We start from the raw sequence: 288,358 nt of genomic DNA, 5'->3' as shown, positions 1-288,358 counted from the left end.
CTCGATTCACTCTGGCTGGATCTATATTATTTTGCTTTAAAAGATGTAAATATCATCTGGGGAGGATACATGGACCCTCAAGCCCATCCCACTACACTAATCACAGCACCTCTGACTCTAAATGGTCCCGTGCTTCCTACCCATTGCAGAGGCTATTTAATCCCCAGTATTGTGTGGCCATCCTTCCTGAGCAATGACTTTACCAATGAAGGACAAGGTTTCTGGGTCTAAGCTAAGCTAGCATACAATGTGTGAGTGACAAATTAGTTCCATGCAGCTGCCTGACACTAACCTGGCATCAGTAATGGAACCTATTCTAAAGGGCAGGCTGAAGATGCAACTGCACAGCAATAATTTAAAAGGATTCAGACAGCACAGAATGAGTTGGGGTCAATCCTGCTGAACAAACCTTGTTGAATCTGACAAAGCATGACAGATAAATTAGATCATGGTACACCAATGTATAAACTGGCTTGGATAAAGATTTCCAGCAAACCTGAAGGAACAGCACTTCATATTCCACTTGGGTAGCTTACAACCCAACGATACGAAGATTGAATTCTCCAATTTTAGGCGATCACAAACCATTCCTCCCCTCCCCCCTCCCCTCCCCCTCACCCCCCTTCCCCCTTTCCTCCCCTCCTTCTCGCCTGTTCCCCACCTGGACCCACCTATTTTTCGCCTCCTCTTCCCCTTCCATCTACATTCTAATTTCACAATTTGCAATTCTTCTATCCATTTATCTCATACCTTCTGTCTTTTCACTCTGTCCTTTGTCCAACCACCTGCGTATCTAAAATACTCCTAAAATTTTAGTCCATTTTAAAGGATGATGTTTTACGATACTTGGAAGCACGTGATAAAATAGACCAAAGTCAACATGGTTTTGTTAAGGGGAGATCCTGACCAATCTGTTGGAGTTTTTTGAGACAATAATAAGCAGGATAGACAAAGGAGAGTCAATGCGTGTTGTTTACTTAGATTTTTAGAAGGCCTTAGATAAGAGGCTGCTAAACACGATGGGAGCCTGTATGGGACGTACATTGTGGCTGATCAGTCTGTTCCGGTGCAGTACCGTGTTGTATGTCCCGATGTTATTAATGCGTGGAAAGTTTGGTTGCAGTTAATAGTAAGATTAAACGAGAACTTACCAGTTTGAAGTTTGATCTGTATTTTATGAGGAGTTACGATGAGGGATTACGTGAAGAACCCCGCCAGGACGCATGCGTGTCATTCTTCAAAGCAGCGGTGTGAAATCACAGATAACTGTAATGACTAAACATAGTAAGATTAGAGAAGAGATACCAGTTAAGTATATGATCAGGGTGGAAGCGGAGGGCACGTAATCCCTCATCGTAACTCCTCATAAAATACAGATCAAACTTCAAACTGGTAAGTTCTCGTTTAATCTTACTATTTTATTTCGGAGTCACGTGAGTGACTACGTGAAGATTTTAAAGCTCTGTGATTTCATGCCGTGGAAACGAGTCCATGCATCACGTCTGCCTTGACTGTGGGAGGAATTGTGTTAACATAATTTGGACATGAATTCGACATTGAAATCATAAAATTTGTTAACACAAATTTATAACCCCTTTTCATGGGTTTAAATTAATTTACAGAACTTAAAATTGTTTCTGCAAACGTTCCAGGTTTCATTACTGGTTTATTATAAAATAATTGGAATGTTTTCCCCTCCAGACCATCCTGCTGCCTTGAGGATTTGGTCCATTGGTACATCCAACTGTATTGCTGCCGATGTAGCTGCAGCCCTGGTGGAAAGAGATTTTAAAATATTAGTATCCACCCCAGCCTGTGTTAGCACCTGTTTCAGCCATCTTGAGATGGTCTGGACCGTCACTCTTGGTGTGGTTGCTAGTGGCTGACCAAAATGTGCCTTTTCATTGCCTCTTAGGATATTCGTTTTCTCCATGTATAACGACAGATGTCTTACTATACACAGACGGTCATCTGTTGGGTATGAACTAATTGTATATTGAGGCCTGCTGATCCCTTTCTGTTCTGCTTACTAATTCATAAATATGAAACATAATATTTTCTGTTGAGGAAGTCATGTTGTCCAGTCTAGTTTTTGCAGTGACTGTATCCTCTGTGCCGTGACCAATACCATTAGCATGACTGTTTTAATGTCAGTCTGTGTAGGGACAGAACAGTTGCTGGAGACCAATTCCTGAGCATCTTCAGGATTATTCTTACATCCCATATTTGGGAGTATCTGGTTCTTGGGGATAGTATTAAAAATTCCCCTCATAAGTTTTGTACCAGTGGGTGAGTCCCAACTGTGTAATGCTCTGTCCCCTGCCATAGGTAAGTCGATAGGGCACTTCTGGCGCAGTTGATGGCACTGTAACTGAGCCCCTCATCATAGTGGAGGCCTGCCAGATATTCTAGAACAGACGGGATGTTCATGTCTCTGATACCATGTTTGATACCACTGGGAACCATGGTTGTGTAGACCAATTGGGTACTACCAATACCAGATGCAGAGTCTTGTTGTATTTCCTTAATACCCGACTGATGAGGCAGGAAAAGGAGGGAATACGTAAATAAACAATTCCCCCCCCCCCCCCCCCCCCAATGCAGCGAAAATGCATCTGTCGCCACTGCCCCAGGGTCTGGGTCCCATGAAACATAATTTGATAACTGGTGGTTAAGTCTGGATGCGAATAAATCGATATCTGGTGTTCCATATTTGCTGTGATATCAGCAAATACTATTTTATTCAACATCCATTTGGTGTTTTCATTAAATTTGCCCGACCTGGTGTCTGCCACTGAATTTAGTCTTCCTGGTAGGTAAGTGGCTGATCCAAATATCTCTCTGGATACACCATTGCCAAATTGTATAGCCAGATTGTCACATGATGTCGATTTGTTTCCACCCTGTGGTCAATGTATGCTACCACGGTGGTATTGGTATTGGTGGCTCCCCACCCAAGTGCACTGGCATCAGTTTGTAGTACCATGGAAGGGTTACTGACAATGATTGGATTGGAACAAAGCCAGATGTTATCTATCCACCATTTTAGTTCCATTTTAGCTTGATTGGTAGTTTCACAGATCGGTCAAAGTGACCTGCATAATTTAGAGTGCTTGTATTTTGCTCTCTGTAAGTTTTGATAATGTAGAGGTCCAAATTGTGTGGCTGGAAAGGCAGCCATCATTATGCCAATTACTTTTGCTACCAATCTGATGGATGGTTTGCTGATGTCAGTGAGGTTATTGCAAGCCTCTATTAAATCTCTAGCCTTTCCCTTAGGCAGAGTCACCGACATGTGAACTGAGTCAATGGTGAAACCCCAGATAGTCCATAGTAGTGGAAGGCGTTAGTTTAGATTTAACTGGATGAAAAATGAATCCCAGTTTTCCAAATCACTTTTTTTGTGGCTGTGACAGTTTGTTTGGCCAATTCCAAAGTTTTGCCCACAATGAGTATGTCATCTAAATATGCCATGACCATGCGTGTACGTTTCCGTAGAAACGCTAGGGCTGGTTTCAAATTTTTTGTGAAACAGCCTGGGGCTGATGAGAACCCATTTGGCAGTGCTTTATACTGTCAGAGTTGTCCCATCCAGTTGAATTTTAAGTAACATCTGTGGTCACCTCGTATAGGCACTGAATAGTAAGCATCTTTTAAATCGATGCTGGCCATTGAAGTAACCTTTGGAAATTAATTGTTAAGCAGTAACAAAGGTATCTATTTTGTCAGATCTATGATGATGCGATAACCATCATCTTTTTTGTTTTTGATAAATATATTGGACACGAATTCTAATGGTTCGTGTTGAGTTTTCTCAATTACACCTTTTATGTAAAGCCGCTTCAGTTCAGCTTGCGCTTTTGATTTTCCTTTATCAGAAGGCACGAACATTCGGTTCAGTATATGTTGAACTGGAGGGCTGTATTTGTGTATAAACTCTATTGTATATCCCTGGATACTGCTTTAGATGTAAGTATCGGTTGTTATCATGCTCCATGCATTCAGAAAAGAGTGTAATCTCCACCCAATCTCCCTGCTCCCTGTATATTGTAGGGAACCAGACCCACCTACCTCCATAGTTACCAGTGGCAGGTTTACTTTTTGTAGGTTCTTCGCTGCTGTTGTCGCGCTGTGTCTGGATTTTCGGTTTGGTTGGCGTTGGAGGTCCCCGCAGGTTCTCTTGTTCCTGCACTCCCTGCACACTTGTCTTTCCTTCTGCAGACCCCTCTTCCAGGTCTGCCCAGAACTGACCCGCAGTGCTCCCCTCTGATGAGGTAGAAGCACTGTGCAGCCCTTCAAGAGGTACTGCTGTGGGTTTATCATAGGGCCCACAGTGACCCGACTCCATCTCCCAGAGTCTGTCACGTTGGAGCAAAGCTCCATACACCGCTCCATCCGGCTCCAGCACTCTCGAGCGCTGGCCGCCCGCGGTTGTTCAAAGTCGGACTCCTCTGAGTCCACGACCTTGTTTGTTTTGTGTCTAGCCTTTCCGCCCGGCCGCGTGGATCTGGCCGGTGCGGAGGCGACATCGGGCACAGCTGATCCCACTATCGGTGATCCGAGTGCCGCTGGCTGCTGCTGGCTGCCCGCTGCTCCGCGGTCCTCCTTCTCCAGCTTTGTCCTTACTGCCCTTCCGTGGAGTGGATATGGCCGGTGTGGAGGCGACATAGGGCTCAGCTGATCCCATCTAGCCCACCAGCTTTGTCGCAGCCCGTTGGTTTCTCCACCTGCAATCAGCATGGTAAAAACACAAAAAGACCGCAGCTCTTACCTGCAGGTCCAGGTTAAAATTGTCGCTACAGGTGAACGTCGTTCCACCCCGTCTGCTGCCGTTATTGACTTCCCGCCGTCAATACCTTGAGCACGTTTTGGATTTTGAGATCAGTATTGCAGATACCTGTCCCCATATGTCTCCAGATACACTGGTTAACACTAGGCACTTGCAATGTCTTGCAGTTACCTGGGGGTAAATGCCGTGCAATGGCGTCAGACATAGCCTGTGTCTGTAGTTTGTTACTAGACAAATAGTCCACACTGGCTGCAATTTTGAGCTCCAGGTCTTCCCCGGTTAGGTCTGGCTGGAAGAATTGGTTCACCATATCCAGCATGCCTTCTTTCACCCCAGGGCTACTGGGGGTATGTGGTTCTGTGACCCGTTCAGAGTCTACCCAGAACAGATCCTCCGTGTTCTCCTCTGACGAGGAGGAGACACTATGCAGCCCCGCAAGGGGTACCGCTGTGGGGCTTATTGGGTGCCCACTGTGGCTAGCCTCCCTCTCCGGAGTCTGCCACTTTGGAGGATCTCCTGGAGCAACTGCTCTAACCGGCCCCCGTGCTCACGGGCACTGGCCGCTCGCGGCTGCTCCTCGTCATGCAGCCGGTCAAACCGGCTCCAGTGCTCTCGGGCACTAGCCGCTCCCGGCTGCTCGTACTGCCCCGTCCGCTCGAACCGGCCCCGGTGCTCACGGGCACTGGCCGCTCACGGCTCCTCAAAGTCCGACTCATCTGAGTCCGGCATTCGTGGGGTCTTTCTCTTCGCTTTCCCGCCCGGCCGAGAAGTGGATTTCGCCGTAGCGGGAGCGAAGTCGGGCACAGCTGACTCCAATTGAGAAGATTCCCGTGCCGTCGGCTGCTGCTGTTTCTGCTAGCTGTCCGCAACTCCGCGGTTCTCCCCCGCCAGCTCTCCCGCAGCCTTCATGGATCCGGTCCATGTCTCCACCTAAAAGGTAAGTGGAAGGAACGCAGAGTCTTCTTACCTGCTGTTCCCGACTTTCAAATTCTGGAACGCAGAGTCTCCTTACCTGCTGTTCCTGGCTTTCAAATTTTGCCGCTAGGGGAACGTCGTTCCCCCTGCTGTGACTTGTTGCAATGCGTGTAGCGATATGACACGCATGCGTCCTGGCGGGGTTCTTCACGTAGTCACTCACGTGACTCCGAAATAAAATTTAGTTATTCATTGCGCAAAAATATTTACTATGTAATGCGGTAGTAATTATCAAGGTATTGTGATCAGGATGAAAACAGAAGGATAAGATGACTTGCTGGAATATGTTACTTAAAGAGTTCAGAAGAATTTTAGCAGAGCTCTGAGAACAACATTTTCTGCCTTGGTATCTGTGTAAAGCCAGGCCTTGTCTCCTCTAGGGAATCAACAAAGGCACACTGTGCAAACTGGGAAGCAGATAAGAGAAAGGGAGAGAAGGAATGGGTGACGTTTTTGGTCAAGACCAATCTTCAGTCTGAAATATCTGGTCTGAAGAAGGATCTCGACCCGAAACGTCATCCATTCCTTCTCTCCAGAGATGCTGCCTGTCCCATTGAGTTACTCCAGCTTGCTTCAGTTTAAACCAGGATCTGCAGTTCCTTGCTAAACAAGAGAAAGGAAAATCCTAACAACAGATTAGACACTTTGAACAGTTAATTTGGGACCATCAGAGTGAATTTAGTTGTCTGATGAAAAGGTACCAAAACCGTCTGAGTAAATCCAGTTCAGCAGACCAGTTTTTGGGATGGTTACTGTCATATGAAGACAGATGGGATGACTAAGTTTGACTTCATCAGAGATTTGAAGAATAAGGGGAGGGTGAACCTTTGAAATTCTTTACTACCCAGGCCAAGTAGCTGAATATATTTTTTTTAAATAATTAATTTCTGGACACAAACGACTTCAAAGGGCATGGAGAGAGAGTGGGGTTAGGGCATTGAGATAAATGATCGTCTGCAATTATTCCGAATTTTGCAGTAAATTTGAGGGCTGAATGGTCTGCTCATGCTCCTGTCTTCTATTTTTTTCTGGGATGAGAAAAGGAAGAGTTATTTAGAATACCAGTTATTTTGTGTGTGTTTTATTAAAGGGTCTGGATAATTTGTAGAATGATTGATCTGGAGTCAATCTCACGAAAATCGAGGCAGAAAATCAGATTCTTCACCCTAGCCTTCCTTTAGCACTGATTAGCTTATGATAGAAAGGACCTGTGGTGCCCACAGCTGATGCTGAGACACATCACTCTTTGCAAAGGGATCCTCACATCTGTCATGGGTCATGTATCTGTTTTGTGCTATTGTCCTGTGGTAATTAAGATAACGGGTCCTGTCTTTGTGATCCAATAAAACCATTGAGCAGCCCGTAATCTTTGTTAAATCTGTCATCTTTGCAGTTGTCGCCTGCCTCATTGTCTGAACAGCTGTGAATGGAATTGAACGCTGTGCAATCAGCAGTAAAAATCTTTGCTTATGAAGGAAGGAAGATGATTAGTGAAACACGATAAAACACCTTTTGTGTGAAACTGCATCATATGCCCAATATAGGCAATGACTGAACCTGTATGACGAGAGTTAGCAAGGCATACTGTAGGAGAATCCTCACTTTAGTTTAGTTTAGAGCTGTAGCACAGAAACTGGCCCTTCGGTCGACCGAGTCAATGCCGACCAGCGATCCCCGCACATTAACACTATCCTACACACACTAGGGACAATTTACACATTCACCAAGCCAATTAACCTACATACCTGTACCTGTACGTCTTTGGAGTGTGGGAGGAAACCGAAGATCTCGGAGAAAACCCACGCGGCCATGGGGAGAATGCACAAACTCCAGACAGACAGCACCCGTAGTCAGGATTGAACCCAAGTCTTCTGCGCTGCAAGCGCTGTAAGGCAGCAACTCTACCGCTGCACCACCATGCCGTTCACTGATTTCACTTCCCTGAGTCCCACGATTGGTCTCGTTCAGACACAATCCATTACTTTTCCATCAAGCAAGGATGACCGACCATAAAATCAAAGTCTCATGAGCTTCTTGAATGTTACAAATGAGCCATTGTTAAAAGGCAATAAAAGAAGAGAAAACTGGAAATACTCAGCTAATTAGGCAGCATCAAAAACAATTAGATTTTTCCGATTAAAAACCCATCGTCTGATCATTTCAAGGAGTCATCTGAAATTTCTGTACAAACCTAAAATCTGGTTCATCCTGCGTGGCAGAAATGTTGACAGTGGCTGGCCCAGGAACAAAGATCACCTCAAAAATGGAAATTATACACTCGGAGCTCCATGAAGTAGGAAGTAGCTGCTCCATATTCCTGGTCATTACATGCGCTCTACCAGAGCGGCATTTAACTGTATTTCACTGCACCGATCCTTGCTTTACTCCTGAATCTGGAGGTGTGCGTTTTCACACATCTATACCTTTTTGTCTGATGGGAGAGGGGAGAAGAGGGAGTGGCCAGGGTGTGACTCGTTCTTGATTATACTGCCTTGGCAAAGCCAACAGCATAAACAAAGATGCGTTGTACCCTGGCCACTCCCCTCTCGCATCAGGCAAAAGGTACAGAAATGTGAAAACGCACACCTCCAGATTCAGCTACAGTTTCTTTCAAGCTGTTATCAGGCAACTGAATCATCCTATCACAACCAGAGAGCAGTCCTGAACTACTATCTACCTCTTTGGTGACTCAGACTATACTGGATTGGACTTTGCTGGCTTTACCTTGCACTAAATGTCATTCCCTTATCATGTATCTATACATTGTAAATGGCTCGATTGTGATCATGTATTGTCTTTCTGCTGACTGGATAGCACGCAACAAAATCTTTTCACTGTACCTCGGTACACGTTACAATAAGCTAAACTGAAACTGAATTGATTCTCTGGGTCTTCATCTGGTGAGATTTTCATTCATCTCTTGTTTGGGCTCCTCATATATTGCTCACCTGACCCAGTCATATTCTGCCCTCGAGCTGCCAACTCAATTGACATGGGCCGTCAATCATTCATCATCGTCACCCTCTCTTTGCCTTACTCCTCTCTGGGGTTTCTGCAATGATAAACCCAAAATCTATTGACTGGCAATAACACTTGCATTGCCCTTCAGTGAAACATGACCAGCACAATTACAGTGTTGTCAGTATAATAAAGGAGCGATGATGAGACGACATAACACAATAGCATACCACAGAGATTCATCACTTGCTTGGGTGTTCCATGAGTGTGGGCCTCAACGATCCCAATGACCACAGACTGAAGAACCTTTCCTCACACCCAGTTAAGGGCTTGTCCCACTTGGACAACCTAATCCACGAGTTTAGAAGACCCTAGACGAGTTGAAAAAAAGTAAAGGTTGTGTTGACTCGTGGAAATAAAAGGCCTCCTAGGACCCCCTACGCCTATGTCTACGACCTCCTATGACTATGTCTACGACCTCCTACCACCCCCCTCGACCTCAGTCTTCCACACCTAAGACCAACTACGACTAGCTACGAGTGGAAAATGATCAAATGATCAAATGATAAAATGATGTCATGTTTGCATTTTTTTTCTCGGGCCAGTTACCGACCTATGACTACCTACGATTACCATCACGGCGTACTACGACCTACCTACGACCTATCTACGAGTAAAAAGTATCAATTTTTTCCATGCCGACCTTTTTTTTACACGTGGACATTTTTTATCAGGCTGGAGAAAACGCCGCGACCCACTTGAGGCCACGAGTACGCGGAGACCACTCACAAGCATGAGGAAGAGTTACGAAGACCTCCTACGACCTGCAACCTCGTGGCGACCATGCTGCGAGTATGAGTCAAGGGAAAACTCGGCAGAGGTCGCCAATTAGATCGTGAAAGTGGGACAGGGGCTTTAGGCTTTGGGTATAGTCAGTCTGCTGGACTGCCCCCTAATGTAGGTAACCTCTATTTGAAAGGCAAAGAGAAGCTGTTAATGTTCCAAGAATAACAATGACATTGTTGTCTCAATTGGACAATGTTTGCGTGAATAAGATTCTGTCTCTGTTTATATATATATATGTAGGATGTGCGTGTGTGAGTGCATGTGAGTGGGGCGGGCTGGATGGATCTGAGTATGTTAGTTAATGGCACCATATTTGAAAAGGCAGTGTAATAGATGAAGCTTTCACCTTGGCGTGTCATTTTAGGTCATATACTTCATTTGGAGTCCTTTCAAGATTGTAGTTAATAGATATCTACTAATTAATAGGGTTGAGAATCATTCATTATCTAATTGAAAGATGGAACAGCCACAGAGCCAAATAGCCTGCTCCTGTGCCAAAGATTCAATTTCCTGTAAACCTACAATAGAGTGTTACAGTGAATACGCAGTGTATTGTTCCAATGGGCTCCCAAAGCAATGTTAAAATCAGCTTACACTTCAATGATCCTAATATCTTCAATTTCCACATGAGAGAAAGCTCTTAATGCAGTGTTCTGGCGTGTCCAAGTTCATCGTTACAGTGCTCAGTGTTTAACTTCTTTCCTCATAATCCATTGTTAATGCTGACCAGTTGATTAGAACATTGTGCTGGGGAACCTGCTAGAATCTTGGAACTGTCTGCAAATTGGCACTGAAAGCTCACAGTGCAATGAACTAATATGATCTCATATTAAACGCAGTGTCCAATGTGCATGCAATAATGCGCGAATGCTGTGCATGCTTACTGAGTACTACTGTATATCATAATCAAAATGTAACCTAATACAGTTTCCAGAGCAATATTCTAGTAAGCTATCAGTTGTGGTGTGCTCCAAGTGCCATTGTCTAGAGAACACCTGGTGTATAGTGCTGGAGTAACTCAGCGGGACAGGCAGCATCTCTGGAAAGAAGGAATGGGTGATATTTTGGGTCGAGACCGTTCTTCAGACTGAATTCTCCAGCATTTTGTGTCTATCTTCGGTTTAAATCAGCATCTGCAGTTTCTTCCTACAACCTAGTGTATAGTGTGCTAGTAACACAATTTAACGGCAATTAGAAATATCACCGTGAGTCCCTGGTGCTATGTTACGATGAGCATCTGGTGTAATGTTCCAGACAGCAGCACCTAATGCATGTTTTGGTGTGCTCAAAGCTCATGGTTCTAGAGTATCTCTGAGTAAGTCAAATGCAATGTTACATTAAGCTCCACCACAATGAAGCACATCAGTGCTGCATTGCGCACCTTGTGCCATGTTATGATGAACTTCCAGTATGATACTCTACCAATCTCCCATTACATGTTTCTGGTGAATTTTGAGTTTCCACGCTGTATAACTCTATGATTCTATGATTCCATGTAATGTTCTAATGAGTGCTAAATACAAAATTACAGTGAGTTCCAGTGAAATGTCACAGTGAGTTCACAGTGAAATATTCTAGTAAGCTCCTCAGATAATATTTCTTGAACTTCCTGTGCATTTCACAAGTGATCTCGCTGTGGGATATCACAATGATGCTCAGTGCTCCAGTGAACTCGCAGTAGAACTTGGGTACACTATAGAATGATGTTACATTAGACTGATGCACAGTCTAATCTGAACCCCTTGCACCTGCCAGGCAACCACAGACAGATTCAGGTCCTAGACGGCTCTCATCTTTCATTACTTTGATCACAAGACCCCTCATCTTCAGAATGCCACATAAATAGTGGGTTAACGAAAATAGAAAATCAAACGCGGCTCTTGAAAAGCAATAAGATGTGGAATAATAAATGGAAGGGTGAGCTAAAGTAGTTATTCCAGCTGATCGTTGCTACTTTATTAAATCTTCAACCATTTGATTGAATTATTGCCAGATAAATTCTGTCAGCTTTCCATGATTTTTTTTATTTGATTGTTTTTAACTCAAAAACATGTCATGCTGCAACATAACCTTGACTTTCATATGGCACTGAGCAACACAAAGATTTGCACCATAAATTATTAAGTGTGGAAGTATTGAATCTTTCTAAAAGTTGCTAATATTTAAAAAAATACAGAATAATATTCAACCATTTTGCTTCCTTTAAGTTGATACTATTATGATATTCTGATCCTGATACTTTATCATGTGTCCAGAGGAAAAAAATCCTTATACTGGTAAACATTTTTGTTCGATATGAATATTTATAATGAACATGGCTAATAGTCCTGTTCTTGAAGAGTGGCTCTTTCTCATGGAAGAGAAAAAAAACTAATTACCAAGGTCAGGTCCCCTTTGATTTTCTGACATGGAATGAGCATTTAAACCATAAAGTTCTTGCCTTTGGGCTTTAGCTCAGGGTTACTTAAATTCATCAACTGCTTTGAGTTTATGCTGCAGGGCAATGCAATTCCTGGCAATGGCACAATTTAGCCTGCAGTCAAATCCGTTGGCATTTGATATGGATACAATTAAAATATAATTGGGAGGGTTTTGGAAGGATGTATAATTGCAAAAACGAGAAAGAGTTTTCTCTTGAGATATCACCTACTACATCAGAAGGGCAATGGAGACCACCTGGCAGCCACTGAGGTACTTTTGGAAGTGTGGTCCTTGCTGTTAGTCTGGAGAATGGTTCAGCCAGTTTTCTGACTGGGAAGTCCTAAAAACAATGGACTAGGAAATCATTTTTAGTGAGGCACAACGCCCAGAAAGGAAGAGAATGACTGCCTTAAAGAACCTTGGTTTAGTATTTCATCCAACATGCTGCACTTGCTCTGAATTCCCCTGAAAAAGGACAGCCACAAGTACAATGTAATTTATTATAATCTTACCTTTTGTCTCAATGATAAACTTATACCTACTCAAAGAAACCTGCAAAGACATCTCCCCACCTGCACTATCAACCTTGCTTCTGTGGCAGGCTTTATCTCCGCCTGAAGTAAGCAGGCCATCCTGTCAACTAGAAAGAGATTTCAGAGACTATATTACCTGTGCGTAAGTCTATCAGCCTGCTGCACATTGTAGGGATTCTGACATAATTTTTCAGTGATGTAGGAGTACCACCTATGGTAAATGAAATTCAAGACTTTCAACATCATCATGAGCATAAGTCCTCTTGGCTCTCCGTTTCCAAAAGACAAGAATTTGAAATTCTCCTTCAAGAAACAAAGGAACAGGAGAAGGCCATTCAGCCCTTCAAGACTCAATTTATGTTTAATCTGTCACTTGACACAAGCACTGTTTTCATCACCAAGCACTATTCTTCATCTGCCAGTTCTAGATTACACCATCTATGTAAGATGTAAAGGATTCGGAGGAATTTATGGCACAGATGCAGTACTATCAGCCCACAACATCCATGTCAACTATCAAGTATCCATTTACTCCCATTTGCCAGCACATAATACATAGCCTTCCATATCATGGTGAGGTACATCATAAATATTGTGAGTCTCTGATTCCAACCACCCTCTGGGTGATAAAAAAAATCTACCTCAGATACCTTCTAAACTTCTTACCTCGTACCTTAAATCTGTGCCCAATAGGTTTAGATGCTTCTGCTATGGGGAAAGATTTTTCACTCTGCATCCTATCTATGCCCCTCATAATCTTTAGAGTTTTGAGATACAGCGTGGAATAGCACCGGGCGGCACTGAGATGGCAGCCTCGCCAACAGCCTGTGTGTTATTTCAAGTTTTTCTGGTATTTTTATTGTGTCTAAAATGTATGTTTTAATGCTTCTCGGTATGTCTTATGTGGGGGGATGCGGGGGGGGGGGGGGGGGGGGGGGGGGGGGAATAGGAGGAAACCGTTTTCAGTCATTTACCTCGACGGAGATGTGATCTTTCTCTTTGCGGCCCAACAACTGGATTGGTGTGACCTTTCCTGGAGACTGGCCCGGAGCTTCAAGCCGCAAACGCGGCGCAGACATACCATCGCGGAGAGGACGATCCTTTGCTGAGGATCACTGTGGAAGTGCTCTGACAGCAGGGCCTGTGGACTTTGACATTGTGAAACCACGGTCTCCAGTAAGAAGCGGCCGACATGGGAGCTCCATGAGTGTTACGATCTGTTCCGGCGCCGTAGTTTCCATCATCCCGACCAGAGGGCCTGGACTGCGGACCTTCGGCAACGGCTCCGTTCAAAGGCCCCGACCACCACGGGTGAAAAAAGGAGGAAGATGACTGAACTTTATTGCCTTCCATCACAGTGAGGAATGTTGATTCCACTGTGGTGGATGTTTATGTTAAATTTATTGTGTATTGTGTTCTTTTTACTTGTATGGCTGTATGGTAACTCAAATATCACTGTACCTTAATTGGTACATGTGACAATAAATGTGAACTTGAACTTGAAACAGGCCCTTCGGCCCACCGAGTCAGCACCGAACAGCGATCACCCATATACTAGCACCATCCTACATACTAGGGACAATATAGGGCGAACAAAGCTGCACATCTTTGGAACGTGGAAGGAAACCGAAGCACCTGGAGATAACCCACGTAATCACAGGGAGAACATACACACTCCACACAGACAGCACCCAAGGTTAGGAATTTGTCTCCCCTCCTTTAACTTTGCCAAACTTTAGCTTTAGGCTCCCATTAGTCAGGGCTGCCATTGCAGCAGCAGCACAGAGATCCCCTGTCACCTCATCAGTGATGTTGTGACACCCAGTTGGGCTGTTTGCTGGAGGAAGTCTAGAATCAGGAATAGCTATTTCCCCACAGCCATCAGGCTATTAAACCTGGCTCGGACAAAACTCTGATTATTAATAACCCATTAGCTGTTATTTGCACTTTATCAGTTTATTTATTCATGTGTCAATATAATTATATTATGGTATATGGACACACTGATCTGTTTTGTAGTAAATGCCTACTATGTTCTGTGTGCTGAAGCAAAGCAAGAATTTCATTGTCCTATCAGGGACACATGACAATAAACTCACTTGAACTTGAATCCACTTCACAATCCAATTGTACAGCTGAGCTTTCTCCTCTCAGCCACTGCCATTCACTCATTGCCTGTGTAAGGATATTAACTTCAGTAGGGCTACCACTGGAATGCCTCACTTCAGATGATTAGATATTCTGAGATTCTGTGTGGAAAATGAGAAATAGAAGGCCATTCATTCCCTCATGCTTGTTTTACATCATCAGGATCATGTTTGATATTTAAGCTTAGAGTCACTTTCCTAAAGTAACCTTTATACCTTGAATATCCAAAGATCTGGCAAACTCCGTTGGGAATATACTCCACAACTGAGCCTCGACTGTAGCTAAGTGGTGCCTTTGGCCCTGGAGTGCACGTCACAGCTTGCACCTACAACATCCAAAGTCTCTACTTTTAAGCTGACAGGAAATATGTGGGATGCAGGAATGTGGGGATGAAGAGTAAGATTGTGCCAAGCACTTGCCATGGTTACTTCATGCCGTGCACCCACAGCAGGGGAGACACGACCGACAGAATAACATCATCTGCCAAAATTCCTGCCAGTTCCATTCGGTTGCCCCTCTGAGGAAGCCGGTCTGCTCAGATTTGCCAGATCCAGCACGAGGACATATCCACAAGCTCTAAAATATCCACAAGGTCTTTAAAGACAGACCTCCAATGACACATAGCCATCAGCGGGAAAGGTTGGCGTCATCTCCGTGTTAAGCAGGTGCTTCTTTATTTTTCAGTAGTAAACCTAGTTCTAGGTTCTCTCCTTTGCAGCCACTTGGCAGGTCCCCTCGGAATCTTGTGCTTCAATCAAGTTCACTCTGATTCTTTCTAATCCCTTATATCAACCTAGCATATCCAACCTTTTCTCACAAGTCCATCCATCACTAACAGGTGCTAGTGCAGTGAATATTTCATTAATATCCTTCCTGAAGACAGGGCACCAATATTACACACAATTCTAGACATCATCCCACCAATAATGTACCAAACTAAAGCATAACAGTTCTTTTGTAAGCAATTCCCCTTGCAATAATCAATAATACCCTATTATTTTTCCTAATTAATTAACAAATCTGCACACTGGCCTTGTGTAAATGATGCACAAGGACATCCAGATTCCTCTCATCTCAGAGCAATGTAGTCTTGCACCATTAAGGTAATATACTTTTTTCTTGTTTTTTTCCTGTCAAAATGGATCATTTCACAATTTGCTACATTAACATATCTCTAACCCTTTGTAACGTTCTTACATTCTCTTCACGACTAATTCTCTGACCTTCGATCAAGCAATAGCCAACTTCAGGTGTTACAGGAGATGTGCTTAAAAGAAAGCTGAGGGGTCAAAAACCAGAGGGCATAGATTTAAAGTAACATGTAGAAGTATTAGAAGGGAGGTTTGGAAAAAATAGTTTGACTTGGCGTGGTGAGGATCTGGAACTCACTGCCTGATAAGATGGAAGAGACAGAAACCCTCACCATATAGAAGTGGAACTGGGATATGTATCTGAATACTCCTGAGCTGTAAAGGCAATTAACCTGGCGCTGGAAGGTGGGATTAGGTTCGGAAGTTTTTTTTCTAAGAGCATGGAAAATGAATATTTTCCTTCTTTGTCATAAATGTTTGATGATTCTATGATTCAAAGCTGAGTGAGTGTCAGCGCATGGCTAAATCCAACAACCACTGCGTATCCCTGCAGAAAGCCACCAAGGATTAACTCATCTCTGGCTGTTGTAACTAATCCTTCCGAGAAATAATTTCCTTGAAAAAGTCACATAAGAGGAAAGTTTTCTGCAAAAATAAATGTTTCTGCCTGTGTGTAGCTAGGTAGAACATCTGGCAAAAAACCCATTTAGTTCCCAACCAGCTTTCCAAAGCATAACCTTCAATTTTTTTACAGTGTGAGCTCAAGACCTGCATCTTAAGCAAGTGCGGTTTTAAGCAAGTTCTAAATCCCGTCAGAAGAATAATATTTTTTCAATTAAAAATCAATATGAAGCATGTTTAATATGCCAGTCAGTACTTCATCTAGCAACAAGAAAAAATAATGCTGATAGGGCGTAGGTAAAGATCTCAGCTCTAGTGCAATCCATAAGTAACTTAACAGTATTCCACCCTAGAGACTGCCTCAGTGAGTTAAAGTTTTTATAAATACAGTAATACTGTATTTCAGCAGGCGACACCAAGAAGCAACTGCAACAAATCATCCATCAAGTAGCTGCACTCTATGATAATCAGACATTGCTTCAAAACCCTTCGAGAGCTGGCTGCGGGAGTCTGGCCCTGCATAATATGGAACCTTAGCAGGTTGGAGCATTTTGTTAGACTCCTGAGTTTTTTCCTTGTGCTTTCTATTGGCTGCAGCAGTGGTTGGGAAGGGTTTATAAATGCCAAACATGACAAGAATAAAGCCACAAGAAATCCTGCAAATTCTGAAAAAAATTCAGCGGCTCAGGCAATGCCTGCAGAGGGGCAAACAGTGATAATGCTTTACAACAGGGAGCTGGGCGGGGAGGGGAAGCAAGCAATTTGTTGAACGTTGGTGGATGTGTCATTTTGTCTGGTACAGATATACAACACCTGTGAATTATTTGTGAAGATATGGGGGGAGAGCGGGGCGGGGGGAGTAGGATGCAGGGTGCCACAGTGACATTGCAGAAAGTGATGCTACCTCACTGTCCCATGAACAGGGTTCGATCCCACTCTCTGGTGCTGTCTCTGTGCAATTTGTATGTTCTGCATGTGGGTTCTGTTTCGTCTCACATCCAAAAAACGTGTTGGTTAGTCGGTTAATTGACTGTTGTAAACTATGCTGAGATTAAGGAGCAGGAGAATTGGGGTAGATGATGTTCGCGTGAGAAAGTGTGGGTTACAGGGAAATCATTTGGTGATTGCGATTGATTAACTTCTTTAAGAGCCACCATAGATGGGCCGAATGGCCTTTAATGACATTAACAAAAACATAAGAATAGAACACAATGCACAAGACAGTGGAAGTTGGAACATTTGCAGATTTCAGAATACTGATATATTTTGATTGGAAATGTTCAAAGGAAATTCATTTGGTTTGAGCTTCATATCAAAGTTAATCTGATTGAAAATCGGAAGCAAATAATATCCGGCTCAGTCCATTCTCTTGGACAGAACTACCTCACTCTTGTAAAGAACTTGATCTCAGCTCCAGTCTTCAATGCAAATTTATTGAGTGCAGCTGGCATCAAGAGGCTTGTGTCCTTTTTTTTTAAGATTCCTTCTTGGGATGCAGGTTTCTCGGACTGAGCCACCATTTTATTGTCCATCCCTAATTGCCCTTGGGAAGGAGGTGATAGTTGCCTTGTTGACTCACTGCAGTCCTTGAGGTGTAGCTATATTCACAATACTATAATTCTCAGATTTTGACCCGGCAAAAAATAAGTAACAGTGATTTATTTCCAAATCAGGATAGTATGTGATTTAGAGGGCAACCTCCAAGCCATGCTGTTCCCATGCTTTCTTTCCCTACTAGCGGGTAGAGTTCATGGGTTTAGAAAGTGCTGTGTAAAGGGCTTGTCGCACTTTGCGCATCACGCAGATGGCGTGCAAAGATTTTGTACATCCCAAAATCCTGGGGCCCCGCGCGCGATCGCGCATCACTGCCTATGTCACCACGCACCATGCACGCGTAATGCGCACCATGCGCGCATCACGTGCCTGTCACGATGCGCACGCCGTGCGTCGTGACACGTAAATCATGTCGCGTAAATAACACGTAAATGACGCCCACGTGGGACAGGCCCTTAAGAAGTGTTGGTAAGCTGTTCCAACGCATTCAGCAAACGAAACCCATTGAGCCTTGCTAGAATGAAGAGCCACAAATTTTGCTGGAACACTGCAGGAGATCGATGCACCAGGAAGGAAGATTTTGGATCGCAGTACCAAAATGTGCAATTTTAGATGTGACATATATTAAGTGCAACATGCTTGTAGAGAACAAAAGCTTTTGGACCTGATGTTGTACACCACATGCGTTTCTAGGCCCACACAGGTGAAAGCTTCATTAAGAAAAACCTAGGGTGAGATTGCCATTTAATTGCACTGCACTTCACTTACCTTAACTGTTTTTATTGTAAAAAGATGAACCACGGTCAAATGTGCGAGAGTAATTGCCAAATGTCATTTACAATGTGAAGTTGATCTTTGTTATCAGATCAGAAGTGGAAGATGTGAAGGGGAAAAGGCACACCACTTAATGCAAATTTCTCGTTATTTAAACCACTTCATATTCATCGAATTAGAGAGAACAATCAGTCCTGTCAAAAAGCCTTTTGTGTGCAGCATTAGTTTCATATAATAAGATGTAAATGAACAGGATTTAAATTGCAGGATCATTCAACGTACATTTATTGTAAGTGCACCAGTACACTTCTCAAACCATGCCAGAAAATACGGCAACACATCTGTCAAACATTGCTCGTGAATGCACCAATGAACCCAACTAAGGCAGGAAATGTTTCAACCACTCAGAGCCAGAAAATGAACCAACCTTCCAAACAAGGGCAGAAACATTAGTGGCCCCAATCTGAATGATTTCCAGGTGGCTATTTTGGAGGGGGTTCTCTCGGGACAATGCGTTGACAGACTCTGATGCAGAAACAGGGGGGGCAATTGGAAGCATTGGTTAGGAGGGGAAAACACAGTTGGCCGGGATGCTGCATTTGTGAACAGATTGGCACAATCTGGGATAACAGCCAGGAAAATAGTTAATTAGTGTCAAACTGGCTTGGAAATGCTGGAGTAACTCTGCGGGACAGGCAGCATCTCTGGAGAGAAGGAATGGATGACGTTTTGGGTCGAGGCCCTTCTTCAGACTGAATGTATGTGATGGCTTCAGTTCAACCAGCATATAAAGTTAGAGAATATTACACCTCGGCCAAGGCTGGAGACTGAGAAGGCAGCACAAAGCCACTAAAGTAGTCAAAAGATGCATCGGACAGGTGGGGTCAGGTATTGTTTCATAACATGTGGAAACTAACAATGGATGTTATCAAAAGGACCAAAATGTTGAAAACTCCGAGATGCAGAGGGGTCTTGATTCCCTAGTGCATAATTCTCAAATAATTAGGAAACAGTGCCATTGTTGAACAACAGGGAAGGATTAATTGAAAATGATTCAATTTTCAGGATCTGCAAATTGATGGCCAGGTCAACATTTTTTGTCCCATCGCATTCTTGCCTGTTGTAGTGTAGATAGTGGAAAGGCCTTAAGGTGACAAGTGATGAGTCACTCATCCATTGTAGGATATCCAGCCTCTGATCTGCTCTTGCAGCCTTGGCATTTATGTGGCTGGTCCAGTTGGGCTTCGGTTCGCTAATAAACCACAAGATGTAGATGGTTGCACTCTCTCCAGTTGGACATGGTTATTGCCCGGCACTTTAGTGTCACTGCTCTCGTCCTAACCTACCTTTGTGAAGAGCCACATGAAATGTTCATTATGAGCCATGCCCACATCCTCTGCCTTGATATACAGATTACCTATTTGATTTATAACAAACGCTACACTCAGTTATCATTTTGCTCCTTATTTACTTATAAAATTTCTTAGTATTTTTGTTAATTTTTCCTTGGTGATATCATACTTTTTCATCGTTTTCCTAATTTTCCTTTTAATGTTACTTCTACCCTTTCCACTTTTCATGCCCTTCCAAACCTTCTGCTGCATTGAACTCCTGCTGCTTGACCTAGAGCTGCCCTTACCTTCCTCGCTCCTCATCTCCTCACTCCCGTGCTGTACATCCGGTGGGGCTACATTTTCTTTTGTGAGCACCCTGAATTTCCCTCTTTAATAGCTCTCACCGCATAGAAACTGATTTATCGTCAGGTTGTTGTTGCCAGTAGCCTTCTGATTAATCATTTGTCATTTTAGTAAATTGATCTTACCTCAGTTTAAATCGTTTCCCTTATTTTATATTTGTCCTTTTCCAGATCAGTACAAAAGCTAACTAAATTATGATGAACGACATCAATGATCTCCCACTGATTCCTTCCACCCACCTAATCTCATTGTCTCGAACCCAATTCAGAATCTTATTCCCCCCCCCCTCCACCCCCCTCCCTCATAGGATTTGCTACTTGCTGGCTAACAGCTTATTCCCAAATCCTGTTTGGATATACCATGCTTCCTGTAACTTTCGTACTGACTGCGTCCCAGTTAATAATCAGGTAACTGAGTTCCCCCATTATTTCTGCTCCTGTTGTGTTGGACATTAGAAATTGGCCTAAAATTTGCTCTTCTATCTACCTCTACCCGTTTTCAGGTCTACAGTGCTGAGACACAGTAAAAAAACATTATTTTGTTTGCTATCCAGGAATATCAGACCACTCGTGTATACAGTCATGCCGTAACCGAGTACAAATATGGTGCAAAAAGAGAAAGGAAGCAACAGACAGAACATATTTTACATTGGGATTGTTACAGAGTGAGTGGAGAGCGTTGCATTCGGAGGGGGTGAGGTTGGAGTGTGTAAAGGAAATGGGATTGTTATATTGTGGGAAGCAGCAGCTTTATTTGATAATTATTCTAACATATCATTTCTTCTCACAGATGTGGTTATTTCTATAATCAGTACTGCCTGTCTGTACCTTTAATCCACACTCTATCACTACTGAAAATTCTGTAACCATAAACATAATGCCAGTTATATCCCTCATTGACCCATGTTTTCTTACTGACCATAGTACAATATCACGTCTATCGGTGCTTTCAGCTCATATGCCTTACTACACATCTTGTATTTATATATTTTCATTTAGTACACACACGCTCTCTTTTTTTGTCTATTTCTAACCTTCATTTACTCTCTTCTACTTCTGCATTTCTACCTTCTGAATCCTTGCTGAGCTTTCCATTTCCCTGCCAAGCTAGGTTAAACCTTCCTAAGCCTTCAGATGCATGAACAGCTGGTGAGCTATAATTGAAGTAGTCTGTGTCGTAAACTAATTAGAGGTAAGATCAACCAGATTTGCTTTTCCTCCTGTTGAGAAAGTGAATAATTTTATCTGTCCTGAATCTATGCTCGGTTTCTCATCCCCTCCCAAACTAGCTTAAAGCCATCCCAACAATATCAGCAAACCTAACCGTAATGGTATTTGTTCCAGTCCTGTGGATTTGCGATGCATCTGGACTGTATAGGCCTCGCCTTCTTCATGTCAGGAACCAATATCACAGGAATCTAATAAGGGTCTGTCCCTCTTGGCGATTTTTTCGGCGACTGTCGGCGTCATATCAGTGTCGCCAAAAGATTTTGAGCATTTCAAAATCCAAAAAAAATGTTGCGACCCTTGAAAAAACACCGCGCGTCATACGTCATCACGCCGTGTCATGCCGCGCCATCGCCGCATCAAGCCACAAATTTTTCGGTGACCTGATACGTCAATCAATGATGCCAGCAGTCACCAAGTGCGACAGGCCCTTAAACCATCTTCGCTCTCTCCAGCCAGTCATGCATTTGAACTATCCGCTTCATTCTACACTTAATGATGCAAGGGCAATTACTATCTATCTGCTACGGCTGCTTAATCTTTTTCCTGTTATCTTTTTCTACCTATATTGCAGGTAAAAATATTAACCTCCCACTTCCTGAGACTGAAAGCTTCCACACTAAACATATTCGTAATATACAATTAATTACATGGTACAATTCTTAAAGTGGTTCAGAAAATATTGCAAATATATTTCATACATTAAAACTCTGACAACTGAATATGGTCCCATGGTCCCCCTCAACTCACCAGGGCCCCAGTTCCCAAGCACATTTTAAATTCACCAGGGTCTCACTTTCTAGGGACTACTTAAAAAGGTGCTCCTGTTCATAGGACTAACATCCAATACTTGGAAAATCTGCTGGTCAACCAAAGCCCCAAGCATGCTGAGTTTTGGGGGCTTTTCTGTATACTACAGTAATGATGAAAGTCCAGTGATATATTTCCAAGCCAGGATGTACCTGCTGCCCTTGTCCATTGTGGTGGTGGAGCTGTCAAGTTTGGGAGGTATTCGTAGAGTAGCCTGAGGGAAGGTCTGTGGTGCTTTTTGTGGATGGATCTTGCTGCAGTCAATGTGTGTTGATAGTGGAGGGAGTGAATAGAAACATAAAATAGGTGCAGGAGTAGGCCATTCAGTCCTACGAGCCAGTACCACCATTCAATATGATCATGGCTGATCTTCTAAGATCAGCATCTGTTCCTGCTTTTTCCCCATATCCCTTGATTCCTTTAGCCCTAAGAGCTAAATCTAACTCTCTCTTGAAAACATCCAGTGAATTGCCCTCCACTGCCTTCTGTGGCAGAGAATTCCACAGATTCACAACTCTCTGGGTGAAGAATGTTTAGGATGGTTAGAACAATCAAAGAGGGCTGCTTTGTTCTGTATGATATTGGGCACCGTGATTGCTGATGGAAAAGTATATTTCCAGGCAAGTGGTTCTTCACCTCATTTGAAGTCTCTAGGGATTTACATGAGGTGACCTTCATGTGGACTTAAGCATTTCAGAAAATAGCTTTCTGGGCACATCCAAGCACTTCTGCAGCATGCTTGGATGTCATTCACAGGCCCAAGTCAACTGTGGATATGTTTACCAAAGTGTAAAACTGTGAGTGTTTCATTTGAATGCATAGGAATGGAAAAGGCTGCAAAGAGAGGTGGACTCAGTCTGATCCATCACGGTGACAGCCCATACCACCTACATAATCATAATCATCATAATCCCTACCTACCAGACTGATTCCTGGGATGTCAGGACTGTCTTATGAAGAAAGACTGGATAGACTTGGTTTATACTCTCTAGAATTTAGGAGATTGAGAGGGGATCTTATAGAAACTTACAAAATTCTTAAGGGGTTGGACAGGCTAGATGCAGGAAGATTGCTCCCGATGTTGGGGAAGTCCAGGACAAGGGGTCACAGCTTAAGGATAAGGGGGAAATCCTTTAAAACCGAGATGAGAAGAACTTTTTTCACACAGAGAGTGGTGAATCTCTGGAACTCCCTGCCACAGAGGGTAGTCGAGGCCAGTTCATTGGCTATATTTAAGAGGGAGTTAGATGTGGCCCTTGTGGCTAAGGGGATCAGAGGGTATGGAGAGAAGGCAGGTACGGGATACTGAGTTGGATGATCAGCCATGATCATATTGAATGGCGGTGCAGGCTCGAAGGGCCGAATGGCCTACTCCTGCACCTAATTTCTATGTTTCTATGTTTCTATAATCATAACCTTACATTATTTGCCAAATATGTTTGGCAACATATGAGGAATTTGATTTTGCCATACAGTCATACCAATAAAATGCAACAAAACACACAAAATACATTTTAACATAAACATCCATCACAGTGACTCCTCCACATTCCTCACTGTGATGGAAGGCAAAAAAAATGCTCAATCTCTTCCCTTCTTTGTTCACCTGCAGTCGGGGGCCTTGAGCCTTGTTGTCGGGACGATCTTGGCTCCCGCAGCTGGCAGTCGGGCCCTCCGCGTCGGGGCAATCAAGCTCCCGCATCGGGGAATTTCAGCTCCCGTGCGCTGGGTGATCGCACCCCGGGTCAGGCCTAGACGAACCTCTTGCGACTTTGGAGCTTCCCGACATCGGTCCCTACCCAAGACTGCGGTGTTGAAATCCCCAGGCAAGGGATCGCAGGCTCCGATGGAAAGGCCACGGCCTCGCGGTGTGGCTCAAAGTCAGTCTCGAGCAAGGCTGCCAGCTGCATGACGTTAGGCCGCAGAGCGACCAGAGATACGATCAGGAAAACAATCGCATCTCCGGCAAGGTAAGAGATTGAAAAATAGTTTCCCCCGACCCCACCCCCCACATAAAACAAACCAGAGAACATTACCAATCGAACATCAAGAAGATGGAATCTATTATCAAGGATCCTCCATCAATCTCACTACTACCACCGGGCAGCGGGTACAGAAGCCTGAAGTCGCACACTATCAGATTCAGGAAGAGTTACTTTCCTATAATGATCAGGTACTTGAACCAACCTGTGCAACTCAAATCTGACCTTGGCAATGGAACACCACAGGCCATCTCTTACACCACTGTGGACTTGTTTCGTTTTTACACAAATGTTTTATTTATTACACAGTCTTCTTTTGTTTAGAATTTTATGTGTAATTTATGTAAAATTTATGCACGATTTTTGTTTTTGTTTTTGTTTATTTGACTGCATCTTTGTACAGCTGCAGCAAGCATCCGTATCTCACTGCACCCACGCATGTCACATTGATCTTGAACTTGATGTGGGAAACTGCTTGGTTGCACACAGAACTGTTGTACAACATGCACAAAATAGTTAGAGCTCTGCTGAGCGAATCATATTGCACCCACCTCAGCAAAACGATAAAATACAGCAATACTGGCAGCAGACTCACAAACAAATCTGCAGCGAGTTGATGATCTCCTGACGTGGTCAGTGTGCAGGTCTTCAGCTGTTCAGCCTGATTTTCTGTCTGCGTGCATGAACCCAACCAATGGTGCAGTGGAGACATTGAAAGGACTTCACATAAGGACTGACATCCATTCTCTGTACTCTTTGTACCTTTGTACGACAGATGGCACAATGGGCTAAGTGTTCGGCTGGCAACCGGAAGGTAGCCGGTTCGAATCCCGCTTGGAGTGCATACTGTCGTTGTGTCCTTGGGCAAGACACTTCACCCACCTTTGCCTGTGTGTGAATGTGTGTGAGTGATTGGTGGTGGTCGGAGGGGCCGTAGGCGCAGAATGGCAGCCACGCTTCCGTCAGTCTGCCCCAGGGCAGCTGTGGCTACAGAAGTAGCTTACCACCACCGAGTGTGACTGAGGAGTGAATGAATAATGCGATGTAAAGCGCCTTGAGTATTAGAAAGGCGCTATATAAATCCCATCCATTATTATTATTATTACCTTGGTCCACACTATTTAATATTGCAAGTATCACACAGCAACCAATAATATTGTAATTTGAATATTGGTTCCAACTGTCAAAGGGGATGTGGTCCATAAAAAAAATCTTGCGATATATTGAACTTAAAGTTACGATTGGACATGTTAAAGGTAAGTTGAAAACATTTCAACCTGCAAACAAATAACAGGAGTTAGGTGGATTGCTATTATGAAATCGCGGTTGATAAAAAAAATCATATCAAGCAGTAAAGTAGAAAGGTTGGCTTATGATGTTGGTCCACAGATCAGCCAAATCAGAAGGGTCACAGTGGCCCATTACTGCTGCAATGCTCCAAAGTTAAACAAAACTCTGACTGGCGTTCACTATGGAGAGAGATCATTCCGTGAGAACATAAGACAAACTCTATGTTGGATTTACTGAATTGTTTACCATTGTTATTCTTTTTTAAAGTAAAACTTCCAAAGTTTATCCAGAATAGCATCAATAAAGATTATATCTGGAGCAGGGAGGGTGCATGGCAGATCTGTGTGCAATCAAGCAAAGCTTCCTACCTCAGGTGAAACACTGACAGTTTTACCCTTTGATAAAAATATCAACAGTCAGCTTGGGCTTGGAATGACATCCATAATGGATGCCATGTCGTAAAGGATTCTGTCTCCAATTTGTTCTGATAAAAGATGTGAAGGACCATAATATGGGAGAAAACAAATGTTTTTTTTCACCAGCAAGCAACTGTGCCTTAAGGGCCTGTCCCATTTGGGTGTTATTTGCGCGTCATTTACGCAACATAATTTGCCGTCACGACGCGCGCATGGTGCGCGTTACACGTGCATGGTGCATGGTGACGTAGGCAGTGATGCCCCAGGATTTTGGGATGTACAAATTCTTCGAGCGCCATCTGCGTGGCGCGCAAATGAGACCCAAGTGGGACAGGCCCTTTAAGGAGAGCCGTATGTAAGAAAGGATAGCAGGGCAGAACTATTAACACCAAAACTCTACGTCCTGTCAAAATTATTCTGTAATGATACTTTCTATTATATATTGGTACTTTCACCACCGTGCCTACTAATTTCTATTATTGCAACCGATCTACTTTTGATTTTGTGGAGAGATGTCTCTTCTGATTACTGAAGTGGTATTACACCAACAGCAGCCCTTAGCGGGAGGGGAGGAGAGGGGGAGACAAATCATCAATGCTGTAAATGTTCTGAAAATGCACAGTGCTCATATAAAAAGATTAAAGAAATGCTCTGGGGAAATCTTACATAAAAACACTTCCATGCAATTCCTGTTTATCACATCAGAAAAGCGAGGAAGAATTTATCACACCTTTCAGATCCTCTGGATGTTTCAAAGCATTTATAGCCAATGAAACCCTCTAGCAATGAAGTCACAGTTGGAAAACCTGTAAACTAATTTCCCATTATAAGCTCCCGTGATCCATGCAATCTGGTTCCAGTTAGTTGAGGGTATATTTTGTAAAGAACAACAAGTGAACCTCAGATAGACACAAAATGCTGGAGTAACTCAGCGGGTCAGACAGCACCTCTGGAGAAAAGGAGTAGGTGACGTTTCGGATCGGGACCCATCTTCAGTCTGAAGAAGGGTCTCGACACGAAACGTCACCGAAACATCTCCACAGATGCTGGTTGACCGGCTGAGTTACTCCAGCTTTTTGTGTCTATCTTCAGTTTAAACTAGCATCTGCAGTTCCTTCCTACACAACAGGTAAACCTCCTTTACTGTGAAAAAGAGAGTCATGACTGATGTCAGGAAACCATTGTTGCCCCCAATGACTAATATGCTTTATAGCTACAATGATTAACATGCTTAAAGTGACCTGGAATAACCATTTTATATTTCAATAGAAATAGTTTTCTCCACATATTCTTCGGGATTGTCTATTTTGCAAAGAGTATTTTCTGCCTGTCCGATTTGATCTTGCGCAGTTAATCTGCTCGCCAGTGCCAGGTTCGTGTCTTTATAGGAGAACTTGGCTCCAGATGTCATCACAGCCTTTGTCCACATGTGGAGCCAAGAACTGAATTCCAGAATTACCCTTTACATCAAACAGTGTTTGATTGGGAACGGCATCAAGAAACCCTGGTAAACTGAAGTCAATGACCACCAAGAAGGACCACCATCCAATTCACACATTGCAGAAAGGAAGAGCATGTTCTCCATAATTGCTGCCTCCCGCTGAATTACTCCAGGACTTTGTATCTTTGACAGTAAAGAACAAAATGCTGGTGGAACTCAGCAGGTCAAGTAGCATCTGTGAGAGCCATTGTCAACATTCAGTGTCACGAACCTGCACCAGATCTGTTAAGATAGCTGATGGAAAGAGGAGAGAGGGAGGAGTGAGACAGGGACTGGTTGGTTATGTGGTTGAGGAGAGGTGAGAATTGATGGGCAGATGACACCAGAAGGAAGGAGTTGAGAGAGGTAGGGGGTTCATATATGAAAGCAGATAAGGGAAAATAAGAAAGATGTTGGCTTCCTATTGGAGGGCAACTGTCAGAAAACAGTGGTGTGAGTGATTTCACCTCAAGCTATTGGTTTCACTTAAGTTGCACTCGTATAAATTTAGCAAAAGCACCCCTTTTCAAATCATTACCATAACCTTACCGTTGCACCACTGTGCCATTACTGTTGAGTTGCTGCCTTACAGTGCCAGAGACCGGGTTCGATCCTGACTACGGGTGCTTGTCTGTACGGAGTTAGTAACTCCGTGGGTTTTTTTCTGGGGTGTCCGGTTTCTTCCCACACTCCAAAGACGTACAGGTTTGTAGGTTAATTGGCTTGGTATAATTGTCAATTGGCGCTTGTGTGTGTGTAGGATCATGTAAGTGTGCAGGGATTACTGGTCAGTGCAGGCTCAGTGGCCGAAGGGCCTGTTTCCACGCTGTATCTCTAAACTAATTAGGAATGTTTTGAAAACATATCTCAAGTCAGGACAAACATAAGCTATGAAATTCTGAGCAGGGTTGTGTCATAACTGACAATCTCAGTTGATTCTAGCATGATATTGAAATAATATTCACCATGTCAACACTTATTCTATTATTTGTTACATGCCAAGTCTCAACTCTGTGATGAGAATCAAATTTTCAACATGTTCACGAGGTTATTTCCCGGGATGGCAGGACTGTCACATGTTGAAAGAATGGAGTGACTGGGCTTGTACACACTGGAATTTAGATGGATGAGAGGGGATCTTATTGAAACATATAAGATTATTAAGGGATTGGACACGCTGGAGGCAGGAAACATATTCCCGATGTTGGGGGAGTCCAGAACCAGGTGCCACAGTTTAAGAATAAAGGGTAGCCCATTCAGAACGTAGATGAGGGAAACTTTTTCACCGTGAGAGTTGTGAATCTGTGGAATTCTCTGCCTCAGAAGGCAGTGGAGGACAATTCTCTGGATGCTTTCAAGAGAGAGTTAAGGCCCTGTCCCACTTACGTGTCCTTGGCACGCAAATTACGCAACCTCGTCGTCGCGTTGAGGTGCACGGGCATTGTGTGGCTGCGCGAGGCCGGTCCCACTGAGAAGCGCGGAGGGGTATGGAGTTGTGTGTGATATCGCGCGGCGCTTCGAAATTTTGTAGTGAATGAAATCTTTGCGCGCCACCGGCCTGTCGAGTAACTGACGGCCAAAGTCAAACAGGCCCAAGACCCTGGCGCGACGCAACGTCTCACCTCCAACAGCAGCAGAAGCAGGCCAATGATTATCGAACTCAGCATGGGGCTCACGGCCGGGGTACTGATTGTGGATGATCAGCCATGATCACAGTGAATGGCGGTGCAGGCTCGAAGGGCCGAATGGCCTACTCCCGCATCTATTGTCTATTGTCTATAACATATCTGAATGATTACACTGCCAGAAAACTATTTAAAAAATGAATACAAGAGATGTATTGTTCCGCACTACATGTTGGAAATATACTAGACATTATTAAAACATGCCAGCATAAAGCTGGTTCTGTAGACATTCTCAGTATCAGAAGGAATCACAGAAGCATAGAGATCAGGCAACACCATCATGCTCTATCTTGAAACCCAACTCTCTCTTGTTGGCGAACCCTCTTGATTACTCCTCTCCACCCCCTCATAAATGTTGATGGATATATTGCATTATACCTGACAGTGAGATCCCACATGATATCCTGCAACCTAGAGAGGGCTTCCTGTTTCAGTCTTTGGTTTGGAGATTGGAAGCTCACAAGGCAACTAGCAAAGAAATTGTGCACTCTATCCTGATAGTAATTGGAGTGATGAAAGAGAGTGGTTGTTGCCTGTTGCATTAAATGTTCCAAGTTGTCCCAGTGTTGTTTTCCTTCTCTCTCACTTGTTCTCCATCTATTCTATTGCACCTTCCCTCAAAAATCAGCTGTGACCATCGATCTTTAACCACCCTCTTTCCGATGACACTTGCACTGCACCTGTGGCAATGGTCTATTTCGCTCCTCGTCCCATCACAAACATTCCCTTTGTTTTATCCACCCCTCTCCCCTCTCTGCAACTTAAAACACGGATAATTTCCCATTTTTCCAAGTTCTGTTGAAAGGTCACCTCTCTACAGGTGCCGTGCATTTCCAACTATTTCTCATTTTAGTTCACATTTTCAGTCTTTTTTCTGCTACACAGTATATTTCAGTCCCAGCTTGCGAAGAGCACTCATTACAACTCTGCTGTGACATTTCCATTTCATGCACAAACATTTCTCATGTCTCCCTAAGCAAGACTGTCACTTTGAGTCCAATTAGTATTGAGTTATGGGTAGCTTTATGCCGTGCATTTGTGCAGTATACAGTTTGGAAATTTAATTAAATTCCTGATCCCAGATATAAAGAAGACAATAATCCATTACTTTCTAGGATCCCACTATAAACAATTAAATTGTAGCTTCCCATGGGAGTTGATTACACAATGCCTTAAAAAAATAACTTAGTTTGAAAGTGAGCATACCTTGTTACCTACCCAAGGGGACAGAATTCTATAACCGCAGATGCGTTACACAGCGAAATAACCCTATTATTTCTGCTGGCTGACAACCAACTACATTCTGCTCTCTCTCCCCTTCTAAAGTTCAGGAATATTTTATTGTCTTACAAATTCACAAGAACATCAGAAATAGCAGGAGTCAGCCGGGTGTGGTCCTTCAAATCCGCACTGTCCATCCCAGCCTCCTTAGAATTTCCACATCTCAAGTTCCTTATCCCAAACAAAATGAAATAATTCTAATGTGTTTCTATAGGTCACACAAATCACTTATTCACCAATAGCTAGGCTGACACTGTTGATGTTTAGATTCTACCGGAAGGCCATCTCCAGAGCTTCTCCAGCCTTGATTGAGGCACCAATTGAATGCTTTAATACAAGTGATATCGAGGAGGTCATAAGATCAGAAGTGATAGGAGTAGAATTAGGCCATTTGGCCCATCAAGTCTACTTCGCCATTCAATCATGGCTGATCTATCTCTGCCTCCTTATCCCATTCTCCTGCCTTCTCCCCATTACCGCTGACACCTGTACCAATCAAAAATCCATCTATCTCTATCAAAGAATTGCACAGATTCACCACCTTCTGACAAAATAAATTTTTCCTCATCTCCTCCCTAAAAGAACGTCCTTCCATTCTGAGGCTATGACTTCTGGTCTTAGACTCTCCCACTGTTGGAAGTATCCTCTCCACATTCACTCTATCCAAGCCTTTCACTATTCTGTATGTTTCAATGAGGTCCCCCCACCATCTACACACATGACACCAGTGGTGATGAAGTGTTTTGAAAAACTGGTCCGGGGTCATATCACATCACTCCTGCCCCGAAGCTTTGACCCCCACCAGTTTGCGTACAGAGCGAATAGATCCACAGAGGACGCTGTAGCCACAGCCCTCCATGCTGCACTGTCCCACCTGGAGCAGCCGGGGAGCTACGTGCGGATGCTCTTTGTGGACTACAGCTCTGCCTTTAATACCATCCTTCCCCACAAACTGGTGGACAAACTGGGGGACTTGGGACTTCCACACTCCACCTGCATGTGGATAAATAGCTTCCTGTCAGCTCGCAGCCAGAGAGTCAGAGTGGGCCATCACACATCCACGGCCCTCAGCCTCAGTACCGGCTCTCCACAGGGCTGCGTGCTGAGCCCCCTGCTCTACACCATCTACACACATGACTGCACCCCCGCCCACCACAGCAACACCATTGTCAAATTTGCGGATGACACTACGGTGGTGGGACTCATCTCCGGGGGGGACGAGTACGCCTACCGGGATGAGGCGGAGCAGCTGACAGTGTGGTGTGGAGAAAATAACCTGCTCCTCAACACCTTAAAGACAAAGGAAATAATAATAGACTTCAGAAAGAATAAAACGGACATGGTACCATTAACTATCAGAGGGGACTGTGTGGAGAGGGTGGCGGATTTCCGCTTCCTGGGAATCCATATTGAGGAGGACCTGACGTGGAGCGTGAACACCTCTGCGCTGCTGAAAAAGGTCCAGCAGAGACTGCACTTCCTGAGGGTGCTCAGGAAGAATAACATCACTCAGAGACTGCTGCTGTCCTTTTATCGGTGCTCCATTGAGAGCATCCTAACATACTGTGTATGCGTATGGTACACCAGCTGCACAGCGGCTCAGAGGAAAGCGCTCCAGAGGGCCATTGACAACGCCCAGAGGATTGTCGGCTGCCCTCTCCTTACCTTGGAGGACTTACACAGTTCCCGCTGCATCAAAAAATCCCAGAGTATTATAAAGGACATTTCCCACCCCGGACACTCCCTGTTTGAACTGTTACCGTCAGGCAGACGGTACAGATCTACAAGGACAAGGACAAACAGACTTAAAAACAGTTTTTACCCCACTGCTATAAAGGCACTAAATGTAGCCGCTAAGGAACGCAGGGGCGATACATACTAAGAGACTGTGAAATCGACAGAAGGATGTAGGGCTGGGTGTTTATGCGTGCTATTTTCATGATATTTATTTTAGTTGTTTATCTTTTTTTAAATATTTTACCTTGTATGTATCGTTAGCTTTTAGAAATGTTTGAATGGTGCACTGACTGGCTGACATTTTACAATTTCGTTGTACATGGTTCATGTTACAATGACAATAAAGAAACTATTCTATTCTATTCTATTCATCTAAACTCCAGCGAGTACAGGCCCAGTGCCGACAAATGCTTATCTTCGGTTAACCCACTCATTCCTGGGATTCATTCATTAGATGAGTACAGCCTGCACAACTTTCAGCACCATTTAGGTTGGAGCAGGCTGATTAATGAATGACCATCAACATGGACGGTGTCGGCAATGTTCACCATCAACGCAATGGCCGACAGTACCACAGCCATGTGACCTCAACCAGAAAGAAGAATGTGATGTGTAAGATCATAGGAAAATATTCATGTCTAGGTTCCCCTCTATATCACAAGCCATGGTCAACTAGGATTACTCCTTCATCTCCCTTGCATGATTGGGTGAACACCATCAGAGCCAGGAGCCCAACCTTTCTAGAGCACCTTAGGAAAGGCAATTAATATAGCTCCCAGTATCCTATGATCAAAAGAAATGGGTGTATTGAAAGGAAGAGTAAACATCTCAAAGTGTGACTTAAATTTGTATTTTGAAAATATAGTAATTGACCCTTCACCATGTTTGAATCAATGAGTAGTGCCATCTGGGTGTTGTCAGCTATCTAGAGCACAAAAAGAATGCAGAACAAAAATAGATTTTGTGTAAAGATAGTCATTTGGAAACAAAAAACCCAATTTTGTGCATTTGGAGTATTGGTTAAGAAACTGACATGTAATTTTCTGAGATTTCAAGGAAGAGACAAAGCCAATGGAATGAATGATTTCAAGAGTAATTAGTACACAATGGGACTCAATTTTTAGGAACATTTGTTGAGATTACGTGAAGGGAATGTATTGATTGTCACTCACCGCTGTCGATCCACCAATATGCCAGTGTAATATGATTTTTTTTTCTGCTGCAAACTTTTCACACCAGTCTTTCTACTATTTTGGGATTATCTCGGAGGGAAAAAGCTCTTTCTCATAAAATTCCCCCAGCATATGCCATACCTGCTCTTCCAAAGTGAGCTCTGGTGCCTAGTCAGTTTGAGACCTCTAGAATTCACGTAATGCCTTGGCCTATTAAATATGCCAGCTTCTCAACAATCAGCAAAACCACCCAGTGTCATGGCTCTTAATAACTCAATTTGCTATTGATTCTCTCCTATCCTAGCCCATTTTGCAACTTTGGCACCACAAAATCATATTTGTACATATATTGCAGTTCAAATGTCAAAACTCATTCTGGGTACAATATAGAGATTAGTGATTTGACCATGTATTTGCTTAAAGGCACGAGTTTTAAAGAGGATTTCAAGGAAATTGGGAGAATTAAGAGGAACATAAACTAAAGACAGGGCTAAGTCAACAGAATGCATTGCCATCGATAGTGAGGTAAAGGAGGAACATTATAGATCCTATATAGACCATTATTATATAGAATAGTATATTGTACATAGAACATTAGTTTGGGTTAAGAGGGAATGATAGAGCAGCCATGATTGAATGGCAAAGTAGACTTGATGGGCCGAATGGTCTAATTCTGCTCCTATCACTTATGAACTTATGAAGCCAGAATCTGTGGAGCAAATAAAAGAAGCAAAAGAGGAATTGGGATAATTGGGAAGGAGGCTGCAGATAAGGAAGTGTGGACTATAGAAACCAGGGAAGAGAGTTTCAAAAATAAAATACTGGAATAATTGTCAGACTGATTTTGAATGTTACGTTTAAAAGGAACAGGGGTGTGAGGTGAGAAGGTGGCTGGAGAGTAATCAAGTCTGAAGCTGTCAGATGTGAATCAAAGTTTCAGCAGCAAATGGGCTGATATGGAATCCAATCTGGGCCTGAGGTCATGGAAGAGGAAGTCAACAGAACTTGGAGAAGAAGGACAACAGACAGATGACATGCTACTAGGCTTGGGCAATCTCAACAGAATGGAGGAGCCAATGATCAAAATTAGCGATGGTGTTTCTGACAGAAGCTAAAGCTGCAGATACACACTGCTCAATTATCCACAGAAAAAGGAAACAACAAGGTTTCACATGACAGGCTGCTCTGTGAGACAAGATCATATGGGCTCCAGGGAGAGCAAGCTAACTGGATCCAGAATTAGGTTGATGGCAGGTAGCAGAGGATGGTGATGAAGGGTGTTTTCTGGACTGGAAACCTATGACGAGTGGTGTGCCACAGGGGTCAGTGATAGACCCTTTGCTGTTTATCATCTACTGTACATCAATTATTTGGATAAAAATGTACAATGTATGGTTAGTAACTGTTATGGAGTTTAATGCAGATGTCTGAGGTGTTGCATTTTGGGAAGTCAAACAAGGGCAGGACCTTCACAGTGAATGATGGGGCCTTGGGGAGAGTTGTAGAGCAGAGGGATCTAGGACAGCAAATACATTGTTCCCTGGAAGTGGCATCTCAGGTAGATAGGGTAGTGAAGAAGGTTTTTGGCACGCTGACCTTCTTCATTCAGTGGAAGATGAGTTGGGCTGAAGGTCCTGTTTGCCTGCTACATGACTAAATGAAACAGGTCAGCACAGTGTGGGGGGTTGGGGGAGTAGGGAAAGTGTGTTGGGATTGGGCATTGGTGGAGATGGGATAGTGCGTCCAGGATTGGGGGAGTGAGGATAGTGTGTTAGGGACTGGGGGAGATTTGGCCGCAAATTGACACTCACTGGTTTGGCACTAAACGCAATCGAATAATCAGAAAACAATTGAAGTTTGTACTCGAGGCTTCAAGATATAATCCACCATCAACTAAAGGCTCAATGGGCCACAACAACCGGATGCGTTCCCTTTAACAAATGTAACATTTGCAGCGATCCAGTTCTCCATCTCCCACCACTTATATCTGAGAAGGATTGAAGCTTGTGTGGCCTCTGCAATTTTTTGCCCTACCTCCCAAAGGAGTGTAAAACCCATACCATCAGCACTGGCTGACCTTCCGGCTCAGACCACATATTGTCCAATAGCCCTGTTACCATTGACTTTACTGCTATATTGACAGCATCCTATTCCCCAACTACACCAAATTGCAAAATACTCATTTAGTTCTTCAACCGTAACCTGAAAGGTTATATGCCAGATTGGAAAAAAGATTACATTGCCGTCTCAACTGGGCTATTCTAAGTTGGAAAGCTAGTATGTCAGAAAAGGTTCACGTGATTCATTGGCAAAGACACTGCGATGTGAGATAGTAATCCGCGATGGCAATGGTGAGATTAGTTTATTAATCTACAATACTGATCTGGTAATATTTCTGCTTATATACAGGCACCTCACGTTGTACATGTGCTTGATTTATACATCTTTGATACCAAAGCTTGATTCATGCACTGGTCATTTTGGAATAACATGCTCAAATTTACTGCTGACAATGTAGTCGCATATGTGTTTAATTTACACATTTTTGAATTTTTGAATCAGGCATGTAACTCCCATGTAAAGTGTGTGTGTGTGTGTATGTGTATATGTGTGTGTGTGTGTGTGTGTGTGTGTGTGTGTGTGTGTGTGTGTGTGTGTGTGTGTGTGTGTGTGTGTGTGTGTGTATATATATATATATATATATATATATATATAGATATGATATGCATTTTCATTTCACTTCCATTGCCATTGCAGTTTCAAGCACAGGGTAGGCCAAGCCAAACAACTCATTGCATTTTCATTTCACTTCCATTCCCATTGCAGTTTCAAGCACAGGGCAGGCCAAGCCAAACAGCTCATTGCATTTTCATTTCACTTCCATTGCCATTGCCGTTTCAAGCACAGGGCAGGCCAAGCCAAACAGCTGATTGCATTTTCATTTCACTTTCATTGCCATTGCAGTTTCAAGCACAGGGCAAGCCAAACCAAACAGCTGATTGCATTTTCACCACTTCCATTTGCATTGCAGTTTCAAGCACAGGGCAGGCCAAACAACTAATTTAATTTGTATTAAGGGCTAACAAATCATTTATTGCAAGTACATTGCAGACTCACAGTTCAGTTGATTTACAGCCTAGAATGAGAGTCGTGGCATCACCTTCGTGATCTTGCAGACTGAGTCATGTTCAGGCATCCGGGGTTTTATAGTCCTCCCCCCCATCCCCCTACTCCCCCTCCCCTAAGGGGCATTACCTTCATCGCGGTGATTGACAGGCGAGTGGATCTCAAGGTTTTTTAAACACTCATAACTTTTTAATTTTCATTGATGGGAAAAATCCTTGGGGCCTGCTCAGCGGAGGAGGACTGTGAGTAAGTTGGCCAAAAATCATAGCAATATATGGCAGCATTTTTTCAAAAATCAATTTACAGCGCAGACAATAAGTGGTCAAGATGAGACTTTTAATTATATAGATATATATATATATATTCTATTTATAAAATGGGATTTAACAATGAACTTCAGTTTTTGCAGAGATATTGGGAAAGCAATTGTAAATTAATCAGCAACTGATTCACATTTCAGACAACGCCTCTTGCTCACCATACATTCAGGTTTTTTACTTGAAACGTTATCTCACTGTGTTATCATCCAGGAGCCTTATAACAAGATTGCTACTTCCACCAAGCCAACAGCTGGGAAATGTCTCTCCCAGTTGTTACCCACAATATATGAACGAATACAAAAGACCAATTTTTAAAATTGAATTAAATTTGCTCAGGACAATACCTTTTATACAAAAGAAATATAAGGAAACATACAATTTACAATCAATTAAGTATTTATAAAAGTATATGTTGCATTGTGGAGAATTGACAATCAATTTATGTTGAGCTAAAAATTAATTTTCAAAACAATATTTTTAGCACAAAACAACCTAATGAAAACTTTAAGTTGTAACCTATTTCATGTCGAACAGGATTTACTGTGTCTGGAGATTTTGGTCAATTTCATATTGATGTTCTATTCTTATTGAAATAACTTTGGTCACACTCATTTCATTTCTGCATCTAATTGAGACTATGATAGACATTTTTCCAACAATGGAACACAATGTAACCCCGAACCATTAGAAGGCAAGTCGCAAGCCTTTTATAAAAGATCTACTTATGCTTTGAACTCATAGAAGCACTTATCGACTTGTAATGTTAGTGTCGGAACCGGTGTTAGTAGCTCAAGGATCTATTTTCAAATAATAATGCCACAATTGTAACTGTCATCAAGAATAATTGCCTTAATTTAAAACTATCAAAGCACATTGAAGAGACAATTTACTAAGGTGACTAGACTGTTAAATTCCTCTGACATGGAGAAATAAATTATCTGGATTACCATGGACACACTTTATATAGTAACAAACAATAGATGTTGTTACAACTGGTAACCACTGCTGTTCATTCCATTACCTGTGTTTCTTGAAGCAGTTGCGGAAGCTTCCACTGTGATTGCGCACTGGACCAGCTAGGTAATGGTAATAGAGTCATGGTGTTATACAGCATGGAAAGAGGCCAATCGGCCCAGCCGGCCCATGCCGACCAAGGTGCCTCATCTACATCAATCCCATCTGCCCGCGTTTGGCCCATATCCCTCTAAACCTTTCCCATCCATGTACCTGTCTGAATGTATTTTAAATGTAGTATTTTAAATGCTCTGTTGTGAGGGATAGAATAGCACCAAAGGGAAGAGATGGAAATTCAAATGTATCTGTAGGTAATTTTAATCCAGTTTACAGATTGGGAAACTCACTGGATCAGATAGAGAATTCCCTCATTATTATTACTCTAACTCCAATGATATACTTACATCTACACAATCGTTTTTTCTTATGTGCTTGTTAACATGTAGGTAGCTGTTTATAGCATAGGGAGTTATTGTCCTGAGCATAAGTTGGTATAATCATTGTAGATAGTACTTTGGCTTTGGGCTTAGTTTTCATGGTTAGTCTCTTACCCTGGTGCTTATCCAGGTGTTGTAGCACAAGCACTTTGTGTTTTAATTGTAACTTTCTTTATTGACTTCAATGAAAAGAACTACTGAGTGATTCATAAAACTGGCATTGACCTTCAATTCTTTTAATGAATGAGTGATCAGTTTCTGACACACACTTCACTTGGAGACAGCAATCAAATGTTTGGAAATGAAGTGACAACCTTAGAACTGTTGTGCCCATTGTGTGATCCACCATTGGAGTTTATCTAACATCTATTCTGGGACCTGTTTCAGATTAATAGCTAGACTGTTATAATTAGGCAAATGAATAATCAATATTGTATTGTGCGATCTTTGTTTTTCTGCTGCAGTTCCTGTATTCAAAGCTGGAAACATTTGAGAACATCAAGAAAGTATTCCTTTCCAGTACAACATGGAGGTATCGTGATTCATCAGCTGAGGGATGATGGTAAGTGATAATGGGTAGAAAGTTTATGTACACATGACTCACATTTGATTTCAAGCCAAGTGGCTTTGGGACATCCAAAATTAATGTGTTTTTTTTAATTTATTTTTTATTAGAAGTAAGTACAATAATATGGTACCGTAGATACCCAGTATATATTGACATGTTACATTTCATGTACAGCTTCTTATTTTTATTTATTTTTTAACAGTAAAAAGGTGACAGAAAGAGAATAGAAAAGAAATAGAGAGGTGTGTGATACCGGAAGGTGAGAAAAAGGAAAGGAGAAAAGAAAGAAAATAGAGATAAAAGAAGAAGAGGTAGAAAGCAGAAGAATAAAGGAGAGATAGCTATTTATTGTTCTTGACCACCATTCACCCAATCCTGAAATAGATAATTTCTATGTTTGTGTTGCACTATATGCTTGTAAGAAGTCGACAGATGGAGACCGAATCCTTAAGATTTGGTCTGCTTTGTCTGTTAGGAGGAATCGCATTTCTTCAAGATGTAAGGTTTCCGACATGTTTGAAATCCACATTTTAAGCGTTGGTTAATCCAAATTTAATGTTGAGGACTCACTAGACCAAGTTGAGTGCCCTGCCAATAGGAAGGAACCTTTTTCTTTTTTTTTAATCAAAATAAACTTTATTCAGAATAAAAGGTATATATAAAATGAGAACTGTGCAAAAATTCTTCCGACATTCTCAGAGGCTCTACGTACATTCATTAGCGTCGTATTTTGTAGCGTTCACAAAAGTATCATTGTACCCGGCACCCTTGCCTCTCTCTTCTAGGACTGGTGATTTTTAGTTTAGATATACAACGTGGAAACAGGCCCTTCGGCCCACGAGACCGCACCGACAAGTGATCCCCTACACACACTAGGGACAATTTACACTTATTCCAAGCAAATTAACCTACAAACCTGTGTGTCTTTGGAGTGTGGGAGGAAGCCAAAGATCTCGGGGAAAACCCAGGCGGTCACGGAGGGAACGTACAAACTCCTTACAGACAGCATCCATAACCAGGATCGAATCCGGGTCTCCGGCACTACAAGCACTGTAAGGCAGTAACTTAACCACTGTCCACCGTGCTGCCCTAATGGAAGACTCTGGACACTAACTGCAAAGTGTGATTCTCTGAATACAATATCAGTGGTTGTTTTATTGTCACATGTGCGAAGTGCTAATGCAGTTAAATTATTTTACTTACAAACAGTCCGGTAGAGTATTGCCATCCTAGCAAATCCCGATTAGCAAGTGTATAGAAATATTCCACTGAGCCCACATGCAAGAGGCGCCATGTTTTGGCACCATTTACAAAGTCCACACTCTAGTTCTTACAAGCGGTGCCTGTTCCAGGCAAGTCCCAGTCCCAGAAATTTGACTATATACAGGCTGTTTCTTCGCAACTCTGTGAGACAACTCTCTCATTCTTGGCCCACATCTCAACGTGTTAATGAAGCAGACCGGTAAACATGAATGAGCTGTGCTTGCCATGCCTCGGTCCGTTTACACTTCTTGGTACTAACTCTGTCTTCCTGAAATGGAAAAGCATCCTGTTTCATGGCACAGGAAACATTCCGAAAGATATATTTCACAAAAGAAAAATAGTTTTCGAAGCCGTCTGTCACCAATGATTACCCTTTCTTTCACTCGAGACAACTTCAAGCATTGTCAATCCCAAGGGAATTGTATTTTTATTTGCAGTAAATTCATTCTAAATGCTCTGAACTCATAGGGAGACCTTCTGCAAGGTTCATGTGAGGCACCTTAATATCACAGACTCAAATTGCAGACATTGTAATAGAGATTTTTATGATAGTGACATTTTGTCACTTAATCTCTATTTCATTGTAACCATTATCTTTTCGCATGGAATGGCAGATAAGCCAGAGGGAGTTTTGGATCTCATAATACAGAATTTGACATTTCCATTTTACTGTGCAGGTCCCAATGTAATTCCTGTGAGCTTTTTTTTAAATCTTATCAGCTATCTACTGCTTGATAAATATTCTTTGTAGTAGTACTGAGGTAGAGCTACACTGTCAGAAGTCACATCTTTCAGGATAGATATTAAACCATTTGGCCTCTCAGTGGATGTAAGAGATCCCATGACATTATTCTGAGAAAGAGCAACGCTCGTTTTGCTACAGTAGTGTACACTATATATTCTAAAAATAAACCTGTTACCTATTTTCTTGCTGTTTTTTGTTTCTCCTGCTTTTTGTTTCAATTTTTAACAATACTTGATTGTTTTTTAAAGCTTTATGCATTATCCTGCGGTTGGGAACGGTGCTGAACAAATCTTAACTTTTCTCCATCTTGTCCGTATTTTTTGATAGAATTGACCAAGCTCAAAGATATTTGACCAAGATATGGAGCTGTGTTTGATTCCAGAATAGTTAGTATAATTTTCTTTTAACAACAAATGCTGCTCGAGACCCTACTTCAGACCCATTCAGTGGCCAATTAATCTACCAACACACATGTTTCTAGCATATGTATGGAAACCAGAGCTCCAGGAGGAAAGCCACACATTCACAGGGAGAATGTGCAAACCTCCCAGGGTCAGGATTGATGCCAGAAGCTGTGAACCAGCAACATTTCCTGCAGTGGCTCAGTGCCACTCACATTCTACATTGACAATTAATAGAAACATAGACACATAGAAAATAGGTGCAGGAGCAGGGCATTCGGCCCTTTGAGCCTCCACCGCCATTCAATATGATCATGGCTGATCATCCAAAATCAATTCCCCGGTCCTGCTATCTCTACATATCCCTTGATTCTTTTAGTCCTAAGAGCTATATCTAACTCTCTTGAAAACATCCAGTGAATTGGCCTCCACCGCCTTCTGTGGCAGACAATTCCACAAATTCACAACTCTCTGGGATTAGGACTTTTCCTCATCTCAGTCCTAAATCGTCTACCCCTTATTCATACACTGTGACCCCTGGTTATGGACTCCCCCAACATCGGGAACAATTTTCCCACATCTAGCCCGTTCAATCCCCTTAAGAATTTTATATGTTTCCATAAAATACCCTCTCATCCTTCTGAATTCCTGTGAATATAAGCCCAGTCGAGCCATTTTCCATCATATGTCAGTCACGCCAACCCTCAATAGCAAGAATGTCCTAAACAGTATTAAGCAAAACATCTCTAAATTCAGTGCAAGTGCCCACTCTGATTTTACTTCGGAGTCACGTGAGTGACTACGTGAAGAACCCCGCCACGGCACATGTGTGTCATATTGCTACACGCATTGCAACAAGTCACAGCAAGAGGGAACGACGTTCCCCTAGCGGCAAAATTTGAAAGCCAGGAACAGCAGGTAAGGAGACTCTGCGTTCCAGAATTTGAAAGTCGGGAACAGCAGGTAAGAAGACTCTGCGTTCCTTCCACTTATCTTTTAGGTGGAGACATGGACCGGATCCATGAAGGCTGCAGGAAAGCTGGCGGGGGAGAACCGCGGTGTAGCGGGCAGCCGGCAGCAGCAGCCAAAAGCACGCACCGGGCCGGGCGGAAGAGAGGGAAGCAAAAATTAATGTTCCCCGCGCTGGGTTTTTCACAGGAGGGGAAGCTGGACAAAATAGTGTCCACAAGTGCTGTTAGGAAGCTGGCTGGGGAGGACTGCGAAGTTGCGGGAGCCAGCAGCAGCTGAAGGCACAAGCCCCGTAAGGGATCAGCTGTGCCGACTTTTGGTCCCGCGCCGGCCAGAACACCACGGCCGGGCGGGAGGCTATTTAAATGGGGCCGTTGACTTTTGGACAAGTCAATAACGGCAGCAGACGGGGTGGAACGACGTTCATCCGCAGTGACAATTTCAACCTGGACCTGCAGGTAAGAGCTGCGGTCTTTTTATGTTTTTACCATGCTGATTGCAGGTGGAGAAACCAACGGGCTGCGACAAAGCTGGTGGGCTAGATGGGATCAGCTGTGCCCGATGTCGCCTCCACACCGGCCATATCCACTCCACGGAATGGCAGTAAGAACAAAGCTGGAGAGGGAGGACTGCGGAGCAGCGGGCAGCCAGCAGCAGCCATCGGCACTCGGATCACCGATAGTGGGATCAGCTGTGCCCGATGTCGCCTCCACACCGGCCAGATCCACGCGGCCGGGCGGAAAGGCTAGACACAAAACAAACAAGGTCGTGGACTCAGAGGAGTCCGACTTTGAACAACCGCGGGCGGCCAGCGCCCGAGAGCGCTGGAGCCGGATGGAGCGGTGTATGGAGCTTTGCTCCAACATGACAGACTCCAGGAGATGGAGTCGGGTCACTGTGGGCCCTATGATAAACCCACAGCAGTACCTCTTGAAGGGCTGCACAGTGCTTCTACCTCATCAGAGGGGAGCACTGCGGGTCAGTTCTGGGCTGACCTGGAAGAGGGGTCCGAAGAAGGAAAGACAAGTGTGCAGGGGGTGCAAGAACAAGAGAACCTACTGGAACCCACTACGGCCAAAGACAGCACCCCTACGCACCCACCAGCAGAACTGGTGAAAGCTCGAAGGTCCAGTACCCAAAACATGAGTCTTTTTAGGCCATGGCCCAGGCCGGCCTTCTTGGAAGATGCGGGGACCTCCAACGCCAACCAAACCGAAAATTCAGACCCCAGCGCGACAACAGCAGCAAAGAACCTACAAAAAGTAAACCTACCACTGGTAACTATGGAGGTAGGTGGGTCTGGTTCCCTACAATATACAGGGATCACAGAGGTTGGGTGGAGATTACACTCTTTCTGAATGCATGGAGCATGATAACAACCGATACTTACATCCTAAGCAGTATCCAGGGATATACAATAGAGTTTATACACAAGTACAGCCCTCCAGTTCAACATATACTGAACCGAATGTTCGTGCCTTCTGATAAAGGAATATCAAAAGCGCAAGCTGAACTGAAGCGGCTTTACATAAAAGGTGTAATTGAGAAAACTCAACACGAACCATTAGAATTCATGTCCAATATATTTATCAAAAACAAAAAAGATGATGGTTATCGCATCATCATAGATCTGACAAAATAGATACCTTTGTTACTCCTTAACAATTAATTTCCAAAGGTTACTTCAATGGCCAGCATCGATTTAAAAGATGCTTACTATTCAGTGCCTATACGAGGTGACCACAGATGTTACTTAAAATTCAACTGGATGGGACAACTCTGACAATATAAAGCACTGCCAAATGGGTTATCATCAGCCCCAGGCGGTTCACAAAATTTTTGAAAACAGCCCTAGCGTTTCTACGGAAATGTACTCACATGGTCATGGCATATTTAGATGACATACTCATTGTGGGCAAAACTTTGGAATTGGCCAAACAAACTGTAACAGCCACAAAAAAGTTATTTGGAAAACTGGGATTCATTTTCCATCCAGTTAAATCTAAACTAACGCCTTCCACTACTTTGGACTATCTGGGGTTTCACCATTGACTCAGTTCACATGTCGGTGACTCTGCCTAAGGGAAAGGCTAGAGATTTAATAGAGTCTTGCAATAACCTCACTGACATCAGCAAACCATCCATCAGATTGGTAGCAAAGTAATTGGCATAATGATGGCTGCCTTTCCAGCCACACAATTTGGACCTCTACATTACCAAAACTTACAGAGAGCAAAATACAAGCACTCTAAATTATGCAGGTCACTTTGACCGATCTGTGAAACTACCAATCAAGCTAAAATGAAACTAAAATGGTGGATAGATAACATCTGGCTTTGTTCCAATCCAATCATTGTCAGTAACCCTTCCATGGTACTACAAACTGATGCCAGTGCACTTGGGTGGGGAGCCACCAATACCATCACCAACTGTGGAGGTAGATGGACTGCCCAGGAGGCATCATTATTACTCACACTGGGCATAAACTACCTGGAAATGTTGGGGCATTACATGGCCTAAAGTCATATTGTACTACGTCATATCACCAGCATGTTAGACACAGATAGACAATACCACCGTGGTAGCATACATTAACCACAGGGTGGAAACAAATCGACATCATGTGACAATCTGGCTATACAATTTGGCAATGGTGTATCCAGAGAGATATTTGGATATCAGCCACTTACCTAGCAGGAAGACTAAATTCAGTGGCAGACACCAGGTCACGCAAACTTAATGAAAACACCAAATGGATGTTGAATAAAATAGTATTTGCTGATATCACAGCAAAATATGGAACACCAGATATCGATTTATTCGCATCTAGACTTAACCACCAGTTATCAAATAATGTTTCATGGGAACCAGACCCTGGGGCAGCGGCGACAGATGCATTTTCGCTGCATTGGGGGGGGGGGGGGGGGGGGGGGGGGGAATTGTTTATTTACGCATTCCCTCCTTTTCCTGCCTCATCAGTTGGGTATTAAGGAAATACAACAAGACTCTGCATCTGGTATTGGTAGTACCCGATTGGCCTACACAACCATGGTTCCCAGTGGTATCAAACATGGTATTAGAACCATGTATCACCATCCCTCATAGACCAGATTTATTGCTACAGGCTATATCAGGGAGTGGGCGATGCTCTGCCATAAAAACAACATCACCTACAGAGACATGAACATCCCGTCTGTTCTGGAATATCTGGCAGGCCTCCACTATGATGAGGGGCTCAGTTACAGTGCCATCAACTGCGCCAGAAGTGCCCTATCGACTTACCTATGGCAGGGGACAGAGCATTACACTGTTGGGACTCACCCACTGGTACAAAACATATGAGGGGAATTTTTAATACTATTCCCCAAGAACCAGATACTCCCAATTATGGGATGTAAGAATTATCCTGAAGATGCTCAGGAATTGGTCTCCAGCAACAGTTCTGTCCCTACACAGACTGACATTAAAACAGTCATGCTAATGGTATTGGTCACGGCACAGAGGATACAGTCACTGCAAAAACTAGACTGGACAACATGACTTCCTCAACAGAAAATATTACGTTTCATATTTATGAGTTAGTAAGCAGAACAGGAAGGGATCAGCAGGCCTCAATATACAATTAGGTCATACCCAACAGATGACCGTCTGTGTATAGTAAGACATCTGTCGTTATTCATGGAGAAAACGAAAATCCTAAGAGGCAATGAAAAGGCACATTTTGGTCAGCCACTAGCAACCACACCAAGAGTGACGCTCCAGACCATCTTAAGATGGCTGAAACAGGTGCCAACACAGGCTGGGGTCGATACTAATATTTTAAAATCTCTTTCCACCAGGGCTGCAGCCACATCGGCAGCGATACAGTTGTATGAACCAATGGACCAAATCCTCAAGGCAGCAGGATGGTCTAGGGAAAACATTCCAATTATTTTATAATAAACCAGTAATGAAAGTTTGCAGAAACAATTTTAAGTTCTGTAAATTAATTTAAACCCATAAAAAGGGGTTATAAATTTGTGTTAACAAATTTTATGATTTCAATGTCGAATTCATGTCCAAATTATGTTAACACAATTCCTCCTACAGTCAAGGCAGACGTGATGCATGGACTCGTTTCCACGGCATGAAATCACAGAGCCTTGAAGTCTTCACGTAGTCACTGACGTGACTCCGAAGTAAAATAGTAAGATTAAACGAGAACTTACCAGTTTGAAGTTTGATCTGTATTTTATGAGGAGTTACGATGAGGGATTACGTGCCCTCCGCTCCCACCCTTGATCATATACTTAACTGGTATCTCTTCTCTAATCTTACTATGTTTAGTCATTACAGATATCTGTGATTTCACACCGCTGCTTTGAAGAATGACATGCATGCGTCCTGGCGGGGTTCTTCACGTAATCCCTCATCGTAACTCCTCATAAAATACAGATCAAACTTCAAACTGGTAAGTTCTTGTTTAATCTTACTATTTATCCCTATGACATGCCAGTATGTTTAAAACTAAACAGAGCACAAAAGATAAAGTATTTTCTTCCAATTTATTCACATTCCTGGCAAGGCCAACATTTATGGCCAACCCTTAGTTGCCATTGAGAAGAAGCATGAGCTACCTTCTTGGATTAGTGAGTCTATGTTCATGGTTGTAGCCTGAACTCTGAGGTTTACAATTTCTTAGAACTAAAATCCAGAAGTGGGGGCTTCGTATTTATGGGATTCAATTCTATCACGAACTGCAATAAGGCATCGTCCTACTGTGGCTCGTGGGAAAGCTGAATAAATCGTACATAAACGTGTAGAGTAGTCTGAGCTATACACTATCACAACCATCTTCCGATACCCTGAGGAGGTTGTTGCAGTGGCTGAATCTCATCTTATGAGGTTGGTGCTACAGTGTGTTGTCAGCAATTGTTATACAGACTAACAGTAATATTAGCCCCCTCTCCCCTTCTGGCATTAACTTGTGGCACATTAAATAGAATCATTTATCTCTCTACCAATTTAGCCTTGAGATGATTCTCCATCACCATCCCCCCCCCCCCCCCCAGTCCTTTTCCTGCCCTTAGCGTTCTCCGTTCACTCTGGCCCAGCACCACTGCAGTTTCACAATTCTCATCTTCATTTTCTCTATGCCTGTACCCCACCATCCCTGTGGAACCTCTCAAAAAGCCTTACAAAATATCTGCTCTAGACATTCTTGCTCCTAGAAGTGGTGTAAATAGAGGGAGATGAATGGGATGGAATGGAGGTGTGGACTAATAAATCATTTGGGCACTTTGACTACCTTAAAAACACGATCACCTGAAGGGACATTGAACTTGAATGGAATGCTTAGTCTTAGTCATAGCTTGACAGGCACAGATGGATAAAAGTTCTTCCTGTGTGACTTGGGGCCTTGGTTTTGTTTTTGCACTATATTGTTTTTTTAATTTATTGAAATTCTTGTTGTTTATCATGGTATGCACTTCTTCTTTCGTGTCCATCTTCCATGTTTCAAATGTTGACATCGCTGTCATCGTCCGTCCAGAAAAGGACGCAAGCCTCTGGCAACAATCACTTGTTGCAATAGATGGTTGTAACAACAGACAGAATTAGCTTGGGATACTTCCAGTTTCCTGTCCCGCGACGTGGACGCTTCTGCTATGGGGCCATGGTATGCACTGAATACAATATTTACATACCTATTGTGCTGCTGCAAGTAGGAATCTAATAGCTCTGGTTTGAGACAAATGACAATAAAACACTCTTGACTTCACTCTTGACTCTTGGAGACTCAGTTTTGCAAAATCGACATCACGTGTTTTGATCAAATTTTAAACCAGTGCTTGAAAAAGAAACTGCTTTTTCCTCGTGTAAGATCAGGTGTAATACTTTCACAATGTTTTATGATTGTGGCATTTTGTCACTTAATCTCTATTTCATTGTGACCATTACCTTTTCACATGGAATGGCAGATAAACCAGAGGGAGGTTTGGATCGTCACTTCCTTTCATCTGCCACCGTAATGGTGCCTGGACATTGCCAGGTCTAAAAGTTGACAAAGGAAAGCCTGGATTATGAGATGAAAAAGGAACCCTCCAGACTCTACCTTATCTGTGAGCTTTGTATTCCAGTTGCCCGCTACACTACCACCAACTGTAATATGGCCTCTTTTGATAGTGGTTCCTGGCAATATTTTATTGATAGTACAAATGAAAGGCATTTAAGAATCAATCTTGTGTTAATACATTTAGTGGCCACAATTTCAAATTATCAGTCATCTTTCATTCCTCACGGCAGGTTGTTGCAGTGGCTAAAAGTTATTTAAGAGCGAGGGGATTGTTTTTTGTCAGGAGTCCTGACATCCTTACTTATGTCACAACGTTACAATAACAGATACACGCCATCTCCTTCCCCCTGCCACTGAGGTGTTTCCGGCCATTATAATGCAGACATAAAGCTTTAAGTTTAAGAAAAGTGAAAGAGAGAGAGAGAGAGAGAGGGGGGTTGAGGGTGAGGGGGGGGGAGGGGGAGAGGGCAAGGGGAGAGGGGTGGGGAGAGAGGGAGAGGGAGGGGGGAGGGGAAGGGAGAGGGAAGGGGGAGGGAGAAAAAGTCTTCCCACATTTTAGCCGATGCAGGATGAATAGTAATGGCACACCTTGCATGGGGATCTGCTGACAAATAGATTCTTGGTCACTGAAGAAAATAAAAAAAGTTAAGAGAAAGTCAAAGTGAAATATTCTCTCACAAGTATGGAATAATAAATATCTTCAGCCAGCATCAAAGGAACTAAGGGACTCACATTTTCAGTCTGCTGCTGCTTAGAATTCCATGCCTGCCACAGAACAGCAGTGTTCACTGGAAGCTTTCTTCCATCAGAAGACAGCTTTCCAAGAGCCACTTACAGATGTGAAAGGAAGGAGCAAGATATTTCAGCTAAGGAGAGTGGGCTGTGTTTTCTATGCTACGGAGTTGGCCCTGAGCCGAGGTGTTTCACAAAAGGAAGAATTGTGGACTTTATGTAATTCGCTGTGACTGTTGGGAAGCAGGCAAGTGGTTTATAAGGCTGACATTTGTCAGGGAAGCACATTGACAAGTCAACCAATAGAAGGAAAGAATGCAACCTCCTACTATCAAAGTCGACTTTGAGTGTTCATGAAGATAGACACAAAATGTTGGACCAACTCGGTGGGACTGGCAGCATCTCTGGAGAGCAGGATGGGAGACGTTCCGAATGCGAATGTTGATTTACCAAAAATGACACATCTTGCTGAAGTAACTCAGCAGGTCAGCAGCACCTCTGGAGAACATGGATAGGTGACATTTTGGGTTGGGATCCTTCATCAGGCCCTTCTTTTTAGCTACAGTGGAGATGGAACATAGCCTGGCAAGTGATAGGCAGTTACAGGTGGGGAAAGGAGCGGGGTGCATGAATAGCAATGGTGCTATGTGTAAGGAAAAAGGAAGGCACCAACAGTCCTGGGTATAAGACCGGCAATATTGCACACTGAGAATGTATGGCTTGTAGGCTACTCAAGGTGAATATGAGGTACTATTCTTCCAATTGTACCTCTGCGTGCATTTGCTTTTACATCTTCAATGTGGTTCCAACAGATTACAGTTCAATATTAATGTTGTGCCTGGTCTTGTTAAAGGTTGACATCATTAATTCAGACGTATAGAGTCTCGTGATTGAATCTGGAATTGTAAGAGCTTTTCTTCCAGCCTTAAGAGCCTGAATTGTTGCCTTCTCAATGATCTTGAGGGCTGGACAGTGGCGCAGTGATAGAGCTGCTGCCTCACGGACTTGGGTTCGATCCTGACTATGGGTGCTGCCTGTGTGGAGTTTGCATGTTCACCCTGTGCCGGCGTGGGTTTCCTCCATGTGTGCCTGGATTCCTCCAACATTCCTCAAAGATGTGTGGGTTTGTAGGTTAATTAGCTGCTGTAAATTACCCCTAGTGTAGTTAGGATAGAACTAGTGTACAGGTGATTGTTGGTTAGCACAGACTCGGTGAGCCAAAGGAACTGTTTCTACGCTGTATCTCTAAACTAAACCATATCTGTAGACCCAAATCCTCTGCTGTGGTATAGTTGAGTATGATTAATGCTGAATTTTAACCAAAATTTTTCACCTCACAATTATTGACATTTAATTCCTTCTCCCACTTCCTAAAATGAAGACGTCATAGAAGCGTGGAACACAGAAATGGGCTAAGCTCAACCTTGCCGACAATAATGCTTATCCCATTTACATTTATTAGGCCCATATACCTCGAAGCATTTCCTATCCAAGAACCTGTCCAAACAACTTTTAAAACACTGCAATTGTATCAACATCCATATCCTCCTCTGGCAGTTCATTGCATATGTTCACCACCCTCTGTGTGAAAGTTTACACCTCAGACATCCTTTAATTATTCTCTTCCCTCACTTTAAACCTGTGCTGTCTGGACTCTCCTGCAGTGGGGGAAAAAGATCCTATCCTATCAAGGTCATTATCTCATCATGTGTCATTGTCTCCATTTGATACTCCAATGAATTAATTGTAACTTAGAGAAGGCACAAGAGACTGCAGAGGCTGGGATTTGAAGCAGATAAAGGAGAGCTGCCGGAGGAACTCGGCGGGTCAGACTGCATCTGTGGAAAGAAATGGGCAGTGCATGTAATGTCTATCTTTGTGACATCTGCTGATTTCCAAAACATTCGACCTATGCACAATTTATTGATAGATGCTGTGAATAGAAACGGAGAAGAAATGAGCCCAGTGGGACAACTTTGCCAACTTTAAACAACTTTATAGCAACTGCCCTTATCTATGCAGCAGTCAAAAATAAATCCAACTCTGTTCATAAGTCTGTGGCTTTCTTATAAGTACGTGAAAGGTCTACTCCTTAATATAGTGGAGCACTAAGGTCACTGTTGTGCTAAAGTAAGATTGTTAGGAAGAGGAGGGGGGGATGAAGAGCATATGATGGGCAGAGGCAGAGGACAGTCTGAAGAAGGGTCTCGACCCGATAGGTCACCTATTCCTTTTCTCCAGAGATGCTGTCTGATCTGCTGAGTTACTCCAACTTTTTGTGTCAATCTTCGGCAGAGGAAGTGATAGGTGCTGATGATAAGGAAGGTATACAACGCACTGGAAAATTATAGCATGGAGGTGGGCGTGAACGGGATTGATGATAGGAGCTAAAGAGCATTTGATGGAAATTTGAACTGATTACTGTTAAAACTGATTTGGGGACTTTGATTTGTACAGTTCTGATATTAAGCAGAAAATATTAAATGTCTCAAGAGATTGGGTTGGTGCTACAAGTACTCTGTTTGTCATGGGGTATTGGATCAGGCTGGTGTTCCACAGGAGGAACCATTAATCTTATGTGTTTACATTTAGTGAGCTGTCAGTCTGGAGGTTGATGTTCCTATTTCCAGTGGTGCTGTAAATGAGCGTGATACTGTGTTTGTTTCTCGTACAGTTATGTCACCAGTTCATTGAATTAGAACAGGGCAGCACTAAAGCAGTCAATCCGAACTGATACCTGAATAAATCTCCATGTCATCAGGCTATGTCAACCTAAGCTCTTGTTACCGAAGCTCTGAAATATCTCCTTGCAATCTCTCATTTCAAGGACACTCGCTGTACACCGTGCCATCACTGGGGAATCTTCAATCTCACAGCCTCTGCAGGAAGTCTGATATAGATGAATGTGCAGACTTGTTGCGAAGTACCGCATTCTGTCTTCCAGCTGGATCTCAGCCAGTGCAGCCTGACACAAATGAGACTCCGGCAGATAGGAGCTGCGGACTGGGGGCACTAATAAGTCTCCCGATCATGACAGGTTATGCAAGCTGCTTTGAAGTTGCTGCAAAGTGCCTGCCTCAGTTTGGCGCAGCCTTCAAAGCAGTGCCCTTAAAATGCTTTATTTATCTTTTAATGATTTCAAACAAATGACATAAAATGGGTAATGTTCGGAATGCATGCTCCAGATTCGACCCTTTCTTTTCAGTACACATGCTAACCTGAATAATTGCAAAGAATTACAAACCTTTCTTATTTCCAGTTCCTCCCCCCCTACAATCAGTCTGATGAAGGGTCCCAAACCAATAAGTCATCTATTCGTTTTCTCCAGAGATGCTGCCTGACCCGCTGAGTTACTCCAGCACTTTGTGTCTATGTCTGGATAATTACAAACCTGTTAACTTAAGTTCTGTGGTAGGGAAATTAACGAAAGATGTATTAACATATGATGGGAGGAAAATTAACATTTTGCTTGACATTGAGTCTTTACGGAAGTCACGCACTTGGCAAATAAGAGAAAGCATTAGAAGAATTGCACAGTGACTGCAGGGAAGCCATTGACATCTTCCTACTGACTTCAGAACAAAATTGATGCTGTTCACTCCCTTTAATACTCTGCAAAAGATTCTGCAGTGTTTCCTGCTGGTCTCAGAGGTATTGTGGAAAATCTCTACCACACAAACTTCAAATGAACTGACATGAATAGTAAGACTAAGGTAAGCGACCTGATGGCAGATAAAAGGTAATTCAGGATAATTTAATGAAGTTAATGTGAAAGAGCCTAAGAATCTTAGGATTCTGAGGCAACTGAATCGGAAAATTCCAGGGATCATCAGCAGGAGTTTTTCCAATCCTCCATTGAAATCGGATGCATGCTGGACGACTGGACAATTGTCAATCCTGGAATATTTCCTGCTTGGCCAAGATCTTCTGGAAATTTCCCAATTTATAAAGGGATACAAAGTTGACCTGGGTAACTACAAACAGGTTTAGCCTAACATCTCCAGGACAGAAAATGTTAGAGTCTTATGATGAAGGATGAACGAACACAAAACAAATACATGTCTGACATTGAATTTTAAAGGAAGTCACAGATTTGGCAAATAAGAAAATGCATTAGAAGAAGTGTGCCTACACTACAGGGAAGCCATTGTCAATGTGTCATGCTGAAGATTATTTGAGAAGTCTAAAGAGTGAGGAAATGGAGAGCGTTTTAGATTTCTGACACAGACAGGAATGGCTGGTTATCTGAATTCATTGAATTCAGCATTGAGTCCTGGGGGTTGTTGCATGTAAAGATAGGAGGTGAGATGCTTCCTGGACTCGAGGGCCCAAGCTAAAGGGAGAGATTTGCCATGCTAGGACTTTATTCCTTAGAGCACAGGAAGTTGTGGGGTGATCTTATAGAGGTGTATAAGATCATGGGGGGGGGGGGGGGGGGGGGGGGGTAATAGATAAGGTGAATGTACAGCTTCTTTTACCCTGAGTTGGGAATCAAGAACCAGAGGGCATAGGTGTAAAGTGAGAGGGGAAATATTTAACAGGAACCTGAGGAGCATTTATATTTTCATACAGAGGTTGGTGGGTATATGGAATGAGCTGCTGAGTTGTCTACCAGTTGAGGCTGGCACTATAACAACATTTGGACGTACATGGATAGGATAGGGTTAGAGGGATATGGGCCAAATGCAAGTGGGAGGGACTAGTGTAGGCAGGACATCTGTGCTATGGGTAATGAATGTTTGAATGAATGAATGAATGAATGAATGAATGAATGAATGAATATTATTGTCACATGTGCTTGTGTACCCAAGGTATTCAATAGTCACCCCATAAATGGTGCCAACAAATTTACAAAGTATCCCGCACCAGGTTCTTCAACCCCCCCACCCACTCCCCCCACCCCCCCCCCCCCCCCCCCCACCCACTCCCCCCACCACCTCCTCATCCTCCTCCTCCTCCTCCCGGCAGTCGCCCTACTCCATCTTTTCACTGCTGTATGACTCTAAGATTGAACAAGACAGTCAATGGAAATCAAAAATCTGCAGAGAAACTCAAAATTCTGGTTAGGCGGCAACTGTGGAGAGAGAACCTGAGCTGATGAAGGGTTCTCAATCTGAAGTGTTAACTCTCTTTGCCACAGAGGCAGCTGTTGGAGTTTAGTTTTGTCCTGGATACGTTTGGTAATCTTCTTTGCAACACTGGAAATTGAGGTGAGACATAAGTACGAGTCAATAAGATGAACATATTTCTCGAGCTGCCGGAGGAGGTAGTTGAGGCAAGTACTATCACAACGTTTAAGAAACATTGTAGATGGGACATGTTGGCCAGTTTGGGCAAGTCGGGACGAAGGGCCTGTTTCCACACTATAAGACTCTATGGCTCTAAGACCCTAAAAATGAGAGAAAGCATTCACCCAGGGACAGGCAGGTCTCTTGAGCTCATTGTCTGAAAAGATGGTACAGACAGGAACTCTCATCACATATAAACAGTACTTGGAGGTATATGTGAAGAGGAGGAACCTGAAGGATTATGGACACAGTGTGGGGAACTGGGATTAGTTTGGGATCAATCAGCACAGGGAGAGTGGTTTGCCATGTGTCAGAAATGTTCTGCAATTTTCCCTTCATCGTGTTTCTGTATAGTGTTGTAAGTTCAACGTTCCTGTTGTTTTGGAACTGTGAACTCGCAAAAATAAAAATGTAGGAAGATAATTATGAACAATAGATTTTTCTGTATTTGTGGAAAAAAACTGCAGCATTTATTGATCAATGAAGAAATGATCTCAGGATAGGCCGTTTTTATTCACCCATTCATCAAAGTAGAAAAATTGCATTTGGTGGAAGTATGTGTGTATTTTTTTTAATGGTTTTCAGCAGGCAGTCTCCAGCGATCACTGTCGGTAATTGCACTCTGCTTCTGATGTCTCATGGGGGCTCTAACAACCGGATGAAGAAAGAAATCCTGAGGGTGAGGCTGTTGCTGAGAGAAGATGAATATATAGTGTGTTTTAATGAGGCTTGCTGCCACAGTGGGAAGCGTTTGCATTCAGAAGGATGGCAGCCTTATTGAGCAACGATGCCTTGCCTTTAAAGAAGGCTCTCGCTCCTGACCAAGCTCTTCCCCGAGGAGTCTTTCCACTGTGATGATGAGCATCTATAGTTCAGATTTTGGTTCTACCTTTTCAAGATTGAAAATGTTTGAATATTTTCCTTTAGATCTGTGATATTAGAAATATATCTTTGACATCCTCCATGTTGAAGGTAGGACTTTTAATAGAATCATAGAATAGAATCACGGAAATAGGTTTTTGGCCCAACTCATCCATGCCAGCTAAGATGCCTATCTGAGCTCATCTCATTTGCCTACATTTGACCCATATCTAAACCTTCCTCAATATCACAAACCCCCTGCTGGACCCTCTGCCGTTTGCTTATCGGGGGCCAATAGATCTGTGGATGATGCAGTCAACCTGGGCCTGCACTTCATCCTACAGCACCTAGACCGCCAGGGGACCAATGCGAGAATGGGCAAATTAGCATTTGCCTATTCTGATAAAATGTCATTGAAATGACACATTTACTCTACCCCTCTTTCCATAGATGCTGTTGGACCTGTTCAGTGATTCCAACATTTTTTTTTTTTTTTGATATACAGCGCCTTAACTTTTTCACCTATGATTACTGTTGAATTCACTGCCATTTCTCTTCCCAAGAGAAGTTCTGCTCTTCTTTCTGATGGTTTCTGTCTGTATTTTACTCTGTTCGACCTCAAACTTTCTCCGTCTTTTGTTGCTTTAGATGTTGTTAAATTTTCTCCCACAGCCACATCTCCAGGGTCTTAGTGGTGGGGGACTCTTCAAGGTAATGCCATTGAATATCCTTTTAAGACGTCTGCAGCTCCATGCAAACCCAGATCATATTTGGATGACATGACCTGGCAGATAAAAATTAATACTCATGCCAGGCGGTAATCAACTGCAACAAGGAAGAATCAAACGACATACATGTTGGAACATGGTGTTCCATGTTGGTGTATGGAACAAGCTACTGGAGGAGGTAGCTGAGGCAGCATTTTAGAAACATTTAGACGGGTACATGGATAGGATAGGTTTAGAGGAACATGGGGCAAAAGTAGGCATGTGCGAGTTGATGAGCCGAATGGCCTAATTCTGCTCCTATCACTTATGACCTAGTGTAGTTGGGGTATGTTGGCCAGCATGGACAAGATGGGCCGAAGGGCCTGTTTCCACAGGCAGAAGCAAAAATCCGCTCCATATTGAAATATTTCCTGAATGTGTACTTGACCTGCAGGGGTATGAATGCAGTGTTGGGAGTTGGGATCTGCCTAAACAGCTATTTCATGACACGGCTCAAACATGGTGGGCCAAATGGCCTCCTGCTGTGTAGCAAATTCCCTATCATTCCATGAATCCTGTGAACGGATCTCCAGTGAGATCAACACCCAGTACTGGGAGCGCTGTCTGAAGTGTGTTGTAGTGAAGCCTCGGTAAACGTTTCAAGCGGCTCACATGTCTTTTGTATTAACGCTGATTAATCCTTCTGTATGATTACTGTGATTAGATAATGTTGCCAGAAATGTGTAGGATAGTGTCAGTGTGCGGGGATCGCTGCTTGACGTGGACTCGGTGGGCCGAAGGGCCTGAACCCACGCTATATGAAGAAAGACTGGATAGACTCGGCTTATACTCGCTAGAATTTAGGAGATTGAGGGGGGACCTTAAAGAAACGTACAAAATTCTTAAGGGGTTGGACAGGCTAGATGCAGGAAGATTGTTCCCGATGTTGGGGAAGTCCAGGACAAGGGGTCACAGCTTAAGGATAAGGGGGAAATCCTTTAAGACCGAGATGAGAAAAACATTTTTCACACAGAGAGTGGTGAATCTCTGGAACTCTCTGCCACAGAGGGTAGTTGTGGCCAGTTCATTGGCTATATTTAAGAGAGAGTTTGATGTGGCCCGTGTGGCTAAAGGGATCAGGGGGTATGGAGAGAAGGCAGGTACGGGATACTGAGTTGGATGATCAGCCATGATCATATTGAATGGCGGTGCAGGCTCGAAGGGCCGAATGGCCTACTCCTGCACCTATTTTCTATGTATCTATGTGTCTATATCCCCAAACTAAACTAACTAAACTAATCTCAACTTCCTCCAGCTTTCTACCAGGGCCACTGATACTTCAGAGTGCACAAAAGCTGAAAAGGTAAAACAAGGCAGCATATTTCTTTTATGAGAGATGCACACAAAAGCTCGGCATTAGTTATAAGTGAATAAAGCTGAAAATATCCCTCCTGACTTGCTGCGTGAGAATTTAGCAAAGATGATAAGCAATTCTGACGTGGAGATGTAGGACATCAGGTACTGACGCAGAGAAGTAAGACGTAAGAAATAAGACATGAGGGCATCTTGTTTTTTAGTTTATAGTTTAGTTTAGAGATACAGCGCAGAACCAGGTCAGATGTCAGACTGAAGAAGGGTCTCGACCCAAAACGTCACCCATTCCTTCTCTCCAGAGATGCTGCCTGTTCCGCTGAGTTACTCCAGCTTTTTGTGTCTGTCTTCAGTTTAAACCAGCATCTTCAGTTTGTTCCCACACATAGAAGAACACAAGTTGGAGGGACATATACACTAATCAAATAACATGGCTCTCTGATCAGGCTACAATGTGCAGATTGGATTTGTTCAGATGCCCTAAAATGGCATGGTGAGGACCAGCTAGGCCAATCCCCAATCTCAAAGGTCTAATGGAAAGAGTACTAACTTAGGTTTGAAATTCATTCCTTTGTCAAATGCCCAAAACACACAACACAGTTGTGTACACCAACTGGGAACTTTGGTTCCGTTGAGATGAACCTCAATGTTCGGTATTGTGCACTTAGCTTTGGAACTGATAATAAATTCCTACTCTGGAGATGCTTTTGTTTTGAAACATCACTAAAATTAATCCTATATAGAGTTGTAAAATATATGAAACAAGTACATTCAGATAATTGAAGTAAATTAAACTGTGAGCAAGCTAGGGGGTGCCAGTTTCAGGAATGAGTCAGATAGGTTGTTCGCAATATGAGAGGAATGGAATAAGGCAAAAGGGTAGCTACTTAGATTACAAATCTTTTATATTTACTTAGTGTGACACACAGGCTGATTGAGTTCATACTGGTTCCCAGCAGTACAATTACAGTAGTCCCATTACTGGATTTTCTCCTTAGCTTCCTGAAACTTATTCAGTATCTATGTGCCCACAATACCTCGACAAGCAAGATTTTCATTGCATCTGGGCTGCCCTGCACTTGTGTATATGACAATATACCTGGCCTGACTTGCCTACAGCACGGACTCAGTGGACGAAAGGGCCTGTCTCCATGTATTGCATTCCACGTATTCCACATTTTGCATTACTAAATTAAACTAAACCAAACCAAACCAAACCAAACTAAACTAAACCTCCACATAATCCAATCTATCTGCTGCCTAAATCTACATTACCTGCATTACCTCCATTTTGTTTTGCCAATCATCACTGCATTCATTCAGAAGCTTGTTGTACTGTTTGCACTGAGCTATATTAGAATGTTACCTACTAATAGGGAGAACTGTTTATGCTGGTAAGTGTCGCCAGTGGCCAGAGGATTTCAGACAATTGGCTGCAGGACCAGAAAGGAGTTGACGATGATCATGTTTATTGCAGCGAGTGGCTGCGATCTGTAATGCACAGCCGGACAGTGACAGAAATGGGTCTAATGTCAACTCTGGAATGGATGAGCAGAGCTATGGGGATAGAGCGGTGAGTGGAACTAATTGGATAGCGTGTCGAAAGATCCAGCACAGACTCGATGGGTTGCGTGCCGTCCTTCCACACTCTAAGGACGTTGTTGGACGTTGTGCAGACAGATGCAACGCTTCAGTGCAATGTTGCCGCAGCAGCTTCAAGCCTAAATTTGATCATTTAATATCAGATAAATAAAAACATCATATTGTAAGGGAGAGAGCTGCACGTGAGAGTGTTTATCTGCAGGTGGGGACGTGTTCGGCAATACACTGGAGCAATGGAACGCATTATGCTGGGTATGTCAGCCAGGATATGTCAGCTGTTACCAACAGAATTGACAGACCCTATAAAATTGGTTCTGCTGGAGTGAACAAAGCAGGGCAGCAGTCAGGGGAATTCAATGGCATTGGACTAATGTATGCTCTTTGTCTCCCGCCTACCATCCTACAATTTCAATTATCCTGTTCTGAGTTGTATCTCCTTGCCCACAAAATCTCGCAGTACAAAGCAGAATATTAATTTGCAGTCACAACAGCAGCCTGAATGGTGATAAGATACACGCTCAGTGATTATTTTTTTTCTTTTTTTTTTTCACACAGACCACAAAATCCACAGCGGCATTCTTCTGCTCATTTGGTGTCAAAATGTACTCATTGAGATCACCTCCCCACAGGAATTCTCGTAATTTGTTAAAATAGGTTCTCTTTTTATCGTGTTTACAGTTTTGCAGTGGTTACCAGCCAAATAAATTCTATTGAGTTGGATGGACCGTAATCTCCCGAGCTTGCATGAAGCCTCACTAATAATTCTGAAATGGAATGTAGATTATAGAACAACACAGCAAAATAACGGGCCATTTGGCCCACATTGTTTGTACCGAACATGATGCAAAGTTAAGCCGATCTCATCAGTCTGTACCTGATCCCTATCCCTCTATTCCTTACACTTCCATGTGTCCACCTAAAAGCCTCTTAAACGCCACTATTATGCTTGCCTCCACCACCACCTGAGGCAGTGCCTTCCAGGTCTCCACTACTCTCTGTGTAAAGACACTTGCCCCACACATCTCCATTTAACTTTCCCCCTCTCGCCTTGTTGGTGTGCTCTCTAGTGTTGGACATTTCCACCCTGAGGTAAAGGTTCTGACTGTCTACCATATCAATGGCTCTCATAATATTATATAATTCTATCATCTCCCCTCAGCATCTGACATTCCAGAGAAAACAATCCAAGTCTATCCAACCTCTCCTTGAAGCTGAAACCCTCTAAGCCAGGCAGCAAGGTAAATGACGGTAAATCTTGAAAGGCTATTTCCCCCAGACCGGTGGATCGAGAATGATGCTCCGTGGTCTTGGGATGTCATCGCCGTTCAGTGATTGTGACTATTGGGAATTCCCTACCACAGAGAGTTGTGGATGCCCAGTTATTGACTGTGCTCACCACAGAGGCTGATAGATCTTGAGGCTTTCCATTGATCAAGGGACATAAGCAATGAGTAAGGAAGTGAAGTTGATACAGAGGTATTTAGTAGTGAAGTGAGGTGAGATTATATGATTATAGGAGATGTTTTAATTTTGTACCAGAGGTGATGCTGGAACATATACAATTATAAAAGGACTGGACAAGCTAGATGCAGGCAAAAGGTTCACAATGTTGGGGGAATCCAAAACCAGTGGCCACAGTCTAAGAATTAAGGGGAAGCTGTTTAAAACAGAGATGAGAAAGAACTTTTTCACCCAGAGAATTGTGAATTTGTGGAATTCACTGCCACAGAAGGCAGTGGAGGCCAATTCACTGGATTAATTTAAAAGAGAGTTAGATAGAGCTCTAGGGGCTAGCGGAATCAAGGGACATGGGGAGAAGGCAGGCACGGGTTACTGATTGTGGATGATCAGCCATGATCACAATGAATGGCGGTGCAGGCTCGAAGGGCCGAATGGCCTCCTCCTGCAACTATTTTCTATGTTTCCATTACATACATGGTCAGCGATGGCATGATGGAATGCCTGACAAATGTAGTATGGGTTGTATTCGGATTAAATCATTCCTTTTCGTCCTGCATTACTATTCAACTCAATCTCAATGGAGAGCCTTCCTGCAGACACACTGCAGCCACTTTCACATAGAAAGGCAGACATTCAATTCAACACCACCTTTCACAACCTCAGCTTGCCGAACAAAGCAGTCTTGTGGTGTAATCACTGCCAATTAGAGCCCACCAGGATTACGCTAACAAGAGGAAAATAAATAGATAGTTGTTTTCCTTGTGTTGACTGTAGAATAAACGCTCACAAGTTAATGTCAGAGAATCTTCCCTATGCTCTTCGAGTAGTACCATTGGATACTTTACACCAAGCTGATGAAAGAAGGCAACACGCAATTTAAATACGGCTAAAAATGGATATCCCAAACAGAAAATGTCAGAAACCTGTAGGTGATCTCATGCACCCACAATGCTTGTCCTTTGTGCTATTATTGACCATAGATATGAGAGACATTTTCAGAATAGATTAGGCATATAACTGCAATGGTGAATGGTATACAATTCAGCTGTGGTGCATTGTCCTGAGGAACTCCTGTAGAGATGCTCTACAGCTGGAATTTTAGGTTTTAGTTTTAGCGATTCAGCGCAGAAACAGGGTCCGAGTCCGCGCAAACTAGCGATCCCCGCACATTAACACAAGCCCACACACACTAGGGACAATTTACACTTATACCAAGTATACAAACCCAAGTTAATTAACCTACAAACCAGTACGCCGTTGGAGTGTGGGAGGAAACCGAAGATCTCAGAGAAACCGCACGCAGTCACGGGGAGAACGTACAAACTCCGTACAGACAGCACCTGTAGTCAGGATCGAACCGCGTCTCCGGCGCTGCAAGTGTTGTAAGTTTCGTAAAGTACCGGAAGACCAGGCCTTACATGGAATATACTTCAATGTAACTGTGTGTATGTTTAACCCTTTGCAAATGACGATGTATACGTACTGTTTGACGGTCTCCTATTTTTCATGTTCGAACAACTTTGACCTGGTGGATCTCATGTGTCCCCCATCCACCACCCCACACCATAACACATGGGCCATCCTTCCACCATGTGTCCCTTTGGCCGGGGCTTACCTGTCCTCCTGAGATCATGTGAGAATTCTCTCCTCTCCACTGTAGTCTTTGTCTTTCCATGGTAGCCAACCTGTGTGTGCTGCAGATTGGTTCCCATTGGAAGGTTGATTTTAAGATCTGATGCTCCCTTTTGCGACTTTGACATTGAGAAATGTCCTTTGATGATTTAAATATTTAATAAAATAATAGTCATCTTTATTTCAAGAATCAGTGTAAAGAACAGGTAATGCGTTGGTAATAATCTGAACCAAGAGGTAACAGAGTTTGATTCTGTCCTGCACAAACAGCAGTTTTATAACAAGGGCAGAGACTTTGTCGGACAAACACAAACCTGATTCAACTGATCCATTCCTCAGGCACTTTTCACTAAAACATGCTAGTGCTCAATCAGACTCAACAGTAGCCAGCATTGAAGGTGCCCAGTGCAGTCTCTTGATATCAGTAGCGTATCATCTTAAAATAACAAATCCTGCCACTGTAATGTGTTGCTAGTTAAGCTGAGACTGTTGTGTAATAGAATCGGGTTGCATCCTTGAGCTCCAATTTAATCCAGGAAGGACAAAAATAAGTTCTGAACAAACGAGTGCGATTAGGTGTGCTTCTAATGGCAGGAAAATGCCAGACACACAAATGTGAATTTTATTCGGAAGTGCCTGGTTCAATTTCCCAATGGACAACCTTTCAACCAGATTGCAAGTTCTGCTTAAAAATCAGCCATTAATCGAACCTTTTGCTAGACATGCAACGGTGTTCGATTATCAGCCTCCAATGAATTTATACTTCCTGAATGCATATTTATTCACTGGAGCCTTTACTTGAAAACTAAAATTGCTGGAAATACACTGGCAGGTCAGGAACGTGCAGCATCTGTGGAACGAGAAGTCTCGGATAAAAGGACTTTTATTTTTGATGACTCGGTTGTTTTCTGATTGTGTTCAACATTTGCAAATTTAAACAATTTGAATGATCATTCACACAAATGCATGTCTGGATATTAGTATGAAGCCTGTCTGACGTTCTCTCAGAGTTGGTCTATTGAAGCTAACTACAGCACTGTTGTATCATTAGACTCATCATCAGGAGAGCACAAGTTCTACTATTGCATATTGAGTTCATTTAAATTAAAAAAACAAAAATCATACCTGGAGTCTGTGAAAATGAACATGAAGCTATTGAAACCAGAAGAAACCAGCTAGTTTACAAATGTACGTGGCCTTATGTCCTTCCCGGGTCTGACTCATATCCTGCTCTTTAGGATCACTATCTCCACCAAGGCCACATCAAACCAGGGTAGACACAAAATGCTGGAGTAACACAGCGGGACAGGCAGCATCTCTGGAGAGAAGGAATGGGTGACGTTTCGGTTGGAGACCCTTCTTCAGACTGTGGTTTTGTCTGAAGAAGTCTGAAGAAGGGTCTCGACCCAAAACGTCACCCATTCATTCTCTCCAGAGATGCTGCCTGTCCTGCTGAGTTACTCCAGCATTTTGTGTCTATATTCGATTTAATCTGCAGTTCTTTCCTACTATACTCTGGCTATATGAGAATCCAACCCAAGGATTTTATAAATATTTATAACCAGAACTTCTTAATGCATAAAGATCTACATTTGTGTTGAGGGATTATAAATAACAATGTAATAGCTGACAGCACAACCTCCTATCTCACCCCCGTCCCTCATTTCCCTTTTATTCTCCTGTCCCCCTGTCCTCTTCCGCTTATATGTCTCCCGTTGACATCATTTCACTCCTGATTTCTCCTTATCTGACAACCCTATTGTCTCCTTCCTCTATCCTTCGTTACTTACTCCACCATCAGGCAATCAAACCCCCCTGACCTGTATCCACCTATCACTTGCTAGGCTTTGCCCCGGCCTGATCTCTCTTTTCCAGATTTCTTACCCCCTCCACCCTCACTCCATCAGTCTGAAGAAGGGTCCCGAGCGGAAACCCTGCTTGTCCATTCCCACCACAGATGTTGCCTGATCTGCTGAGTTCCTCCAGCACTTTATGTTTTGCCACCTCCAAAGCCTTACCTCTCTAAGTTATAAGCGTACCCCCAAATCTTGTTATTGAGTCTGCCAAAAATCCAGTGATGTACATCTTGGGGTGACTGTGATGCCACCCTTTCATAGCTTCTTTAAGGTCAAACTCTGCTGGCCATCATCACTTGTTGCCATAAACTCTCTTTGTTATCTGCCAGTTCTCGCATCATCTCGCAGCAAAGCTTCATACTTAGCTGCACGTTTGTTAATCTTGCTTGGAGATCTCTTCCTTCTCCCTGATCTTCCCTCTACCTTCCCTCTACCATAAACGACAGAGCTCTTGACTGCACCATGTCTACTTCCCACATCTCTGCCCTCACTCCCTCTCCTCCCAGACACAACAAAAACAACACGATTCAATGTTTTGCACCTCACCAGCCTCCACACTCAGTAGATCATCCTTTGCATTTTCCACCACAACCCACAACTTCCTCTTCCCTTTTCAGCAATCTGAAAGGGCCATTGTAACAGCCAGAAGTGGTCTAGCTAGCAGGTCAGTTACAATACACAGATAGAGACTGTGGACGAGCAATCAATTGTGGTGTGTCCCAGTCAAGTCCACATTCTGACCATGCGTACTTTCCAGCTGCATTCCCCACATCTGGTACCTGGATCTTTCAAAGAATATCCCCTTCCATTCCTTTTCTCTGAAAAGCAATTCTCCTAAGATCAAATCATTTGAAGTTATAGTTTCCAATTTGCTTCGGCAATGGAACACTTTCCATCCTTCCTCCCTGGTATGAATGCCTTAAACCTGCCTGATGTACTTGAGTCAGAAGTAATCCCACAGTCGACAAAGGTCAGTGGAAAATAATAGTGCTTGGCTTCGAGGGCATTTCTTAATCTTCCAGTCCCGTGTCTGGTCTCGACACTTCAAACGTGTCACATTACTGAACAGATTTGTACGATGAGAGAATATCCTGGCCCAGATTGTATTTTGTTACCATCAGTCTTGTTGCTGACATGTTCAATTTTGTGTGCTGTTGCATGAATATCGTGGCAAATATCAAGTAGTTAGAGGAAAGGCTTTTAACTCTGAGGGTACCACATGTAATAAACAAGGAAGATTTAAGGAAAAATCATGCACAGAAACAGAACACCGAGGAAGTAATGCCTGAAAGTCTTTGCAATACTCAACAGCGTAGGCTGCATCTATGGGGGAAGAAGCTTAGTTAGCAATTCAGACTGATGACCACTGTGGTGAAAGGTTATTGATCAGAATCATTGTCTGTTTCTCTGTGGAGCACAAGAAATGAATATTTTAGAATCGTAGCGAGATAAATCGCAGAAACTGGCCCTTTGGCCCACATATGCATGCCAATCGTGGATTGTGAGGGTGGCACATTAGCGCAGCAGTCTTCTTCTTCTGTATGTATGGCGTGCACAGCCTAAAGTTGTAGGTCAACTTGTTCTATTTGACCTTTTGATTGTGCACATCGGGTTGATTGCATTAGTCGAAACAGGGTGGACCACGTGAAGGTTGCAACCTCCCACCCCAGCGCAGCAGTAGAGTTGCTGCCTTACAGTGCCTGACACCCGGGTTCGATCCTAACTACGGACGCTGTTTGTATGCAGTTTGAACATTCTCCCTGTGACCACGTGGGTTTTCTCTGGGTTCACCGGTTTCCTCCCACAATCCAAAGACGTACAGGTTTGTAGGTTGAAGGGATGGATGACGTTTCAGGTTGAGATCTGGTCTGATCTGAAGAAGGGTCTCGACCCGAAACGCCACCCGTTCCTTCTCTCCGGTGATGCTGCCTGTCCCCCTGAGTTATTCCAGTATTTTGTGCCCACCAAAGGAGGTAGTTGAGGCAAGTACCATGACAGCAATTAAAATACATTTGAACAGGTACGTGAACGGTTGAGAGGGATATGGGTCAAACGCAGGCAAATATGACTAGCTTTAATGGGGCATCTTAGTTGGCATGGACAAGTTGGGCTGAAAGGCCTGTTTCCATTCTCTCCAAGGCTGTAAGGTGTATTGGGTGATCCTGCCGGTGGTTGGCTCCAGTGTTGAAGCCTGATCCTGTTTGTCCATGAGTAGAATTCTGGGCTCCAGTGGACTAACCTCCCCATAGCTGGCAGCAATGCAATGAAAGATAGTTACATTCTATTAACCCCCATGTGCCTGGGGCTGGATTTCAATGAGACTGCACTCTGGACATAATCAGTTGAACAGAAGAGGCAGCAACCTTCCCACTCACTGTGGTCCTCTCTCCAACCTCAGCACCTTCAGTACTTAAGCACTGCACCCACACAAACTCATTAGATTACCGATACTTCATGCTGGAGCCATTTACTCAAGTTGTTTATAAAGTCATTATTGGTTAATTATGAATAATTCTAACATCATTTCAAACCTGTAATTACCATAGCAGTAAAGATTTATGATTTTTCAATGCTACATTCATTAATCTCTTTTATTCAAAAAATCCTTTCATAAAAATTTGCCTGCCAATGTTTTAAAACTATTATAAATCAAAAATATGGAATGCTGATATTGAACGTATTAATGTTGATAGTCTAAAAATTGCTTTTATATTTTAATGGCTTCAGGCAGTGTGTCACTCCTCTGCTGTTTGTAAAAGTTCCCATTAAGGACTATCTTCTTCATTTGGAAGATTCCAAAGAACGAGGTTGTCAGAAAATACAACAGTCCTGGAGTAACTCAGTGGTCAAGCAGCAGTCTGGAGAACATGGATAGTTGACGTTTTGGGTTGGGACCCTTTTTTGGATTATCAGTTGGAAGAAGGGTCTCGACCCGAAATGTCACCTACGCACATTCTCCAGAGATGCTGCCTGACCAGCAGAGTTACGCCAGCACTTTGTGTCTTGGTTGTAAACTGCAGTTCTTCGTATCAATAGGATTGTCAGGTTTGTCTTTGTGATTAATTTTATTGATCTATTGCAAGATCTTGCAGTTGCCGGCACCTAGACTTGCACCTGCAACCTTGGTGATTGCCCCTTAAAGCGGCACAGCACAACTCAAGGAATACTCTTCTAGGTACTGGGGAGTGTTGTTGCTTAAAACATCGATGCTGTCATGATGGGGCTGGAATGGTCCTTGGGCATCAGGGGACTTCAACAGGATGGCAAGTATCCACAATGATCATGTTGGTTGTCCAAGTGTGCAACACCAGGACTAGGTTTCTGGGAGATTACCAGAGAGATTTCTGCATGGATTAATATGATGTGAGTACTGTCCATGTCAATCCTGCAGTGGTAGCAAATCCCATGCTCACTGTGCCTGCTCGTGTGGGCTGAAGGTAAATCAGGTGAAGTCACTCCTCTGGCGTGGGGCCTGGGTGACCTCCCTCATGCAACTGTGAGCTGTAAGCTATGAAGTGTGCTGGGGATCAGTAGCTGCAGCCTTGGACAACCTAAGGACTGGAAGCTGAGGGTAGCTCATCTCCAGACCTTCAGGTCAAAGCAATCCAGGCTTGCATGCCTGTGGTCACAAAAAGACTGAGGGTAAAGAATGCAGTTTGAATGTTGTATCTTTATATAGCATGCTTCAGGATACGTTATCCGAGTTTAGAAGAATGAGGGGCGACCTCGTTGAAACGTACAGAATAGTGAAAGGCTTGTGGATAGAGTGGATGTGGAGAGGGTGTGTCTACTAGTGGGAGAGTCTAGGACTAGAGATCATAGCCTCAGAATTAAAGGAAGGAGATGAGGAGAAATGTCTTTAGTCAGAGGGTGGTGAATCTGTGGAATTCTTTGCCACAGGAGGCTGTGGAAGCCAAGTCAGTCGATATTTTTAAAGCAGAGATAGATAGATTTTTGGTTAGTACAGGTGTCAGAGGTTATGGGGAGAAGGCAGGAGGATGGGGTGAGGAGAGAGAGATAGATCAGCCATGATTGAATGGCGGAGTAGACTTGATGGGCCGAATGGCCTAATTCTACTCCTATCACTTATGACCTAATGAGAAACAACACTGGTGAAAGCACTCAGCAGATCGAGCAACATCCCAGGGGATAGGAAGAGAACAACATTTCAGGTAGGGTCCTCAATGTGGTATGTTGAATCTGGTTCTCTCCCCATGCAGGCTGCCTGAACTGCAATGTTGCATTTCAAACAGGTTTCTGCCACAGTTGTTAAACAGTCAATTTTTAGATTGGTGACGACACTGAACTATGAGATCGAATTGCAGAGTGATATCGCACAGAAACAGGATCACCACATCCAATCAGACCTTTATGCCCCTCTACACTAAATCCCATTTCCCCACGTTAAGTCCCTATTCTTCAATTACTTTTCTATTCAGGTGCCTGTCTAAATGTCTCTTAACATTCAGCAGTTTATTTTGAAGTTAGATTGTAGCTGATTCCACCACATCCTCTGGCAGCAAGTTGCAGATATCAACCGTTCTCTGTGTAAAACCTACTGCTCAGATCCCCTTAAATCCTCTTTCTCTCACTCTAAATCTATACCCTCTTGTCTAAATACTCCTACTATCTTACCCTATCTATGCATCTTATAATAAAGATAGACACAAAAAGCTGGAGCCTTCTTCAGACTGGTCACCAAAATGAATCTGTAATGTGTTCAGCCAATGCAGAACCACCCCAACTGGCTGTTGAACTGCAAAGTCAAGATAGAAGAATACGAAAAGCTGGAGTAACTCAACGGGACAAGCAGCATCTCTGGAGAGAAGGAATGGGTGACGTTTCGGGTCGAGACCCTTCTTCAGACTGTCCCGCTGAGTTACTCCAGCTTTTTGTGTCTTACCTTCAATGTAAACCAGCATCTGCAATTCCTTCCTACATATTTTGTCTTTGCACTTAAAATGGCTTTCAACATGAAGATTTTTGAAGAGGGGGATGGGCCAAATTTCCCCACAGCCAAAGAGGCCAGGAGATTCCACTGGAATTCCACTGTACTCCAGGTTACAACTTGCCTCGCCAACAGTCTGTCTTGCCCCTACTCTGTTTTTATTATTTTAAGAATGTCTTGAATGTTTGTTTTAATATCTCTTGGTATGTTTTATGTGGGGGGTGCGGGGGGGGGGGGGGGGAATTGGGGGAAACCTTTTTCAGTCACTTACCTCAACGGAGATACGATTTTTCTCCGTGTCGCATCTCCATCACAGTGAGGAATGCTTTTTACTTAGTATGGCTGTATGGTAACTCAAATTTCACTTGTGACAATTAAATTGAATCTTGAATCTTGAATCTTCCACCTGCTCAGCAACATTCCTCACAGACCTATGCAAAAGAATTCTACACCTATATCTTCTGATAATTATCGGGCCGGATACTGCAGGTGTTAATGATTCAGTTTGATATCGTCTCTTCTGAAGAGTTGGAGTTGTCAGCCCCATCTTCGAGGCTTAACATCATGAACAAGGTGTTGGAAATGATATACTTTATTCAAAATTTAAAACCCCAAGGGCCATCTCTGCAACTCTGCCTGAAGAAACACTGAGAGCTTTGTACTATCCTGGCTAACAGTTTCCCCAAGCAGTGGAACTTAAAAAAAGAGCGAATAACTGGATATATTATTGATTTTTATGTGCCATCATATGCATAGTTGTTGCTGAATCTCCAATTCCATGAGTGATTTGAGAGCTTTCTGAGTGATTGATAATACGTCAAAAAAAAAAAAGGGTCCTTTTTTCATTAAAATAATGGGGAGATGGTTGAGAGATCAAGGACAGTGCACAAGATTAATTCCAAGACGCACTGAGAACTGAAAGCAGGAGAAATATCTTCAAGGAGAGATGCACGACGGTGGAATTCATTTTCATTGTTAGTGGAAGAGGCAGAGAAACTATGCCACCGTTTGAGATTAGATTGTATTGGGGAGAGGAAGTTGAATTGAAAGAAATGCAGATTAAGAGATGTTGGGATGAGAAATATGATTAGAATTAGTTGCTCACAGCGTGGGTAAAGAATTTAGCTTGTTTAGGCAGTGGAGCAGAAAAAATGCATAGGAAGGAACTGCAGATGCTGGTTTAACCCGAAGATAGGCACAAAAAGCTGGCGTAACTCAGCGGGACAGGCAGCATCTCTGGAGAGAAGGAATGGATGACCTTTTGGGTCGAGTCCTTGAGTCTGAAGAAGGGTCTCGATCCGAAACGTCATTCATTACTTCTCCCCAGAGCTGCTGAGTTACTCCAACTATTTGTGTCTCTTTTGTTTAGGCAGAATATGTGTTTTTGTACTGTGGAGATGTAGTTAATTACTTATGGGCCCTTATTTAAAAAAAACAAACTCCCGTTTTCTCTCTGAAGGAACATCACACACCAGACAGACAGCGCGCATTGGCTTCTGAGGTCTACTCTGACAGCATAAAGTCATTAGCTTTAAACGTATCATCAATAGGAGTGTGTCTGCAGCGGCTGCAACAATTTCAGCTAACTTTGTTTAATGGAATTTAATCTTGCCTCAGGATTTGTAAATGCCCCACGGGCTAGATAGCAACACAAAGAAAAATAGCACTTAAAGTTTGGAGTTTGTCAAATCGATGTGGGATAGGTTATTCCCAAAATCAACAAGCTTGTTGATTGACTGACCTGTTGTGCATTTTGAGCAGATCTGACCTGAAATTAAGGGAGGCAACAGCAGCAAAGAATTCTTTAGCGATGCAATTTCACATTGTATTTACAACTTAGTTATACTCCCAAGCCTTTCCTGACGTCCACTGAGCGAGGGCTATATGTATGTAGTTTGTTTGTTTATACTATTCTTATAACAAATGTAAAGCACTTTGGCCAATGAGAGTTGTTTTTTAAATGTGCTATATAAATAAATGTGACGTGTGACGTGACAACTGAGTTTTTATTAGTGTTCAATTACAATTAAGGCGTGCATCAGATCATTGATAGATGAGAACCTTAACCCCACTTCTTTATTTCTCACACATCCGTTCGCAAACCATTCTCCTCCTCTACAGACCAAGAACAATGTTACCCTGGTCTTTACTTTCCACTCCACCAACCTTCATATTCAACAGATCGTCCTTTACAAGAATAATCCGAGGAATGAGTAGATTAACCCATGATGAGCGTTTGTCGGCACTGGGCCTGTACTCGCTGGAGTTTAGAAGAATGAGGAGGGACCTCTTTGAAACATACAGAATAGTGAAAGGTTTGGATAGTGGATGTGGAGAGGATGTTCCCATTTGTGGGAAAGTCTAGAAATAGAAGCCATGGCTTCAAAATTAAAGGATGTTCTTTTAAGAAAGGAGATGAGGAAAAACTTATTTTGTCAGAGGTTGGTGAATCTGTGGAATCTGTGGAATTCTTTGCCACAGAAGGCTGTGCAAGCCAAGTCAGTGGATATTTTTAAGGCAGAAATAGATAGATTCTTGATTAGTACAGGTGTCAGAGGTTATGGGGTTGAAGGCAGGAGAATTGGGTTAGGAGGGAGAGGTAGATCAGCCATGATTGGATAGCGAAGTCGATTTGATGGGCCGAATGGCCTAATTCTACTCCTATTCCTTATGACCTTATGACATGATCACCAGCTCCATCAGTTTCAGCCACCAGGCACTATCCTTCCCTTCCCATTCCAGTGTTGCACTGCTCCCTTCGTGACTCCTTCATCCAATCTTACACCAACCCAACCACTCCCTGCCTTGTGGCACTTTCTCATGAAACCTTAGGAAATGCAACTCCTGTCCTTTAACCTCTATCCTTCCCACCACCCAGGGAACAAAGTGGTTCGCTCACACTTTCTTCCAGTCGAGTGTACTGCAATGTGGTCTCCCCTACGATGTCAAAAACCATCCTATTTTGGGTGATCATTATGCTGAACTCGAGTGTGCAATGTGCATGAAGGAACTGCAAGTGCTGGTTTAAACCGAAGGTAGACACAAAATGCTGGAGTAACTCAGCTGGACAGGCATCATCTCTGGAGAGAAGGAATGGGTGACATTTCGGGTCAAGATCCTTCTTCAGACCGCAGAAGGGTCTCGACTCAAAACGTCACCCATTCCTTCTCTCCAGAGATGATGCCTGTCCAGCTGAGTTACTCCAGCATTTTGTGTCTATCTCCGACTGTGCAATCTGCTGTGGTAACCCTAATTTTTCGGTTACTTGCCATTATAATTCTATACCCTACTTCTTCTCTGACCTTTACATGACTTACTCCACCTGAAACGTGAACTGCACAAATGTCACCTCTCCCGCTGGTCTCCACCATGTCCTGTTTCTGTTTCAGATTTCCAACATCTACAGTTTCTTAATCTTCATTTGAGGCCTTGCTTTAATTGTTGTCTGAGTAGTCCCGACATCACACCACATATTTTACAACAGCAGATTTTGAAGTTCTACCTAGTTCTAAATTGTGCTCTGACTTCATCAGAAAACCAAGCTGTACTGTAGCAAGCAATAGGTGCAGAAGTGCAGGACTTCTGCAAAGGATTATCCTGTTATTGTAGCTGATCTGATCTTGGTTTCTGCTCCACTTTCCTGCCTGTTCCCATCAGCCTACAGACCAAATGTCAGTCTCTCCTGGCCTTGAACATATTCAATAACTCAGCCCAACAAATCCCCAGGTAGAAAATTCCAAAGATTCATCATCAACTGAGAGGAAAAGATGCCATCTTATCTCTGTCTTGGAAATGTGTCTGTCTGATATCCACAGTGCTAGTGAAGTTACGAGTGTACTATAATGTGCTTTTAAATGAAGCATGTCTCTCATCACCTACAAGCCTACAGGTAGATTGTTTATGACAGAAATGTTTTTCCTCAGAGTAATAAACATGAAGCTATGTATCCACTCCATTTGACTGTGTGCGACAGTTGGCTGCTTTATAGGAATCACCATGTGAACATGAGTTAGGAGTAGGCCACTCTGCACCTCAAGCCTGTCCTTCATTTAATAACATCATGACTGATCTAATTGTAAATTTAGCTCTATTTTCCAGTCTAACCGCAGTATTGACTGAAAGTTACAGCATGGAAATATGGCCCTTCGGCCCACTGCTTCCACGTCGACTATTGATCATCCATTCACACTAGTTATATGTTATCCCACTTTTGCATTCACTCCCTACACTCAAAGGGTAATTTACAGAGGCCAGTTAATCTACAAACCCACACATCTTTGCTAACCGCTTGCTCTACCTGAACACCAGTCTTTTGTGAATCAGAAAATAACTAGTTCATCCCGATACCTCTGCATCTCAGAACTCTGCAATCTCCCAACAGTTCTTCACCTATTTTCCTGTCATAATTAAGAATTTCATATTTTTCCACATTATTATCTATTTGCTCAATCTTTACCCATTCACAGCCTATCTACGTACCTTAGTAGCCACCTTATTTCCTATTCACAACTAATTTACCTATCCTAATCCACAAGATAATCAGCTTCAAAAGATGCTGAGGAGATGCTCGAAATAAAACTAAGTGGCCAATTAAAAATCTCAAGTTTGGAAAAACAAGACAGGGAACATATAATAAGATGTTTTTATAAGACAGGTGATGGTCTCAAGGCAAGAGTTAGCAGCAAGAGAAATAACTACCTGCAAATGACAAAGATGTAAGAATTTTGTCTTCATAAATAATGAATGGTGATAACAAGTTTGCAGAGTGTGACAGCAAAGAGATGGAGGCTCATGTAATCATTAGGTCAAGACTGTATCGGCACTAGCATGCATTCTAGAGGAGTTATTCGTTATAATGCAACAGAAGTGTTTGCATGCTATGAGTGTGTCTCTGCATTTGTGCATGTACGCTAATGCTATTATGTATATAGGCTAGATGCTATTATGTATATAGGCTAGGTTATGGACAGGCTAGATGCAGGAAGATTGTTCCCGATGTTGGGGAAGTCCAGGACAAGGGGTCACAGCTTAAGGATAGAGGGGAAATCCTTTAGGACCGAGATGAGAAAAAAAAAATCACACAGAGAGTGGTGAATCTCTGGAACTCTTTGCCACAGAAGGTAGTTGAGGCCAGTTCATTGGCTATATTTAAGAGGTAGTTAGATGTGGCCCTTGTGGCTAAAGGGATCAGGGGGTATGGAGAGAAGGCAGGTACGGGATACTGAGTTGGATGATCAGCCATGATCATATTGAATGGCGGTGCAGGCTCGAAGGGCCGCATGGCCTACTCCTGCACCTATTTTCTATGTCTATGTTTCTATAAGTTCCATGTTAGCAAGTGTCAACATGTGTAAGTGTATATATGTGTGATGGAATCTGTGTGTTAGCATGCATGTCTGCACGTGTGGGTTGTGCGTGTGTCTTTGTGTGTTGGTTAGCATATGAGTGTGTGAATGTTTGTGTGAAAGGGAATGAGTCTATGTTACTATGTGTTACTGCGTGCGAACATGTGCGTAAGACCATATGTTAGTGTGATGTGCATGTTAGTGTGCGAGTTTGTGTGTGATTCTGTGTTAGAGTATGTGTTAGTGTGTAGATATGTTGACATACATGTATGTGTGTGGTCGGGGTAAAAGGAAGGAGGAAAGTAAAGAGGAAAAGTCAGCAGTGATGTGTTTGGCACAGACAAACAAAGCTGGAATGGCACCCAGCAATAAAACATATAAGTAGATTATAGAGTCATAGACTAATACAGTGTGGAAACAGGCCCTTCGGCCCAACTCGCCCACACCGGTCACATTGTATTATGTACAGTACAAGAGGCCTTCCCTCACTAAACTCTTCCAGACTAAATTTCAAATGAAAGTTACAAATGTTATGCTTCCATACACATCCACTCTTTCCCACTGATAACAATTATTGGAACATTATTTCTAAATAACATCCCATAAATTTAAAGTCCAATTATTTAACTTGCTTTATTTCATTGAGACTTGTAGATTTTTCTGTATGATGGAGAGATCGGGTTCAAATTCAAACCAGTCTGATGCAAATGGGGTATTTTATTCACAGGATGTAGTGAACCAGTTAAATCACCTCAATCTGGGTTCAAAAGAATTCATATCACAAACGTTCTTTTAATTTGGCACAAACCGATTTATTAAGCAGTGAAAACTATCATACACTCTAGCTCCACTTGATTGAAACACTGGCTCTGGCACTCCGAGTTCAATCAATGGAGAGCCAACCCCAGGGGATTGTAAGTGTGCTTGTCAACTTGAGTGTCTCTGCCATTGCTTGGACTATTGGCCCACTGCACTGGAAAATGACCTTGCATCTTTAAAAGCCTTGGGGACTCTGCAAATTGGGAAATGGATTTTGTTTGTTGGTTAGTGCCACATTAGTGTACCACTGCCAACCTCTCCGGAAAATACACGTTTAAATTTGACTAATCAGGTGACAAATGACATACATAGAAATGAAATCATTACGTGCCTCTGTAATTCATTGTAATTCAACTTCAGCCATCTCGGGGCTCATTCAATAGTTATTGGTGCTGCCAAAGAGTGATTATGTTGGCCTTCATTACTGTTGTCAATTACAACCAATAGAAGGTCATTTGGCAACATTGGTAGAAATGACCCAGATGGTACTAAGGATTGGGAGGGTTTCATTTTCCAGGTTTCTGGGCTCTGACAACTGAGCAATTCTGTTCCTGGGAACTGATACTCATTGATAAAAACTGTAAACGTTAATCTACCATAGATCTATGGGCATGTCATCAATAGACGATTCCCTTTCTTTCCCTGGGATGCTTCAACTTTTTGTATGTGGGATAATGCTTAATGAATTAAAGCATAATAAATATATTATTTCTGTAGGTACCATTTCAGCTGTACGACCGTGTGTAGTGAAAGAGACTCCATATTGACCAACAGGGCGAAGACGTTGGTTAATAAGAAATCGTTGACTTGAGCTAGTAAAGTCCATTTTGTGTCAGACACATACAGTGTCTGAAATCATAATAAACATGGCCTACAGTTGTTTAAATTAGATCAACCTCTCAATTAGTAAGAGTAAGATAGCCTAATCTAAACATTATAAGTATCCACCTCTCCGCTATGGGACAGTGGCAAGTCACGCATCGCAAAGTGGTAAAAGTGTATGATTATGTAGATGTATTATTCATGGTAACACATACATTTTATTTCACTCCAACTTACCACCTCCTGCGATGGGTTAAAAGTGAAGTTACAAATAGGAATGCAAGGTGACAACAAACACATAAGCACGTTCATTCAAACACTGTCATACAGATAAACACACTCAAAAGAACACAGCTGAAATGGAACCCACAGAAATAAAATATTTATTATGTATTCATTAAGCAGCGGTTCTTGGCCTTCAATTATTTACTATGTGCATTAGTGATGAGGAAGAGGGAATTAAATATAAGGTTCCAAGATTGCCAGTGATACGAAAATAGACGGGGAATATTTTTTGTTGAGAACATTGTGATACAAAAGTGGGATATAGACAGATTGGGTTGTTAAAAACCAAGCCCTGCGATGTAAAGTGGGGGAATGCGGGGAATTAAAAGGCAGCATTTCATGAGGTTTAGAGGGATCTCGGCATTCTAGTTCATGAATCACAAAATATTTCCAAACAGGTCCAATAAGTAATTGAGAAAACAAAGATTACAGCCTAAAGAAAGATCCTGAGCCTAAACATTGTCCACCTCCTGAGCCTAAACATTGTCTGTCCATTCGCTCCACAATTGCTGAAGATAGACACAAAATGCTGGAGTAACTCAGCGGGTCAGGCAGCACCTCTGGAGAAAAGGACTGAAGAACAGAGTCTGAAGAAGGGTCTCAACCTGAGACGTCACCTAGTCCTTTTCTCCAGCGATGTTGCCTGAACCTTTGACTTACCTCAGTATTTTGTGTCTTTAGTGTAAACCAGCTTCTGCAGTTCTTTCCAACACATTTTGGCTTCTGCACAGTTGACCTGCCTGAACTGCTGACTTTGTGTTTTGGTGAAGCAAACAAAATGTTGGCCTTCATTACAAAAGGATTGGAGTTTATCAATAGAACAGTTTTGTTACAGTTGTATAGGATATTGGTGAGGCCATATCCCTGTTACTCTGCATAGTTTTGGTCCCCTTACCTAAAAAGGGAGAAAGTGGCATTGGAGGCAGTCTAAGGGCCTGTCCCACATACACAACTTTTCAGCAAACTGTCTGCGACCTTCAAGCTCGGGGGCACTCGCCTGAAAAACCGCGAGCTGGATCGGCAGACAGACAGACAGACAGACAGACAGACAGACAGACAGACAGACAGACAGACAGACAGACAGACAGACAGACAGACAGACAGACAGACAGACACACACACCGCAAAGGCGGGGACCAGGGAAAGCGGGGGAGAATATGTCTGAAATTCACGCGGTGCAAAGCCAAGGTCATACCCGCGATGAACAGGAAAGGGGGGGGGAGGGGGGGGGGGGAGGAGAAAGAGTGGAGACACTTTTAAGAAGCCAGACAAGTTTTAATACAATACAATACAATACCTTTTATTTGTCATTTGAACCTCACATGAGGTTCAAACGAAATTTGGTTTCTGCAGCCATACAAAAAAAGAACCAAGACATAAACATCCATCACAGTGAGTCCTCCTCACTGTGATGGAAGGCAAAACTTAAACATATCTCTCCCCTGCACTCCCCTCTCCCCCCCATGTCAGAGTCAAAGACAGAGTCAAAGCCCCCGGCGGGCGATGTTAAATGTCCCGCAGCCATTAAAGCCACGCCGGGTGATGCAAGGCCACGCACCGGGTCTTGGTGTTGGAGCCCCGGCGGGCGCTCACAAAGTCCCGCGGCCATTCCAAACCGCGCGGGGCGGTGATGTAGGCCCCGCTCCAGGTAATCTTCAACCCCGCAACTCGGGCGGGAGAAGTCGCCGTTGCGGAAGCCCCGAAAAGCGGGCTCCCAGTATTACTGTCCACAGACCTGCGGTAGGAGCTTCCGAATCTCCGGGTGTCAGGTCACAGTAGCGCTCCACCACTGCTCCACCTGCTCCGGACTCGGCCAGCTCCGTGATGGTGAGTAAATCCGCAGCTCCGCGACTGGAGCCCCAGGTCATTCCTGTTGGAGGCCGCTCCACGTTGCAGCCCCAACGACAACGGAGACCCGACAAAGAAAAGGTCGGGTCTCCCGTGCAGGGGAAAGACCTTAAAGTTCCCCCACCCCACCCCACCCCCACACACATACCCCGACAAAAAAAACAATAAAAACTACATAGAACAAGACAGAAAACAATAAAAAGACAGACGGACTGCAGAGGCCGCTGCTGACAAGAGTCGCGCCGCCCACTGAGTTGGGCACAGAGAAACACAGTTGTGAAGTTTAGCGTGCATTTAACATTACCGGTCGGTTTTCCTTGATTCTGAAAACTCGTGCTTACGTTTTTTTTCCCCAATGAGTGAATTAAAATGCCCAGTCAGCAAAGGAGATTACCTAAGGCTGCCTCGACTGCATACAACAACATGGCGACCCCACTACCACTGCACTGCGAGTTCAAAAGTATCGATTTTCTCCATGCTGACCAATTATTACTCGCAGAAATTTTTTCAACTTGTTGAAAAATTTTCCGCGACCAAACTGAGGCCGTGAGTAGTAACCACTATGCGGGAACTCCTCTCGACCATGAAGGACATTTACCAGTGACCACTTACGACCATGTGTCGACCATGCTGCGAGCTTGTGGTGAGCGCAAACTCTCCTAAACTCACAAATAAGGTCGACATAGTGGGACAGGCCTAAGGAGATTCACCAGGTCAATTTATGGATTGGGAGAATTGACCTATTCAGAGAGCCCAGATAGTTCAAGTCTGTATTTCTTGACGGTTAGAAGAATGAAGAGTGACCTTATTCAAACATATTCATTCCTAAGCGGGCTTGACAGGGTGGATGTTAAGATGTTTTCACGAATGGGAGATTCATGATCAAGGGGGCATAGCTGCAAATTAAGGTGACATTTATTTTAAATGGGTGCATAGACATTTCATCCCTCAGAAGTTAGTGAATCCCTAGAATTCTTTGCTTCAGAGGGTGGTGTAGGCAAAATCATTAGATGTATGGTGGATGGAGGTAAATAATTGAAAATCAAGGAATTGAGGATTATGGGGAAATGGCACAGAAGGAGAGTTGAAGCACAGATTACCCGTGATCATATTGAAAGGTAGCGCAGGCTTGAATTACCTGGTGGAGCCCTCTTTTTCAATGTTCTTGTGTTTTGAGCCTGGAACCCTTCATCAGAACAGATTAGTTTACAGTCACAGAGAAGGTGGGGAGGGGAGGAGGGGATGGGATGGGATAGATACTGCCATGGGAATATCTCTGACAGGGTGACACCATGTGTGGCATAGAACAGCAACGACTGACTGGAATGATATGAGGTTAGAAGCAGAGACTAACAGTGACCCTGACCTCCATGGGCAAAGCTGTGTATACATGTACATAAGTTTGTGTTTGAGGTTGGAGGAGGTCATAGGTTTCACTGAGGACGGAAATAAGATGTCAACATTTGCCCTCCACATAACATAGATTCAGCGAAAACTGAGTTAATAATGACCTGCCATGCATTGTCCTGCACCCCCCCCCCCCCCCCCTCGCCTCTGCCCACCCCACTCTTCTAGCTATCTTTGCCCTCTGCAATCAGTCTGAAGAAAGGTCCCGACCCGAAAAGTCACATGTCCAATGTTCGCCAGGGATGCTGCCTGACCCGCTGAGTTACTCCAGCAATTTGTGTCTTTCCTTGGTAAACCAGCATCTGCAGTTCCTTGTGTCTACTAATAAAACCTGGTTGTTCTTATAATAAATAAGAAGTTATTTTTCAGAGCAGTGAAATGGAAAACCTCACTGCAGATGAATTTTGCAATTTGCATTACTGCTGACATAATTTCAAGGGAATCTTACATCTAAAAGTAAAGTGTCGGAGAGAGGAAATATCCTACCTAGGAAATGAGGAGACAAATTTCCCAACGGGCTTATAAGGCACCCAGAAATGTGTGCATTAGGTTAACCCAACTTTCAAGCTTACAACACTGTTGAGCCTAGCCTCAAATGCTGTCTCTTTCAATGTCCACAGTGCAATTGAACCAGAGCCTTTGGCCAAGATCAATGGCAAATGTCTGCAGGGCTGTACTCCACATTAAATGAAATTAATAAATCATTTACTAGCTTATTCGTTGTTAATTAAATAAACTGCCTACCACTCAGATCTTATAATAAATAAAAGGTCCATGTTCAAATATATTCCTCTAATTAAAAAATGTAGCTGGCACCACTCCATTGCTATGGTACGTTAATAAATAAGTGACCAGCCTGGCTTAAATTAATAGTTAATGACCATGAACTGACCTTAACTCTCCAAATTAAAATTCTAAAAAAGTAAAAAGCCACTGAAGGATTGCAAGCAATTCATGAATATTAGATGAGAGTTTCATATAAAATAAGCTGCTGCAATGGAAATTTCTCCAGAAACTTATTCCAGTAGAAATCTCTGTCATTATCTCTGGGATTTGGACCTGCAGTTTTGCTTTTGCCCCAAACATTCTATGTTGCAGCTTTCTGCATCTAAGCATTGGCAGGAAAAGCAAGGATTATAAATGGAGAGTAGGTACATAATCTGTAAAGGAGCAGTCTCTCTCTCTCTCTCTCTCTCTCTCTCAATAATCTCCGGAAAAATAATTTGGTTTGAAAACTTTCTGGTGGACCATCATTATTCTGCCAGATACAAATTCTCCCTTCCTCACTTCCCTTTCTTCTTCTCTTGTCATGTTGTGTCGCAGCACACTGAATGTGCTTTGATTTCTTACCAATTTTGTGCAGACCATTGCATCCTCTGGTACATTATTCCGCCCCTTGTCATCTCCACTGTGTTCCATTTCCTACCTCCTCTAATCTGTTCCTCTCCCAGCCCCTCCAATGTGTTCCTCTCCATGGTCCTCTAATGTATCCATCTTTTGACCCCTACACCATGCAAAGGAGATGATGTTCTCCTTCTACCATTTTTGCTGGGTTAGTGTTGATCATTCCTGTTCATCAGTTTAGATTAGCTGCACTCCTGTGGGAAGCGTGCTGGATGTGAGTTGATATTGCAGTGAGAAAGATTGAGATTAAAGTAGAAGCAATAAAAGAGAATTGCTTGGCCCCAATCTGGAGTAGGATTAGCTCCATATCATTATGTACCAGGTATAAAATATATTTCTAAAGGCAGGCAATTTTGAGAAGTTTCTTGTCTATCACTCCCCATTGAAATCCTTTGTAAGGTCAATGAAGAACAATGGTCAGAGATGAGGGTTGGACATTGAATGGTGTCTACATGGACTTTAGTAAAGCATTTGCCGAGGTCCCCCCTCCTGGTGGACTGCTCCTGAAAATTAAGCTACATGGGATCCACAGTGAGTCGGTAGGTTGGATATAAAACTGTCTCGGTTGGAGTAGATGGAGGGTTGTAGTGGAGGCATGTTTTTCTCACTGAAGATCTGTGACCAGTGGTGTTCAGCAAGGATTAGTGGTGGGACCTCTGCTGTTTGTATTACTGTTTGTATATAAATTATGTCTGACCACTAATTTAGCAGGTGACACAAAAATTGATGAAGTTGCAGATAATGAGAAAAGTTGTCAAAGTAGATAGCAGGATATAGATCAGTTGAAAATTTAGAGAGATACTTGACTAAGTGCAGACCCATTGGGACTGCTCCCCCAAGGCAATATTCCACCACTCACCCATTCCCCAACGCAACCCATTCCCCCCACGCAATATTCCACCACTCATGCATAGCCCCCAGCTGCGCAGCTGCAGCTTATTTCTCCTCATCCCCCAGCACTCCCCCTCCTCTTCACCCTCCCTCTTCGTTCCTCTCTCCTCCTCCCCTCACCCATCCCTCTCTCACCTCCCCTACCCTCAGTCACTCCCTCTCTCCTCTCCCTCTATCCCCCCCCTCCCCCACCAGACATGAGACAGGAAAAAAAAGAAAAAAAAGAGGAAGAGATAGATTTCTCTGCGGATTATGAAATTCGGCGAGGCCCCACCGGTGCCGCGAGGCCCCACCGCCATCGTGGCCCCATCGTCGCGAAGCCTCACCGCCGCGGTCTCGATGCCTCCTGGATCGTTGTGTAGAACCCCAGCCGGAGCCTCGCAGGTAGAAGCCCGGGTTAGACAAAGCGGCCAACAGCACCCACGGCTGGGCGCCAGAGGCCGTGAAGTGGGCTCTGCCGCTCGCCCATTCGGCACCACAGAGGCGTAGACGCAGACACTGACGCTCTCCAGCCGGCGGAGCGTTAATGATGCTCACTCCGCTCCTTCAGCTTTATATTCTCCCCGTTGGGCGAGGCGGGCGCAACCCGTGACTGACAGTGGACCCGGCCAATCAGTGCGGCGATGGTGCAGGAAGGGGCGTCGCCATCCCGGTAAATGACAGGCGAGGAGACCAATCTGCGTGGCGCTGACACACAGGAGAGGAGACCAATCTGTGCATGCGCTGATCTTTGGCTGGCTGCTGATCTTTGGCTTCTCCTGGCCTGTCTGCAGGAAAACAAGTAGAGGTGCTGTCGCCGAGGGAGGACGGACGGAGCCGCGGCTCGAGAGACTCGAGAGACTAACAGAGACTAACAGAGGCAAAGAGGTTTGCCACGCACTGTAGATATAAAACAGAGGCAAAGAGGTTGGCAAAGAGGTTTGCCACGCACTGTAGATATAAAACAGAGGCAAAGAGGTTGGCAAAGAGGTTTGCCACGCACTGTAGATATAAAACAGAGGCAAAGAGGTTTGCCACGCACTGCAAGGGAGCAGTGGACCAGACAGGAAGAGCGGACGGAATTACCACTAGACAGCCAAACCAGTAGGTAATTTACGGCTGGGGTGAGTACTTTCCCATTTATAGGAGGTAGGATTATATCAATAAGGGGTGTATCAATACAGTAGGGGATTCTTAAATAGGACCAGTTAATTATTTATATAAGATGGGCGGTCAGGAGATGTGCCAATACTGCGAGATGTGGGAATTTGTCGACACCATTGATGTAGAAGATCCCTACAGCTGCAGTAAGTGTTTGAGGCTAGAGGAACTCCAGCTCCGCATTGATGAGCTGGAGACCCAACTTCATACGCTGCGGTACATCAGGGAGGGGGAGTATTACCTGGATGTTTTGTGCCAGGGGATGGTCACACCGACCAGTTTAACTAATTCAGTAGGCAGTGAGCAAGGAAAGGAAGGTGTGGCCATAAGCGAGGCAGGTAGGGGGAACCAGGAGGAGATGCGGCAGGAGCCACAGCCCTTGTCCCTGACGAGCATGACCGAGGCTCTTACTCAATGTAAGGACGGGATCAGGGGCTGTGGGAGGGATGAGCAACCTGGCTGCAGCACCGTGGATCAGGGGGCCATTCAAGAGGGGGGAGTTAGAAGAAATGCCGTAGTGATAGGGGATAGTATTATTCGGGGGGTAGATAAGGTTCTCTGCGGCCAGCAGAACATGTCCCGAAGGCTGTGTTGCCTACCCGGTGCTAGGGTTAAGGATATCTCTGCGATGCTGGAGAGAAATTTGCAGTGGGAGGGGGAGGATCCAGTGGTCGTGGTCCATGTGGGGACCAATGACATAGGAAGGACGAGGAAGGAGGATCTGCTGAAGGAGTTTGAGCAGTTAGGGAATAAATTAAAAAGCAGAACCTCGAGGGTACTGATCTCCGGATTGCTACCTGAGCCACGGGCCAAATCGGCGAGGGTACGTAAAATTAAAAAGCTGAATGCGTGGCTCAAAGACTGGTGTGGGAATAATGGGTTTGGTTTCTTGGGCCACTGGCACCAGTACTGGGACAGGGGGGATCTGTTCTGTAAGGACGGACTTCACCTGAACGGTGCTGGGACTGGGGTCCTGGCAAATCATATAACTAGGGCAGTAGAGAGGTCTTTAAACTAAGTAGCGGGGGGGAGGTATCAAGGGGGGTAATAACGGCAGGGGTAGAGGAAATAGAGCAGGGTATCAGTGGGGAAGCGGAAAGTCAAAATGTGACAGGAGACATAATGGGTGAAGATAAAGCTCTAGATGTAAAAGGGGCAAAAACGGAAAGGAAGGGTAGTAAAAATCATCTGAAAGTGCTTTATCTAAATGCACGGAGTATTCGTAATAAGATAAATGAATTAACGGTGCAATTAAGTATATATAGTTATGATATCGTGGCCATTACGGAGACATGGCTGCAAGGGGATCAGGACTGGGAGTTAAATATAGAGGGGTACTCGACAATTAGGAAAGATAGACAGGAAAGAAAGGGAGGAGGGGTGGCCCTTTTAATAAGGGAGGGAATAACGGCAATAGAGAGGAAGGATATTGCGTTGAAGGATCAGGATAGTGAAACAGCTTGGGTACAGATAGAGAATAACAAGGGGAAAAAAACACTAGTGGGTGTAATTTATAGACCTCCAAATAGCTGTGACGCTGTTAGTCAGAACATAAATCTGCAAATAGTTGACGCATGTAAAAAGGGAACTGCTGTAATCATGGGGGACTTCAATTTTCATATTAATTGGGCAAACCAAACTGGGCAGGGTAGACTAGAGGAAGAATTTATAGAATGTATTAGAGACGGGTTCCTAGAACAGTATGTCACAGAACCGACAAGGGGGGAGGCAATCTTGGATCTGGTCCTGTGTAATGAAGCAGGATTAATTAAAAATGTCATAGTTAGGGACTCGTTGGGAACAAGTGACCACAATATGGTCGAATTCCATATTCAAATAGAAGGGGAGCAGGTTGAAACTCAGGCTAGGGTGCTTAGTCTAAATAAGGGGGATTATGAAGGTATGAGGACTGAGCTGATCAAAGTTGACTGGGATAGCAGACTCAAGAATAAGACGGTACATGAGCAGTGGTGTACGTTTAAGGGTCTACTGTATAACCTTCAAGAAAAATTTATTCCTATGAAGAAAAAAAGGGGTAAGGGTAAGAACAGTCAGCCATGGCTCAGTAAAACTATAAAGGATAGTATTCGGCTGAAGGCAATGGCATATAAGGTAGCCAGAGATAGTGGGAGGGTAGAGGATTGGGAAGCATTTAAAGGTCAGCAAAAAATAACTAAGAGATTAATTAAGACGGGGAAAATAGACTATGAAAGGAATTTAGCAAACAACATAAAAACTAATAGTAAGAGTTTTTATAGCTATATAAAAAGAAAAAGGGTGGCTAAGGTGAACGTTGGTCCATTGGAGGGTGAGACTGGAGAGTTGTTGGTGGGGAACATGGAAATGGCAAAGGCATTAAACGAGTATTTTGTATCAGTCTTCACCATAGAAGACACAAAAAATATTCCAACGTTGGATAAACAGGGGGCGGTAGGAATGGAGGAGCTAAATACTATTAAGATCACCAAGGAGGTGGTATTAGGGAAATTAATGAGACTGAAGGAGGATAAATCCCCTGGGCCTGATGGATTACATCCAAGGGTCTTGAGGGAGATAGCGGTGGGGATTGTGGATGCATTGGTGATAATTTTCTAAAACTCCCTGGAGGCAGGAACGGTCCCAGTGGATTGGAAAATGGCCAATGTAACACCTATATTTAAAAAAGGAAGTAAACAGAAAGCGGGTAACTATAGACCGGTTAGTCTAACATCGGTGGTGGGTAAAATGTTAGAGACAATTATTAAAGAAACACTAACGGGGCACTTGGATAAACATGACTTCATCGGACAGAACCAGCATGGTTTTGTGAAGGGGAAGTCCTGTTTAACGAATTTGCTCGAATTCTTTGAGGAAGTAACAACCCGGGTGGATAAAGGGGAACCGGTGGATGTGGTATACTTGGACTTCCAAAAGGCTTTTGACAAGGTGCCACATAAGAGACTATTGCTAAAAATAAAAAATTATGGAATTTGGGGTAATATATTAGCATGGGTAGAGGATTGGCTAACAAATAGGAAGCAGAGAGTGGGGATAAATGGTTCATACTCGGGATGGCAACCGGTAACTAGCGGGGTTCCGCAAGGGTCGGTGCTGGGACCCCAGTTGTTCACAATTTATATAAATGATTTGGAGGAGGGAACCAAGTGTAATATATCAAAATTTGCGGACGATACAAAAATGGGAGGAAAAGTAGGGGATGAGGAGGATAGGAAGAGTCTGCAAAAGGATATAGATAAGCTAGGTGAGTGGGCAACAACTTGGCAGATGAAGTTTAATACTAATAAATGTGAAGTCATTCACTTTGGGAAAAAAAATGATAGGGCAAGTTATTTTCTAAATGAGGAGGAGCTGCGTTGTAATGCAACGCAAAGGGATCTAGGGGTATTAGTACATGAATCACTAAAAGTTAGTATGCAGGTGCAGCAAGCAATCAGGAAGGCCAATGGAGTTTTGGCCTTTATTGCTAGGGGGATTGAGTATAAAAACACGGAGGTCTTGCTGCAGCTGTACACAGTATTAGTGAGACCACATTTGGAATACTGTGTACAGTTCTGGGGTCCATACTTAAGAAAGGATGTACTAGCCCTGGAGGCAGTGCAGCGAAGGTTTACAAGATTAATTCCTGCAATGAGGGGATTGACATATGAGGAAAGGTTAAGTAGGCTGGAACTCTACTCTTTGGAGTTTAGAAGAATGAGAGGCGATCTCATTGAAACATATAAGATCGTGAGGGGCCTTGATCGGGTGGATGCACCGAGGATGTTCCCAATGATCGGGGAAACTAGAACTAGGGGACATAGTTGCAGAATAAGGGGGGGCTCTTTTAAAACTGAGATGAGGAAGAACTTCTTCACCCAGAGGGTGGTTAATTTATGGAATTCACTGCCCCAGGGAGCAGTGGAAGCAGAAACTTTAAATATATTTAAGACTAAAATAGATGTTTTTTTAGCTGCCAAGGGGATAAGGGGCTACGGGGAGAGGGCAGGGATATGGACCTAGGTATGGTTAGTATAGTAAGACCTGAGTGATCTCCTGGACAAGTGTCGATCGCCTAGATTGGGGTCGGAGAGGAATTTCCCGGATTTTTTTCCCGAATTGGACCTGGGTTTTTATCCGGTTTTTTGCCTCCCCCAGGAGATCACGAGGTTTTTGGGGTGGAGAGGGGTGATAGCGGTATAAAGGGGAGGGTAGTGTCTTGTGTTCTGTGTCTTGTGTCTACTGTTTGTGGGTAAGTGTGTCTGTTTAGTGTTCAGCCATGAGCGAATGGCGGTGCGGGCTCGACGGACCTGGTGGTCTACTCTCGCACCTACTTTCTATGTTTCTATGTTTCTATGTTTTAAGATTTTTAAACCTTAATAACATTTAAAATATACCATCGATCGGAACAAAACTTGTTGCACTTGAGAACAGGAGAATGGTAAGGTGGCGAAAAATTGTAGCACTACTGTGTACTGTTTTTGCGCAAATAGAAAAACCACGCAAACCGGGAGAGCACAAGATCAGAGTTTTAGTTATGTATAGAAGAAGATAGATAGATGACCTGAACATATGGGATTAGCTTAGAGGGGGCATCTTGGTCGGCATAGATGAGTTGGCCCAATGGGCCTGTTTCCGCGCTGTATCACTCTATGACTATCTAATATCTTTAGCTACTTGTGGAGGACTATCAAGGGTGCTGGAAAGAACGGCAAAAGCTGGTTTAAACTGAAGATCAACAGAAAAAGCTGGAGTAACTGAGAGAGTCAGACAGCATCTCTGGAGATAAGGTGACGTTTCGGGTCTGAAGAAGGGTCTCGACCCGAAACCTCACCTACAGTATTCTTTTTTTTCCGGAGATGCTGTCTGACCCCGTTAGGTACTCCAGCTTTGTGTGTCTATCTAGGACTATCAAGGGGATTAATTTGTTTGCCCTCCGGAGAGAAGGGAATGATAGTATTAACTGTTGTATTAAGATTTGTGTAATCTCTCAAATTTAGATAGGTTTTTCACCACAGAATATGGAATCTTTTTGGTTTTCTCATTTACTAAACATTCCTGGTCAATGCTTTTTGGCATTTTTGACACTGACAGTGGCAATAGCATTATAGGTTCATTGTAAACAGAGGGAGGTAGAGGCAGACCCAACAGTTAGAACGGTATCTCTTCCAAATGCCTGACGTAAACACATGCATTGTGGACTTTACTACAGAAAGCCGAGAATTGTGCCTTTAGACAGCAGGACAAATGGAACGGAATGGATCAATGCAGTAGTTACTGATGAAAGTCACGGTGGCTCAACGGTAGAGTTGCTGCCTTACAGCAAAATGCAGCGGCAGAGACCCAGGTTCGATCCCGACTACGGGTGCTGTCTGTATGGCGTTTGTACGCTCTCCCCGTGATCTGTGTCGGGTTTTCTCCGAGATCTTCGGTTTCCTCCCACACTCCATAGACGTACAGGTTTGTAGGTAAATTGGCTTGATTAATTGGCTTGATAAAAATGTAAAATTGTCCAAGTTGGAAATATGCAGAGTACTGCCCTGCCGACTACAAAATTCAGAAGGTTCAGAAGAAGGAAAGGGGAATTAACACAACAATTTGCCTCCCAATTTATATTAGTGGACTGCATATTGCACGAAAAATTGAACAAAAAAAATCAGGATACTAATCAAAACTTAATATATCAGTTCCCACACAAGTTCTGATGTAATTCAGTAGGTGTCCTTCAAATACTCAACACAAGACCTTGAAATGTAAACAATGTAATTAGTTTACACTAGTTTCTTATGTTGCTTTTATCCCCAATGGTCAGAGTGAAATGATTACAAGGCTGCATTCATTCTTCTTAACAATTCATGCAGACATGGCCCTTCATAGTAATTTCCATTTACACCATTCCGAGGGGAAGGGAGAAAAGGCTGGAAATACATAACAGGTCAACTGATGAGCAATTCCAACCTTCCTGCTTTTTACCATTCGGTTTCCAGCAGCTGCAGTATTTTTGCTTTTGAGAAAATTAGAAATGTCTGTTGTGGACCTTTCAGCCAGTGCACTGTAAACATGTTTCAGCACAGGGGTTAATGTAACCACACCGACAATAGTCATCGTGATACAGAGTGATGAAAACTTGAGACATTTAGATTCAAAGATCAATGACTGTGCACAGAACTGGAGCAAACCATGGCACCATTTTCTATATCCACAGATATCACTGGCAATGGGAGCATTTATTGCTCGGTCCCTAACTCCCTTTGAGAACTTGGTGGTGATCCACCTTCTCTGGAACTACTGTAGTCTTTGTAATAAATACACTCCCTCAGAACAATACGAGAGGGAGTTCCAGGGTTTATATGCAGTGATGGTGACACTCCACCATACCCTTATATATGGAGATTATCAAATCATTTCCAACAACTCATAGAGTTGTAGACAAATGCAGCACAGATACAGGCTCTTCGGCCCACACAATCTACACCGCCTCATTTACATCCAGCCTACTCTAATCCCATACAAGAGAGAACATGGCCACAAACCTTGTTGTTGAGCAACAAAACCTTTGATGAATTTTCCAAGGTCAATGCCTTGATAACATCACTGGCCTGAAACATGACTGGAAAGCGTAGGCAACAGCTAATGAAGCCACAAGAATAGGTCAGTACCAGGTATTCAGCAACAAACCAAGACTGAGTCAGTGATTAGTGTATTTCCTTCCAACACCCCAAAGCCATTGTCCTTTCTGCAAGCCACAGTTCAGAGTGGGATGAAATGTTGCCCTTTCACCTTGATGTCTGTGTCTAAAATTGCAGTCAGGAGCCTCCTGAATGAGGCTCTCCAGGACAAGGCGGCAGAGTTAATGGAGAGAAGAGGAAAAGACATTCCTGCCATCATGGTCATTCTACACCATCATCCCGTCCAAAAACATTATTAAACGCTGGGAACTAGGTCTCTGTTCCTCACTGTGCTACACTGAACCGTCAACTTCCTCAGCAGTAGACCTCAATCAGTACGAATTGACAATGGCACTTCCTCCTCGCTGAATATCAGCACAGGGTCACCTCAAAGCAGTATCTTCAGTCCACTGCTCCACTCTCTTTATGCCCGTGAAGTCAGGCACAGCTCCAACGTCAACTTTAACTTCATGGGCGACACCAATGTTGTTAAATGGACGTGTCAGAGAACAGGGAGGAGATTAAAAATCTGATCGAATGCTGCCATAACAACAATCTTGCTCACAACATTAGCAAGACCTTGGAGCAGATTGTTGACTTCAGAGGGGAAAGCCTGGATCCATGAACCCGTCTTCAACAATGGGACAGCGATGGAGAAAATTAGCAGCTTCAAATAATGGGCATGCATACCTCTGAAGATCTGTCCTGAGCCAAGCACATTGATGCAATTACAAAGAAAGCTCACCAATGCCTCTACTTCCTGAGAGGTGTGAGAAGATATTGAAAGTTGGCAAATACTCTATCGAGCCTCTACAGGTGTACAGTAGAGAGCATAGCGGCTGGTTGCATATTAGCCTGCTTCAGTTATTCGAAAGCTCAGGATTCCAGCATTTGCAGTCTGTTGCGCCTGCTAAGAATTTCATTGTTATATATTATTCTCATTATTATTATTATTCTCAGTGATATGTAAATCCTCTTTTTTGTTTGGCATTGCACCTGAGACGTTACACGGGGATATTATTCTCTCTCCTTTCCTGAGGGAAATTCACAGTGCCAGGATTGCAAATTTTGCCAAGTTTGAGATAACCTCTAATAATAATGCAACAAGGGTATGATACATGCAAATTAAATGGCTTTGGACAAACCCCTTATTCCCAGAACATTATAAATTACTCAGCTTCTGAAATGTCTCCTATTGTTCTATTTGAACATGCCTGATTGTATCACAACTCCATTCTCATGACTCCACACTCTTTTATACTCGTACAAACCACCATTCATTCATCTGTCTGGAATAGTTCCATTTTTTAACCAATTTAACAGTGTTTTTAAATGTTATTATTTGTATTCATAGATTCATTTCATTAGTTGCTAATGAATAAATGAGTAGCACTGCCGTTTGTGTAACCTTATCTATAAGCAAAACACAAAGTGCTGAAGGAACCCAGTGGATCAGGCAGCATATGTAGAGGTAATGGGCAGGCGACATATCGGTTTGAAACCCTTCTTTAGACTTAAGATGCAGAACTGTCTTGTTCTGTATTCTCTGTTAAAGGAACCTGTTCTCTAAATCCACCCAATTCAATCCCCCTATTAGTTTAGACACCTCATCTGCATTAGGCATCTGTCTTTCTTACCTCAAAGCAAATCTAGCCATTTTTGCATCCCCATAATTTGATATTTAAGCCCCAGTACCATTCTGATGAATATGTGCTGCATCCCATCCGAAGCCAATATACTGAGCAGCCAAACTGAACTAGACCTGAACATGATGTGGAAAGGATGTTTCCACTAGTGGTAGTGTCTAGGACTAGAGGTCATAGCCTCAGAATTAAAGGACGTTCTTTTGGGAAGGACATGTGGAGAGATTTCTTCAGTCAGAGGGTGGTGAATCTGTGGAATTCTTTGCCACTGAAGGCTGTGGAAGCCAAGTCAGTGGATATTTTTAAGGCAGAGATAGATAGATTTTTAATTAGTACAGGTGTCAGAGGTTATGGGGAGAGGGCAGGAGAATGGGGTTAGGAGGGAGAGATAGATCAGCCATGATTGAATGGTGGAGGAGGCTTAATGGGTTGAATGGCCTGATTCTACCCCTATCATTTATGACCTTATGATTATGTACAAACAGAACCCATTAATCAAAAGTTAAAGTTCAGGACTCGTTATATTCTCCATGATCACCTTGGAAACTGCAGAGTCTGGGAGTGCCCCAACAAAGCCTCAGGACACAAGAAGGAATAGGAAACATATAGTGACCTTGGCAGAACAAATTCATAAACCAACGACTGCATATAGATAAACGGGAACAGAAGCCAAATAGGCTTCCGATGGCCTTGGGGAGTATTACAATAAACACATGTGACATAATATCAAAAACAAAATGAAATGATTTGATTAATAGCCAGCAGGAACTTGGAGCTCCAGGAGAACTGGTTATGCTTCCTCCCCAAGAACCAGCAAGAGCTTTGTGGGAAAAGGTCACTGCAGACTGCACCTCGTGTAAAATCCTTGGAGTCATAGCTCATAGAAAATATGTGATGCCACGCTGATATACAGCAATGTAAATATTGTAACAAATGGAATGTTTTATTCCTTTATTCCTTACTGTTGAATAGAAAAATTCTGGAAAAAAAACTTTTATAAATAAAGAATTTTCAGGACATTCAAAGAATTACTCCAGATCGATCAAATTAAATTATTCTTGTCATGGAAAGCCTCCTCCATATTTTTAACCAATTGTACAATGAGCTGGGTGCAATTCCACAAACTATTGATATGTGAATGTACAGATTTGAAAATGTTGTGTATGGCGGAACGGCAGATGCTGGTTTCAACCAAAGACAGACATAAAAGGCAGTAGTAACTCAGGCAGCAGCTCTGGAGAAAAGAAATAGGTGACGTTTCGGGTTGAGATCCTTCTTCAGGCGCATGAGAATTTTATGATTTTTGCAAAGAAGCAACACAACTCTGCAGTTCCCTTCCATGAAGTGCAATTTACAGATATGTTATTAACAACCATATTTAATTGTGGATGTTAATTACAAATATTTTGCATCAAAGACCACAGATGTTAGATGTGTTGGTTGAAGGCTGAGAAGCTCTGGGAAATGGGTCTGGGGCCTGGTGTCTGATGCCTGGAGTTGGGCACTGGGCCACAAGGGCCCTACCTGGGACCCTAGAGTCTGGTGCTGGACCCTCGAGTTTGGGCATGGAAACACCAACTGGGACAGGCGATTGTACTTATGGTCTGGGACTTGGAGCTGGGGCCTGGAGCCTGGGATCTGTGGCGAGGAACTTGGGACTGGAGCCTTGGTTATGGTGATGGGACTTGATGCAAAACATTCACAAAGGCCACTTGCTTGGCTTCCAGGACAATCTCATTAATAGGACACATCCACTAGTTCCCATCCACCAGGATGATGAGTGCGTTATAGCCTGCTCTGGGCTGAGCTAGTGGACCTAGGCTGTATCCAGGCCCATGGCCTCACAAGGCCCTGATTCCAAAGCCAAGCCTGTCTAGTGGCAGGGAGGTGGCAACGGCCTAGAGAGGCATCCTCTGCACAAGCTGCAGGAGCAGGAAATTGACCCTGAACCTCCTGCTGGTCCTGGAGAGAGAGAGGCTAGACACAAAAAGCCGGAGTAACTCAGCAAGACAGGCAACACCTTCGGAGAGAAGGAATGGGTGACGTTTTGGGTCAAGACCCTTCTTCAGAGGCTGTTGCTCGCCCTGGGACCCAACTCAACCCTGTTGGACCATAGTGGTGTGGAGGTCAGCCACAGGGAAGCTGTGACCAAACACAATACCAGGAGAGTGGCTGGAACTGTCAAGCCCATTGGACTTGGCACCATGGAACAGACATGGTCATGCGGGTGAGGCACTGAACTCTTCTGCTCCAGTGTCAACATTCACAGGTACCAACCACTGCACTTTCAAACCAATACCTTCTGCTCTCCACAGTCTGTAGATTTCTCCAAGGCTCACAACACAGCAATAGGGGAGAGTTGGGATTTGCACCATGTTCTCTGCACAGTAGGACTGTCGGTGATGCATCTCTGTATACATAACATTAAATGCCCCTTCCCTTGCATTATCTCTCTCTTTATCTCTCCTACACCTTAGTCATCCTGCAAGTTTCACTGTTTGTATCCACTCGTTGTCACTTCTTTCACAGCCAATAACGGACCATTGTGGGCCCCACCTTTCCGTGATCATTGTTGCTGGCTTTGTTTTTGTTAGTTTTATACCTTTCATTCATTGGTTCTTTGTACCTTTTCTTACTTCTCATTTCCCTCGCCCCTGACTCTCAGTCTGAAGATAGGTCTCGACCAGAAACGTCACCTATGCCTTTTCTCCAGAAATGTCGCCTGACCCACTGAGTTACTCCAAACATTTTGTGTCTATCTTTAGTGTAAACGAGCATCTGCAGTTCCTTCCTACACAATACACACCACATCACTGGTTCACCCTCATCCATTCTGCTAATTACATCTTTAAAATACCCTAATAGAGTTGGCAAACAGGATTTCCCTTTCTATAAATTCTGTCCAGTCAATTATTTTGCAAGTACCATGTTCCCACTTCCTTATTAACAGATTCTCACAGTTTCCCTACAATTAATGTCAGGTGTTTGTGACTCTCACTATTGAATAGAGCTGAGGTGATTAGACAGAGGCAGAGCTATAAACATAACATCCTTAATTGAAGGCAGTAATTCCCAACTAAACAAGACAGCCTGGGGGCCAATAATGTGTCAGAGATGTGATACAAACCCATTGTTAAAGTTAGACTATCTTGTTTCTTCCTTTAGACAGATAAATTGTCTCATATCACCAGTTTAGATATTTACACATGAAATTATGGTTAAGTAATCATTTAAATTCAACCAATTATGAATTCACTCGGTTTCTCTCGTCACTGCAAGTTGTACTTAACATCATGGATGTTTCTATTCAAGCTGCGGTCCCTATTCTCTCGACACTCAACTGGACAATTAAGTAATACTGTAGCCGCAAGAGCAGAAAGGAGACCAGGTATCCTCAGGTGAATGAATGAATACTTTATGACCACATGTGGTACGTCACAGTGAAATTCTTGCCAAGGTCTGCAATAGTCGCCCATGAAGGGTACTTACAAAGTTACTAATTCCTCCCCCCCTCATCACGGCGATCCCCCAACGCCAGGTCCTCCTTCGTTCCTTCTCTCGGCAGCGACGTCCTTACTTCATGTGTCCGTTTCGTCCGTCAGTCGGCGCCATCACCGACTGCCTCGCAGACCTCTCCGCTATCGCTGCCGGGTCCTTGCCTGAAGGCTCCGTGGCACTGACTTAAGGGGCAGTCCCATTTGGGCGACCTAATAGGCGAGTTTAGGAGAGTTTGAAAAAAATGTCATGTTGAAGACCTCCTTCGACCTCCTTCCACTATGTTGAAGACCAACTTCGACTAGCATTTTTTCCATGGCGACCTTTTTTTACTCGCGGGCATTTTTTAACATGTTGAAAAATACGCCGCGACCTAGCTGAGGTCTCGAGTACACGGGGACCACTCTCGAGCATGAAGGAGAGTTTCAAAGACCTCCTTCGACCTCATGTCGACCATGCTGCGAAGTATGAGTTGAGGGCAAACTCGCTAGGACTCGCGGATTAGGTCAGCCAAGTGCTGTCGCAGGTTGACGTAGGTGTTGTCGTAGGTTGTCACCAGGTGTCGTAGATTAATTCCATTAAAACTAGTCCCTGGCAGTCGCCTAAGTGGGACAGGTCCATTCTAAATGCATAATCATCCTATATATCCCTGATCGCTACCCAAGCAGGACATTGTAAATTAATTACCAATTTTTCCATGCACTTCTGGATGAAATCAGACATAATGCCACCCGAGGGAAATTGCATGCTAGCCACAGAAGCAGATCTACAAATTCATATTACAAACGCTCCACACTCTTAAATCTCTATTCCTATACATTGTAAATGGATCGATTGTGATCATGTATTGTCTTTCTGCTGACTAGTTAGTACGCAGCAAAAAAACTTTTTACTGTACCTTGGTACACATGACAATAAACTAAACTGAACTGAAAAACATTGTAACAGTGGGTCACCTTCCAACTGCTCAGATATGATGGGACTTCAAAGGACGCAAAGTGCTGGAAGAACTCAGCAGGTCAGGCAACATCTCTAGAGAACATGGATAGGCGACGATTCAGATCTAGACTCTTCTCCAGGCTCCTTTTGTGGCCTTGTGTGTATTAACCAGCATCTGCAATTCTTCGTTTCTATACTATGGGACTTGCTTCATTTTAACCTTCATTCCATCCAATGCAACATGTAAAATTCTAGTCAAACTTCTTCAATGTTTGGAGGTCACACATACAGAACAATCATGCAGGAGACAATTGGAATGGACAATATACTTTCACCAGTTTCAGTTTAGTTTATTTCTAGTTTAGTGTCACATGTACCGAAGTACAGTGAAAAGCCATAGTTGCGTGCTAACCAGCCAGCGGAAACACAATATATGATTACAATGGAGGCATTCACAGTGCACAGATACATGATAAGGGAATGACGTTTAGTACAAGGTAAACCCAGTAAGTCTGATCAAGGCTAGGCCGAGGGTCCCCGATGAGGTAGATACTAGTTCAGAACTGCTCTTCGGTCACGGTAGGATGCTTGATAACAGTTAATGGCACCAAGAACAATCTGCCCAACAGCACCCACTACTTAATTTACACCAAAAAAAGGCTTGCATCCGCCTGATGGATCCTGTGCAATCAGGGTCAAAATCAATTGGTTGCCATTGTTATTGCTGGTGTGATCTTGCAACGTGAGATTTAAATCATTTGTTTTTCTTCCAAATCACTTTGAAATCTAATTACTTTAATTCAAGTGCAAACCCAGCAAGAACTCACACAACAAACCAAAGACAATATTATCCTAGGCAGATTGCTCCACAGTTTGCACCACGATAATTGAGTTCATCATAAGATTGCAAACTAATTACTGATGAGGAAGGCCAGCTGGCTCAGTCTCAAAGGATGCCATTTGTAGGTTAGCTGCAATTCTTCCTTCTTCCTTGCAGAATGATCATAAGATCTCTCACATCAAACTTATGTACTACTAATAGCAGTTTGGCCTCCAAGCCCCTTTCTGCATGTCCATATATTTTTAGTTTTTAACTGTGAAGCATATTTCTGACATTTGAATTTGTCTGTAATCCACTCTAACAATTTCATACAAAGTATTCTTCACCAGGACCTTTGTACCAGATCTCTCACCAGTTCTCTCTAGTCTTAGTACCAAGTTTTTTTTTTTTTAGCCTATTCTTTTCCAGGCACAGTCAAGGTATAATTGAGGCAGGAATTAGGAATCTCTGCTTTAAAAATCTTATTTACAGTAAGTGTAAATCACATTCCCACTTTTTCAGATGCTCTATAATAAAGTCATATCTTTGTGACTCAATCTTCCAATACCTCAGTATATTTCACTGAAATATTGGTTGCAGGAATCTAAACTTTGTAAAATCCAGGTGTAGAAGGAGACTTATTGTGCTCATTCTGAATCCTCCAAAGATCCATCCACTTGTTTGCATTCTGCTCACTTTCCCCACTCTGCTATAAATTCTTGCTCTTCAAATATTTATTCTGAATATTTAAAAAGCTGCTGCTATAAATTTGAAGGAAGGACATTCTTGCTATTGAGGGAGTGCAGTGTAGGTTCACCAGGTTAATTCCCAGGATGGCGGGACTCACATGACGAAAGAATGGATCGACTGGGTTTATATTCACTGGAATTTAGAAGGATGAGAGGCACTCTTATAGAAACATATACAATTCTTAAGGAATTGGACAGGCTCGATGCAGGAAAAATGTTCCCCATGTTGGAGGAGTCCAGAACCAGGGGTCTCACAGCTTAAGAATAAGGGGTAGGCCATTTATGACTGAGATGAGGAAAAACTTTTTCACCCAGAGAGTTGTTAATCTGTGGAATTCTCTGCCACAGATGGCAGTGGAGGCCATTTCACTGGATGTTTTCAAGTGAGAATTAGATATAGCTCTTAGGGGTAACGGAATCAAGCGATATAGGGATAAAGTAGGAACAGGATACTGATTCTGGATGATCAGCCATGATCATATTGAATGGTGGTGCTGGCTTGAAGGGCTGAATGACCTACTCCTGCATCTATTTTTCTATCTTTCTATGAAGGCTATGCAATCCAGATCGCAATTGCCAGAGAGAGGATACACTAAAGCCCACACACTCGTCCATCTTGTGACAACCCTCCTCCTGCACTACCTCTTCCTGTGGGAGTTGTGCACACTGTGCCTGTTATCCATCTCCATGTTATTAGATCGGGTGGCACTAGAATGTACCCCCCTCGGTCTATTCTGGGAAATACTTCCTTCATCAGGTCTTTTGTGTCCAGTTGGAGTACCAGCTACACAGCACACTGCCCTCACTACAGCTGCCCTGGATATGAGGCTGTGGCCCATCTTCTTGCAGAGGGGCGCCTGAGACCAAGGGGATTTGTTGAGGTTCAGAGTCATAGAGGTGAATCCACGCTGACCACATCAACCCCATTTTTTAATACTTGCCCAGTACTCATCAATTACAATAAGATTATTACAGCACTCACTGGCACAATCGGGACGATTTACACTGGCCACTCAACCTGCCGTCTTTGGGATGTGGGAGCAAACGGGAGAACCCAGGGAACATCCGCATAATCACAGGGAAGATGTGCAAACTCCACGTGACAGCACCGGAGGTCAGGATCGGAGGTCAGGATCGAACCCGAACTGCTGGACCTGCGAGGCAGCTGCTCTTCTAACTGCCCCCAAGATGCTGGTGTCGGAAAGAAATTATGGAGCGACTCATTAGCCAGAGCCACGACATCACGTGGATTGTCTGACATTTTAATATCTTCCGTTAAATGTTATTCTTTCGCATCTGCATGAATCACAACAGTTCCCTGTGAAGAGTTAAACCTATAATTTTGTTCCTGGGCTTGATATTCTGCCGCAGGTGATTGGAATACATTCAGATTGCTGCGTGCTTTAGTGATGCTAATACCAACGCTCGGCAGACAGATGCAGGAGGCAGAAGATCAAGGCTCATCCGTCCAATTCCCCACTCGCACCTATCCAATCTCAGGCACTGCCAGTATAAATCAGCATCTCCAGTCTGCGATCCCTGCACATTGCAACACAGCATGGTCGGCAGGCTGCAGTCCCCTGAGCTAAACCAGGCTAATGCTATGGGTTTTACTTAATGGAGATGAAATGCAAGAGAATGACCTTCTGAACCATCATCAGGCCTAATTTAAAACAGGGGAAGATTAAAGCCAAATAGCTGCCCAGCTTCCACTCTGGTGTGACCCTGCGGACACCCGGCATGTCCAAAGTTACTGCAGCAATTTATTTGTGTATTAATACGGAGCCCCAGGCACTGCCTCAAGGAGCTGAATACTAAACTATAGTGTCACGGCCTGAACTGCCTGCCGAATCGCAGAGAAGGAAGTCTGCAATGAGTCCTAATGCTCGACATTTAGTTTGTCACTTGCCAAGAATGGATAGAAGGGCTTAGATTTACAGATCACCTTTCACGACTGAATTCTAGAAATAGCATTGGCCATGGTACAAACATGAGAGATTATGGCAGCCATTTTGGGCATAATAGGTTTTCACGTACAGCAGTGAAATAAAGCTGTTTCAGCAATGTTGATTGAAGGATAATTTTCAGTAAGGAAACACAGACATTCTTATCTTTAAACTTGACAGCATAGTGTTTAACTGTAAGCCTCAGCCCTTTTCTAATGGTGGGAAACTGGGAGGAAATTTAAAGCCTTTAATGAGACCTCATGCATTTGGATCACTAAGTTAATTTCCATATTCAGCATTGACATTCCCCTCTGATTTGAAAAGAGGCAGAACACAGCTGAAGAATCCAAAGTAATTTATTACCTTAAGCACATGCTCTAGCAGCTAAATCACTTTATTTCAACGATGCTGCACACACATATCTCCTTGTTGGGCATTGATACATACAGCTTACATAACAAGATACTAGTGTGCATCAGGTTCCAGTCCTACCAGCCAACCCAAGGCTTTTGGCATCTCTGCTTTTACTCAAACCGGATGTGTCTTTTCCTCGAAGATAGGCACAAATAACGAGACAGGCAGCATCTCTCGAGAGAAGGAATGGGTGACGTTTCGGGTCGAGACCCTTCTTCAGATTGAGGGTTCTTGACCTGAAACGTCGCCCATTCATTCTCTCCAGAGATGCTGCCTGTCCCGCTGAGTTACTTCAGCTTGCGTGTCTATCTTCAGTGTAATCCAGCATCTGCAGTTCCTTCCTATACATTGTGTCTTTTCATCAATGAACAGGAGAGCAAACACTTCGAGGCTATGAAGCGGATGGAAAAAAAGAGATAAACAGGAATTTTGTTGACTATCCAAGTAGAAACTATCCCCGGGTAACAAACGGGTTCCATTTTGATGGGCATCCACAAGTCACTTTTGTCCTTAAATCAGAAAATACACATAAATAACTGAATATGCTATTACAATGTTTGGCAGTAAAAAAAAACCACTTAAGATCAATTAGGATGAAAATATACTAAAAATGGAGAGAGAGGAAACTAGTTCTGCCTCTCATTTCCCTTTCCCCCTGAATTTCAGTCCAAAGAAAAGTCTCAACCCAAAGTGTCACCTATTCCTTCTCTCCAGAGATTCTGTCTGACCCATTGAGTTCCTCCAGCTTTTTGTGTCTATCCTAAGACAGTTCTGCCGTTTGTTGGAATAAATATATGTATATACTTTGGTCTTTTGAATTTAATGATCTTATGAGAGCTCATTCATATGTAGGGGTTTCCATAGGGTCAGGCATCTATAATCCATGAATGGCCTGTAAATGGGCAAGTAATTGTTTACAGTATGTAAGAGTGTGTACTGGTATGGGGACAGTGGTAAATGTTAATAGTTTATAGGGAGGTGGGAATTGCACAGATTCATGTTTCACTTCATTCATTCATAGGATGGGGCATTGTTGACAATGTCAGAATTTATTGCCTGCCACCGTCCCTGCACCCGCACTCCCTCCCCACCACCTTGAACTGCTACAGCTGATCTGATCAAGTGCTACTAACACTGCTGTAAGGTAAGGGGCAGCGATGTCAGAAAGCGTGAGACATGAAAGGGACATTCCTATGCACCAGCACCCCTAGTGTTCCATGTTGGAGAGACTGAAGGATTGTACAAAGGAATTATTGATCAGTTACCGCAGTGCATTTTGTAGAAGATGTGTGTTGGGAAAAGTGGAGAGAGTGATGGAAGGGACGCCAATTGTAACGTACGTGGCTCCTGTAATATTGGGTGAAAACCCCTTTTATGACTGTGAGTTGTATGTTTAGGGAGAAAATGCCTGAAGATCTCCCTCTATGTAGAAGCTGCCAGCTTGTCTCTATGCTGTAACGCATGGCAGGATAGGGATAGCGTTAATGATATACTCGTCAGAAGGACTACTTTATCCTGAATGGTGGTGAGATTAATATTTGTTGTTGGAGCATTATTCATCCAGGAAAGTACTCCATTGTGCTACCTGATATGTGCCTTGTAGATTGTGAACATGCTTTGGGTTATCAGCAAGCGAGTCCCTCAACACAAGACCCCCAGCCTCTGGCCTGTACTTGATGAAGCAATTGAAGATGGTTGAGCCAAAGGCAACATCTACTGAGTAGGAAGGAACTAGCATTCTCTGTTCCCAGCTGTTATCAGACAACTGAACCATCCTATCACTAGGGAGTGATCTTGACGTACCATCCATCTCATTAGAGACCCTTGGACTATCTTTAATCGGACTTTACTGGACTTCATTTTGCACAAAGCCTGTTATCCCGTATCTGTACTCTGTGGACAGTCATCATGTATTGTCTTTCCGCTGACTGGACAGCATGCGACAAAAAAAAGCTTCTCCCTGTACCTCAGTACTCATGGCAATAAACTAAACTAAATCAAACTATCAACCTGTACATTGGTGGGATGCGAGAGGAAACCAGAGTATGCGGAAGAAACCCCTTGGTCACAGCGAGAACGCACAAACTCCACACAGACAGTTGCTGTGGTCAGGATTGAACCCGGCTGTCTGGTGCTGTGGGGCAGCAGCATTAACCGCACCTCAGTGCTGCCCTCTGCAGCACCTGAAGCTCCAGCATTTTACCAGCTTACATGCGATATCTAGCATGTGTAGGAATTTTTCTTTTGCAGCAAAACCAATAGTTTTCTACTGAAATATGATGCTGCATACTGGGTTGGAAAAAAGTTATGTCAGCATGCTGAGTAATGTTTTGTATGCAGAGACCATTTAACATTGGTTATTAAATTAAAAACCTTATGACCTGTCAAGTTTTTCTTTTCTAATTCCCTGTATAGTTACATGACATACAGGATTTAGTGGAGGAAGAAACTGCAGATGCTGGTTTGAACTGAAGATAGGCACAAGAGGCTGGAGTAACTCAGAGGGACAGGCAGCATCTCTGGAGAGAAGGAATGGTTGACGTTTCGGGTCAAGAGGTCTGAAGAAGGGTCTTGACCCAAAACGTCACTCATTCCTTCTCTCCAGAGATGCTGCCTGTCCCGCTGAGTTACTCCAGCATTTTGTGCATATAGGAATTATATATACTTGCCCGTACTGACATTCTAATACTTTGGTTTTGCAGATCCCAGCTCCTCTCGCTTCATAGACTCTTGGTTTATCTTCAGTCCTATCCTCTGACCCCAATTTTTCCCAAAGGTCTAGACTCTCCAGGAGTATTTCTGCCTTTTACTTCACTGTAAATGGAAATCAAGAGAGATGCCTGTCAGCTTATTGATCCAATATTGTCTGAATGTGACCCATCTACCACTATAGCTTTGAGATGCTGGTTCATCAGGAAGAGGAGGAGGAGGTCTTCAGCTCCTGAAACCTGAGCTGCACTCAGTCAGATCACAGCTGATCGAAACCTTCACAACACCAGTCCATCTTCGACCCATATCATTTGCTGATCTTCTAATCGACACAGCCTTTAGGAAGAGAGAGATCCATCTTTCTATTAACTGCTAAGTGAAACACACTGCTGCCAAATTTAGCTCCACAGCAGCCCAGCTCAAACTTAAATAATTTATTCTTATTATCTTGATCTTGATTTCCTCCTGAGGAAATAGTGGGTTATTTCAACTTTATAAGCTATGCATTTAGATCATCTCTTTGGAGGAAACAATCCCTATTTTCTCAGAAATGCCAGAGTAACTCAGCAGGTCTGGAGAAAAGGAATAGGTGACGTTTCAGGTCGATACTCCCTAAACCAGCATCCGCAGTCCCTTCCTCCCATATTTTCTGATTATTCTCATGTTTAATTCTCAAAGCCCAAGAATCATTCAGGTGAAATTACCTGACGCAAATATCACGGCGTACAGCACCTCAAACAGAACCCAGAGATCAAAGACACAAGAGACTGCAGATGTGGAAGAACAGCACCTCACTTTCCACTTTCACCCCTATCCTATGTCACTATCTCCACCCATCTACCAATCACCTTTCCTGACCTGTTTCCATTTACCAGGCTTTGCCCCACTATCACTTCCCTTTTTCAGATTTTTCCTTCCTGGTCCATCAGTCTCAAGAAGGGTCCCGAGCCGAAACAACATTTGTACATTCCTCCATAGAAGTTCTTCTGCCATTTTGTTTTTTGCTCAAGATGGGTCTGACTATACCACTTAAACCAAGGAATGAACGTTATACAAATGAAAAGGCAAATGCCTGATCTCTTATATTATCCATATCCAGTACTTCATTTACAAAGAGATTTCCAATCTTTCGATGGCTGACAAAGGATGGCAATCATCTTCTAAATCAATTTTAAAACTTCAATAATCTGGCATCTGAACATTCAGTCCTGATAGTTCAGCATCTGGCTCACTCTTTAGTCCAGAATGTGAACAGGATGTTGTAGCTGGAGCTGCCTTTAAACTCACCAGATTCACTGGTTTGCAACATTTACTATACTACACTGCAACATGTAATGGCCATGAAATGAAAGTGTGTTTTGGATATTGATAGGAATAGCATACAATAGTCTGGAAAATATGCTGGTTCAGTACCACCAAAGTCAGAAGAAGGGGCCCGACCCGAAATGTCTTCCACGAAGTTACTCAAGCACTTTGTGTTTTGCTCAGGATTTCAGCATCTGGAGTTCCTTGTTTCACCGCCAAAGTCCCATGAGTGCTGGATTATTCGAGCTTTACTGGGTTGTCAAGTCCAATTTCTACTTTAATGTTTCCTTCCTGAACCAGCCTCATTAACGAACTGCCTAAGGCTGGCTGACATACAACAGGAAGAAAATTGCCATCAGCCTCAGGCCTCGTAGCTCTTTGATGTCAGGACCAGCACATTGAAGGTGCAGAGCTACAGGTCAACTTCTAGTTTCTTACATAGGCCTACTACTGCACTATTCCACTGCCTATCACCGGAACAGTTTTCACCACATCTGCACATTGTGGTATCATATGCATTGAGGACCCAGTTACTATGATCTGTGTGACAGATTCACATTGTAATAAAACTGTATTGCGTAGTCTCCCAAACTGAAGAAGAGTCTTCCAGTCTGAAGAAGGGTCTTGAGCCGAAACGTCACCCATTACTTCTCTCCAGAGATGCTGCCTGTCCCACTGAGTTACTCCAGCATTTTGTGTCTACCTTCGATTTAAACCAGCATATGCAGTTCTTCCCTAAACATGTCTGTAGGTGTTAGTTCTCCTCACCTGCGTCCAAATAATATAGCAACACATACCTGTGAAATGTGGAATCTGAAGATGTTAGTGCACATCTAGACTGTTAGATGTGATGCCTAATGACTGCAAAGACCCCAGTTGGAAATGAAAGATATTTTACTCTGAACCAAAATTTATGGGAATGTGTCAGGACAAAAAATAAAGGGGCAACACCTATTCCTTTTCTCCAGAGATGCTGTCTGACCCGCTGAGTTACTCCAGCCTTTCGTGTACAACTCCACAGACTAGCTCTGGTCAGTCCTCCTGGTAATGGACATCAAATGACACAAATTTTGACATTGACGTTGTACTGAAAATAACGCAGACCAATCAAAAAAGACTGGAGGTGCTGAAATATAAACTGAATTTGTAGAAACACTCAGCATGTTAGGCAGCAGCTTTTGAGAACAAAACAGTGTTAACATTTCAGGTCTGACACCCTTCAGTAGCAGATGAGGTGAGAGAGGGATGGGTAGACCAAGGGAAATATCTCAGGTAGGGTTGGACTAAATAGGTTAATGGGGGCAATTAGAAGCATGTGATAATGTTTTATCTGCAAGACCCATAGCCCTGCTATTAGCAACACATGAGACAAGACAAAGAAACATCATGGTCTTCCAACTGTGGCATTAAGCTGTTTGGAGTCATAGAGCCATACAGCAAGGAAACAGGCCCTTCGGCCCAACTTGGCCATGCCGACCAAGATGTACTAATCCACACAGACTAATCCCACCTGCCCACATTTGGCCCATATCCCCCTGAACCTTTCCTATCCATGTACCTGTCTAAATGTGTTTCAAATGTTGCTATAGTACCTGCCTCAACAACCTTCTCTGGCAGCTCATTCCATACACCCACCACACGTTTGGTCTCACCCATTCAAAGATGTCCCTTTCTTCCATCCCTCCTTGTCCAACCTTCTCTACAACTTAAACACAAACTCTTTTCCAGTTCTGGTGATCGGGCTCAGACTTCAGTCGGTATCTCCGTCTCTCTTTCCGCAGATGTTGCCTGACCTGCTGAGTGTTTCCAACATTTTCTGTCTTAAAGACTATAATGACATTCGTAGTATGTATACATCTGGGAATTTTATTCAATACACTGGATGCTGACTGTCAACTGCCTTTGCAGCTTAAACATTGCCAGAAATTCACCTCCTTCTCTGAATATTGGCTTTAGAACCAGCGTGAAAAGCCAGGAACTGCCAAAAATGCAGGAGAATTCAAACCCCTTCAAACTTAAAAATCAATCACTAATTTTGGTGCCAATCCACATTTATATCTCTTTGTCTCAAACACATGACAGGGACATCAGTAAAGTAACAACTCAAATGATTAAAAAAAAAAAAAGCAGGAGGAGAGGGAAGAAAGATGATAAATAAAGGACGAGCAAATAAAATTGGTCCAATGCTCCAGAGTGTGTTCAGTCCAACCCCCTGGGCTGCAATAGTTGCAATGTTGATCAGGTGGAGAATGAGCAGCAGGGAATTCAGGAATTCCGCCCACTTCAAGGTTGGGGAAATTGAGTACATATAGAAACATAGCAAACATGGAAACATAGAAAAATCGGTGCGGGCCATTCGGCCCCTCGAGCCAGCACCGCCATTCATATGATCATGGCTGATCATCTGAAATCAGTACCCCCCGTTCCTGCTTTGTCCCCATATCCCTCGATTCCAATAGCCCTAAGAGCTAAATCAAACTCTCTGATGAAAACATCCAGTGAATTGTCCTCCACTGCCTTCCGTGATAGAGAATTGCACAACTCTCTGGGTGACATTTTTTTTGCCCCATCTGAGTCCTAAATGGCCTACCCCTTATTCTCAACCTATGACCCCTGGTTCTGGACTCTTACCCAACATAGGGAACATTTTCCCTGCATCTAGCCTGTCCAATCCACACATTTTCCTTACCCTGAAATATGTTTGGCTATCATGTGCATGCTAAGGTTTGCACAGCAAGAGAATCAACCACAGGCTGACGATGGCAGAATGTAAACTTGCTCCTGTTGTGTAGGCATGCTGGTTTACACCGAAGATAGACATAAAATGCTGGAGTAACTCGGCGGGACAGGCAGCATCTCTGGAGAGAAGGAATGGGTAACATTTCGGGTCGAAACCCTTTTCAGGCTTCTGTAAATGCTGCCTATTTCGCTGAGTTACTCCAGCATTTTAGTTTGGTTTAGTTTAGAGATACAGCGCGGAAACAGGCCCTTCAGCCCACCGCGTCCGCACAGACCACTGCCATACACACACTAGGGGCAATTTGTTTTACATTTTTATATATATGGCAATTGACCTACAAACTTGTACATCTTTGGTGTGTGGGAGGAAACCGAAGATCTCGGAGAAAACCCACACAGGTCACGGGGAGAATGTACAAACTCCATGCAGACAAGCAACCATAGTCAGGATAGAACCCGGGTCTCTGGTGCTGTAAGGCAGTAGCTCTACCACTGCACCACCGTGTCGCCCTTTGTGTCTTGCTTCTGTTAAATTAACTACCTTGCAAAGACAGTCAAACCCTAGCCGGTCCGAGTGGTGATGTTACTCCTCTCACGTTTGTCCTTGACAGGCAGAAAAGGTTTTCTTTGGTGAAAAGATCCTTATGTCGATGTTTTGATTGATGCTGCTTTGTTTTGTTCTCTTTGTTAGTTTGGCACATTCAATACAACAGAATAGCTTCTGAATTCTGATTGTTGGGCAGTTTCTAAAGGATTATTTATTCCATAAGAATAAAATTGAATGAGGTGATGGAAGAAATAAAAAGAAGGATTTAGATAAAGTCACTGGAGGAACCGGACTGCGCCCACATGTGTAGATCTTTTGAGTCATATTGAACAGGGACTAGACGAAGTGGGACCCGTTGGGTCCCAGCTTCACACAGGACGGCTGGTCCCCCATCGCAATATTCCACCTCTCCACCAATTCCAATATTCCTAGCCAGTGGGGGAGGGGGGGTGGCTTTCTGGAATGCTAGCATGGTGTTGTGGGCCTGGACTGGGTTCCAGTGGGCTAGTATGGACATTGTGGGCCGAATGGATTCTTGGGCTGGCAGCTCAGTCACTGAGACCATACACACTCACTCACACACACACACACACACACACACACTCACACACTCACACACACACTCGCACTCACGGGGACACACACACACACGCTCACACTCACATACACTCACAAGCACATACACACACACTCACTGACTCACACACCATATATATGGCAGTAAACTTTCTTGAATACTCACACGGCTGAGCGCGGCCTCTCCACTGTGGGGCTTCTGCAGTCAGCTTCACTTCCGCAATCAGCATGACCTCTGCATTCACCGGAAATTACGCAATCAGCGGGACCTGTCCACTAAGCGGAAGTCATGAAATGAGCGGGACTTTTGAAACAAACACAGCCGGACCTAAAAAAGCATTTATTCCTTCCAAACACAGTTGGACCTAATAAAGCATTGCAGTTTCAAGCACAGACAGGGCAGCAGGCCAAACAACTCATGGCATAGTCATTAAGGGCTAACAAATCATTTATTGCAAGTACATTGCAGACTCACAGTTCAGTTGATTCACAGCTTAGAATGAGTGTTGTGGCCTCTCCCTCGCGATCTTGCAGAGTGACTGAGTCATGTCCAGGCATCCAGGGTTTTATTGTCCTGCTCCCTCCCCCCCCCCCCCCTGGAAGGGGCGTTATCTTCATCGCGGTGATTGACAGGCGAGAGGATCTCAAGGTTTTTTAAACACTCATAACTTTTTATTTTTCATCGATGGGAAAAATCCTCGGGACCCGCTCAGTGGAGGAGGACAGTGAGTAAGATGGCTAAACATCATAGCGATATATGGTAGCATTTTTCTAAAATCAATATACAGCGCAGACAGATAATGAGGGGTTATAACAAAAGTAGATTCTAATTCTTGGAATCCTTCATGACTTTGGGAAGTCACAGAACTTTGCATTTAATTGAGTACTTTAGAAGTGTACTTGTATAGGAAAATACAGCTGTCAATATATGCACAAAAAGGTTCTACAATATGACGAATGTTGTTAACAAATCGCCTATGAAAAAATGGAAAGGGTGCAACCAAGAATCATCAAGTTGAGGAGATGAGAGGTTAAGCCAACTGGGTGAAAACTTTGTCTGACCATTCCCTCCACAAATGCTGCCTGACCTGCTGAGTTCCTCCAGCCTTTTGTCTTTTGAACTGATATTCTCCTTGAGTTTGGAAGAATGAGAGATAAACTCATTCAAACATACAACGTTCTTACCAGGCTTGACAGGATAGAAGCAAGGAGGATGGTAACACGCGATTGGGCTTCAGTGCCAAAATAAGGTGTTGGCCATTCAGCTCACATGAGCATTTCTTCAATCAGACAGCAGTGAGTATTGGAATCCTCTACCCACGAGGGCGTGAGTCCATCACTAAGTCAGGGTCAAGATTGATAGATATTTTGACATTAAGTAAAATGGAATGAGCCCAGGGAAGTGCTGCTGAGCATGAAGATGAGCCAAGATCTCACTGAATGGGAGAGGGGGTGGAAGAGGCCAAATCACCTACTTCTGCTTCTATTTCTTTTGTTTTTTGTCCAACTGAGCAAGTCGACAGATCCCCAGTTTAATCACTTGACTGAAAGCCAGCATTTTTATGGCTCCACTGCAGATTGGCGTTCCAAACCTGATGGCAGGACTTGCTAACATGACCAGCTGTCTGGGAGGAGGGGGCTCCATCCCAGCATGAATACAGGAGAACCCCTGTAAAATCTGTGCACACACACAAACAGGCTGCCATAGAGGCACAGCCATTAGAAGTGCTGCCTTATAAGTTCGAGCACTATCCCTGTTGAGTTTGTACATTCTCCCTGTGACCACATGGCTTTTCCCTGGGTGCTCCAGTTCTTCCCACATCTCAAATTCATCTGGGATGGTGGGTTAATTGAACGCTGCATATTGTCCCTGGTGTGTAAGTGGGCGACAGAATCTCAGGGGAGTTCAAGGGAATGTGGGGAGAATAGTTAGCAGGGAAAATGATCGGAGAATGGGATTGACTTGCGAGCTGGCATCGACACGATGGGCCAATTGGCCTCCTTCTATTTCATAAGGAAAAATTAAACTATGGTAAGATGAAGAGCAGTAAAAAATGAAAACAAATATTTTTTCTATTCAACGCTATCTGAGATTCGACCTGGTCTCTGAACCGGAACTAAACTGTTAGTGCCAAATGATTGTGTAGAACTGGGATGGTTAAACGTCACCTTGGCGAATAAAGTGGAAGTAAACAAAATGATAATAAAAAAACATTTTTAACTAGAATCATCTGAGCAAAGATTTGATCTGCTGCTCATGTGGGACAGCTAACTGATTGAATTTCAGGTGCTGGAGGAAGCTGCCCACAGAACTAATCAGTCATTGTAGTTCCCTGATGTTCTTCTTCACACTGCATTCCAACACTGCCCCGCTCTCTGACTGAAATCCGAATCAGATTTGCAAGGATGTTTATTTTCATAAATTGTGTTTGTAAAAACACATCATGCCAAAAATGTTTGGCAGGAAACAAACGCGCAGATGTCACTTGTCAGTGGTTCCTCTGCCCGCTCGGATGTCATTAGATTGCTGGGGAGATAAATGACTCCAATTCAGTCTGCTTATTTGAAGCCTCGGTCAGTATTAAAGTGATCCTGAATTGCACTGAATGGTGTTTCCACGATGAAAGTCTTGTAGAGTCAGACCCGTGTTCCAAGGAAATTGTATCCTCTCACATGCAGGGGAATCGGAATTTTCCTTAATGTAAAGTCACATTGTCTTTTGAGAGAGAGTTAATCTCTTAGGGCTAAAGGAATCAAGGGATATGGGGGAAAAGCAGGAACGGGGTACTGATTTTGGATGATCAGCCATGATCATATTGAATCGCAGTGCTGACTCAAAGGGCCGAATGGCCTACTCCTGCACCTATTTTTCTATGTTTCTATGTTTCTATCTGCACATGTCTCAAAAATGCGAGCTGGAAAAAATAAATTTAGTGAGAGAGATATTTATTCTCAGATTTTTGGAGAAATTTGTGAATTCTGCATGAGCGATTGTCTCCTACCTGAACAGCAGTAACATGGCAGTTGCGTCCAATTCGTGCCACTGAGTGGGGGTCCAGATGATACATCAATTAGTTGCGCTGCCTCGCTGCACCAGGGACCCCACTTTGAACTGGACCTTTGCTTGGTCATATTTGTCAAAAATTGCAGGCAAGGCAAGGAGTTTAGTTTACAATTTATTAAATGACACCCGGGTATTAGTGGAGTCACAAAGAATTGCAGATGCAGGAATCTTGAACAAAAAACAAAGTGCAGGAGGAACTCAGCAGGTCAGGCATCATCTCTGTAGGGAATAGACAGGTGATAGTTTAGGACAAGATTATTATTGGGAAGGGGGGAGAAAGCTGGAAAAGCGAGGTGGGGGGCTAGACAAAGCCTGGGAAGTGGAAAAGAACACAAAGTATTGGAGTAACTCAGCAGGTCAGGCAGCATTCCTGGAGAACATGGATTGGTGACATTTTGGGTCGAGACCCTTCTTCAGATGGTGGATATACAGTGCATTCAGAAAGTATTCAGAACACTTTTCCTACATTTTGTTACATTACAGCCTTATTTTAAAATGGATTAAATTCTTTCTTTTTTAATCATCAATCTACACACAATATCTCAGAATGTAGAAGCGAAAACAGGTGTTTGGAAATGTTTGCAAACTAATTAAAAATAAATAACTGAAATTTCACACTTACATGAGTATTCAGACCCTTTGCTATGACACTCAAAATTGAGCTTAGGTCATCCTGTTTCCATTGATTATCCTTGAGGTGTTTCTACAACTTGATTGGAGTTTACCAGTGGTAAATTAAATTGATTGGACATGATTTGGAAAGGCACACACCTGTCTACATAAGGTCCCACAGTTGACAATGCATGTCAGAGCAAAAACCAAGCCACGAAGACAATGGAATTGTCCGTGGACCTCCGAGACAGGATTGTGTTGAGACACAGATCTGGGGAAGGGTATAAAACAATTTCTGCAGCATTGCAGGTCCCGAAGAGCACAGTGGCCTCCGTCATTCTTAGATGGAAGAACTTTGAAACCACCAGGACTCTTCATAGAGCTAGCTGCCTGGCTAAATGAGCAATCGGGGGGGGAAGGACCTTGGTGACCAAGAACCCAATGGTCACTCTGACAGAGCTCCAGAGTTCCTCTGTGGAAATGGGAGGACCTTCCAGAAGGACCACTATATCTGCAGCCCTCACCAATCAGTCCTTTATGGTAGAGTGGCCAGACAGAAGCCACTCCTCAGTAAAAGGCACATGACAGCCCGCTTGGAGTTTGCCAAAAGGCACCTCAAGGACTCTCAGACAATGAGAAACAAGATTCTCTGGTCTGATTAACTATTTGGCCTGAATGCCAAGCGTCAGTCATGTCTGGAGGAAACCTGGCACCGCTCATCACCTGGCCAATACCACAGCTATCTTCTTCTTCTAGCGTATGGCGTGCACAGCCTAAAGTTGTAGGACAACTTGTTCGATTTGATTGTGCACGCCGGGTTGATTGCATTAGTCAAAACAGGGCGGACCACGTGAAGGTTGCAATCTTCCACTCCACCACAGCTGTGATGAAGCATGATGTTGTGGGGATGTTTTCAGCGGCAGGACCTGGGAGACTAGTCAGGATCGAGGGAAAAATGAACGGAGCAAAGTACAGAGAAATCCTTGATAAAAACTTGCTCCAGAGCGTTCTGGACCTCAGACTGGGATGGAGGTTCACCTTCTAACCCTCCCTAAGCACACAGCCAAGACAACACAGGAGCGGCTTCGTGACAAGTCTGTGAATGTCCTTGAGTGACCTAGCCAGAGCCCGGTCTTGAACCCGATCGAACATCTCTGGAGGGACCTGAAAATAGCTGTGCATCGACGCTCCCCATCCAACCTGACAGAGCTTGAGAGGATCTGCAGAGAAGAATGGGAGAAATTACCCAAATACAGGTGTGCCAAGCTTGTAGCATCATACCCAATAAGACTTGAGGCTGTAATCGCTGCCAAAGGAGCCTCAACAAAGTACTGAGTGAAGGGTCTGAATACTTATGTAAATGTGACATTTCAGTTATTTCTTTTTAATTACTTAGCAAATATTTCTAAACACTTGTTTTTGCTTTTTTATTATGGGTATTGCGTGTAGATTGATGATTTTAAAAAAAAGAATTTAATCCATTTTAGAATAAGGCTGTAACATAACAAAATGTGGAAAAAGTGAGGAGGTCGGAATACTTTCTGAATGCACTGTAGGTGAGAGAGAGTTTGATTGGCAGATGGGGGGAATAAGTGTCACAGGCTCGAAATGAAAATGAGACCAAAAGGTATCAAAGCAGGAGAGAAAAGGAGTGAAATGTAATTCTAGAGGGATGTCTCCTTCAAGCCTGCTTGATCGTAAAATTAAATCAGAGCTGATGTATCTCTCGGTTCCTAGTTATTTACTGTTGGTCCATTTCACTTTATAAAAAGTATCGAAATCCTATAAATGTCAGTAGTTATCTAGTCGGTCTGTCTTTTGGGTCAAGGAGGCCTGGAAAATGCTTGTCACTGGTTAATGGCGTTTAAAAAGCATTGCGAATCATCCCACTGCTGTTTTCTAAAGTCCCATAAACACACCGACCTTCGTTTGCAACATTCCCAGAAAAACGCTGTCAGGTCCCCCTGCGTGATACCACAGTGCGTCATTTTCAGCATGAGCTATAGCAAAATCTTGCTGCTGCCAGCATTTCGCATTGCAGCTGTAACCTTGGCAGCCAGACCTTAAAGGGACACGCCGCAGTACACGTAGCACTCTTGCAGCCACTCAGGAACATTGCTGCTTAAGGAATAAATATTGGAATGGACGGAGGGCTGTGGGAGAATGTCCCCAGGGAATCGGGGACCAGCAGAGTTCAGAGGCACGGCTGGGAGATTGGCTGGGAGGCCTTCCAAGAGACAAGACTGCTTCATTGTGCTTTCTTAAGGGCCTGTCCCATGAGCATGCGACTGCATGCGGTAAGCGCGACCAAACCAGAAGCGGGGGCCGCGTGGAGGTCGAGTGAGTGACATGAAATTCAAGCGAGGTCCGCGGGAAGTTCGCGCGTGATGTACGGTGTCGAGCGGTGCATACGGCGTTGAGGCGGCTGCGGGCTGGCAGGCCGTTGCCGCACGGAATTTTTGAACACGCTCAGTTTTTCGGAGCCCAGGGCGATGTCGGGACCAGCGCCGCACAACTCCATACGGCTCCGGCGATCGAAGTAGGACTGGCCCCGCGAGCCGTACGGCTCAAGCGACCACGTTACATCGCGCTTGCCACATGGAGTCGCATGCTCGTGCGACAGGCCCTTTAAGTCGCGCTTGCCGCATGGAGTCGCATGCTCGTGGGACAGGCCCTTTAGTCTTTGAGTCAATGTGCTAGGCCCAGGGCAGAACTTTAGTGATAAGCACACCCAGGAACTTGGAAACTGTTGATTCCCTCCAGCACCATCTTGCTGATGAAGACGGTTTAACCTGCTTGAAGCTGGCAAACTGGGAGTGGCCTAAACCTTAAACTCCAAGCAAAGCAGTCCAGGAATGTGTGGGACTGTACTTGGCACATCTCGGTGATGCTGAAGTGCAATTTAAAAGATGGCCCTTTACGTAGCACGGTTTCAAGGAAATGGATTATTAAAACCAAGTTGCTCCACAGGTAACGAGAGCTGCCCATTTTCTGAGCAGTGTGGTTGCAATTCATTCGGGGTTGAATTTTAGGCACTGCATATAGCCTTGTCACTAGAGGAAATTCTATGCTTGGAAAAATAGTGCTGGCGCTTTCAAAAATCCTATTTCTTAAATCAAGGACCGAGTCTTCACCTGGTGCTGAAAACCCCATAATTGAGCATTAAATATGCTCTGGTTTTTTTAATGGAAAGCATAATTTTATTTGGAATTTCAGAAGGCATTTCTAGTCCAGGGACATTCAGGTTTTTGTGCAAAAAAATTACTTCCTGATTATCCTACTAAACAGACCAGCTACATTTTTTAAATTATGCAGTTATTGTATAGATATGAAGCTGTCATTATGTGCAGTCATACAGTGCTTTCAAACGCTAAAGTCCATCAGGGATCACAGTCAACAATAATGAATTTGACTGGTTCTATAAATTGTGCGAGTTTTGTGTGCAGACGAGTCTATATGGGAAGAATTATAAATGGGTATTCCGGTGATAAAGATTAACACAGTGTATGTCCTCGCGCAACTTTAATTTTTCTTTCATCTCCATGAGGCATAAAAAGATAATAAAAAGGCTTTCACCAAAATGTTGGTGTCATATAATTACCCAGTGCCGTAACATTGCATGATTCAGTGTGTGTGGTGCTGTCGTTGTAATCCTACATTGCAACATTATTTATGAAAGTAATTAAAATTTAGCATATTCATTGCTTCCCATCCACCCTTCTCCATTCTCTTGTCTTCAGCATTTTAAATTATGTTTACCATTTGCAGTATGCAGCTAAAATAGCTTTAAATTGCGGGATAGTAATAGCACAGAAGGCCATTAGGCCCATTAGGCTGGTGCTAGTTCTGTGCAAATGCAGGTTGTTCTACTTCACCCTGCCGTTTCTACATAGTCCTGCAAGACATTAAACATAGAATATAAAGCATAGAATGGTACAGTACAGCACAGCAACAGGCCTCTACGGCCCACATTGTTTGTGCCGAACTTGATGCCAAGTTAAACTAGATCTCATCTACCAGTAAATTATACTGCATTTCCATGTGCCTATCTAAAAGCCTCTTAAATGCCACTATCACATCTGCCTCCACCACCACTCCAGCAATGCATTCCAGCCCACTACTACGGTCTATAGAAAAAACTTGCCCCGCACGTCTCCATTAAATACCCCCCCCCCCCATCTCACCGTATAGCTATGCTCTCTAGTGTTGGATATTTCCACCCTGGTAAAAAGGTTTTGACTGTCTATCCCATCTATCCCCCTCAGATTTTACTTAATGTTCTGCTCCAATGTCCTTTGGAAAGCAGCAAAAGCATCTGCCTCCCACTGTTTGGTCAGGCAGCACATTCCAGGAGCTCACCACCCAACAACCAAATATACCTTCTGAAGAAGGGTCTCGACCCAAAACGTCACCTATTCCTTTTCTCCAGAGATGCTGCCTGACCAGCTGAGTTACTCCAGCTTTATGTGTCTATCCTAGATTTTCTTTAATGCAGAAACAAGGAACTGCAGATGCTGGTTTACAAAAAGAGACACAAAGTACTGGAGTAAGCATCTCTGGAGAACATGGATAGGTTCCTATTTTTCTGACCAACATCTAATTTAATCCGTCGATTGAAGATTAAAGCTTTGCTCCTCCTGGTCAACTACATGGCCAACGTTTGATAACAGCAAATGCATTTATCACTGCTGCTACATACAGGTGAGATATAAACACCCTTAACAAATCATTGTCCTTTTGATGAATCTGTGTCTTTCTAAATGGTGATGGGCGAGTTATTGGAACCATTCTAGGAAGTGGTATAACTTGGCTTGCAGTTACTCGGTTCAGCCCTTCTTTCCATTTACAATGGTGGAATGATAGAGTTATTCTCCCAACCCCCACTCCCCTCCTTCCTCCCTCTGTATCTTGGGTGGGTTAGGTTTTTATCCCTCTTTTTCTATTCATGAGCCTACACAAATGTCTTTTAAATGCCTTTATTGTACTTGCCTCAACCATTTTCTGTGGCAGCTCATTCCACCAGTGCACCTGTGTGTGTGTGTGTGTGTGTGAAGAAGTTCCCCCTCAGATCCCAATTAAACTTTTTCTCTTTCAAGTTAAACCTATGCCCTTAGTTTTTGGTCTCTCTTCCCTGGGAAAAAGACTGAGTGCATTCACCTTATCTGTGCCCCTCATGATTTCATGCACCTCTGTAAGGTCACCCACCTGTCTGTAACACTCCAAGGAATAAAGTCCTAGCCTCCCCAGTAAAGTCCGACCCTGCCCTCTGGGGTTGGAAGCAAAGTACCCTGCACAGGGAGGGGGGAAAGAACGAAGTGCACCAGCAAGAAGGTGTAGGGCCCAAATTCCACACAATGAAGTGGGGAGAGTGTGAGGATCCTCGTGGTTAGTTGGGGAGGAAGTATTGAACCCTTCCCCGAGTGGAGAGAGTGAGGAAAAATAGGAAGAGGGGCAGCAGGAAAATATTCCCCAGTAAAAGAGACAAGCGACATTGTGTAACCAAAGTATCACGTCTAATGGGTTCAGCTCGTCAATGAGATTGAACTCGTTCCAGGGATTACAATGTATTTATGCGTTGACTTTAAATAATCCAAAACTCATTCGCATTAACGGTTGCATTTTCTTTTAATAGCCGGCAGACAGCAAGTTCAACGAGATGATTCATTGGTGTCCTAGACAAATGCTCAGCTGGGTTTGTTGGCAGATATTCAATTGAATGTTATTCATCCACAATCATGACAGGGAAACAGCAGAGAATTCAAAACGGATACAAAATGGAAGGTCATAGTTACAAGGCCAAACCACAATGTAAGCAAAGTGATATCAAAAGCTATTGAATCAGAGTCACATCCCGTGCTCTATGGGGAGATCTCAATGTTATATATTTTCACAGCGGGACAGTTCTCTTAATCTCCTAGTGTACCTTTGGCAGAACATTGACAGAGGCCCAGCAGCAATAACAGAGCCGTTTCTTCTGCTGTTTCTCTTGGGTTTCTGCAGTATCATTTTACAAAGCTCAGAGAGGAAAGAGAGTACATTCATTTAGATTACTCATTAGAAGTCGCTCTTTTAAAAGAGGTTTCCCATCATCATTATCTCTGGTGACAGGAAGGATTAACCATCAAACTAATTCTCCCTGATGCGTATGAAGGAAATGCAGATGCTGGTTTAAACTGAAGATAGACACTAAATCCTGGAGTAACTCAGCGGGACAGGCAGCATCTCTGGAGAGAAGGAATGGGTGACGTCTCGGATCGAGACCTTCAGTCTGTAGAAAGGTCTCGACCTGAAACGTCACCTAATCCTCCCTGATGACATAGACCAGCTACCTGCCAGAGGCTTTCATAAACATCTTCAAGAACATTCACACAGAGAGTGGTGAATCTCTGGAATTCTCTGCCACAGAGGTAGTTGAGGCCAGTTCATTGGCTATATTTAAGAGGGAGTTAGATGTGGCCCTTGTGGCGAAAGGGATCAGAGGGTATGGAGAGAAGGCAGGTACAGGATACTGAGTTGGATGATCAGCCATGATCATATTGAATGGCGGTGCACGCTCGAGGGGCCGAATGGCCTACTCCTGCACCTATTTTCTATGTTTCTATGTTTATGAGGGATCCAGTTGCTGCGTCAAGGTTGATTCAGGAAACACAGAATTCTTTGACATTGTCACAGGTGGAAGACAAGGTTGCCTTCTATCCCCCTTACTGTTTATTGTCACGATGTCATGCGGAGGACAATGAACAAACCTGACTATGGAATAACCTGGAAAACAGGAAGACGCCTCACAGACCTAGAATTTGCCGATGACATTGCACTACCAGCAGAGTCGAAACACACCCTTCAAGAGATGACAACAGCTCTGGAGGAGAATGCATCAAAGGATGGATTAATGATCGGCTGCCAGAAGACTAAGACCATGCAGACTGAAGACCAGCAACCAATAGACCAACTGATAATTAATGGGGAACCTGTGGAAAACGCCACAAGATTTATCTACCTTGGCAGCATGTTCACAGTAGATGAAGATGTAGACATCAACTCCAAAATTGGTAAAGTTGCATCAGTCTTCAGACGAATGCAGCCAATATGGTCTAGTGGCGGAATATCCAAGATGCTAAAAGTCAAGCTCTTCCAGTCCATAGGCCTCCCTACAGCCTTCTATGCCAGTGAGACATGGAAAATCAATGTGAAGATGAAAAAGAAATTGGATGCATTCCAACAAAGCTGCTTGAGGAAGATCCTGAAGACTAGCTACAGAGACCACATCACATACAAGGAGATCTACTGGGAAACTGCAACAAAGCCTCTCAGCCAGGACCTAGAGGTATGCAGGATGAAATTTGCAGGACATGTACTCAGAATGTCACCAGAACGTGCACCTAAGATAGCAATGACATGGCAACCTGACGGAAGAAGGAAAAGAGGCCGACCAAAACTCACATGGAGGTGAACATTCCAGAAGGATTTGGAAGCCCTGGACATAAACCTATCGAGGGTGGAAGGCGTCGCACTTAACCGAACAGAATAGGGAAAGCTTGCTGCCCAATGCACACAGTGTGGGAGGAACTAAGTCTAAGTAAGTCACATTCCCCATCTGTCATTACACCCCTCGGGTACCAGCAGCACCTAAAGGGAAACTGGGGTGACTCTCTCAGTCCAGAGTCAAAGCTTCATCTGTCCATTTCGCTCCACAGATTTAGTTTAGTTTAGGAAGAAATTGCAGATGCTGGTTTACACCGAAGATAGACACAAAATGTTGGAGTAACTCAGCGAGACAAGCAGCATCTCTGGAGAGAAGGAATGAGTGACGTTTCGGGTCGACTCGAAACAACACTCATTCCTTCTCTCCAGAGATGCTGCCTGTCCCGCTGAGTTACTCCAGCATGTTGTGTCTATCTTTAGTTTAGTTTAGAGGTACAGCATAGAAACAGGCCCTTTGGCCCAACGAGTCTGCACTGATCAGCGATCACCTGTACACTAGTTCTTTCCTACACACGGGAAGACAGATGGCACAATGGGCTAAGTGTTCGGCTGGCAACCGGAAGGTAGCCGGTTCGAATCCCGCTTGGAGTGCATACTGTCGTTGTGTCCTTGGGCAAGGCACTTCACCCACCTTTGCCTGTGTGTGAATGTGTGTGAGTGATTGGTGGTGGTCGGAGGGGCCGTAGGCGCAGATTGGCAGCCACGCTTCCGTCAGTCTGCCCCAGGGCAGCTGTGGCTACAGAAGTAGCTTACCACCACCGAGTGTGACTGAGGAGTGAATGAATAATGCGATGTAAAGCGCCTTGAGTATTAGAAAGGCGCTATATAAATCCCATCCATTATTATTATTATTACACACTGGGGACAATTTACAGAGGCGCATTACACCTTTAGAAGTCATAGGAATGTGGGAGGAAACCAGAGCACCCAGAGAAAACCCACACAGTCACAGGGATCATAAGATCTTAAGAGATAGGAGTTGAATTGGGCCATTCGGCCCATCAAATCTGCCATTCAATTATAGTTGATCTATCTCTCCCTTCTAACCCCATTTTCCTGCCTTCTCCCCGTAACCTCTGACACCCATACTAATCAAGAATCTATCTATCTCTGCCTTAAATATATCAACTGACTTTGCCTCCATAGCCTTCTGTGGCAAAGAATTCTACACATTCACCAGCCTCTGACTAAAGAAGGCATTGACTAAAAGAAGGAATCTGACTAAAGAAGGGCTAATGAACAAACTCCATACAGACAGGTCCCATACTCAGGATCGAACCTGGGTCTCTGGTGGTGTATCTGGTGATTTTCGTTGTGTCGCCAGCAGATTTTCTTTTGCTTTAGATTCCAGCATCTACAGATTCTTGTGGCTCCATCAATTGACTTACTCCTTTTCACTTTTGGAGAGGACTAAAGACCTGTGGCACCATCTAGATTGGGATCACAAGCATACTAACCTTTCACAGATCAAAGGCAGATGTTCGATTTACTAAGTAATAATAGATTTTGTACAGTGATCTTCAAACTGAAGCCTTGTGCTATAATGCTGTGAAGGAGGAGATACAGAAGGAGATATGAAACAGCAAAAAAACAAACCGCCAGAGGAACTCAGCGCACCAAGCAGCATCTATCGAGGCAAAGGAATGGTCAACATTTTGGATGGAAACACTGAATCAGGATTAAGATTTGAAACCAATTGTACATATAACGTTTTCGATGTAGTATCATCTCCAAGAGGAGCATTATCAGATATAACATGCCTCCAGGACACATGAAGGGACTAAATCCAGTGTTCGATGCTCCGGTCACCAATACATGGTCATAGCACAGTGGTTTTATGAGGTATTTCTGAAGGAGAGGTTGAATTTGAGGCCAATGCAAGCATGGGATTCATCAGTGGTGGTGAGGCAAGAGAAACTGGAGATGCAAGTGGCAAGAGTACATTCAATGGGCAATCCCAGGTCCTCCCCTGCTTACTAGCACCCAACTCGCGTACAGCCATACACGCAAACAAGCGTCTGGAAGAGACCAGTGGGGTGGATTTGTTGGCTGCTGCAGGCATCCACTGCTTTGTGGGAATTCAATTTGCTGCTGCATTTCCGACTCGTGAAATGTTCGGGTTACGACCAGTTCATAAGAACGGTATTCTGCTGTGCGCTGGGGGCAGCCTGCATCAACAACTGGAAGAGATCATAGAGATAAGGAGAGGCAAGCCATGGATAGATATGAGCACAAACACAGAGTTTTAAATTAAACAATAAAAGTCATCAAAGCTATTGCCTCCACAGACCATGAACATGTTCCTTTTACACTGAAGAGTTCTCCCTGGAACTAAGTAAAGTTGTTCTCACTAGCATTCCTAGTTGGTCCCAGTTGTTCTTTCGTAAACGACAGCGTATCATTGAGTGCTCGACCAGAAACAAAATGCCTGACATCAAACTGACAATACATATGTTTGTAACAGTTTATTGTGAACAGCAGCCATTCATTCATGATCTCTCAGTGACAAAACAACACCAGGTCACTGTTGGACTCAGTGTCAAACCAAACACAATTAATGCTGAAGAGGGTTAAATAACTTAAAAGGATTGTAAATCAGCCATCGACCCACCGACCAGGCTTCACAATTCAGCCCTCATCTTTCCACAACATGTCTCATTTGCAAAAGCTTAATGAGTTGTCTCTCTGTCTATACCAATTAACACTAACCATCAGGCAATAGACAATGTAGCAATAGGCTGATTAAATGATTTTTCCAGCCTTGCTTCTTCTGTTTTGACTAAATTGATGAGCTTGTTCAAGGAACAAATGACTTGTAAATCGAACGGGACATGGGAGAAAAAAAGGATAAAATGAAATAAAGATCAAAAACCCCCCAGATTCTCCAAATCTAAAACAAAAATTGAAAATGTTGGAAACATTTTGCATTGCCCTTCATTTTAATATAAGGTCTCCAGCCAGAAACATTAACCATGTCTCCCTTCCCGCAGATGCTGCCTGACCTGCTGAGTATTTCCAGCACTTTTTGTTTTTGTTGTGACAGAGTGAAACCATAAGATCGTGAAACGAATCGGACTGAACGGTTAATGGAGACGAACAGACTGCAGATGCTGAAATCTTGAGCCAGAGGAGCTCTTGATTCTTGATTAGTACAGGTGTCAGAGGTTATGGGGAGATGGCAGGAGAATGAGGTTAGAAGGGAGAGATAGATCAGCCATGACTGAATGACGGAGTAGACTTGATGGGCCGAATGGCCTGATTCTACTCCTATCACATCATTTTATGATCTTATGAACTCAGTGGATCAGGTAGCATCTGTGGAGGGAATAGATGGGGAAATTTTGTGTCGGGACCCTTCCTCATGTCGAATGAACCACAGAATTTCTCCAGCTGAAAGGTTAATGTTTGGCCTTTTAAAAAATGTACATGCTCAGTGGCTTCTTAATATTTAGCCCAAAACAAAAAACCAGAAGATGCTGGAAAACTCCACAGGTCAGGCAGCATCTGTGAAAGTTAATGTTTCATGGTGAAAACTCAATGGTTCAACGGTTCTTTATTTGTCACATGTGCAACTGAACAGTGAAGTTCCTGAACAGGCCCCGCCACGTCCGCGGTCCGTTGAGACTTCGGGTATTCCAGGTACCTCGATACCTCAGCAACTCTTAACCAGAACTGAGAAGAACAGCATACAAGTTAGTCTAGATAGTAGAGAATGTGAGGGGGGGGGGGCGGAACTAAAGGAATGTCTGTGATAGGGTGAAGTAACATAGGGCATTCAAACAAACAAACTCCTTTAGTTTGTGTAGTGTGTTGGCAATGTTGAAAAATCCACATGGGATCAGTTGAAGGCATTTGCAATGGAAAGAGATGTGGCTGTAGAAGCAAGTTTTTATCAAGAGAGTTTTTTTGTCATATGTACCGAAACAGAACAATGAAATTCTTACTTATTGTTGACTTAAGGTCAATATCTTATTGAAGGAAAGAAATGTAAAAGAGATTACCAAGAGTGAACAAGATAATAGGAACAGGCGGAAATCCCGCCAGAGGGCAGAGGAGAGGTTGGCATTCCTGGAAGAGTATTGGCAGTGAATATGCAGACTAATACACAGGACGTGAAGAGCACAGACAAAACCAGGCAAATGATCCATGGAACCTTCCACAAAATATTGCTCTGGACTAGAGAGCAGTTTCTCATGTGTCACAATCCTAAAAAAGCTGATAACCTAAAGGGAAATAATCATTGTTCACTGGTTGTTCACAACATGTATTTCCCAACCCTAACCTGTGCGTATGCTAGAGAGAACTCTTTCAAAGCAGAATGTAGGGTTAAGGCAATGATGGACATTCAGCCCCTTCTGGAATTATATCACGGATATAAAATGATTGGGAAATCAAGGATGTTTCAGCCCACCATCTGATACGGTGATCAAAGCAGACTAAATTGTAACTATCAAAAGAGACTCTGTGATTCGTTGAAGAATGTGATGGTTCACATGTTTTTTATCTCAAAGAGTTGACTAGCTGAATGGTCACTTTCCTGTTTTGTAGAATCCTAAAAAGTTTCCATAATCTGAAGGATCACAAAATTCACATGTTGCAAGGTCCAGTTGCAAGGCAGTGACATTTTTATCACCTGTAGACCTCAATTGTGAGGTTTCTCGGGGAAAAATCTGCTCAAAAAAAGGATATTGGCAATCACATTATCCTTTCACCTTCCCCTAACACGAGAGTCTAAAGTAGATTCTCCATAACTTCTGACACCCATACTAATCAAGAATCGATCTCTGTCTTAAATATATCCACTGACTTGGCCTCCACAGCCTTCTGTGGCAAACAATTCCACAGATTCACTGCCATCTGACTAAAGAGGTTGTCCAGTTTTCCCAGGCAGCTACCTCCCTGAGACGTCTCATGCGAGGGCCCGACCCAGCCAGTGAGCTCACCTGGAGCCTCCAGCCCAACCAGCATCACCCAGCCACCATCCTCCCACCACCACCAGTGCCCAACACTCCCAGGTGCAAAGGTCGGGCAAATCCCTCCTCCACCTGTACTTCTTCGCTGTCTAGACAATACATTCAATTCACAGACAACGACTGCAGACGCTGGTTTGAGCCGAAGACAGACACAAAAAGCTGGAGTAACTCAGCGGGTCAGGCAGCATCTCTAGAGAAAAAATAGGTGACGTTTCGGGTCGAGACTCTTCAGACAACAATTGTTTAGTTGAATAGGATGTGTAGAAGAGAGTAGGGGATAAATCTAGCTAGCTGATATACGATGTGATTCTGGTGAATCTGACAGCGAAAACCAGCTAATCTTAATTGAACAATAACTTCTCAAGTTTGTCTGCTGTCGGCCTCCTGAACCTCTAATCTAAGTCACAATCAGTTCTAATTCCACATGCTTGCAAAGCGCGTATCATTGTTATTCTGCAGTAACAGCATTGCTACCTTCAATCAATGCTATTTTGGTGCAATTGAGACAATACTACACTATTGAGATTAGAATTGGAATGATGAAAAGAAACAAAATAATATGCGTCTCCAGGGCTGTAATTTAACTTCCAGATTTTGTTACTCTAGTTTATAATGTTATCTTGCAGTAAATTAAATTTGTGCACACAATAACGATGATAAAAATGAAAAGTCTTTTCTCCAATTAGGACCTTATTATCTATGACGTTGTTGCACGAGTGATCTGTTTTCTATTCACCAGCAAAAGACATTTTGTCTTTAACCAGCATCTGCAGTTTTTTGTATCCAGCAAAAGAGATTCAGATTAGATTCAGAAACACCCACTACACCTTGAGGTTTTTTACCCTTGTAAATGCAACAGCTATGTCTGTGTGTATGGGTATATTCATAGTGCTAACTCCAAAGGTCAGCTTTCTGAAACACTCTTCCCCACAAAACTCACCTCTTTGGTTACCTGTCACATCTCTCCATTCCGACCTACTAGTTCAAACTCTGGGAACTCTTTCATGTCTGTCTGAAATCCACAATGAAAACGCATTGCAGCCAAACCCTTGACTCCCCTGAGACAAAACCATGGGCAGTGCAGGAGGCTATCAAAGAAATGTGTAGGAAAGAACCACAGATGCTGGTTTAAACCGAAGATCGACACAAAATGTTGGAGTAACTCAGCAAAAGACTGAGTCTGAAGAAGGGTCTCGACTCGAAACGTCACCCATTGCTTCTCTCCAGAGATGTTGCCTGTCCCGCTGAGTTACTCCAGCATTTTGTATCTCTCTTAAGCTATCAAAGAATACAGCAGGACACAGGTCAGTTACAGATATAAGGAGAGATCTGGTAGATGGAAGAATCCGAGCAAGCGTGAGATGTTGTACCTTGGAAGATCAAATGCTTGGGGAAAGTATACAGTTAATTGCAAGACCTTTAACAGCATTGATGTACGAGGAATCTGGGAGTTTAAGTCCTTATCTCCTTTAAGGTGGAAACACAAGAAGTTAAGAGTGGTAAAGAATGTAGACACAAAATGCTGGAGTAACTCAAAGTTTGCCTTTTCCCTGATTCTAGGGTCTCGACCCAAAACGTCACCCATTCCTTCTCTTCAGAGATGCTGCCTGGCCTGCTGAGTTACTCCAGTATTTTGTGTCTATCTTTGGTTTAAACCAGCATCTGCAGTTCCTTCCTACACGTGGTAAAGAAGGTGCATGTTATATTTGCCATCATCGGTCTGGGCATTAGTTGTAAGAGTCAGGAAGTCATATTGCGGCTTTACAAAACTTTGGTTAGGCCATGTTTGTGTACAGTTCTGGTTGCCCCATTATAAGAAGGATGTGGAGGCTTTGGAGAAGATGCGGAAGAGATTCACCGGAATGCTGCCCGGATTAGACGGTATTAGCTAGAAGGAGAGGATGGAGAAACTTCGATTTTTTGGAGCATCGGAGATTGAGGAGAGACCTGATAGAAGTTTATAAAATTATGAGAAGCATGGATAGGGTAGACAGTCAGAACCTTTATCCAAGAGTAGAAATGTCCAGCACTGGAGGGCATAGCTTTAAGGTGACAGGAAGAACGTTTAATCGAGATATGCTAGGCAAGGTTTTAGCTCAGAGAGTAGTGGGTAGTGCCAGGAATAGACTGCCAGGGTGGTGGTAGAAACAGAAATGACAGTGGCATTTAAGAGGCTTTTAGATAGGCACCTGGACCCTGATTGTAAAGATATGGATCGCATACAGAGTAGATTATTTTAAGTTGACATCATGTCTGGCACAGTCATTGTGGGTGGAAGGGTTTGTTCCTGTGTGGTACTGTTCTCTGTTCTATCTTCATGGAAACAATGTAACGCAGATTGAGGATGTATCTCGGATCCATGGATGGCCCAGGCCACCAAGCCTGTGAGCTTTCTTAAGCAATGCCTCCCTTTATCTGCCCGTGTTTGTCAAACTATAGCCGCATTGAGTTGACACCAAACCCTTCATGATTAAAAGACCATACGGCTCTAAATGGAGCCAGGGTCTCTCTACCTCCCAGGATCAATAATTGTATGACATAATTATTGGGAGCCTTTAAATAGCCCGCAGTTAAACTCACGTTGGCTGTCTGTCAGTAGATGGGATATCATTTATGGGTACATTGAGATAGAAATCCCCCAACCTACACCATGAGATAAAAAGATTTATTTGCAATTCCTACACTTTGCACCAAAGCAGTGATTATGAAATGTTGCCGAATTATCCTTAAATAGTGATCTTCCTTAGAAAATGATTCTGGGCAACTTCTATGATCCTACACTAATGAGCTGACCCCTTTATGCCCCTCAATAGTAGAAGAGAGGCAGTGTACTTAACATGGAGATAATCCTAACTAAGAGCCTTTGGGGCAACACAGTGGTGCAGCAATTAGTCTCACAACTGCGGTGACCCGAGTTCAGTCCTGAGCTCCAGTGCTACCTGCATGGAGTTTTTGCTCATTCTCTTGGGTTTCCCCTCACATCTCAAAACTGTGTGGGTTGGTAGGTTGATTGGCCACTGTAAATTCCTCCAGTTTCGAGGTGAGTGTTAGATCCTGGAGGACATTTATGGGAATGTGGGGAGAATCAATTACCAGGAAAATCAATGGAGGGAATGGGCTTGGCTTTTGGATCATATGAATGTCACAGACTTGACGGGTCCAAATGGCCAGTTTCTGTGACAGGTGGAAATGTGAAAATCTCGGCTACCAAGAAATTGGAACATTACTGAATTTCTTTTAGATGTAAAATAATGGGATCAATTCAGGATTACAATATAAATGGGTGCAGATGAGATGGCCTCTTTCTATGCTGTATTTCTCTATAATTCAATGATTCATCAATGAATCTTTTCCGTTCTGAGGGTGAATCCACATCCCACATCCCACATTCTTTGTTCCCTGCAGACTCCTGCAGGCCCCTTTCTCCATTCCATTTTACCACCTGCCATCCTGCCTCCTGGTGCTGGCTGTGATGGCGTTTGCATGTTATTTTGGGATCCCTCTCACATCCCTGGTTTTGGAATAACTTATCCACAAGTTGTCACATCACTCATCAGTTGTCAACCTCTTCACTTGGCCTAAAGCAAACAAAGGTGATCCAAGGTACACAAAATTGCTGGGGAAACTCAGCGGGTGCAGCAGCATCTATGCAGCAAAGGAAATAGGCGACGTTTCGGGCCGAAACCCTTCTTCAGACTGATGGGGGGTGGGGGGGGGGGAAGAAAGAAGGAAAAGGGGAGGAGGAGGAGGAGCCCGAGGGCGGGCGGATGGGAGGGGGGGAGGAGACAGCTAGAGGGTTAAGGAAGGGGAGGAGACAGCAAGGGCTAGCAAAATTGGGAGAATTCAATGTTAATGCCATAAGGACGCAAGGTCCCCAGACGGAATATGAGGTGCTGTTCCTCCAATTTCCGCTGTTGCTCACTCTGGCAATGGAGGAGACCCAGGACAGAGAGGTCGGATTGGGAATGGGAGGGGGAGTTGAAGTGCTGAGCCACCGGGAGTTCAGGTAGGTTATTGCGGACTGAGCGGAGGTGTTCGGCGAAACGATCGCCCAACCTACGCTTGGTCTCACCGATGTAAATCAGCTGACATCTAGAGCAGCGGATGCAGTAGATGAGGTTGGAGGAGATACAGGTGAACCTTTGTCGCACCTGGAACGACTGCTTGGGACCTTGAATGGAGTCGAGGGGGGAGGTGAAGGGACAGGTGTTGCATTTCTTGCGGTTGCAACGGAAAGTGCCAGGGGAGGGGGTGGTGCGGGAGGGAAGGGAAGAATTGACGAGGGATCCAAGACTAGCCTCTAGATTTTACATCCTGACACTGACCTGGTACAGTTTGGCAATTTATCCCACGTCCCATTTTACCACCAGCTTGGAAGTAGTGTAGCTGGGACATGTTGGCCGGTGTGGGCAAGTTGGGCTGAAGGGCCTGTTTCCACACTGGATCACTCTATGATTCGATGACTCTCTGTAACGGGGCTGTCTTAGAGGAGAGCTCCCAGTGCCGATTTGGGTGTCACAACAGGGTGGGGTTCGGCAGGGCAAATTTCCTGATGCCGTTCAAAGGGCCAACCCTCAACCTCCAGCGCTCCTGAGAAAACAATCTGTTTGTCCAACTTTTCCTTATAGCTAATACCGTCAAATCCAGTCACCATTCTGGCAAATTTCATCTGCCCCCTATCCAAAGCCTCCACATCTTTCCTGTAATGGGCCAACAGAACTGTTCACAACACTCTAAATGAGGTCTAAACAAAATTTTAGAATGCCGCAACATGATATCCTGACTCTTATACTCAATGCCCAACCAATGAAGGCAGGCATACCATTATCCTTCTTAACCATTCCATCTACTTGTACTGGGATATGGCTTTAGCCAAGATAATAGTCATAGAGTGATACAGTGTGGAAACAGGCCCTTCAGCCCAACTTGCCCACACTGGCCAACATGTCCCAGTTACACCAGTCCCACCTGCCAGCATTTGGTCAATATCCCTCCAAACCTGTCCTATCCACGTACCTGTCTAACTGCTTCTTAAATGTCGGGATGGTCCCTGCCTCAATCACCTCCTCTGGCAGCTTGTTCCATACACCCACCACCCTTTGTGTGAAAAAAGTTACCCCTCAGATTCCTATTAAATCTTTTCCCCCACCTTAAACCTATGTCCTCTGGTCCCTGATTTACATACTCTGGGACATTTGATTGGGTAGGAGAAAATTGTTTGCACTAGCTGAGGGTTTGGTCACTGAGGGAGACTGATTGATGTGATTAAAAGAAAAATAAATTTGTGGATTCTTGAAAAGATCAGGAAATCATTGTCTAAGAAGATCGAGGAAGCAGTTTCAATGGTAACTTTCAAGGGGGGAATGGGTAAACATGAAACATTTGGAAGTGAAAATTTTGATGAGAAAGTGGGACTAATTTGGAAAGTTTTCATCAAAAAGCCAGCACAGGTACCTCAAATATAGCAGTCCAAACACTCCATTGTAAGCTTCTATAAATAGCAGAGTAGGCTACGAGGAGGGAAGAAATGAAAAGCACTTAATGTTTTATATAAAAGATCAGGAGTAGATTTTGACTTATGCATGGTAGGTAAGTGATGGTGAGACACATCTTATTTTTACATTGCCCTTGGTTTGCATTTCCACTGAAGCCCATGAAAATCAAACTGAGTAAAACAGGCACGTTCCCATTTGTTTCAGACTCTGGCATCGACCAGCACTAGACTCTATGAACCCTATTCGCAAATCGTGCTGATTGACTGAAATAGCCATTGCTGTCTTCGAAATTATACCTCGTCAGCTAAAATAGGAGCCAATGTTTTGTTTTTGATACTCACTCTTTGTTCACTGTCAGCTTAGTCCTCAATTTAAAAACCCTGCGAGAAAGGAAATTCATCCTGAATAGCTGTTTTGGGGTTGGAGGTTGATCGTCCTCAGAATATTCCCTCCTTTCTCGCATTCTGGTTTAATTCAAAGAATCTTCTCTCTCTATGATATCACTCAACCTTAATATTTTGTAAGACTGCATTTTCTAAAAGAGTATTCTGAATGTAATATGTAGGAAGGAACTGCAGATGCAGGTTTATACCAAAGATAGACACAAAATGCTGGAGGAACTCAGTCTGAAGAAGGGTCTCGAGCCAAAACGTCAACCAGCAGCAACATGTACCTTTGCTTCAATCAAGGTGAGCAGTCACTTTCATCGCATCCGCCGAACAGGTAGCAGACAGCTGCTCTGCACGTTCGACAATGGGTCAAACTTTGGAAATGATTCTCTCTCAACCCCGTCCCTGTCCCAGCTCATTCCAGCAGCCAAGCGCAACACAGGTGTTATCAGCTGTCTCTAGCTAACACCAAATTCCCTGATGCTGGAAAGGAATAAGTGAAGGAGAACCAGTGTTGTCAGCTCTTCAACATTTAATCTCAGGGCCAATGAGCATATTGGATTGATTTATTTTTAAACTTGGAGATGGAGAATTTTTGTTTTAAAAACTGTACTGGCAGCAAAGGGCCATAAATGTCAAAATATATTAAATAACCTTCGTATGGCATGACATGAAATGCCTGAACACGATTGCACTGCCAGCATTAACTACTGACTAACTGCTGGCTTAGTGTTAGCACAGTGGGTGGCACAGTGGCGTAGGTGGTAGAGCTGTTGCCTCACAGCACCAAAGAACCAGGTTCGATCCCGACCTCGGGTGCTGTCTGCGTGAAATTTGCACATTCTCCTCGTGACCATGTGGGTTTCCACCAAGTTCTCCCTTTCTTCCCACATCCCAAAGGCGTGTGGCTTTATAGGTTAACTGGCCTCTATAAATTGCCCCGAGCGGGTAGGGAGTAAATGAGAAAGTGAGATAACATAGAACTAGTGAGAATGGATGATCAATGGTCAGCATAAATTTGATGGGATGAAGTGCCTGTTACCATGCTGTATTTCTCTTACCAGTCAAAAGGCACCTGGTTCAAATCTCAGTTAATGAAATTAGAGTACCTATTTTAAACTGGCAGTTATGTTCAATACTGAGTGAGTGTGCCTCGATCAGTGATGTTCTGAGGATTAGTCTCCCTTTCCTGTGAATATTAGTAATCCAACAAAAGCATGTTAAAGAGCAACTGGGTGAAGACTTATCATTCAGCTAACACAAAAGAAAGATACACTGCTCATGAAGCCACCGAGAAAGTCCAAAGGCTTCACCTAGAGGCGATGTGCAGAACTGCAGTTAAACTTTGTGCTCGCGAGTGGTAATCAGGGTTTGGGTGATTAAACTCGTCAAATTCAGTACTTTTATTAATTTGAGGGCTGGCATAATGAAGGAAAATGAACATTAAAGCTGCCAGTTTTCCAGAAAAACCTAACTGGTTCATTAATATGTTCCAGGGCTGGAAACTTGACATACCCATACAATGCCTGTAAACTACCTACTTTGGTTAAATTATGTTCAATCAAGTAGAGCTTATTGTCATATGCAATATGTCGATTTTAAAACGTCCATGGTAGTGCAAGAGGTGACCCGCAGTGTTCCATTGTTGATGTAGGGTTAGCGTTGTGCGGGTAATACAAGAACGTGATAGTTGTAGCAAAGTAACTGTTCCTGACCCTGGTGGCGTGCGCCTTCAAGCTTCTATGCCACCTGCCCAGCATAGTGGTTTTAGTAGATGAATCACGGGCAATGATGAGCTAGAGTACAGGAGAAAGATTGATAATCTGGTTGAACAGGACCAGAACACAATCACGTCTCAACACTAACAATTCCAAGGAGTTGGCTGTTAACTTCAGGAAAGGAAAGCCAAGGATCCATGAACCTGTCTTCATCGACAGTGGTGGAGAGAGTCAACAACTTCAAGTTCCTGGGCGTACATATCTATAGATCTGTCCGAGATCACAAAGAAAGTTCATCAATGTCTTGACTTCCTTGGAAGATTGAGGAGATCCTCTATCAAACATCTTCAGGTGTACGGTAGAGAGCATACTGATTGGTTACAACTTGTGTAAGAAGGAACTGCAGATGCCGGTTTAAACCAAAGATAGACACAAAAAGCTGGAGTAACTCAGCGGGACAGGCAGCATCTCTGGAGAGAAGGAATGGGTGACGTTTTGGATCGAGACCCTTTTTCAGACGTCTGAGTAAAGGGCCTGTCCCACTCATGGGCCTATGCCACTTAGGCGACTTTTTAGGGGACTGCAGGAGACTATGCGGTCGCCACATGATCGCGGGTGTTTGCCGGGAAGTCGCCTTAATGGTCGTGAGGAGTTCCTGCATTCTAGGAACTAGTCACGGCCTCATTATGGTCACCGCGAAAAATTAGCGGCGACCAGAATGAAGCCGCCGTGTAGAGTAGCGACGGTTCCCGTGCCGAAGGTGGGTCACCAGGAGGTCCTAGTGGGTTGCCGGAAGGTAGAAGGTTTTCATAGGTTGTAGCCAGTGCTGACCGGTGAATTTCACTGGCTCATTGGGGAAAAAAAAGGTAAGCAGTTGTTTTCAGAACCAAGGATAACCGATAAATATTAGGGGTAATGTTCTCCCCATTCTCCCCCCTCTCACCCCCCCCCCCCCCCTTTTAAAGGATTTACGTGACCCTTCCTGTATGCAATGCTTTCACCGTCTTAATTACAGCGCCAACCTTCCTGTTCATCGTGGTGTGTGTCTGTATCACATTGGCTTTGCACCGTCTAAATTTCACTCTGACAGTGCTCCCCCCCCGCTTGCCCTGTCCCCCGCCTGCATAACGAGCTGGTGAAGGAAGCGACATGTGTGAGTTCCACTCTGACAGTCGCCGTTCCAGTCACCGGTTTTTCAGGCAGTCGTCTGAAAAATCGCCTAAGTGGGACAGGCCCATTAGGCTATTTTTTTTAGGTGACTACAGGCGACTATCCCGTCGCCACGTGGTCGCCGGGGTGTCGCCTTTACGGCCGTGAGTAGTCGCCTCAGTCGCCCAAAGAGTCGTAGCGTCTTTCTGGTCGCCGCTGGATTTTCACCAGCAGGACAGGCAGCATCTGTGGAGAAATCTGAAGAAGGGTCTCGACCCGAAACATCACCCATTCCTTCTCTCCAGAGATGCTGCCTGTCCTGCTGAGTTAGTCCAGCATTTTGTGTCTGCATGGGATTGATACTTTAAAAGAGGGATAGTGAGATGATACATGTACATACACTTCCAAAAGGCATTTAATAAAGAACCACAGGTACCAGATTGTTTTGTGTACAAGAATGAGTTTGTGTTGGATTTCTGCAATGCCAGTTTACATGCAGTTAACCAACAGAGGGAGTCGAGAGCAGAAAAATAGTCAAGATGGTTACATGAGGTGACCCAGCACTTCTCCCTGTCCGCATTAACACAAAGATGATTATTACAATAACGACATTATAAATCTTGTAGTTGGAGAGACAGTGGTCTTGTAAACATGTAATTGGCTAGGGGTTAGAAATTTGTGTGGTGTTGATTCACAGACTGCAGAGAAGTCTTCAGCTGTGTGCAATAGAGGTCAGGAACAGGAACTCTGCCTTTTTAATGAATTTTAGTGGCCAGGTCTTGGGTCTCAGGGGCATCATTTTGAAGATGGAACACAGTATGAAACCTTAAAAAAGGTTGTAAACAGGGAAGTGGCGAAAGACTTGAGAAGTGCTCAATCAGACTGGGGTTAGGCAGATTTAATTTAACTGGAGAATTGGCCAATACATTTTAGGGGGGGGGAGAAATAAAGAGAGGCAATATAAAATAAATGGAACAATTTTAAAAGGTTAACAGGAACAGAGGCCCGAGGGTGTGTGTAGACAAATGTTGACTCTGGCTGAACAAGTTGAAAAGGCTGTTAAAAAAGGTATTGGAGAGAGATATCACCGAGAAATTGATTCCTGCCTCAAGAAATGTTCCAAAGCAGCACTGTAGCAGTTTTGGAATTAGGGTCCCGAACCAAAATGTCACCCATCCATGTCCTCCAGAGATGCTGCATGACCCACTGAAGTACTCCATCACTTTGTGTCCTACAGCACTGTAGTAAGCTTGTTCATACTGGTTCACAAATAGATGCAGTACTTCATTGCAAACATGCAGACAGTTCTCAATGTGAAAGGATAGGGAATTAAGTGCTGGGAAGGGGAGAGAGGGAGGATGGAGGGAAAAGGAGGAGGAAGGAAGGGAGAGAGAGAAAAGGAGACGAGAAAGGGAGGGAGGGAAGGAGGAGAGAGAGTTACACGACATGGTTCGGTCAACTCCATACAGAACACAGCAGATCCCAGAAGAACAATTGTTGGATGAAAACAGTGGCCAAAAAATTGGCCTTTCCTCATAATGAGAAGATTTGGAAAGCACTGCTGATGGCTGAATACACCACAGGGCCCTTAAACCAGTCTTGTCTCTGTTCAAAGCCAAACAGAATTTGCCAAATAGGAGGCTGTGCAATCAGCCACTTGTTGCAGGCAGTCATTCAACGCCCATCATTAAATCATAAGACAATTTTACACCTGATTAAGGCTTGGTGCTGAATCAGAACTGCTAAACAATGCTCTCTTGCCCAATTAAGCGCCCCGGATAATGTCTGGCATTGAAATATATCTTCAGTAAATCTGTAAATGGTTTTAAATGAATAAATATTCCTGGTGTGGAGGAGAGGATATTGTTTAATAGTATTGGCCTCACTCGTGAGAATAAGCTCCTTGCTCAGTTGATCAAATGACAAGTTTAGTTGGTACTTTACATCCAACGAATACCGAACAATACAAGGCAGTTAATCTGCAGTAAAGGACAGAAAGTGCTGGAGTAACTCAGTGGGTCCGGTTTCATTCCTGAGGAATATGGATTGGTGACGTTTAAGGTCATGTCCCTTGAAGAAGGGGCCTGACCTGAAATATCATCTATCCATGTTCTCTGAGGGTTCTTCAAGGGTCTCATTCCGAAACGTCATCCATCCATGTTCTCTAGAGATGCTGCCTGGCCCGCTGAGTTACTCAGCATTTTGTCCCCTTTTGTATAAACCAGCATCTGCAGTTCTTTGTTTCTACAGTTTATTTGCAGTGATTGATGATTGTGAGAGCAGTCATGCTGGCACAGGGGGAGAGGGTCAGCCCAGTGTGTGGACCAAGTGCAGGCTCTGCGATCGTTTCACTGAACCCCTTCGCTCAGTCTGTCTAGGCCCACGTGATCTCCCGGTTACTAAACACTTTAAATCCCCCTCCCATTCCCATACTGACCTTTCTGTCCTGGGCCTCCTCCACTGTCAGTGAGGCCCAATGAAAATTGGAGGAACAGCACCTCATATTTTGCTTAGGCAGCTTACAACTCAACGGTATATTGACTTCTCTAACTTCAAGTAACCCTTACTTTCCCTCTCTCTCCATCCCTTCCCCATCCTTGTTCTCCGACTAATTTCACTGTCCTGATTAAATTGTACTGATTGTATGCCTCGTTGTCACCTTCCCCTCTACTAAACAATGATCAATTTTACATTTTCCTTGTTCGTTGTCTCCTTTGATCTCTTCTTTTTACACCTCACCCTTCCATATCTCTATGTCTGCCTCTCCCCTGACTCTCAAACTGAAGGAGGCTCTCGAGCCGAAACATCACCCATTCCTTCTCTCCAGAAATGCTGCCTGTTCCGCGGAGTTACTCTAGCATTTTGTGTCGATCTTCTGTGTAGGCTGAACAGATGATCACTGACAATAAGAAGTCCATGTTAAAGAAAGTCAGAACTACTTACAGAGGACTATTAATTTGACAACTTAGTGAGAAGTTCTGGAATTGTAGAACACAAACAGTACAGAAGGAGATCGTTCAGCCCATTCAAGAAGCAACACCTCAGCCTAATCCCACCTTCCAGCCGTGGCTCTGCAGATCACAATTCTTCAAGTTTATGCACCTCAATTAAGCCCCCTCAACCTTGTCTGTTCCAAAGAAAACTATTCCAGCATTTCCTATCTACTCTCCAGTGCTCAATTTTCCAGTCTTGGCAAGATCCTCGTCAATCATCTCTGCAAACACATCTTTGGTGTAATGTGGTGACCAGCCCTGACACACAGCATTTAAGATGGGGGCCTAACTAGTGTTTTATAGCACATAAGCTTTCTACACACATTGGTGACACTGCAGCTAATAAAGTATCCTAGTTGGTTTTGCAAACTATTTCTGACTTGCCCTGCTAGCATTAACAATGGATATACACACCAAAGTCCATCCCTTCCTTCACACTACTGGATATCCTCCCATTTATAGCGTGATCCCTTGTTGTCGTGCATCTCCCTGGTTACATTCCCTCCAAATTATATTTCATTTACAAAAACTCCATAACACTGGCACACCTGGGACTTTGAACCGGCAGATACATCCAGAACTCCAAATATTATTCTGCTACTGTTCCAAAACAATTTAAACTATTCTTTTAGATGTTACAAAAGAGAATAGTATTTACAATGAAGCTACAGGAAGAAGGGTCTTGACCCGAACCATTATGCTGCCTGTCCCACTGAGTTACTCTATTTATAGTAAAGCCGATAAGTTTAAAGGTAAGGTGGAAAGGTTTCCTTCTCCTGAGATGACTTCTGTCTGTACATGGACAGTAATCAATGGCTGTTTCTCCCTCTCATTACAATTTATTTTACAAATATCAGTTTAGTTTATTGTCATGTGTGCCAAGGTACAGTCAAAAGCTTTGTGTGAGCTAACTAGTCAACAGAAAGACAATACATGATTACAATCAAGCCATTTACAGTCGATAGATATATGGTAGTTGCAAGATAAAGCCAGTAAAGTCCGATCAAAGATAGTCCAGGGTCAACAATGAGGTAGATAGTAGTTAAGGACTGCTCTCCAGTTGTGGTAGGATGATTCAGTTGCCTGATAACAGCTGGGAAAAAAACCATCCCTGAATCTGGAGGTGTGCGTTTTCACACTTCTATCCCTATTTGCCCGATGGGAGAGGGGAGAAGAGGGTGCGACTCGTCCTTGATTATGCTGCTGGTCTTGCCGAGGTAGCGCGAGGGGTATAAATGGAGTCAATGGCAGGAAGGTTGGTTTGTGTGATGGTCTGGGCTGCGTCCACAATTCTCTGCATTTTCTTAAATACTTTCATAGTTTTAGCCAAGATGATGTTGGTCTGGCATTTCACACCTTACTCTTTCTCAATGCATGGGAAATGACAAGTTGTCTAAAATACCAGCAAACTATTTATTGTAATTATATTCATTGATAGACCTCAGTTCCATTAACCTCTCTTCAGGCAAACCACAGTAGGCTCTGACCTTTCAAACTGACAGGGAATGAGATTCCACAGAGGAAAGAAACAGAATTGTATTATATAAACTTACTTTACAGCCACAATACATCACCATTTTTCTTACACCTGATTAAGCACTTTGACGTTTGGGGAACAACATTGCCTATTGGATACAATAAGATCGCATAAACAGTAGGGAGATAAGTGACAAGATAATCGCGGTTTGGCTGAGGGATACATATAAATCCAAATGAGGCAGAATGTATCTGCGTCAGTGGATATTTTTAAGGCAGAGATGGATAGATTCTTGATTAGTACGGGTGTCAGAGGTTATGGGTAGAAGGCAGGAGAATGGGATTAGGAGGGAGAGATAGATCAGCCATGATGGAATGGCGGAGAAGATTTGATGGGACGTACGACTTAATTCTACTTCTATTCCTTACAACCTTATATTGTGTCATGGAATCTTCTACATCCACCCAGAAAGGGCCACATGAGTGGAAAGGGTGTCGGGGAAAATATTTGTCAACACTACGAAATGTCGAGAATGTAGGAAAGAATGTTTGCAGTTCCTGTTTTGTATATATTTTTTACTCTGAATAAAGCTTATTTTGATTTTTTTTTTAAATACATCGGCCTGGGCCCAACATCTCTGCTTCTGAATATTTACTCTCCATGCAACTGTCTAAATGGCTTTTAAATATTGTATTTGTACCTGCCTCCACGACCTCCTCTGGCACCTCGTCCATATACGCAGCACCCTCTGTACATAAATCATTCCCCCCCCGTGTCTCATTAAAATCTTTCCCCTCACCTCAAAACTATGCTCTCTTGAAGCCAGGTAAAAACGCTGTGACCATTTACATTGTAAATTAACCCCTCATGAGAGTGAAGATTTAGAGGGATGTGAGAAAATTGCAGGCAAGTGGTACTAGTTCAGGTAAACTTCTTGGTCGACATGGATGAGTTAGGCCAATGAGCCCGTTTCAGTTTTGCGTAATTTAATGATTTTAATTAGGACCATGGTTTCTCAAGATTGAGTGGTTTGTGTTCCAGAGTCTGGTATTTACAAACTGCGCTGCACAATGCCCTCACCTCAATGAGTTCTGGATCCGCCACAACGTAGAGCTTTTCTTCCGTCGCCTCCGCCTCTGTGATTTTTTCTATGGGAAGGAGTCCTCACCACCCAATGTTGAGCCATTCTCCCATGTCCACCGGTCCCCTGCTCTTGGACACCCCGAATAGCCTTCTACCCTCTCTGGACCTTTTTATTTCTAACTGCCGGCGTAACATCAACCATCTCAACTTTTCCACTCCCCTTACCTACTCTAACCTCACCCAGGAAGAAGGGGCTCTACCCGAAACTTCACCCATTCCTTCTCTCCAGAGATGCTGCCTGTCCCGCTGAGTTACTCCAGTCTTTTGTGCCTATCTTCGGTTTAAACCAGCATCTGCAGTTCCTTCCTACACAATGCATTTTTAGTTGTCTATGCCTGGTCTATTTGTTCATTGTTGCAATGTGCTGCAAAGATTACGCGGTGCCAACACATTTGAATACAAGCCTTGGAAACAATTTTGTGTTTCTCTGTTATGCTTCCCAGTAGAGCAGAGAGTCAGCCTTGCGAATGGATACCTGAATGATTGAATGAGTCATTGCAGGTCATTAGCACTGCTCTCACCAGTGGATAAACCTCCACAGCAACACTCTAGGGATCACCAGGTTTGTTCTGAATCCTGAACATGTTGAGCCTCAACCAGCACTTACAGATTGATTGACTTTTCATTCATTTATTAAGTATTTGTGGATCTTGTGTTTACAAGTTGGCCTCTTTACACAATGGATGTAATTGACCAGCGATGAACACTTTTATGACAGAAGTCTGGAAAAGTGATGATCTGGGTATGTTGGACTGTCATCTGCAAGGATATGGACTCGGAGAACCTGAGCTAAGGGGAGAGGTTAAGTACGCTAGGACTTTATTCCTTGGTACGCAGGAGGATGAGGGGTGATCTTATAAGGGGTGTACAAGATCATGTACATATTAGATAGGGTTTTTCCCCGGAGTAGGGGAAATCAAGAGCCAAAAGGACATAGGTTTAAGGTGAAGAGGGAAAGATTTAATAAGAATCATTGGAGCAACTTTTTTATTTACACAAAGGGGGGTGGGTGTATGGAACAAGCTGCCAGAGGAGGTAGTTGAGGCAGGTGCTATCACAACGCTTGAAAGATGTTTGAACAGGTACATGGATCAGATAGGTTTAGACAGATATGGACTAAACACAGGCAGGTGAAAGTGTACTGTAGATGGGGCATGTTGGTGGGTGTGGACTGGTTGGGCCGAAGGGCCCGTTTCCACGCTTTATGACTTTGTGTGATTCCCCCAAGACCTATGGCTTCTTCCCACATCCCAAACGCAGGTTAATCGACAGCTGTAAACTGTCCCGTGTGTAGATTGATTGAAAGGCTGTTGAAATGTGGGGTGAATAGGCAACAGGGAAAATTGATGGAATACTCAGAGAGCTGATATTGATTTGATGGGCCAAATAGCCTTCTCTGCTGTAAGTCAGAATACTTCCATATCTCAATAAAATTGACTTCAGTCATTGAATGTTAAATAGCAACAGATAATACTGTTGTTAGTTAGTTGAACTTTATACTTCTAGTTAAGGAATTGAATACAAAAAAACGTTTATATTGATTGCACAAGTTAAAAATATTTAGTCAAAAATCATGCAAAATCAGACCCGCACATATAGTCAGCCATGTATCAATACATTGATCTTCACCAAAAAGTTCAAAAGAAAATAATGCCCTGGTCTCATCTGCATCTATAGTTTAAAGAAACCAGCATTTCACATATAAACCCAACAGAATTCATTTAAAAGAAGTTCCATAGTTGGCACAAATTAAGGTAGGAATTAAGAAACAAACCCAATGAGAAAAATTAGATATGTAATAACAAGCACATCCGTAATATGACAGCCTGCAAATAAGATGTCAGCCTGGCCTTTGAGAGAGTATGTGTCTCTTCACAATACTCTTCAGAGAGAGTGAACTTCCTGTTGAGCCCATACCAGCCATATTGCATGTAGTTTTGACCTCACTGCCCAAGAAAGAATCTACTTTCCATTTAGCAAAGACACCAAAGATTCACTTGACTGCTTCCAAGAGTGGTTAGTTTGTTCTGCGAGTAGAGAAGGAGTAACCCGGGACTATATTTCTTTAGAATTGAAACAAAATAATCTTAAAGGGCTCAACAGGCTGGATAGGGGGAGGGACGTCCAGGTCCAGGAGTCAGTTTCCAAACAAGGGATAGGCCATTTGGGACCAAAACAAGGAGAAATTTCTACAGAGGGTAGATAATCTTCAGAATTCCTACATTGGGAGACAATAGAGGCTCATTTGTTGTGTTTATTTAAAACTTGGAGCAAATTCAGCTGAAACACGATTATTGTACTTGCTCGGGTCGGAGTAACATCTGAACAAAGATTGAACTACCTCCATAGAATGTTTCCTTGCATTCCCTTCAGAGACAGCAAGAGGGAGCTGCACATGAAAACACAGTCCGTTACAAGCAGCAAGAGAAAGTTGTTCTTTTGTACCAACTATCTATCAAACCCCCCTCGCCTGTATCCTCCTATTACCTGTCACGCTTTGTCCTGTCTCTCCACTCCTCCAGTTTTCTTCCCACTCCCCTATAATCAGTCTGAAGAAGGGTAACCCAAAGCAGCACCTATCCATGTTCTCAGAGAGGCTGCCTGACCCGCTGAGTTACTCCAGCACTCTGTGTCCTTTGGTGTAAACCCACAGAGGCTGAGACAAGCCCACCTCAATCACCACAGTGCGAACATGGCGAGGTTAAGCTGCCAAACCTGCGACTGATCATTTTAGGAGCTTTGCGAGCCAGGTTTGACGGAGAGGATCAGCACCTGAAACATTAACTGTTTCTCTTTCCACAATGCTTTGTTTACTGAATTTTCTGCTTTTATTGTAAATTAGAACATTGACAACATCCACTGGCAGTACACAGTACTGCACAAAACACCTTTTATTCCCCCTGTAGCTAACAAACAAAAACATTTCCCAGAGGAAAACTGTAAATTTTTGTTTTAGTCAAGATGAAGACGTTCAGACCTGTCCAAATGCTTCGCGCGTTTCAGACCTGCAACTAACCAACCTGCACAATTGCCGTTGCAGTGACGCCAACCAGCTTTGGGGAGACACAGCCCCAAAGCAAGCTGCACCTTCGGCCAGCTGTATGCAAGGTAAACCAGAAGTTCACACAGTTATTGGAGTTCTTTTGCCCGTTAGACAAAAGAGCAAAACGTACAAAGTATTGGGAACTCTGGGAAAAGTATCTGTTCATTAACAAGTTTGTGACGAAAACAAAGTTTAAACAGCATCAACGATTTCGGTTTTCACAGAGTGCGAGTAATCCTGCAGAGGGAGTGTTGGCTGCAGTGTCCAGTCGGTTTGAGTCTCTTGAGAAGCAAGCAGCTTCTTCTCTCCAAATGCCACTTGAATACCTGGAAGCAAAAAGGATATCACTGCAGTTTAAAGTCATAGAGTCATACTGCATGAAAACAGGTCCCGTCGGCTCAACTTGCCCACAAGTGTTGTAACAGAGTGGAAGTATTTTGATATGAACCCTATTACAGGAGGTCCCCAGGTTATCACAGGGTTCTGTTCGTGAGAACTGTTCCTGGGTTGGACATGAACAGGAAGTGTTTGGGAGATGTTCACAGTAACAGCCGCGACAGGAGAGCAGTCAGGTCCCGTCAGCCGGACTCATTGACTCTGTGAGTGAATGAGCAAGTCTGCTCATTCCTCCCAGCTCTCCTCAGCTCCACCAAGCTCTCCATCGTTGTGGCTCTGCAGAGCGGTGGGGAGAGAAGTCAAGTGGAACTGCCTCTTTCCCACCAAGCAGAAGATGCCTGCAGCCCCGCAGCATCCAGCAAAACCATTCCCATCCACTCACAAATGCTTGTTCATAGATACTGGGTGTCCATAAATCTGACACTCGTAGCTCAGGGAGGGCCTGTATATTTGGACATGTTGAGATCACACCTAGCGTACAAATCTTTATCCTTGCCTACAGCAATTGCCACTTGCATGCCATAGGGAAGCGGTACTGGAAATATTCTCTACACCGTTTCCAGAGAGACTGGGTTTGCTGTGCATTGAGTGGTCTGGGAATATATATTTTAGCTGTTCCAAGGAGGAGAGGAGATCGCATTGAACATAACAATCTTAAAAAAGCTTAACAGTTGAGTTTTTAGAGATAACGCGCGGAAACAGGCCCTTCGGCCCACCAAGTCCGCACCGTCCAGCGGTCCCAGCACATTAACACTGTCCTACATGCGCTATGGACAATTTACACTAATACCAATCCAATTAACCTACAAGCCTGTGCATCTTTGGAGTGTGGGAGGAAACCGAAGATCTCGGAAAAAACCCAAGCGGTCACGGGAAAAACTTACAAACTACTCCGTACAGACGGCACCCGGGTCTCTGGCAATGCAAGCGCTCGCTGTAAGGCAGCAACTCTGCCGCTGCTCCACTATGCTGCCCAGGCTGGAGTCAGGGATGCCCAGTGTTAGAGGGAGTGGTGGAACAGGCATTAAACCGGGTTCTTGCTCGGTCTCAGATAGAAGCAAACGATCTTTAACACTCCATGGAATCTATTTGCTCCACACAAGCGCACTAAAAGAATACACAGCGGCATGGTTGCGCACGATAGAGTTGCTGCCCCACAGCGCCAGAGACCTGGGTTCAATCCTGACTACTGGTGCTGCCTGTACGGAGTTTGTACGTTCTCCCAGTGACCTGCATGGGTTTTCTTCAGGATCTCTGGTTTTGTTCCACACTCAAAAGACGTACATGTTTGTAAGTTAATTGCATTTGGTATAATTGTTAAAAAATCTCCCTTGTGTGTTGGATAGCTTTAGTGTGCGGGGAATCGCTGGACAGTGTGTACCCAGTGGGCTGATGGGCCTGTTTCCGCACAATATATCTCTAAACTAAACTACACTAATCTGATCACTCACTATGACTGCTGGCCAAACAGCCGGCATGTCCCTTCATTTGGGAACCAGGATTTCCCATCAAACTTACAAAATATTTTAAAAATAAACCTGCTATAACATCAAGGACAGCTTTGAGGTGTACCATTAACAGCATTCAAGCATGATTTTGTGTGAAAATAATGCAAACTTTGATGTTCTCCTTAAATGTAACTCAGTAGGTTGTTAAAGTGAAGTCTGAAATTAGTAAAATTTGGGCCACATTGAAGAGAGGAGACAAGGAGAATTTTTTTAAAGAAAGGAGATGAGGAGGAATTTCTTTAAGAAAGGAGATGAGGAGGAATTTCTTTAGCAGAGGGTGGTGAATCTGTGGAATACATTGCCACAGAAGAATGTGGAGGCCAAGTCAATGGATATTTTTAAGGTGGAGATTGATAGATTCTTGATTAGTACAGGTGTCAGGGGTTATGGGGATAGAAAGATCAGCCATGATTGAATGGTAGAATATGGCAATCACAGTGCTAGCATTTATTTCAAGAGGGTTAGAATACAAAAACAGGGATGTAATGCTGAGGCTCTACCAGGCGTTGGTCTGGCCACATTTTGAGTATTGTGAGCAATTTTGGCACTATATCGTAGGAAGGATGTGCTGGTCCTGGAGAGGGTCCAGGGGAGGTTAACAAGAATGATTCCAGGAATGAGTGGGTTAACATATGATGAGCATTTGATGGCTGGAGTTTAGAAGAATGAGGGGGAACCTCATTGAAATGTACCGAAAAGTAAAAGGCTTGGATAGAGAGGATGTGGAGAGGATGTTTCCACACGTGGGAGAGTCTAGGAATAGAGGTCATAGCCTCAGAATTAAAGGGCGTTCCTTTAGGAAGGAGATGGGGAGGAATTTATTTAGAGGGTGGTTAATTTGTGGAATTATTTGCCACAGAAGCGGTGGAGGCCAAGTCAATGGATATTTGTAAAGTAAAGATGGATAGATTCTTGATTAGTACGGTGTCAGGGGTTATGGAGAGAAGGCAGGAGGATGAGGTTAGGAGGGAGAGATAGATCAGCCATGACTGACTGGTGGAATAGACTTGATGGACTGAATGGCCTAATTCTGCTCCTATTACTTATAACCTTCGTATACTTGATGGGCAGAATGGCCTCATTCTGCTCCTCTAACTTATGAAGAATGGAAATTCCAACCAGAAACATGATGTTTTACAGGTAAACCTTGCTTGGACAGGACACTAGATCTGTCAGTAAGAGGTGTACAGATACATTCCCAACCATGCATCCCTTTAGCCGGATCGTCTCGACACGAAACGTCACCCATTCATTCTCTCCAGAGATGCTGCCTGTCCCGCTGAGCCTGATCTCTGATAACGATGAGAAGGCCTACCGGGAGGAGGTGGCTGATCTGGCACTCTGGTGTCAGGACAACAGCCTCCTCTTGAATATGAAAAAAACTAAGGAGCTGATCGTGGACTTTAGGAGGGCGCATCACCCGAGGATGTACACACCATTGGAAATAAATGGGGATACTGTGGATAGGGTGAGCTGCTTTAAATACCTGGGAGTCCACATCTCAGAGGATCTGACATGGACATCACACACTGCAACACTGGTGAGTAAGGCAAGGCAGCGCCTTTACCACCTCAGGCAATTGAGGAAATCCAGAGTGTCTCTGAGGATCCTCCAGTGCTTCTACTCAGCGGCTGTGGAAAGCATCTTGCCCGGAAACATCACGATTTGGTTTGGGAACTGCTCTGCCCAGGACAAGAAGGCTCTGCAGAGAGTAGTGCGTTCTGCCGAACGCACTATGGAAACTACACTCGCCCCCCCTGCAGGAACTATACATCAGTGCAACTCCAGAGCCAACAAGATCATGGGAGACACCTTCCACCCCAGCAATGGACTGTTCCAGCTGCTACGGTCAGGCAAACGCCTCCGTTGCCATGCTGTGAAAACGGAGAGGATGAGAAGGAGTTTCTTTCCAGAGGCCATTAGGACTGTAAACTCCTATCTCACCAGGGACTATCTTTACTGTACCAATTTACTGTTGTGTGATGTCTTTTTAAAATTGCTGTTTTTTCTTCGTTTTCCTCCCACAAATATGTAATATGTGAATATGTGATTCTGTTCCATTCTGTTTTGTAGTTTTTTGCACAAATCCGCTTTTCATTTCACTGCACATCTCGTATGCGTATGTGACGAATAAACCTGACTTGACTTGAGTTACTCCAGCTGTTTGTGTCTATCTTTGGTTAAACCAGCAGCTGCAGTTCCTTTCTACACAGATACAACCTTGGTCATTCCCATTCCTCCACAGGGAGGAAGAAAAGAACTCCCTCCACTCCAGTGTCATCTTAACAAGATCACAACTGGGAATTAAACAAAAACTAGGGTTTGATTTTAATGTGCCCCGAATTTTAAAATAACAATTGCAGAGGGGACCCATTGCTCAGCCTGACATAACTTACCAACTGTTCTGACTTTGGGTTTGATTGTGGTTTGAATTTTCTTGTTGTGCAGTTGATTCACTCCACAGAATCTGTTCACTCTACACAACTGATTGCTCAGTCCGACAGGTGTGCGGTTGATCATGCTGCCCGTGCTTGTCGATCGCCTGATCTTTGAAGATGGTGGGCAGTTGTTCGTAGAGGGGACATTTGCGGTCAGGGTGCAGCCGTCGTTCGAGCTGATCAAGCTGGACGTCCCGTTGGCGTTCTTAAAGCTCTCTTCGTCTGTGGTCTCGTGGATGGTGTACATGACCGAGGTGCTGGCGTCAAACAGCTGGTGTATGACCTGCAACAGCAGAGACAGGGTTAACTATTCTGTCACGAAGGGGGGGAGAAAAAAAAAAGGACAGTGCATTTTGAGAGACAACTGGTAGGGATGGCAGTACTGTTCTTTTACGGCCTTCTGTAGAAGTATCCTGTGTTCTGATCCGCTTGCTGGACGGACCCGGACATTCGGTGGGCTGGCTGACCGCCGTGTCCATTTTCAGCTTGTGCCTGGGGGAAGAATAATTAAAGTAATTTTATAAAGATGAGTCAACTGGACTGACAAAGAACGTGCAAGTACAATATTAGTTGAGAACAACTGATTAACATTAACAATTTATCCATCCAAAATTTTCAATGTGTTACAATAGGGCGGCCTTACAGCGCCAGAGACCCGGGTTCGATCCTGACCTCGGCTGCTGTCTGTACGGAGTTTGTACGTTCTCCCTCTGTCCACGTGGGGCTTTTTTGGGTGCTCCGGTTTCCTCCCACATTCCAAAAACATGTAGGTTTGTAGGTTAATTGGCTTCTGTAAAATGCCCCTAGTGTGTAGGATAGAACTAGTGTATGGGTGATCGATAGTCCAGGTTGGGACTGACTTCATCCATTTCGCCACTTACTTCAATCCGGCACTCATATTCATCTGGACCATTTCCGACATCTCCCTAACGTTTCTGGACTATTATCTCAATCGCAGGTAATAAACTACTGACACTTCTTCCCACCCTGCTTCCTGTAAGGACTTTATCCCCTACTCCCAATTCCTCCGTCTACACCGCATCTGCACCCAGTATGAGGTGTTCCAAACCAGGGTATCGGAGATGTCCTCATTCTTTAGGGAACGGGGGTTCCCCTCTTCAACTATAGATGAGGCTCTGACCAGGGTCTCCTCAATATCACGTAGCTCCACTCTCACACCCCATCCCCCCACTCGTAACAAGGGCAGAGTCCCCCTTGTCCTCACCTTCCACCCTACCAGCCATTACATACAACAAATAATCCCCCGACATTTTCGCCACCTCCAACGGAATACCACCACTGGCCACATCTTCCTATCTCCTCCCCTTTCGGCTTTCCGCAGAGACCGCTCCCTCCTTAACTCCTTGGTCAATTCGTCCCTTCCCACCAAACCACCCTCTCCCCTGGTACTTTCCCTTGCAACCACAGGAAATGCTACACTTGTCGCTTTACCTCCCCCCTCGACTCCATCCAAGGACCCAAGCAGTCTTTCCAGGTGAGGCAGAGATTCACCTGCACCCCCTCCAACCTCATCTATTGTATCCACTGCTCTAGGTGTCAACTGCTCTACATCGATGAGACCAAGCGCAGGCTTGGCGATCGCTTCGCCCAACACCTCTGCACAGTTCGCATTAACCAAACTGATCTCCCGGTGGCTCAACTCCCCTTCCCATTCCGAATCCGACCTTTCTGTCCTGAGCCTCTTCCATGGCCAGAGTGAGTCCCATCGCAAATTGGAGGAGCAGCACCTCATATTTCCGTTTGGGTAGTTTACACCCAAGCGGTATGAACCTTGACCTCCAATTTCAGGTAGTCCTTGCTTTCTCCCTCTTTCCCCTCCCCAGTTCTCCCAGAGCCTACTGTCTCCGCCTCTTCCTTTTTTCTTCCCCCCCCCCCCCCCCCCCCCCCCCACATCAAACTGAAAAAGGGTCTTGACCCAAAACGTCACCTATTCTTGCCTCACCCGCTGAGTTTCTCCAGCATTCTTGTCTACCTATGGGTGATCGATGGTCAGCGTGGACTCCAAACAGGGCTGAAGTGCCAGAAATCTGGACAGCCATTAATAATCATAGGCCCCCATCTCTCCCTCATGATCTGAGGTTGGGCTCTGGGGTTATATTTAACAGGAACATGTCAGATGTTCAGGCCCCCTTCGGACCATAGCACAGGGAGCATCTTTGCACCCGATGAAAGACAGGATCCAAGCCTCAAAGCAGAGCCGTGTGTTGGTATAAATCTTGCCTCCGTGGTGTTGCCAAGGAATGCCTTGTCAATCATCCAACCTGAGGGATCCCCAGCCCATCAATCGCCACCCCCATATCTCAATCCCACTGCCGCCCAACGCTACTGCCAAGGACACGATTCCTTACCCTCCTCCACCGGTTTGACACCCCCCCATCCCAATACCCAGCCACTGCGCCCCAACTGGCCCATGTATCCGTCTCCGTCCCAACTCTGTTTGCCCCCTCCACAGCCCACACAATGCAAGGAAACCAGCCAACGACACAAAGTGTTGGTTACTCAACAGGTGAAACAGTATCTGTGGAGAACGTGAATAGATGATGTTTCATGTCGGGACCCTTTTTCAGTCGAAGGGCCGAAACATCACCTATCCATGTCCTTCAGAGATGCTGCCTGACCCGCTGCGTTACTCCAGCACAGTGCGTCGTTGTTTTTTTGCGAACCAGCATCTGCGATTCCTTTTTTTCTGTGAAGAAACCAGCAAATTGATCACAAAAGCAGCTGACAAATAATTGGTGCTGAAAGCACTCAGCATCAGAAAAACAAATTGTGCTTCATGGCAAGGGTTAAGCTAAAACATTATATCTTTTTCCCCTCTCCATAGATGCTGTCTAGCCTGCTGAGTATACCTAGAATCTTCTCACTTTATTTCATACTGCCAACATTTGCAGCATTTTGCTTTTCAGCTGTTCTTCTTCTTATCGAGACCACATCACAAGATTAGAAATTGTTCAGCCAGAGCTGAACACACTTCTCAGCATCTGCATACAATGCGTCTTGCGTGTCTTGTACGTGGTGGTGGAAAGATTTGTGGAAACAGGGCCGCGACGTGAACGCTCTTTCCTTGACCCCTTTCAGCTGTTGACCAATAAAATTAGAGTCCAACTTGCCCATGAAGCCCCATTGAATGACTGAGGGTCTCCACAAGGAATGCTGACCACAAGCAAAATTGGTTGATGTTGTAGTGGTCCACACGTTGTGTAAACACTCTGTTTTTATAATTAACAGATACATCCCCGTCACTCATGCGCACATTGTTAATATTTTACTACTATTGTGCCGTCGCTCGTGAGCACACCCGAGTTCCACTCCAACTGCCGATCCTTCGAATTCCAACTGCCGCCTTTGAATTCCAACCGCCTAACGGGCCCGCCCCCCTGACCACGTGATTGGTCGGCCCAGACCACGCCTGATCCACGCGGGAGTTCGAGCCCGACCAACGACGGTTCGATACCAAAATGGCTCGGGCCGCCACATGCCCCCCCCACCCCCGAACCGGCGTAATGGAAGCAGTTAGGTTCATAAGTGAGGCGGCCCGATCTCGTGTGTTTGGGGTCGCAGCTGGCAAAGTTGAGGGCGGGTGCGGTCGTGACGGTGAATGCCCTCTACGGTGGGGTTGTGCTACCTGCCCCGGTTTGTCAATGTTCAAGTGCGCCGGCTTAAGACGGTCTACGGAGATAGTCTCGTGCCTGCTGTCCATGTTGGTGACAAAAGTCGTGGTGCCGTGTTGCAGTACCTGGAAAGGACCCTCGTAAGGCCTTTGCAGTGGCGTACGGTGCGAATCGCGGCGAAGAAAGACGTACTGGCAGTCCTGGAAGGTGGCGGGACATTGGAACTGGCGAGAGCGTGCCTACCTTCTCCCGGAGGCGCGTCAGGATGGTCGTGGGTGGTTCCTGATTTCCACGTGCCGCCTGGATGAAGTCCCCGGGACCTTAAGCGGGGCGCCGTACGCCAGCTTGGCCGAGGAAATTGCCAGGTCTTCTTCCGAGGCACTGCATATGCCCAGCAGGACCCACGGCAACTCTTCGATCCTGCCCGAGCACGTGAGCCGTGCTTTTAGGGATGCCTTCAGGTGCCAGTGAAAACGCTTCACTAGGCCGTTTGCTTGCGGGTGGTAGGCCGTAGTGTGGTTCAGCTGAGCGCCAAACAGCCGGACCATTGCTGACCACAACTCGGAGGTGAACTATGCACCTCTGTCGGAAAAGATATCCACCGGCACACCAAAGTGGGCGATCCAGTGGTCAGTGAGGGCACGTGAACACATCGCAGTGGAGGTATCCGAGAGCGGGAAGGCTTCCGGCCATCTCGTGAATCGGTCCACGATAGTGAAGAGGTGGATGACACCTCTGGATGGGGGCAGCGGTCCAATGATGGCGACGTGGATGTGTTAGAAACGCCGGTGTGGCAGGGCGAAATTCTGCAGCGGCGCCTTGATGTGTCGCTGAATCTTTGTGGTTTGACAGGGAATGCACACCCTAGTCCAGTTGCCGACCAGTTAGCGCAACCCGTGCCACATGAACATGGCTGCCATCAGTGCTGTTGTTGCCAGGATGGAAGGGTGAGCCAAACCGTGGTGTGAGCGGCCCGAATCGCATATCCTCCAACAACAGGCTTGAGTTGGAAAGCCTGGGCAGCGTTCTTGAGGCCGAAAGGCATCAGTGGGAACTCAAAGGGCTGTCTGAACTCGTCTGCGGAACTCGTCCTTGGCCAGTTGGACCTTGTCAGGGGTCAGCCTGCGTGCACGTGCATGGAGTGGCGGTCCGATGGTGGGGATATGGTGCTTTACCCCATGCTTGGGGCTGGCCGTTGTGAACTGGGGGGTTATGATGTTGGGGAAATCGGCCAAGATCTGGGCGGACTTGTTGTCGGAGGTCACCAAGCCAAGATGTGGCGTAATCAATTCAGCAAGGCGATCGACTCGAACGTCTCAGAATTGACGAGCGTTGTCCCTTCACGTCAACCAGCAGGGAGTGCGCCCGGAAGAAATCGGCGCCCAACAGAGGTTGGGATATGTCGGCAATACTTGAAGTGATAGGAAGGTGAACCTTCCTGCGGACCCCATACGTCTTGATTATGCTGCCGTTGGCGGCAGTCAGAGGAGATCCCCTCTTTCTAGAATGAGTGTCGGCCCCCGATGGACGCAAAACACTGACCTCTGTTCCCGTGTCCACAAGAAAACGCCACCCCGGATGACAGTCCCAGGTGTAGAGAAGGCGATGCTTCTGGCTGGTCGCAGTAGCCACTACTGGCGGCCGGCCGAGGCGTTTCCCTGGATGCATGCAGGGTGGTCAGCTCAGAACCCCACCTTTGGTGGTAGTAGCACCACGTACCTTTGCCGGCGTTGCTCATGGCCGGCCTCACTGCCGTGCCTTCGGTGGATGCTGGAACAGGCCGCTTGACCCGCCGAGGCACCACCACCACCCGACTGATGGTGGCTCCACCATGCTGATTGGCCTTCCACAGCACGTCCGCACGGGCAGCCAGCCGTCGGGGGTCGGTGAAATTGTCGTCCGCTAGGAGCAGGCGAATATCATCAGGCATCTGCTCGAGGAACACTTGTTCGAACAGGTGGCAGGTCTTGTGTCTGTCCATCAAGGCGAGCATTTCATCCATAAGCACTGACAGCTTGCGGTCACCTGGGCCATCCATGTGCAGGATTCTGGCTGCCCTGTCGTGGCGGCTGAGACCAAAAGTGCGCAAGAGGAGCGTTTTGAGGCCCTCGTAATTGGCGTCGGCTGGTGGCTGGTGAAGGTAATCGATTAGGCGCCTGGCGGTGTCCTGGTTCAGCGCACTGACCACTTACTAGAATTTGGTGGCATCGGCAGTGATGTGGAACTGGGCTTCAGCCTGTTCAAACCACATGTGGGGCTGTGATGTCCAGAAAGCGGGCAGTTTGATCGTAATTGCGTTTTGCTGGTCAGGGTTGTCAGCTGCAAACATGATAAAATCCAAAATAGGCCGTTTTGGATCGTCGGGGTCACCACTGTAGAGGTCCACGCGTTGTGTAAACACTCTGTTTAATAATTAACCGATACAGCCCCATCACTCACACGCGCATCGATAATATTTTACTACTACTGTGCCGTCGCTCGAGAGCACACCCAGGTTCCACTCCAACTGCCGATCCTTTGAATTCCAATTGCTGCCTTTGAATTCCAACCGCCTAACGGCCCGTTCTCCTGACCGCGTGATTGATCGGCCCAGATCACGCCCAGTTCATGCGAGAGTTCGTGCCCGACCAACGACGGTTCAATACCAAAATGGCTCAGGCCGCACAACGTAAATTTAAACTTGACCAGGGTCAGCTTACAGGCACAGTCTTTGGACTCCTGGGACATGGGAACAGTGCGTGTGCACGGGTGACTATCCATATAAGATAACTTGCATATGTTGGGATGGGATTCTCTAATTGTGCGAATGAAGAACAGGAATGGATATCAGGATGCAACTTTAAAAATAAAAGCAAAATCTACAAAAAGGATTAGCTGAGCCAAACACCACCAGCACAGAAAGTGAAATTGAACTGGCTGGAATTCAACTGGGGAAGTCTAAAAGAGCATCACCATATCCAAATCCAGAACGTGCAGCAGACCAGGTCAGTGAAAAACAGTTATCTGGAATCAGATTGCTATAGCAATAACAAAGCTAAATATACAGTTCAATTTAGTTTAGTTTAGTTTAGAGATACACTGCGGAAACAGGCCCATTGGCCCACCGAGTCTGCGCCGACCAGCGATCCCCACACACTAACGCTATCCTACACACACAAGGTACAATTTACATTTATACCAAGCCATATAGCCTACACACCTGTACGTCTTTGGAGTGGGGGAGGAAACTGGAGTTTCCCAGAGGAAAACCACACGGTCACAGAGAGAACGTACAAACTCCTTACAGACAGCACCCTTGGTCAGGATCAAACCCGGGTCTCTGGCGCCGTAAGGCAGCAACTCTACCACAGCCCCACCATGCCGATCAGCATCACACGAGAGATTTAGAGATGCCGGAGAATGAATCATTCAATGTTGAGGCTGCTGAAACTGAAAGCAAGGATAAGAGGAATTTTACCACAGAGGCAAGAAAAGAAGCTGGCATGTGCCTCTGTGGGGCAGCCAAAGAGCCATAGAATAGGGAAACAGGCCCTTCAGCCTAACTTGTCCATCTGGACCAAGTTTTCGGTCTGGTCCCATTTGCCAGCATTTGCACTATGGTCACACCTTCTTTACTAATGTAGATACCAGGCTTGGCACCACACAGCTGAGAGAAAATAAAAGATACCACTGAGGCAGTGGTAAAAGCAGAAGAGTTGAGAGAGGAAATCTCATCCATTACACTGGATGTGAGATTGCAGTTGTCAGGGTTGTTGCAGGCTGAAAATAAATGTTGGTTACTAGCCTGTTCCATGAAATGCAGGTGGCAAAGAGAAGGGGAACAATCAGGTAAACCACAGAACGGGTAAGGCTGAACTGGCAGTGAAGCGAGTGAAACTGACTGGATTCGGACACGAGCAGAAAGCAGCACTGACGAGTCGATGCGAGAGGCAGAATAGGGAAGAGAATCAAGCAGGTCTAGTCTCAAGAAAGAACATTCCACATCTCCCACAAAGTTGTAGGCATTGCTTGGTCCCAGACAACTCCCACAGCAACTAGTACCAAGTTCCCCTTAAGGCTCCAGAGTGAAAACATGTTCGATCAGGTTGAAGGAATCTCAGTCAGGCTCTGTTTGAGAAAGGCAGAGAGGGATATCCACCTCTTCTGATGCAGAGCAGAGGTGATGGGGTATTGTCTGTACACGCCACTGAATATAATCCAAGTTTGTCCAACCTATCCTTATAGCTAATGCTCTCTAATCCAGGCAGTATTCTGGTAAACCTCTTCTGCACCTTCTCAATGCCTCCACACTCTGACTATAATGGGGCAACCAGAACTGTACACAATACTCTAATTGCGGACTGACCAACGTGTTATAAAACTGCAACATGACCACTCGACACTTATGTGTAGGAAGGAACTACAGGTGCAGGTTTAAACCGAAATGCCAACCATTCCTTCTTTCCAGAGATGCTGCCTGTCCCGCTGAGTTACTCCAGCTTATGCTTATTCTCGACACTTATATTCAATAATTAGCATCTTTGTGGCTGACACTAAAATTGGAGGTATAATGGACAATTTAAGAAGTTTATTTAAGATTACAACAGAAACTAGATGAAGTGGGAAAGTGCGCGGAAGGAAGGGCAGATGTAATTTAACTCTAACAAGTGTGAGTTGATATATTTTGGTAAGATAAACCAGGACAGGACTTACAAACTTAATGGTAGGCTCCTGAAGAGTGCTGTGGAACTTAGGGAGACTTACAGTAGTTCATAGTTCCCTGAAACTGGTGACACGGGTAGACAGAGTGAAGAAAATTTGGCTGGCTTTCCTTCATTGGTCAGTGCATTGAGTACAGGAGTTGGTTCATCATATTGCACTTGTACAAATTGCTGAGAATATTGTGCACATTTCTAGTCGCCCTGCTATGGGAATATTATCATTAAAATGGAAAGGGTGAGGATGTTATTGGAAAGTTCAAATTATAAGGAGAGGCTGGGACTTTTATTTTGGCCATTAACAAACTGGGCTAGAGGGCCTGTATAACTCTACGACTCTACATATACTGGGGACCATAACAAGAACCAGAAGCACCAATGTTGAATTATGACCCAGTAGCCAAAGGTTCCCTGTCTCTATTCTCACTAGCAGTCGAATGGGGCAGGTTTCTCCATGTCAAGTAAATTTGCCAATCACACGTCCAGTTGGGACACAGTTTCTTCTGGTGTTTTCGTCTGGTGCATTCGTCCAGCAAGTGGCCACCTCCCCGGTGAGGTGGTTGGCCAATGTGGTCCACTATTCCCAGAGTCCAGGCAAGCAATGTCTCTGTCACCAGTAACAGGGCTGACAATGAACACAAGGGATGAGATGTTTCTGCTGGACTGCAGAGATCCTGCTCGAGACAGAAGGCGATCGGAAGATGGACAAAGCGAATAAATTGTCAACCAAATTATAAAATTGTCTGCCTGCCTCCTAGACAGGAAGATCCAAGAGTTAGCAGGTTCTGATGGACCAGCTAAAGATGCAGTTTAATGGGGCATTTATGTCTTGCTTCTTGCATCAGTTTCCTACACACAAGAAAATTGGTGTAAGAGTAGGCCACTTGGCCTCTCATGCCTACCCTGCCGTTCAAGGCTGCAGGCCCTTTTTTAACTAGTATCCCCATCAATCCTTGCTCTCCATCCATTACCCTAAATATTCACTCCCTCCACTACCATTGCACACTGACTGCAACGTGTACCCGCTGCAAACGTGTACTGCAATTGCTCGACTGCAACGTTGTCTCCCAAACCCATGCCAAACACATCGTGCAGGTTCCGCACCTCATGTACCATCCCAAATTAAAATTAAATCGTCTCCAGATCGCAATCCAGGAACTCCCCACCAAAGTGCGCTATGGCAGCACCTTTGCCAGAAGGATTGCAGTGATCCATGAAGACAGTTCACCATCACTTTCTCAAAACGGAGTAAGGGGAAGGGCACTAAAGGCTCATAAACCACAAATAATTACAAAAATACTGCTTGGACTCTCATGCCATTCTAACTCCAGGAAGTCTCAGATATTTGATCGCCAGCAAACAGTAGAATGCTAAATAATATAATCTGCACCCAGCAAGCTCCCAAATAAAGCATCTTAAATACAGCGACACCGATAGAGACAGAAAGACAAAACAGGGCTTGCCCTTCTTTAAGCCACCAAGAAAACTTTAACAAGGCCAGAAATAAACTTTACAACAAAAGGGAAGCGAGAAACAGAAATTAACTTTTCATTAACTTTTCACTCCCAAGGGTGAATCGTGGACCAGAGGATATAGGTTTAAGGTGAAGGGGCAAAGATTTAATAGGAATCTGAGGGGCAACTTTTTCTCACAAAGGGTGGTGAGTGTATGGAACAAGCTGCCAGAAGAGGTAGGTGAGACTGAGAATATCCCAAAGTTTAAGAAACAGTTAGACAGGTACATGGATAGAACACGTTTGGAGGGATATGGACCAAATGCAGGCAGGTGGGACATGTTGGTCGGTGTGGGCAAGTTGGGCAGAAGGGCCCGTTTCCACACTGTACTCTATGACTCTATTTTCATTTGTTTCGAATTTTTACATTTCTAACAGCAACACTTTTGGGAAATCATAATAATTACTTTCTGAGACAAAAAATTACAACTTCCCACTTTGACAGAAGAAACCTGTCATCGCACCAGAGTGAAATGGTCACCTTGGTTCAAAGGTCGCCTTCTCAGCCTCAACTATACTTCAGCAGTTCACCACTCAGGGGGAAATTAAATGGTAATATCACTATGCAGTACAGCCAAGCTGTGAACCATCCCACTTAAGATAACACAAAATGCTGGAGTAACTCAGCGGGTCAGGCAGCATCTCTGGAGAAAAGGGATTGTGGACGTTTCGGGTCGAGACCTTTCATCAGACTGAGGTTTCCCACTTACATCTATAAACATGGGGTCAAATTTACAGAAATTGGGGTGAGGGGGAGTCAGGTGAATTTGCAGCCAAAATAAACATTTAGAAAGTAGGAGGGTGTAAAAACCTTGTAAAAATGGGCGTCACAACTTCACATTGCAAAGGCATTTTGAGCCACAATGCACTAAAAAAGGAGGGGTTCTAGTAAAACATTCTGTTTTTCCTGTTGGGAGTCATAATACCGCATGGAAAGTGTAGTCCTGGGCCTCCTAGTTCTGCTTCAAACATGTGCTGGAGCAACTTTTACAACCGGCTACTGGTGGAGACCCAGCGGCAGTGCGGCACCCCTTCAGTTGGGCACCTTTCCTCAAGTCTCGGGGTGGGGGCTCCTGATTCAGGTCTGGCCCACCACTGCCACTGGCATTCACTAAAACTTCGGGGTGGCACAACACAGCTAGCTCGCCCCCAGGGAAGGTACTCAGATAGAGCAGGCCACGCCGGAGCAAGGATCTCTCCCGTGGCGAGGAAACCGCAGCCGTGGGCAGGCGAGGGGAGGGAAGGAGGGGAGAGCTTCCACCGGGCGCCAAGCAAGAGTCCGATCAAAGCCCCGCAAGGCGTGGGGCGCTACCTGTGGGGCGGCTCCTTGTCCTCCTCCTCCCCTTCCTCCTCCTGCTGCTGCCACCGCTTCTTCCTCAGGTGATGCAACAACAGCACTGCCGACATTTCCCAGCTCCTAGGCTGAACAATATCACCAGCCCACCCACCGTCTCTCGTCACTTCTGGTGCACGTCGGCGCGGCGACTGCCTGCCTGCTAACTCCGCCGCTATTGGGGAATAACGAAATGAGGATTTAATTTTTTTCCAACGGACTAAAATGATCACCACTATGGGCAGATCGATGTCACAATTGCAAAGAAAGAATTGACAGGAGCACGCTGTTGCATTTGAAAACCTTCCACTTGAAACAAAACGGGCATCTTTTTTTCAAATCCTTCGTTGCACAATTGCAAAATAGTGGGTTCATTCAATTGGCTCCCAATTGCAATATTTGCAATGATTCTGATATTGGATTAATAACCTGGAGTTCTGAAAGTGGCGGTCACCGAAGTAAATAAGTTTGCGGTGGCCAAGAAACGATGGAGGAAACAGGCTTCCCATGGGCGGACTCGTAATGCACCTTTGCTATTTGCAGAAGTTGTTTTGCATCAGACTTCACCGGTAAAGGAGTAGCAAATGAGAAGCCTCCTTCAAGACCGAAGGGTCCCGACCTGAAACGTGGTCTGTCCATTCTCTCCACTGATGCAGCCCGAGTCGCTGAGTTCCTCTAGCATTATGTTTTTGCTGAAGATTCCAGCATCCACAGTCTTTTGTGTCTCCATGTTTTCTCTATTTCTCTGTCCTGAAAATTTGATCCGGACCAGAAGCGTTCACTCGTTTTCCCTTTCCCAATATGCTACTGGACCTGCTGAGGGCCATCTCGTTCTGTTTTTATTTTATTACAGCACCTAATTTTTTTTCATATGCGCCAGTGATCCAGATCTTGACCTTGGATGCTGTCTATGTGGAGCACATTCGTCCACTCAACCATAGCCCCCCACGGGAGGCCTAGTCCCCCAACGCAACCCATTCCCCAAGGCAATATTCCACCAATCACCAGTTTCCCCAACGCAACCCATTCCCCAAGGCAATATTCCACCACTCACCAGTTTCCCCAACGCAACCGTTCCCCCAACGCAATATGTGACCACTCACCCATAGCAACTGCGCAGGGGTTGCTCATTTCACCTTATAGGGGGTTGCACTATGGTAATCGGGTCAAAGTGCATGACGCATGGAGCAGCTCAATCCACAGACTGTTAACACACGAAACGCGTACGTTCTTACCTGTTAAACGCCAAAATTGTCAATTTTTGCGCTGTAAATAATTGTGGGTGCTGTCATTGAAAGCGGGAATGTATCAGGTTTAAACTGGTGTTATCCCATGGTGTAGCGTCTTTTACAACGCGCGACTAATAGCCGCATTCATTGTCGTCATTTGATTGCAATATTGTGGGGTTATGTTTTTGGGTGACTGAGCGCTCTGAACCAAATGCTCTAGTATCTTTGCTCTGAACCCGAGCACCAAGGCGTAAGCGGCCGAAGGAGCGCATCCCTCGGGACAGCCCCCTCTCCCCCTGGGGTCAGCGATGTTCAGACACAGCCGCCCTCCGCCCCATCTCCCCCTGTGGGCCGCACTGTCACGGGCTGTGGGTCGGCAGCGCCCACATACTGGGCCGGGTGGAGCGGGGCCTCGGCTCCGGGCAGCGGGCACAAGGTAACAAAAACCGGGCATTATCCCCGTCAGCTGCAGCAGAATTGGGGACAGTCTGGTCCCTCTGCCCACCCAGTCACTGACCGCGCTGCACCGGCACCCCAATCTCCTCCTCCCCCCTCCACAACCCCGGCCGCGGGGATAGACAGCCTGGGGTCCACGAGTGTGGAATCAGTCAGCTTGGAGTCCGGATGCTGGGACAGTAGACGGGCCCGCTACACTCGAAGCCATCGTAAGTGCTTACCTGCAGTTCGCCGCGTGTACTCCAGTTGGCGTTGCGTGGCAACAGTACGGGTCACGGATCGGGACCTCGACTGCCGTGCAACCTCCCTATTCACCCTCCCTCATTTTAAACTTTAAAAAAAATCAGTGTACTGTGACTTTTAGAAAAATGCATTTGCACCTGCTAGAGCTAGCAGGATTAAGTGCACTTGGATAGCAAAAATGTTGCAAGCAAGGCTACAATCCCATTGTGAATCCCAGGTCTACAATCCCATAGCACAGAGAATAAATCTTTCTCAAATTGGGGATTTGGAAATATAAAAACAGCAATAACTTGTCAAATATAACATAAAATCTGAAGGAAACTTGACAGGAACGACCACGGAACAAAGGTGAATTAGGTGGTGCAAAATCTTTGCGCTATTGTGTACCGTATCGGCATCGTTCCTTGAGATAGCAGGCATGTATGCAGAAAGACGTCCAAACAAGACGAGACTTGTAGTAATATACCAGTATTGGCATACTGGACCAAGTGGGACCCGTTGGGCTCCCCAAGTGGGACCCGTTGGGCTCCCCCTCGGAGCCAATCACCCCCAAAAACCTCTCCCCTATTCTACCCCTTCCCTTCCCCCCTCCCTTCCCCCCCCACCCACCCCAATGAGAACTCTCAAGTGGACGTCTTCTCCCACACACACACAAAGACAATTCTGGAATTTGTAGCATTAAAGGAAAGCTCTCCCCAAGAATCGGATTAAAACTGATTATATTTTAAAATCACACTCCCACCTTATCCCCCTTGAGGTGGAAGCTGCTGATCCCATTGTGATGTCATTGTGGGTGGGCAGCGTATATGTAAATGAGATCCCATTGTGATTGGAGAACTGATCCCATTGTGACGTCATAGTTCCAACTGCCGGAAAACTCACAACACAGACACAGTTATTCTTCTCAAAGTTATTTTTTGAACTCGTAAATATCAATAACATGTGACATATAACATCAAATCTGAATGAAACTTGACACGAACGACCACAGGACCAAGGTAAGGTGGTCAAAAACATTTGCGCTATTGTGTACCGTTTTGCCTTAGTTCCTTGAGATTGCACGCACACAGACAGACGTCCAAACAAGACGAGACTTTTAGTAATGTATAGTTTAATCTGCCAATCTGCATGTCTTTGGAGATGTGGGAGGAAACCCATGTGTTCACAGGGGAAACATGCAAGCTCCACACAGCCAGCACCGATTGAACCTGGGTCATTGGAGCTATGAGGCAGCAACTCTACTAGCAATTCCACTGATGCTGCCCATTTTGCCATGGCAGTCCTCTAAAACAAGCAGTTGTGCCATTGTTCAGACAATTTACAAATAAACTGGAAGGCAATAAGTTCAGTGTGGAGGGCCGAGTTAGATTATTTTAATTAAATCAGACGATGGTGTTGCAGTGGAAGTGGTTTCTGCTGTTCATGGAGTTACTGATCAGGCTGAATCAAGCTCATAGTAGGCTGGATCCCTTGAAGGAGTGATATGCTTCATTTTTTGGTGATTCAAGTGGGTTTTATTTAAGAGATACAGCGCGGAAACAGGCCGCACCGAGCAACTATGCCTGTACATTAGCACTATCCTAAACACTTGGGACAATTTACAATTTTTACTGAAGCCAATTAATTTCCAAACCTGTACCTCCTTTATATTCTTGGTTAGCATACCTCATCTTTTCTCCCAGTATTGCCTTTTTAGTTATCTTCTGTTGCTCTTTAAAAGTTACCCAATCCTCTGGCTTCCCGCTCATCTTTGATATGTTTAAGAAGGAACTGCAGATGCTGGAAAATCGAAGGTAGACAAAAATGCTGGAGAAACTCAGCGGGTGAGGCAGCATCTATGGAGCGAAGGAAATGGGCAACGTTTCAGGTCGAGACCCTTCTTCAGACTGATGTGAGAGTCGGGGGGCGGGAAGAAGAAAGAAAGAGGCGGAGACAGTGGGCTGAGGGAGAGCTGAGAAGGGGAGGAGAAAGTAGGAACTACCTGAAATTAGAGAAGTCAATGTTCATACCGCTGGGGTGCAAACTGCCCAAGCGAAATATGAGGTGCTGCTCCTCCAATTTACGATGGTCCTCACTCTGGCCATGGAGGAGGCCCAGGACAGGAAGGTCAAATTCGGAATGGGAGCGGGAGTTGAAGTGCTGAGCCACCGGGAGATCAGGTTGGTTATTGCGAACCGAGCGGAGGTGTTGGGCTAAGCGATCGCCAAGCCTACGCTTGGTCTCACCGATGTAGAGCAGCTGACACCTAGAGCAGCGGATGCAATTGATGAGGTTGGAGGAGGTGCAGGTGAACCTCTGCCACACCTCGAAAGACCGCTTGGGTCCTTGAATGGAGTCGAGGGGGGAGATAAAGCGACAAGTGTAGCATTTCCTGCGGTTGCAAGGGAAAGTGCCTGGAGAGGGGGTGGTTTGAGTGGGAAGGGATGAATTGACCAGGGAGTTACGGAGGGAGCGGTCTCTGCGGAAAGCAGACAGGGGAGGAGATGGGAAGATGTGGCAAGTGGTGGGATCACGTTGGAGGTGGCGAAAATGGGGGACACTGCCCTTGTTACGAGTGGGGGGATGGGGAGTGAGCAGATTCACGGGGTATAGAAGAGACCCTGGTGAGAGTTTCATCTACAGTAGAAGCCCTGTTCCCTGAAGAAGGAGGACATCTCCGATGCCCTGGTGTGGAACACCTCATCCTGGGTGCAGTTGCGGCACAGACGGAGAAATTGGGAGTATGGGATGGAGTCCTTACATGAAGCAGGGTGGGAAGAAGTGTAGTCCAGATAGCCATGGGAGTCAGTGGGTTTTTAGTGGATGTCGGTCAGTAGTCTATCTCCTGCGATGGAGATAGTGAGGTCAAGAAACGGAAGGGAAATGTCAGAAATGGTCCAGGTGTATTTGAGTGCCGGATGGAAGTTAGTGGTGAAATGGATGAAGTCAGTGAGTTGTGTGGGTGCAGGAGGCAGCACCAATGCAGTCGTCGATGTAGCGGAGGTAGTGTTCAGGGATAGGGCCCCGGTACGCCTAGAACAAGGACCCTACAAAGAGGTGGGCATAGCTAGTGCCCATAGCTACGCCTTGTATTTGAAGGAAATGGGAGGAGTCAAACAAAAAGTTGTTAAGGGTAAGGACCAGCTCCGCTAGGCGGAGGAGAGTATCAGTAGACGGGGATTGGTTGGTTCTGCGGTCAAGGAAGAAACGGAGACCCTCCTGGTAGGGGATGGAGGTGTAGAGTGACTGGACATCCATGGAGAAGATGACGGATTGGGGGCCTAGAGGAACAGAAGTCCTGGAGTAGATGAAGAGCCTGTGAGGTGTCTTGAACATAGTTAGGGAGGGATTTAGCTGGGGGGGGGGGGGGGGGGGGGGAGATAGGATGGCGTCGAGCTATGTGGAAATAAGTTTGTTATACTTCTCTTTTATTTTTACACTGTCCTTGACTTTCTTTGTCAGTCACGGTCACCCCTTACTCCCCTTGGAATCTTTCTTCCTCTATGGAATGAACTGATCCTGCACCTTCTGTTATTCCCAGAAATACCTGCCATTGTTGTTCCACTGTCAACCCTGCTAGGGTATCTTTCCAGTCAACTTTGGCCAGTTCCTCCCTCATGGTTCCATAGTCCCCTTTGTTTAATTGCAATACTGACTTCCGATTTTCCCTTCTCCCTCTCAAATTGTAGATTAAAACATCATATTATGGTCACTACCTCCTAATGGCTCCTTTACCTTGAGTTCCCATATCAAATCCGGTTCATTATACACCACCAAATCCAGTCTCTAAGTCTCTAGCATAGAGGCAGTAGCTCTACCAGCTACTCCAGTGGGCTGCCCACAGATCCTGATACCACTGTAATCAGCTATCATTAAGTTACCTTTGTAGGTTGGCCTATTGGCTATTTTTTCCATCATGCTTCTCTCCTGTACAAGATTTTGGTTTAAGCCAATTACAAACATGCCCAATTTTCTTATAATTTCCAAAGTATCCTCATCAGTCAGTATAACTGTTAATGGTAAGAGGCTACTTTGTTCTCAGATTCCAATTTGCTACAGTTGTTGCTGACTTCATTAGGAAATGTGAGAATTGTATTCCCTAACCAATAGCCTTGAATGACCCAGGTCCATAATTTGAGATCCAGATCTTGAGCATTCAAGTCTGGCGCTGCAGGATCATTTGGGAACTCCAAATACGATCTTGATACGGCCAGCAGGAAAGCAAAGAGGTACATTCAGTCTAAACTGGAAGATCAGGCAGACATTTGTCAGCTGTGACAGGACTTGCACACCATTACTTCCTACAAAGTGAAACCCAGGAGAACACGTGTTCTCCCTTCAATTACCTTCTTTGGTTCCCATAGTCAATGACATTGCAATTAGTCACCAAGGTCAACGTCAGAAGGTCCTTCGTAAGAGTGAACCCTTGGAAAGTGTCCTTAAAATCTGCGTGGACCAGCTGGTTGGAGTTTTTGTGGACGTCTTCAACCTCTCAAAGCACTTCATCATGGATGTTAGTACCATGACCAGTAGTACGTGTGTCAGTGGTTATGGGGAGAAGGCAGGAGAATGGGGTTAAGAGGGAAAGGTAGATCTGCCATGAATGAATGGCACAGTAGACGTGATTGGCCAAATGGCCCAATTCTGCTCCTGTCACTTATGAACTGATGATTACAGTTGCGAGTTCAACACCACCAGCGCTTCCAAACTGAACAAATACAGATAACTAGAACTCTGCATGTCCCTATGTAAATGGATCCTCCACTTCTTCATCGGCAGACCACAATCAGTACGGATTGAAAACACTTCCTTCTCGATAACTGTCAACACAGGTGCATCTCCAAGCTGTGTGCTCAGTCCCCTGCTCTATTCGCACAAAGAAAGCTCACCAACATCTTCAGTTCCTTAGAATATTGAAGAGATTTGATATGTCAACAAATATTCCATCAACCTTCTACAAGTGTAAAGTAGAGAGCATATGGACTGCATCACACCCTGGTTTGGCAACTCAAACACCAGGAACAAAGAAGGAGACAGAAAATGGTGGACACATGCCTGGTCCATCACAGGTACCTTTAAATCAAGGGTTCCCAACCTGGGGTAAATTTATTGATTCTAGAACTTAAAATAATAATGTTAAAAACAGTATTTTGTCAGTCGCTTTATTATGGTAGAAGTGTAAACTCAAATTACCGAACAAAACAGAGTGGGGGTAAATTTACTTTCAAAAAGTTGCCAGGGGTAAAAGGGACGAAAAAGGTTGGGAACCCCTGCTGTAGAAGTATAAAAATATTCAAGAACACAGACATCTTGCAGTGCACAAGGATTTGGTATCCTTCCTCAACGAAAGATACGCTTTCCTGAAGCAGCACAAAGGTTCACTTGACAGATAATATAAAAATGTGTTGTTTTAGGAGAGGCAGACACAAAGTGCTGAGTAACTCAGCGGGACAGGCAGCATCTCTGGAGATGTCTGAAGAAGGGTCTCGTCCAGAAACATCACCCGTTCCTTCTCTCCAGAGATGCTACCTGCCCCGCTGAGTTACTCCAGCATTCTGCATTACCTTCGATTTAAACAAGCATCTGCAATTCTTTCCTACACATTTTGTTTTAGGAGAGTATTGGCTCATCTGGCAGACTCAAACATAAAATATCATAAACATAATAATCACAATACTTTATTAGCCAAATATGTTTTGCAACATACGAGGAATTTGATTTACCGTACAGTTACCAATAACAAGCAACTGAGCACACAAGCTACATTTTAACAAAACATCCACCACAGTGACTCCTCCACGTTCCTCACTGTGAGGGAAGACAAAAAAAAGTTCAATCTCATCTCTTCTTTGTTCTTCGCGTTCGGGGGGCCTCGAGCCTTCCGTTGACGGGGCGATCTTGGCTCCCGTAGCCGGCGGTCAGGCCCTCCGCGTCTGGGCTATCAAGTTCCTGAACCGGGGGGAGGGAAGAACCTCAGCTCCCCTGCACCAGGCGATCGGACCCCGGGTTGGGGCTAGTCAAACCTCTTGCGACTTGAGCTTCCCGACATGGGTCTTAATCCAAGACTGCGAGCTCCTCGATGGTGAAATTCGCAGGCCGCGGTTGGAGCATCAATCCCAGGCAAGGGATTGGCTCCGGTGGCAAGTCCACATCCCTGCAGTGGGGCTCAGTCAGTCTAGAGCAAGGTCTCCAGCTCCATGATGTTCGGCCGCAGAGCGACCGGAGATACGATCCAGAAAACAATCGCATCTCCAGAAAGCTAAGAGATTGAGAAAAAATTTCCCCCAACCCCCTCCCCCACCGCCCATAAAACGAAAAATAGCCCCAAAAAAAAGACGAAAAGACAGACAGATTGTTGGTGAGGGTGCCACCATGCAGCACACCCTGGTGGTATCGATATTGAAGCAATCTCAGCAATGTGGTATTGTTAGTGGGCTTAACAATGCAGCTACCTCAAGAATGTTTCATCAGATGAGCACTCTACAATTAGAGAACATGGCCTCAGGATAAATGGGTTAATTGCTCAAGATTCCGATGAAATTTCTCCCCAGGACGATGGATCTTTAGAATAGTGCCCTGGAGAGCCACGAATAAAGTCACTGAGTATATTCCAGGCTGAGATATAGATTTTTGGACTAAAGGGGAAATTGAGGATTAGAGATCAGAAAGCAAAGTGGAATAAACGCCAAAGACCAGAATTAGCTACGGTCTTGCTGAATAGCAGAAGCAGCAGCTTTAACCAGCTGCTTGGGGCAAGAATCAGACACAAAACAAAAGCAAACAATTTTCCAGAGGATTTAAATGAATGGGTTGCTTTGCATCACCAGCAATTTATCAGATAATGTATTTGAAATAGAAGGGAAAAATCACAGGATGCAAGTATTGCATATGCCAACTTCAGAGATTCTCTGTAGGTGTACATTTATTTGCACTTGCAATGAAATGCATGGTAGCAGAATAATCTTCAGTGGAAGTTTATAAAACAATGTTGGAGAAATAATGCTTGTAATTTAATGACAATTTTACATCTGCTATGACGATTGAGTTTTAAAAATAGATAGCAAACAGACATAGCAGCAACCAACACTAAGCAACCACACGTGTTGGAGGTTTGAAACAGGCTGGAGGAGTTTTCCTCATTCCATACATATCGATATAACCAATTATTTGCTTCGGCTCTTCACAAAGTCCTCGCCTTTCTTTATGGAAGCCTTCAGTTCACCCATAGCTTCTGCTACAAGCTTTTCTTCAAAGGCAGATAGTTTACCCAGCCCAAGGTTCTTCTCTATGCCACTTTTCTAAGGAAAAATAAAAGTGAAATACACCAACTTCAGACATTTTCTGAAAGCCAATTCAGAGCACACTATTGATCTGGGTAAAAAGAGACCAGAAGTGGAGAATTCCAAGTTACAAGGTCACAGATTATTTCTAAAGAAACCAACCTCAGCTCAAACAGCTGATCCCATTATTGCTGCGAAAAGGATGGTGGGATTTTGAAAATAGAGAAAGGTGAGGAAGCTTCAAAGTTACAATGACTAATTTGATCCCTGCATAAGAGGGCAGAGCTGAATTCAACTGCAATTCCCTATAGTGACAGTACATATCACCCACTTTCACACGAGAGAGGACTCTTGGGAAGGGTCGGTGACATAGAAACATACAAAATAGGTGCAGGAGTAGGCCATTCGGCCCTTCGAGCCTGCACTGCCATTCAATATGATCATGGCTGATCATCCAACTCAGTATCCTGTACCTGCCTTCTCTCCATACCCCCTGATCCCTTTAGCCACAAGGGCCACATCTAACTCCCTCTTAAATATAGCCAATGAACTGGCCTCAACTACCTTCTGTGGCAGAGAATTCCAGAGATTCACCATTCTCTGTGTGAAAAATGTTTTCCTCATCTCGGTCCTAAAAGATTTCCCCCTTATCCTTAAACTGTGACCCCTTGTTCTGGACTTCCCCAACATCGGGAACAATCTTCCTGCATCTAGCCTTTCTTCATATGAAAATCCTGACATCCCAGGAATCAGTCTGGTGAACCTTCTCTGTACTCCCTCTATGGCAAGACTGTACCTTGCCAAGATCCAACATTTCAGTTCAGGATGTATCGTTAGGGACAAGGGATATGGGGAGAAGGCAGGAACGGAGTACTGACTGTGTATAATCAGCCATGATCACGTTGAATGGCAGTGCTGGCTCGAGGGGCCAAATGGTCTACTCCTGCACCTATTGTCTATTGAACACTAATGGAATTAGTATAGACAAGGGTTATAGCTTTTATTTTTAATGCTGAGAGAGCTAAACACAAAGTGCTCAAGAAACCAAGCAAGTCAGGCAATATTAGTGAGGAGGGAAAGGACAGGGTCAAGGCTGCTCTTCGGACTGATTGTACTGGGTGGGGGCGGGGGGGAAGGAATGCAGGGAGAGGTTCGGGCAAGATAAACCAGACCCGCTGAGTTATTCAACTACTTTATTTTTGTTTATAAGCCACATCTGCAATTCATGGGTATTTTAAGGATTAGCCACTTGCAACTTATAATTGGGGGAGGAAACATTTGAAAGCTGAACAATCTGCCCAGATTGAAAGTGAACAACTCACCCCAAGTAGTAAAGGTGTGGCGAAGTATGGAGATTCAGTTTCTTCAGACCGGACAAATGCACATTCCACCACTCCTTCTTTACCATTCATAGCATCCAAGAGTGAGAAGACAAATCTGGCGCCAGCATAAGCCATTGAGAGGGTGGCAGAACCTAAATAGCCAGACAGAAAAGTCAGAAACTGCATTGAATATCCACAATGCATATTCATTTAACAGGGACTTTCGGCAAGAACTGAACACAAATCCATTTCCTAGTTAAATATAGAACAAGAATGGAAAAAATGTTCAAACAGCAACAGCATTAGTAAATCAAATTTCACAGTCCCTTATGAGAGGGAGCTTCTGTTGGTTATATAACAGGTGGAGATTTGAAGGACAGCATGTTGGACAGCTACTCTAAATCTACAAGTGAACCCATTTGACATGCACTTCTCACATTCCCAGCTACTGATGTTTCAAATCTTGGTGAATTGAAGCACTATTACTGCTGGCAAAGATTATAACACATTACTATCAAACCTCAGCCCTTCAGGCACCAACCCCAAATTATGGTAGCACATGTGCAGATAAATAAATCATCTCAAAGTCATAGTCAGAGCTACACAGTACAGAATCAGACCCTTCAGCCCAACTCATCCATACCAACCAAGTTGCCCAACAGTTGACTAATGCAACCTGACCCATATCCCTCCAAGCCTTTCCTGTTCACATACCTGTCCAAGTGGCACCAACAACCATCTCTACCCATGTTGCCACTTTCACAGAACTATGTACTTGGACCCCAAGGTCTGTTCTCGACATCACTCCCCAGGTATCAAAATGCATCAACTTGCATTTAATCAAATTACTTTTCCAAGCCCATTGGCCCAGTTGATCAAGATCCTGTAGCAATCTTAGATAACCCTTTTCAATGTCCACTATGCCACCAATTTAAATGCCATCTGCAAAATTACAAACACACCAGCCACATTAACATCCAAATCCTAAAATAACAATCAACTGTAGACAACACCAATTCCGATGGCATACCAGTTATTACTGGCCTTCAGTCTGACAAAACAACCCTCCATCACCACTTTGTCGCCTATGACAAGGAGAGAGAAGCCAAAAGGTGTAGAATCAGGCAAACCATTAACAATATAAGTAGAGAGCAAGGTTATAGAGCCTTCAGTAAACTAATTGGAATTCAGTTCAGTAAACTAATTAAGGAAGAAACCATTGTAAACAGCACACGCTACTGAATTGATGCTTGCGTGGCACCCAATATGATTGACATTTGTTTGAGGAGTCATTATCTGACCGAACCTTGCATGTAATTCAGCTGTATTCAACCGTGGGCGGCCATGGTGGCACAGCTGTAGAGTTGCTGCCTTACAACGCGTGCGGCGCTGGAGACCCAGGTTCAATCCCGACTACGGGTGTTGTCTGTACGGTTTGTATGTTCTCCCTGTGACCTGCGTGGGTTCTCTCTGAGATCTTCGGTTTCCTCCCACACTCCAAAGAGGTACAGGTCTGTAGGTTAATTGGCTTGGTAAATGTAAAAATAGACCCTAGTGTGTGTAGGAGTGTTAATGCGCGGGGATCGGTGGGTCGGAGAGCCTGTCTCCGCACGGTACCTCTAAACTAAACAACCCATTAACAAAGGAAGCCTGATCAAAAAAGGTAGAAACTGAGAAATTATGAACCTACAGTGGATACCAGGCAGAGGATATTTTATAAAAATGGTAAATAAACCTGCTCCAGCCTTGGCCTTGACCACCTCTGTGCCAGCATCTTGAATTCTTCCTGTCAAAGCCTGCAACTTATCCTGAGGGATTTCCACTTTAGGATTGCACTGAAATCAAAACAGAAATTGAAGTTAGCATACAAATGCTCATTTTTAGATGTACAGGGTCAATTGTAAATAACCCATGAAATATATATTTAACTGCAAAAAAAAACCCAGCAAACTTATTTGTCTGTCTTCAGATGGTCAGAAATACATTTTCTTGGTTCATCATTAAAAAGAAAAAAAAATCCTACATTACAGGATACAGCAGAGCTACCAATATGAGAGAAGGGGTTCAAACAATCAGTAGATGCATGAGGGAATGGAGGATTTTTTTTCCCACCAAAATAATGGTGTTCTGAAATTCACTGCTTTAGTGTGCAGTGGAGCCAGGTAACCTTATCTATTTAAAAGGCTCTGGACAAATACCTGAAGCATTGCAACTTGCGAGTAATGGCAAGAGCTGGGAAACATTTGTTCGACATTTGACTGGCAGACGCAGTGGGCCAAATAGCTTCGTCCTGATGTGACAATTCTACAATTACAAATGGCAATGCTAATAATTTACAAAGGACTATTTCACAGCAAAGAGGGAACGACAACAGCTTACATAACCTGCTTGTGAAGAATCTACAAACAGACACGATTAACCCATACCAATGTTTCTCGATAACAGGAGAAGCATTTCTCCAATAAATGCAGTCATATGGAATAGGAGTAGAATTAGGCCATTCAGCCCATCAAGTCTACTCCGCCATTCAATCATGGCTGATCTATCTCTCTCCTAACCCCATTCTCCTGCCTTCTCCGTGTAACCTTTGACACCCTTACTAATCAAGAACATATCAATCTCTGCTTTAAAAATATGCAATAACTTGGTCACCACCATTGTCTATGGCAATGAATTCCACAGATTCACCACCCTCTGATTAAAGAAATTTCTCTTCTGGATTCTGGACAATGATGTAGCTTTCAACAGTGGGAAATTAAGACTTAGTATTTCTTATATACAGAACCGCGGCACACCTAGTAGCAGAATCATCTACCGTTTTGTCTTTATCAAGCCTATGTACCTGAGAGATCAGAGGGATGATGGTCTTTCCAGCATGGCCTCCAATCACTGGTACAGACACACGTGCGGGGTCAAGGCCCTGCAAAACAAATAGAATGCAAAGTTCCATGAAAGAGGCAGGAACAATTGTCCAGTAACCGTTAAGTCTTGTAGTCAGGAGTCCATTGGCTGAATTGAACTTAATGTGCACTTCTTGGAGAACGTCGACTATCACCCAATTATTCCAATCTGCAAGGAAAATCTCAGCATTCTTAATTGTCTTCTTTACAAAGAATTGAACCACCAAGAAAGCATCCTGTAACTTGGTAAACAGATATTTAACCCTTAAAAGTAATAGAAAAAAGTACATGCATAACAATTTCAGATCATGTATTGAACGAACAGCATACTTTTTGATTTTTGGCTGATGACAATACATTTAAAAAAGCTGAGCACGAGAAATCGGACAGACAAAGCTCACCAGCCTTTTAAATAATACAAATTTGTATTATTTGTCTCCAAATTTTCAAAAGTACATTCCTTTCAGTCAGGGCTAACTTGCCCTTTTTGAAACCCAAATGTTTTGGGGACTTGACTGCAAAAAAACTATTCTGTCTTCCTTGTACATTAGTCATTAACTTTGAATCCAGTCCACGTTTAGAAATTGATTTATTGGAAAAACTGATTTTCAATTTTTTCATTCTAGTTGTTATTTTTAATTGCAGAAGATTTCTAAATTTGATTCTCACTTCAAACTTGGCGCATTTTACCCAAACAAGGTGGGTTATTTTTCAACTGTGTAAAAGTCAGAAGAAGTTTGGACGTACTTTATTGTTTTTCATCAACAATAAAGAATTTATTAATCAAAGGACTGTTTTGAAGATTTATCTGTGAAGAAGCTCTGAAGGTCTCTGACAGAGAGCTCGCATGCGTATAACGACATTCCCCTTAACCATGCAGTCCACTTAGCGGCTAGCGGGAGTAATCTCTTGAACAATATAAAAATCTGCCGCTACAAATATAACAACTTATTTATTATGTAAGCAACTTCAGTTAAAATTAGATACTCATCCGAAACCAAACCCAACATGGATCACAAAACCAATAAATAATGAAATAGAATAGTCTATTACAAAAGTAAAGTAGAATAAGAAACCACCATTTTGATTATGGAATCTAATGTATTATTCAATGTATTCAGTTCCCCCCAAACACTGCAGCAGAAGATTTGATACATGACACTGCATTAGCTGTTTATGTACCCCAATCATTATTCAACTGCAATATGGATTAGTACCAGGTCTTTTCAAAGTTCTGTCTTTCCCAAAATTATTTGTGCAAAGGAAAAGGATAAAGTAACACTGATTCATGTCAAAGGATTCACAATTAAAATAGCCACAAATAGGACTATGACCAAGGTGTAGACCATTCAATTTCATGTTCACCTTAAGCTCAGCAATAAAGGTGTTGGCTCTGACGACATCCAATGTTGACACACCAAAGATTTTGTTAGGGTTGTATACTCCATGTTTCTTGAAGATTTCTGATGTAATTGGTATTGTGGAGTTCACCTTGAAAAAAAATTACAGATGACAATATCAGAACAAGAGAGAATATCAAAACAAACTGTTTTGTACAAATTCTGTAAAATGTTGTGCTTCCCTAGAAGGGTCTGTATACTTTGTAGATTGGCATTTATTCTGAAATGTTTCCTTTCTGTAATACCATTAAAGACCAAACTACAATTCAATTGGTACAAAAACTCATTACTCAAAAAAAACAAAAACTCATTACTCAAAAAAAACAAAAACTTACAAGTTCCAGTCATGCAAGCGCAACTCGAAGGATATTTGAGGCAGCCATTTCTTGCTCATACAAGACGCATATTAGGCCAATCCTAAAATGCAAAGGTTGCCCAATCACTTATGGCTAAACACGTTGAGTGCATTCTTTGGTTTAGAAAGGCGATCTTACTTAAATTTGCAAGATTTAAAAGGGGGAATGTCAATGTAGATGTTTACATTTTTCTGCTAATGGGAGCATTTCAATCCAGGGGATGATCATTTAAAACTTAGGTGCATCAGAATCTCTTCTTGCAGAGGGTAGTTAACTTCTGGGATCCTTTACCCAAGCAGGGTTGGAGGTTAGAACATTGGGGGTATTCCTTACTCAGAAAACTGAGTACAAGATGCATCTCGTCACTGCTAATCTCTGCATCCTTAGTCTGGTATCTCAATAAATTGAATTGTTGCTCCTGATATAATCACATCAATGCTATTTATCAGTACTCAGTGTCCAGTATTTTCCAAAACAAGGCAAAACTGTTTTTAAAAAACCCTTTAAACATAGAAAATAGGTGCAGAAGGCAGCCATTCGAGCCACCACCACTTTAGGCAGTATTTTGCAATATTGTTGGAGGCAACCACATAAAACAGTTTTCCACAGCATATTTAAATAACTTAGGACCAAGAGCAGACAAGTTGACCTCTTCTGCCTGTTCCACCATTAAACAAGGCTATTTTCCACCTTAAAATATTTTCCTCTCTCAATTCTGTAAATATCCTGAAATCAATTTCAGTTTTTAAATGTAACCATCACAGCCTTCCAAGGTGGAGAATGACAAAGATTTCCAGCTCTGTAGATGACTGTGCCACAAATATGTGTCAAATTGGCACTTGTCTACGACAGGCATTACCAGCTTATAGAACTCACTTACAGGGTTGGCGATGACGCAAATCATTGCCTCTGGACAATGCCGGGCACAAGCTTCTGTTAGATCTGCAACTATTGAAGCATTTGTGGTAAACAGATCATCTCGAGTCATGCCTGAAATCAGAAGTAATTTTAATATTTACACTATATCCACACAATTGCACTCTTATGATCATAAATACAAGCTGTAAATAAATCCCTCCATATTTCCCAGCTCCACACATGAACTTATTTTTTCATATTTGAGTGATAATGTATGCAACTTATTCGAAACGCGTTTTAACAGTGTGCAAGCTTAACAGCAGCAATGGCATGAGAAAATGTGTGTTTATATTTCAACTCAAGATATGCTTCTGTGATAAAAACAAGAAACTTTTACTCATCATTTATAAGTAACCCAATCAAATATGCTTTCCATCTCAGTTATCTGCAATGCTTTGTTGGGAATGCTCTTGTTTGTGAAATAGATTGAAACTTAAATCACTAAACTAATCTTGGACACAAATGTAGATTGGTTGGTTGGCAGGTTTCCAGACAACACCAAAATTAGAGGAGACAAGAGTGTTTTATTGTCATGTGCCCCAGATAGAACAATTACATTCTTACTTACTGCAGCACAACAGAATATGTAAACATTGTACACTAAACAATAAAAGAGTCAGGAAGTCACATTGTAGCCTTATAGAACTTTGATTAGTACACATGTGCCGTTTTGCTTGCCCCATTACAATAAGGTTCTGGAGGCTCTTGAGATGGTGCAGCAGAGACTTCCCAAAATGCTGCCTGGATTGGAGGGTTTAAGCTATCATGAGAAGTTAGATAAACTTGAATTGTTTTCTCGATGCGTCAGTCTAAGGAGAGATCTGATGAAAATATATACAATTATGAGAAGCATAAATAGGGTAGAAACTGAGATCTTTTTTCCAGGGTGGTAATGTTAAAGGAGATGTGCAGGGAAACCCCCCCCCCCCACCCCCCAATAAGAGGGAGTAGCAGAGGAGTAGAAAGGCACTGCCAGGAATGATGGCGGAGGCAGATTTGAAAGGGGCATTTTAAGAAGTTTTTAGATGGGCACATGAAAATGCAGAGAATGGATGACATACAGGAAGAGATTAGTTTAACTTGCATCATGTTTGGCATGGACATTGTGAGCAGTATGGCCTGTCCCTGTTCCATTACACGAAACCAGAAAAACTGATGAAAATTACATTACTTGGGTTGAGGTTGCGATACAAGCAAAAACTAAATAAAGTATTCTTTAGAAGAAGAGATTTCTTTATTACAGCAAAAATTTTAAAAAGTTTCAATAAAATGCAAGTTGGTGCCTTTATGAAAGAACATTTGATTAGTACAGGTGTCAGGGATTATGGGAGAAGGTAGGAGAATGGGAGAGATAGATTAAATCGCAGAGTAGACTTGATGGGCCAAATGGCCTAAATATGCTCCTATCGCTTATGACCTTATGAACAGAACACCAGAAACAAATCAGAAATAAATCACTCTGCGACTCACACACGGTATAATTCATCAAGATTATATCTAATTTATTTAAGAACCACCTTTTCTGTACTCAACACCATAGATCCTCAAATCTCTTAATATCTTAAACGTCTCAATGTTGGCCTGAACACTCATGTGAACCTACACTGTTGCTTTGCAAAGAGAATTCCAAAGCTCCATTTCCTATTCAAAGAAATTTCCTCTCTTCTGTGCGGGATGACTGTCCCCTAGCTCTAGACACAACCAAATGGAAACAACTTCACATTTCAACAAGATCACAAACTTGAGAGAGCAGACCTAACCTGCTGAACCCCCCCCTCATTCAACAACAGCACCATCTCAGAAGCAAGTTTGACAAAACTTTACTGCACTACTCAATTGAAAGTACATCCTATCCTCAAAAGGAGGACGAGATCTACAGACAATATTCCAGATTTGATCTCACCAAGTTCTATACAAGTCTCTACTCTTGCATCCCTATCCTCTTTTAATAAAAGCCTTCATAATTGAGTAAATATCAAGCAGGACACATCCCACCCTGCCAACCACCTTTTTACTCTGCTACCCTCTGGGAGGCGATTCAGGACTACCCATGTGCAATAAAAGGGCTAAATTCCAACAGAGAATGCTGGGGAAGCAAAATGTAATTCCAAGAAATGCCGCCAAATTCTTTTAAATTCCTATAAATTCTTTTAAAATACCTATTTATTTTTTACTAATAAGTGTACATATGTGTTAATGGTTGTCGTGTTTGTATTTTTTTAACCGGAGGAGATGTAATGGAATTTTGTTGCACAGTATTGTGCAATGACAATAAACGTATTCATTCATTCATTCATTCATTCATAAAGCTATAGTACGACTTTTGATAAAGTCCCTCATAGTAGACTGATCCAGAAGACCAAGATGCATGGGATTGATGGCGACTTGGTCGTACGGATGCAGAACTGATTTATTCATGAAGACAGGAGGGTTGTAGTGGAAGGAAGCTATACTGGCTGGAGGGCTGCAACATCAAAATTGGAGGCTTTGCAGACACCGAGGAAGACAATAAAATATGATATTCTGAAATGATTTTAAAGTATCACCACACTCAAAATAGTCATTCAAAAGTACTCAGTTATGATGAAGGCCCATCACTCTGAAGGGTTGGCCATTTGCTTCTCCCACAGATGCTGCCTAACCTGGGTGTTTATAACTCCTCTGCTTTACATTTATAATTTCTAGTATTTTGATTTTCCCTCTCCCTCCCTAACAGAATGCTGTGTGACCCATATAATTACATATTTGCTTTTAACAAGCCATTTCAAAGCAGGGACGTATTGTCAAGGTTTGACGTGTCTTTTCAAGCAAGTTGAGATTTAATCAACAACGTATTGCTCCAGGATTTACGTACATACCAGGTTTCCTCGGTACTCCAGCAGGAATAACCACCAATTCACATCCTTTTAAAGCATCAGGCAGCTGCTCAGCACCCATAAAGCCTGAGCAAAAACAACATTTCTGTTTTAATAGGGAGAAACACATTTACAAAGAATTGCAATTACATTGAATAAGTTATAGTCATTAAACTCTGCAAGGTACTCCACAATTCCTTTTCTTTGAAATGTAACTACCATTGCATTGTAGGTAATGAACCAGGCAATTTGCATTGGCAAGTCTCTCAAACAGTTAAATAAGAGAACTAGGATGTCGTAAAATTAGTACAGGCCATCCTCAGGCTATGGATGAGTTCTATTTCAACACAATTCGGGGAAGAAAAAAACCCAAAAATCACTTGATATGGAAGCATTATTTACACAGCACTGTAATGAATGGTGTTGTGAGGGCCAATTAATGTGAACATTTATACGTTGGCTACCCGTAGCCTAGATATAATGGCTGAGCCAGGATGTCCCATGCTAAGTGGCTGGTTTCACTGGGCTGAAATTGTCAATGGATGGTATGTTTAAAGAACACCATTACACAAGTATCAATAGAAATAATTGCTTGTCAATTTTCAAAGCAACCTGGATAGTTTCCACTAGTGGGAGAGTCGAGGACTAGAGCTCATAGCCTCAGAATTAAAGGACGCTCCTTTAGGAAGGAGATGAGGAGGAATTTCTTTAGTCAGAGAGTGGTGAATCTGTGGAATTCTGCCACAGAAGGCTGTGGATGGCCAAGTCAATGGATATTTTTAAAGCAGAGGTAACTTCTTGTATGAGCGTCAGGGGGTTATGGGGAGAAGCCAGGAGAATGGGGTTGAGGTGATGAAGCTGAATTTTAGTTAAAATATAAGAAGATATTAAAATAGGTTTCTGGGCTAGTTTGCAGCTTATATTTAGTCTCAAATTAGGCTTGCCTCAGGTTGCTGTGTGTGAGATAATAAATCCTATAACATTGTCTCCCAAGTGACAAGCAGAGAGGAGAAGCTAGAGAGATCTCTTTGAAGTAAGATGCCATAAACCAAATGGCCAATGTTATGGGGGAGGAGGCGAGAAAGGAAGAGAGAAACAGCTAGTCATATCTGTGAAGTAAGATGCCATAAACCAAATGGCCTATGTTTATGAAGGACCAAATGACAGAGCTAGGGTGATCTCTGTGAAGATAAAATGGCCTTATCCAAATAGCCAATGTTTATGAAGGATGAGAGAGGAACAGGGAAGTGGAAAGATAAAATGTCGTAAACCAAATGGCCAATGTTATCTTGTACTATGTAAACAAAAGACCTTTGATGTGATGCATTTTGTGGAAACCCTTTCCTGTACCTCTGACCATGACTAATGTCTGAAATGTGCTAAGGGGACAAAAAAACCCTATTTAAGGCAATGTAATTCTGTTGTTCGGAGAAGGTGAACGGAGGACGGTCAAGTGTCTGTAATGGTCACTTGACTGGAGTCCTCCCTCCTTCCATCGGCCGATGTTAAGTAAAGTTTTGATCTGGTCTACCAAACAGTTTGTGTGGTGTCTGTTTATTAAGAAGCGAACCTGGTTTAGTAGTTAAGAAAGTAGCTTTTTCATTGGCGTAGTTATGCAGGCCTCGCTGGGACCACATCAACAGCTGACTGTGCAAGAGGTTGCAGAGGTTGCCGGGATTGGAAGGGAGATAACTGAGCTCTATCGGCCCCCTTGTCAGACCGACTCCCTAGAAACTCCCGGGAACATCTGTGATCCTTCATCAGACATTGAATTGGTTCCCTGCCGAGGTTCTTAGAAACAGACAAAGGTAAGACCAGTTGGGCTTTATATGGTTTTTTTTTTAAGAAGGGATTGTGTTATGTATTTTTAAGACAGAATTGTGTATGTATTTTTAAGAAGGAATTGTGTATATTTTTAAGAAGGACTTGAGCGGTTTCTCTTTCTCTCTCTCTTTGTTTTTTTTTCTCTCTCTCTACTAAGGGCTCATCGGCCTCGTTGAGACATCCGTGATTTGTCGGGTTGAGATACGGGGGTTGAGGTTTGCGTCTGGCTTATTGAGACATCCGAAGAGTTGTCGGATTGAGAAATAAGTGGCGTTGTATATTAAAGAGTTAAGAAGTCTGCCAGGTTGAGAAACGGGGGTCACGGATAGCCGGTCTGCTTCGTTGAGACACTTGGGGCTTATTTTAAGAGTTAAGGAGTCTGCCAGGTTGAGAAACGGGGGTCACGGATAGCGGGTCTGCTTCGTTGAGACACTTGGGGCTTATTTTAAGGGATAAAACGTCTGCCAGGTTGAGAAACGGGGGTCTTGGTTAGCGAGTCGGCTTCGTTGAGACACTTGGGTCGTATATTAAAGAGTTAAAAAGTCAGCCAAATTGAGAAACTGGGGTCTCGAGTAGCGAGTCGGCCTGGTTGATATATTTGGAACGATTCGGAATTAAGAAGTCTGTTTTCTCTTTCTCTTCCTCTTTCTTTCTATCTATCTATGGGGAATGCTCTGGATAACAGTCCAACATATGTGTTATTTGAATCCTAGGTATAATAAGAAATGTAGAATGTTAAGTTACAAGTTGACCAAATGGTTAATGGATGAAGCCTGGCCAGTAGGGGGAACATGGAATGTAGAGATGTTGATATGGGAAAGGAAGACAGGAAAGAAATGGAAGAAAGGAATTAAAACATGGAAAGCAGGAACAGAGGAGAAGCATGAGGAAAGTAGAATTCGAAGTTAGATGGATACTGTATGTAAGAAGGGTATAGAGTTAAGAAACAAGGAAAGCACTAGGAAAGGATGGAACGTATTGCAACTAGAATGCCAGTGGGCAGAGGAACAAGAGGAAATAATTAAAAGACAGACAGGAGGTGAGAAACAGGTGATGGTTAGTAAAAAATAAACCCAGTACTGGTAAATCCTCTGGAGGAGACTTCATGTCTGGCACGACGACCCTATTTGGTAATGAAGATGAGGAGTTAGATAATTTTGGGAGATGTCCACATGTCCACCTATGCCCTACCAGTAGCAATGGCATCTTTACCTGGGACAGTTCCGTCAGTAACATCCCTATACCTTGAAGTTCTGACCTTACAAAGCTCCCCAGGATTGGGAGCACGGGAATGCCTTTCTTTGCGTAATTTGTTTAACGCATTGATGCTACCAGAACAGCTGGTCATTGTTAAATGTACTGCACACACTGGTGCTGGGGACCCTATAGCAAAAGGCAATGAGTTGCCGATAGTGTATCCAAACAGGCAGCCTGTACATCCAAATGTGTAGTGACAGCACGTAAACAGATGCTAGCAAATAGAACGGTCCTGCCAAACATGAAGGAGGTATGTACATTACAGAGGGACGCCTCTTATATATAATAACTATGGAAACAAGAGGGCTGTGCCATTGATTCAGCACACCCCGCTTGGACAAGTTGGTGTATTCGATACATTTTTACTCGTCTTACCCATGCTGGTAAGGAAGGAATGATAGGATAACAAAGGAAACGTGGTGGCAGGCCTCTGAATGTAAAATTTGCCAACAAAGTAATCCAGGCAAAGCAATTAAGATACCCTCAGGGGTGACGCCAATGCCATCACGATCGGTTGAATGCATACAGATTGATTTTATTGAAATGCCAAGGGCCCAGTGTTATAAATATTGCTTAGTGATTTTAGATTTATTTAGCAGGTGGATTGAAGCTCTACCAACCACTAATAATACTGCTGAAACTATGGTAACATTGTTGTTAAGAGAAGTTATTCCCAGGTTTGGCCTACCTAATGTCATAAGCTCAGACAATGGTCCTCATTATTGCCACTATTAATAAGGAAAAATGTGCACATTGTAATATTCGACTGCAATTTCACTGTGTACACCACCCACAGGCATCTGGGATGGTGGAAAGAGTCAATGGGGATTGCAAAACAAAATTACCCCGGAGGTAAATCCTTTTTCTGACAGGCAACTATGTTATAAAAAAAAATTGGGGATGAAGGAAAATTTGATGGACGGAAAAGTCACGGGGAGTCTGACTAATCATGATCTGGATCAATGTCCAATTAGGGTTAGGTAACCAGGATTTTGGTAAACAGAAATCTTGTCAGAAAAAGGGAAAGTAAATTACAAAGAGATGTCTTTGAAGATGAAATATTATATACTGCTGGTAAAACAATGTTTTTGTATATGTACTGCTTGTAAAACAATGTTTTTTATGTGGAATGTGTGAAATTCGAAGCAATGAGCAAAGTTGTGTGTCGCTTTAAGAAGTTTGTCCTTTAAAATGCAAATGGGACAGACAGTTTATGGTGTGCTCCGTTAAGAAACAGGCATGAATGGGGGGCGGAGCTATACTCGAATGATAAAATGTGTTGGTTGATTATAAATCTTTTGAACCAAGTTTAAAAAAAAAGACTCTTCCCGATTAAAGTGTTAAATGAGATTGGAAATGTCAAAATTACAGAGAAAAAGAAAATGTATTATTGATTACTGATTCTGAGTGGGAAAGATTGTTTTGATATGATAACAGAGGTTGTCTTTTAAAATGCAAATGAAGCAAGATTACTGTTTTCAAGCAAACAAAAAGATGTTGAAGCATGTGCTGTGTGAGGGAAATTAGGTAGATGAAAAATTGTCTTATGACTTACAAAAGGGGGTTTGAGGGAAGTAGATTGGGGAAGAGAACATATTTGGAGAATTGAATATTCAGGTGGAGAGAGCCTCTTCGGATATAATCGAATTAAAGAATAAATTCACAGGGAAGTGTTAGGAAGGAACTGGAGATGCTGAGAGATCAAAGGAAGACAAAAGTGCTGGAGAAACTCAGCTGGGAACAAGATTGATACAGGAAAAGCTGCTGTGTCCACCCCCTGGAGAGTGGGGGGAAGCCACTTACAGGCCCTGGGCAATTAACTAATTATGTATGGATGGAAATTAACCCATGTCTTGCCAGATCTACATTCTCAGGATGGAGGAGCTTTGCTGGAAGCCATAAAAGCTATACGATGATGGTGCTGGGACAAGAAAAAATTGAGACTGTATTGAAAAGAACAACCAAGTGTTGCTAACAACATGAACTGCTGTAAAGATTGAAGATCATCGTCGCTGGATACATTTGATTGACTGTGAACAGTTTGTGGAAACAAGGACTATGGGCTATTGATGCACCCTTTATTCTGGGGTGGCCCAGCCCACATGGACTGAACTTTCTTCAGAATGGCAAACTTGCGGACTAACCCACATTTAAAGGATGGTACACACCTCCTTTTAAACAAGATTGAAGTCAAACATGACAAGCGCAGCAAATATACCCTGACTACAGACAGTAAGAGGTCTGCAAAGGCCAGTTAAATCTACCTGTTTTTGCCACAACCAAGGCACTGGTGTATTTCTAGGAAACAGTATATTTGTGACAAGGCATTGTTATGTTGCAAATGCAGTGCCACACAAGAGAAGCATGAACCAGTTACACCAGCACACGGGGAATTCCAAGCGAAGCCGAATAAAGGCTGAGCAATTTTTATGATCCTTTTCCTGTCCTATGGTAGTATCTTAGTGTCACGTCCGGGGGAGGTTGGTGGCCATTTAAAATGTTTGGAGGGACTTGTGGAACGATTGTCCACTATGAAATGATTGTGTTACTAGTGTACTATTAATTTGTCTGATGAGATGCTTATGGTTTTCGTATGTACTCAGCAAGGACTGTAGTTGTTATCAAAAATTTGATAAAAGGATGGAATGATGAAGCTGAATTTTAGTTAAAATATAAGAAGATATTAAAATAGGTTTCTGGGCTAGTTTGCAGCTTATATTTAGTCTCAAATTAGGCTTGCCTCAGGTTGCTGTGTGTGAGATAATAAATCCTATAACATTGTCTCCCAAGTGACAAGCAGAGAGGAGAAGCTAGAGAGATCTCTTTGAAGTAAGATGCCATAAACCAAATGGCCAATGTTATGGGGGAGGAGGCGAGAAAGGAAGAGAGAAACAGCTAGTCATATCTGTGAAGTAAGATGCCATAAACCAAATGGCCTATGTTTATGAAGGACCAAATGACAGAGCTAGGGTGATCTCTGTGAAGATAAAATGGCCTTATCCAAATAGCCAATGTTTATGAAGGATGAGAGAGGAACAGGGAAGTGGAAAGATAAAATGTCGTAAACCAAATGGCCAATGTTATCTTGTACTATGTAAACAAAAGACCTTTGATGTGATGCATTTTGTGGAAACCCTTTCCTGTACCTCTGACCATGACTAATGTCTGAAATGTGCTAAGGGGACAAAAAAACCCTATTTAAGGCAATGTAATTCTGTTGTTCGGAGAAGGTGAACGGAGGACGGTCAAGTGTCTGTAATGGTCACTTGACTGGAGTCCTCCCTCCTTCCATCGGCCGATGTTAAGTAAAGTTTTGATCTGGTCTACCAAACAGTTTGTGTGGTGTCTGTTTATTAAGAAGCGAACCTGGTTTAGTAGTTAAGAAAGTAGCTTTTTCAGAGGGAGAGATAGATCAGCCATGGTTGAATGGAGGAGACTTGATGGGCCAAATGGCCTATTTCTGCTCCTATCACTTATGACCTCTTTTAAAGCTGTACTCACCCGTTACTTTTGCCCTGGTCTCAATGTGACCGAGATCTGCTGCGACACCAGGCGTGTGAGCAATGTCATATAGCGAGAGCTCACTTACAAGAGGACTGTTCTTCAGTAGCAGAGAGAGAGGCTGTCCAATGCCACCTGATGCACCCAATACTGCCACCCTGGCATTGCTCTGCACGAAAGAAAATGTGAAATATTACAAGTTTGATTGCAAAAGCCCTTAGTAGAAATAAACTAGAAAATAAACTCTTCTATTTGTAAGCTAGCTTGTTATTTTCTAATGCAATTTATTTTAAATCACTTCTTACAACCATTCGACCTACAATGAACCTGGTTAATATTAAGATTACACAAGTACCGATTTCCCCCATAATTCCTCCAAATTTAATCTTGAAGTCACAGCTACATTTCACTTTCTAACAAAAGTCTTCAGTCTGAAGAAGGGTCTCGACCCAAAACATCACCCATTCCTTCTCTGCTGCCTGTCCCGCTGAGTTACTCCAGCATTGTGTCTATCTTCGATTTAAACCAGCATCTGCAGTTCTTTCCTACACCTCTCACTTTCTAACTTCAAGTTTTCTGCAAGGGTCATTGGTCAACCCATTACACTTCCTGTAGACTAGGATTCAACTCCCTTCCATTCTTTTCCTTTACTAGTCTCAGTGTCAATGAAAATGGCAACACAAACACTTACTGGCAATACTTCAACAGTCCATATTGCTACGTGGTATCCTTTTGAAATTTCTTGGCAATAAAGATACATCCCAGAATGTATAATGAAACACTGAAGCGAAATGAGAACCTAGCTACGCTTAGGTTGGTTGACGACATACCAAATTAAAAATGGTTGCATTGTACAAATTGATATGTTCACGAACGCCACAAAAATACTACATGGAAGCAAGTCACTTGTTCAGAAGTGTTAACACAATGAGCTACTGTCAATGTCCCACGCTCATCTTTTTCGCTTCATTTGCTACAACTACAATTTTAACTTGCTCCAAAACTTGAAGTGACCTCAGTTTCAATCGCTAACTTCAGTAGTGCATTCCATTTTCAACCCCACACGCACCTCAATACCAGGCTAGATTGAGGCAAAATTGAACATTCCCTTCCTGGAGGGTACAGCCTAAAGCACTCAATATTCCACTGTGACATTTAAATGTAAACTATACTAGTTCTATATGTATCTCAATTTTAGACTCTAAATTGCCAATAAGCTTAATGCAGTATTGCTAGTTAACAGATTTACATAATTCAAAGGATTACTCAAATTAAATACAGAAAATGAAACAATTATTCACTCCAGTTGGCTCCTCTGTGAAAGATGGAATACAGAGCAGCAAGGTGTACAGAGGAGGTTTATGAGAATGATCCCTGGGATGATTGGGCTAATATCTGAGGAGCGTTTGATGGTTCTTTTGATGAGCCTATACTTGCTGCAGTTTATGAAGATGAGGGGTGGGGGGGTGGTTGAAACCGCCTCAGAATAAAAGGACATAACTTTAGAATGGAGACGAGGAGGAATTTCTTTAGTCAGAGGGTGGTGAATAGCAGAATTCATTGCCGCAGACAGCTGTGGTGGCCAAGACATTGGGGATTTTTAACGCGGACCTGGTTGGTTCTTGATTGGTAAAGGCATCAAAGGTTACGGGGAGAAAACAGGAGAATGAGGTTGAAAGGGGAAAAAAAATAGATCAGCTATGATCAAATGGCAGAGTAGTTTTGATGGGCCGAATAACCTAATTCTGATCCTATGCCTTATGAATGTTACAGAAGGCAAAGAAAAAAGAGAATGCGTTAAAACTAAAAAAAAATCAAAATGCTTGAAATACTCAGCAGGTCCGGCAGCATATTTGAAAAGAGGACAGTTAACACTTCAGGCCAAAAGGCCTTTTGTCAAGAATGTGGAGTTGCAAAATGCAGAGGAGGCAGCCATGCCTGACCAGTCAGGCTTGGCATGTCTGATACTCCCAGGTTTTTTGGAGCGGGTGTGGGGGCAAGGGCAGCAAAAGCGTTATCAATATCATAGATGGACAAATGATGCAGACAGAAAATAACTAGTTCTCATTCCAACTCTGACCAATCAGTCTGCAGCCTCCTGTACTGTTACATTTAATTGGAACCTAAGGAGCAACTTTTTATCTATAGCATGCTGGCAGTGACAAGCATAGGTATACAAAATAACATTTCCAACAATAGGCACTCTGTTAATGCCATTCCAATAACCTTCGACAGCTAGCATTACTTTTGCAGGTCAAAGAACACTTTGGTTAAGGTCATACCAGTGCTATTGTGAGAGAGATCAGAAATGATCTTCTATCTGCTAATGTTTGACATGGTGCATAATGAACAGAATCTTTAAAATCAGGAAAGTTTGTTATCGAAAGGCATTTTAAAATTAAAGTCAGATGACAAAATGACGGTATCTTACACAATTAAGAGGCTTTTGTTTCAGAGTTCAGCATTTCCTGATTTTGTCTTTTTTTTAAATAACAAACCACATTGTCAGCCAATATTACTGCATCAATGAATTCCAGCCATGCCTGGAGTCCAGGTTAGTATACACATTTAAAAAAAATTTAAATTGGATGCTGGTCCAAAAGTCAATTGTGGCAAAAATGCAGTGTATCGTATCCCAAAACGAGCACATTCTTTTGTGTGGGAACTGCAGATGCTGATTTAAACTGAAAATACACAAAAAGCTGGAGTAACTCAGCTGGTCAGACAGCATCTCTGGAGAAAAGAAATAGGTGACATTTCAGGTCAAGACCCTTCACTGAATCAAACAAGAGATATAGTAAGTTCTTTTCACAGATAAGTAAAATTTCTAGTTTTTCCTTGGTGTTGAATGTTGAATGTAGATCACATACTCAGTTGCAAAAGACAATATAGATAAACATTCCTCTGAGAGACAACTCAATTTGACAAACAATTACTAAATTTCATATGCATTATAGTAAAAACTGAAGTAGTAAATACACCCTGATAATGGTGTAATATGCAGCAATTTTTTTTAAATTTACAAACTAACATTAGACTCAATCTTAAAAGTCACAAGCAACTGGTTCAATGTAATGTTATCTGCAACAAGTGTTTGCCATTGCTTCTTTTAGCACTGGAACATTGGTCACTGGCCACTTCGCACCACTGGCCACTGTTCAACAGTATTACCATTAAACTCTGCAGCTCTCCTAAGAGTCTATCCTGCCTCCCTTTGACATGTTAAAAGTAAAAAGCAATGGAGTAAATGCAGATATGTTATACCAGTTAGGTAAAATCCAAGGGGGTAAAACTCAGTTTTAATGCCATGTATGGAAAAGGGGCAGGAAATGAGATGACAGTAGGTGAGACATCCATTATTGCCATTTCCCAAATAATCTGCATTGCTCACATTAGATCCTGGGTTTAACTGTGCAATACCAGATGAAGCAACAAGGACAGACTGCAGATACCAATTCCCAATTAGGCCGTGAATGGTATCTGAGACAGTAACCCGCTACGTTCAACTACACTGCCGAGCAACACCAACTTGCCTACAGCCGGCGAGACTAAGTGCCATTGAGGCAACAGTGTCTAGCAGAAGGTACACAAAATTGCTGGGGAAACTCAGCGGGTGCAGCAGCATCTATGGAGCGAAGGAAATAGGCGACGTTTCGGGCCGAAACCCTTCTCTTTTATGCAAACGCCTAGTTTCTCCATCTCCCCCGATCGGTGACCCCCAGGCCTTGATGCAGAGCCCGCCTGGCCTTCAGCTCTAACCACAGGGGGGGACTAAACTAACCAACCGATCAAGACTGGGGAAGAAGGCATTTAACGCTAATCCGTTTGGCGCTGCCTTGTACCTGTGAGGAGCTGGAGAAACTCTTGCCGAGCCCGGCGGCAACAGGCCTAACAACACGGGACAACATCTCAGGCCGATCTCCGAAGCGATGTGACTCGAACGACCTCCAGCAGCTAAAGGACTAAAGCGAGGACGGTGCTGCATCCTAACTTGCTCTCCCGGGCGCACAGCGACCAATCCGTTTCTTCCGTTTCCCCTTTCCCTCTCGCTGACTGGCTGGCTGGCGCCCCAGCGACGTCACGGAGGTCGTGCCCCGCACATCACGTTAGGATGCAGCGCAGAGCATGCGCACTCCGCAGTCAGTCGTCGGCGCTGCACTCAGGAAGGGGGAGGCGTCTGCGCATGCGCCCCTCTCGCCCCCCCCCTTTCGCCGTCACTTGGATACCATTCAACAAGAACAGTAACTAAGGAAGCCCTGGGCTGTGGAGTGTGGATCAAAGATCCTATAGCGAGGGTGGATCAAGCTGGAGTGTTGGAAGGATTTAGTAGGCACCAACCCAAGACTTGTTGATAACCCTTGTCATGAAAAATATTATATTTTGTGATGCAACAGAGCTCTATAATATGCTGAATCAAAGCACAAGGTATTCCAGGCTGACAGACCCAATTTATCTCTATTTAATTGGTGAGTAAAAAGGGCAACGTTTAAATAAAGGGAGATGATATTTTTATTTATTTATTTATTTATTTTTATTAGAAGTAAGTACAATAATGTAGTACATAAGTATCCAATACAAAATGAGATAATACAGCTTGTGTACAACTTCTGGTTTCAAATTTAACAGAATAGAACAGAAAATTAGACAAGTCAAGATCGAGAAGAAAAGAATATCATAAGCCGTACCGATAGTGTTAATTCGTGAGATAGTAAAGAATAGGGAGATAATATAATAATAATATAATAATAATTTATTTGTCATTCGAACATATTAGTATACTTTTGAATGAAATGTCGTTCCTCACGGGTGCAAGGTTGCTATTGATGTGAGGTGCCAGTGGTTGATATTGATGTAAGGTGCCAGTGCAGTGTGTTGGATGATAAAGAGAGAGAAGGCCCACCTTCTTTCCTGTAATTACTCTATTGGATTTTCTCAGTTTCTCTGGTGCCACCATTTCTCTTCTGATGCCAACGCCTTCCACACCAGTTACTCTGAGATGTCTCTCCTCTTACTTTATCGTAGCTTTGAATAAGTGAAATGCAATGGTGGGGATAGGTTTCAGCAGTCGGTGGGCAGCCCCTTGGCGAGAGCTGGGGGCTGGACATGGAGAAGAGTTATGTGGTGGGAGAGGGAGGAGAAATGGGGAATACGGATGGAAAGGAAGAGGGAAGTTGAGTGTAGAGGGGAGAGCAGGAGAAAGAGAAATAAGGGGAAAATGGAAGGGTGGTCCAGATGGAAGGGGTAAAGTGAGGGAGGTGGAAAAGGATTGTTTGTGTTCTAGACTTGTGCAGCAGAATCTGGTCTCCAAATAACTAAGACTACCCTACCATTGTAATTGGATGACACTCTATCAAGACGACAAGGTAATTGAAGTATACTAGCCATCTCAGCTCAGAAATGGAGAGGAAGCAAGTCTGCATGCTGTGTGGCGGGACTGCCTGAGAAGAGCAGGAATCCCTAATGAAAAAGAAGATTTGGTAGATGAGAGCAAAAACCAAGATTCTCTTTAATTTGCAAGATAAAATGATCACAGAGTAGTTAACTGTGTTAAATGTACATTTGTGGGAAGTGCAAGTGTTGTAAAGTCTCTAGTGTCACTATTACATTAAGGTACAGCATTGCAAAGTTAAACATACAACATTGCAAAAAGCATGCTCAGGTCATTTAGTATAATTTATAGAAATCAATAGATTTCCTAATACTCCTAGTCTGAATGATTTATGAAATATTTCATAATGCAAGAAAAACTCAATATGATTGATTATTACAAAAATCAGTCTTTATTTAAGGACCCGGATGTAACACCAAGAATGCATTGAGACCTGCAAGTCCAAATTTCCAGCACTGATTCCTTTGGTAACCTGAATAGTAGCCATTTATCAGGACTATATTTCTATGCGCTAGCTAATCCGATTTCCATACTGTTATGTCATGAGTTCTTGCCCTGTGTAGCAAGTTTTTATGTGGCATATTTTTCAATGCCTTCAATACGACCTCTTTTGGTAGATGTCACTTTCCATTTTACAGAATTTCCTGTGGCATTTCTGACCATTCATTTTTATTAGCAACCTTCTGTGTGCTGCCAGGATCCCAGCCTGGATCACTCAACCTGATAAAGGCTCTATGCAATTCTGCTATGACTCAGGACAAATTACTTTATAAATATTGTTCATATTAAGCTTTTAGTATTATTAAAATGGTTCTTCTGAAAACGTTCTGGTAACTATTAAAGATGATGTTACCAGAAGTGAATTTAGCCAAAGCACTAATGTTAATGTTATTTGGGTGAGCTAAATCTCAGAAAAGCAGCATAAGGGTACACACAAATTGTGTGTCATAATGTTGATCTTCTGCTTATAACAGGCTTTATATCTTCCACAAATGTTGCAAAATTGGTGGTCACAATTTTTGTCCACTGAAATTCTTTTCTGACATTGTAGAGATTTATTTTAAGGCAGTGTATCGTCCAGCTGACAATGATCAATCTCCAAGAAGGTTTACTGATAATAACCATGAAGTCCAGCGTATGCATACGCTTGCATTTTTAAAAAAAACCAATGATTTCCCTATTGGTATTTAAAAAATACAAATTGCCAGCCATAAAAATAGTAACTTATATTAGGGTATTAATGCTAAAATTGAGTAATGAATGTGACATTTGATAGCATACACTGCAAATATTAAATATTGGACATTTTAAGAAGTAACACAAATTCTCAAGCATCGTTTAAACATCTAATACAACATATCACATTCTATCCTTATTGTAACTTAAATTCATTTTCAATACAGTTCTATAAAAATCTATATTTACAGATGTACGGACCAAATATCAATATGATGAAAGCCATGTGATAACAGCCAAGAGAGCAAAAAAGGTAATTTTTTATAGTTATGTTTGATAATAGAGGAAATAAGTTAAATGTATATAAAGTCTATCCTCATGAGTTCTCAAATTACTTTAAAAGCAATTGATAAAGTATATCGAAATCCCTGTAGTTCCACTGGGTAAAAATGACTCTTTCATTCACTTGAGCAGGTAGGTGAACCCCAGTTTAACATATCACTCAAAATGCATTGAATGAGATGCATACAGTGCATTTTTGAACATGCATACAGTGCATTGTGCACTACAATACAGTGCATTTTTGAACATGCATACAGTGTACTGTGCACTACAATACAGTGCATTTTTCAACATGCATACAGTGCATCGTGCACTAGAATACAGTGCACTTTTTAAGCTGCCAATGACCAATGTTTTCAAGGCCTGGGATGCTTGATTTCTGATTCAGAAGGAAACGTGTTACAACAGAACCAAGCTAAAATTGAATAGAATTTGACATATCATCACCAAGGTCCATAATTTGTCACACCGAAGCATGAAGTTACACAGTTTAACAAAAACATAAGGAAATACAATGTTGTATTAATATTCAGATGTTCTGTGGCCTTTTCCCTGAGAAGAATTAAGAATCATAGTCCGAGGAAGACAATTTAGGTCTCAGAGAAATTTCTTAACTCATAAGGATATGAATCATTGGAATGCTATGTCAGAATTGATGTTTTGTCAATGCGTCTGTTCACCATTGAGATCAATGGATTTCTTTTTGTTAATAAAGTAGTTAAGTTTCATGGCGAGTGGATGGGAAGCTGCCATTTATGTAGTTGAATCACAATATTATTGAATAATAGAACAGGCTCAGATTGCCATATTGCCACTCCTGATTTTATTTCTTTCAGCCTAATATAAGTGTTGGAAACAGGTTAACTCAAGCAGCTCTGGCCAGTGAACTATAAGCAATATAATTTTCAGTAACTAAACAAAATTAAAATTGATGTACACTTGATGAGATCTAGCCTAGGAGAAAGACAAGAGTGGACATTTCTGGAGCTTTGCTAATGTATCCTCACGGGCCACAGAAAGAGGACTGGAAAGAGGACTGGAGAGGACTGGAGAACAATTTTGTTCCTTTATTTAAAAAGGGCAATAGGGATAATGGCTAGTGCAGGGAAATTATTGGAGAAGATTCTTGGGGAACAGATTTATTCACATCTGGAAAAGCATATACTTATTAGGGATAGTCAGTATGGCTATGTGCAGGGGAGGTCATGTAGGGCACACTTGATAGATTTTTTTGAGGAGGTAATGTTGATGAGGATAGGGCTGTGGATGTTATCCATATGGACTTTAAAGCATTTGATAGTAAAGCTTTTGTCATAGTAGACTGATCCAAAATATTAATTTGTGGCTATCATGTGTCAGAAGACAGAAGGGTGGAGGAGTGGTATTTTGATTGAAGATGTGTGGCCAGCGTGCAGGGATCAGTGTTGGGGCCTCTGTTGTTTTTGATTATACATAAATGATTTGAATGATAATATAGGTGGGCCGATTAGTAACATTTGGAGATTACACAAAAATTGGAAGAGTTCCACAAATGGTGGTGGGTGCATGGAACAAGCTGCCAGAGGAGGTAGTTGAGGCTGGGATCATCCCAACGTTTAAGAAACTGTTAGACGGGTACATGGAGAGGACGTTTGGAGGGATATGGACCAAGCACAGGCTTGGACATGTAGCTGGGACATGTTGGCAAGTTGGGCCGAAGGGCTGTTTCCACACTGTATATCACTCTATGACTATGGAAAGCATGCAGCAAGATATAGTTGGGAAAATGGGCAGTGAAATGGCAAATGTAATTGAATCTGAACATCTGTGAAATATTGCACTTTGGGTGGTCATATATAAGAGGTATACTGTAAATGATAGGACCTTAGAGGCATGGATGTATAGGGATTCAACAGCTCACTGGAAGTGGCAACACATAGATAGAATGGTAGAGAAGACATATAGCATACTTGCCTTCATCAGTTGTTGGGGCATTCTGTATAAAAGTAGGGAAATTATGTTGCAGCTGTACACAACTTTGCTTTGGCCACATTTGGAGTATGGTGTGCAATATGGAATATTGTGTCACTGTATGACAGGAAGGATGTGGAGGCTTTGGAGAGGGTGCAGAATTGGGGTTTTTTGAATTGTGAGGATGATTTATGATTTGTGGATGAGAACTTATTAGATATAAGGAGCGGCTGCACAAACATGGAATGTTTTTTCTAGTCTGTCAAAGGATGAGGAGAGAACTGATAGAAGTACCAGAGGTCCCTGTGTTCCAGTATATAATCAATTCCTGAGAACTGTCTGTAAACTGAATTTTCTGTAAAGCAGAAAAAATTTCCCTCCAAATCGCAATTTGAAATCTTCATGCTTGACAGCACTAGGGGTAGGTTAGTGTACGTGTGAGGAGTTGATATCAGCAAACGAACTGTGATAAATGTTTGTCTGAATGCTGCCCAGGTGGAGTGATGGGGTGAACTGATTTGCTAATCTCTTGGCAGTCTAATAAAAGATAGTGAAAAGATAATAAATGATTGGGGTTCATAATGTTTGAACTTACCAAAGGGAGAGTTTGGAGAAGGCATTGGCTTTCTCAGTGGGAGATCTCTGCTTTATATCCAGGTGAAGTGATATATAGACTACAGTCTCTGAGAGGAGTGTCTTAGTTTAATTTTCACAATCCGATCTTTTGTAATCTAGTGACCCACTATATATAAAATTACAATAGGCATAGATGGGGTAGACAGCCAGAATCTTTATCCCAAGGTGCTAATGTCAAATACTAGAGAGCCTGGCTTGAATGTGAGAGGGGGAAAGTTGAAAGGAGATTTACAAGGCACATTTGTTTATACTGTAAGTGGTAGTTGCCTGGAACATGTTGCCTGGAGTGGTTGTTGAAGCAAATACAATACAATTGTTTCAGAGGCATTTAGACAGGCATATGAAGAGGCAGGGAATGGAGGGATGTAAACCATGTGCAAGTATATGTTCAGTTTAAATTACCATTGTGGTCAGCACAGACATAGTGGATCTGTTCCTGTGCTAGATAGTCACAAAATGCTGGGTTCCTCTGCTACACTGTTCTGCATTTCCTTTGTATGATTACGCTGACAATACAAAATAAAATCTATTAAACATTACCACAACAAACATATAGATGATTCAAAAAAATTGCTTTCTTTATAATTCTTGTCTACTAGTCTGAAATGGCAAGCCGGTTAGAACCCAAAACAAGTTTTTGCTAAAGGCTTTGTGCCAAAACTAAATGTTCAATTCTTAGAATGATAAAGCATACTAATTAATTAAATATTATATTCTTCCAATTATGCTTTGTATTTGTTTTTTTGCAGGACAAGTATGAAAATTATTTGTTGCCAGAAGATGTAGAGCTTGAGTGTGTTAAGTATTGTGTGGTTTATGATGGGCACACATCCTCACTGAACGCATCAGGTAAAGATGCATTTAGAAATTATAGTTATGACGATACCCTAACAGCATAGTAATAATACAGGATTACACATTCATTTTGAGCATTTGTGAAAAATTTAGTTAGAATTTAAAATCGATTGAATAGAATTGCTGGCCATTATTAACCAAATTGCCACTACGTAATTTACATTACAGAATAGTAGAATTATTTTGGTACTGAAGGAGGCTACTCACCATATTGAGTTCATGAAAGTTTGCTTGTATTGCTAAACCATTTGCTATTATGATTACATCATTCACTATTTCGCACTTGAGTGGCCTAACTAGAAGACCAGCATCATTCCACTCTTCTGAAGATACAGTCGTTGCAAAATGTCCACCAAGAACCTTACCCACATCTTTGTTGTAGGTTATCTTTTTAACCCTGAATGATGCTCGATCAATACTTGGTTATCCTGCTTCTGTTTGTGAACTTACAAAGCCTCACCAGATTTCCTTTGACTTTACTTGCCAGTACTATTCAGAACTTCTTAATTTCTCTTTCAATTTCACTCTACATATTGGTACTCTTCCCCGAACTTCTGGCGTATTGAGGTCTTGTACCATCTAAGTAACGATTTCCAGTCCATTTTTCCTAAATCATTCTCAATCTAGTAAAATTGACCTGGGCCCAATTTGGATCTTTTACTACTATTTTATCTTTTTTTCTACAACAGTCTGAATCTCCATGAAGGATGATCACTTCCACAAAAATGCTCACTCACTGATAATTCTTCACCTGGCCAGCATCACAAGAAGGCAAGTTTCATCTTGTATATTGTAACCATTCCCTTGCTCGAGACTCTCCCATCAATGAAATGTTCCCTTTGGATCTTGTGTGTTTCATTAATACCATTCCTCATTCCTGAACACCAAAGAATGCAGATTCCTTTTCCTTTCATTCCTTAAAGCTAAATTCTTTATTTGAAGATGCATAATTTCACACCAATGTGTGCTAACTTTCATCTGCCATTTGACTGTGCAGTATTCCACCCTTTTACAGTGTTCTTCCAACATTTGACAATCCTTCTCTCTATTTACTACACTGATGTTGCCTGCACATTTGTATGTCTTACCCCATTCGTATCCAAATTGTTGGAGTGTATAAAGCATGCAGTAGTTTAAGCACTCATCCTGGATTTATGTCTACTATCCTACAGTTTAAAGAACTGCTTACCATAATTCTCTGCTTACTGCCTTTTAGCCAATTTCCTTTTCATGTTGCATTTATTCATTATTTTATGCTCACAGTTTAACTAAATATCCACTGGATTTTACTAAACGCTTTCTGAAAACTCATGCTGATGACACTACATTTCTTCTTCAGTCTTCTCTGTTAACTCATCAAAATATTCAATCAGATTACTCAAATGGATTTTGTTTTTAACAAGCTGTTCTGATCTGCCTTTTTTCATGGAAACTTTTCCAGCTTACTTGCTTATTCTCTGATTGAAATCTGTAAAAGTTTCCTTGCAATTGTCTTGAAAAATGCCAGGCATGTCTCTACAGCCTTTTTTGAACAAGGGTATAAAATTTCATATTCCTCAGTTCACTGACTCCTCAACAGTATCTAATTTCCTTAAGTAACCCAGTTTGTAACCAATCTTTAACCGTTACTAGCTTTTTGAGAACATTAGCAATTTTATCCTATTGACCACTGACTCCCATATCTATAGCTATCAAGACTACACTGTTTCCCACCCTGCTTCCTGTAAAGACTCTATCCAACTACTCTCAATTCCTCTGTCTACATTGCACTGCGCCCAGGATGAGGTTTTCCATACCAGGGCATCAGTGATGTCCTCATTCTTTAGGAAACAGGGGTTACCCTCTTCCATTATAGATGAGGCTCTCACTAGGGTCTTCTCGATATCCCGCAGCTCTGCTCTTGCTCCCCCTACCTCAGAAGGGTCTTGACCCGAAACGTCACCCATTCCTTCTCTCCAGAGATGCTGCCTGTCACGCTGAGTTACTCCAGCATTTTGTGTCTTCCGTCGATTTAAACCAGCATCTGCGGTTCTTTCCTAAGCAACTTTTATCCGTTATCCCATTTGATAAGGTATAATAGAGATATTCACGGAACCTCTCTGACCCAATGCATATTTGCTATTTTCTTGGCAATAAGAATATGACTTTCCCTAATCAATGACTTTCCTAGAACCACTGCCCATTCGCTATTCATATGTCTATAGCAGAGTTTTATGTTTTTATGTTAACTGGCATTTTATTCTCCTATTCTGCTTTTGACTGTCTCTTTTTCCTTTTCGCCTCGCATCTTAGCTTACCTTGTTCAGCTGGTCCTCACTTGAGTTACTGACATGCACCATTCATCTTGTGTTTCATCATAAATTCAACCTCTTTTGGCACCTGGGTGCTCCCACCTTTCCTCTTTGTGGGAATTAACCAAGCCTGTACCAAAATAGTGTCGTTTATTATTGTCCCGTGTACCGAGGTGCAGAGAAAGCTTTTTTGTTGCATGATACCCAGTCAACGAAAAGACTATACATGATTACAATCAAGTCATCTACAATGTACAGATACAGGATAAGGGAATGATATTTAGTGCAAGATAAAGACCTGTAATATCCAACCAATGTTAATCTATGGGTCACCAGTGATGTAGATTGTGGTCAGCACCACTCTCTAGATGGCAATAGGATGGTTCAGTTGCCTGATAATGGCTGGGAAGAAACTGTTCCTAAATCTGGAGATATGCGTTTTCACACTTCTGTACCTCTTGCCTGATGGGAAAGGGGAGAAAAGGGAGTGACCTGGGTGAGACAGTTCCTTGATTATGCTGGTGGCCTTGCCGAGGCAGCGTGAAGTAAAGATGGAGTCAATGGAAGGGAGGTTGGTTTGCGTGATGGTCTCGGCGGCGTCCACACTCTCTGCAATTTATTGCGGTCTTGGATGGAGCTGTTCCCCAAACCATGCTGTGATGCATCCCGATAAAATGCTCTCCACGGCGCATCTGTTGAAGTTGGTGAGAATAGTTGGGGACATGTTGAACATCCTAGGCCTTCTAAGGAAGTAGAGGCATTGGTGCACTTCTTTGCCGATTGCTTTTGTATGGCTGGTCCAGGATAAGATGCTGTTGATATTTACTTCTAAGAACTTGAAGCTTTCAACCATCTCTACATCAGCAACATCAATGTAGACCAGGGCATATGTATCATTTTTCTACCTGAAGTCAATCGCAATCTCTTTTTCTGGCTGACATTGAGGGAAAGGTTGTTGTCTTGGCACCAGGTTACAAAGTTTTCAATCTCCTTCCTGTACCCTGTCTCGTCATTATCTGATATCCAGCCCACTACAGTAGTGTTGTCTGCCAATTTGTAAATTGAATTGGATTTGTATTTGGCTGCACAATCATGAGTGTATAAGGAGTAAAGAAGGGGGCTGTGAACGCATCCTTGCAGGGCACCAGTGTTGAAGATTATCAAAGAGGATGTTTTGTCACCCATCCTCATTGATTGTGGTCTGTTGGTCAGGATGTCAAGGATCGATTTGCAGAATTGAGTGCTGACTCCAAATTCCACGAGTTTGAAAATATCTCCTTTTTTATGATCTCGTATTACAGCCAATGCCTTCTTTAAACTCCCCTTCAAGTAAGTTCAAACATTATGAGCCCTGTGCCACATCATGTTAGTGCACACTACCATTAGACCTCCAAGAGTTTTCTAGCTAATTTGCAGATCAACTTCCCCCATCACTCTACCTCGGCTGTATTTAGCCAAACATTTGTCATGGTTCATTTGCTGATACCAACTCTGAACACCTAAGCTGATCTTCCCCAGAACCAAAGGGTTGTCAAGTATAAAGATTTCAAATTGCGATTTTGGGAGAAATTGTTTCTGATTTACAGAATGATTTATAATTCACAAAGGTGGCTCACATGACTGTTGCCTGAATCAGAACTATTAGAAATAAGGAGAGGATGGACAAACATGAAAAGTTTTCTCTAGAGCATCAGAGGCTGAGGGGAGATCTGATTAGCAGATATTCTTATTTTCAGACTATAATCTTACCATGAGTATTTAGATTGCATCCTCCACAACAGCCTCCGTACAAAGAACACACAACTGGGAAGCTGATCCAACTTTATTTGGGGAACATAAGCTATCCCACTTGTAAAAATCAAACTCCTTCATTGGGTCTACGTCTTTGTATCCAGCTAGACTGGATGTTAATCCTGATATTCATTCTGGCCTCTTTGAAAGATCATAATGCTGTTGTTTAAATATTACACCCCCCCCCCCCCCTATTGTAGAGTCCATACCTTTGAATTTCTAACCTATACCTCCATTGAAACATAGAAACATAAAAAATAGGTGCAGGAGTAGGCCATTTGGCCCTTTGCGCCAGCACCACCATTCAATATAATCATAGCTGATCATCCAAAATCAGTACCCCGTTCCTGTTTATTCCCCTGGTCTGATTCCGTTAGCCCTAAGAGCTCTATCTAACTCTCTCTTGAAAACATCCAGTGAATTGGCCTCCACTGCTTTCTGTGGCAGATAATTCAACAGATTCACAACTTTCTGGGTGATAACGTTTTTCCTCATATTCCTAAATGGCCTACCCCTTATTCTTAAACTGTTACCCCAGGTTCTGGACTCCCCTAACATCAGGAACATTTCCCCTGCAAATCCCTCAATAGGGCTTTGGAAATAGTGTTATACTTAATGGATTAAAACACAAAATGCTGGATTAACTCAGCGGGTCAGCAGCAGGGCATGGATAGATGATGTTATGGGTCCAGATTATTCTTAGTCTGAAGAAAGGTCCCTAACCAAAATGTCACCTGTCCATATCTTCCAGAGATGCTGCCTGACCTGCTGGGTTACTCTTTCTTTTGTAAACCAGCATCTGCTGTTCTATGTGGCTACACTAATTAGATTAAGATATCGTTTTACATAAAAATGTTGTGATAATGTACTTTTTGCTAAATGTTTATGTTATTTTAAAATTTGTAATTTGTAGGTCATGCAATGCAATATGCAAAGCTTTTGGAAGATGTCTGCCGATATCCAATTAGAGTCCTAAATGGTGGATATGAATTTTTCTCTGCTTGCTATCCATTCTTCAGGACACAGAAAATATTTTACATGCCACAGGTAAGGACATGAGTTGTGCTGAACAGGAGGGTTGAATAACTAAGAGACTTTGAACCATGTGGCTTTGCCCAGCATATAGTGATTTATATTTTCATAAGAGCAACTCACACTTCTGTTTTGTAATTTGTGTGCATCTGCATTGTGTGCATTTTTAAGGAGAGTCATGTTTTGGGTGTTATTCAGTACCTATTGATGGACATCAGAGTAAAAAAACCTGCACAGAGTGCACCTTTATTTAAGAAAGGCTGCAAGGACAAGTCGGGGAGCAACATGCTGGTGTGCTCAACATCAGTGAAGGTAAAGTTACTGGAGAGGATGTTGAGAGACAAGATCCATCTGCATTTGGAAAGGCAAGGAATGATTAGGGAAGGCCAGCAAGGTTCTGTGCGTGGGAAATCATGGCACAAATTTAATTGAGTTTTTTGAAAAGTTGACTAAGAGGATTGGCAAAGTGCATTGTCCATATACACTTTATCATCGTCTTTCCAAGGTCCCACATGGTAGACTGGTCAGGAATATAAATTTGGTTTTGAGGATGGAGTTAGCAAGTCGAAGTGCAAGGTTGTTTTTTTCAGATTGGTGCCCTGTGACCAGTGGTGTGCTGTGGGGATCAGTGCTGGGTTCACTATTGTTGGTTATATATAACAATTTGGATTTGAATGTACACACCAGGATTAGTAAGTTGTGGATGGCACCAAAATTGGTGTTGGACAGTGAAGAAGATTGTTTAAGATTACAACATAATCTAAATCAATTGAGAAAAAGGGCAAAGAAATGGCAGATGGAATTTAGGGCAGCCCAGTGGGGCAGTGGTAGAGTTGCTGCCTTACAGTGTCAGAGACCTGGGTTCGAAACTGACTATGCGTGCTATGTGTATGGAGTTTGTACATTCCCCCTGCACCTATTGTCTATTGACTAATGTCCTCATAACCAGTGCTAAGGGTGGGAATTTCATCAGTTTGGAAATTTATCATAGAGGCGGTATGGAAATGACACAAAGCTGGGTGGCAGTGTGAACTGTGAGGAGGATACTACGAGAATGCAGGGTAACTTGGACAGGGGGAGTGGGCAGATGCATGGCAGATGAAGTTTAATGAGGATTAATGTGAGGTCATCCACTTTGGTAGGAAAAACAGGAAAGCCGTAAGGTCTGAATGACAATAAAGGTAATTCTATTCTATTCTATTCTATTCTATTCTATTCTATTCTATTACTATCTAAATGGCTTCAAGTTGGGAAAGGGGAAGTACAACGGGATCTGGGGGGTCCTTGTTCATCAGTCTATGAAGGTAAGCATGCAGGCAGTGAAGAAAGCGAATGGCATGTTGGCCTTTATAACAAGAGGAGTCGTGTATAGGAGCAAAGAAGTCCTTCTGCAGTTGTACAGAGCCCTAGTGAGCACACCTGGAGAATTGTGTGCAGTTTTGGTCCTCTAATTTGAGGAAGGACATTCTTGCTATTGAGGGAGTGCAGCGTAGGTTTACAAGGTTAATTCCCGGGATGGCGGGACTGTCATATGCTGAGAGAATGGAGCAGCTGGGCTTGTACACTCTGGAGTTTAGAAGGATGAGAGGATATCTCTTTGAAACATATAAGATTGTTAAGAGTTTGGACATGTTAGAGGCAGGAAACATGTTCCCGATGTTGGGAGAGTCCAGAACCAGGGGCCACAGTTTAAGAATAAGGAGTAATCCATTTAGAACGGATACGAGGAAACACTTTTTCTCACAGAGAGTTGTGAGTCTGTGGAATTCTCTGCCTCAGAGGGCGGTGGAGGCCGGTTCTCTGGATACTTTCAAGAGAGAGCTGGATAGGGCTCTTAAAGATAGCGGAGTCAGGGGATATGGGGAGAAGGCAGGAACGGGGTACTGATTGGGGATGATCAGCCATGATCACATTGAATGGCGGTGCTGGCTCGAAGGGCCGAATGGCCTACTCCTGCACCTATTGTCTATTGTCTAATGTCATCATAACCAGTGCTAAGGGTGGGAATTTCATCAGTTTGGAAATTTATCATAGAGGCGGTATGGAAATGTTGATTACCTCAAATACTAGTGTATAATTAAAGTGGTAAGTATTTAAAATTTTATCTCGTTCTTTGTAAAAATTAATTTCTTTATAGATTAAATTTTTAGTCTATAAGGTCACAAATTACAAAAGGTAAAATCCCCTTTAAAATATAGGGTGATTAAAAATTAACTATTAAGTAAATAGCAACTTGAAATAATTGAACATATAAAACAAGATTTATTAGAAATGGCCAGAAATGTGATGTGTTATAGCATTTGGGATTTGGTAAAGACCTTGATTGGCGATAGCAATTACACCTCCATTAAGTGCTTACATTTTGAGGAACTTAAAGGATTACAAAGCATAAAAATGCTGAAAAAACTCACCAGGTCAGAAAGTATCTATGGAAACAGAAATATAGTTAACATTTCCAATCAACGCCCCTTGATCAGAACAGAGGAAAGAGGAAACAACTTAATTTTAAGTTATGGTGGAGTGGGGAAGGGGTTTTTTGAACCAAAGGAAATATCTCTTAAGGGTGAGGCCTCTTTAAGGTTTTTATGGACATAAGATGTAGACATCATCTGATCAATGCACTAATGGGAGCAGTTGGAGATGGGAGAATACAAACAAAGCAAAGCCAACTAACTGGCCAACTCTGATACAGATAGAAAAAGCAAATTCACTTAAATTGCAAAATTTGTTACTGAATACAGAAAGATGCATTGAGCCTCTCTGGGGGATAGACAAGAGGTGCAGGAGTAACCCATTTGGCCCTTCAAACCAACACTGCCATTCACTGTGATCACGGTTAATCATCCACAGTCAGTACTCCACTCCTGCCTTCTCCCTTGACTCCGCTATCTTTAAGAGCTCTTTTAACTCTCTCTCGAAAGCATCCAGAGAATTGGCCTCCACTGACTTCTGAGGCAGAGAATTCCACAGAATCACAACTCTCTGGGTGAAAAATATTTTCCTCATATCCATTCTAAATGGCCTACCCCTTATTCTTAAACTGTGGCCCCTGGTTCTGGCCTTCCCAACATCGGGAACATGTTTCCTGCCTCTAGCGTGTCCAATCCCTTAATAACCTTGTATGTTTCAATAAGATCTCCTCTCATCCTTCCAAATTCCAGTGTATACAAGCCCAGTCGCTCCATTCCATCAACATATGACAGTCCCGCCATCCCGGGAATTCACCTCGTGAACCTACGCTGCACTCCCTCAATAGCAAGAATGTCCTTCCTCAAATTTGGAGACCAAAACTGCACACAATATTCCAGGTGTGGTCTCAATAGGGCCCTGTACAACTGCAGAAGGATCTCTTTGCTCCTATACTCAACTCCTCTTGTTATGGCCAACAAGTCATTAGCTTCTTAATGGTACTCTGCTGTATCTGCATGTTTACTTTCAGTGACTGAGGAACAAGGACTCCCAGATCTCGTTGTACTTCCCCTTTTTCCAACTTGACACCATTCAGATAATAATCTGCCTTCCTGTTTTTGCCACCGAAGTGGATAACCTCACATTTATCCAAGATACTTCAAGCTTGCAGTAGGCTCGTTATAACAGCGCATGAGGCTACAGATTGAAATGGATAAGTACCATTAGATGGGGAGATGTAGGTGGAATGGAAGATTGGACTGGGCGGTAGGAACAGGTATAACCCTTTTGAAAAGCTGAAAGTCGAGAGGAAGGAAAGGTGGTGGAATCTTGATGGAGGTGGCAGAAATTCCAAAAGATGTACATTGAATATGGAGAATGGTGGGTGGAAGGTGAAAATCAGGGGATCTCGGTTCTTGCTCTCTCCAGGAGGAAAATAAGAGAGAATAGAGGTGTGAGCGATAGCTATGATGCAATCAAAGGCTCTGTCAAGTATGATAGAGGGGATGCCACAGTTAAGGAAGAAGATAGATATTTCAGAGGTACTTGTGTGGAAAGTCCCATCATCCTGGAGTCATAGTGTCATAGAGCTAACGAGTATGGAAACAGACCCTTCTGACCACCTGATCCATGCAAACCAAGTTGACATTCTGGGCTTCTCTGATTAGTCCGTATCTGGTCCAAAGCCCTTTACCCCTTCCTATCCATATAGGTGTCTAAATGTCTCTTTAAGTCATAATTGTATTCCCTTGCAAAGCTTCCTCTGGCAGCTCATTCCAGATATGGATTACCCTCTGAATGAAAAGGGGATTCCATAATATCGCCCTTTCATCCTATGCCCTCTAGCTTTGGAATCCTCAATCCTTGAAAAACACCAAGGACAGCACGGTGGCGCAGCGGTAGAGTTGCTGCCTTAAAGCACTTGCAGCACCAGAGGCTTGGTGGTTCAATCCCAATTACGGGTGCTGTCTGTACGGAATTTGTACCTTCTTCCCATGACCGTGTGGGTTTTCTCCGAGATCTTTGGTTTCCTCCCACTCTCTAAAGATGTACAGGTCTGTAGGTTAATTGGCTTGGGTTTGTATACTTGGTATAAGTGTAAATTGTCCCTTGTTTGTGTAGGCTTGTGTTAATGTGCGGGGATCGCTGGTTTGTGTGGACTCGGTGTGCCATGGTGTATCTCTAAACTAAACTTTATGCATGGCCCTCATGATCTTGCCACCTCATTGAGATAACACTTCAAAGCAAACACAACAGAGATGGAGGAATTTGCAGTGTCCTTAGAGGAGGTTCAGTGGGGGGGGGGGGAGAGATACCTTCCTGAACTGTGGCTTTCCCTCTGTCATAATTGTAGGGCTCTTGACTGCATGTCATCTATTTCTATTTTCTGCACCATTGCTCTCACCCCCTCTGCTGGAGAGGGACTAGATAGAGTTCCTCTGCTCCTCACCCTCCACCCCACAGGCCTCCACATTCAACGGATCACCCTATGCCATTTCTGCCAGCTTTAACTAATCTGTCACTTGCTGGTTTGGAATGTGTGGCTACAAGTGACAAACATTTTTCATAAAAGAGTGGCCAGGAAAACATTGGGCTTCGCGTTCACACTCATATGGAAAATTCCTTCTTTTCACCCTTGTGCAAGAAATGGCAGCAGTTCTACAAGGAACTCATTACTTTCCTGAAAAATCATGCTCAGTAAGACGTCAATTATTCTGTATTATATATTGCTTATAGGAGTTGGATGCCTTTGAGCCCTATCCAATTGAGATATTGCCAGCCAAACTTTACATGGGCGACTACAAACAATCCTGTAACAAACAAGTCCGGAAAGATCTGAAGATCAAAGCATATGTCAACCTCTGCCACGAGAAAGAGATAGAGTGAGTTATTGTGTAGATGTTCTTTACTCTTTCAGAATGTGCACATTCTGAGGCTTGGTACGTAGAAAGTCATTGATTTATGTCTTGTACTGCTGGTAAATCTTTACTGTACAAAAAATAACTGTGGAATAGACAATGATGGGGTTTGAAATGTAGGAACCTTACAGTATCTTTGAACGTATGAGCCTTCAGATCATGCACTGAAGGTATCAACTTACACTTGAGAATCAACAGAAACCTCTGCAAAAACCTCTGCATGTCGGAGACCCAAGACAAAAATGCAGTAGATCCTCATCGGGGAGTTAATTCAAGCGTCCCATACAATGAACTCCTCCAGCAGTAAATGGAATGATCCTGTGATGTCTGTGATAGTTTGATTTGATCATCACAGAGATGAGCACCATGGCCCAGGATGCAGATGTACCATCATTACGTTGGTACCGGCAAGATACTTTGTTTTCCTCCCATATCCATGAGGTGTACTGGTATCTTAATTGGTGATTGTAAATTGGTAAAGATTTATTATTGTCACATGTATTGTACACATTGTATACAGTGAAAAGCTTTTGTTAGTGTGCTATCCAATCAAATTAGATAATACTATACATGAATACATTTAACCATGTTTTTGCATCTTCTGCCCAAAGGGAACGAGGTATAGATGGAATGACGGGTATGGAAAAGGTCCTTGATTTTGTTGGCTGCTCTCCTTAATGTAGATAAGTGGCAGGAAAATGGAAAAGAGAGCTGTGGATATGTGAGAGAGAATAAATTGGAGGGCTCCCAGGAAATTAGGAGTGGGGTAATCGGACTGGTGGGATTGATTTGCTGAGGCCTGGCATGAACCGGATGGGCTGAATAACCTCCAGCATTAAGGGGAGCATTTTGCCTCACATCTGTCGGAACCAAAGATTAAGTGTGAGCTTGGGTGCTATTTACATAAGTTTTGAATGTTCTCACAGTGACCACATGGGCATTCCCCGCTGCTCCAGTTTCCCCTCACATTGCAAAGATGGGCTGGGAGGCAAGTGGCAAAAGAATCAAAAGGGGAATTTGCAAGTCTGCAGTGGGGGTAAGGGGAAAATTGCACTGATGGGGCTGCTGTGCAGGGAGCTGGCATTGGCTCAATGAATTGAATGTGTTGTAATGAGTATGTTTGTCAGAATTACCCAACAATAGCCTGAAGGAGAATGGCAAACTGCAGGTCAATTGAGTCTAGAGTGCTCCATTTTTACCCTTGATGTTAATATTTGACCCCAGTGCAAGAATGTGTTTGATTCCACAGAGTCAACAGCACTCATCTTTTGAGCTAAGCATTTAAGCTAACCTTTTGTGCTAAGCATTTTGAGCAGCCTACTTTGTAGATGCACAATCTAAGGAAATCAGGGTCATGCAACTGTATACATCAAGATTATTTTTGACTCAGTATAAAACTATGAGAGGTATAAATAGGGTAGGCAGGCAGTCAGAACCTTTCTTCCAGGATGAAAAATTAAAAACTAGGGGGCATTGGTTTAAGGTGAGAGGGGCAAAGTTTAATGGAGACATGCGGAACAAGTTTTTTACTGGGGATGAGTGCTTGAAACACACTGCCTGGTGTGGTGGTTGAGGCAGATACGATAGTGGCATTTAGGAGTTTTTTTGGTTTAGCATAGGGACATGCAGGGAATGGAGGGATGTGGATTATGTGCAGGCAGATAAGAGAGGGCCATGCATCATGTTCGGCACCTACATTGTTGGCCAAAGGACCTGTTCTTGTGTTGTACTGGAATGGATTCTGTAAATAGATATCTATAACAGTATTGGCTCATGATGTATTTGATCATGGCCTCAATGGCAACGAAAGGTCTGCAATCTCAGTCTCAGATTACCTATAAAAGGCAAGAGGAAAATTGGTCTGCTAAAATAATGTGGATTACTATGTAAATATGATTATCGGTGAGCCTGGCATCAGCTCTGTCTGCCCACATTTGATATCCACACAGAACAACAGTAGCATGGGAGCGATATCTCTGCTTGGTTGATTGGTACCAAAAGTACTTACAGGGAAAGTGATTTGTTTTAACAAAAACATATGACCATGTGTTGACTTGTTCATTCATCCTACAACATGTCCATGTACTTCTAGCATTTTTGCAACATAACATACTGGTAGTACTAACATGCTAACAAATTGTCCTAAAATACAAATATGTGTGTACAACCACAATTCACTACATTAAGAAACAATTGCTTCACTCTGTTTATCTTTTTTAGCTTGGAAGAAGATGAACCCATTTCAGTTTTACACATAACTTCTTCAAATTCCACCGATTTCTCTGCCCATTTTCCAATGATCTGTAATTTTCTCGGTGAGTTAATTAATAGCTCTGCAAATTTTGAATTTATTTTGTAGCATGCCAAGGATATATGTTAATACAAGGAATATTATAACCTTGAACTTAAACAAACTTTTATTCTTTTGATTGATGAGCCCTGCAATCGATCCTAAAATTAATGTGAATTTGGGAAGATGCGTTAACAGAAACTGCTTAAAATTGATCAGCTAGACAGGAGGTATCTGCAGAGAGAAACACAGTTAATATTTCAATTACCTTTTTCATTGCCTATTTTTCTGCCTCCCTACAGACGTCCTTAATGTGCTGAATATTTATGAATTTTCTATTTTATTTTAAATTTCCAGCATTTGCTTTTGGATTATGGAAGTTAAACATGTTTTTCAAGCCAAAAAGCTTAATTGCGGCTATTTATACATAGCTGGTTTTTGTGACAATTGTTTGTGCTCTTCAGTGAGATCAATGCCAGGGGATAGAATGTTAACCATTTCATAAACCAAGAACTACCTCTTGAAACTTGAAAAATGACTGTAAATCATCCCAGCAATTTTACTGGACTTAATCCCATAATTTAAGAATTTAAGTTTATATTTTCACAGCAATGTTTTCAGGAGAGCGATATGTTTTTAGGCAAGCAATATTTGGTGTTTGAACATTTACCAGAAATATTCATTCTGTGCTGTTAATGTAAAATAGTTTGTATTACATGGGTGAGTGGTAGGATCATTTTGATCCTTCTTCTAAGAAATGGTCATTTTGTGCCAATTGCATAACAGGGTCATGCCATTGGTGGCAAAGGCTGATTCGTTATCAAGGTGTTGTGAACTTTGGCACATTTATGGATTTAGCTGCGAATACTTCTGCTCCTAATCTTGTGGCAGGGGGCAAGTCTTCAAAGAAACAGCTAAAAGTGACTGAGCTGCTTTCTCAATATCTAGGATGAAGGCTTTCCACTACTTTGGCAAACTTTGCATCAATAATGTACTGAGTGATTCTATGGAGCCAGGGTATAGTTTAGTTGCCATTGAGGCCATGACATTTGCCATGAATACTTAAATTATTTCAGTAATAACTAGGGCATTGCACAAAAGAATGATATATATATTTTAGTAGCTTCTCAGGATCTTCTGATCTTCACAGCCTTGTACCATACAGTACCAACGTATTGAGAAGTACTGTCAAAATGTTTGGATGTATGATACAAAGCAAACCATTTGTGTACTAGAGTCTAATAACTAGAAGAACCCCTAAACCCCTAAAAAAAAAGGTTGCAGCAATATTTAGACAATCAAGCACATTAATAATCGTTTGTTTCAGCGGCATACCAAATTCTAAATGTTTAAACAAGTTGTCAGGGAAACTGTTTTCAAATGGGAATTCACCCCACCCTCCCATACCACTAAACCCAGATCATTACGGATGGAACTCCATTGCAGTCTTTGTCAAAAGGGGGAGGCTCTTGCAGAAGCAGAATCTATGCAATCTGGGCCTTCTCATTAAAGTCACCAAAAGCTAAAGCACATCTCTCTCTGCCTTTGATGGCTGCTTTCTATTTTAAAAACTCAGAGTTCTCGAGGACCATGCATTAGCTTAGCCTCTAATGCCCCTGTCCCACTTAGGAAAACTGAACGGAAACCTCTGGAGACTTTGCACCCCGCCCAAGGTTTCCGTGCGGTTCCCGGAGGTTTTTGTCAGTCTCCATAATGGTCGAAAGTAGTTTCCGCTTTTTCTATGTTCCGGCGATTATTTCAAAAAATTCAAAACCAGCTGCGACTAAAAATAGGTTGCCGTTTTAAAAATCGGTAATTTTTTAGTCGAAGCCGGTTGCGATGCTAGTTGAAGGTGGTTGCCGGAGGTTGCAGGTGGTTGCCGGAGGTTGCAGGTAGTGGAAGGTAAGACTTCCACCACTAAGTCGCGGCCGGTTTTGAATTTTTTGAAATAATCGCCGGAACATAGAAGAAACGGAAACCACTTTCGACCATTAGGGAGACTGACAAAAACCTCCGGGAACCACACGGAAACCTTGGGTGGGGCGCAAAGTCTCCAGAGGTTTCCGTTCAGGTTTCCTAAGTGGGACAGGGGCATAACTTTTCATACTGACCTCCAAGCATATTGTGGGTCCCATTAAGATGGAAAAAAGCAGAAGCATCCAAGGTATCACTTACTCCACTTCAACCATCCCAGAGGGAAGTGTTGTACAAGTTACAGCTCAACATTTTATACAAATTTCATCTTTGGGTCCTAGTGGGGTATCTTGATGTTTATTAATACAAAAAAGGAACTTCAGGATCTATAATTCTACTATTGTCCATAATGTGTGCTGATGATTTTTGAACTATACTTTTGAAGTTATAAAGTAAGTTTGCATGAAGTAATTATTGCAACTATTTGATACCTGACTTCAAGAGGTTCTGGAATGACACAATGTTACTTTCTTATTACACACAGATGAGCATTTGAGTAAAGGTGTTGTGTGCGTAGTCTCCACAAAAGGTATAAGTCGCTGTTGTACTGCAGTGATGGCCTACCTCATTCATTCTCAGAGGCTTCCACTGAAGGTAAATAAGAGAATTGTATACAAATCATTGATATGTTGGAACCAGCAGCCACCCTGGACTGAGAGCTATACGACAGAACCACTGTTAAACTGTCTGAATAATAATATTATTGCTGCCATCCTGATGAAGGTGGGGTAGGCAATATTTGCTGATTGTCAGGTCAAAATAGCAATGGAAATAAGATGAAAAATCTGGTGAAAAAATATTGAGTCCCCTTCTCTTCAGACTCTGACTACTGAGTGTTTTCAGCATTTTCATTTTTATTTCATATTTCTGGAATTGGCAGTTTGTTTACTTTCCATCACTAATAATGCTGCTCTGACCATAGACACAGAACTATTTCACTTTTAATGAAATTGGTCATTATGTATATAAAATCCCTTCTGAACCCAGCATTTCTGACCAGCAGAAGAATGGCTGAATTAGTTCAGCAAAAGCATGGTGGAATAGGAAAACAAAATCATAATTTTTTTCTCCAATGAAGCGCTATCTACTTTCATAAGAAACAATTATTTTATGACAACTTGTTCACCAAGTTAAATGTTTTTTAATTGGAACCTTTTTTTTATCCATTAATCCATCAAGGGAGTAAACATTTCTTCTTACTTCTTCATTTTGAGATTGAATTTCCATTTTCCTTTTTAAAATATTTATAATATCAAATCCTCTTCGTTTTTAAAGATGGAACTAAAAGACTTAGTAATAACAAGTCTGGGTCAGCATCAGCATTTGAGGTCTTATCAGGTCTATCATTGACAGAGTGGGTTGAGACCAGTGTAAAATTGTGGAATCTCGCAGAACCAAATGACTGATCCAATTAGAGGAATTAGCCGTTTGGACAATTCAAAGAAATATTACTAAATAATAATTATCTGTGGGAAAGGTTCTGGAAGGGGGGGGCAGGTGCGCAATTTACTGCACTCTCCATCCTCCCCCCCGCAAATCACATATGAACCCCACTAAGGCATCAAAGATGAATAATGAAGCCTCCACAGCTTTCTTAATAGTTTTGCGAGAAATAGGCAATGTACTTTGTTTTATTGCTCTTTTTTGAAACCTGCGTTTGCACATGTTAAAATGTGCCTCAATATTCCTTTTCCTTAGGATATATGGGAATACGTAGAGACGTGTAAAGCAACCATTCGGCCACATCGTAATTTTGTACATCAACTTTCCGCATGGGAGGAATTTATCCTAAAGGAAAAGATCACCGATGTCTCTGATCCTTATTACTGAAATAGTAGACTGCTATTGTCAAAACAAGACTTGGAAATATTTCTGTTTTTTTTAAATGAGTCAATGATTTAATAGCTCAAAAAGTACCAATATTATCTAATTTATAATGCAGCTGTAATTTAAATTCCCTTCATAATTTCTAATTGTATTGTCACTTATGACCAGTTTATTGTTATTTGAATTTACATATTTACTGCAGATTTTACAGTTTAAAAGAGTGGTTAACAAAAGGCATATCTTATTCAATGTCAACATGTTACGTACAACTGCAGTGAGCAAGGTCTATTCAATATTTAATCTCCCTGACATTCCATACATCCATAAGTATTTTGGTGAGGTATTTCAGCAGGTGTGGGATATCACACCCAAACTGGGGCACGCACTGCTTGCTACGAGTCTTTCTCTGATATTGGAACTCTTACATTAAAGTTTACCAGCCTCTGATTCTTAGTAGAAAATAAAAGCAACTTGGAGGTCCACCTGCCAACAACCTGTTGAAGCACAATACCCGGCCATTGTCCATGTTGCACTTCTCGACACCGGACCCTGGTCACTATCCAGCATATCCTTCCCAACTACAGCATCTGGTTGCTGTCCAGGTCACCCTTCCTGACTACGAGATCTAGTCACTGTTGTCTTTCCCGACTCACGACCCTGATGGCTAAGAGATGTTTTTTTCAGTGAAGCTGTGCCAGCTGTTAATGCAGCTGCCTCTTTGCACTTTTGTTGAGTTTAACATTTAGCCTAAGCAAGCAGGAATTCAAGTCAAACTACATGACCCAGCAACACTTTTAATACATCATGTAACCATAATTTCAAATGGGAAAATGGAGTCTCAATTCTTTTTTCAGTTACATTTTGTGCCTGACAATGCAACGTTCCCCAGCTATCTCTTCTGACTGCTCAATCTTTATTTAATTTGTTTGTGGTAAAAGCCAGAGTAAATTACACAACAGTTACAAAGTTGTTATACTATAGAGACATGGAGCACAGAAACAGGCACTTTGGCCCACCAAGTCCACGCCTACCATCAAGCTCCCATTAATCCTACACTGATCCTATTGTATTCTTCTTTACTAACACTTACCTAAACGCAAGTGGCAACTATATTGGCCAATTATCCTATTGATGCATTAGTCCTTGGGATGCAGGAGGAAACCCACATGATCACCTGTGTGAAGTGCAAACTCCACACAGACAGCATCAGATGTCGGAATTGAACCTGAGTTCCTGAAGCTGTGAGGCAGCAGCTCTCCCATCTGTCCCACTTCGTCAGCCACGATACCATTCTGTAAATACACTGATTCTAGATGCATTGTGGTGTTTTGATTGAAACGTCTCTGAGTTTGTCTGCATTTTTGAAGAGCTGTTTAATATCTGTTTCATATCAGCAATGATTTGATCATTAGCTTTTGTGATGATTTGGGGAATTAATCCCGACTTTCTGGAATCCAGCCTGTCAGATTCTTTGGGTAGTCAAAAGATAGAGATTCAATAAAGAGAAATAAATAATCTTATTAAATACACATCAGCCCTCTCAATCTTTCCTATCACAATGTGTAAATCACACAGTACTCGATACTGAGGGTCTGAAGAAAGGTCCCAAGCCGAAATATTGTATGTCCATTTCCCTCCACAGGAAAGGAATGTTTATTGGCAGGTGACAACCTAGAAACCTGCAGGAGGAGGGTGGTCAACTGTACTTACATTCATGGGATTGGCAGGCCAAACAATAAAGATGTTTGTGGCTCACATACCTGGAAATTGATCAAAATTTAATAACCCAGCATGTCATGAGCAAATTGAGAAGTCCATAAGATGCTGAATGGTATGCTTGCCATCAATCGGGGCAATAAGTACAAGTATCAGGAAATCATTTTATTGCTTCATAACACTTCGGTTAGTTCGCAATTGGAATATTGTGTGTAGCTCTGGTCACCCCATTACAGGAAGGATGTGGAGACTTGAGAGGGTGCATAAGAGGTTTACCAGAATGCTGAGAAAAACATAAATGCTCGAGGATCAGGCAGCATGTGGAGAGGAAATGGACAGGTGACGTTTTGGGTCAGGACCCCAATACAAAAGGAAATTTACATTAGTCAGGAAATGGTTTAGAAAGAACTGCAGATGCTGGAAAAATTGAAAGTAGACAAAAATGCTGGAGAAACTCAGCGGCTGAGGCAGCATCTATGGAGCGATGGAATAGGTGACGTTTCGGGTCGAGACCCTTCTTCAGACTGATGTGGGGGGGGGGGGGGGCGGGAAGAAGATAACCTTCTTCAGTCAGGAAATGGTGTTGGGTATACTGATGGGACTGAAGGTGGATAAATCCCCAGGACCTGATGGTCAGCATCCCAGAGTACTCAAGGAGGTGGACGCAATGGTGATCATTTTTCAATGTCCTATAGATTATGGATCAGTTCCTGTGGATTGGAGGGTAGATAATGTTATCCCACTTTTCAAGGTGGGAGAGACAAAGCAGGGAATTATAGACCAGTTAGCCTGGCGTCGGCAGTGGGGAAGATGCTGGAGTCGATTATCAAAGATGTAATAGCGTCCCATTTGGATAGCAGTAACAGGATCAGTTCAAGTCAGCATGGATTTACGAAGGGAAATTCATGCTTAACAAATCTTCTGGAATATTTTGAGGATGTAACAAGTAAAATGAACAAAGGAGAGCCAGTGGATGTAGTGTATCTGGTCTTTCTGAAAGCCTTTGATAAGGTCCCACACAGGAGATTAGTGGGCAAAATTAGAGCACATGGTATTCGGTGGAGGGTATTGATATGGTTAGAAAATTGGTTGGTAGACAGGAAACAGAGTAGGGATTAATGGGTCCCTTTCAGACTGGCAGGCAGTGACTCGTGGGGTTCCGGAAGGCTCGGTGCTGGGACCACAGCTATTTACAATATACATTAATGATTCAGATGAAGGAATTAAAAGTAACATTATCAAATCTGTAGATAACACAAAGCCAGGTGGCAGTGTTAACTGTGAAGAGATGCTATGAGGAATAGAAGAGGGAACTTTATGTAGTAATCACCCGTTTATTAGTAGCAGTATGGGCATGTGATCAGTTCCAGATGCCATTGGATATTAAACATAGAATATCACCCAAATGGCAGCCAATAAATGGCTTTTGCATGCTGTAAAATCCACTTTCATTTCCACCCACAAGTGAATGGTCTCCCTTTGCCTTGTCCTATAGTTATTCTACTGTATTCAGGTTTTAGTTTGAAGCAGAGACCTCAAGAGCAAAGTCCTCAGGTCACAAGTGAAGTGTCCTCTGGCACACACATGGCAAAGGATTACCAGCAAGAAGTTCTCAATCCCCAGTGGTCTAATAAATGTCCTCCTTCCCCTTTTGATCTTTTTATTTATGCTCGGTATGGACTAATTACTTGTTTGAACTATTCAAATTTATGAAACTTTAACCATGAAGCTCAGGAAGCAATTAATTATTGTTAATCCAAATATGATTCCAATAAATTTGCTGCGTATTTCCCATGGTGTGATGTCCAGAACTATACAGGTATTAATATGGGTATACAGCATTAATAGCTCTAGCACAACCTCTATCATTACTGTTGCCAAGTTCTCTAGGTATAAAGTTGAATACTTCCCAATCATTATTGCACGCTACTTTATACTTTCTGGTTTGAGCTACAATGCTGCGTTAGTGCCTCGATCTGTTTGGCCGAGAAGCGGCGAGACCAAGCTGAGGCTTGGCGATCGTTTCGCCGAACACCTCCGCTCGGTCCGCAATAACCAACCTGACCTCCCGGTGGCTCAGCACTTCAACTCCCCCTCCCATTCCGTATGCGACCTCTCTGTCCTGGGTCTCCTCCATGGCCAGAGCGAGCAACACCGGAAATTGGAGGAACAGCACCTCATATTCCGCTTGGGGAGTCTGCATCCTGGGGGCATGAACATTGAATTCTCCCAATTTTGTTAGCCCTTGCTGTCTCCTCCCCTTCCTCAGCCCTCGGGCTGTCTCCTCCCATCCCTCGGGCTCCTCCTCCTCTTTCCTTTCTTCTCCAACCCCCCCCCCCCTCCTCTTTCCTTTCTTCTCCCCCCCACCCCCCATCAGTCTGAAGAAGGGCTTCGGCACGAAACGTTGCCAATTTCCTTCGCTCCATAGATGCTGCTGCACCCGCTGAGTTTCTCCAGCATTTTTGTGTTTTTCCAGCATTTCGATTTTCCAGCATCTGCAGTTCCTTCTTAAACAAAAGCCTTGTTTCCTGTTTGACTGCAGATACCACTTATCACCTGTAGAGGTCTCGGCACTGCAAAGTAAACTGGATTAGTGAAAATCTCAACTGAAGCTTCGGTTGCCCTTTTTTCGCTGCAAAGTAATTTTTAGGCGATAATCCTACTCAAGGCAGTTTAGTGGCTCGTCTGGGTCATAGCATACATTCGAATGGGACACCTACCATTTGTCATCAGCTTTCCAATTATTGTATATACCAATTTTAAATAGCATGCCTAGGATTTATCCCAAGCAGGTCAATAATTTGCTTTCTAATCTATTTTATAACCTCTTATTATGTGGTACCTCAATGCAAACCTTGTCGGAGTCTAGAGATTCCTTAGCCTAATACATTATTATCTCAGAGCATTCAATCAAATATGACCAACGTTTTATAAACCAATTCTGGCATTTCAAATTCTGGCATTTCACTGTAATCATATAATTTTCTCCCCTCATACATTTCAATAACTTCTCCAAAATAGTTGCTGTACTAAACAAAACGTTTGCTCCTTTCCCTTAAATATTAAAATCACAATGGCCACATTTCAATGTAATTGAACACTTTGAGGCTACATTGATTGCTATGACAGATTATAACTAAAGAATCTCCAATTTACAAACCCAATTTAGATATCTCTGGTAAATGCTATCAGGTCCAGGGACCTGGTCAGCTTCAGTACTGATTGATTTTCAAATTTTTTTTTTGCTTGGATTAATTTCAGCGAGTTCTTCACATGATTATTACATTAATACTTTTAATAGAATAAAATGTAAATTTTCCATATGCTCCAGTCTGACAAGTAATTATTTGTAAAGTCTGCCATCATTTGGCTTGCAAATCAACGCTGCTCTGCAGACCAAATTGCAGTAAAGGCTAAATCCAACCTGCAAACATTCAACTAACGGTCAAAATATGCAGAATTTTATGGCAGATTTATTTTCCTTTGCATTTATTTCTATTACTTCAATCCACACTATCTTTTGTACTTTGTCATTAGTGATATTTCTCATCTCTTGCTGACCATTACTGTTTTGTTAAGTAGTTTATAAACTGTGAGAATTAAACATATAAAAATCAGATAATTTATGGTGCTTCACATTCCTGCTTGTTTGCACTCATCTGGCGCTGATGTAAGACCAATTAACTGATTGTGGACTTCCAGAGGAAGGATGAGGACCCACAATCCTGTTTATATCAACAAGGGCAGTTTATATCCACAATGGTGGAGAGAGTCAAAAACTTCAAATTCAAATGCAAAAAGTTGTGAATACGGCCCAGTCCATCACCGGCTCTGACCTCCCCACCTCGAAAGGATTTACCGGATTAGCTGCCTCAAAAAGGCAGTCAGCATAAACAGAGACCCACACCACCCTGGCCACAACTCATTTCATCCCTGCCATCGGGAAGAAGGTACAGGAGCCTGAAAACTGTAATGTCCAGGCTCAGGAACAGCTTCTTCCCTACAGCCATTTGGCTATTAAACACCACACCTCAAATAATCTCTGAACTACATGGACTATTATTGTACTATTTGTGTGTGTGTGTGTAGATACGGCACACATATATACACACACACACACACATATACACTCCATCAATGTATGTGTGTGTGTGTGTGTACACATACTTTTTTTTCTCGTTTATTATATTGTTTACAGTGTACTAATTTTACATATTCTATTGTGCAGCTGCAAGTAAGAATGTCATTGTTCTATCAAGGACATATGGCAATATAACACTATTGACTCTCTTGACTAATGTGGGATCTGATCTCCCTGGCCCTCCATAACCCCTAGTTGGGTGGCAAGAATTTAAGCTATGCCTCTGAAACTTTGAAAATTAATAACATTGAATTGATTGATTCTTTATTATCACATGTGACATCACAGTGAAATTCTTTATTTTGCAAACCGTACAAAAGCACTGAAATGCCGAACATTAAATTAAAGCAAGATAATTTTTTAAATCACTCGCTTTGCCTCATTTCACATGCCCGGAATTAACGTTAAAATGTGTCTGGTCTGTCAGTTTCGGATCAGAAAATTAGATATGTCAGCATAATGCTGGGAAATCCCAGCTGCTGGAAGCCCAATGTGAACTGCTGACACCAAGCCCAGCAAAATTCATCCCATGAATCTAAAATGTCATATGTTGATACACAAGAAAGCTTGGAGTACAGTTCAGTACTGCTTAATAAATCACCCTGTGAATTGCCCAATAGAATTGTCTTTCGTTTAATCAATCTTATGGCCCTTGATGCTCTCCAAGGGTCAGCAACAGTGTTCCAATTCCAACCTAAACTCAATTGTGGGACATGCAGATACAAACAGTAAAAATGCAACACTACTTGCAAATTTAAGCTGCTGTCTTGCTGTGGAAAGTGAGTGGAGGAAGTTCATTTGAATGATATCATCCCCTACAGTACAAAGCTGGAGGATTTCTAACACAGACTCCTAACCCCAATTAAATGAACTGTCTTCGTCATTTATAAAATGATTTTGCATGTTCTTTGGAAGCTCAATACATAAAAATTCCAAATGTATGTGTCTTTATTGTTCAAAGAAAATCTAAATCCTGTACATTTTTTCCCCCCACGGACTTAAGGTATTATCCACATAATTTATATAAATTTCTAGTTAATAAGAATAAATTATATTGTCCAGTGTAGATAAAATGTCAGATTACTAAAATCCATTAAATCATGTGAATCTTGTCTACTCAGTACTCAGCAGAACTAACCTTCATTTCTCTCCCACCATGGAAAAACATTAAATGCTCAAAATGAAGATAAATTTGATTACATTGTACTTTTGATAAAGGAAGTTTATTTTTGTCTTACTTTTTTAATTATGCTCATGACTCCCAGTTATTTTATGAAATAAACAATGCATCCAATGTTATTACATTCAACACCTATTATTGGAAATAATATTTAATAAAAAGAAAAAACATTTGCTTTAAACATTTTGAAATTATACATTCAATGAGATATGCATTTCACATGTAAATACCTTGATCACCAGTTTAAGGAATGCTACATTTTCTAATTGATTTTTTGAAAATCACATCAGCAATTACACTTTTGTAATAAAACTGCTTTATTGCAAAATTAAGTTGAGTAAAAGTGAACACAAGCACCCAGTTAAAGTTTTGCATTCTTAATCTAGAGAGAAAACTGATCTTCAGCTTGCATTTTCCCCAATATAACTTTGAAGTTTAAATAGACAGATTACAGCGGATCCTGAAAACTTTTAAAAGAAAATCGACAGGTAGTCTTTCATGTTTCTGCAATTAGTTTAATTAGACCATTTACAATACGATTTATTCATTCTTAAAAAAAAATGAATTGGAATAAAAAGCTAGCATGAGATAAACAGGAAAGGAGATCTATGCAATGGACAGTACTTAATCTTTGTCTATTTTTCCTGAATATATTAGTCAAAATACAAATGGCAATTCAATAAATAATGCCACAAGTATAAAATCACTGCAGGTAACCTGTCAATTTTAAGACCACAAGAGGCAAATATTTCCTTAGACTGCTGAAACAGAATGGTAACATATTTGTGTTGAACGCTGTTACAGCAGAATACCTGGATTCCAGGAAAAACAAAGCTCTGTGGACTGGGATACCAGCTCCACAGCCTAACAGAATGACGCTCAGCATGATTCAAAGATAAAGTCCCTGTTGTTTTTCTAAAAGCCATCGAACTAGTGAAACCACAGGTATGGCCAGATAAATCACATAAATCAGCTCGTATTACATTTTTCTATAAAATGGATAGGGGCTGCAGAATTATACAAATGCAATGTTCCTTTCCCCTATAGTATCTTGGCCTGTGGAATCAACGGGATCTGTTTTACTTTAATTCTCTATAAAAATAGAACTATTCTTCTGCTTCTGCACTATTAGTGAGCACTTGAAAGCAACATCCAAGGCACTTCAGGTAATATGAAATATTCAGAAGTTTAGGAAATGTTGAGAATGAAAAGGGAGAAATGAACATTTCTTCTCTCCTTCAGAAATGTCATGTCCACTTTCCCCAAGGGTCTGCTTTTGAAAGCAAAGCAGCAGAATCCTTGTCACATCAAAGACACAATTTATTTACAAAAAGGCAGGAGCTGGGGGAAAAAAAAATCTTGACATAGTATTTTTTCAAAGATGTGCCGATTTGTAAAAAACAGAAATCAGAGATAACTAGACTGAAGAACATTGGAGTCGTAGAAAAGGAAGGGGAAAATGACCTGAAAATCCATGGATCAACAAAAAGGATATAATTTTTATCTTCAATTTTCATTTGGAGATTGGTATGATTCAAAAGCCATATTTGTGGAGAAGGCTAAACTGAAAGTACATCTTCAGTAGTCTGTCTATACCCCATGCTTATTTGACAGCTTTTTTTCAACCATAATGCTTTTCCATCTTCTTTTAAAAAAAGCAGATACAATCCATATGTAAAAAATATAAGCTGATATCAAATAGTATAAAATTAGATAAACCTGCAAATGCAATAATTTGCCCAAATTGTAAAAGGTGACAAAGGCATTCTTCAGTAAGACTGATTTCTATCAAAATAGTTTTTACACAAATTACTTTGCACAAATAAACTTGATGTTTAAGTAAATTGGGTCCAATCACATTTTGAGATAAATTAACATCCTACTAACATGTCAAATCACAGTTGCCAAATAGGAAAAGCCTTGAGAAAATTCCAACCCTCTTCCAATTATATTAAGAAGCCTTCACTCCAGATATTATACTGCACTCACTTTGGTCCATTCTCTCAGCAGCATCATGGAGATTTCAACACCATAAAAGGAGAGTGAATTTGATTATTTTGTGTATTTGAGAGATTATATTTAGAGAATGATGCTCAGAGCAGCAAACTCTCCACCCCAATGTACCAAGTATATCAAAAATCTATGTATTACAGTATTCACTTGATAGGTGGGACAGGCAGAGGAACAGGGTGTGGGGGGATGGATGCTAGACAGAGAGGTTAGGGATGAAAGAAAATGTAAAGTGGGAAGCCTGAAGATAGATTACAGAATTAATCATAGATTAATCACAGAATTATAGGCTAGTTCAAAATAGCACTTATAGCAGAGGAAATGATTATGTTGCACTTCTTCCCAGTAAACAATTTATCATAGAGTATATAATATAAATAGGACATGGCAGAATATCAGTTTCCACCATTTTAGAATAATGGGAGATATTTTGTTACCCAGGTGAAATGCCTCTTGTAGAATATTCTTAATGAGACTAATATACATCTGTTTTTGGTACAGGTGGAAGATGCGGGTGGTATAAATAGTCAAATTTTGATACATTTAGGCACTGTGACCATTCAAAAGGTTTGTATAAATGTAAACTCGATAACCAGGACTAACAGCCATGCCTTCCTCCAGTTATTGTGTTCAAGATGCAAGTAATACCATCTCAAAACATGAATGGTCAACTTCTGCAGTCAAAAAACCGGTTGAATTAGAGAAAAGATTTAAAAGGATGGGATAAATTTAAAGGAAATCGGTCAAAAACACAGCTTTTTCCTGAGAAAGGAGGAAACAGTAGACATATCCATTTAGATGAACAAGAAATTGCACTGCTGCATCACTGGAGAGCACCAGGTACAATGCAATGGTCTAAATATTTAAACAGATTGATTATATTCCAACTATTAATACCGTACATTATTTGCATATTAAAACCCTGACCAGCGAAAAGAAAGTGCATGGATAAGACTACTTGAAGGCACACCATTCTTCAATACAAAGCACAAACATCACATATGATTGTAGAAATGTTCTTTGTGTTATTGGAAGATTTAAAAAGGAAGTTGGTTTAATTTAAATTCAGATCATGATTGTGGTATGAGTGCAAACTGAAGGAAAACAGCATCTGAACAACAAGCTAGAACGAATATGAATATGATTGCAGAATATGACTATATTCTGAATATGAATATGAGATACGAGTGCTGGCATTGGTCAATCACAACTGATTTAACAGCACAATTTCTGTTTTTTGACCTTTAGCCTTCTTAGTAAAGTTAGCTTGTAAACGTTTACCTGCAATATTGCACAGGAGATAAATGCAAATTTAAAGATCAACAGACTGGATTTAAAAAGACAAATTGTGTTTACTTTTAAATTTATGCATTTCTACTGATCTTTAGGCATACTACGTGCTTCAAAATAGGAAGATTCTGATTGCACAGAACTGTATAAATGATATGGAACCATGCATCTTTGCGTGGTTTTGTTTTAAAGTTTGAGGTATAATACAATGAAGATGGTGCATCTTATCAACCCAGTATGACTTATAAATGTATGTGTAATGTAAGCAAAGACTGATTTTGCCTTGCATTTAGGGGTATGTAGGTTGTAATAGGAATGGTTGCTTGTTACGTAAGTGGCCTTGGATTTAGTCTATGAAATCAGGTAGGCGTGGCACAGCTTAGTTTCAGCTAGAAGCAACAAATCTATCCATATACTTTCATTATAAAATAACATGAGGATGTGAACTTTCAATCATCTATCACTTCTTATTCATTTTAAAGCAATTACTTCTTTGCTTTATTATTTTCTCAAGCATAGGCTTCCATTACTTGGAGCTGCACTGCCCCCTTCTACCACCACCCACTCTTACTAACCATTGGCAAAAACTAAACCCACAATTTATAAAGTGTCTTCAGTCTTATGTTAAACTTTGAGTGCTTAGTCCACAGGCACAACATCCTTCAAAAATACTAATTATCTCCAAAAGAACCTGGTTTAATTTTAATAATCTCTGTTTTTTGTGTCCTGCCTTCAGCAACCTGCACTCATGATCTGTCAACTCACAATTCTTTCATCAAAAGGCACGTAAAACAATGATTACCCGGAGAACTGTCACCTCCCATTTTCAGGATTAGTGACATCCTGAGAGAGCTCAAACAGAATGTCATTCCATGGGGCAGCACAAGCCTCATGGCTTCTAATAACCTTGCTTTACTTTGGGCATATAATTTTCCTTCCAATCCCATTTCCTTCATTCATTTATACCCTACTTTTTTTTTTAATAATGCAAGATGTTGAGGCTTAGTAAGTTACCCTTTTAGCAAAGTCAAGGCAAAATGATATTATTATGTAAAACTTTCTGATCAACTAAATGTTTTCAGTGAGTAAAGTAGAAATGTGTTAATTGTCTTACTGGTAGGAAAAGTGAACTGGAAGGTGTTGATCAGTAGGATGGGATCTGGGTTGTGAAAATGCACTTTTCCATTCAATTTGATGTGGTTTCATAGTAGCTGTAGTTACTTAAGATCTGAAGACATGCACGGCCCTTATGACAAACTGTCTACAAATTGGGCATTCACTCATGCGCTTTCCACACTTAGTACACGTGACCATATGGCCACACTCAAGTAGCACACAGTCAATTGGAGAGTCCATGCATATTTTACAGAGATTCTCATCAACCGAAGTTCCTGTCCCACCTACACAAAATAAAAGAGCAATCAATAATTATACACCAGAGAGAATACTGGGAAATAAGATTAAAACAAACATAGCTTGTGGAAACAAATAAAAACATATTAATATTGATTAGAGTTCAAAGAATGAGGGGGAAACATTAAAATATAGTAATTGCTAAAGGGCATAACAGGGTAATGTTGAAATGTTTCAATTAGTGGAAGGTGTCTTAAACAGGGGTAACTGGGAGATAGGAGCAGATTCCTTGTGAGATAGCAGGGCATTTAAAACTGAGTTACATAAGAATTCATTCTTGCAGAGCTGGTGAATCTCTGCTATTTTCTGACCCAGTCAATTGTGATGGCTGAATCAATGCAAGTACTCAAGGAAGAGGTAGTCATTATTTGAAAGATTAAAGGATTGTGCAATTGGCATGGATGAGTAGAGCTCTGGGGCAGATCACTGAATGGCATGTCAGGCTTGAGGGCCAAGTGACCTATTCGTGTTCCAAAATTTCTAGCGTTCAACAATAAACTGGTTATTGTCCAGAATAAAACATTACAGTTTAGTGGTTAAATTCAGAATATCAGTGCGAGGGAATGAAATTCTTATCATTTAAAGGGCCTGTCCCACTTTCACGACCTAATTCACGACCTCTGCCGAGTTTGCCCTCGACTCATACTCGCAGCATGGTCGTCACGAGGTCGTAGGTAGGTTGTAATGCTAGTCGTGGGTATTCGTGGTATCAAGTAGGTTGGGGCGTTTTTTCTAGCATGATGAAAAACGTCCACGAGTAAAAAAAGGTTGTGAATTAGGTCGTGAAAGTGGGACAGGCCCTTTAATATATAGCTCGCAATATTAGCAAACTCAGAACATGCAAAGGGTGACTCAAGCTAAGGGTAAAGTCAAATTTTGGACCTCATGAGTTCGGACCCGTAAGTTTTGGGTTTTAAATTGGCCAACTTAATGGGATAAAAATCCAATTCTTCCCTACATTTCCCTGATCCTTAAGTGGAATCGCATGTCTGAATAGAGGGAGAAAGGTCAAGAAGTGAACAGGATAGATGACGTGTTACATCTGCTGCTTTCTGAGGCCCACTAACTCTGCAGCACGTGGTTACAATTTGAATTTTGCTTCAGACTGCAGGCCGCGGTGCAGTAGTTCAGTAATTTAACATCGATTGGTATTCCATATGTACCATCACTCAAATGCCAAAGTGCTTAGAAATGGGAAACTTGCACTGGGACAGCAGTACTATTTTACAAAAGTCAGCCCAAGGACAAATTAGGCAGGTTGGGAGGTTATTTTAGTTAGATTGTGAAATGTTTTAAAATAAACCTGGGTAAAAATACTGAAAATAATCAGTACCAAAGCCCTCATCTGGCTGAATATTGTGCTCCTCGATAAAATTTGAGCATCAACTGGAAGAACGTTTTCAAATTGTTACTTCCATTTACCTCCTCCACAATTCTGAGATCTATTTGGACACTTTGGGTTATATTAAAGGGGATGAAGAGTACGCTTTGACAATTTTCTGTGTTCTAAATATGCAATATAATGTATATTTGTATATATTTTTAAAAGCTGCAGTGATAATATAAAGAATCTTACCATCTTGTGTTTTAAGTTCAGCAGCTGCAAAATATAAATTAGAACAAAGTTATATCAAACATTGGTATTAAATGCCAATTTTAATTATCTACCTCTGTATAAACCTTTCCTACCATGAATCTGAAGATCTCTTTGTTCATTGTATAATCTTGTCACTCGCTCCATTAACTCCCATTTTTCACAGCACCCTTTGTAATTTACAAAGTTTCGAGCTAGTATTTCTTTTAGCTGGCGTACTGATAGACCTTCAATATCTTCCACAGAAGTCAAGTCTGATAAAGATGCTCTATGCCGGCCTGGGGCAATTATCTCCTCTGAATTGACGGACTAGAACAAAGCCAAACCAAGAGAGATTAAAGATAGATGGACGTAGTATCAATACTTCTAGACACATTTAATCAATTATTCCACGCACTAGTTATAAAAATGTAGCGTGTGTATAATTTTGTGCAATAACACACTACAATTTTTACAGCACATTCTCCAAACAAATTTTACACATCTCTCATTTTGGGTAATGAAATTAGTAATAAATGTATTTTTGCCTAAGCTACTTAATCCTTTCCTTCATTACAGAGGGGAACAGACTCAATTGTAATCACGATTTCTGTTAATCTAGTGATTTTGGTCTCAAACATTCATTTAAACAACCGCATTCTCATGAAACACCGCATTTGTTTATCCAAATGATACTTTTTGCACAATTTTGTAGTGGATTGTAAACAACTGGGGAGCAAATGGTACATTTGATAGAGCTGTTGTCTCAGGTGCCGTCTGTGTGGAGTTTGCACGATCTCCCTGTGACTGCATTGGTTTACTCCGGGTGCTCCGGATTTCTCCTACATCCCAAAGACCTGCGGGTTTGCAGGTTAATTGAGCTCTGTAAATTGTCCCTGGCAGTATAGTGTGAATTGGTGATCTATGGTTGGCATGGACTCAATAGGCCGAAGGGCCTGTGTCTTGCTGTGCATCTCTAAACTAACTGTTCTGGTATTCTCTCCTTTATGAATCCATCATGAAGCAAATGTAAGATGGAGATGAATTTCTTTTGACTTTTTTTGACTCCATACTTAATTATGACCATTATTTTTGTGGGATTGGCCTAGAGCACATGGATATACTGGGGAATTTTGTTGGCTATTGCCAATTGTACATCATAACCGAGTAAGGTAATATCATTGCATGTAGTTGAAACAAAAAAACTGCAATGATGGATAGTAGACAAAAGAATACAAAGTGCTGGAGCAATTCAGCGGCGGGGTTTGGCAGCATAGTTGGAGAACATGGATGGGTGACGTCGAGACCCTTCTTCAGACTGATTCAGTCTGCTGAATTACTTCAGCACTTTGTGTCTTTTCACCGCAAAACTAGGTGCCGATGCCACTGGTCTGCCCAGCAAGCCCTTCATCGGTTCAATTGGCTGTTGTTGTAACTAACGTTGTAACCCCTGCTGGCAGTTCTTAGTTCACGATGCTGCCACTGACAACACGCACTCGGTCACCGTGGGGCTCCCTCACTTCTCATCTGCTGCCATTTCCTAGCGGCAGCAAGTCGACGACTCCGGGGGAGAAGGAGGAGGCAGCGGCGGTGGAGGGGTTGGAGAGGTCGAGTGGACAGAGGGACGGGAGGGGAGCAGCGGAATGGACAAAGCAAAGGAAGAAGCGGCAGCTATAAAGAGGGGAGGAAGCCCCACGGTGACAAGGTGCATCCTGTAGGTGATGGCAGCCAAAAGATAGAGCTGTCCCCAGGGGCTACAACGTGAACCACAACAGCCGTCTGTGTGGTTAGAGAAGACCGGCTCATCCGTTATAACCAAAATCCATTATATAGGGGTCCAATAAATGAGGGTTTACTGTATCATCACCTTTAGAGATAATTTCATCCATGGCAGCACTATGCTCTTTAATATTCAAAAATTGCATTAAAAAATAAAAACCATTCAGTTAAACAGTCAAATTTCAGTGTGCCAATCTGGCAGCTGAAAATTAGATTCAATTAATTTTATTCACCACAGATTTATATCTCAGTGCAATTGGACAGATTTTTAAAAAAATTGCATATTCCACCAAATAATAAAACATTATGTGAAAGGTAAAAGAGAACTCATAGAACTTGGTACAACATAGCCTTTCACCACTACTCTCTGCCTCCTATAATTTTAACAAAATTATATTAGTTCATCGGAATTGGTACTTTCTGGACTTGCACAAGTATTGTGAAAGCTGTTTAATACTCCCTTATTATGCTCTATGGAATGGAGTTAAATTAATTAAACCACAATAAAAACAGACTAATTTTGTCCAAACATTTATTCAATGAACACTTAATATTACTGATCACATTGGAAAACAAGGTGTTGTTTGTAGAATGCTCGAAATAAAAGAAAACTAAACTATGGAACTGGGGGTAAATATTCAACTCACCTCAGTCTCATCATCATTTTGTGCTGAAGTCTCATTCTGATTTCCTCCACTCACTTCTGTGTTTGCCTGCAAATGCAGACCAGAAAATGGTCCCAGTAATTTAATACTTCACATTCATATTCCAAAACGCAGCAAATAATATTTTTTTTGAATAAAGCTGAAAGGATGTATCATTTAAAAAATAATACAGAAAGACTGCATAATTTATAATTTGTTCACTACTAACGAGTGATTTTGAATTTCTCTGCAGCTAGTGGCAAAATCCATTAATAATTCAAAACTAAATTAACCTTGTCCTGTTGTGTCAACTCCTTCATAAGATCTCCTGCTGTAAACATCTTATAAACAGTAAATTCTGACTTTCTCCATCAGTCAAAACTCAAATTATGAAAATGCATTCCCTCTTTGCAATTAAAACTGACTTTGGTTTAAGCATGCATTTTCGTTGCTCAGCAAAGTGTTGCATTTAATAGGCAAGTAATGTGATGGTTGTTAGCATCTCAATATTGCTGCGCTTACGAATGCATCAAAAACAACCAAACATCACTAATAGGTTTATTACAAAGGAATTAATGAGGAATCTTTTTACTGTGGACATGTGACCAACAGCATAATTCATTGGAATTTAAATAGGAGCAGGATTAAGCCATGCGCTTCCTTCAAACAGCTCCATCATTCAGTAAGATCGTGGCTAATCTGATCATTAGCCTCAACTCCACATTCCTGTCTGTTCCCCATACTCTTGGACTTGCTCACACACAAAAAATCTAATGATCATAGCCCTGAATGTAATGAATGATATTCAGCCTAAACAGCTCTCCAGGAGTGTGTGGTGTGTGTGGGGTGGGGGGGGACGGCAGGGAATTCCAAACATTCATGATCCTCAAGAAAAATCCCTCCTTATCTGTCATCAGTGGGCAATCACTTTTCTGAAATTTGCCCCAGTTTGAGATTCTCCCACTAAGAGAAACAGCTTCTCAGCCTCACCCAGTTTTATTTTCAATCAAAACATTTTAACTTTCTAAAATTATTCAGAAATTCCTATCTCTTGAATCAATATAAAACTAAAGCTCAAAATTGAAGACATCCAAATAAATTTTAATTACATCAACTTGATGTTTCATAGACACTTTTCAGAAATTTATGGAAAAACATACCAGGTTTGGTTCCTGAGAATTTCTTGGGCTATTTGGGTTGGTCGCTCCATACGGTGGGGGAGCATCATGAGAGGTAGATGCTGTTGTCCCTGTGGGTGCATTTGACATAAAGGTCTGCTGTTCAGATGTATCCATTCTATAAAGAGGAATATGCACCTGACTAGATGGTATGGACTGAGGTTGCTGTCCCATTACCAAATCTACCAGATCAGATTTCTCTCGGCACATTTCCATTGAAATTTCATGTAGATGTAGGTAGTCACGCAATTCTTTCACTTTCAGTTTCATCAGTTCTCCCCGGTGGAAGTCGGTGGTGCGAAATCTCTGGCAAATGTGGCATATTTTAGGGCTATTTTCAGATTGGATTGAACAAGATGTGCAAAAGCTCTTCTTACAATCAACACAGACATGCTGAAAAGAGAGGAAACATTAATGGCAGTGTGCCTCATTTAACACAGTAATTGAATCAATGCAGAGTTCCTTTTTGTGATACCTATTTAGCTCTGCCCAATTTTTGTTTTCCTATAAAAAGTATCTATTTTAAAAACAACATTTTATTTCCATCACTAATGTAACAATTGACCTCACATAATTGTTCGCAGTAAATTAGATCATATTGTGATGTTTTACAAGGATAATTGTGTTTGACATGCAGTTTGCAAGAAATTATTTTGCTTCCTTTTACAGTATTCCGTATCCGTTTACAGTAACAAAGGTAGGGGAGTGAAATTTAGAGGGCACAGATTCATAGCAAGAGGGGAAAGATTAAAAAAAGCAAGGGCAACTTTTTCTACAGAGGGTGCTGTGTATAAGGATCAAGCTGCAGAGGAAGTGATAGTGGGAAGTACAATTACAAAATTTAAAAGACACTTGGACAGGTACATGTATTGGAAAGGCTTTGAGGGATCTGGTCCAGGCACAAATGACTGAGCCAGGCACGGAAAGGAACTAACTCTGTGAGGCGCCTCAGTCGGCCTGGATACCTATTTAGCGCTCCACAGCTTTACGGCTCTATCTACCAGTTCTCTGTCTCTCATAATGGTATATACTTCTATCAAGTCATCTCTGAGCCTGCTTTGCAACAGGGAAATCCTGCCCAGCCTCTCTCCCTACAATAGAAGCCCTTCAATCCAGATAATATCCCAGTGAGTCTCCGCTGCATGCTTTACGGCACATCCACATCCTTCCTTTAGCATGAAGTTAGAAACAAAAAGCTGGTGTAACTTTGGAGGTCAGACAGCATCTCTGGAGAAAAGGATTAGGTGACGTTTTGGGTCGAGACCCTTGTTCATACCAGTTCCTTCCTACATACATCCTTCCTTCAGTGTGATGCCCAAACTCTAATATTCTGTACCTTGAACAATGAAAGCAGGCGTGCTATTTGCATTCTTCATCACCCCATCGATCTGTGTTGCTATTGTTTGAAAACCATGAATTTGCAAACCAGGGTCTTTCTGTTCATTAACATTATTTAGTGTGCTACAGTTTAATGTATATGTACTGCCCCAATTAGACGTCTAAAAATGCACTCTCATTGGGATTACATTTCATTTGCTAATGCTCTGCCCAATTTCCATCTGATCATTATCACACTGCCGTCTTAGATAATCTTTCTCGTTATTCAGAACATAACCGATTTGTCTCATCTTCAAACTTGTTCATCACACCTGCTACATTCATGCCTAATTCATTCATATATATAATATCACGGAGCAAAGATCGCTGTACATCAGTGGCCACAGATATCGAATCAGAAAAGCATCCTTTCACCACTACTCTTTGCCTCCAATCAAGCCAATTTTGAATCCCAAAAGCCAGTTCACCTCTGATCCATGTATCTTAACCTCCGGGTCCAAATTACTGTGTAGGACCTTGTCCAATGTCTTGTTGAAGTCCATTTACGCAAGATCTATCACTTGCCTTCATCAATCTCCATTGTTACCACCTAAAAAACTCACTTTAACGAGACAGGATTTCCCCAGTGATAAGGTTCACTTCTTAATAAACAGACAACTCACAAAAAGGTTAGTTAGACCAACTCAAGCTTTACTGATCATCTGCCGACGGAAGTGACGGGGTTACACCAGTCAAGTAAGCAACAGACACTTGACTTCCCCCGTGCCATCACTTCAATGAACAAAGAATTGCACAATGTTTTATACTGTGTGTTTGTCACTTAGTCACATTCCAAAGATGTTAGTCATGGTCAGAGATACAGTCAATACACATTACCACAGGATGCATCTGAGCTTGAGCTTGTCTCTTGTCAATTAGTAGACACATTTCAAAGGCATCTTATCAGTTGGTACTTTCAAGACAAGACATCTCAAAGGCATCGGTCATTGTCTTAATATACATCACTGAGACAAGTCTGGGCTTCTCTCTCTCTCTCTCTCTCTCTCTCTCTCTCTCTCATCAATTGGTAGACACATTTCAAAGGCATCAGTCATTGTCTCAATACACAGCAACCTGAGGCAAGCCCGGGCTTGTCTCACTCTCTTATCAATCCACTGGAAAAGGCCTGCTTGAGACAAAATATAAGCTATAACCTAGTCCAGGATTCCATTATATATCTATATTACTAAAAGTCTGTTCTTGACCGGTTTTGGCCATCTTTGCTGCGATTTCCGAGAGAACGCCGCCACCTACGGCCGTCATTTTTGGCCACCTTGCCAGAGCCCCCCTCCGCCGCATGTGTGCCGAGGATATTTCCCGTCGATTAAAAATGACAGAGATATTAATGTTTTTACAAAATTCCCCATTCTCTCTGCTGCCCCCGCTGGCGGCAGGGGGGAGGGACTATAAAACCAGGAAGTGGTGTGCCACACAGTCTCTTCAAGATGGAGGAAGGCAGAGGGTCACGTTTCTCTGAGCTGTAAATAACACTGAACACATGTCCACTCAAATGTAAGTGCCCTTAATGGTTCTAAAATGCTTGCAGAATGTGTCTATTGGTTCTAAAGCTTGCAAAAAAAGTGTCTATTGGTTCTAAAGCTTGCAAAAAAATGTCTATTGGTTCTAAAGCTTTCAAAAAATGTCTATTGGTTCTAAAGCTTGCAAAAAGTGTCTCTATTGGTTCTAAAGCTTGCAAAAAATGTCTATTGGTTCTAAAGCTTGCAAAAAAAAGTGTCTATTGGTTCTAAAGCTTGCAAAAAGTGTCTATTGGTTCTAAAGCTTGCAAAAAAAGTGTATTGGTTCTAAAGCTTGCAAAAAAATGTCTATTGGTTCTAAAGCATTCAAAAATGTCTATTGGTTCTAAAGCTTGCAAAAAGTGTCTCTATTGGTTCTAAAGCTTGCAAAAAATGTCTATTGGTTCTAAAGCTTGCAAAAATTGTATTGGTTCTAAAGCTTGCAAAAAATGTCTAGTGTGTCTTGAAATTGAAAGGCACTACACTGCAAATTGTGGCATGAAGTTGAAAGGCACTACTTACTGCAAATGGTGGCTTGAGAGCTTTGGCTTGAAGTTGAAAGGCACTATTACTACAAATGTTGGCTTGGTTGCTTTGGCTTGAAGTTGAAAGGCACTACTTACTGCAAATTGTGGCTTGAAGTTGAAAGGTACTACTTACTGCAAATGGTGGCATGAAGTTGAAAGACACTACTTACTGCAAATGGTGGCTTGGGTGCTTTGGCTTGCAGTTGAACGGCAGTACTTACTGCAAATGGAGGCTTGGGTGCAATGGCTTGAAGTTGAAAGGCATTACTTACTGCAAATGGTGGCATGAAGTTGAAAGGCACTACTTACTGCAAATGGTGGCTTGGGTGTAGCTTGAAGTTGAAAGACACCACTTACTGCAAATGATAGCTTGGGTGCTTTGGCTTGCAGTTGAAAGGCAGTACTTACTGCAAATGGTGGCTTGGGTGCAATGGCTTGAAGTTGAAAGGCATTACTTACTGCAAATGGTGGCATGAAGTTGAAAGGCACTACTTACTGCAAATGGTGGCTTGGGTGTGGCTTGAAGTTGAAAGACCCCACTTACTGCAAATGGTGGCTTGGGAGCTTTGAAGTTGAAAGGCACCTTCTATGTTTCCTTCTATGTAGTTTTTTTTTTGGCGGTTGGCAAACAACTTTTTAGTGCATTACCGCCACCAACTGGTATGGAGTGTGGATCAAATAACATTATGACTTATATACTAATAACCTATATCTTTCCGAACAAATTGGTTACCCTGAGAAAAAGCAATAGGATTTGATAGCACTTATATGAATTCTGTTGTAAAATACCTATTAAATCAAATTGTACTTTTTCTTTTCTGAATCGTTCACTCATTTGTCTTCTTTCTTCCTCATACCTCTCACAATGTATAATGACATGCTCTATTGTCTCTTCTTGCCCACAGTATTCACATCTGCCTGTATTATGCTTGCCTATTATAAAAAGTGTACTGTTCAGACCAGTGTGTCCAAATCTGATTCTTGAAATTACTGTCTCCTCTTTTCTGTTTTTTCCTGCACATCTCATTTCTCCCACTTTCCTCTGGACTCTGTAGAACCACCGTCCTTTCCGCTCTTCCTCCCGTTGCTTTTGCCATCTTTCCTTAAGTCTTTGCTTAATAATGTCTTTGATTTCAGTTTTACCTGTTGAAAGGCACTACTTACTGCAAATTATGGCTTGGGTGTGGCTTGAAGTTGAAAGACACCACTTACTGCAAATGATGGCTTGGGTGTGGCTTGAAGTTGAAAGGCACTACTTACTGCAAATGATGGCTTGGGTGCAATGGCTTGAAGTTGAAAGACACCACTTACTGCAAATGGTGGCATGAAGTTGAAAGGCACTACTTACTGCAAATGGTGGTTTGGGTGTGGCTTGAAGTTGAAAGACACCACTTACTGCAAATGGTGGCATGAAGTTGAAAGGCACTACTTACTGCAAATGGTGGCTTGGGAGCTTTGACTTGAAGTTGAAAGGCGCTATTACTGCAAATGGTGGCTTGGTTGCTTTGGCTTGAAGTTGAAAGGCACTACTTACTGCAAATGGTGGTTTGGGTGTGGCTTGAAGTTGAAAGACATCACTTACTGCAAATGATGGCTTGGGTGTGGCTTGGATGCGGCTTGAAGTGGAAAGACACCACTTACTGCAAATGGTGGCTTGGGAGCTTTGACTTGAAGTTGAAAGGCACTACTTCCTGCAAATGATGGCTTCGGTGTGGCTTGAAGTTGAAAGGCACTACTTACTGCAAATGGAGGGCATGGGTGCATTGGCTTGAAGTTGCACTACTTACTGCAAATTGTGGCTTGAAGTTGAAAGGTACTACTTACTGCAAATGGTGGCATGCGTTGAAAGGCACTACTTACTGCAAATGGTGGCTTGGGAGCTTTGACTTGAAGTTGAAAGGCACTACTTACTGCAAATGGTGGCTTGGGAGCTTTGGCTTGAAGTTGAAAGGCACTACTTACTGCAAATGGTGGCATGAGGTTGACAGGCAGTACTTACTGCAAATGGTGGCTTGGGTGCTTTGGCTTGAAGTTGAAAGGCACTACTTACTGCAAATGGTGGCTTGGGTGTGGCTTGAAGTTGAAAGACACCACTTACTGCAAATGGTGGCATGACGTTGAAAGGCACTACTTACTGCAAATGGTGGATTGGTTGCTTTGGCTTGAAGTTGAAAGGCACTACTTACTGCAAATGGTGGCTTGGGAGCTTTGACTTGAAGTTGAAAGGCGCTATTACTGCAAATGGTGGCTTGGTTGCTTTGGCTTGAAGTTGAAAGGCACTACTTACTGCAAATGATGGCTTGGGTGTGGCTTGGGTGCGGCTTGAAGTTGAAAGACACCACTTACTGCAAATGATGGCTTGGGTGTGGCTTGAAGTTGATAGACACCATTTACTGCAAATGGTGGCATGCGTTGAAAGGCACTACTTACTGCAAATGGTGGCTTGGGAGCTTTGACTTGAAGTTGAAAGGCACTACTTACTGCAAATGGTGGCTTGGGAGCTTTGGCTTGAAGTCGAAAGGCACTACTTACTGCAAATGGTGGCATGAGGTTGACAGGCACTACTTACTGCAAATGGTGGCTTGGGTGCTTTGGCTTGAAGTTGAAAGGCACTACTTACTGCAAATGGTGGCTTGGGTGTGGTTTGAAGTTGAAAGGCACTACTTACTGCAAATGGTGGTTTGGGTGCAATGGCTTGAAGTTAAAAGGCACTACTATAAATGCACTTACTTCCTGTTTGCACTGTGTATTGATTTTAGATAAAACGCTACCACTTACGGCTGTGATATTTGGCCATCTTACTCAGTCCCCCCTCCGCTGAGCAGGTGCAGAGAATTCTTCCCATCAATAAAAAATAAAAGTATTAGTTTTTTTTAAATGTTGAGAATCTCTCTCCTGTCAATCACTCCATGAAAGCCACACCTTTTCCGGTGGGGGGGGGGGGGGGGGGGGGGGGGGGAGGGGTTATAAAACCCGGAAATGTGGGTGTGGCTCAGTCTCTGCAAGATGGAGAAGGGAGAGGTCACGACTCGCTGTCTTTAGTGGCTTTGCACCCTACTTCAAATGGTATGAAACTGCACTTGAATTTGGTGGCCTTGCACCCTGCTAGAAGTGGTAAGAAACTGCACTTGAATTTGGTGGCCTTATACCCTGCTTGAAATAGAATTTCAAGGATTAGCCGTGAGTCAACTACCAGCCCACCAGCCGTGAGTGAGTTGCCAGCACAACAGGCTTGATTGACTGAGACGCCAGCCCAAGAATCCATTTGGCGCACAATTTGCATACTAGCCCTCTGGAAACCAGTCCCTTCAGCCCACAACACCCATACCAGCGCTCCAGAACCCCCCCCCCCCCCAACTGGCCACCAATATTAGAATTGGTGGAGAGGTGGAATATTGCGTTGGATGACCAGCCCTCCTGTGTGATGCTGGGACCCAAAGGGTCCCACTTAGTCTAGTCTTTTATATATTTAAAAGCAACGGCCAGCTGCGACGTTGAACTTTACATCCCGGAGCCTGGGATCTCTCACCGAGATCGCCAGTGTGCGGAGCTCCGTCTGGCGCGGTCTGTTGGCTTGGAAGACGCGGGCTCCGGTGGGAAGGCGGCCGTTCCTGGCACCCCAAGCCGCTGGGGGTTCTCCCGACGCCGGAGTACCATCACCCGGCGAGAACATCAGGCGCCGTGGCGGCGACTGTGGAGGCCTCAATAGGCCCGACTTTGGGTGGACAAGAGGATGGGGACTGGACTTTGTGCCTTCCCCCACAGTGGGAATCACTGTGGGGGGATGTTTTTATGTTTTGGTGTGGAATTTCTTCATGAATACTATGTTGTATTTTTATTAGTGTGCTGCAAGGACATCTGAATTTCCCCTGAATAAGGGGATTAATAAAGTCTAATCTAATCTAATCTAATCTAATTTAACCTTTTCACCAGCACAAAGCTATGTTGACTCACCCTTATCAGTTCCCACCTTTCCAAATGTACATTACTACCTTTCTGAATTTTCTCCATTAATTTCCTTACCAGTGGCAAAAGGCTCACTAGCCTATAGTGCTTATTTATCCCCAACTACTCTTTGAAATAAAATATTGTTAGTTATCCTTTAGTCTTTAGTCCTTTAGACTGGCCAAATTTTGTGCCTTCCACCACAGTGATGAATGCTGTGGTGGATGTTTGTGTTACATTTTTATTGTGGTTGTGTGTTCTTTATTATTGTATCGCTGCAGACAACCCAAATTTCCACCAGCCTGGCTGTGTGGCAATAAATTATATCTAATCTAATCTAATCTTTAGTGGCAAATAAAGATGCAAAAATCTCTGTCAAGTTTCCAGCCCCTTCCATTGTTTTCCTCATACCATTCTTGGATAGATCTCATCTAGTCCTGGGGGATTTATCCAATATTTTGTTTCAAGACCTCACCTTCTTAATACTGACATGCTCTGGCCGATCAATGTGTCCCTGCACTCAATAAACTACATATCTTTCTCCTTGGTAAATACAGGTGGGAAATAATCATTTAGGACCCCACATCTCTTTGGTCCCCAAAGGGAACTACATACAGAATTACTTTGATCTTATAGGTCCTTAGCATGATTTGTCTTTTTGATCTTTCCTGGCGATGTTGAAAAGAATGTACCTAAAGATAATTACATGGCATTCTTGATTATGGTGCCTTTATTTAGATATGTGACAAACTATAGTGTTTTAATGTATATGTACTGGATGCGTAATTCTAACATACCCACCCACAACTATTCCATTGTAAACAATTAGAATTAGCCAGTTAACATTAAAACTCTGCACCAGGTAGCCACCATTCTAATAAGCACGGAGAAATGCTTCCTTGCATGAATATCTGGAGTAAATGCTTTAGTTTTGGTTATCCCTTTCCTGTCCTGAGGTACTGAGAATATTGAGCTTGGTTATTTGAATGGAAGCCCATCATTATTATATAAGTATGTGCCATAGATGGAGTCAACATGAAAAGTGAAGAAAATGAAAAGGAGAAAGAAAAATCATTGTAGTGAAAAAGAGTTCAGACTTGTATTTATATCGCATCTTTCATAAATTCAACATACTCCAATGCACGTTAAAGCTAATTAATGAGTTCCTGCAATAATGAAATGTGGCAACCAACATACACAAAAGGATCCCACAACAGCAAAGTGACATTTTTCTCTAGTGGATTGTTTGAGTAATAAATATATGTCAGGAAACCAGGCAGAACTCCTCTATACAATTAGGTCCCTTATGTCCACCTCAGAGGTGCTTGACTTAATGTTGCAACTGAAAGAAGGCACCTTCAAAAATGCAACAGCTCCTCAATACTTCACTAGATTTTGATCAAAGCAAGATATTGGTGGACACATGAATCTGGGAATTTTCTGTTCAGCCTCAGCCTTTTAAGGTAAACGTCTTTCAGTCTTTGTCTACAATATACAGATTCACAATGGATTCATTAACTTTGGTTATGTCATATTCTCACATTTTTAAACACTGCATACAATATAGCTCATAAATGATCCCAAGCAAACTGACACCATTTTATAAATAGAACTTACAAACAGCATGACGCAAGTAATTTAAAATGGAATTTTTAAAACCGAACTCCAAACTGCAGAGTGGAATATCAGGTTTGATCATAAGACACGTTTTACTGAAAGAAGACATGATTCACAGGCGTGTTTGAAAATATTTCACGAGGTATAAATGTTTTCTTAAAGGTCAATAGCTTTGACATTAATCTTAAATGTTTTCAGTGGTTTCACTCAGCATATTAAACAGATACCAGTAACTAGTTTTCACTCAAGATTTAGAAGAATGGAATGCCTCATGTTACTTCTAAGTACAGCTACACGAGTATGGGAAGAAATAATATTTTTTGACAACTAATTGATCAAGCAGATGAAAAGTGTCAGAGATAAAATAATTAATGGATATATGAATAGACCGTATAATTTTAAACAAAGATTGACAACATATTTTTTACACTAGCTAAAGTATTTCCTCAAAAGAATCAAGTTCCTGTTTAAATTATAAAAACGAGTTATTGATATTTGTTAGCACTCCAAAGTAAAAATGCTCAGCATCATCCCATTAGTTTAGTAAATGAAAGCATCATGGCAGCCTTTATTTAGAGAAAAAGCCCCAATGTTCCCCTTTAAATCTTTCATGTCTTACCATAAAAATATACCCTTGTTTATGATATCCATAGAAGAAACATATTGAGTATCTTTTCTATTCCTCTCAATCTTGTATACTTTTCTCAGGTCACCATTCAGTCTTGGCTTCAGCAAGCCCACATGACAGAGAACACTAAACTGCAGGATAACCAAGCCTGTGTTAGCAGTAGACTCTACTTGCTAAATATCCTATAGCAAGCAAGATAGATCACTCGGCAAAAAAGACGTAGTACGGTCATGAGCAGAATCATGGGTAATTTTCGGCCCCATTTCCGTAACCGGCTTCCGTCTCTGCACCAAAGATCCCATAGCGGAGCAAAGATAACTAGTGCGGAGACGGAAGCCGGTTACGGAAACATCTTCTTAAAAATAAAAGTTCTTTGGTAAAATTCTTCTCCTCATTTTCAGAATTATAATTTATTAACACAAACTGTTCCCCGCAACGTTGATTACACTGCGAGTCGGGTCGGGTCACTGAAATGATGAAAAAAAGGCCCACGTTCCGCTCCGTTGCGTACTACACGTCAGCCCATTGCATTTAGTAGGAGTAGTCCATCTTGCTCCGCTATAGGATCTTTGTACTCTACAGCAGTACGATCTTGATAAGATATGCAAATGAGGAGAAAATTTGTAAGTTTTCATCTTTGTTGCCTCATACACAATTTCCTAGTAGGGCAATGTAATCAATTTAGGGGTATTGAAGTCCCTTCATCTGTCAAGGAAGTCGCATATTGGCACAGGACTTTGGTGAGGACGCATTTGGAGTATCATGTGCAGTTCTGGATCAACTTTAAGGAGAGATTTGACAAACTTAGATTGTTTTCTCTTGGATGTCAGAGTCTGAGGGGAAACCCGATAGAAGTATATTAAATGATGAGAGGAAAAGATAGGGTACACAGCCAGAACCTATTTCTCCCAGGGTGAAAATGTCACGGTGTTAGTGGCATTAAGAGGCTTTTGCATATGCACATACAATGCCCTCCATAATGTTTGGGACAAAGACCCATCATTTATTTATTTGGCTCTGTACGCCATAATTTGAGATTGGTAATAGAAAAAGAAAAAATCACATGTGGTTAAAGTGCACATTGTCAGATTTTATTAAAGGGTATTCTTATACATTTTGGTTTCACCGTGTAGAAATTACAGAAGTGATTTTATACATAGTCCCCCCCCCCCCCCCCCCTGTTTCAGGGCATCATAATGTTTGGGACACATGGCTTCACAGGTGTTTGTAATAGCTCAGGTGTGTTTAAATGCCTCCTTAAGGCAGGTATAAGAGAGGTCTCAGCACATAGTCTTTCCTCAGTCTTTCCATCACCTTTAGAAACTTTTATTGCTGTTTATCAACATGAGGACCAAAGTTGTGCCAATGAAAGTCAAAGAAGCCATTATGAGACTGAGAAACAAGAATAAAACTGTTAGAGACATCAGCCAAACCTTAGGCTTACCAAAATCAACTGTTTGGAACATCATTAAGAAAGAGAGCACTAGTGAGTTTACCAATCGCAAAGGGACTGGCAGGCCAAGGAAGACCTCCACAGCTGATGACAGAATTCAAGTCAAATCAACTCAAGTCGTCAACTCTATAATCAAGAAAAATCCCATAAACACCTGTCCGACAGATCAGAAACACTCTTCAAGCGTCAGGTGTGGATTTGTCAATGACCACTGTCCGCAGAAGACTTCATGAACATAAATGCAGAGGATACACTGCAAGATGCAAACCATTGGTTACCCGCAAAAATAGGATGACCAGATTACAGTTTGCCGAGAAGTACTTAAAAGAGCAACCACAGTTCTGGAAAAAGGTCTTGTGGACAGATGAGACAAGGATTAACTTATATCAGAGTGATGGCAAGAGCAAAGTATGGAGGAGAGAAGGAACTTCCCAAGATCCAAAGCATACCACCAGGGAGATGCAACGAGACCTGGGTGTCATGGTACACCAGTCATTGAAAGTAGGCATGCAGGTGCAGCAGGCAGTGAAGAAAGTGAATGGTATGTTAGCATTCATAGCAAAGGGATTTGAGTATAGGAGCAGGGAGGTTCTACTGCAGTTGTACAGGGTCTTGGTGAGACCACACCTGGAGTATTGCGTAGTTTTGGTCTCCTAATCTGAGGAAATACATTCTTGCCATAGAGGGAGTACAGATAAAGTTCACCAGACGGATTCCTGGGATGTCAGGACTTTCATATGAAGAAAGACTGGATAGACTCGGCTTGTACTCGCTAGAATTTAGAAGATTGAGGGGGGATCTTATAGAAACTTACAAAATTCTTAAGGGGTTGGACAGGCTAGATGCAGGAAGATTGTTCCCAATGTTGGGGAAGTCCAGAACAAGGGGTCACAGTTTAAGGATAAGGGGGAAATCTTTTATGTCCGAGATGAGAAAATCATTTTTCACACAGAGAGTGGTGAATCTCTGGAATTCTCTGCCACAGAAGGTAGTTCAGGCCAGTTCATTGGCTATATTTAAGAGGGAGTTAAATGTGGCCATTGTGGCTAAAGGGATCAGGGGGTATGGAGAGAAGGCAGGTACAGGATACCGAGTTGGATGATCAGCCATTATCATATTGAATGACGGTGCAGGCTCGAAGGGCCGAACGGCCTACTCCTGCACCTATTTTCTATGTTTCTATCTGTGAAACACGATGGTGGGGTTGTTATGGCCTGGGCATGCATGACTGCTGAAGGTACTGGCTCACTTATCTTCATTAATGATACAACTGCTGACGGTTGTAGCATAATGAATTCTGATGTGTATAGACACATCCTATCTGCTCAAGTTCAAACAAATGCCTCAAAACACATTGGCCGATGGTTCATTCTACAGCAAGATAATGATCCCAAACATACTGCTGAAGCAACAAAGGAGTTTTTCAAAGTTAAAAAATGGTCACTTCTTGCATGGCCAAGTCAATCACCCTATCTGAACCCAATTTAGCAGCCTTTTAAATGCTGAAGAGAAAACTGAAGGGGACGCCCCCAAAATAAGCATAAGCTAAAGATGGCTGCTATACAGGCCTATTACAAATCTCAAATTGTGGAATACAGAGGCAAATAAATAAATAATGGGTCTTTATCCCAAACATTATGGAGGGCACAGTAGATATGCAGGGAAAGGAGGGATATGGATCCATATAGACAGAGGAGGTCAGTTTAACTTGACATCATGTTAGGTGTGGACATTTTGGGCTGGAGGGCCGATTCTTGTGTAGTACTGTTCAATGTAATTTTAATCTCCATCTTACAATATGTACTTACCTTCCGTGAGGCATTTTCAAACTGAGAACCGCATGCTCTACATGTGTTTTCCAATCCACCTGGAGGTGACTGAGAATTGTAGCCCGCATTAGTGTACGCCTGCCTTCTAGGAGTGTATTCAGGTTCATCCATCGTTTGGTTGTCCACGCAGAACCAGTTGCAGCAGGAGGCCCACATTGCAGTGCCGTCTGCAGCAATGACAGAAGAGCGTTTACTCCATATACATAATACATTCAACCACACATTCAAAAATCATTCATGTTATTGAGTATCTTCACCAAGGTTAGCATTTATTGCCCATCAAATTTGCCCTCAAGATGGAATTGAGCTGCCTTTGAGTTTCTTCAAACCTTACGGTGAAGATAGAGCTGATGAACTGAGTATAGGGAGTTCCAACATTTTGATCCAGTGATAGTCACAGAATAGTCAATCTGGTTCCAAGTCAAAGTGGTGCATGACTTGGAGAGAACTTGGAGCAGGATTTCACACCTGTCTGCTGTCTTGTCCTTCTAGGTAATAAGGGCTGAGGGCTTGGCAGGTGCTTGGAGGGTATTGGGAAGTGGAGGGTTTATAAAGACTATTTTGGGCTCCGAGTTAGATAGATTTGGCAATTTCAGCAAAGCAAAATGTTAGTGGAAAGTGATTGGACACTTCCTTTTCTGACACCCATATGGCATCAATGTTACTTTTCATTTCCTAGCCCAAATCTGATCTTGCTGCAGGAACCAACTGATTGTTTAATTACATAAGGAGCTCCGAATCCTTCAACACTGTCATGCTAACATTCTCACTCTGATCTTATAATGAAGGGAAGGTCATGAATATAGATGCCTACAATAGTGGGCCGTAGGAAATTCTTGCAGCTTTAAGCAAGAGCTGCATGACTGACCTCTGACAATCAACATCTTTCTTGTCAGGGAGCACTGTAAATATTTACCTTTGATTTCAATTCTACTGGAGGTGCTTGATATCAAAGTAACCTTTATGTGATATTTGGAATTCAAATATTTGACCCACATTTGGTCATCAGATAAAAAGTCAGACTTGCTTTCTATAAATTGAGTGTCAAATATCCTATGCACAAATTCAAACGGCTTTTAGGGACACTGACGATCAGTCATTAACAAATATTTGTGGGATCTTGCTGGATAAAATTTGCCTGCCTTGTTATTGCAACAGTAACTACATTTCAAAACTATTCTGAAAAACTGTTCAGTCTGAAGGGTCCTGAAACCAAATGTTCTCCAGAGATACTGCCTGACCCACCAGCTCCAGCACTTAGTATCTTTTTTTCCCAAAATAATTCCACTTGATACAAAGTACTTAAGGATGTCCTGAAAATATGTTAATGGCAATTTCTATGTTTGATCAAGATTGTAAATTAGACCGACAAGAATTGTACCGGCCAAACCAAACTGGAACACGAGGAGCTGGTCATCAGGTGCCCTTTGACACGTGTTTGATACAAGTTCCCTTCACTGCTCATGATGGGTAGGTAATTGGATGGATTGGAGTGTACTACTTTTTGTCGAAAGGCAAATCTCAATGATTCCCAGATTTGTTAGGTTTGCAAGTGTTGTTGCTGAAATGGAATAGCCTTAGCCAGAAGCATTGTTCTGGGATACAAGTCTTTAGCACTGAAGCCAGGCTGCTGTCTGGCTTATTTGCTCCATCTACTGCACCCAGTCATTTTGTGACAGCACAGTGATTAAATTAACTGAACCATCTAGTATCATTTTCAGCCAAAAACACCAAATATTTGATCTGCAGAAGGATGCTGGTGTAAATTAAACAGTTAGTATTTCTGGTTGAAAATGGTAGTATATGGTTCAGTCCTTTCTTTTGCACTCATATCGCAGGTTCCTCAATCCGAGGGTGACATATCCATTCACTGAGTGTGGTAGCACTGCTGAGCTTTGATCCAATCCAGTGGATGTGGGATCACTCAGCACTGCCGGAGTGCGTTTTTTCTCCAGCTTAGCATACATTTGCCCTTTGATGTAGCCTCACCAGGTTGGCACATTACCTACACCTGGTATTGTTCGGGATTCGTTCTTTTATTCTTTGTTGAACCGTAAACACAGGAGAAAAATTATACTATATTCCTTCATGTTACAAACTGTAATATAATATAATATAACTGTAATATAACATAAGTTGATTGGTGAAGGGAAGTAGTTGATTTTCCCTTCATGCTGTATATATCTTCAGATACAAATTCATTCTAGCAACTTTACTGTTTGGGACATAGCCAGGTTGGTAATAGTGGTGGTGCCTGTCCTTTTTTGTTATATATACACTGAAGTCAAAGAGCACATTCTGTATTCATATTATCAAATGCTCATTCTAAGCAACGTTCATCAAGGAAGACAAATGTTTCATCAGTGTCAGTCTAAAGGAGGACCCTGACCCTCGCTATTCATGACCCAGAGATTCTGCAAGACCTGCTGAGTTACTACAGCACTTTGTTCTTTTTCTTTGTAAACCAGTAACTGCAGTTCCAAGCATCTTTCTTGATTGATCAATAGAGAGGACAATCAGCAGATTTATTTGCCCATGTTTAACCCACACCAAGAAGGTATAACAAAAGGGCAGCAATTTTCTTCCATGCAAGGATTCAGTGAAACAGTTGTGTCATGATAATCAGATAACTCTGAGTTACACCAGTATTTTAATTTTAGGCATAATTAAATAAATTCAGACAAAATGAGATTGTAGGTCACTTTTGGATTATTAATATTATCCACCATAATCACAATAATACTTTATTAGCCAAGTATGTTTTGCAACATACGAGGAATTTCATTTGCCAAGTCAGTCATACAAGTAGAATTGTAATGTACTAAATGTAAAAAAGCTGCACTTTATACATTCAACTATTTTGATAGTGTACTTGTCACAAGAACTAGAATCAGATGGGTTTCAACTTCATATCTCTACATGAAATGTCACGTTTGATTTTCTAGTTTTTAAATTATTTTACTAGATTGCTGCATACATTTCTATTATGCAAAAAAAAATCCAACCGTGACATAACGTATTCAAAACAAGTAACAAAGATAAACATCAGGTAATAATTCTAGGGGGAAAACGAGTACTGATTAGTAAACACAGAAGGAAGACTAAAACAGCCATAAAAATGTACCCAAGAGGCATTACATTTCGTATGACTGAATTCAGGAGAATGCATGTGAATATCTAGACAACATTAAGATGTTATGCCTCCATTTTCATAGAAGTCTATTTACTCTGCAATTCTACTTATTCAGATGTAAACCTGGAACAATTCATAATTTGTTCCAATGCTAGAACATAATAACTCTAGATGCAACAACTAGGCCATAAAAGACCTGTAAACAAAAAGATCATGCAAGGTTTCCATTAATACCAAGTGCAATTTATTTTCCATTTCCAGCAGAAATAACAAGCTGATTTTTTATTTAAGACTTGGCATATTTAACAGCCTGGTCTTTTTATATTCAGCTACGGAATATTGAATATATTGCAACTATTGTGGAATATTGTTATTGGCAAAGTATCATACATCCATATTTGTCCACAAGAAGGTGATTTTGGGTGCTGCTTTTGAAGAAGCTATGATAAACTGCTGCAATTGATCTTGAAGATGATCCTCACACTTTAGCCACAGACAACCAGTAGGAAAGGGAGTGAATATTTAAGGAAGCGAATGGTCTAATTGCTTCAGGGTGATATCAAGTTTTTAAACCGATTGGGATTACACTTATCTAGGCAAGTGAACAATATTCAATTACGCCGCTGCTGTTATCAGGCAACTAAATCGTCCTCTTTACCAGCTAGAGTGCAGTCCTGATCTCCCCACATCCACATCATTGGAAACCTTTGAACTATTTTCCAATCGGTTTTCATCTTACACTAAATATGTACCCGTTATACTTTATCTGTACACGGTGGATGGCTTGATTGTAATCAACCATAATTTTTTCCGTGCAGGATAGAATACAAGACAAAGCTTTTCACTGTACCTTGGTGACAATAATAAACTTTATTATTGCACAGGTGACAATAAAAAAAACTAAACTATTTCTGACTTGTACCTTGCAGGTGGTGGAAAGATTGTAGGCAGACTGAAGACGAGTCACTAGCTGCAAGATAACCAGTTTCTAATCTCACACATATACACATACAATATCCATAAAGCAGTTAACTTTCTGATTAATAAAGCCCTCAAAGTATAGATGGAAGAAGCCATGCAACGGCAATGTTGCTGATTATTGAAGGAAGCTCTCACCACAGCTGACACTCATATGGTAACTTTTATGAACTAATGCACGAGTGTTGTCCAGGTCCTGTTAAAAGCAGGCAGGTAGTGCTTCATCTCCCAGATGTGACCTTGTGGTGAATGTTTTTATGAAGAAGGTGAAGATGCTTCAGATTAGATGATCATCCTTGGACTGAGCTGAATACCTTCAATAATTATTAGTCATCTTCCTTTATGCAAGGAACAGCCTCAACCAGAAGGCAGCTATAAACTCATTGATATCAGCTTCAACTTGCTGAGGTGAAACACCCTACAAACTGCATTTCAATATCTTTAATGCAAGGTAAATTGGCAGTACATACAGTCTTGTTCTCCAAGGTAAATTTGGTTTAACAGATAAATGTAAGTATTTGGACAGATATTTCAGAATAGTCCGTTGAAAGATCTGGATGGTCCATGTTATTTTAGAAGATCGAAATATCAAAAGAGATGATAGATCCTTCTGGCTACAAAATTGTTCAAAACCGAATAAAACAAATCTAATTTCCATTTTACTGTTTGATTGAATAAGCCAAATGATATCACCTTTTTGATATCATCTTTCTGATATCAAACAACACCTGGCTTACTTTACCAGGCCAAGAAAAATATAATCACACAGAGTAGAAGAATTTATTAATAGATGAAGCTGCTGAAGGAAACAGAGCAAGAAGAACTTAAGCAGGCATTAATTACATGACAGAGATAGAAATAAGATATATAGACAAAATAAGAAAGACAAAGCTCCTGAGGAATAAAACTGACACAAGTTATCTGTGCTTTAATTTGTAGATAATCTGTTATGATTTTTTAATAAACCATTGGAAGGTAACCCTTTATGTTATATGTTGAGAAGGGATTCCCAAAATGACTAACTCTCAACTACAGAGATCCTATTTAAGAGGTGTGCTTTTCAGAGTAGCAAAGCAAAGATTTTTTTTTAATCCAGTAAAGTATGATAATTTTGTGAACTGATTAGATACATTATATTTATTTATTATTGTTACTTATACTGAGATACAGCATAGTTTTGTATTACTTGCCGTCCAGGCAAACTATGATAGGTATATCAGGTATTGTGAAAGTGAAAATAAACAGAATTCAGCTACAGAGAAAGTGCAGATAAAAACAAGTGCAAGGGGTGCAATAGGCAGATTGGAAGATCAGAATTCATCCTCAGCATATGCAGTCTGTCCAAGTAGGATAACAGTGGGGAAGAAGCTGTTCTTGAATCTGATGACGCATGATTTCAAGCTTTTATATGAGGGTAGAAGTGAAAACACCAAAGGAGTGAACGGTCATTGATTATATTGGCTGCTTTTTCAAGGCAGCATGGAGTTGATGGGGAGGGGGGGCGGGGGGCAAAGGGTGGTAGAGGCTGGTTAGTGTGATGGTCTTGCGTTTATAAATCCCTGCAATTTCTTGCGCCCATGAGCAGAACGGTAGCCATACCAAGCTGCGAAAACAGTCGGATAGGATGCTTTATGTAGGAAGGAACTGAAGATGCTGGTTTAAACTGAAGGTAGACAATGCTGGAGTAACTCAGCGGGACAGGCAGCATCAAGGATAGGAAGCTTTGTCGGGTGCATCTGTAAATATTGTTGAATCATTGGAGACATGCAACATTTCCTTAGCTTTCTTAGGCAGTAGAAGTGGTGTGCTTTCATAGCCATATCATCAACTAATGCAAATTACTAGTGATATTTACACCTAGGAAGTTGACTTTGATTACAGAATCTGAAAAAATTGTCTACCTAATTGCTATAATTTAATCTTTATAAGCAGCAATGTGTCAAATTTAAGCCAGTACATCACACCATTGCAATCAAACTGGCATTTCCTTTAGTAATACATCAAGTAATTTCATACAATTTTTGACATATGAACCAACTGGGGAAAAAAAAAAATGTTTTAAAAATCACCTGGTATCAATTCCAACATCTGTTAATTGTTTTGCAGTTGTGCACTTATCTCCATTTAACTGTTTAATTTTAATTAGTAACATTTCAGATTAGCTCTTTTCAAATCAATTGCTACCTCGCATACTTCTATAAAACCACTCTCCAAATAACTTGCTTTTCGTGTTTTCAAGTCAATCCCATGGTTTATTTTCACACTGATCATTCGCATGAGATCAGGATTGTAGCTGAATGAACACGTTGTCACGTGACAAGTCACAGTGAAATTCCTTGCTTGTATAGGGTGATTTCACGAAAGGTCACTGGAGCGTAGATCCGCAAAATTTAACTGGAGTACATGCGTCACTTCCGGTACATGTTAGTGAATGGGAAAACACGCACTTTCACACCCGTTAAAAACATCGAAAACGGCCAGTTTTTGAGCTGCAATTTACTGTGCCAGTCGGGGTGACCGTGAGGCACAGCTACCTAAATTTACAGTCCAAAAGAAAGATAGAAACTAAGGTAAATTCAAGAGGGAGCTGAAGGTGCAAAAACAGCGGAAGTGCTTAGCGGACATTTGCCGTGGAGATTTAAAGATCGAAAATATCGGGAATTATCGCGTTTGCTCGCTGCATTTCATCAAAAGTAAGGCATTATTGACTTTTTATCTTTATTCATTTGTTATATGAAAAGTTTTAAAAGTGAAAAATCCATCAGTAAAATTGCAAAATCGCCCATGGTTCTCAGGTGGGTTTTAACATGCAAAATGAAAACGCTTCTGAAGCTCCATTTACCATTTAAATAATCGTAAACTATCAATGCGTTTTGAAATAAATTTTACTCAGATGCAAGCTAAGGAATGGGATAATTGTCCGCTGTCAGTTGGACAAAATCAGGACATTTTATTATTTGCCAAAATATATTTCTCAATGTTTCTTGTTTAAAGCCTGCACAATCACCCAAACTACTTATTTATTTATCATCTAATAACAGACAAGCCTGCAGCATGGAATGATGTCAACAATCCTGATTGGGCACCCACTGTGAGCAGGATAAACAATGTGCACAAGAACGCCATGCACGTGCAACAAGAAGAGCGTATTAAAGCAGATTTGGTCGCAGCTCAAGCATCTATAGCTCTGCAAGTTAACAGCTGACAATTATCCCATTCCTTAGCTTGCATCTGAGTAAAATTTATTTCAAAACGCATTGATAGTTTACGATTATTTAAATGGTAAATGGAGCTTCAGAAGCGTTTTCATTTTGCATGTTAAAACCCACCTGAGAACCATGGGCGATTTTGCAATTTTACTGATGGATTTTTCACTTTTAAAACTTTTCATATAACAAATAAATAAAGATAAAACGTCAATAATGCCTTACTTTTGATGAAATGCAGCGAGCAAACGCGATAATTCCCGATATTTTCGATCTTTAAATCTCCACGGCAAATGTCCGCTAAGCACTTCCGCTGTTTTTGCACCTTCAGCTCCCTCTTGAATTTACCTTAGTTTCTATCTTTCTTTTGGACTGTAAATTTAGGTAGCTGTGCCTCACGGTCACCCCGACTGGCACAGTAAATTGCAGCTCAAATACTGGCCGTTTCCGATGTTTTTAACGGGTGTGAAAGTGCGTGTTTTCCCATTCACTAACATGTACCGGAAGTGACGCATGTACTCCAGTTAAATTTTGCGGTCACGTGGGTGCGGATCTACGCTCCAGTGACCTTTCGTGAAATCACCCTATACCCAAGGTATAAGGGTGCTGACAAAGTTACAAAGTATACACAGTATCCGCGCCAGGTCCGCCTTTGTTCTCCCCTTCCCCCTTCTCGGCAGTCCCCCCCACGCCAGGTCCTCCAGTCCATTGTGCTCCCCCTCACTCACGGCAGTTCCACCACACCAGGTCCTCCATTGCTCTTCCCCCTCCCTCAAGGCAGTCCCAACATGCCGGGTCCTCCGTCGTTCCTTCACTAGGCAGCGGCAGCCTCACTCCACGTTGTCCTTCCTCGTCCGTCAGTCGGCACCATCATCGACCGCCGCACAGACCTCTCCACTATTGCTGCCGGGTCCTTTCCGGATGCCTCCGTAGTGCAGACGCAGCTCCAGAGCATCCAATATTTATGTAACTCATTTCCTAACAAGCTGCAGACGCAGAAAGCCGTGTCAAGTTCAAAAAGTACTTGGAAGTTTACTTCAAGAGCTGTAGGGTTACTGAGTCATAATTGAACTATGGCAGTTGATAGTTATTTTTCTGGTAGCAGAGCTCGTAGAACTGTTGTCTCTCAGCGCCAGCGACCTGGGTTCTATTTGTGTGGGGCTTAGACAACGTCTACCGTAGCATCAACTTGTTAACATGTTCATAAATGCATCACTCTAGTGATCATACATCACTAAGAACAATGCATCATGTTGACAGCATGTATCAAACAAATTGAAAACTAAAAAGGTAAATCTCCAAACCAATTGAGAAGTTCTAAAGCATGTTACATATTTTAATATAATTACAATGCCCAGATATCTCTTCAACAATAGACCTGGATGTGATAACAAGAATTAATATCCAAATAATAATACAACATTTATGGAAACATTTGGATAGTGAGATTTTTTTCTTTTTTTGATCATTTACCTATTTACAGAATTCTACCTAGCTCTGAATCTTCAACATGCAGTATTTTAGACATAATAAATATGGGCTATCCGTGTTAAGCGTATTAAATACTATGCAAGAGATGTAGGTTAGATTCAGGAGGTGATTCGATCAAAGCTGCATTAAAATTAACCTTAATAAGTGCTTAGCATTTCTTACCCAGATTCCACCACTTCATTATCCAAAAGATCTTTCACATTAAAGTACATTTTTAACAGAGGACTCATCAAATTTCTGAATCTCAAACGAGTATCACAATCCCATATGATGATATAATACAAAGTAAAAAATGCAGTTTATTTATTATAATCAATCATTTAGATTTCTGTTTTTTGATACATTAAAAAGATTTAAATAATGTTCTATTTAAACAGCAATAATAGCCGAAATAGAGGATGCTTGTGGAGAATGGGGATTCCAGAAATCAATTCTCAATGCTGAAGGCGCTACAATAGGTAGCTACCCAAAAATGTAATTAAAGGGCAAGAAAGTCTTCACTAACATACATACAATTTAACACAATTTAGGGTGAAAACAAAACCAGTTATATTAATTGAATATTAAATGGACCAACAAATTGAGATTTTAGTCTGCCAATAGCAGGCAACAATTTAAGATTGAATATGCAATCATACTGCACAATGGCAGTTTAAAAACAAGTCATATTATCAAGGAGGAGCACGCATATAAAAGAGAATGATATGGTATTAGAGACCCTGGTTTTGAAAGGAGGGCCAAGGCGAGAATACAACTGAGAGCAGCTGAAACAAAACGAAGGGACTAATAATGGTTAACTATTTGCAAATTTTCAAAACTTGTTACATACAGAAGCATTAATAACCTTTGTAAAGAAAGGATATTAGAGTCTTGGAAATGACTGGCCCAAATTCATTATGATTGCGATTAAATATAAAATATTTAGAAAGTCTTTTTCATCACAAGCTGCACCTCAGCTGAACCAGACTTCACGCTGGAGTAGACAGAAATTAATGGGAAACTGTTCAACGTATGATGTCTATAGTCCAGAAGCAAGGCCAACCACACTCGGAGTTGAGCAGCTGTAAGAAGACAAGCCAAGAGACAAGAGACATTTATTGTCATATGCACCAATTGGTACAGTGAAATTTGTGGTCACCATACAGCCATACGAATAAAAAAAAAACACAGAACACGATAGTCTTTAACACAAACATCCCCACACAGCGGAATCAAAGTTTCCCACTGTGAGGGAAGGCACCAACGTCCAGTCATCCTCCTCTGTTGTTCTGTACGCAGATATGCAGGTATTTTCACAGAGCTTCGAGCTCCAAGTCGTCATTGCCTCTTTCACTGAAGCATTCAAGAGGATGGGCCTTACCATCACTACTTGCATGAGAGAAGTCCTCTATCAGCGTGTTCCAACACGGTCCCTCCTTCGTTGATGGCGCAAGGCTAGATGGTGGAAAATATGGACCGCACCTTACCTCTCAGCAATGGCAGGAAGATGGATGATGAGATGCACCATCATCTTCAGTGCACCAACACAGCACAGGATTACTGAGAAGGCTGTTTAAAATTCAAGAACTTGAATCTGGCACAAAAGTCGTGTTTGAGTAGGTGGGCGAAAAGTTCGCAAATGGAATTTAATGTAGGAAAATGTGAAGTAACCCGTGCCTGCCTTCTCCCCATATCCCTTGATTCCCACTAGCCCCTAGAGCTCTATCTAACTCTTTTAAATTAATCCAGTGAATTGCCCTCTACTGCCTTCAATGGCAGAGAATTCCACAAATTCACAACTCTCTGGATGACAAGGTTTTTTCTCATCTCAGTTTTAAATGGCCTACAAATGGCCTTTATTCTTAGACTGTGGCCCCCTGGTTCTAGACTCCCCCAACATTGGGAACATTTTTCCTGCATCTAGCTTGTCCAGTCCTTTTATATTTTTATACGTTAATAATAATAATAAATTTTTATTTTATTTTTTTATTTTTTTATTATACGTTAGTATAAGTACTTCTCATACTTCTAAAATCTTTTCTCATATGACACCCCTGCCATCCCGGGGATTAACCTTGTGAACCTACGCTGCACTGCCTCAATAGCAAGGATGTCCTTCCTCAAATTAGGAGACCAAAACTGCACACAATACTCCAGATGTGGTCTCACCAGGGCCCTGTACAACTGCAGAAGGACCTCGTTACTCCAATACTTAAATCCTCTTGTTATGAAGGCCATCATGCCATTAGGTTTCTTCACTGCCTGCTGTGCCTGCATATTTACTTTCAGTGACTGGTGTACAAGGACAGTCAGGTCTCGTTGCATTTCCCCTTTTCCTAATCTGACACCACTGAGATAATAATCTGCCTCCATGTTCTTGCCTCCAAAGTGGATAACCTCACATTTATCTACATTATACTGCATCTGCCCACTCACTTAACCTGTCCAACTCGCCCTGCAACCTCCTAGCATCCTCTTCGCAGTTCACACTGCCACCCAGCTTTGTGTCATCTGCAAATCTGGCTAGTGTTACTTCTAATTCCATCATCTAAATCATTTATATTGTAAATAGTTGCGGCCCCAGCACCGAGCCTTGCGGCACTCCACTCGCCACTGCCTGCCGTTCTGACAGGGACCCGTTTATTCATACTCTGTTTCCTGTCTGCCAACCAATTCTCTATCCATGTCAATATCCTACCCCCAATACCATGTGCTCTAATTTTGTCCACTAATCTCCTGTATGGGACCTTATCAAAGGCTTTCCGAAAGACCAGATACACTACATCTACTGGCTCTCCTTCATCCATTTTACTTGTCACATCTCAAAAAAATTCCAGAAGATTAGTCAAGCAGGATTTCCCCTTCATGTGCACTTTAACCACATGTGATTTTGTTCTATTACAAATCTTAAATTGTGGCCTACAGAGGCAAATAAACAAATGATGGGTCTTTGTCCCAAACATTATAGAGGGCACTTTATGTCTTTGAAGTCCAAAAAGCAACAGCCATCACCATCCTGTGATGCATATTCGCAGTTTCTTATTAACATTACTACTGCTTGTTTGAACAAATGTGTTCTGAACTCCATACACACATAACAGTTGCAGTACTCTCATAATCACTGTTATAGAAACATAGAAAATAGGTGCAGGAGTAGGCCATTCGGCCCTTCGAGCCTGCACCACCATTCAATATGATCATGGCTGATCATCCAACTCAGTATCCTGTACCTGCCTTCTCTCCATTCCCCCGGATCCCTTTAGCAACAAGGGCCACATCTAACTCCCTCTTAAATATAGCCAATGAATTGGCCTCAACTACCTTCTGTGGCAGAGAGTTCCAGAGATTCACCACTCTCTGTGTGAAAAAACATTTCTCATCTCGGTCCTAAAGGATTTCCCCTCTATCCTCAAACTGTGACCGCTTGTCCTGGACTTCCCCAACATCGGGCACAATCTTCCTGCATCTAGCCTGTCCAACCCCTTAAGAATTTTGTACGTTTCTATAAGATCCCCCCTCAATCTCCTAAATTCTAGCGAGTACAAGCCGATTTTATTGTTACCACAATAAAAATTCAACACAATTTGTTTTTGAACAAATCCACGGTGGCTTTCTTGTATTATCGCATTCTTGACCAACTGAGTTTTGCCTGGATTTAAGTTTCTTGCTGCAAACCACTTGTCTAAAGCAGATTGGAAAATTATGGTACTGCCCTCATAATTCCCTCCATCTGCAACCTAGGAAATAGTGATGTTTATTTCATGGCTAGCCTTTCCTAAACTTTTCTTTGATTTTTAGTCCATCCAGTGCCTCGGCTACCTTTTCTTTAAAAGTAAACTTTGGAGGTACTTATTCACTAATCTTTAGTTTGGATTTGTCAAGACCACGCAGTTCAATATTTCATCACATCCTTGGTTTAAACATGGACCAAGAAACTGAATTCCAGAAAGGAGGGAGGTGAGGGTAACTAACCCAGATTTTGAGGCAGTATTAACCCTACTATGGTGTCAATGAGCTCTGGAAAAACAAATTTATGGACTAAAAGAGAAAAACATCCAAGTCATACGTTGTACAAAGGATAATGCATGTGATTGCTAAAGCGAGATCATCTCAGTCCTAAGGTATCACTGCAGAAGCTCCTCACGGTAATGTTCTGGGCCCAACCTCCTTTCAAAGATCTTCCTTCCATTACAAGGTCAGATGTGGGGATGTTTGCATAACTTTCAATTTCATTATCACTTCTCAACAAATTAATTTATGGCCACATGCTGCAAGATCTAGACATCATTCCGATATGGTCTAGTATCAGACAATTAACAACTGGGCCACAGAATAAGCAGACAATGAGCATCTCCAACAAATGAGACACTATTTGCCCATCATGAAAATAAATGCAATAACATCTGCAGCCTCATCGCCCACACCCTGTGGTGCTACCAAGGATCAGAAACTTAAATTAACCCGCCAGACAAATACCATGAATACAAGAGGCTCGAAAGAGGGTATCCTGCAGTGATTGATGCCTCAAAGTCTTTCATGTCCTACAAGTCAGCCTACTTCTAACTCATCGGGTACAACATAATCTGCTTTCCTTGCAGTCTAGCTAACACTCTGAGCATTTATTATCTCCATCAAGCTCCCACTTTAACTGCAGTGTGTACGATATACAAAATGCAACACAGTTACTTTCTCAAGCTACTTCAACTGCACCATGGACAATGACTGTAGCAGGTACTCTAGCACATCACCAATTTCCCCTCTGGATCTCAATCCTGGAACCCTACCCAATAGCAATAATGCATTATCTTAATCTTACTTTTTTTTCCTTGTGGACCAGTTGTATGTTTGCAAATACTTGCACTTCGTCTGCTTCATTTTCCTCACCATTTTATCCAGAGAACTCTCGCTTTTTGTTGCCTTATTTATCCCAGTCATGCAAATGCATCCAAATGAAATCTCTACTGATTATTTGATTACAGTTTTGTTTGGCAGTTTTGATTATAATTGACGCTGGTAATATATTTTTTTAAAGAAACAAGCTTTTCTCCAATTAAGTATGTTTGCTCCATGTCACAGATTTCTCCAACTTGAACTTATTCAGTCCATTCGTTGATCTAGGCTCCTTTGAGAAATATAGAAACAGAGAACTGCAAATGACAGCTTACAAAAAAGCTGGAGGTGCGTGTCCAAGTGGGGCAGAGGGGAGAGAAGGGGCAGTAAAAATAAAGGGGGCAGGTGTTAGTTACCTAAAATTGGAGAATTCAATGTTCATATTGTTGGGAATACGAATACTGTTCCTCCGGTTTGTGTGTGGCCTCACTCTGGCAATGGAGGTGGCCCAGGACAGAAAGGTCGGCATGGGAATGGGATTCAGAGCCTCCTTGGTCTCGTTTGGCCTCTTTCGGACATGGGCCTCCCATTCTGTTAAATGTAACTTTAGCTATGGATAAATCCTGAAGGCAATACAGCTTAGGATATGAGCCATTGGCATGTGTCAGGCCAATGTCCTGAAGTGAAAATGTCGTTTACCAAGAGGCATGACTGAATGGTGATATTTTCACTTCAGGACAATGTCATATGACTGAAGGGCATTGCACAAATCTTCCATAATTAAGCATAGTCAGGGCAGATGGTAGCGCTCTTACTTAAAGAGTTAGAAGGTTGTGGGTTCATACTCTAATCCAAATTCAAACATATAATTCAATTTGAATTTCTAATGCACTACTAAATCAAGTCAAATCAAGGTATGATCTACCTGTCCGGCCAATTGCTAAGAATTCTATGGCACAGTTTAGAGTAGGGAATTCCTCTTGCGCTCTCCCAAAATGTATTTCTCAACAAACATCGCTTAATTCATTAAATCGCATACATGTGCAAATCAGATGCTGCATCGAACTACACAAGTGATCACTTACAAAGTAAGCACTTTGAGATACAAATAAAGCGTTTATTTTTCAAAAATGTTGCATTGACACATTTTGAAATGAACCAACAAAACAGTTCAACGTGATCGAAAATTGTAAGCAATTTTCTTACCACTAATTTCTGGGTTTGTCCAGATTCAAGCCTGGTTTGCACAAAACAAGCCATTTTATTAGTGGCAAGTCCAAGATTTAATAAACATTAACTCAAGCTTAAGAATGATCAAGTTTATAAAACAACTTGTAGAATGATCAGTTGATTTTTCTAATATAATAATGAAGTATTTCAACACATGGGCATTCAGTGCATATCATTTTTCATACTTGCTTTAACAAGACTTTTATATGTAATGCATAAAAGAGATCCATACCATATGATAGAACCAAACAATGCTTTGTTGTGCATTCATTCAGCCATCCTAATTTGAAACCCTAACCTGGAATTATATTACCCTCAGGAATTTAAAGTAGCTACATGTTGACTGCCTTCATAAAATTCTCAAGATTTCTGAAATTGAAGAGGCATTAGTCTTCTAGCTCTGGCTACAGAATACACAAGAGATATTCACAGAATTATCTGTATAATCTCAGAATGTGAAGGCTGCATTGGACACATTTACCTGCTTCAACAATTAATCTACTTTGACGAGGACCAGAGCAGGCAGCACACACTCACCTGAATTGGCAGCAGTCTTCACCTCACCTTTGGGAGAGTGATCTGTAATTACACACCACAATAACACTACTTAATAAAAAAAAATGCTATTACTATCCATTTCAATTTATCTCGATAAGTACAGTTTTACAACCCTGGCTTCTCAACTAAAACAGATGGAAACTACATACATATCAAACTATATTTGCAAGCAAATTATTGGATTTTCATTTTAAAATGTACACGTCATATTCATTGTAAGCACTGCCATTTGAAATAAAGGTCAGGGGTTGCTGAAATCTGTGAACATTGTCCAACAAAAAGTCAAGAATGGGGACTCCTTAAAAAAACTCTCAAATTGTCACATATTGTTTTCAATCCATCAAGCTCTTTGGCCATATTTAAACCTGTCGTTCCCTGCTCAAATCAATCTCTCTTTTGAGCCAGTTTGTGTTTTTGTATCTAGTTTAAAGCTTTTAAATGCCCTGCTTTCGGCTTAACCTTAAAATGCTCAGAAATGTTAAGAACAGAATGCTCAATTTCCTAGTTGGCACATAGAATGCAAAATTAATCAAAATTAATATTCAAATTTTCTGAAATATCTGAATGTTAGAAATAGTTTTGAAATTTAAAAGTACCCAGTACTTACTGATGCAAATATTCTTCAATTTAATACAAAATAGTTCATGATTATTTTTTCTTTAAGATCAGCAACCACATGGTATAATTAATGAATTAGCAAATTGCACTTTTTTTTTAAAAACAGTGCTGGTGTAACCCATTGGGTCAGGCAGCATCTCTGGATAACATGGGTCGGCGAGATTTTGTTTCAGGACCCTCTGTTGGCAGTTTAAATGTTAATGAAAATGCATTGGCCAAAAACAAAGAACACTGCAAACAAGGAGGAAGTTTGTAGGGAGGACAAAGTTTGCAAGAATAGCAATTGTATTCACATAGGTGCTATTAGTTCATTGTTAAGACACAATGTATTCATAGACATGGAAAGACAGATGGTTACATATTGATACCTAGAGAAATAAAGATTTAACATGGAGAACTACAGCAGATACACAGCTGAAAATGATACGGCAAGAGGCGGAAGTCCATTAACTGTCAGAGGAGTGGAAAATATTGGGTGCATATTCACATGGAAATGGTTAGAGACTAGTAGATGAATAATAGAGATTTTCAAAACCTGACAGAAACTTCAGATTTATTGTAACTGAATGAATCCTTCAAAATCATAGGTGTTTACCATAAATACTGTTATAAAGTTATTCACAACTTGTGTGTCTATAAAATTGCACTGACTGCCATAGCATTTTATTTTAAAAATGGATTACACTGTATGTGAATACAATTGCTATTCTTGCAAACTTTGTCTTCCCTACAAGCTTCCTCCTTGCTCGCAGTGTTCTTTGTTTTGGCAAATGCTTCATTAGAAGCAATTGGGAGCAAACCACATCTTTTTGCGGACTTCTGCTACCCATCCCATTTTCCATTGAGTCCCAAGACTCAATTCACCACTTTTCTATCTTCCACGATCTCCCGAACATTTATATTTTTCCTAATGTACATGCCACCCGACATGTGAGTTTACAGGCATTAATTTGAAGGTCAGGAACATCATAATATCCACATGTGTCCAAAAAAAAAAAATCAAGAAAACTTCGCCTGGTCACCAGCCAAAATAGTAAGTGGCACTTAAAAATAAACCAATAAATGAAAACTTCCACTGGACACCAATTACAATATTTCTGCCACTGCCTCTGTCAAAACAGTAATCAAGATTCAACCATGTACCATACTACTTCAAAGATTAAAGCAAAGATAGCAAGATCCAAAGAAAATAAGTTGACCTTCACCAGTTGAAAAGGAAACACTAACAAACGATCACAAAATTAGAGTCATACAGCATGAAAATAGGCCCTTTGGCCCACTTGCACACACCAGCCAACATGTCCCAGCTACACTAGTCCCATCTGCCTGCGTTTGGCCCATATCCCTCCAAACCGGCCATATCCATGGACCTGAAATTAACACGGGTATTTTGGGAAAAAAACATTCAGATCTAGAGTATAGAACTATTTGCCATTAATTTATTTCAAAGCAGATATGAAACAGGCAATTCCATACATAGTCCACTGTTTACAGGCAAAAACACAGACTACCTTGCTATTCCTTATGAACAAAAAGGACAGAGGAAATATGAAACACTCTTTCCAATCAATTCCAAGAAAGGATGCCAGGTAAGGGAAAGAGGAAGAAACCAACCTTACTTGGGTATTAGCTTAAAAGGGAGCACAAGAGAATAATGCATTTTGATGTGACCAGTTAGAACGATCAGTGCAATGTTTTTTTTAATGAAAATGAAATAAATATAAGATTTTTAGAATGAAGCAATTTAATTTGTTTCTTGGCCTTATCTTGGAGTAAATCAATGTATCTACCTATGGACTGAAGCATTGATTAAGGCAAATACAAGATCCACAAAATCTTGTTTATGTAACAGGCCATCTCATTGTTACATTCCCCTGGTGATGTTATTGTATTTATAGACATTGAACTGCAAAAATAAACCACCCATTGTAACAACTGTTAGTTGAAATAAACGTGACAAAACATCCAAAACAACTTCAAAATGAAAACTGGTCAAATCAATAAACAAGAACTCTTGCATCAGAAACATTATACAATATTTTCACTATGCCTACTTTATGTTACAAATTTTAAACACACATGCAGAAGGTAAAACTTGTTGTTAAAATCCATTAGCATTCAATATATAGACTACTTTCCTCAGGCTTCACAGTGTAACTAAACCAGACAAAATGAAATCTTTCACATTTGTAGTTTGTAAAACACCCATGGTCAATTAGCATTTACTGCCAACCATAGTTAGAACTATACAGGAGAATATGATTGTTCCAAAAATCCTTAAGGGGTTTGTCCTTCAGCTGTACACCTTTAACTATACTGGCAGCTACTACCCTTCAGCATTTTTGTAACAATCATATTTTCCTACATACTTCCAGCTACGGTTCACTAGATATTCAAGAAATCAGATATCACTGAACACTATTATTCTGTACCGGAAGAGTAACAAAAATGTCAACACCAATCATATACGTTTATTTAAACAAAACGCACAACAGGTTAACAAATAATTCAAGTTGTAGTAAGGAGAAGGCGTCGGTGGATTAAGTTGAAATGTGTGTTTAAAAGTATGGTTGGCATTTGGTAAATATGTTTGAGGCAGACCCAGCGCAGTTTGGCTTCCTTGTGTGGTAACGTACACCATTCCCAACATACACACACCGGTGTCAGCAACTTCCTTACCTACGCGACTCGCCCGTGTTCCTTTTCCAAAACTTTTCCTTACTTCGTTTCATCAGCAGCTCCGTACTACGTTGGACATGCGATGGTTGTAAATGGGAAGAGAAGTGGTGGGCTGGCGGATGGCGAAGAGAACACACAGAACAGAAGCAGCACCAAAACAATGGGGGAGGAGGGGAAAGTGACGAGCCCGCACCCAGTGACCCGCTCAACCTTCCGCCTCGGCTTCCAACCGACACCGCGCGCCCCGCCCCGCCCCGCCCCGCGAGCGAGCGTGACGATCAACGCGGTGCGCGCGCGCGTCGGGCTAGGCTCCCTGCCCTCCCCCTGGCGCTGGAGGACCATCCCGAACACAGTGAACGCGGGGACGCTCTTGGCGCAGTGTTGATGTATCGTTGGCAAAAACCATCTACGCAAACCGCGCCCCCTTAACGGAGGACTAATCCGGCGATTCGGCGCCTTCCGACGTTAGGTGAGAACACGCGGCACGGCATTTCCGGTTGATCGTACATTTGGTTGATATGTTTTGAATCGTTTAACTTCAGTTCAAATGCAAAATCGTGTTACGCGTCCCCCCTCCCCAGCAATCTGTTGGCACTGACAGCTGTCAGTGACGCGGGGACGGCGCCCAGCGTGCTGACGTAAGGCGCGTTGCGCGGGAACTGTCGACATGGAGACGGCGGGCGGCGCGGACCCGGAGCCGGCAGAGTCCGAGGGGCCGAGCGGCAGTGCCGCGGGACCGAGCGCACCAGCTGCGCCCACGTACGAGCTACCCTGGTGAGCGGCGGCGTCCCTCGGGCACGATCTCAGGATCGTGGGTTACCGTTGTAACGGGAGTCGAGCAGCCGCCATTGTATTTGAACAGCAAGATCCCACAGGGTAGCAGCATGAGAAGGAGCTGATTATTATTGTCGTGGGATTATACAGCAGGGATTATTTATACAGCAGGGAAACAGGCTATTCGGCCTAACTTGTCCATGCCGACCAAGATGTTCAGCTAGCATCACTTGCCCACTTGGATCATGGATATGCGTTTGACCCATATCCATCTAAAACATTTTCTATGTCTCAAGAAGAATCCTGATCCAAACGTCATTTATCCATGCTTTCCAGAGATGCGGCCAGATCCGCAGTTACTTCAGCACTTTGTGTCTTTTTCCCCCCTATCTGTTGTAGTTGGGTATCCTTACGAGATTAACTGCCGTATGTCAGGTGATCAGGTCAGTGTGGGGTCTGCAGGCTCTGCCACAAACCAGGCCTCTTGGACCAGATGGACTACATCTAAACAAAGAGACTTAGTACAATCTCTAATGAAGTAGAGTTTTGAATGGCATGTTTATTGTAGGTGGAAAATGGGATGGAGATACAAGAGACTGTAGATGCTGAAATCCTGAGCAAAATACAATGCTGGAGGTACTGGGCAAGTCAGGCATCTGTAGGTTCTGTTTGGAATCCTTCTTCAGACTGATGGAGTAGGGGTGGAGAAAGCTGGAAAAAAGATGGAATGGGTCAAAAGCCAGGCAGTTGTTAGGGGATACAGATGAGGGACTATGATTGACAGATGGGTGGAGATAGTCTTACTGAATGGCACAGCAGGCTGAAGAGTCCCAAATGGTCTCGTCATGCTCCTAATTCATGGCAGCTTTGCCAGCAGAGTTGGTGAGAGACAAATTTTTACTGGTGTTCAGATGAAGGTGATGCTGCTGGCGAATCCAAGATTCGTAGAATGTGACATTAAAGACTTTTCTAAAACAGTTAAATTAATACTTTAAAAACTAGAGGTTAAATTATAACATAAAACTTCCCCAGTTGCAACCTTTTCTATGGTATACTGTTTTAAACTTTTGGCACGTGCTGCATTTTGCTTTATATTAACATTCCTATAATAACATTTCAAACATTGTCAAGTCCTTTTATTAAATCAACGTGTATTTCTCCCTTGCTCTACAAATCTTTTCATTTAAACATTTTAAAGCAAGTTGATGAAATACAAACTTATCAGGATGTCAAAACTTGGATTCTAAAGTACAATAATTTTTTTTGCTAAACAGGGTTGAGAAGTACAGACCTTTGAAACTGAACGAAGTTGTCGGGAATGAAGAAACAGTCAGTCGACTGGAGGTAATTTTCTAGCATTTTTCCGCAACATTGTTTGCAAGCACAAAGATCTTTTCTCGGTTGGTCGGTTGGAGGATAATAATAATAATGGATGGGATTTATATAGCGCCTTTCTAATACTCAAGGCGCTTTACATCGCATTATTCATTCACTCCTCAGTCACACTCGGTGGTGGTAAGCTACTTCTGTAGCCACAGCTGCCCTGGGGCAGACTGACGGAAGCGTGGCTGCCAATCTGCGCCTACGGCCCCTCCGACCACCACCAATCACTCACACACATTCACACACAGGCAAAGGTGGGTGAAGTGTCTTGCCCAAGAACACAACGACAGTATGCACTCCAAGCGGGATTCGAACCGGCCACCTTCCGGTCGCCAGCCGAACACTTAGCCCATTGTGCCATCTGTCGTCGATGTGGACCTAGATATCAAAAGCACAGTAAAACTAGGAAGGAGGTTTTGCTGTGAAGTTATGAGAATGTTAAGGCAAAATTGAAAAGCAGAATCACAAAGGTGATGATATCCAGGTTATTACTTGAGCCAGGTACAAATCAGTTGAGGTCAAATCGGAATGGAGAAGCAAGTGCTTAGAGGAAGATTGGCATGGAAAAAATAGCTTCTCATTCATGGAACGCTGGCACCAAAACATTTGGAAAGAGAGCTGGTGTTCTGCTGGATTTCTTTGAACTATGCTGGTACCAGAGACCTGGAAAATTGCCTAATTAGGGTTATGGACAATTAGGGAGTGTTGGATTCAAATGATGAGATGTTTAATGAGCAGTGAAAGAGCAGTGGCACAACGTAGCGAATGAACCAGAATAGTAAAAATTGAATGAAATCAAATTATAAGGCATTTGTTACAAAGATAGATGAGTTAATGGCACAAATAAAATTGAATTAATTTCATGTAATAGTTATTGTAGAGTTATCATTTCAAAGAGGTTAGAAAGATGAACTTTGTCTGGATTATTTGACATTCCCAAACAATGTTAACTGGAACACATTGCTGCGGCCAGTGATGGAGGCAGATACAATAGTGGCATTTAAGAGACTTGGATAGGCACAAGAACGTGCAGGGATGGAGGGGGATGGCGGCGCTGGCTTAACGATGGCGGCGCTGGCTTAACAGCTGCGGCCCACCTGCAGTCCGTCTGTTTTTTTCTTTCGTTTTGTTCCTTGGCATGTTTTAGTTAATTTTGTTTTATTAAGTTGTGTATGTGTGTGGGTGGGGTGGGAGAAACATGCTTTGGTCGCTTCCTTCGGGGGATGCGACTTTTTCTTCGGTCGTATTCCCCGTCTCCGTCTGCGCCGAGGCCTAATGGCGGAGCTGGCAACATCGGAGCTGTAGCAGCAACAGCAGCAGCAGCGGAGACCTGACTCGGCCCCGAAGCTGTAGCGGCGGCAGCAGCAGCAGCGGAGACCTGGCTCGGCACCGAAGCTGTAGCGGCGGCAGCAGCAGCAGCGGAGACCTGACTCGGCCCCGAAGCTGTAGCGGCGGCAGCAGCAGCAGCGGAGACCCGGCTCGGCACCGAAGCTGTAGCGGCGGCAGCAGCAGCAGCGGAGACCCGGCTCGGCCCTGGAGCTGTGGCGGCGGCAGCAGCAGCAGCGGAGACCCGGCTCGGCCCCGAAGCTGTAGCGGCGGCAGCAGCAGCAGCGGAGACCCGGCTCGGCACCGAAGCTGTAGCGGCGGCAGCAGCAGCAGCGGAGACCCGGCTCGGCACCGAAGCTGTAGCGGCGGCGGCAGCAGCAGCGGAGACCCGGCTCGGCACCGAAGCTGTAGCGGCGGCGGCAGCAGCAGCGGAGACCCGGCTCGGCCCTGGAGCTGTGGCGGCGGCAGCAGCAGCAGAGGAGACCCGGCTCGGCACCGAAGCTGTAGCGGCGGCAGCAGCAGCAGCGGAGCCGCGGCTCGGCACCGAAGCTGTGGCGGCGGCAGCAGCAGCAGCGGCGGAGACCCGACTCGGCCCTGGAGTTGTGGCGGAGGCAGCAACCACCCGCGGAGTTTGAACCGTCGCCTCGGCGCAGAGGGAGAACAAAGAGGGAAGAGACAGAGACTTTAAGATTTTGCCTTCCACCACAGTGAGGAGGTGTTTGGTGAACTCACTGTGGTGGATGTTAAATTTGTGTTGATTGTTTGTTTTTGCCATTTTTTAAATTATATGTATGACTGCAGGGAAACAAAATTTCGTTCAGACCGAAAGGTCTGAATGACAATAAAACGAATCTAATCTAATAATCTAATCTAAAATGGAATATGTGCAGGTAGATAAGAGTTGATGCTGACATCATGTTTGGCACAGATATTGGGGGCCAAAGTACTATCCTGTTTCAGCTCTATGTTCTAATGGGAAGGAAGTGGTGGATAGTGTTATTAAACAAGAAGGACATTGTATCAATGTGCTGATGAGTTGTGATTGTAGACGCAGTGGTTCATGTGTAGAATTGATTTTAGTTGGAAATAATGCATTACTGCAGAAAAGAAGACACAGGCCCTCAAGGCATTGCCAAATCATAGATTAAAGCATAAATGGAAAATATTGAAGGCATAAGGAAACGATAATTATTGAGTGATTTTCAACCTGCACATTGATTGGACTAACCAAACAAGGGGACTGTGCAATGCATCAGGGAGCCAGGGATTATTTTTTGGAGCGATAGGTTTCAGACCCCTTCCTCCCCGAACAGACTGTTTTAAATTTTGAATGAAAGATACAGCTTGGAAACGGGCAATTGGCCATTGAATCCACATTGTCCACCAATCACCCATTCTCATTTGTTCTCTGTTACCCTACTTTCACATCCACTCCACACCAGGGGAAATTTACAGGGGCACGTCTTTGGGTGTCGGAGGAAACTGAAGCACCCGGAGGGAACACAGATCACAAGGAGAACATCCAAACTCCGCACAGACAGCACTCGAGGTTAGGGTTGTACCAAGGACTCTGGCGCTGTGAGGCAGCAGTTTTACCAATTGCTCCACTGTGCCCTCGAATGAGAAGGAGATCTTGTAGATAAGGATACTCCAGGGCGTTGTGATCACAACATTCCAGATTTAATTTCAGAGTGAACAGTCCTGATATAAGACTTGAATCCTCAAGCTAAATAAGGACATTTACAAAGGTATGAAGGAAGAATTGATCGTGGAGATGTAGAAAGGTATTGCCAGATATTCAAGAAATTATTTTATAAAAATCTGCAGACATTTATCTCAATCAAAAAGAGGGACATGAGAAAGACGAACTATCTGTGATTAAAAATGAGGTCAAGGCAATATTAAATTAAAAAAAACATGTACCAAGTGGGAAACAAGTTACTTAGCTTAACATGTTGGGAAAAGCTTACTGCAGGCAAACCATATGAACATGGTTTTATGAAAGGGAAATGCATAAATGTGTTGGAGTTCTTCAAGGGTAGAGAGGAACCTGCAAATGTCACGTATTTGGGATTTCCAAAAGGCATTTGAGAATGTGCCAAGTGCAGTAGAACATTATAAAGTATTGGGGGAATTCCTAACATGGATTAAAGTTTTAGAGGACATAAAACAATGAGAGATGGAATAAATAGGTCATTTTCAGGCTGGAAATAAATATCTACGGTGAAACTCCAAAAATTACAGTGCCCTCCATAATGTTTGGGACCAAGACCTATAATTTATTCATTTGGCTTCACAGTCTTGTAATTGTTCAGGTGTCTTTAATTGCCTCCTTAATGCAGATACAAGAGCGTTCTCAGCATCTAGTCTTTCCTGTAGTCTTTTCATCACCTTTGGAAACTTTTATTGCTGTTTATCAACATGAGGACCAAAGTTGTGCCAATGAAAGTCAAATAAGCTATTGCGAGAGTGAGAAACAAGAATAAAACTGTTAGAGACATCAGCCAAACATTAGGCTTACAAAAATCAACTGTTTGGGACATCATTAAGAAGAAAGAGAGCACTGGTGAGCTTACTAATCGCAAAGGGACTGGTAGGCCAAGGAAGACCTCCACAGCTGATGGCAGAATTCTCTCTATAATAAAGAAAAATCCCCAAGCACCTGTCTGACAGGTCAGAAACACTCTTCAGGAGTCAGGTTTGGATTTGTCAATGACCAGTGTCCACAGAAGAGTTCATGAACAGAAATACAGAGGCCACACTGCAAGATGCAAACCACTGGTTAGCCGTAAAAATAGGATGGCCAGGTTACAGTTTGCCGAGAAGTACTTAAAAGAGCAACCACAGTTCTGGAAAAAGGTCTTGTGGACAGATGAGACGAAGATTACTTATATCAGTGATGGTAATAGCAAAATATGGAGGAGAGAAGGAACTGCCCAGGATCCAAAGCTAAAGCACATCCTATCTGCTCAAGTTCAAACAAATGCCTCAAAACTTATTGGCCTGCCATTCATTCTGCAGCAAGACAATGATCCCAAACATACTGCTAAAGCAACAAAGGAGTTTTTCAAAGCTAAAAAATTGTCAATTCTTGAGTGGCCAAGTCAATCATCCGATCTGAATGCAATTGAGCATGACATTTATATGCTGAAGAGAAAACTGAAGGGGACTAGCCCCCAAAACAAGCATAAGCTAAAGATGGCTGAAATACAGGCCTGGCAGAGCATCACCAGAGAAGACACCCAGCAACTGGTGATGTCCATGAATTGCAGACTTCAAGCAGACATTGCATGCAAAGGATATGCAACAATTTTTGGAGTTCAACCATGTGGTCTTTAAATATTTGTCATTGCATCTCCATTGTTGACCCTTTAAGTATAATTTGCCAGTCTATTCCAGCCAATTCCTGTCTCATACCTTCAAGTTCAGGACCCTAGTCTCTGAATTAACTGTATCACTCTCCATCCTAATGCAGAATTCCTTAAGCATCTTGAGGAAGTGATTGATGAAAGTACTAAAACACCATTTAAGGAACATTTGGATAGCTACATGGATCGGAAAGGCTTAGAACATAGAACAGTACAACACCAGCCCTTTGGCCCACAATGTCCGCAGAGGGATATGGATCAAACAGGCAAATGGAAATTGCTTAGATGTGCATCATGGTCACATGGATGAATTGGACTGAAGGTACTGTTTCCGTGCTGTATGACTATAACAAGCTTGTTATCAAGATTTAGGTCTGCAGAATGAAAGTGGTTGTCATGGATTAGATTGGCTAAGTAATAGTAAACAGCATGACAGTAAGAATTGTTTTTCTACTGTAAGAAACTCCCCCTTTTCCAGTGGAGTTCCCCAGGGAAAGTTACAAAAAAACATTGCTTTTCTATATTGTATACTAATGACTTGGACTGTCATTAGTGTAATTAGGAGATGTATACAATGATATTGATAATAAGAAATAATGAGGAGATATCAAAAGTCAAGAGGGTTTACTTGTCACGTATCGACAACGGAAATATCAAATGCTTGCTTGCTACTTTACAGGCCCACTAATGCAATAACATACCAATAAACATTCCATTATCAGTAAACTAATAATCAATAATACTTCGACATTGGGTATTTTTAAAGCGGAGATTGATACTTGGATAAAGAGCAGATGACATTTAATGGTAAAAATGGTCTAATATTTTTTGTAAGTCGAACAAGGCCAGACTATAAACCAAAGTGCATATGTCTAAAGGGTGTAATCAACGATCTGGGGGTATATTTGCATAGTTTGTTGAATATGGTAGAACAGGCTGAGAGAACCCTTACCAAGTATGTGACATCCCACGCTTTATAAACAGGTATGGAGTAGTACAATAGCAAGGCATTTATGATCCTATATATCTAATGAGAAGGATTCTAGGAGAAAGTTGAATCATCTAGTTAATAAAGGAGGTCAAGAACAATATTAGACACAAAGTGCTGGAGTAACTCGGTAGGTCAAGCAGCAACTTGGTGACGTTTTGGGTCGGGTGTTCTTCTTTAGACTGATGGTGGTGGGGGGAAGAAAGTTGGAAGAGAGGAGGGGCAGGCTTAACTGAAGTTGCTGGAGAGTGTTGCGAGGTCAAACAATAGGAAATTAGTACATTTAAAAGTAAATGGATGGTGATTTACAGGGTAAATTAATCTAGGCCTGCCTTATTCTATGATAGAAGCTGAAACATGCCACATTTAAGAAATGTCTTGGCATGTATGTGGGAAATATGACAAGCAAAGTTTTGAATTATTTTACAGGCCAATCCCTCCTAACAGCTGTTTGTGTAAGGGAAATACACTTGGGGAGTGGGGGGGGACTTTACTCTCTCAGAATTTATTTGAATGAAAAAGTAAACACAGTAAACACAAAATCAATGTTTTTGAAACTAATTTCTTGACATAACTGCAGATGATGTGCCTTCGTCTTAAGAAAAATCATTAGATCAACCATTTTCTAGGAACACAACCCTCCCCAGGAAGTCATCTGTATTGTAAATAACAAGAACTTCTTTTCTGTGTGTCTGTTGGAATGTCTCTGGAGATATTTTGATATCTCCCACAAGCTTCCCTCTGTAAAGAGACAAAAGGACTTGGATCCTCTTAGAACTCTGTCAAGACAAATTGTGCTTGAGCTCTATTTCTTTATATAGAACATTGTACAGCACATGAACAGGCTCTTGGGTCCACAATGTCTGCCAAACATTATGCCAAAATATATTTTATGTTTGTTGCAGAGATGAAGCTTCCACTATGGGGTTAGAAGTTTGAGCTCCTCACTGATGTTCTGAAACCATCTACAAGACCTATCTGAATAGGACAAGATGGATTGTTGGAGAATGAACAATGGACTGAGTGGGAATGGGAAAGATGGAATTAACTAATTTTGATCAACCATCAAAGTAGGAATGAAGCAGGCATCAAATAACCATACTGACATTTTTCTTTTTTTTCCTGGCTTAATTTAATGAAATTTTCCAAATGGTCAAGCAGATAGAGTGCAGGATGATGTAAAAAAAACAACAAGAGTCTTCCCTTTCAATTGTTGAAGAGCAATTTGTCATTCTGGACTTGTACAATGCAAAGCGTGGAGACATGTTGATTCTGCAATTACATATTGGTTCAATGGTACTTTATTGTCACATGTATCGAGATACAGTGAAATTCATTTGTGTATGCAGTTCAGTACAAGTATCACTATACATAAGCACTTGCATTGATTGAGATTTCCATTGCCAGAGCTTCAACACCATCTTTACACAGAATCGCATTGCACTCCTTCCTGTTTGGCCTTTGTTTTTTTGATACCAGTTCTTGTGCTTCAGAAAGTTAATGATTGGTAGGATGTAATAATGACTGGTTGTAAAACAAATGTAATAGAGAATGGTTGAGGATATTTAAAGATCTGCTCACTGAGAAGGTGGCATGCTCAGACATGGGAAAATTAGCAAAGATAATGAATGTCAGTGATGAATGTTACAACTGAGAAAAGAGAAGTTTCATTTTGTGCTGATCACTGCTTTAGTTGTAGTATATGCCATCCTTTTTTGTCAACACAATACATTATTTTCTTGACATAGAAAGAGGCAGCACCATTTAAATGGGTACCATCATAGCTGAGCACCCCAACACTAGTCAGAGTTAGCTCTACTAGACCAAGAAATGTGTTTTATTTGTAGGTAAATCTGTTCAGGGTTTTTTGCATCTGGATTGTCTTTCAAACAATTTAGTTTCTTTCATCGGTATCCAGGCCTTGTTTCCTGTGCATTGATACAATATCCTCTGGAAAATGTGAACATTTGAAGTTATAGTTGAAGGGCTGTTTTAACGCATTTTACTCCACCCTAATGGCAGTGGGCGGATAGTTAAATAAAGTTGAAGAAGCTTGAAGTTTCTTTGGCAGAAGCTGAAAGTGAAGCAAGTGATGCAATCTATGCAATTCTTCACAGCAGCACCAATTACTTTATGGACCTCAAATATGTGGAATTGCATTGTATTCTTGTCTCTTGGGAACAAACGTAGTACTGAATTTAACGACCTTTTGATTATCATCTACTAATTATGTTCTGTATTTCTAATTATTCTCATTTGTGTGAAAAATAATTGTTTCGAGATGCCAGAACCTTTAGATGCAAAATTTGTATTCCCAAAGTCAGGCCAGATAATTGCTTTTGCTGTGTAAGCAGAATGTGTAAAGATCTGCTGACAGCAAGTTCTGGTTGTGTAGAGAAGTATTGGCTAGATGTAGTGCAATAGTGGTGCATTCTGCACTTTCATGCCTGAACTCTGCAATGTAGAATTGCAGCACTGCATCCAACTTTTTTTTTTCAGTAGGATGGATTGGTGTTTCCATTACATGTGATTCTGAGGGGTAGTGTGTACTTTGTTCCTGGCCATAAGACATAGGAACAGAATTAAGCCATTTAGCCTATAGATTCAATAACGGCTGATCTATTTTTCCCCCTCAACCCCATTCTCTTGCCTTCTCCCCATAAACTTTGATGCCCTTAGTAATCAAGGACCTATCAATCTCCGCTTTAAAAATACCCAATGTCTTGGCCTCCACAGCCTTCTGTGGTAATGAATTCCACAGATTTACCGCCCTCTAGCTTAAGAGATTTCTCTTCTCCATTTTAAAGGTGTCCTTTTATTTTGAAACTGTGCCCTCTGACTCTAGACTCTCCCATCTACCTACAAAGCAACTTTCAAGCAATCCTGCAGTCCTAGATTGTACTGTTCTAAACACTCCCAAGGGCCCATCATTCATTGACTAGGTCCAGCCCATGTTGAACTTACCAAAATTCCATCAACCTTGCCTCAGCCCACCTCCCCAACCGATCAAGATCCTGCCGCAATTTCTTTTTTCCCCATTGCTACTTCTCCAGCCTCTTTTACCACTGGTCCAATATCCAGTCTTGCCTATCTTTTACTCTTTGTAAATCTGAAAAAAACGTTTAGTATCATCTTTTATATTATTAGCTGGCTTACCTTCACATTTCATCTTTTCTCCCTGTAATGCCTTTTTAGTTGCCTAGTGCCACCAATGGTTTACGGATCCAGCAGTGCCTTATTAAAATGAAGGAGTTTGCTGACCTTAAATAAAGATTTGTTTTACTTTCACCCAGATATTTGTGAATCTGTGGAATTCTCTGCCACAGAGGGCAATGGAGGCCATTCACTGGATGTATTCTAGAGAGAGTTAGATATAGCTCTTAGGGCTAATGGAATCAAGGGATATGGGGAGAAAGCAGGAACAGGGTACTGATTTTAGCCATGATCATATTGAATGGAGGTGCTGGCTCGAAGGGCCGAATGGCCTAACCCCGCACCTGTTTTCTATGTTTATTTTAAAGGGCATTCACTTTATTTTTAATTTTGTACATTTGCTTTTGTTATTTTTAATTATTTCATCTTTTTTCAGCTTTTTCTATTTGTTTCTGTTCATACGTACTTGGACACGATGGAAAAAGGTCTTCCTGCAGTGTGAGGGCAGGACCTTGATGTCTGCTGTTTCTGACCTCATTACAGCTTGTGTTTTGCTGTGCCCCAATTGTGGAACTAGATGCCAAGTGTGACTAGCACAATCATGGGCATTCTGTAAGAGGCAGCTCAGTCCAAAATCAACCTTTTATTTTATTTGGGACTACATGTTTTTGGAACTAGATGCCAAGTTTGATGAAAGTCTTCACTCAGCAGTGACATTTTGAATTTTTGGCTTGCTAGGTGTTGCTAGTTTAACATCCCATCACCATATATTTGGAAGTGTTTGATCATGCAAAATAGTTAATGGTTGAATTGTTAATAAATGTAGTCGAGGTTAATTAAGTAATTCAATTGCATCATTTTTTACAGGTCTTCGCAAGAGAAGGAAATGTACCAAACATCATTATTGCAGTGAGTTTTCATCATCTATTTTATTTTCTTCCTTGAATGTGTGATTATATTGCAATTATTTTGTTCATCAGAAAAAAGTGATGACCATGCAAAGCTGTTTTGTTCATAATTCATCCGAATCAATAATTCAGAGTAATTATGTGTGATGCTTTGATAGGAAAAGAAACTCTGCATCGACGTTATAAATTGTGGTAATAATTTGCTTATTACATAATAATAATAATAATAATAAATACTTTATTGATCCCCTCAGGGAAATTCAGACATCCATTGTTGTATGCTTACACCTTTGCCACACCTTTGTATTTATTGTTCCTGCTTTTGGATTTCTGAAGTGCTGATTGACCATGGTTATTTCATAGGGTGAAATTCACAAGCAATGGTTTCACTGGTTCTTATGGGATAGATAAGAACGGCTGCTATTTTGACATTCATCACATTCCTATTGATTAAGAACAAGAATGGCCTACTCCTGCACCTATTTTCTATGTCTATGTTTCTATGTTAAGAACAAACGGTTATGCAAATTTTACTAGTAGCCAAATTACCCATATTGGAGGGGCCATTGATAGTGACTTAGTAACTAGATTGTGTCACCGATTTAAGAACTTGGAAACCATCTTTCTCCCCAAGCATATAAACTTCTCCTGATAATCTAAAGCATTTATTTATATTTAACTAAAATGTTTGATCTCCAATGTTGTGAAATCAATTGATAACATTGATGGAAAACCATTGTTGACTTTTCTGCTATTTTATTTTTTATTGGGTAAAGATCTTAAGCCTCTAATATCTTTAGTGTGTTGTCATTGGCCAATTAAACGAAAATGTCGGAAATCTCCCTTTGCCCGTTAGCAGTGAGAAGAATTACCCACATTTGTGCAGAAAATAAGCATTGGGGAAAGCTGGTTTATGGAAATAAATTTCATTTTTTATACAGCAGGAGACATTTAGTAGTATGTTTACTTTGGATCTCTTGGACAAGTCTGTACTAATTAAATTCTAATAAAACATATGGTTTGAATTTTTATTTGTTCACTGGATGTGGATGTTACTGGCTAGGTGAACATTTATTACCCTTGCTAAATTACCCTTGAACTGAGTGGCCAGCCAGGCTAGTTGAGGTAGTTATTAATCCGCAGTGATAGTGGTTGCAGAATCTCTTTTGAACCAGGCAAATGTAGCTGATTTCCTTTTGATTAGATATTATGAATTAGAGTTTTTATATTGGTCAGTAATATATTTACTGTCATTAGCTGTTTACTTCAGATCTATCACCTTTCCTGGCTACTACAGCAGAATTTAAACTTGTAAATCAATTATTGGACCAAGCCCCTACAGTGACATGTCACCAACTTGAGCACTATGCTGCCATATCTAAATCATGACCACATTTATCTTGCAACTAACATTTTTAACTGACATTTGCAACTAACATTTTAATATAGATTAAGAGAAGTAGCTGTTGCTGAATGTGCTTTCTCTTGTTTTTCTAAGTAAACTGCTTCATTTCTTGCTTGCATTCAGTTGTTAATCATTTATATGTATCTTTATCCAGGGCCCTCCTGGGACTGGAAAAACAACCAGCATCTTGTGCTTGGCTCGGGCACTTTTGGGTCCTGCATTAAAGGATGCTGTTCTTGAACTCAATGCTTCAAATGACCGGTGAGATTCCTGTATTTTTTTTTTATATTGGACGATGTCCACTGCTGACAGTAAATCAGATCAGGCAGGTACTCATACCCATCTGACTGAGACCACAGAGCAAAGATGGGAAAAGGAAATTAAATAAAATACATTCTAATGTCTTATCATTAGTTGGCTTTAGCATTCTTGGTAAAAGGGGTAGAAAGTGAAACATGCATTTAAATAGTATGCTCATGACCTCCTCAGGGCATACTGAAGTGCTTTATAGCCAATGAAGTGCTGATGAAATGTGGTCACTGCTATAATGAAGGAGTTGTAGCAGCCAATTTATGTACAGTAAACCATCACAAACAAGGCTCTAATTAATACGTCCAGAAATCAAATGCAGAAAATGTTAGAAGTATATGCTTGTGTTTCCGGTATAGAAGCACACACCTTCTAACTGATGGTGCCTCCATCAATTGTTATATTTATTATTGCCTTGTTTACATCACTATTTTTCACAACTTACCATCTTTTCAGATGCAGGCACACTGAAATCTGGTTTTATACAATTTAATTTGCTAAATATGAAAGATGAATCAATAAAGATCTAATGCATTTTATCAAATCCAGATATTTTGCTGATGCCGTGTATTTATAACTGCGACAAAATCATACAAATGTTGTTAATTAACTGTAGTCTCAAAAGCAGCTGGCCTTTGGAAGGTGTTATGAAGAGAAATCAAAGGAAGCATTTTTAATAAGGAGCATTAACATTGTTTGGAAAGTTTCAATCTGTGGTCTAGATTTGCTGCTCACTAGTCTGTGTTAATTCCTCATCTTACTTTGTTGTGGTTAGTCTGATGGTTGGTACAATGACAATGGCGTTGTACTGCCTAAATCATCCTTAAATGTGGAAACAAAATATATTCAAAACAAAGCTTTTCTTGTGCAACTAATGTCTCTTGTGTTCAACATTTACATTTGAAATGAACGATGGGTTTTCAACTCTGAACAAGTACATTCTGTGCATTTATGCTGCGGAGGGTAGCAATGAAATCAACGTATTTAGCTGCTCTGAAACGCTCTCACAATGTGTAATGAAGAGAGTGGTACTGCTGGTGGTGCTGAAGTCTCAGCTCTAGTGACTTGAGCTCACTTTTGACCACTGGTGCTGTTTTACCGTCTCTGGAGTTTGCACATTATCTCCGTGACTGTGAGGTTCCCCTGGATGCACCTGTTTCCTCGCACATCTCAAAGAAGTGCTGGTTGGTAAGTTAATTGGCTATTGCAAAAACAGTGTAGGAGGCTGGTGGAAGAATCAGAGGTCTCAATGGACGTGTGAAAATGAATACATTTGGGAAATAAATGGAGAGATGGATGGGATTTTTGGGGATTTCTCCAAGAGCTTGAATATCTCAATGAACTGAATGGCATCGACAAATATAGAAAACATTGCAAAATATAATATTTGTGTCAACCATTTCACTTACTGATGTGATAGACATTTGATATTTTGTAACAGTTAAAATACCAATCTCATTTTTGTAAGACTCTATTCCTCCGTCTCCGCCACATCTGCGCCCAGGATGAGGTGATCAATACCAGGGCGTCGGAGAAGTCCTCATTCTTTATGAAACGGGGGTTCCCCTCATCCATTATAGATGAGGCTCTCACTATGGTCTCATCGATATCCCACAGCTTTGCTCTTGCTCCCCCTCCCCCCCATTTGTAACAAGGACAGAGTCCCCCTTGTCCTCACCTTCCACCCCATCAGCTGTCACATACAGCATATAATCCTCCAACATTTTCGCCACCGCCAACGGGATCCCACTACTGGCCACATCTTCCCATCTCCACCCCTTTCTGCTTTCCGCAGAGACCGTTCCCTCCGCAACTGCCTGGTAAACTCGTTCCTTCCCACCCAAACCGCAGGAGATGCAACACCTGTCCCTTTACCTCCCCCCTCGACTTCATCCACCCTTTCTAGGTGAGGCAGAGGTTCACTTGCACCTCCTCCAACCTCATCTACTGTATCCACTGTTCCAGGTTCAACTTCTCTACATCGGCGAGACCAACTGCAGGCTCTGCGATCGTTTTGCTGAACACCTCCGCTCAGTCCGTCATAACCTACCTGATCTCCTGATGGCTCAGCACTTCAACTCCCACTCTCATTCCCAATCTGACCTTTCTGTCCTGAGCCTCCTCCATTGTCAGAGTGAGGCCCAGCGTAAATTGGAGGAACAGCACCTCATATTTCGCTTGGGTAGTTTACACCCCAGCGGTATGAACATTGACCAGATAGCCCTTGCTTTCCCTCTCCATCCCCTCTCCCTTCCCAGTTATCCCACGAGTCTTACTGTCTCGGGCTACATTCTATCTTTGCCCCGTCCCCTCCCCTGACATCAGTCTGAAGAATGGTCTCGACCCGAAAAGACACCCATTCCTTCTCTCCAGAGATGCTGCCTGACTCGGTGAGTTACTCCAGCATTTTGTGTCCACCTTCGATTTAAACCAGCATCTGCAGTTGTTTCCAACACCTCTCATTTTTCCATACTGGTGACGCATTCGAACAACAAGAAGCATAACTAGATAAAGTACTTTGTGTGGTGTTGCCTGGAATGTTGGCAAAGTTAATCTACATTTTACAAATGTCCAATCTTTTATGGCTAGAAAATAAGTTGGTTATGCTTTTATTTGGTATCTCATCGGAAAGATGGTACTTAAACAATGCAGCAGAGCTGCACTGAATTGTCAGCCTAGATTGCCTACTTGGCAGTAGACAGTGTCTTGAACTTGAACAATTTTGACACCAACCAAAAATTATACAGTGACATATTGCTGACATTCTAGTATTGAATGGGCATTCATCCGTACAAACACAATTGAGTCAGGAAAAGCTTTTTGATTTTGTCAACACTGGATAGTGTAATCTTATGACCTGCCCTCTAAGTGTGGTTAATATTTTTTCCAGAGAAAGCTATAAAAAACAGAAAATGTCAGCGATTGTTCAGATCCTCTGTACCAACTGTAAATCAATGCAATAAAATTCAGGAAAAATATCTGATATTTTAAGAGGTGATCTTCACTAAAGTGTTTCTAGTATGTCCAGATATCTTGAGGAATTTGTGACCTCTTGTTTCAGAGGACTAACATGTTTATCATATTCACTGGTTATCTGTTCCAGAGGATACAATCTCAGAAAAGCTACCTTTGTTGAATACGTGTGAATTTTAGCATTTTTGTAAAGCAGCTTCCTTTACTTAGCAAAATTTGAGATTGGTTCTTTTATCTTGCTAAATGCTTGTAATTGTTTTTGATTGTTCATGTTAAATACATTTCAAATACTTGATATGTGATGACTTAACGTAATTATGACTTGCATTTATTACAGAGGTATTGATGTGGTTAGAAACAAAATTAAAATGTTTGCCCAGCAGAAGGTTACGTTACCAAAAAGTCGTCACAAGATCATCATCCTGGATGAAGCAGACAGGTGGGAGAAATAATGTATTTAATGGAAAATGCTATGACTTGCTTTGTGGTATAAATGAGGTACCAGCCATACCTGGGCATGGAAATTGGAGTCATGTTCTTAATGCTCTTACAATTGTGTTTATGACAGCATTAAAAGCCTTGATGAGTTAAGTAAAAATAAATGTAAAAAACTGGGGTTAGAAAGTAATCCTGCAATGCTAGTCATAGTTCTTGACACTTTGAAGACACCTTGTTTACGTCATTGGGATGAAGTGTTCACCACGGTGGTACAGTAGTTAGTCTTACTGCTGGCAGTACAACCATTATTAATAGCAAAGTAAATGTGCTTTGAGTGCAGCAAACATCAGCATATTTAAATAAATCGCATTTGAATAACCAGTGCTGTATCTGGACACTAATGGGCCTGTCCCACTTAGGCGACTGCAGGAGACTATGCTGTCGCCACATGGTCGCCGCATGTTCGCGGGTGGTTGCCGGGTAGTCGCCTTCATGGTTGTGAGGAGTTCCCGCATTCTGGGAACCAGTCGAGGCCTCATTCTGGTCGGCGCTAATTTTTCAACATGTTGTGGTACATGTTTCAACATGTTGAAAAATTAGCGCCGACCAGAATGAAGCCGCCATGGAGAGTAACGAGAATTCTCGTGCCGTAGGTGTAGCGGGTAGTGGGTTGCCAGGAGATTTGAGGGTTGTCGTAGGTTCTCGTAGATTGTTGCCGGTGCTGACCGGTGAATTTCATTGGCTCATTGGGAAAAAAAGACGTAAGCATGTCGTTTTCAGAACCAAGGATAACCGATCGGTAATGTTAAATGTCCGCCGAGCTTCACAGCCGTGTATCTCTGGCTTCTTAAAAGTTGTCTCCACTCCTTCTCCCGACTTCTCCCCCCTCCCCCTCTCTTTTAAAGAACTTACGTGACCCTTCCCGTACACTGTGCTTTCACTGTCTTAATTACAGCGCCAACCTTCCTGTTCATCGCAGTGTGTGTTTGTATCACATTTGCTTTGCACCGTGTGAATTTCACTCAGACAGTGCTCCCCCCGCTTGCCCTGTCCCCCGCCTGCATAACGGGCTGGTGAACTACGCGATGTGTATGTGTGTGTGTTCCACTCTGACAGTCGCCGTTCCACTCGCTGGTTCTTCAGGCAACTTCCGGCGATTTGACATTCGCCGGCAGTCGCCTGAAAAATTGCCTAAGTGGGACAGGCCCATAAATCTCTCTCCAGAAGTATTTGTCTCGTTGTTCTTGCGGATAAGCAGGAACTGAATATGGGGTGAGGGGAATATATTCATGCTATGTTAAGTTCTCTGTATGATTTGCAGTATGACAGATGGAGCCCAACAAGCCCTAAGGAGGACAATGGAGATTTTCTCTAAAACCACACGTTTTGCACTGGCATGCAATGCTTCAGATAAAATCATAGGTAGGTTTGTAAATGGAATTATGTTACTAAATGCATTTCCAGGAGAAATTAAATTGGTTATTACTGTGTTTCTGGATACATTGTCCATTTTTTATGGTAATAATTTCATTTAGTTTTAATCATGGATTTTAAAAAGCAATGTTATGTCCTCACCAGTTTATATATTTATTATATAAAAGTAAGTCAGTCAGCAGAGTATTGTGATATGGATGAAAAGGTAAGTTGAAAAGCAGGTTCTGTTCTGGGCTGTGGGCTTGTCCTCTGGTGGATTGAAGGCCCATTCGATTAGCTTGCCCACCTGTCTTTACCTGAGCATTTTATTTCTTCTTGCATTTAACAAGAAATTAGTAGTTTTAAGTAATTCCTTTAAATCTGATAGCAACAATGTAGGATGTGTAAATTATACAAGTGTATCCACTTCTAGAGCTGATCTTATAATTTATTCAGCTGTCACCTGGCTTATTTTTAGTCACTCACTATTTCCTGAACTAGATACTCACCACCACAAGGTGAATCAGTCCAGCATTTCTTTTCGTAGAATGTTCAGATTGGATCCTAGCCAGGATCGATTGCATCATGCGAGTTTGGTAGACGATAGCCAAAGTAGACGGTAGACAAAGTGAGCGTGAAGAATTTTTTTTTTTTTAACAGTGAGAAAAGTGAAAGAGGGTGCCTTTACCAGTTGACATATAATTAAACAATTATTTTAAAAGTCCATTTTTCCCCCCCTTTTATATTTGTATCATGCTAATCCTATACAATACAATGTATTTAGTACTTGGTGTCATAGAGCTGTACAGCACGGAAACAGGGTCTACGGCCATCACGTCCATGACGACCAAGTTAGCATACTGGGCAAGTTGCATTTGCCTGTATTTGGTCCGTAGCTCTCTAATCCCTTGATAGCCATGTGTTTGTTCAAAGTCTTTTAAAAGTCATAATTGTATGTGCTTCTGTAGCTTCCTCTACATCTCATTCCAGATATGGATTACCCTTTGAATGAAAACGTTGCCTATGAAGTCCCTCTTAAATTTCTTTCCTTTCATCTTAGGTCTATGCCCTCTAGTTTTAGAATTATCTACCCTGGGAGGAAAAGACTTTGAGTATTCAAGCCATCCTTTATCTATGCCCCTCATTATATTGTGCACCTCAATAAAGTCACCCTCAGCCTCCTATGCTCCAAGGAAAAATATCCACGCCTGTCCAACCTCTCCCTATAACTCAAGCCTGCAAGCCCAGGTAACATCTTGGTTAATTTCTTTTGCACCTTTTCCAATTTATCAGAATTCTTCCGATAGCTGCATGATCAAAACTGCACACAATACCCAAGTATGGTTTCACCTACGATTTATACAGCTGCATCGTGGTGTTGTACTGTTTGTACTCGATACCCTTCTCGAAGGCAAGCATGCCAAACGCCTTCTTCACTACAATATCCATTTTACCCATGCTTCCAGATTTCTCTGTTCTTCAAAGGTCTCCAGGGTGCTCACATTTACTGTGCAAGTCCGGCCCTGGTTTAACATACCAAAGAACAACATCTAACACTCACTTGAATGTGGTTAATTGTGTACATTCTGTACACTGGAGATGAATCATCACACAAATGTTATTTTATCTTAAATTTCTTAAAGATTTGTCTTGTTTTCTTTGCACTGTATTCAGTTTCATTGTGATTGGCAACTTGCTAAAATTTAGCATTAAGCTAAGAATACCAATGTGATTACAGAGAATGCTGGTTGATGAGATACACCAAAAAAAGGCAAATTACTGTATATTCAGTGACAAAAGATTCTTATCGATATGACCAATTCCCTATTGGCCCTGGCCATTCCAACAAATTACCAGCATATTTTTTAAGCTAATGTATGAGGAAAATAAGACCATGCCTTTGCAAGAGTAGATTCAATGCAGCGGATTGTAATAGGATGTGTTGTAATTGGTGATGAGCTGATTTTATTTCTTTGATGTCTTAACAGAACCTATCCAGTCTCGTTGTGCTGTTCTACGTTACACAAAGCTTACTGATGCCCAGGTCCTTACACGACTAATGCAGGTGGTTGAGAAGGAGAATGTCCAATACACAGATGATGGACTAGAAGCTATCATCTTCACAGCACAAGGAGACATGAGACAGGTAAAAGCACAGTTAAATGTGACGTGAGAATGAGGGTGTTGATTGTAAGATCCTATTTAACGATATCAATTAGCAAGGTAGATGTGGTGTGGTTTAGTTTAGTTTAGAGAGACGGCGCAGAAACAGGCCCTTTGGCTCACCGAGTCCGCTCCGTACACTACCACTATCCTTTGGACTAGGGACAATTTACATTTTTTACCAAAGCCAAATTAACCTACAAACCTACATGTCTTTGGAGTGTGGGAGGAAAACGGAGCACCCGGACAAAACCCACGCGATCACGGGGAATGTACAATCTCCGTACAGACATCACCGATAGTTAGGATCGAACCCGGGTCTCTGGTGCTGTAATCAGCAACTCTATCACTGTGCCACTGTACTGCCCCATATGGTGTTTGTTAAAAGGTATTTGTATAACAAAAGCTATTATTTTTGGACTTAAATAGCTTTTATTATACAAATACCTTTTAACATAGTAAAAGATCCCAATTTACTTTACAGGAATATTAATCAAACAGAATTTAGTACTGTGCTATGTCAGGTATTGGGAGATTTAGTAAATATTGATAGGAGCACGGTAGTTTTATATAGCATCTTGAAACAGTGAGTTACGGTGTTGCAGACACATCTAAGGTTGTAATTTCACTGTTACAAGATTAACGATTATAGTTATAAGATTAACATTGACAAATGTAAGTGAGCATAGGTTCAATAGACAATAGGTGCAGGAGCAGGCCATTTGGCCCTTCGAGCCAGCACCGCCTTCTCCCCATATCCCCTGACTCCGCTATTTTTAAGAGCCCTATCTCGCTCTCTCTTGAAAGCATCCAGAGAACCTGCCTCCACCGCCCTCTGAGGCAGAGAATTCCACAGACTCACCACTCTCTGTGAGAAAAAGTGTTTCTTCGTCTCCGTTCTAAATGGCTTACTCCTTATTCTTAAACTGTGGCCCCTAGTTCTGGACTCCCCCAACATCGGGAACATGTTTCCTGCCTCTAGTGTGTCCAAGCCCTTAACAATCTTATATGTTTCAATGAGATCCCTCTCATTCTTCTAAACTCCAGAGTGTACAAGCCCAGCTGCTCCATTCTCTGGAATCTCTGGTTCACTGGTTCATAGAAACTTAGTCTTTAAATGAAATACCCTGAAGCCTTGTTCATCAAAGCCAGGAACTTCAATTAGGGCAACCTCAAGAGGGTGTTACCAAAATACTATCAACATGTCTTCTGTCCGACCCAAAGCCCAAAAACCCTCGATCACTGGTAAACAACCACGCTCGCATGCATTTTGAAAAATCTGATCATCAAGCTTACACAAGCAGAAACTGAAGTGTGAAGATCCAGAACAGAGTCGTACGGGGCTGGTCTGAGAAAACAGATGCGATCCTACATGACTGCTTTGAGTCAGTAAACTAGTCCACATTCTAAGGCTCACGGCCATCCTAAAGAAGTACACCATTGCCGTCGTAGAGAGAGGACTGTATGGCAAATAAATTAATTCTGCACTCATTCCTAGAACATCTGATTAAAAAGAACGCATGTCTACAACGACTCTTACCCAGTTGCACAGATGCAGCATAGAAAGCATCCTAACAGGATGCATCAAAACTTGGTATGGCACCTACTCTGTGCAAGAATGGCAGCAATATCAGAGTGTTGTGAATGTAGCCTTGTCCATCACATAAACCAGCCTCCCCATTCTCACCACACATAGACTACATTTATACTACAACCTATCTTGGTAAAGCAGCCAACATAATCAAAGACCACTCACACCTCAGTTATTCACTCTTCTCCCCTCTTCTGTCGGTCAGAAGATACAAATTATGTTCTACACCCTGCTTACTCCATTTTTTGTACTACCTGTATATGGTATGGTATGATTTGTCTGGATAGCATGCAAAACAAAGTTTTTTACTATCTCATACATGTGACAATAATAAACCAATGCCATTTGAAGATATTTCTCTTTACTTTCTTCCCTAGTTTATTTACCACCAATTGAAATAAGACCTTTGAAGATTGCAATGCATTTTTTTAATGCAGTGAAATATTAAATGAATATCAGAGAAATAACTTGTTGTTGAGCATATGTAAATAGCAGCTAATATGTTATTTATTTATAAAACTTAACAGGCTTTGAACAACTTGCAGTCAACACATTCAGGATTTGAGTTTGTGAACAGTGACAATGTTTTCAAGGTAAGTGCAATAGATTCTTGTAGAAAGAAAGCATAGGATTTGTGCAGCGTCTTTTACATCCACTGAACTTGCATTTCAACAAATCCCTCATGTCCATTTGTGTTCAGAAATTTATCTTACTCCTTCTGTGGTGCAGATTTCCATTGGTTCACTGTCTTCTGAGTGAAGAAATTTCTTGTCATCTAAGCCCGAAAGATCTTGCCCCATTTTCTTGGTTGTAGATCTGCCCCCAGCTAAGGGCAATATCATTCTTCTCCAGTTAGTCAAGCCTTTTACATTTTTTTGTTTTAATGGGATCTGCCCTCATTCTTATATTTTCTAACATATATCATAGATCAGTTTAGAAACCAATTGTTCATCGTTTGACAGTCCTTGTGTCACAGGAATTGGCCTGGTTAACAATTGTCTCACATTTACAGCAAGTTTATTATTTCTTGGGCACAGAGACCAAAACTGCACGTAATACTCCAGGTGAGGTCGCAATAAAGCCCTGCATTGTAGTAAGAGTTTCTTGCTTTAATATTCAAAACCTTTTGCAATGAAGCCAACCTACCATTCACCTCCTTCACCTGCATATTTGCTGTCAGCGACTTGGCTTTTAAGGACGCATGGATCCATTTCTGCATAAATATTTCCCAATCTACTCATGTTTTTCCTATCAATGTGGAAGTATCCATGTTATACTACATGCATTTGCCTACTTATTCAATGCTATCTCAAAGGTTTTATTGCCTTCACATTGAAAATAGCTATAACCCAAGCACTAATATTAGAAAATGGACAGACCCATATATTACCCAACTATTTCAAATCAGTTAAATAATTTGATCCATGCCAGTATATTGCCCTAAATCCTATGTGCTTTAATTATGTATTCCACCCACCAACATGGGACTACATCAAAGAGTTTCTCAATATCAAAATGCATCACAACCAGTGGTTATCCCACTAGCAGAAATATCCCCTCCACATTGGTATAACCAGAGGAGCTTGTATGTTTTGATCAAGCTCCCCCTCAACTGCTAAACAGTAGAGGAATTACAGGAAAAAAAACACCAAAGATATCCAATTTCTTGTTTCTGTTGTTATTTCTTCAAATGCATTGTTTTTTTTCAATAGGTGTGCGATGAACCTCATCCTCTCCTGGTAAAAGAAATGATTCAGCACTGTGTTAATGCAAACATTGATGAAGCATATAAGGTAGGTTGTATGGAGGATCATTGGCCAAATTCAATCAAATTTAACATGTACCAGTTAGGAGAAAGCATAACGATGGTAAGGGAATTGAATGACCAAAGGGGTTGTAAATTTGATCAAAAAGTAAAAGGAAGCATTTGTAAGGTTTATAAAAATGAAATCAAATACAACCTTTGAGGAATATAAAGGTCTGAAGAAGGGATTCGGCCCGAAACGTTGCCTATTTCCTTCGCTCCATAGATGCTGCTGCACCCGCTGAGTTTCTCCAGCATTTTTGTGTACCTTCGATCCAGCATCTGCAGTTCCTTCAGGAATATAAAGGTGGCAGGAAAGAACTCGAGGCAATTAAAAGAGCCAAAGGGGGCCATGAAATATCGTTGGAGAAATGACCCAAGGCTTTTTATAGGTACATTTAAAACATGAGGGTAACCAGGGAGAAGATAGGCCTGTTCAAAGATAAAGGCGGGAATTTATGTTTGGAGTGAGAAAATGTAGGTGAAGTTCTAAACAAGTACTTTGCTTCTGCATTCATCATAGAGAAGGACGATAGTGAGATAGAACATAAAACATAGATCAGTGAGAGGAATACTAATATGCTAGGGCAGTTTGAGATCAAGGAGGAAGTGGTATGGGGCTCTTGAAGAACATTAAGTGGATAAATCCCTTGGGCCTGATGGAATCTATCCCAGTTTATTGAGTAGGATATAGTTCAGCTACGGAATCAATGGAATACAGTGCTAAAAAAGCCGTATGGTGTGCATCCCTTCATAGGCTGAGGCATTGAATATAAATTGGGAAGCCATGTTGCATCATTATAGGACTTTGGTTAGGCCACATTTGAAGTTTTACATGCAGTTCTAGTTGACCCATCACAGGAAGGATGTGGGCCTTATGAGAGGGCGCAGAAGAGTTTACCACAATGCTGCCTGGATAAGAAGGTATTAGCTAAAAGGAGAGATGGGACAAATTTGGAGTGTTTTCTCTGGAACATCGGAGGATGAAGGGAGGCCTGATAGAAGTAGATATAATTATGAGGGACTTAGATAAAGTAGACAGTCAGAACCATTTTTCCACAGGGTGGAAACGTCAAAGACTAGTAGGAATCGCTTTAAGATCAGAGAAGTGGGTGCCTGTGGTGGTGGTGGTGGTGGGGGGGGGGGGGGGGGGGGGGTGGGGTGAAGGCAAATAAAATAGTGGCATTTACAAGGCTTTTATTTCCATTAATTTCACAAAAAATAATTTGACAAGGAGCAGTCATCTCTTACTCCTATCCAGTCTGAACATTACAACGACTGCTCAACCAGTTCGCTACTCCTTAATTTCTCTTCCCATCTCATGACCTCAACTCACTGTCATTGATTTGTCTGTATGGCACCCACCTCTTTCCTCTTAAATTACTGTTATCAGCCCCTCCTCAAAAAAAGCACTGTGTTCTCTGTACTTATCTCTCTTTAATCTTTTGCTTGTTTTAAAGTCTCCAAAATATTGTCACTGTCCTCACTATATAGTATTCCCTCTGTTCACACTGCAAGTAAGTTTTTATGTTAATCTATTTCTTTATTTAGCCATCTAAGAAATTTCTGTTTTATCCCCTGTGATTACTGGCATTACACAATTGAGTGTTTTATATCTCTATATCTTTTATTGTCATTCTTAGGTTGTTGCTCATCTTTGGAAATTGGGCTATTCACCTGAGGACATCATTGGCAACATTTTCAGAGTCTGTAAAACGTTCCAGATGCAGGAGTACCTGAAACTGGAATTTATAAAGGTAAAAAGTGTTCAAGTGTTAAACCCAGGTTTTCCAGTTGGAAATACTTTAAAATAAGTGGTAACCATTGATTTTTAAGATAATAAACCTGAGGAAAATCACTGTGTATTGGTGATCTTGACTTGTTAAATTGTAATCTTGGCAGGAGTTTTGGGATTTGACTACACGCCAAAACTTGAGCACATAGTAGGGTGCACAATGTTTTAGGTACTGTGGTGGAGCAGTGGTTACATTGCTAGACCATTAATCCTGAGGTCTGGATTATGAATCCAGTTATGAGTGCAAATCCCATCATGACAGCTCCAGTATTTAAATTTTATTTAAAAAAGGCAGAGCTACACAAAGCTGCAGCAGTGACATAATATGCCAAAACTCCTAAATTCACTAATCTCCTGCAGGAAAGGAAACTTGCCATCTTTACCCAGTCTGACCTTCTTGTGAGTCCAGGCCCATCCATGTGGCTATCTTTTAACTGTCCTCTAAAATGGCCAACAAACCTCTCAGATTAGGGACAATTAGGAATGGACACAAGGAGAACATGCAATTTCTACACAGATACCGATCATGGTCAGAATTGATCCCAGGTCTTTGGCACCGTGAGACAGTGATATTTCCTATGCCAGTGAGTGGCTATGACCCCATTTTTACCTTCTTTTAAAACTGAAGCAAAAACCTTCGAATTATTTTAGCTGGTAAGAGCTTTTACCTCATAAATGGCACAATGTTCATTTCCCATTAGTTGATTTGCCAATCATTTTGCATATTTGTTTTTGACTGTGACTTTTCACACTGTTTCTAGTAGCTTGTATATTTTTTTTCCCTTCTCCCCAATATGTGTAAATCTCCTTCGATTAAAATGTATTTTTGGAGCACGTTCTTCATTTATCTACAAATTTTCAACGTAGCACATCTAAACTATGATTTAATCTCTTCTGACTTCAATGCCTATTGAAAACAGATAAAAGCGGTTCCAGTTTGTTACAAAAATTGCAATGCCTAATTAGAAACCAAAAAAAAAATCAATGGAGATTGGCCTTTGCAACTAAAATGTAACTAGCTAGCTGACAAATGAATGAAGAAACCAGAAACTGCAGATGCTGGTTCAGGCAGCATTCAAATGAATGATAATTTAAAAATAAATAACAATGTAAATACTCCTTTTTCTTCCTGTAGGAGATTGGATACACTCACATGAGGATTGCAGAAGGAGTGAATTCCTTGCTACAAATGGCTGGGTTACTCGCTCGACTTTGTCAAAAGACTGCAGCTCCACCTGCAAGTTGATCCATGAGTCATAATCTCCAGGTTGCTTTTGTTTATAAAGGCTTGTATGTGAAATGAATGCATACTGTCGTTAGATGCACATGATCACTCTTCATGTATTTTCAGCATTGTGTAGATCATCAGCTCGTAGCTTTTTCTGGAACTTTTTAAAAAAAACTTTAATAAATGGAACAATCAATACTCACCAAATTGGTATGGTTCGTTGATTTTGGAAACATTTTCAGACCAAGGTACTACTTGGCATTCATTTTTGCAAAATGTTTGAAGATCACTAATTTTTCTACTTGAGACAGTGGTTGCAGTTTGCAGCATGGATTATTTTAACACTGCAGTCTTGATGTTTCAACATAGATAGGATCTGCATTTGTGGGTTAAGGCATAGAAGATGTACATCAGAGTGTATTGGTTTTAAAGGTCATGTGAGCCTCAGTAGTCGTGCTGCAGTCTGCAAATAATGCTCACGTTAGCACAAGCTTGGAAGTCGAGCTTACTGAAGCGGACAAGAGGATGGGCCTTGCAGTCAATCTGGAAGGTAATGGTCTTCAAACAACTTGCCCCTGTGGTGTTGCACTGCCATTTGACAATAAAGATTCATGATATTACCTAAGAATACATGCACCACTTTCCATATTACAGGATGTCAAGATCTCAAAACTGGTACAAAGGTTATGGACTACCATGTAGCATTGATCCTGGCCCTTATAAATGCTTCAGAGCCTCAAGGTGCTGGAGAGACACAGCAAATTCACAAGAGGAATGAGTGACCAGTGTCCGTGTTCTATCCCAGGCATTCAGGCCCTCGATACACTTGGTGACTACACCACTAAGACCATATTGTTTGCACGACTAACACCAAAATCTCAAAACGGGCTCTGTACTCCAAGCACCATAATGAGAAGAGATTATCATTTGGTCAGAACACCGGAATCAAGAGAAAGAGTTCAAAATTTATGACCACTCGAAGGGAAGAAGGAGCATTCAGGATTGTGTGGAGAACCCCTCGGCCGTGCATCAGGAGAACGCAGTAACCAAGAATAAACAGCAGCTGTGCACCAATGGGTCATCTAACGACCCATCCACCTGCCTTACCAGGCACCTCTTGTCCCATCTGTGGAAGTGCCTACAGTTTTTAATCAACTACCTTTAAACTTACAAAACTGGAGTAGAAGCACATCATCATTGATCCCAAACACAGCCCAAATGGAGGAGTATTTAATCTGCATGCATTCATTTCCATTGCAGTAATAGAGAAGCCACAAAATGTGGATATGAAACAATGGAACTGCGTTGAGTCCAGTTTTAATAGGAGATCCTGGGGGTGGAAGATTGCAACCTTCACGTGGTCCGCCCTGTTTCGACGAATGCAATCAACCCGGCGTGCACAATCAAATAAGATCAAATAGAACAAGTTGTCCTACAACTTTAGGCTGTGCATGCCATATGCAAGAAGAAGAAGGAGATCCTGGCCTATTTCATGAGTGGTTTCTAATCTGTTAGATCGGAACCCTTTCAAGTCTTAACCTAAGCCTGTTTCTTGGTTGAGTGCTTAAAATTTTGATTTCTTGGCTAATAAGATTTATTGCAGACAATTGCTTATGACTATTTCTTTACCAATCCAGCTATTTATGAAATTAAGTTCATGATTTAGGGTAATTAACAATGACTTGGCAGATTTCCACATATCATTGCTTTTGTTTACTTCTAAGGACCTGATTTCAATTACAGCTTGAAAAAGGCCTCTTGTGTAATTCAGTGCCTCTTGAGACCTCTTAAATTCCTGGCAAATCTGCATGCTCGATTGCATGTCTTCACAGTCATGACCAATCTCTGTGGAAATAAGCACGTGCTGATGGTTCCTTTAACTAGTAAATATGTTAAAGATGTTCTCTGTACTGTCATAATATTAATTATTCACATACTCACGGGATTTATGGGTATTTCTTTTAACATGTCTGTCGACTCAAGCAGATGTACAAATCTGGAGAAAAGCAGCCAATCTGGGATGAATGTGGAAAACATGCACAAACGCATGCAATAATGAAAATTAAAAATAAGATGGACACTGGAAACCTAAAAGATACATAGAAAATGGCCGAAACATTCACAACGTCAGGCAGCGTTGGTAGAAAGAGAAACAGTTAATATCTCCGATCAAAGAACTGCAGAAACGAGAAATTAAGTTAGAAGAGGGTGGAGGGATTTCCATGACAGCGACAGCCACACTCAATTTGAGCAGCCACACTCTAATGCAGTGGTGAAGAAAAGAAATACAGCCTCCTGCAATCCAAATAGTGTGTGCCATATATTGTACCTGAAAGATCTGTTCCAAGATCACTGTACTCATAGAAACATAGAAAAATAGGTGCAGGAGTAGGCCATTCGGCCCTTCGAGCCAGCACCGCCATCCAATATGATCATGGCTGATCACCTAAAATCAGTACCCCGTTCCTGCTTTTTCCCCATATCCCTTGGTTCCTTCAGCCCTAAGAGCTAAATCTAAGCCTGTCTTGAAACACTCCCCCAAACTGACTGCTTAAGTAAAAATCTAATGGAAACTAGGGATGCTGAAAGTAGGAAATAAAATCAGAAAAAGCCAGGGATTCGCAGCAGATCAGGCAGCATTTTTGGAAAACAAAACCGGGGTCGGGACCAAAATTGCAAATAGAAACTGGAAAAGAGGAAACTGATCAGTTTTCGGTGGCAGTAAAGGTGATGGAAAGATGGGTAGAATAAAGGTTGTATTGCCGACAGAGAGAAACTAATGTGTTAATCTAGCAGGTGCATATTATGCTTATTTGTGCAAGTTAGACAATAGACAATAGGTACAGGAGTAGGCCATTCGGCCCTTTCAATGTGATCATGGCTGATCATCCCCAATCAGTACCCCGTTCCTGCCTTCTCCCCATATCCCCTGACTCCGCTATATTTAAGAGCCCCATCTTGCTCTCTCTTGAAAGTATCCAGAGAACCGGCCTCCACCGCCCTCTGAGGCAGAGAATTCCATAGACACACAACTCTCTGTGTGAAAAAGTGTTTCCTCATCTCCGTTTTAAATGGCTTACCCCTTATTCTTAAACTGTGGCCCCTGGTTCTGGACTCTCCCAACATCAGGAGCATGTTTCTTGCCTCTAGTGTGTCCAAACCCTTAATAATCTTACATGTTTCAACAAGATATCCTCTCATCCTTCTAAATTCCAGAGTATACAAGCCCAGCCTCTCCATTCTCTCAGCATATGACAGTCCCACCATCCCGGGAATTAACCGTGTGAACTGGTGCACTCCCTCAATAGCAAGAATGTCCTTCCTCAAATTAGTTATGTGTTGTGATATCAGGACTGCGGGACATGGCTTGCATCTATAATGGGCTACAAAGTAAAGACTGACAAACAATGGAACCCTCCCCGACAAGCTCAATGCATTTCATGCTCACTTTCAACAGGAAGTCAGTGGATTCATGTCATCTGCCCCCGTAGCCTCTTCCCGCGAGTCAACACACAGTAAGCATCAGGCCCGGACTTCTACCGCTGCACCATCGAGAGCATCCTTACCAACTGCATCACAGTATGGTATGGCAACTGCTCTGTCTCCAACCGGAAGGCATTGCAGAGGGTGGTGAAAATTGCCCAACGCATCACCGGTTCCTCGCTCCCCTCCATTGAGTCTGTCCAAAGCAAGCGTTGTCTGCGGAGGGCGCTCAGCATCGCCAAGGACTGCTCTCACCCCAACCATGATCTGTTTACCCTCCTACCATCCGGGAGGCACTACAGGTCTCTCCGTTGCCGAACCAGCAGGTCCAGGAACAGCTTCTTCCCGGCGGCTGTCACTCTACTCAACAACGTACCTCGGTGACTGCCAATCACCCCCCCCCCCCCCCCGGACACTTATTATTATTTATTCAAATCATTTGCTATGTCGCTCTTCCAGGGAGATGCTAAATGCATTTCGTTGTCTCTGTATTGTACACTGACAATGACAATTAAAATTGAATCTGAATCTGAATCTGATGTCATCCACGTCCGCATCC

The 288,358-nt window shown here is 42.4% G+C and overlaps 5 protein-coding genes and 1 long non-coding RNA gene across 10 annotated transcripts; 2 read left to right on the top strand and 4 right to left on the bottom strand.

The window, feature by feature from the left end:
- Window positions 1-100,117: 100,117 nt before the first annotated feature.
- On the bottom strand, window positions 100,118-108,424 carry LOC116989127. Its single transcript, XR_004416142.1, has 3 exons — window positions 108,415-108,424; window positions 102,968-102,974; window positions 100,118-100,169 (listed from the first exon to the last, which is right to left on the bottom strand). It is a non-coding gene; the product is annotated as an uncharacterized LOC116989127 (long non-coding RNA).
- Window positions 108,425-139,272: 30,848 nt separating this feature from the next.
- On the bottom strand, window positions 139,273-156,905 carry LOC116988922. 2 transcript variants are annotated; one of them, XM_033045957.1, is made up of 4 exons: window positions 156,811-156,905; window positions 145,590-145,698; window positions 145,165-145,489; window positions 139,273-141,190 (listed from the first exon to the last, which is right to left on the bottom strand). In XM_033045957.1, exons 1-4 carry the CDS (start codon window positions 156,888-156,890, stop codon window positions 141,057-141,059), a joined length of 648 nt encoding a protein of 215 aa, XP_032901848.1. In that variant the 5' UTR covers window positions 156,891-156,905; the 3' UTR covers window positions 139,273-141,056. The 2 variants fall into 2 exon arrangements, with proteins under 2 accessions (XP_032901848.1, XP_032901847.1); XM_033045956.1 differs by lacking the exon at window positions 156,811-156,905 and adding an exon at window positions 156,361-156,733.
- A 7,047-nt stretch (window positions 156,906-163,952) lies between these two features.
- Window positions 163,953-185,900, bottom strand: mdh2 (malate dehydrogenase 2). Its single transcript, XM_033045955.1, has 9 exons — window positions 185,744-185,900; window positions 181,902-182,070; window positions 175,323-175,406; window positions 172,427-172,536; window positions 171,156-171,281; window positions 169,733-169,810; window positions 168,626-168,725; window positions 166,891-167,042; window positions 163,953-165,586 (listed from the first exon to the last, which is right to left on the bottom strand). Exons 1-9 carry the CDS (start codon window positions 185,807-185,809, stop codon window positions 165,452-165,454), a joined length of 1,020 nt encoding a protein of 339 aa, XP_032901846.1. The 5' UTR covers window positions 185,810-185,900; the 3' UTR covers window positions 163,953-165,451.
- Window positions 185,901-186,143: 243 nt separating this feature from the next.
- styxl1 (serine/threonine/tyrosine interacting like 1) lies at window positions 186,144-210,569 on the top strand. The gene is made up of 8 exons (XM_033045954.1): window positions 186,144-186,367; window positions 188,718-188,779; window positions 192,144-192,243; window positions 197,245-197,378; window positions 202,509-202,654; window positions 204,911-205,005; window positions 207,439-207,548; window positions 208,653-210,569. The coding sequence occupies exons 1-8, from the start codon at window positions 186,265-186,267 to the stop codon at window positions 208,782-208,784; spliced, it is 882 nt and encodes a 293-aa protein (XP_032901845.1). The 5' UTR covers window positions 186,144-186,264; the 3' UTR covers window positions 208,785-210,569.
- Window positions 210,570-215,842: 5,273 nt separating this feature from the next.
- rffl (ring finger and FYVE like domain containing E3 ubiquitin protein ligase) lies at window positions 215,843-257,557 on the bottom strand. 3 transcript variants are annotated; one of them, XM_033045948.1, is made up of 8 exons: window positions 257,298-257,555; window positions 253,980-254,021; window positions 238,575-238,762; window positions 225,688-226,098; window positions 224,531-224,596; window positions 222,221-222,434; window positions 222,108-222,131; window positions 215,843-220,518 (listed from the first exon to the last, which is right to left on the bottom strand). In XM_033045948.1, the coding sequence occupies exons 3-8, from the start codon at window positions 238,749-238,751 to the stop codon at window positions 220,340-220,342; spliced, it is 1,071 nt and encodes a 356-aa protein (XP_032901839.1). In that variant the 5' UTR covers window positions 238,752-238,762; window positions 253,980-254,021; window positions 257,298-257,555; the 3' UTR covers window positions 215,843-220,339. The 3 variants fall into 3 exon arrangements, with proteins under 3 accessions (XP_032901839.1, XP_032901841.1, XP_032901840.1); XM_033045950.1 differs by lacking the exon at window positions 224,531-224,596 and having other exon boundaries at window positions 257,298-257,557; XM_033045949.1 differs by lacking the exon at window positions 253,980-254,021 and having other exon boundaries at window positions 257,298-257,556.
- A 65-nt stretch (window positions 257,558-257,622) lies between these two features.
- On the top strand, window positions 257,623-284,518 carry rfc2 (replication factor C subunit 2). 2 transcript variants are annotated; one of them, XM_033045952.1, is made up of 11 exons: window positions 257,623-257,766; window positions 259,346-259,415; window positions 269,157-269,198; window positions 270,757-270,863; window positions 274,222-274,323; window positions 275,644-275,744; window positions 277,724-277,881; window positions 280,017-280,082; window positions 281,202-281,282; window positions 282,937-283,050; window positions 284,224-284,518. In XM_033045952.1, exons 5-11 carry the CDS (start codon window positions 274,253-274,255, stop codon window positions 284,332-284,334), a joined length of 702 nt encoding a protein of 233 aa, XP_032901843.1. In that variant the 5' UTR covers window positions 257,623-257,766; window positions 259,346-259,415; window positions 269,157-269,198; window positions 270,757-270,863; window positions 274,222-274,252; the 3' UTR covers window positions 284,335-284,518. The 2 variants fall into 2 exon arrangements, with proteins under 2 accessions (XP_032901843.1, XP_032901842.1); XM_033045951.1 differs by lacking the exon at window positions 257,623-257,766 and adding an exon at window positions 257,797-258,071.
- The last annotated feature ends 3,840 nt before the right edge of the window (window positions 284,519-288,358 follow it).

Source organism: Amblyraja radiata, chromosome 28 (assembly GCF_010909765.2).
Source record: "Amblyraja radiata isolate CabotCenter1 chromosome 28, sAmbRad1.1.pri, whole genome shotgun sequence".
Classification (NCBI taxonomy): Eukaryota; Metazoa; Chordata; class Chondrichthyes; order Rajiformes; family Rajidae; genus Amblyraja; species Amblyraja radiata.
Note: the sequence above shows the minus strand (reverse complement) of the source record. Positions and strands in the feature narration are given on the sequence as shown.

What these genes read in the sequence shown, in the direction of transcription:
- LOC116988922 (XM_033045956.1), bottom strand. Translation starts at nt 156,455, where the DNA reads ATGTCGGCAGTGCTGTTGTTGCATCACCTGAGGAAGAAGCGGTGGCAG. An exon ending in CAGAAGGCCGTAAAAGAACA is followed by an intron (nt 145,490 to 145,589) that starts GTACTGCCATCC and finishes CTGCTGTTGCAG; the next exon opens with GTCATACACCAGCTGTTTGA. An exon ending in ACCCAAAGTCAGAACAGTTG is followed by an intron (nt 141,191 to 145,164) that starts GTAAGTTATGTC and finishes TTTTGCTTCCAG; the next exon opens with GTATTCAAGTGGCATTTGGA.
- mdh2 (XM_033045955.1), bottom strand. Translation starts at nt 185,809, where the DNA reads ATGTTGTCCCGTGTTGTTAGGCCTGTTGCCGCCGGGCTCGGCAAGAGT. An exon ending in TGGAGTACCGAGGAAACCTG is followed by an intron (nt 172,537 to 175,322) that starts GTATGTACGTAA and finishes TTCTGATTTCAG; the next exon opens with GCATGACTCGAGATGATCTG. An exon ending in CCACACCTTTACTACTTGGG is followed by an intron (nt 165,587 to 166,890) that starts GTGAGTTGTTCA and finishes ATTTTTCCTTAG; the next exon opens with AAAAGTGGCATAGAGAAGAA.
- styxl1 (XM_033045954.1), top strand. Translation starts at nt 186,265, where the DNA reads ATGAAAAATATTATATTTTGTGATGCAACAGAGCTCTATAATATGCTG. An exon ending in CAGCCAAGAGAGCAAAAAAG is followed by an intron (nt 188,780 to 192,143) that starts GTAATTTTTTAT and finishes GTTTTTTTGCAG; the next exon opens with GACAAGTATGAAAATTATTT. An exon ending in ATCCTCACTGAACGCATCAG is followed by an intron (nt 192,244 to 197,244) that starts GTAAAGATGCAT and finishes TGTAATTTGTAG; the next exon opens with GTCATGCAATGCAATATGCA.
- rffl (XM_033045949.1), bottom strand. Translation starts at nt 238,751, where the DNA reads ATGTGGGCCTCCTGCTGCAACTGGTTCTGCGTGGACAACCAAACGATG. An exon ending in ATTCTCAGGAACCAAACCTG is followed by an intron (nt 224,597 to 225,687) that starts GTATGTTTTTCC and finishes CTGCATTTGCAG; the next exon opens with GCAAACACAGAAGTGAGTGG. An exon ending in AAAATGATGATGAGACTGAG is followed by an intron (nt 222,435 to 224,530) that starts GTGAGTTGAATA and finishes GCTTTGTTCTAG; the next exon opens with TCCGTCAATTCAGAGGAGAT.
- rfc2 (XM_033045951.1), top strand. Translation starts at nt 257,965, where the DNA reads ATGGAGACGGCGGGCGGCGCGGACCCGGAGCCGGCAGAGTCCGAGGGG. An exon ending in TGCTTCAGATAAAATCATAG is followed by an intron (nt 275,745 to 277,723) that starts GTAGGTTTGTAA and finishes ATGTCTTAACAG; the next exon opens with AACCTATCCAGTCTCGTTGT. An exon ending in TGAAACTGGAATTTATAAAG is followed by an intron (nt 283,051 to 284,223) that starts GTAAAAAGTGTT and finishes TTCTTCCTGTAG; the next exon opens with GAGATTGGATACACTCACAT.